Source organism: Ursus americanus, chromosome 5, assembly GCF_024610735.1.
Source record: "Ursus americanus isolate L20-20 chromosome 5, mUrsAme1.1.p, whole genome shotgun sequence".
In the NCBI taxonomy this organism is placed as follows: Eukaryota; Metazoa; Chordata; class Mammalia; order Carnivora; family Ursidae; genus Ursus; species Ursus americanus.
Window position 1 is genome coordinate 27,427,541 of NC_142131.1, and position 279,863 is coordinate 27,707,403.

Genomic DNA, 279,863 nt, shown 5'->3' on the forward strand with positions numbered 1-279,863 from the left:
CCAAAATTGACTTGACTCTTCAGTCCCAGTTAATAAGAGGTGAGGCCAGCTCGGCATGTCCACATTCTGAAAACTGCCCTGAGCAAAATGTTTGTGTGAGGAAAGATTTTGCCAGGGGAATGGCAAACATGAGCCGGCTCTTCCTAGCTGGGATGGCTCTTTCCTGCATGGGGTCCAGGAGGGTCACTTCCAGGCAAGTCCCACCATCTCTTAAGAGGCAGAAGAGGACTTGGGCCCACAAGCCTGTTGTTCTGGGTGGTGAGGCCGGGGCAAGGGGCGAGGGACTCATCAGACTTGACCTATGGCCCCAGCCCTAAGGATGATCTCCAGGTGGAGAAATGCCTCATGGTGAGGCTGATGATGTGGAGGTCAGGCTTGGGGAGAAGCAGGGGAAAGAGCAAAATGGAGTGAAGGAGAGGCTGAGGGAGAAGCAGTGTTGTACCTGACAGAGGGAAAGAGCCCTCCACTGTCTGGCCCAGTGTCCCGTGGAAAGGCTTCAGTAAATGCCGACCTGTCCCCCAGATGTCTTCCCCACAAGCCTGTGACTCAACTTTGCCATTTGTCCCTATAGATGACATTGCTGTCTTGGAGCAAATGATTAAAGCTAAGATTTCTTGAATGTTTACATATCCCAGGTGCGGTTCTAAACACTATCATGGGTGAACTGACTTAATCTGTACAACAGCTTTGTGAGGTCGGTGCCATTATTATCATCCTCCCCATCGTTCCAGTGAGGAAACTGGGGCACCAGTGATGGAGTAACTCACCCGGAGTCACCAAACCGGTAAGGGGTAGAGCCAGAATCAGAACCCAGCCTGGCTGTCTCCAGAGTCCACATTTTTCCCGTTGAGCTACATTAATCCCCAAAATGAAAACCAGTACATCAGGAAATTTACCACCATGGCTTCCAAAGCCATGTGTTGCTCCCTAATTGGGGCTTTTTTAGGATGAGAGGTTGTTTTGAAGATAATTAATGAGAAACATTTGGAACCTTGGCCTCTGAGCACCTCCCTGCAGTCCTCCAACTGGGTTCACTCACAGTTACCGTTCACACTCTTGTGCCCGCCCACACACACACACCCCTGAGGTGGGACGGAAAGGCAAGAAGGCAGATTCCACAAATCCGAAGACTCAGGCTCGTTCCTCTGCAACACAGTGTATAAAGGCAAGTTATGTGACTGGCAAGCACTGGTATTTAAATTTTGGAAGCCAAATTAAAACACTCGATGATAGAAAAACTAGTCTGCTTGTCATTTGAGATTATTGGCTCTTTTCTCAGGAAAAATACTATCTAAGCTACTAAAATCAGTGGGATTACATAATAGTATTACCCAAAACAACGGTGACCGTCACTAACAGTCTTCTTGGGCAACAATTACGTGTTAACTGGAAATTACTTGCTTCATTTCATAGTTGGGGGCACAGAGAAAATAAGGGTTAAAATAACTCACCCAGGGTTCTATAATTAGGTCAATGTTCAGTCTTAATCATACATTAAATCACATAATCTTCTAAATATGCAGATACTCGGGACCCATTCCAGACCTGCTGAGTCAGGACCTCAGGTGGGTGGCTTCTGAAGGGCAACTGCATTGAGAGCCCCTGGCTGGTTAGTTAGTGACAAGTACCAGTAGCCAAGTGTCCTGATCCCATTCTCTCCCCTACCGTTTGGTTGTTATTCCCAGGATGTAAAAGAAAAAAACCAGATACATGGTCATCTCTGTTTTGTACTCATCCATAAAACCTTTAAGCAACATTTCCCTGCAAATGCACTGCCCCCACCTCTATTTTGGCACTTCCCGTAGTGCATTCAAAGTATCCCCTGACCCTGAGCCATAGCGTGATGCCTTATAAGGAAGTGACCTCACTTTATTAAGTTTCATATGCCCAATAACAAGCTCAGTTCCTGGCACAAAATAGATGTTCAACAAACATTTGTATATAAGAGAGTAGAATGGAGGCTGTGAGGGAAATCACTGCACAAGTGAATAGGAGCAACTGGAATCTTCTACTTCCAGGGGACCCAGATACTCTGAGGATAAGTATTTCTTCTCTGTGGCAGGAAAGGACACGTGTCAGAATTACTTAAAGGACCAGGAGGAAATCCTGGTCAACAGCACAGACTGAACTGATGTCAAGTTTCTCATTATGCGCCAAGCCCATTCAAATTCTGGATAAAATATCATGAGAACAGCAGCAGCAACACTTGTTGCTGTCATCACTATTACCATCATTCTTTCATAGTCAAACTCAAAATTAATCAAGGAAAATTCCCAGGTCCCAGAAAAGAAGTAGAAACTCAAACCCAAAAAGTTGAGCAGGTGCTAAGAGCAAATGATCTACAAGGATACCAGAAATAGGTGTTGGCATAGAAGATGAGTTTTAAGACCCACAGAAGAGACTATTAGGCCTCAGCCTGGCTGGTGGTTAGGAGCAGAAACTGACCTCTTTGAATACAGCTAAAAGCCAGATAAGAATGTTGCTTCCATGAAATAAGGACTAGAAAACTCAGCCCACTGGTCTAAGGATGCAGCAGGAAGCTGACCATCTGCCTAACGTTGTGGGTGGTAAAAAAGTAGACCTCTAGAAATCAAACTTCCAAAATTGTACCGTGTGCGGGTGTTAGTCAAAATTTCTCCAAACCATAACTAAAGGAAGTTACAGTCAAAAAATAAAGACAAAAAGTATCCAAGAATGAACTCTGCAAAGAGACAATGAACCAAGTTAGACGGATGCCTGTGTAATACAGGCTTATCAGGCTCTACAGGAAATGCTCCTTACTGAGGATGAGCTCATGGTAGGTCTAATTTCATGAAGAAAAGAACTATCTTGAAATGCAGTCAACAGATGAAATAGGAAAAATTTTACATCCCATAAACTACAGGTAACAGACAATATGAAAAGGGTTTTAAATAAATATGTTCAAAATATTCAAAAATTGAGGAAAAATAAAAGACACCAAGCAATATAAGGACATAAAAGAGGAATACACAAACACAAGAAAGCAGCACTTTCTGATATTAAATACACCTGGAAAAGAGAGGCGAATGAATAGGAAGCAATAATGGAACACAGTACGGTGGTTGGGACAAGTTTAATATAGAGAAATCAGTGGTCTTCCTATATAAAAGCAATAACCACTTAGAGCATATAATAGAGACCGCATTTATAACAGCCACTACAACAAAAAGATGAATACCTAGAAATAAATATAATAAGGAATACTTAAGATCTATATAAGGACAACTTTAAGTGGCTACTCAGGGATACCAAGGAAGACTTGAAAAAATGTAAAGACAAACCCAATTCACGCATACGAAGATGTGACATAAAAAAAAAAAATTACCTCTAAGTTAACCTATTCTTATTTTTCAGAAATAAAATTTGTAAAAATGGCCAAAAACTTTCAAACTTGATGAAAACTATATACTCACAGATCCAAGGCGGTCAGCAAAACCCAAGCAAGATAAAGACAAACCACACAAAAACACATCATAATAAAATTGCTGGAAATGAGTAACAAAGATAAAAAATCTTAGAGGCAGCCTGAACAAAACAAACATATTACACATAGGGGAACAAAGAGAAAAAATTCTACTGGCTTCTCAAGAGAAGTAACAGAAGACAAAAGAAAATGAAATAACATTTTCAAAGTGCTGAAAGGGAAAAAAAAATCTATTAATCTAGAATCTATATCCACTAAAAATATTCTTCAAAAGTAAAGACAAAAATAAAAACATTTTATTTCAGGGAAACAAAAACGAGGTAAATTCATTGCCAGTAGACCCACACTAAAAGAAATGAAAGAGGTGACATTTCAGTCTGAAAGAAATAATACCAGATAGAAACCGGGATCCATACAAAACAAGAAAACTAAAGGTGATAAACTTTTAATACAAAGTGGCTAGATATAATATAGTTATTTCTCATTTTTAAACTTCTTTAATAACACATTTGATTGTTTAAAGCAAAATGAGTACCAGTGTATTATGGGATTTATAACATACGCAGAGATAAAATGTAGGCCAGTGATAGTACAGAGGATAGAAGGGAGAAGTAGAAATCTACAGGTGCACGGTTGTATGATATTTGAAGACAGGTTGTGATAAGTTAAAGATGGATATTGTTAACTTTCGAACAATGACTAGGAAGTCAATAAAAGAGCTATCGTCAATAAGCCAATAGAGGAGATACAATGGCATATAAAAACTCCTCAGTAAATCCCAAAGAGGGTAGGAAAGGATGAGATGAAGGAATAGAGATCAATTAGGACAAATAGAAAACAAATACTAAAATAGTGTATTTAAACCCAATTATATCAATAATTAGATAAAATAGCCAGATACTCAAGATAAAATGCAATGATTGCCAAACTAAGACAAACCCAACAAGTGATATTTACAAGAAAACCCACTTAAAAAACAAAAATGCAGAACTTAAAGGCCGAGATAGGAAAAGATAGGCAGGAAAATAATCATGAAAACTGGAATGGCTATATTTATAGCAGATGAAATGGATATCAAGGCAATGATTATGGTCAAAGATAAAAGAGACGTTTTGTAATAATAAAGTTGTCGATTCATCAAAAAGACATAATTCTACATGTATTTACACATCCAAAAACAGAGCTTCAAAAAATATTAAAAAAAAAACAAAAAAAACAAAAAATGTATAAAGCAAAAATGAACAAAAGTGAAAGAATTACAAAATTTCAACATTTTTTCAGTAATTGACAGAATAGAAAATCAGGATACAAGATATCTGAACCACACTTGGCCTAACATTGATAAAATATCACACCCCAACAATATAGTATCTTCTTCTCATATGCACATAAATATTCCATTTATGGACAATGGCACTGGGCCAAAAAACAAACCTCAATGCATTTAATTGAAATTACATGGAGTATGTTCTGTGACCACATCAGAATTAAATTAGAAATTAGTGACAAAAAAGATACATGAAGAGCCCCTAAATATTTAGAAATTAAACAATGCACTTCTAATTAGCCCATGGGTCAAAGAAGAAATCACAAGGAAAAAGAAAATATTTTGAACTAAAAGATCATCAAGATCAAACATACTAAAATGTGTGGAATACAAATAAAGCAGTGTTTAGAGAGAAATTTATACCTTTAAATGTGTACTTTAGAAAAAAAGTCTTGGGACACCTGGGTGACTCAGTGGATTAAGCATCTTAGCAAGGAGCCTGCTTCTCCCTCTGCCTCCCACTAACCCTGCTTGTGCTCATGCACTCTCTAACAAATAAATAAAATGTTTTTTTTAAAGAAAAAGAAAAAATTCTCAACTCAATGATCTAAGCTTTCATCTTAAGCAGCTAGAAAAAGATGAGAAAATTCAACCAAACAGAGGAGAACACAGACTTGAGCCAAGACATATTAAGCCCCTCCAAACTATTGCACTGATTATAACTAAAATACGGGACAGATGACAAAAACCAACTACCTGGGGACTCTGGAAAGTAAAGGAAAGTGGGCACATAGAGAAGGAGTGTCGGAATTTGAGAAAGCAACATACAAGGGCGTGAGTTTCCAGGATTCCCCCCCCCCATTTTTTCTCTCCTGCTTTCCACCCATGGGTAGGCACTAGTCATGGCCCCACAGGGTCTGCAGTCATAGAGGAAAACCAAAAGTTTAGTGGCAGCAGACATGCTCTAAAACAAATGCTATAAGGAGTTCTTCACACTGAAAGGAGAGGATATCAGAGGAAAAACTTGAAACTTAGGGAATGAAGAGGAGCAGCAGATAGGGTAAGTATCTGGATTAATAGAAACTACTTCTCCAGGGAGCCTGGGTGGTGCAGTTAAGTGGCGGGCTCTTGATTTGGGCTCAGGTCATGATCTCAGGGTCCTGGGATCGAGCTCCAAGCCGGGCTCTGCGCTCAGTGGGGAGTCTGCAGGAGGATTCTTTCTCTTTCTCTCCCCCTCCCTCTGCCACTCCCTACCCCTGCGTGTGCAAGCACTCTCTCCAACAGATCTTTAAGAAAAACCACCACCACCACATTTCTCTCCCCTTTACTTACAGGTATGACTACTGAAAGCAAAAATCCTAAGAATGCATGGCTCGCATTTCTATGCAGGGAAAGGTACATTTGACAACTATGACATAAAGACAGTCATGTGAAGACCAACTGATGTGGTTCTAAGGGTTCTACACTTTACTTCAGGCGGTAAAATACTACCTTTAAGTAGACTGTGAAAGTTTAGGTATATATTTGAACTATTAGAGCACTGGTAATAGTGTGTGTGTGTGTGTGTGTGTGTGTGTGTAGCCAAAAAGCCAACAGATAACTTGAAATGAAACACAAATAAGTTAAACATAAATTAGTCAAATACACATGGAAGTGGATGTATTATTAGCAAACAAAGTAGACTTTGAAGAAATATTTCAGAAATAAAGAGGGGCACTTCATAAATAAAGGGCTCAATTCACCAAGAAGACAGCACAATCTTAAATGTGTACGCACCTAAAAACAGAAGTTCAAAATACATGAAGCAAAAACTGAAAGGAGAACTAGACAAATCCACAGTTACGGCTGGAGATTTCAACATTCTGTCTCGGATCCATAGAACACGTGGACAGAAAATCAGCAAGGACACAGAAGATGCGGACCACACTACTAACAAACTTGACCTGAACGGTATTTATATAGAACAGAATACGTATTCTCTTCACGTGCCCAAGAAACAGTCACAAGACAGACCACATTCCGTGTCACAAGCAAGCCTTAGCAAACGTAAAATAACTGAAAGCAAACTCCAGTCTCCAAACAGAACGGAATTAATCTAGTAATCCCTAACAGAAAGACATTCGAAAAATGCTCAGGTTTTTTTATTCAGTTGTTGCATATCTATATGTTTATGTATTACTTTTCTGTTGTGTATATTAAAATAATTTCACAATAAAAATGTAAAAGTTTAAACTAGCACAGAAGAAAGCTTGGTGAGAATTAACTTAGTGATAGCCCCTCCTTATTACCAGGTTATTATCCGAGACTCTGATAAAACTAAATGGAGGTGTGGTGTAGATGGGGGGACGTGAAGACCCCTCATAAACTCTCAGAAGGGAAATTCTGTAACAATTAAGAACGCAAGAGAATTGCCAGAGGTAAACAGAATCTGCATTGTAAATTGGCGAGCTGTGAAATGTACCCGTGGTTGCTTTGTTCTCTGGCATTTGGTAAAGACGGGAAAACAAGGACAAATCTTGGGAACCTCACTGTCTCTCCAACAGCCTCTTTGCCACTCTCCCCTTTTTGCCTTCCTTCTGTCTCACTGCCATCCTCCTCCAATTTTAGAATTCGTGGCAGACATTGGACAGAGTCACCAGGCCCCCGTTTAATGAGCAATGTCGACTCGGGCCATAGGCAACATCACCTGTTTCTGCTCTGCCTACTCCTCTCACCTCACCAGAAAATATTTTGGTCGAGCTCCGCCTACACTGAGCAGCCACCACTATTTCGAGGATCTGGCGATGAGAATATGTTGAGCCCCCGCTGTGAGAATTTGGGCAAACCACCTGACTGCTCAGCCTTGGACCTCTTCTCTGGGAAATAAAGGTAGTTAACCCACCTCACAGGAGTTGTGAGGATTCGATGAGAAAGTAAGTGTGAAAATGCTTTGTTAGCAGGAAACGTACCTCACCAATGACATTACTACAGACCCCGGTCTCGGGATCTCACCGTGGTATTGACCTGGGGTAGTGATCACTTTCCTTCATCCTCCTTGAAAAGGTGTGCGTGACCTGAGCCAGTGAACCATGCCATCATACTAGCAGGAAGTCGGATGTGGCCAGCTGACTACCCAAACCCCTGCTCCTCTTCCCACGGTATAGACTGGCGCTAGAAAGTGGCTGAGTAGCCAGAGACCCCATTTCTTGCCCCCCCGCCCGGCACTGTATGGCCAACGGTCTAGCTCTGGCCCTTGGAATGTGAACCATGGCTTTTTAAGAAGCGGCGCTTTCTCTTTCTTCTTTTCTCTTCTTCTGCCTGCCTAGATGCGCATGGAAATGACCAGACCCAGTTAATAGGGAGCTGCAAGCCAGAAGAGGCCTGACTCCCTCAGTCGGCACATGGAGGAAGAAATGCACCCATTCACAGCAAGCACCTGAATGTGACCATTACGTAAGCACAAAATCAGTATCACTGATGTTTGAGCAAAGATACTTTTTTTTTGTTTGGTATATGTGTTAAAGCAGCTGACTGCATATTGGTTCTAGATTTAATTCCTTGCTCAGCCCAGGTTTTGTGACCTTGGGGATGGTGCCTATACTCTTTATACCTCAGTCACCTCACCAGTTCAGTATGGATGATAATGGTTCTGGCCTCATTGCGTCGTTGTGGAAGTTAATTAGTGTAATGTATACCGGCTGCCAACGATGTGCAGTCAATGTTGGCCATTATTATTAACAGCAGAGACTTACCAACACTTTTTCAAAGTTCATTCACCCATCCCTGGAAAAGTTTCTACCTCGGTAGCCTCTTTCTAGGTGACTATGGTCTTTAAACGCCCATCAAAATATTTTCCAAAGAAACTTTTTCAGGGCCACAGCATTTTTTCCTGGACAGTTTGTGGGGGTGTTTTTTTTTTTTTTTAACACAGCTAATGGGAAGATTTCCAAGTCTAAATTTCCAGGCTTGGCTTTTACCTCAAGAGTCCTATGTGTGGACGTAATGATGTTCCTGACTTGAACTCCAATTACGCCAAAGCCCCACTCACCTGTCCTCTCCAGGGTGCACTCCGGAAGTCAAGGATGCTGTTGCCATGCAGCTGCAGGTCCGAGTGTAACCAGCAGAGGGCAGCGCTGCACACAAACTGCCGCAGCTTTTGAGGCTTCCCCAGTGCCTTTCCATTATCAATAGTTTTTTTTTTTCCTCCCCATTTTCATTCCTTGCCTTTAGAAGAGTGACCATGATCTTTCAGAAAAGTGTGGTTATCTTCTGTTGTTCTCAGCTTTTATAGGTTTTCTGAGTCTCTTGTGTGGTCACTGGCACTCTGTGGGGTTGAAAGAGCATATCCGCTGAATGTAAGCATGGGAGCCCCCGCGCTTTCCCGAATCTGCTGGCAGAGTCGCCTGCTCTCCTTGTCCTCCTTTCCTGAGTCACTTGACACCCACCCGGTTTTTGCAAACGATTCCATGCCATCTTCTCCCACATCATAGCAGATTCCAGGACTCAGTCCTACGTACCTCAGTGATTCTCAACTGTGTGTGGGGTATGATGCATTTCAGAATCTCCTATATAAAGTGTTCTGAAAACACGCGTGCCCGGGTCTCACTCCAGAGCTCCCGAATCAGCTGCTGGGGTGGTGAGAGTTTGAAGAAGCTCCTGGGGTGATTAGGTGTGACAAGCACTGCCCCCGCGCGCACCGCGTAGCTCACGGAGACCTAGAGGAGGTGAGCGGCCGGAAGTGGAGAGGTGGGCCCAGGTGGGGGTGGAGTTGGCATGACTCAGCGATTGATTGGTTCTGTTACTATGCCCGTGTTTCCCACGGGGAACTCGGAAGCCCACTCACTCCCAACAGGTGATCTCACTGCTCTCTGAGCTGAGAAAATCAAAGCCCTCCAACGGTTCTGCTGCCCTCGGTGACGCCCTGGGTTCTCAGCCATATTCTCTACCGTTCTCCCTGACTCACTGCTCGACTGGGCTCAGCCTGTCGCGCCTCCACCGTGTCTGGAGCCCACCCACCTCCCCTGCCTCTCGGGGGACTGCTCTCCTCTCCCCGCCCGCACCGTCGGCATCTCCCTCTGCAGGGCTCATATCCTCCTTCCCCAGCTCCCTCATCTGTCTTCAAAGCTTGCTCTTTCTCACTCCTCCGGATCCAATAAGCACCCAGTTTTAGGTGTTCTCCCTGCTCTTGATGATCCCTTCATTCTGTCCCCTCTTCTGTGCCCCTGTCTTTGTGTTGGACTTTGTCACTCCTTCCCACCACCACCTACCCATCCTCTCAACTGGCCTGTCCATCTCCCTGCGGCTCCCTCTCCAGACTGACTCGAGAGAGATTCTTCTAACAGGTTAATCTGATGTGTGTTGCCCTGACTGAGAACATTTCGCTGCCCCCTGCCCAACACAACTGGATAAAGCCTGCACGCCTCCACAGGTCACACCAGCCCTTCTGCGCCTGCCGTCCCCCACTCTAGACTTCTCACTCCCACAATAGGCACCCCCATGAGCCTCTTAGGGAGTATTTGCCTTTGCCTGGCACCCCTTTCCCCGTTTTGCTTCCTAAAACAAACTCCCTTTCATCCCACAAAACCCAGTTCAAGCACCAGCTTCCAGGAAAAGCCTTCCCTCTACTCTTGGCTAGATTTCATCATTCTCCCTTGTGGGGTAACTGTGATCCATCAGGCTCCCACGGGTGCGCTTTTCCACTCTGCAACCTGGGGGACATTACATATTCCTTCTTTGCATATTTTATTTATTGACAATTCTCTCTGCCTTTCCAAGCTTTGAGCCTCTTGAGGACACAGACTAGTAATTCCTCATCTCAGCCCTCCTAGTGCCTAGCATCGTGCCTCACTCCGGAATCGTGGGAATTGGGTTAGAGCTAGTCTCCCTGCTTCCCTCAGAGACTTCTTTACACTATCAAACCCCTGCCTTTACACTGTTTCTACTCACTCCCACTCACCCCGTCACCCACGAAAACCTGTCTTCCTCCCATGTTTCTGATCTTTGAAAGAAAGAAACGACTCACATGTCTAAAATGCACTGTGTCCATTCACTTGCCATATTCTTTAACCTCTGGGTCATGTGACACCGTTTGACCATCACCCTCCTCAACATTCTTCTCCTGGCTTCTGCAGTGGACAGTCGTGCTTTGTTGTATCCATTCCACCTTCTTCTGGGAACAGCCCCTGGATTTTCCTCTAGGGAACCATCCCTCCCTTATTCTCAGCTCTGGTGGCTTGGATGCCTCCATTCACATCTCCAGAAATGGGAGTTGATTTAAATCTAAACATTGGAGCTTAACAAACTTCTGGCCCCAGACATTAGCTTAGAAAAGGGCATATAATGGCAGTGATGCCAACCAGAGTCAGTGAGATGAATGCGGAGTCCTTTTTTGGGATTGTCTGGAGAACTGCTCTGGAGAAGACAGAGTAGAACTGGCAATTTTTAAATTTTTATGTATGTATGTATATATGTATGTATGTCTGTCACTATAAGGAGAAGGTCCTGAGCCAACATAGGGAAGCAGAATAAGATGAAAAGAGTAAGTCCTAAAGTCTTTGAGCCCTTGAATGCATCTAAGTCTAGACTACCCTGTACTTACCTGTTATGTGAGTCAAAATACTCCTTTTTTGTTATTAATCCAATTTGAATTGAGTTTCTTATGACTTGTAAAAAAAAACAGAATCCTGATTAATTATGCATATTATGATCCACAGAATCTCAGGCCCCCTTCTAGAATCTGTCTTTCTCTGGCTTCTTGTTTTCCACCTTTTTCATACATGTAATACTGATGCTACTATTAAATGTGTCCGCTTGCAGGATGCTTTGTAGTTCACAAGCCACCTGTCCAGAGCCTCTATCCCCTCACTTTTACACACTTCTCCTTCTTGATTACAACCAGTTCTGTAGCTCTAATTCTCATTTCTATAGAATGACCCAAATTCTCACCTCCAATTTTCAACTTCTCCACAAAACTTCCACCCTTTTCTTTTTTTTTTCCAATTTTTATTTTTTAATTCAAGTATAATCAACATAGTGTTATATTAGTTTCAGGTGTACGATATAATGACTCAACAAGTCCGTACATTATTCAGGGCTCATCATGAGAAATGTACTTTTAATCCCCTATTTCACGCATTCTTCCACCAACCTCCCCTCTGTAATCACCAGTTTGTTCTATGTATTTAAGAGTTTGGTTTTTTGTCTCTTTTTTCTTTCTTTGTTTTGTTACTTAAGTTCCACATATGAGTGAAATCATATGGTATTTGTCTCTGGCTTATTTCACTTAGCATAATGCTCTCTAGATACATCCATGTTGTTGCAAATGACAAGATTTCATTCTTTTATGGCAGAGTAATATTCCATTATATATATATTATATATAATATATATATAACTATATGTATATATTAAACTGGCTTATATGGTAATTCTATTTTCAACTTTTTTTTTTTTTTGAGAGATGGAGAGAGCACGAGTGGAGGGGAGGGGCAGAGGCAGAAACAGACTCCCCACTGAGCAGGGAGCCCAATGCAGGGCTCAATCCCAGGACCCTGGGATCATGACCTAGGCTGAAGGCAGATGCTTAACCAACTGAGCCACCCAGGTGCCCCTCTATTTTCAACTTTTTGAGGAACTTCCATACTGTTTTCCACAGTGGCTGCACCAGTTTACATTCCCACCAACAGTGCACAAAGTTTCCTTTTTTCCCACATCCTCACCAACACCTGTTGTCTCTTCTGTTTTTGATTTTAGCCATTCTGACTGGTGCAAGGTGATAGCTCCTTGTGTTTTGATTTGTATTTCCCTGGTGGTGAGTGATGTTGGGCATCTTTTTATGTGTCTGTTGCCCATCTGTATGTCTTCTTTGGAAAAATCTCTATTCAGGTCTTCTGCCCATTTTTAATATTATTATTTGTGGGATTTTTGGTATTGAGTTGTGTAAGTTCTTTATATATTTTGGATATTAACCCCTTATTGGATGTATCATTGGCGAATGTCTCCTCCCATTCAGCCCCACTGCCATTTTTCTAACCACCTGCCGTTCCTCATTAGAATCCCACCAATACCTTTGACTTATCCAAAACCAAATTCTTCCTTTCCAATTTCTCTTTCTCCAAATCCAGTGCTCTTTCTGATTACCTTAATTTTCATCAAGTTATTAACATTTTCCAGTTTTCCCTCATCTGAAACCTGGAGTTAGCCTGAATTATTCCTTCTTAGTTCAAGGATTAGCCCTTACTCAAGCTGGGCTAATGAGAGTTTCCCAAGACTGGTAGTGAAGAGATGCTGTCTTCTTCCTGGGTTGCTAAGGAGCTTTGAGGTGCTGGTGACCATCTTGCCTGCCTGAGAATGAAGCCAAGTCTGACAGAAGCAGAGCTGAAGAGAGAGCAGAAGACTCCCCTATGGGGCCCTACATCCAGCCTTGACCGCAGTTAGACCTATACCCTGGACATTACAGATATGAGCTACTGACTTTCCTTTCTTGCTGCCATAGGTTGTCAATTTTCTGTTATATTCAAGAGAGTTGTGATTGATAATGACTGACTTTGTTGCTTGTCTTAAGGATGCCACAGGTGTCTGGCAATGGAAGATAGCAAATATTTAAGTAAGGTCCTATGACCACCGATTGGTTAGGGATCCCATGAGGGACCCTGGACGGGATGGCCTTAGATTTCCTTTCAGACTCTGAGAACCAGAGTTCGTTTTGGGGTTCATTTATGAATGGGAACAGTTTTTTGGGGAACATGGCACCTCCTTTCCCAAGCTCCTTCCCTTGGGCATGTCTCATGTTCCACCCTTCATCAGAGCTGTTGTTGCATTTCCTATGTTGCATTTCCTATTAAATCATGATCTCTTTGAGGTGAGTGTGAAGATTGTGAGCTTTTATTCTTAGCTCAAGTAGTGTTTATGCGAAGGAAGGGAGGGAGGAAAGGAGAGAGAGAAGGGAACAAAGGGAAGGGAAAGGAAGGCAAGAAATCTACTCTCATGGTATATAAAGCATTTAATTGTGAAACTCCATCTAGTCTCTTAATCAGTCCATAATCCCGCTTTGTTGTGCTTGCTACATTTGAAAATCAAAACTGCTTTTCTGTGCTCTTAGGTTGATTTTTAAACTAGATCCCATAGACAGTAGTGTTAGGTAGCAAAAGTGGCTGGTATGGGGGTGGGGCTCATTCTAAACTCCAGTCCCGCCCACTCTTGACTTCATCTTCTTGCTTGCCTCTCCATTTTCTCATGATTTTCTCAGTTTCCTTCTTTATCAGAATGACGTGCTGAGACCTACAGGCACTTGAATCATAGTAGTGTATGAGGGGATAAGCACAGAGGCTTCTTCTAGTTGTATTTAGACAAGGGACACTATTGTCTAACTTTTCTAAGGAAAACTTGATAATGAAATAATTGTTTCCAGCAAGTTATGAAACAATCTGTTTGAGATAAGGGGAACAGAGATGCCTTATCAGATACTGGACCCCCAGCCCCCTGAGAAAGCAAGCAAGGAAGGAAGGAAGGAGAAAGAACACCCTAGCCACCTTCTACTTTTCATTGTCTGGAAGGTTTTTCCGTCTAGACATTTCTTAAGCAGTTAAAATGGTGCTGAGTGTAATTGTGGCAGGTCCAGCTGGCCCAGACTTCCCTAAAAGGGCCTCTGTGTTGCAGCATGTTTGAAATAGTAGCCATTGCCTCAAGAGGATGAGGTTTCTCGGGGAAAGATGTTTGTCCATGCATCCAAGAATTCATATTTAAATACCTATTGAGAGCTCAGTGTGTACTGAATGCTATTAAACTCTGAGGGAGAAGATGCCAAAACATAGGATGCTGTCCTCACTCTCTAGGGGCTTAGAATCTAATCAGAGAGATAGGATATGTACATCCACCTACAAGTTTCCTTTCAGCTGAGAACCTGAAATCGGGTTCTCAATGCTGGCCACACATTAATATCACCTGAGGAACATTACGAACACTACTGAGGCCTGAGCCTCATCCCACACAACTGAATGAGAAATATCTGGGTTGAGTCTAGGCATTAATAATTTTTAACCCTGCTGTCCCCCTCACCCCCTCCCTTGCAAGTCTAAGGGGCAATCAGACTTGAGAAAGTCTGACCTAAATTCTACCTCTTCTTACGCACAGAGATGGGTTTGCCCTCCCTGATCTCCCCCGCCAGAAGGGGTATATATTGATTGAGTCCCAGTGGTTCCAAGTGTTTCCGTCAAAGAAACACCCAGGAAACCTCAAACCAAGTCTTGTTTTTCAGAAGACACAAGGAGAAGGAGACCATGGCAGGAAAGTCAACACACTGCAGCCTTGGCCCTCATCTGGAAGGCTTCTTTACTCAGATTTGACAAAAGGCAAGGTCCAATCAGCCAGGCCTAGCAGATGATAGAGAAGTTAGAAGCCAAGGTCAATGCAAATACGGTCCAAGTCTTGGACTAACCGTATGTATTCCTTGGCAGCCACGTGACTTGCTTGAAAGCACTGACATTCATAAACTTGGGGTCCAGTGGTTATCTGGACCAATGGGAAGGACATGTCAAGCCACAAAACTGGAATCTTTGAGAAGCAACAGAAGTTGACCTAGATTTTTTCCTTCATAGGCCTCCATCTTTTGACTGTATTCCCAACTGGTGCAGGTGCAGTCCCATCTAACAGACGCCAGCCAGGCCTTAGCGTCCCAGAACATTCTTAGGCACTGACGATGGCTGACTGGCTGGGAGATGTGGCTTAGTCTTGATTAAAGTAGTCTTTAATTTCCCTTTGTCCAAGGGAGCCCATTCAGCCAACACTAATCCATTTGTCCCACGGGCTCTAACCTAATCACCAGTACTCCCGGCCAAAGCCTCTAACTCCCTGACCTATCTTTGTAATTGCCCTGACCAATATAGCTGCATCTTCTCACTGAAAGTTCAGGCCAGGCCAGGCTCCAGGCTCTACCTCAAAATATGATTAATCCACAACATCAGAGCATGGGAGATGCACTCTGGAAACTTTTTATATGCTGCAGGCAAACAGCAAGACTGACCATAAACTTCCACGTGATTATTTCCTAAGGGTATATACAAGATGCTTTTGTTCAGAAGGTGGCAAGTTTTCCAAGGCTTCAGAGAGGTTCCAAGAGCTTACTCAGGACCTACTGCTTTGGAGGAAACAAGAGCTTTCTCACCAAAAGAAAAATCCAGCTCTCAAGCCCACTTGGACATCCAATTTCAGAGCGGCTCTGGCTGTCCAGAAAGGACTTCGGGAACCTAAAATCCCATTTGATCGCAAGCTGTGTTTTCTGGGAAGCAGTGACACGTGGTGCTGTGGTCCCTCAATGGCTTGAGGCTCTGCCCTGAGGGGTGAGAACACACCATTCCACTGCCTTCTGCCCTCAGTGTTCCTGCCACAGAGTCTCCAAGTGTCACGATCCGAAATGTCACGTCCAGGACATCTCTAGTCCATTCTCCTCTTCCCTGCCCCCATTCTGAATGAGGTTGGAAGGAGATTAGAAATTCCTTGGACCTGCGTCCCCCAGAGGGCATCTCCATTTGCCCCTTAGCAACAGGACAGGGCACCTTGCATTTCTGGGGGATGCATTTCATTTAGCCCATGGTGTTTCCCCTGCAACACCAGCCATATTCTAATTGGTTTCTCCATCAACCTCCACTCAGTTTCTACTACATGCTGGGTAGGTGCTAAACTGTGCACTGCAAAGGCTGCCAAGCTGATAAGAAGTAGCCCCTCAGGGAGCTTCTACTCTAACCAAGAACGGGGAGGGTAATGACGCAAGGATTCCTGGGATGGGGTATCCAGAGCAATTGATATTGATACCAGTACCGATGCAAAATGAAGTCTCACCGCTGCATTCAGATCATTTACAAAAGAAGAAAGCCCTCATCTGACTCCATCCCAGAAGGGATTTGCAAGGTGATTCCCCCCCATTCTCCTCACGTGTTGTCTCAGAGCCGCTCACCCACACCATTGCCAACTTCCTTGGGGCCCAACCTGTCCCCTCCACTGCTGAGGTGACGTGGCTGTCCTTGTACGGCTGCTTTGTCCACGGTCGGAACGTTCCGCTTCTTTGGAGGAGGGCAGCCTTAGGAGTTGTACATCAGAGCAAGTGTTCCCTCCGGTGAGAATTCCTCCCACTCGGCTTCTGTGTGAGGCCCAGAACCAAATGAATGGGAGGATTTAGCACCCTTCTCCCAGCCCGCGAAGTGTTGCATTGGAATAAAGGTTAATTAAGGCAAAAGGGGGAAGATGTTCTTACACTAAACTTTCCAGTGAAGTCCCTGGGTTTTCCCCGATGTGTTTGCCCTTGGAAGTTCAATCAGAGAGAGCACATCTTCAGCTGCGCCCCGCCCCCCCCCCCCGGCCCACCGTCACCGTCCTGCATTCTGAACTCCCCAGTCTTCTCTATCTTTTGTTCTCTGTGTCTCTTCCAGGAGAAGGTTTTGCATGGCCCTCGCCCAATCTCATTTCAGTTTTTTTGGTGTACTGTCCTTTCCTTAGTCAGCCTTTTGGGACGGATCTCTTGAACCAGGGTTCTCAACCTGGACCACACATTGGACACACCTGGAGGCTCTAAGCCCCGATCCGCTGCCGGGGTCCAGCCCCAGTCCCAGCGGTCCCACTGGCTTGGGGTGGGGTCCAGGCAACACAGGGTTACAGCTGCCCAGGTGATTCTAATGGGCTGTGAAGAAGCCACCACTCTGGTTTTCTCTTGCCCTGCTTTCTCTTACTCTTCGCATTCCATGTGCTCGTCAGTCATCATTGCTCATTATTAATATAAAGATGGAGCTGAAGCAGGGCAATCGCTTAGTTCTGGAAGTTAAACATGACATCAAGGGAAATTATCTTCCTCATTTTCAGCCACAGCTAAGAGAACTCTGATTCCTGGCCCAAATTTTATCCTCAGCGTCACCAGTTCCCAGAAGTACTGTGCATCATTGTAAAAACATAACTACCCTTTTGTGCTCTAAAAAGTGATACTAGGGAGCTGTGACTCCATGGAAGTTGTGGGCATGTGTGGCACTGGAGTGTGTCTTTTCCCACTTCTTTTCATCTCTACTTCCTTCTGCTCCTCCGTTCTTCTACCTTAAGGAAATCTTTGAATGTATTATAAAATATACCTAAAATATTTTTTCATGTTCATTGGAGACTATTTTTGATCCTCGTTCTTATTTTTTTTTAAAGGTACATTTCTGTCTGAAAGTAAAGAGATTGCTACTTAGGTGGCCTACCTCCCATTTGTAAAGGCAGAATGAGGCAGAGAGAACACCGTCTAGGAGTGACCAGAAGACCTGTGTCCTGCTTCAATCATTTGTTACTCATGTGCCCTGAGAGGCGAACCACTGACATTCTCTCTCCCTTCTCCCAGCCACAAAATGGAGAATCATGTTTTTTCATGGCCCATATCCACAGCCCACATTCATGGTTATTATGAGAATCAAATAAGCCAGTATTTGTGAACATATTTTGATTTCAAAAAAGGTTTCCTTTTCACGGGTATCCGGTGAGTTTGAATCTTTCTGTAAAGAAATTTTCCATGCTCATTCTCTCAACTCTCATTTCATTTTCTTTGGAAACCTTGCTTGCATGTGTGTGATCAGAGCTCTTGCTGGTCTATAGGAGGCTTTTCTTTTTCTGGGAAGGCTGTTCTGCAGTCTGTCTGCTGCTCTCTGGAAGTTCCATTTCAGAAGGCAGCCCTGGTTAAGTTCCATCCTGACATCTGCAAATCACATCCACAGGGAAAATGTGACTCACTCAAGTTACTGTGTTCAGTTTTCATGGATATTGTTCAGGGAGTAGGTGTTGTCTTTGGGCCAAATCACTTGAAATCATCATGACATCAAGCCTGTCACTGAAAAACTGACTCTGCCCCCACAGGAAGCAAGGATGAAGGGTGGGTGTTGGGACAAAAGGTTACCAGAAGAAAGGCCACTTCCCTAGCCCTTCTGAAGTATTAGAGATAAGACAGTCAATGAACGCCGTAGGATGCCTGGCACATAGTGGGAGAGCAGTAAAGGGTGCCCAACAATTTATAGCACCCTTGTAAATAACCCAGTACAAAATAAAACATCCAAGGTGTCCCAGCTCCTATGCAGTTAGAAGAGATACAAATAAACCATATTTTACGCTGCATGGATGGTGAGTATACGAAACTCTGGCTCCCTACTCCCTCTTTTGGTTACATCTGACATCACTAATTGGTCATCACACTGTCTTCAGATGACCCTGGATCAAATGCCAGAATCTGATGTCACCCAGTTGAAACAGCTGCTACCCATCAATCCAAGAGGCCAATTGCTATGAAACCATTGGAAATCCCCAGTATGAAGCTTTCAGTAATCAAATCAATTCATTCATGACACTTGTTCCAACACTTACATCACATCATTACAGTTAGCATCTTCCTCCTCCTCATCTTCATTATCAATGTCATCATTGTACTCGTCATCAGAAATCCACCTTGAGCTACTTTCACTGAAAGTCACTTTTGTCTCGATGTGTCACCTTACCAAGATGGGGGTTCCTTCTTTCTATCCTTTTATGTTTTAGTCTTGGTGGCCATGCTCTTCTCCTTCCTTGTCCCTCCACTTCCAGTTATGGCTGAATATATTTCAAAAAGAGAAAGAAGCTATGTGTATTGTCCCTTTTGGCCTAGGGTTTTCTCTCCCTTATAGTAATAAGATGATAACCATGAATGTGGATCTGAATATTAATGAATTGTTGAATCCATGAGAACAGACTACTGACACTGGAGTAGACTCCAGGAGAAACATGTGGTAGGAAGAAGTTCTACAATAAATTGCAAAGGAACTCGGCCAAAGAGAAGAGACAAATTGAAGAGGGGGCTCCTGGAGGGAGAACAATATCCTCTACTGAAGGAGGAACACATTCACAGTAGGAGTTCATTATCTCTTTGTTTCTCCTTGGCCCCTTTGCACAGATGCTTAGAGAGAAGCACTTACCCAGGTTCGAAGCAGCCTCCTCCTCCTGGTTTGGTGGCTTCAGTCCTCGGAAGCTGGGCCACTCCAGAAGTTAGCATCTAGGTGCACAGAGGAGAAGAGTAGGCTCCTGAGTGGCTTTCAGGATTTCTGGGCCTACAAATAAACGGGGCACCCAGGCCCCACCTCCTCTAAGACAGGCTTTCCTAAGGTAGCTTAGCAAGGCCTAGATAATGCAGCTGTCAAAGCTGGTAGGACCGAGACATGGCCGCTTGCCCTCCTGAAGATTCTTGGGAACCTATCCACCTCCCTGGCAGCCAGGTGAAGACTTCCTGCCCTAGGTTCATAGCAAAGCTTCTCCAGTACACAAGTCAGAAGAGAATGTGTTGGTAAGGTGCAGGTGGGGAGTAGATGAAGGACAAGGTGAAATTTTTTAAAATTACTTTTAAGTGAATGGAATAAAAACCCTAAACTGATTCTAATTACCTTCTTAACTCAGTGCTAGAGAGAAATAATGGACCCAGTCAAACTAGAGCAATCCAAGAGGACTTGATCCATCAGTAAATATAGACTCCTATATGAAAATGAGTGAATTCACTACTGAGCACTCCAGTCACTTTCCACTGGCCAGCGAAGCAAACACGGAGCTGAAGTATCAGGAGTCCCAACTCTATGTGCTGTGGGTGTGTGTCCATGTGGTGGGCAGTCCCGTCCAACCCAAAGCTGAAGGAAGAGTGCAAGGCCCCAGTTCAGGAACACCTGTCATGTCCTGGTCTCAGCAGTCACTGTGGCCAGCAGAGATTCCCAGGGCAGCAAAATGCTAAAGCCAGAAAAACCAGAGAGACCAGAAGGTGTCCAATTTCAAGACGAACATGAGAAGACCCACCAAAAGCAGGCTGGGAGTAGACTCCCACCGAATATCTCAGGTCCTTTCCCCACTCTCTGAAAGGTAAATGTTAAGGAGACATTGGAAGCCCTGAGCTTGCTCAAGAGCTGCCCAATGGGAGTGTGGAATTCAGGCTCTGAAATCCTAGGCCGAAAGGCACTATGACCTCTGACACCACTTTCATCAAGCTCTGTGTTCTACATGTGGCAGAAATCAAGGCTTGAGGTTCCCTAAGAAAGGAATGGAAATGATCACCTGTCTTGTAGCTGGCCCAAGATCTCTTCTTCTATTTGTGTTTTGGATAAGGAGAAGAGAAGGGGAAGGGTACAGAAGGGAGGAATGAAGCTGATGATAAGGGGGTGGAAATGCAATAATATTCTCTCTCTGGAGAAAGGGGAATTTGGCTCTGTAATTAGCTCCAAGGCCCTGAGTAAAACCAGTCCACACATCCCAGCATAGCCTGGGCCTGTGCTTTCCCAGGGTAGCAGTGCTGCACCCTATCTGACCCTGTCACCCTCTGTTCATCTCCTCTGATCCCACAGGAACACTACAGCACCCAAGAGTAGACGCTCCCAACTTGTAAGGAAATGTCTCAGTCTCCCAGTCTCCCTTGTCTCAGTCTCCCTGACCAGGACTGGGTGCATTGGACCAATCAGATTTTCTGCTGCTCTTTGCTGTCACATCCTGAAGAAGTTTTCCCTAATTTCACCATATTCTCTCTCTCACTCTCCAGCTACTCTGCCTCTCCTTGGTACTTAATCATTTCTTGTCCATTGTCTCCGTCCCATTCGACTCTGAGATTGCTGAGGGTAGAAGTTTTATCTTGTTCTTGATAAGTCGCAGGGTCTAGTTCAGGTCCATGCCCAAACCATGATTCATTATATATGTTTCTGGAAGGGAAAAGGAGAATGGAATGACCAACTTGCCCAGGTTTGCTGGGACTTGCCCGGTTTTTGCTTGAGAAAGGCCTCAGATTTGGGCAAGCTGAGACAACTGGTCACCCTGCCAGAAGGGAAAGAGGAAGGTAAGGAGGAAGGAAGGCAAGAAAGAGGGAAGAACCGTGTGTGCTCCACTTGTCTGCCTGGGGCGCAGCCTTGCTGCTGAGCTGCTGGCCTCTGAGGGACAGGTGAGCTACTGGGGACTGCGGGGACATTCAATGAGCTGATCCCCATAAAGGAACAAGGAGATGATGGGTCAGACTTGATCCAGTCATAACCGAATTCTGAAAATGGACTTACTACATTCATTCAGGGAGCATCTGTTGAGCACCTACACCTGGTCAGGTCTGTGCCAGATACTGAGAACACAGAAGCGAAAATGGGCCCTACCCACCGGGAGAGCAGGAAGGCAGGGGACATGCAAGGAAATGTCCAGTGCGCGTCTTGTTTCATCCTGTGGGTACAGCTCTGAACACACCATGGACGCACATAAACGTAATGAGCCGTTTGTCTGCCAGGTTGGCATGCACGCTATTGTCTACCGTCGGGACCTGTTACAACCTCTATAATAAGATGTCACCACATCCTCTCTTATCTGTAAAACCCATAGGGCAGGAGGGTTGTTGGTTGGTTGGTTGTTTTTTAGGCAGTATGCAGACCTTTTCAGAGGCGGATTGAAAGGATCACCAGGCCCTTGGCTTAAATTAGACTTGACATCATGACCAGGCAGACACGAGGCTGCCAGGGCTGGCTGGGGGCTAGGCACGCACAAAGAGGATGCCCAGGGCAGAGAGGGGTGCCGGGTTTCCGCTGAGCTCAGGGCAGATGGAGCTAATCCCCCAGATACCAGCCCCGCCTGCTCCTTCCGTGGCCCTCCGGTGCAAACAGTCCAGGACCAGTGCCCAGGGGGCTGCCTCCTAGGCCAGAGCGGTGCCCTGACTTCTTTTTGCCTTACTCCTGATTGCCCATTCTCAGTAACAGGTAGTGGCCCAACAAAGGACTGTTTTGGGGACTTTTATCATGGCCCACAGAATAGAGACACAACAAATGTTGAGCAGCGTTGACTTAGTCTTGGTTGGTCTCCAATCCAGCCTCAGATGCAGCTGCCACGGACCTGCCACTGTGTTTACTTGGCTCTTGCTAACCGCTGACTGACCGTCTTCCCTCAACTCCCACACCACTCCTACCCCCTAAGGCACATTTAGAGAATGGATTCGTTAATGGAAAGAAAACTATCATCCTTGTGAGCTGTTTCAGAACTCAGAAGCCTGGTAGGAGGTACTATGTTTTCCAGATCAGAGGGAAACAGGCAAGGAATCGGTCTCAGAATTAAGAGGAAATCACCGAGACTGTAAATGGTTTCTCTCTCCCCTCTTATCTGTTTATAGAATTTCTCCTCCCTTTTTCACTCTCTTTCCCTCCCTTGTTTCTGGCCATGAGCTAGGGGTAGAACAGTAAAAGCAGAACTTGTTGGATTTTTTTTTTTTTACTTTCTGAGACTTCACAGGCAGTTGGAGTTTATTACTATCATAAGGCAAAGACTGGGAGTTCAGCTTCCTTATAAGCAAGGTCATAGAGGAAGCCCTCCCTTCATCACCTGCCCACTGCGCCCCACGTTTACAAAGTATTTAAACACAGTGTGCTAAGCAAAGGGGGAAATGATGGGGAGGGCCTGGGGTGAGAGCAGGAGTCATCAGAAGGCTTCACAGAGGAGGTGATACTCAAGTTGAGATTTGAAGAATAAATAGAAGTGTACTATGCAGTTAAGATTTAAAATAAATGCTCAGCAATTTGTGATTAAGATAAACCAAAAACATGAAAAAGCAAGTTTCTATCAGAGATTTAGCGTTCAGGGCAAGCAGAGGGGTTCAGCATGTATTTCGCCCAGGCTGGGACCCTTCCCTCCACAGGCTCTCCACTGTGTACCGGGGTATTCCCTTCCTGACTTCTGCCCTTGAACTACCATAAGGTCCCATGGTCCCCATCTGTAATGGCCTTAAGGAAGTGAACTAACATTATGTCAAAAGCGTTTCTGAATTAAGGGTTAAGACAAAGGATGTTGGCTCCATTCACCCGTAACTAGAAACTTCCCGTAACCAAAATGCCCATCGCCCTAGCCCTAGCCGGCTGGCTCATTGAGGTGTTGCTGCATCTGGCTCTTTGTTTTGCTTTCTGCCTTGTTTGCTCTGAGCCCCTTCCTTTGACTCTGCATTCGGTGCTCCTGTCTCGCTGGCAGCAGCGTTTTCTTCTCGGCCTCCCTCCTCTCCACCCTCTCAGTTGTCAGCGCCTGACTCAGCCCGAGCTGTGTGCGAATGGCTGGGGAGTGCAGCAGGGAGTCTGGGCTCCGAGGGACAGTCCTAGCTACTCGTCCCTCAACAGGGTACACCGAGTTCCTCCTCAGCTGACCACTCTCGCTGAAGCTATTTGTGCGGGTGAGGCCAGAACCCCGTAGTCCAGACTGAGTACAAAAAGCAATGCCCATAGGGTGGACAGTTGGAGAGACTGACAGCTCTGGAGGAGAAGATTGGAACTTTGACAAGACACAGCTGGCTGAGGGAGTGAGCTGGAAGCTTCAGCCCTGGGGTGAAGAAGAGGAGGAGGAGGGGGGCTTTAAATAGCAGGTGGCTTCACTGTTTCTATAAATGAAAATGGTATGTTTTCCCTGAACACTGATTACGAAAATGGTCTTTTATTAGCTGCATCAACCCCAAGGACAGCCCTGAGGCTCTCACTGGGGGCTTGGTCCTGCAGTTCGTAACCGTGGGTCACTGGCCCCCGCCGCACAGCACCAGGGTTCACTATTCCTCTCTGATCAAGGTCTCTGCCCAGGCCAGGAGTGACAGGCCCATGGAGATAGAAGGACAGTAATAGGCCATGGCTCTGTTTCAAACACGGCCAGATTTCATTATTCTTGCCATTTGTGTATTTATCTGAGAGTCATTCATTTTTCTCTTGAGGAGCTTGAAAAGGAGACACACGTGTTCTGCCTTGGGGGACGAGGGTGGGTGGGGAGGAGCGTGCGGGGAGGAGGCGAGCCTTTTAAAGCTATCAGCAAGTCTTCTCTTTATAAGGCAGAGCTGAATGTAATTGGTCTTTCCTCTCCTTAATTAACTGGAAAGTCCCTTCTGGAATGGCAGGATGAAGTGGGTAGGAGACTGAGGAGCATTTAACCTCTGAGTAAATCACCCGCCTCGCAGCCTTCTTGCTTTTAGGAAGCTCAACGCAGTGTTTCTCGGCAGGTCAGAGGAGTCCACTCCCCTTGCCACCGTCCCCAAGCGGCTGAGACATCGCAGTCAAGGATGAACCCAAAACCTCACTGGCCAGGTCCCCACGTTAAGCCAGGGGATCCACTATCACTTCCCAAGAAAGGGTGAATAATAGCTAATATTTATTGAGCGCCTATTATGTGCCAGGCAGGGTGGAAAATGTTCTATCTCCATGAACTCATTTCATTGTAGCAACTCCATGAAGTGAGTGCTGTTTTCAGATGAAGCCACCAAGAAGACAAGAAAGAACTTGCTCACAGAGGCATGGCTGGGAAGTGGCCGAGCCAGGATTCAAACCCAGGCCGGTCAGAAGCCTAATGCCCTGAACGGCCCCCCTGTGTCATCTCCCTCCATGCTGCACTGAGAAGGGGTTCAGAACATGCCACCAGCTATGCCACTCTGCCACATTGACTCTCTTGGGGTAAAGCACTAGAACAACAGCAAATACAAGAAACAATTTTAACCTTCCTTCGAATTTTCCTCAGAAGCAGGAGATGAGATTCTCATAGAAAGCTGTCTTCCCTGGACCAGAAGGAAAGTAATATTCTTATCATCACAGATAAGCTGGGATAGAGAGAATTCTACACAAACAGACCTTGTTAAAATAATTCTTATCTTCCTCTAGTCTCCCTCTGCAGTTTCCGCAACTGCCTCTTGGTTCGACCAAATCTGAAAGCAAGTAGGTTTCGCCTTTTTCTTGGTTCTTCATTCCGTGTGAAGGCTCTCGGGTCACATAAAACTTGCGTTAAATAAATGTGCATATTTTTCTCTTGCTGATCTGTCTGTGTCAGTTGAATTCACAGGCCCAGCCAAAAAGAACCCTAAGAGGTTAAAGGTAAAAGTCTGTCTTCCCACAACTGCTCTCTTCCAAATTTACCCTGTTATCACACCCGCATTTTATCTCCCCATCTGTCTTCCCAGACTTCCCTACCGACATGAGACACTGCAATGCTGCCTCTCGCCGCAAATGTCAGACTTCCTTGGTCAGATTTGCTCAGCATGGGACTTTCTGCTAAGATACATCAGGGACATTACTACGTTGAGAAAAATGCAAGCAAAAGCTGTCTGTGATCCATCTGCTAGGTAATGAGATACTCGAAGGCTACCTGCTGCAAAGGCCTTCTTTAGCAACGGGGGCGGGAGGTAGGGGTGGGAGAGGACGGGCAAGGGGGCCATAAAAGGAGTCAAGACCGATCTAATCTGAGCCTCTCCAAGACAAAGCATGTGTCAAGAAGCATGTCATTCAAGAAAGAGTCTACCAAATACAGCCCTCTCTCAAACGTACGCTTTGTAAAGCCATTCCAGCCAAGTGAGGAAAATTGATTTCTCAACATGAAAAGATAGTTTTGACGGCAGCCCTGGAAAAAACACTGGGTCTTGGACACTCAATCAAATCAATCAACCTGGAGGCTCAGCTGGACTTCCCAAGCGTGCAGCTTCCAAACCTTCCTTGTCCCCTCTCATAGGGACCGTAGGTGGACAGACCCCCAAGTGTTGTGGGAGCAGGGTTTGTGGGCACCCAGACACGTGTCCAGTCCCCACTGGGAGCAGAGGCAGCACATGCACTTCCCAGATGGTGGGTTTTGGAAGACAGGGGCTGGCTGCCCCCCAAGCCCTTTCCCAATTGCCTGGCTTTGGCTCGGCGACTGGGGTGGAGGCCACTGCTCTGAGAAATGCATTTGCCCTTTGGTTGCAAAACATCTCTAAATGATTGATGAACCAGTCCCAGGGAAGAAGAAATAAGTGACCAGCACCTGAAATACAGCCTCCTCTAGAAAACATTTCACCCTTTCAGGAAGCCCCACGCCACATGGACATTAATTACAACAGGAATGAAAGAGGATGCGATCCAGTTGCACTCATAGACACTCGAGGCTGCCTAACAAAGGAGTCATGGTTCCATGTAACAAGATGAGAAATTTACTCACCATAAACCATGACCTTTGTTTTCCCCTTTGGCTAAACGTCCTCAGTACCCATTCCAGCCCTCAGCAGGGGCCATAACTCTTTCTCAGCAGATGGTGTCCGCCAGCCTTAGGAAGTCAGGAAAGGTCGCAGACCGGGTTGGCCCAGCGCACTCGGCTGGCTGGGTGCAGAGCCAAGTTCGGAGTCGGCCTCCTGGGGAAGCTACTAGCCTTGTTCAGGCCAGAACTCCCAACTTTGTGCCCTTATTTGGTGTCCTTGTGACCACAGGTCGCCTCTCTGTGCGTTTGCTGCTTCTTGTATGAAAGGTAGGGATCGGTCTAGCTATGCGTCTTCACACCTGTATTAGCAGTGGAATCCATTTTATAATCTAAATGACAGTATGACATCAACCCAATGCAAGTACGGCTCCTTCGAGGCTAGTATAGCGTGATGGGAAGGAGCTGTGTTCTTCAAATTCCAGCTCTGCCGCTTACTAGTGGTGTGACCTCGGAGCAGCTCCTTACTGGACCAGCCATAGTTCCCTCAGCCACACAGCAGGTGTACTAATGCCTGCCTCCTAGAGGGACTGTGAGGGCTAAGGAGAGAATGCACGCGGAGCTCTTAGGACGGAGGGGGTTCGCAAACACTCGCTCCTATCATTCACCATGATCAGACTGTAGCCGTGTGGGGGGCCTCAAGTTTCACGAACTCAGTCCTTGCCCCTCATTCCCACTGCATCCTTCGGCAGTGTTGAAGAATCGTTGAGAGATCTCCGGGCTCTGTGGGGTCCAGCCTGAGAACCACAAGATAGGTGAGTGCTTCCCAGACTACCTGAGGTCAGTCACCTGAAGTGCTTACCAAATACCTAGGTGACCAAGATTCAGGAGGTGTGGTTCAGGTCCAGGGCTCCGTGCTTAACAAGGATACAAGGTGCTCCTTATCTTCAGGCTCTTTGGGGGGCTCCCCAAGAGGATTCCCCAAAGTCCCTTCAGCTCCAGCATGCCAGGATTCCATCTCTTTTCTGCCTCAGTCAGGGCTAGGACCCCCATGCAGATAAGGCTTGTGGGCTCGAGGCTGGGGAGGAAGCGGCCCATGCCTGGCTCTGAGCCTCACCACCCCACCTCCCCGGCCTCCTGCACTCTAGATCCTGGCCTCTTACTCCAAACCTGAGGCCCTTACCTGCCCTCTCGGCCTCAGCGGACTTTCTCGGCCCTCACATGTGCCTGTCCAGAACTAAGGTCTCTGCTCAGCCTCTCCTTGTTCTGTTCCTGCCAGCGACCTGGTGGGACAATTTCACAGGTGAAATCAGAGCGCGTTAGAGTAAGAAATCTAAGGAGATGCTATTTTCTGCCTAATCTGTTCTCTCCCCATGGGTCAATTTGGCTGCACTTTTATTTTGAAATAAAAGAACCTAGAAACAAATGAGCAAACACCTTATTATTGAGAACCATCTGCAGAAAATCCCACGGAGCAGCTCCAAGGTCAAAGCTTATCTGTTCTGCCTCATACATAAAGCAGCCGGCAGGCAGGATGGGAAATCATAGAATTGTAAGAAATTTGGGTAAAAGCAAGCATCTTCTTTTCAATCGAGTGTAAAAGTAAGAGTTCTCCCTGCAACCCAAGTCTTAAAACTAAGAACATTCGTGTATTTTACAGAAACAACAACGATGGTGTTGAGTTGGCTGGGGTGGTCAGGAAAAATCAACAGCAGCCCTGGGACTCATGCTTGGCTCTTTCCTTCTCTTCGATCCCAGATTTTCATTTTTCAAAGCGCCATCTGTTCTTTTTGTAACTTTCATGTGGAAGAAAAATAATTTCAATTCTTGAAATGGTGTATTTCCTCTCCTTCTTCCCCCCAGCCTGAGTCCCTCTTTCTGTACAGGTAAAGGGAAGGGAGGGGGTCAGAACTGAGTTTCTGCTCATACTGTGTGTGCCTAACTCCCACCAGGAGAGCATGAGCTCTGGGATGCCAGCCTATTGAGCAGTATTACGAGTAGGATACACACTGGGGTCTGCTTAGGTCACCTATAGACCTGTCTGTGATGATGGAGATGCTCTCTATCTGCACTGCCCATTGGAGGAGTCACTGGCCACAGATGGCTAGTGAGTTGTTGAAATGTGGCCAATGCAACCGAGGAACTGAATTTTTAAGCACCTTTCATTTAAACTAATTTAAATCTAAATCTAAAGTTAAATATTTCAATATATGACCCAGTTTAGGGGATTGTGTGTGTGTTGGGGGGTGCAAGGGAGGCGAGCAGTGCTAGGATCCTACAGCAGCAAGCGTTGACCCCCTCCTTCCTCTCTTGGTCTCCTCTTGGTCCATGGGCCTCCCACGTTCTACCAACAACTGCCCAAATAGCTCATGAAGCAGTTTCCTTCAACATATGGCCCCTGAGCTTTTTTTTTTTTTTTTTTTTTTTAATGATTGTAGCTTCAAGCTACTGTTGTCATTATGTGGACTATCCTGGTCTAACTATACTCTTCAAGATTTCTAGCATAAAAAATTAAAAAGAAAAAATTTTAAAGCATTCCATGAAAAGGAATGCGAGGCCAGCTTTCAGCTAGAGAAGGTGCCATGTTCCACTGGAAATGTCTGCTGTGGCTGCAGGCACAGGAGAAATGGTGGCTCTGGTTCTCGGCTCTGCCAGTCTCACAGTTGGTCCCTGTTGTGGCTTTGCTTTGGAAACCAGTGAGCTAATTAACTTGCACATATCCAGTATATTCCATAAAGGACTATATTTTATGAGAGAAGCCTCTTGTTTTCTCTTCCCCCCAGAATGCTTGCCTACCTGTTCAGCCCACCATCATACTCCCAACCCCAATATCTGTGACATTTTAAAGTCTCTTGGCAAAACACAAGTAAAATATATAAATAATTCCTACAAAGTTAATCTGTTATTTAAAAAGACTAAACAAAGCCAGCCAGATTGAATTAGGAAAAGAAAACCAACCTTTCCCACAAGTCTGTCATTCTGGGCTTAAAGAAAACAAAGCAATCAACTCCTGGTTTTCTCCAACTCAGTATTATTACAGGGCTTTTATAGAGTGCTCAGTCATCAATGATGTCATTTGATACTCATGACTGACACCAAAAGGGCAGGTCATGTTTTACAGATGAAGAAATAAAGGTCCAGAGTGGACAAAGGCCTTGCCGATGGTCACGGGTTACTTCTGTGCTTCGAGCATTTGGAGACTAAGGTGGGACCCAACATTCAGGAAGCTTGTCTGATTGAGTGGTGGGAGGGCCTTCTAGGAGCTGACCTGCATGAGGGGCATTTTTATTGAGAAGAAGGAAGAGAGCTCACATGACTCTTGGAGGAGAAATGGTGTCTCTGTCACATTTTAGCCCTGGAGCCAACTCCATGGTTCTGTGTCCAAGTTCTCCGGAGAAAGGGGCTCCAGGGATAAACTCAGGAAAGGGCCCAGCATGCTGTTTCCGAGGGCAGGTGAGAAGGATGATTCGGCGTGCAGGAAGTAGGCGTTCTCTACGGTTCTGCGTGAAACACACCAGGACTCTGGCAGGTGAGGCTTCCTGGGGACACAGACGACTCTACAGCTCTTGCTTTGCTGCGTGGAACCACCATCTAGTCACGTGATGTGAACAGCAGGGTTGGGGTCTACCATCCAGGCATGAACACGTAAAAAGTTGCCACTCCTTCACCCCCTTCTCTCCAAGTCTGTTGGCGGGCTCAGGAAGGGGGATGTAGACCACTCCCTGATTCCCATTTGCCGCTGACATGGGACCCAGGGCTGATGGTGACACACAGTCCCCCGTGGATCCACAAGCGGACAGCAAAGAAGCGGCGGGGGGAGAAAGAACATAAGGACTTGAGTGAGATTGCATGAGCCACCACAGCCACTCCCCCAAATATGGAGGACTGGGAGGTGCATTTATTCGGTTAGTATTGGGCTACTATGTCTCATACGACTTCTCTGTTACTGAAGGGCCAGTGAGGCTTAGAGGAACCAGGTGAGGCAGTAATAAGCACACATATGAAATTAACTTGTAAATGTGATCCAAGCTCTTCCCACAATTCTACCTGCCGCTGCTCGGGCTGTGTGGTCAGGCCTGCAGCAACACGTGAGGCAGAAGTTCAGGTAAGGAAGCAAAAGAGCACTTTGTAAAATGCCCACTCACAGAATAACAGATTTTTGAAGAGAAGAAAACACCTGGGTGTCTTAGTGGCTATCACACTGATGAAAAGTAGGTCACAGCAATGAAAACTAGCCTGGACTAGGCCCTGTGCCCTTCCGGGGGACAGCAAGGCCAGGAAGCCTGTCCTCGTTGCTTCCAGGAAGGCTAACAGGCCTCCACACACAGGAGACTCAACAAATACTTGTTAGCTGATTACCTAATTTTAAACTCTCACGCAGTTACATTTTTCAGGGAAATTTGGCAAAGGAAACCAAGTAACTATTTTTGGTTTCTCTTTAGGTTACACTTTATTCCGCACAATTTTGAGCCAATACAGTATGAATATATAATTGCATATGGGGTAGTTTTAGCAACTCTGCAGAAGATAAACTTCCTGCCACTGGTATTTATGTTCTGATGCAGAAGACATCAAAAGGAGGTATTAGTGAACGATTTACAGTTCTACACATTTTTCCCTCAATCTATATTTGATTTTTCTCTTTACCTCTTTTCACATCTTCTCCTTTTCCTGTGAAAATAGTGGGGAGGGGGGGAACGGCATAGCAGGATCTAGGCTGTTTCTTCTGCCCCAGGGCTGCAGTGGCTCTGGAAAATTCCTTTCCTTGGGGCCTCTCTTGTAGGTACCGTGAACTAAGGAGCAAGAGGAAATATCGTCAGGGTCAGACCAAGCCGGGAGTGTGTAGGGGCGATGTCTAGGACAAGCGGGTAAGAGGAGCTCTTGACTTTCTGCCACCTGGCTCTTAACCCCCCAAAAATAAATGGTGCCCCTTGAGGTGGAGGCCACAGCCCAGGAGAAGCAGAAGCAGTCCTCGGAACCTGTGTCCACAAGAACTTACTGCCTGCTCTTTTTCCTCCCCATCTCCTTTGTCTTACGCTTAACTCCAAACATAAAAACTCTCCATTTTCACTTTATCCTACACATTTTTCCCTTTTATTTGATAGTGTTTACAAATCTTATGTCATTGTTAGCTTCATTTACGAACAGGTTTTCAGCTGCTCACCTCATGGCTTTTGGGTTCTATTTTGATTATGTATAGCTTTGTCTTTTATGTTTTTAATCTCTTCCTGGAGTTCAGCCATTTCTCTGATTTTAAATCTCATCTAGCTGTAGCTTCTCTTTTAATAAAACAAAACAAAACGGTTAATATTCTTTTTACTGGAATTGTAATTTTTCTCCCAACTTCCCAGATACAAAATTTCTTGAATTTTATTTCAAATTTTAAACTGAATTTACTTTAGTTATTTTTTCCTCCTTTATTTTTATTGAAATTTCAAACAAGGTTGCTTATTTTTAAGCTTATTTTGAAATGCCTTTTTGTGTTTAAGATGTCTGGTTTTTAAGCCCATCTTAATCTCATCTTCTTTTATTATTGAAATTAAACCTTCTTTATTACCTTTCTGTTCTTCTTATGTATTTTTTATTTTCCATGATTTGTTTTTCAAATGATCAGTAGAAGCTGTAGCCCCAAGAGTGTTCATAGTGGAGAGTTCCCCCCCAATCCCCCCTCCCCGCCCCAGTCAGGTTGGCGGTCCCCTTCTCTCCTGCTAACCCCGCAGGCTCCTCCCTCTCTTGGTGAGACATAACCCAGTGAAGGATGGTTTGACAAAGACCCTCTCCTCAATGAGCTGAACAGATCCAACAGTTAATTCCCATCCTCCCCCAGGAAGTAAATCTCATTACATGGAGCCTCAGGAAAAATGACCCTATGAGGCTCCATTTTTGCCCTCCCATGCTCGAAGGATCTTTGGGACCTGGCTGAGATCTGTGCATCGAAGCTTCTCCAAGCTTCCCCCTTCTTCTCTGCTCTGCCAGGGAAAAGGATGCCATTCTGATATCAGAGTGCCCAGGACTCCCAGATCAAACCTCAGAGCCCTACTGGCCCAATGAAATGCCAACTACCCACTTTGCCTCTAAATCTCCTTCAAGTCCATTTGGAGGAACACCCAAAGGCATTGTCTTCCCCAAAATTGGTGTGTCCCATGATTACATAATCCAGCACTCTGCACTCCCACCTATTTTGGGAAACGGTATCTTCTTACACCTTTCCTGAATGAGAGACTGGCTGTTCAAATTGCTCCTCTGTCTGTCCACAGGCACTGTCCCTGGTAGTGCCCCATGAGAAGGCTCCTTTGGCTCTGTTATCAGTGAGCTCTACCCTAGGGCAGCTTACCTGGCTCAGAAATCCTATGAGTCCCCTTTATTCTAGAAACGGCTTAAACATAAACTGTTGTAGCTTAGAGGCAGTTGGCACACCAGATCTGGTGAGTCATCTTATCAGGAAAAGGCCAACCAAATTCTACGCTAAAAGCTTCACCCAAAGCCTCCAGTTAATTTTGAGTATCAAATAAGAGATTCTGTATCTCAGTGGAGTAACAGGCAAAGAATACAGTGTGATTGGGGCATTTTTGGCCCCAGAATTCTCTACTTAACCTGAATAGACATCATCTCACTGAGGAATGTCCAGAGAATCCACTTTGTTTTGGTATATTATTCTCTGAGGAACCAAGAACTTTTTTTCCAGTAAACATGCCAGGTTTGCACTTGCCACAGTCCAATCTGCTTCTGTCTGTGGTTCTGAGGTATGAGCACATGCTGTTCCTTTCCAGAAGAGTCTCCAGCCTATACCCAAGGAGCAAGCAGATGGATTGGAGTGGGGTGGACATCCACGGAACTAGTGCCATAAAAAGCCCTCGACAGAAATAAAACCTTGTCTTTCCTACAGCACTTAATAACGCCTTTCACGCAGCAGCTGCTGATTAAAATGTGTTGCATGGCATTGAACCCAGGCCACAGCCTTCCCTTGCTGCCTCTGGGATGGCTACATGGAGACCAAGGTGAAGCACGGCATGCCCATCAGTGATGCTTCCTGGCCTCCAGAGGAAGCTCAAGGTTCCTTCAATCCTGAGCACTGTGGTAGAGAGAGAGAGAAGAGAAGAGAAGAGAAGAGAAGAGAAGAGAAGAGAAGAGAAGAGAAGAGAAGAGAAGAGAGGAGAAGAGAAGAGAAGAGGAGGGGCAAGGAGGAACCTCAACCAGTATGCTCTAGGCATCAGGACAAAGGCTCAGCCAGCCAGCTTCCTGGGCACTGCTCTGCCATTGTGCTATCTTGCCACTGGGAGCTGAGTATGGGCAGAGGAGAAAGGGGCTGTGGATGTTCCCTTGCCTGCTGTGGCTCTAGGCCATTTAGGGGTACCTCTCTCCCCCATCAGTGAGCCCAACCAATCAGAGTACTATGTTGGTTTTGGCAGCAAACTATTGTGGCAACGTTGAGCCTTGTCCTCTGTGCTTGTTTTTGCTCTCCCAGGAGAATGGACTGGACTGGAAGGGAGGATGGGAGGGTTGGCAAAGAGTGGCAGGAGAGGCATTTAGGACAGACAATCCTCAAATTCAGAAGGTACCATACCTTCTAATTCCGTGCTGGGCCTGTGCCGAGATGGGCACCCTCAGATGCTGTTAGCGGGATGCTCCACTGGATTACTTTTCTGAGGGATAATATGGTCACATGGAACCAACACTTTTTAAAAGGGCCATTTCTTAAGGGGGAAAAATCATATTTGGAGCAAAGACTTAGGTACAAGGAAGTTTATCACCACATTATCTATAAAGCTAAAAACCAAAACAAACAGAAAAACAGAATTTAAATGCCAAGCGCTAGAGATGAGTTAAGTGCAGTCTCATTCACTCGGGTGATGGAACATTTTGCATCATGTACATCAGGTTTTCACTACCTATTGATATGGAAAAATGCTCTAGAAGAATCCCTATTTTGTGAAACAATTGAAATTTACCACATTTCCTCATTTCTAAGATACTGACAACTGAAAGAGCTACCAGAGCCTTAACAAAAATCTTTCAGGAAAAATTAATAATACCACATTAAAAACATATCAATTGTAAAATACATCCCAATTTAAGAAACATTAGAAGGTGAGAAATATGTGCCTTACTATATATATATATATATATATATATATATATATATATATATATATACACATACATATATACATATCCATATATATATATGGATCTCTGGGATCACTGACAATTTGTATTTCATTCTTTAGGTATTTTTCTGTATTTTCCCAGTCTTTAATAGTAAACGTAATTGGGTTGGGGGAACACCTGGACCTGTGTCTGATGTTTCCTGCCATGTGAAGGTGAGTACTACTGTGGTTTCTCCCTGTCCCTGACTCCCTCTGCCAAGGGAGGCCAAAGGAGTCACCAGATTGGTGGGTTTAGAAGAGACACTGGACTTTCCAGCCCCTGCCTTTCCCCTTCCTCCAGGGAGCCCACCTTCTGGTCCAGAGCACATTTCCTGGATTGCCTCAGCTCCGGGACAGAAGATGGGAGGGCTGTCACTTGTGGGGTTCAGTTCGGTTCTAGGATTCAGCATCAGGAAACCCACTTGTCTGCAGATACAAACCCCATCCTCCAAGATCAACTCCATCCATGAACTGGTCCTATTTAATTTGCCAAATGCTTACTTGGTTTTTTGTTTTTTTTGTTTTTTTTTTTTTTTCGCTTTACCTCTCAGTTCAAAACCCAGGCATGGAAGAGAGGTGCTCTATTGGATCCTCTCAAAACAAATCTCCAACAAATAGGTTGAATTTTATAGTCAGAAAAAATAATTGCACATGGATGAAATCTAGCCAAGCACAGCAAAGCCCTCTGAGGACTGATGCTCCCCTCACAGTGAGTTCTGTGTGGGCTCTAGGGAGGGGAGAGGGACCGGGGCACTCAGGACGGACCTTTCTGGAGACCACAGAACAAGCAAGAACCCTAGGTCAGAGCTGCCCTCTTCTCTTCTCTTTTGTGGCAGCATCTCAGTTACAAGATGCCACTGAGAGAAGAATCTGCTTTTCTTCCCCTTGCAGCATCTCTTGGTTGCTAAGCAGATCCCTTGGGTAACTATGTGGGCATAAAACCTTTGCAGAACTGCCAGGAATCTGCTTCACCCAATTGTCAAAGTGAAAAATGAAATCATTCCTCTCACCTGTCACTACTTTGCACAAAGCTTCCATTATTGAATGGTGATGGCCCAGAATATGATTCTTACCTACTTGCAGGAATATAAATGAGTTTTGCATATTTTACCCCCAAAAGAGTGGGAGGGGAGGAAGGGAGTGTTGGGATCTCTCAAGCTGATACTCTTGTGAGTCAGTGATCAGGGAGTAGCAGGTGGAACACACCAGCATTGTCTTCTGCCCTTGGAAAAAAAATGGTGCTACAAGCAGGTGAAGACTTAGCTGATGTATAGGCTCTCCTTAGGCTCAGAGATGTCCATGAACCCCTCTGATGCTAGACCTACTGAATCAGAATCAGAAACAGAATCTCTAAGTGTGAGTCCAAGAAATTTCTGCCTTTTCAAGAAACTCTGTGGAGGGTTCTTATGTGCACTACGTGCTTTCGAGTTTGAACACCACTGATTTCTCTTGTGTATACAAATAAGTGCAATAAGATGTTATAGGTGTTATGATAAATGTATGTCCAGGAAGAAGTGAGACACTATTCGAGGGATAGTTAACTGAGAGTGCAAGGAAAGTGTTGCTTTGAGCCTTGAGCAATGAGTAGACAGATAGTAGGTAGAGGAGGAAAGGGAGAAGGATGTCCTAGGCAGAAGAGAACTGCTAGCAAAGAAACAGCCATCAGAAGCTGGTCTGATGAGTATCACATGGTCTCTAAAGCTTGAATGTACAGTGTTAGGAGGGGAGAAGGCATAAATGAGGGGGAGAGGGCAGGGAGGACTTGGAGGTTAAGGAGTTTAGAATCTAATGTATGGTCATTGAGTTGCTACCAAAAGTATCTATAAGTAAGTGATACCACTTGGACTTGTATTTTAGGAAAGCCACTCTGAGGGCTGGTGCAGAAGATGGTTTGGAAGGGGGCAAGAGAGGAGGCAGGAAGACCTATGAAAGGCTGTTCTTGCAGCCAAAGGTAGACCCAGGAAAGGTACGAGGTGGTGGGAATGAAGACCATTGTCTTCCTTGGCCCCAACCCACTTGGCCACCAGGTATATAGCACTGAACTCCACATGGCAACCCTGTTCAAATGGCATCCCTATTTATTAGGGGAATTGAAATGTACAGAACTATTGATTAAGCACCAAATATGATGATGATACTTCTTTCCAAATACTTAAAAACAAAATTTAAAATAATCCCATGACACAAGCTAGGCAAGTCAATTAATCTGGTGTTTCTCAAAAGACTATGACGATGCTAAGCATCACGAAAAGCCACGAGAGAAAAAGACTGTATCTTCTAAGAGTACATGATTTCTTTGATATTGGAGGACATTATTTTTTTATTAGTTCAAATGCAAACATATTATATTGTGGTGGACCAATTTAGTCTCTGATGGTTCATTCTTCTCAACTGTTGGCCTATCTGTAAAATGCAAGGGTTGGTTTCCATGACCTCTAAGGTCTTTTCATACTCCGATATGTAATGATTTTTCTCCTAACTAGTTAACATCCTCATCTTTTGCCTCTAGATTTCAGAGAGAGGTCATTTTTTCTATTTCTGTAAAGTCACCTTCCTTAATTCATATTCTGACTGCTGGCAGCTTTTCACCCCCTTCTCAAATCCTGTTAAGCACAAAATGGGGCCCCTCCCCCTCCGCCCCTGCAGTTCCTGCTCAGCCTGCAGTTTCCTCTGCTCTCCCTCCACCTATGTTCTCTAGAGTTTGTCACCTTCCTCATCCCAAATTTAAAAAAGGAAAAGTGGAGGAGGTAACAAAGACAGAGTAGCCCTTTCTTGTGAGAAAGGAGACTTCCATCCTCCATTTGACTTTTCCCTCAATTACTGCTCGTTTGACATTTTTTTTTCCCTTCATTGTGAGAAGTCCCTCCTGAACTCTCTTCTCATTTGGAGTTTGAATTATTTTGCATTCAATGACTTTTCAGCTTTTGATTTAACATTTAACAACTTTGCCTGTCATCCTCCCTTCCTTTTCCTCCCGAATGCTGTAAGAGAGCCTAAAGGAGTTTCCCCTACTTAAAGTCGTATCATCACTTAGTGTGGAATTTGCTGAAATTTGAACAGAAACCTGACTGGTTTCATCAAGCAAAAGAAGCAGGATTTCTCAAACTGTTGACATAATCTCAAACACACACACACAGAGCACTCTTAAAAACTGTATTTTTAGGGATTGGGTTGGGACTGGAAGATTTTATCATGAATAGAACACTGACATAAGACAGAAAACAAAAGATAGGCATAAGAAAATTAACCTCTCAATGCAGAAGAGACCACAGTGGGCTTTCTAGGGATCACTTTGAGACAACTCATATTTAAAATTTTAAGAATTAAATGTAGACTGAGGGATGCCTGGGTGGCTCAGTCAGTTAAGCGTCTGCCTTCAGCTCAGGTCATGATCCCGTGGTCCTGGGATCGAGTCCCGTGTCAGGCTCCTTGCTCAGCGGGAAGCCTGCTTCTCCCTCTGCCTGCTGCTCCACCTGCTTGTGCTCTCTCTCTCTCTCAAATAAACAAACAAATGAAATCTTAAAAAAAAAGAATTAAATGTTGACTGAGAAATACTCATGAAACCTCCAGCTTTCAGAAGCCTTTTCAGCTATTAAATGATAATCTGATCAGGGCACACCACAGAATAATCTCTCAAAAATAGGTGAATGGGCAAGATCCTGAAAAAAGTATCCATGTAAAAAAGTACTCAGTTATATATTTAGGGAGAGAGAATTTAAGTTATACTTATAAATTAATAATATCTGCCTTTCCTCTTATGTTCCAGGAAGTGTACATCATTAATCATAGGAAAATGCAAATTAAAACCACGATGAGATACCTCAGTACATCCACTAGAATAGTGAATAGGGAACCTAGGAGTCATGTAGGTTTGTTAAGGAAATTGACCTGGTTCAATTGTTGGGCCCAAAACTAGAGTGAATGGTTTTATAAATGTAGGAAGGATGTTGAAAACCAAAGTGTGTGTGCAATAATGATGACAGCAATAGCAGCAATACTGATAATAACAGTAGCGGGAAGAGCAGCTACTCTTTATGGTACCTACTCATGTGCCGTGTGTGTGTGTGTGTGTGTGTGTGTGTGTGTGTGTGTGTTGCGTGTGTACCCAAAAAAAAGCACATGAGGAACAAAAGCAATAGGATAAGGAAAACTCACTAAAATAATTGTTATTGAGTTTCTGGATAGAGAAAAAACAGAGGAAAATCAACACTTCTCAGTTTAGAGAGACATAAGCTATCTGGGGATTTGATTACAGTTTATACAACTCTAAAAGATTTTGTTTGACTTTATGTCAAAAAAATAATTACAGAAACTAACTTTAGGGGCGCCTGGGTGGCACAGGGGTTAAGCGTCTGCCTTCGGCTCAGGGCGTGATCCCGCCATTATGGGATCGAGCCCCACATCAGGCTCCTTCGCTATGAGCCTGCTTCTTCCTCTCCCACTCCCCCTGCTTGTGTTCCCTCCCTTGCTGGCTGTCTCTATCTCTGTCAAATAAATAAATAAAATCTTTAAAAAAAAAAAAGAAACTAACTTTAAAACATTGTAAAGTAACTAAGTAAGATAGAAATAAACATAAAGTAAAAGTAATTATGATGGTGTGGTATTGGCATGAAGGCAGACATGGATCAGTGGAATAGAATAGACAATTCACAAATATATGATCCACTGATTTTGAACAAAGATGCCAAGGCATCTCAATGAGGAAAGGATAGTTGTTTTAACAAATGGTGCCAAAACAACTGGTTAGCTCTATGTAAAAGAGCAAATCTTGACCCTTACCTCACACCATATACATCAGTTAACTCAGAATGAATCGTAGATTTAAATATAAGAACTAAAACTATTAAATTTCTAGAAAAAAGCATAAAAATCTTAGTAACTTTGGGTAATTAAATTAAACACAAATAGGAACTATGAAAAAAAAAGCAATAAACCGGACTTCATCAAAATAAAATGTTTGCTTTTCAAAAGATACTGTTATGAAATGAAAAGGCCAAGCTACAGATTGAAAAACATATGTTGGACAAAAGACTTGTATTTGGAATATATTTTAAAAACCTGTTATAACTCAATAATGAAAAGTCAAACAATTTGATTTAAAAATGGACACTTCATCAAAAAATTTTCATAGCAAATAGCACATGAAAAAATAATCAATATCATTAATCATCAAGGAAATGCAAATTAAAACCACAATGAGATACCTCTATATATCTACTAGAATGGCTAAAATGAAAAAGACTAAGCAAGATAAATGTGGGTTAGAAAGTGGAAAAATTAGAACTCTCACACTCCTCTGGTAGGAATCTTAAATAGTTCAACCACTTTAGAAATTTTGGCAGTTCCTTTAAAACTTTAAACATACATCTATCACATGATCCAAATATTTCACTCCTAGGTATTTGCCCAAGAGAAATGAAAGCATCTGTGTGTACATAAATTTGTATGTGAATGTTCATAGCAGCTGTATTTGTAATAGTCCCAAACTAGAAACAACCTAAATTCCCATCAACAGATAAATAAACAAATAGAATATACCCATACAAAGAAATACTACTCAGCAAGAAACAGGAATGAACCACTGATACATACAGGATCATGAATGAATCTCAAAATGCTTAGGCTGAGTGAAAGAACAAGACCAAAAAAACAAGTATATATTATATGATTCCACTTATATAAAATTCTAGAAAATGCAAACCAACCTGTAGGCAGATCAGTGGTTGCTTGAGGATAGGGTCATGTAGGGAGTGGGGCTGGATTACAAAGGGGAACAAGGAAAGTTTTAGGGTGATGAATATGGTCACTATGTTAAGTGGTGTAATGGTTTTATGGATATGAATATATGTTAAACCTCATCACACTGTACACTTTGAGTATGTGCAGTTTATTGTATGTCAATTATACTGAAAAAAAAATGAGAGGAAATTTTAGAAGCTTCTACTAGATGGTCATTTGGAAAATGAAAGGATTACTATATTTTCCATAGTTGTTAGTAAACTAAGAGAATGCTTTACATCCAGGCAAAAACTGTAAGTACTTCAGGGACGTGAATTAAAGCATTTTTTATTATTAAGGGGAGCTTAGGAATGTCACTTCTTCCATCCAACCCCTCATATCCACTAGTGCCTGAAGGAAGAGACCCTCTGTGACAGTGCCTGCTGCCAAAGACAGAATATTGAGTGAGACAAAGATTTGCATGCAAGAGGCATTTATCGTAGTTTTGTGGATTTTTAGTTCATCAGGGCAGATGATATCTCTTGCATAAGGTTCATAGGCTAAAGACTTATTCTATGAATTACACCCCAAGGATGTTACAAATCAAAACATATGCCACACTTGTCATGCTGAATTGCTGCTGATCTCCCAGCAATCTGCTGTGTATTCTCAAAAGGCCATTTCCCTAAATCTTGTTCTAGACATGAGGATCAATGGCATTAATGCAATCACTCCTGTTTGTGGGGTCAGCATTTTCCAGGTCTTCTCTGGCAGAGGCAGCACAAGAGCAGAGCACTCAGAGGAAACCCAGTTTCCAGCCCCAGCTGAACACCCAGAAACTCTGGGCTTTAAGAAGCCCTTCAGGTAATTCTGATACACTCAAGTGTGAGAATCACCGACCTCCAGGATCTTCAGCTTGGAGAATAGTCTTTTTCCTCAGCTCTTAGGCATACGCAGTGTGCTCGAATGTATACAGCTAAATATTTTCTGCAGCAGAGACCGCAGGAGTCATCTGTCCACACAATTGGCAAATGACTCATTGTACAAGTCCTATCTCCTGAGCCTAGCTCAGATTTCTAAGCACCTGCTGGGACCCTTCTCCATGGATGTCTCCCCAAGATCTCAGATTGTGTTTCTCCTCCCCCAACTATTGCCAACCCCTGACTAGACGAGTGGTATTACCATCCTCCAGCCGGGGAACCTTGGTACTCCCTTCAAACCCTCCCACATCTTCACTTTTCACATACAATCACCAAATCCCATTCAAAATCTCCAATGTCTCTGCTTTTCCACATGTAAGGGCTTTCTAGGTGTATTGGGTTTTGGAAAACACTTCACATATGTTACTTCATTTACTTCCCACAGCAAACCGTGGAGGGTGATACTATTATCATCTCCATCTTACATGGAGGAAACTGAGGTTTAGACAGGCAGAGGAACGTCCCCAGAATCATGTGGCTGTGATATTTCAAAGGCAGATCTTGAACTTCAATCCATCTGAAACTGAAATCAAATTCTGGATTTTAAACACTCCCATCTCTTTTTTTCCCAAAGGAGCTCTAAAATCAGGACTTCATCATTACTGTCCTAATGAGGTTGCTAACTGGTACCCAGCCTTCAATTCATCCTTTATGATGCCCTCAGGGATCATAGCAAGAAGAGTGTGCATCCCAACACTCTAAAGTCATCCATGAAACTTCACTGCCTAAAGAATAATTCTAAACCCTTAGTGCCTAAGGCCACCACACTCAAGCTCCTCTGTCTCCCCCAATCTTGCCTTCCACTCCATTTCTCCAACTGAAATCACTACACTTTGAATCTCTTATTGCTCAGCAGCTCATGCAACCTGAAGGAACTTCACCAATCATCTGGACATCAGTGCTTACCACTCAGATTCTCCCCCTGTTTTATAGGTTGGCAAATAAAAAGCCCATCAGTATGTATCAGTTAAGGCAATTTTACAATGAAATTGAAGAATACCTCCCTTGGTGACCAAGTGTGGAATATTGTCTTATTTTTCGCAAACATTCCATGCTGCTCCCAGGGGGAGGATTATCCCTTCCCTACCTGCCCTGACAGCAAACTTGGTCATATGACTGACTTTGACCAATGGAACTGGAGCAGAAGATCACTTCCAAGCAGAAGTTTTAAGGGCTAATGGGTGGTTCACTGAGCAGCTCCCTACCAAGAGATAAAGAGCGATGTTCCAGTTAGGGCCCACTGCTTCATCAGTCTGGCACCCAGGCAAGGGATAAGATGGGACAGAACCACAGCCAACCCATAATGGACATATAGCAAAAGCAAGAAATAAACTTAGGATCTATGGAGCTGTCCAGGGTTTTGCTGTTGAAATACTACGCTGATTAAATAAACAGGGACTTTTCTTCACCCTACTTTAAATGGAACCAACCAGGCCTCGTCTGTATCCCTGACGTCAAAAGCAGTAGAGTTGGGCCAATAGGGTTGCTGTGTTCTGTGTAATGAGAAGAGGTTTTAACTGAATAAGTCTTGGCCCCTACCTGGGGCAAGTTACACAACCTAGACAGGTAATCACTATCCCACTCGTCAGAGCCACAGCCACGAGATGAGCACGGTCTACGAAAAAATCTGACCAGAAGGGAAGGTTGAAGAGAGGAGTGCTCTGTCCGTGGTCCTTACCCCCAACAAGGTACTGTTTGAGGAGCCTCAGTGTCGAGAGCTCAGTGCAATTGGCTCAGCTGGCTCAAGCCGTTGGGAAGAAGTTGGTAGGTGCTGCTTCTTCGACCTGAGCCGGTACACCCCAGACTAAAGCCTGGGGACTGAGAGGAACCTCCCCTCACCCCCCAGACACTTGTCTTGGTTTATGAGGCTCTATACACAGACTGGGATTAACCTCAGAAAAGGCTGGAAGACTTCTGGCTTTGGGGCAGCTTTCCTACTGGCTTCCTCAGGGAGGCCTGCATGTGCTTTTCACCTCTGATCCAGTGATCTCCTCTGCAACTTCTGTAATAACTTACCTAGGAGTGCCAACTTACCTAGGAGTGCCCACAATAACACTGGACTCAATCCTGAAGGTCAGCTCTAATGACACTTCCTCCACAAAGCCTTTCTTCATGCAACTGTCAGCTTTCTCCTCATTCTGGAGAGCAGAGGACGCCGTGCCAGATTCACTGAATTCTACATCACAGCAATAGCCTTGAGTAGCCACAACATTCATCACAATGGAGAACATCCTACACGTTCTCTCTTATTTTTTAAACCTAGCATTCATTGACCAAAGCCAATTTAACATACACTATCAAATGAAGCATGACATTACCTTTAAGCTTAGTTGTTAAAAGATGACCTCATTATCATTCTAAAATCCAAAACCTCATATTAACCAGCTTGATTCATTGTAAACTTTGTTCCCTTAAGAGAGAGAATCATCACTAAGACTCAGGCTTGTACTCAATAGTTAGGGAGTGAAGGGTAAGAATAATTGTATGACAAACACTTTTTAAACAGTATATTATCTTCCAATCCTAAGAATCTGCTCAGGTCCCATGATGATGTGAAGATACTTAACATTACTAAACTGTACACTTGAAAATGGTAAAATTCATGTTATGTGTGGTTTTTGCCACATTAAAAAAAATTAGGTCTAGCTAAACCCATGTAATACGATTTACAAGGCCTTAGCGCCTCTGAATAGCCATATGTGCCATCCTGCAGCGACGTGCAGCTCTATCTTTGCTCCACCCACGTATCTGCTCAGGTCTCCAGCTGGGACACTCACCACACCATGGGAGCCCTGCGTCCCACAGCGTCTGCGCGAATGTCCTGGGGCTGCTGCAGTGGAGTCTCTGGGAGACTAAAAACAACAGAAATTTATTCTCTCACAGTTCCGGAGGCGAAGGTCCAAAATCAAGGTGTCAGCAGGGTTATGTTCCCTTCTAGGGGAGTGTTCCTCCTTGCCTCTTCTGGGGCTGCCAGCAATCCTTGGCATTCCTTGACTTACAGATGCACCGCCCAACCTCTGCCTGTACCTTCACGTAAGCTTTGTTCCCATGAGTGTATCTGGGTCTCCAAATCTCTCTCTCTCTTTGAGGACACCCCGCATTGGATTTAGGACCCACCCTATCCCAGTGGATAACATCTGCAAAGACTCTATTCCCAAATAAGGTCACGTTCATAGCTACCAGACTTAGGACTTCATATCTTTTTGTGAGACGCACTTCAACCCACAACAGTCTGAGGCATTTTTTCCTCCCAATTTTTTCAGCTAAGACAGTAATCAGAAATTTTCCACAGGAACATTGGAAAGAAAGTAAACAAACAACAACAGCAGCAACAAGAGTAAGTTCAAAAACATGAAAATGGAAATGTTTATTCAAAGATTGCTGAAGTCTGGCCGCAGTTTGACCGGACTGCCAGAACTTATGAAGTTCCCCCAGGGAGCTCCTCTCCAAAGCATCCTTTTCCTCTGGTTGTCCTAGGGCTCCAACCCCTCCAGGCCCAGGTGCCTTCCTAGATGCTCAGCAGTGGGGGCGGAGACACCTGGGAAAGGTACACCAACCTCCATGCTCATCCTGGAGCTCTCCGGCTGCCCTATCTCCTTCCTCTCTCACCTAAGAGAACAAGTTCTTCCCAGATGCTTATAATTACTGCCCAAGCACTGTTGTTTTAGATCCAGCACAAACCATTCAGGGGCCCTTTCTTTGGCCCGGGGCAGATTTCCTCCAGAACCAGTGTGGGAGGCTGTGGCCGACCTGCACGTGTTAGCCTGGGGACTGCCACTGTGGCAGAGGGGCCAGCCAGCCCTTTGCAGCCTTTCAGATCTCCTCACAGAAATCCTTTTTCTACACTTTACAAGGTATAGTTTTTGCTTTGCTTACCTTTATGAAGGGGAGATTTATTCTTCAGAGCCATAGCAACTGAGGACCCCCATGTCTAACTCGGAAGCGTCTGCTCCTTGAAACTCTGTGGATGGTCGAGCCCAGGTGGCCCCTCTGGCTCAGTGTACTCTGGCGTGGAAGAGACAACTCCGATTACTCTGCAGCCTTTCTGAGTTAAATCCTTAAATAAGCCCTTTAGAGTGAAAATTCCATGTCCCCAACTCCGCTTCTCCTTTTCTCGATCTCTCTTCTCCTTCACTGGCTATGAAAACAAAACCTGAAGAATTGGGGGGTAGAGTATTTAGGAGCAGTTCCCTACTACCATCTCTCCCCACCCCCCACCCGGCAAGTCCGACATTCCTCCAAAACATATTATTTTCATTTCATTCTTGGATCCTGTATAGCTTACAAAAGAACAAATGGCAACAGGAAAATCAAGGAAAAAAGGAATCCATGAACTAAAAGAGAAAGCAGGGAAAATGTGTTGAATATAAGAAGTACCTGCCCCCATTGCTTGCCTTCCTTGTTTCAAGTACAAGAAATAAATAGGAGGATTTTATGTTGAAATTTTTAAATGTGTCCCCAGATAGCCAATCTCACATTCACGTCAAGTAAGTTCCAATCTGCAGAGTTCTACTGTTATTAGGAAAGTAAATAGTTTTTAAAAAATCAACGAAATTTATTAGAAAAAAAAGTTAAATAAATATATTTTATTTAAAAAGTGGTATTATTGGCTTCTCAACTGCAGAACTACAGTACTTTAAAAGCCCACTCTCCACATGTATTTTCAGGCTGTGTTTAAAGCCTTGAAAAATTTATACATTTTTACCTATCATTCTATCTCTAGGAGCTCACGTAAAGAAAATAAAGAAATATATGTGCCAATATGTATGGACAAAGACATTCATTTTAGAATCATTTATGATAATCAAAAGTTGGAAACAAATGTCCAGCCTCAGAGTATTGGTCAAGTAGATGATGGTACCTCATTAACATGGACCATTTAACACAGATTAAAAACTATATTTTTAATAAATATTTAAGGATATGAAGGAAAATTCATGGTATACACAGTCATACACATACACACCCACCAGATGTGATTCTCTGGCTGCTAGTAACAACAAAAGCCAATCTGAGATGGCTTACGCATTGTGACGAAGGTGGCATTGTATTTCAGTGGGGAAGGGGTGATGTCTTTTTAAAGATTTAGTTATTTATTTTAGAGAGAGATTGAGAGAGAGCAAGAGAGATCTCATGGCAGGGAGGGCAGAGGGAGAGGGAGAGAGAATCTGAAGCAGACTCCACACTAAGCACAGAGCCCATTTCAGGGCTCGATATCACGGTCCTGAGATCACAACCTGAGCCAAAACCAAGAGTCAGAGGCTCAACCAACTGTACCACCCAGGTGCCCTGGGGTGACAGTTAATAATTGAGGCTGAATCATTTTTTTTTTCATGAGGAAAAAACTGCATTTTGAACCCTACCTCATACTATACACAATAAATTAATTCTATATATTTTATATCAATTCTATGTGTGTGGATCTGTGCACACATATATATAAAACCTAACTTCAAAGCTAAAATAAAACAGTAAAACTTTTAAAAAAGAAACATGAAAATATCTCCATGACCATAGAGTAGGCAAAGCTTCCTGAAATTGAACATAAAAACTAACCATAAAGGGGGAAAAAAAAGAATTGAATTCTACTAAAATAAAAAACTTCTGTATATCAAAAAATATCATTAAAAGATTGAAAAATTAAGCTACAAAATGGGGAGAGGATGCTTGCAAAATATATACCAACAAAAACCTTGTATTCAGGATATATATATAGAAATCCTACAAAAAGAAAAAAAGCAACAACATGGTAGAAAAATGGGCATACGATCAGAAAAGAAACTTAAAAAAAAAAAGGTATCCAAATGACCAATATATATGAAGGTGTTCAACTTTTAAAGCCATCAGGGAAATGCAAATGTAAACCACAACGTGGTACGTTTTGCGCCCATCAGAATGGTTAAAATGAAATAGACGATACCAAGTGACAGCAAGGATATGAAGCAACTGGAACTCTCATAGAGTGCTGGCTGGAGTATAAATTGGAACTTTTTACTCCAGAAGTAAGTTTGTACTTTGGAACCACTTTGGCAGTATCTACTGAAGCTGACCGTGCACACTCCAGGCTAGCTGTTCGTCTCTGAGGTATTTCTCCAACAGAAAGTGCGTACATATTCACTAGAAGAGTTGTACGAGGATACTCTCAGCAGTATTATTTGTAATAGCCCCAATTTGGAAACAACTCAAATGTCCATCAATAGCAGAATGAAGAAACAAATTATGGTGTATTCATAAATTACACCACTACAGAGCGAAGAGAATGAACATACAACAGCAGGGATAAATCTCACAAATATAATGTTGAGAAGAAGAAGCCAGAAACAAAGAAAACATACACTGCGTGATTCCATTCACATACATTTCAAAACCAGGAAAAACTAATCTATGGTTCCATTCAGATACAGGTCACTTAAAGAAGTGGGAGTAACTGGGAGTCACTTATGATAATGTTCTTTTTCTTGATATACATATATGATGTGTCTATACATATATCGGCTTTGAAAAAATTCATCATGCTATAAACTTGTGACGCACTTTTCTGAATGTGTGTGATACCTCAAAAGAAAGCTATTTTAATGAGTTAAGAGGGTAGAGATTTACTTAAGTCAAGCAAAAAAGGTTCAGAGGTAAGCACTAGAAAGCCAGAATGGTTTCTCATCAATGGCGCTGAGAAAGAATCCAGGCTTCTGTTTTCACGCTCCTTCATGCTCGGCATGTGAATTTTATCCTCAAGGTTGCAAGTTGCCTGTGACACATCTATGCATTGTATCTGCATTAGGGGAAGGCAGAAGGCAAGAGCCTGAAGCCAAAGAACATACCAATGGGAGTCTAAGTCTGCAGAAATGCGGATACTTTTTTTTCCTGCATCATAATTTTCTACAGTTTCCAGAAGTTCCATAATCATATGTATTAATGTTTTTTTCAAAAGAAAACTTGGCTAATTGGATGGGAATAAAGTAAAATCATGCTCTGATTTTGACTTCGAGCCCTCTAAAGTAAATCACAGGGTTTCCCGTGGGGCTGAATAATTGCAGAATCCTTGTTATGCCCATAGGGGCAGAAAAGTAGCCCTGCACTTATTCTTGGGAGGGGGCAGAACAATATATTGCTCCTTGATTGTCATATTATACAGTGCATACAAAGACCTTGTGTGGGGGCCCTTAAAAGCTATTCTTTGGGAGCAGAGGTGTTTCTGACCTGAAATGACTTGGGGAAAATGGCAGCGTCCCACACAGCCGGGGTTTGGTGTGTAGGTGTCTGCGGCTGCTGTTCCACACTCAGATGCATATTTTATCCATTTTCTGGAGCTCTGCAGGGTAGAACTTAGCTCAGAATAATTAAGGAGAAATGCAAATCAAGAAAGAAGCTTGGTTATAGTTTAATTCACTGAAAGAAGACAAAGTAAAAAACAGCATAAATTATAATTTCGAGAGTTGATTTCCTGAAAGATACTATTGATTACCATTTTTTAAGAAAACCACCATTGAAATGGCTTATGCTTTGAGGGTGTCAAGTTTATTCCCCTTATCTGCATGATAATTCTTTTTTTTTTTTTTTTTTTTTATTTTATTTTTAAAGATTTTTATTTATTTATTTGACAGAGAGACAGTCAGCGAGAGAGGGAACACAAGCAGGGGGAGTGGGAGAGGAAGAAGCAGGCTCCCAGCCGAGGAGCCCGATGTGGGACTCGATCCCGGAACGCCGGGATCACGCCCTGAGCCGGAGGCAGACGCTTAACGACTGCGCTACCCAGGCGCCCCTGCATGATAATTCTTGACCCAAGGCTTCAATACTTCACTCACCTTCAGTCATCACTACCTGAGAAAACCTCCTTACCAACAAACTCCATGGGAGCTTCTGCTCCAAGGATGCAAATATTTTTCTCCCTCTGCCTGACAATCCAAGAGCCATTTGGAGACAGTCCTCAAATTTCCCAGGGAAGAGAAGTGGGAAGTTGATACAAGGTGGTTCTGAATGATGAGAAGGGAAATTCTGTTAAGGAACAAAAATATATGATTTTCAGATTTTATTTTCAATATTTACTTACTGCCCACTTTGTATAAGGCTGTAAGCTAAAACCTGGGGTTTTCAGAGATCCCTCCCACTACAAAAGCCCTGCACAGCTCCTCCCTTCCCTCCCACACAACTATACTGATCTTTGAGTCCCTCTGAGGCATCAGGCTATTTCTCATCTCTCCACCTCTACGCTACACCGGAAACAAACTTATCTTCCCTCCTCTTGCCCCAGACCCCACTTCCCTCAATCTGCCCAACTTTCACTCAATCAGTGGGTCTGGGTTTGCACATTTCTTCTAAGAAAGCCCACCTAAGTCCTCCCAAGTTCCTCTGCCTAAAATCTCATTTAGAACCTCCTTCCACTGAGTACAAGCCAAAGGACACAAGGAGACAAAACTGACACGTGGGTTATGACTCTGTCTCAGGAGCCTTGCTTGTGCACAGCACTAGGGACATACAGCTGACATGTATTATTACTGGGTCACAGCAAACAGATATGTTCTCTTCTGGCCTATGCACGGATGACTGACACCTGTGCTCCTGTCTTGGCCTCCTTGAAAGAAGGGATGGCATCTTACTCCTCTTGGTTGCCAGCAGGAATCGGCGTGGTGTCCTGACATGGCAGATGTTAAAAAATACATCTAAATTGAAAGTAGTTAAATGTAATTACATTGACTTGACTCTAAGTTAAACTGGGCACCAAGACTGCGCCGTGAAGGAGTTTCCATTCAGTCTTCCTAGCTGGGTTTATAAAAGGTGATTAGATTTCATAGTGAATATGGAAATAATGCATACTTTCCCATGACACATCCATGGAAAACTCTAGGCCAAATAGTGAAGTTGGTGCCTTTAAAGCCAAAGCATTTTTATAGAAAGGAAAATTTGGAAGTCAATTCTGTATCTATGGATAACAAACTAGCTTAAGATTCATCTTTCCAGGGGACTACAATTGGCCATTAAAATAGTGACGTGAATCTGTCTGTTGATGTCACAAGGTGTTCATGACACAGCTTTAAGGGTTATGTAACAGTGATTTTATTTGAATTTAAAACGTACGTGTGTGTGTGTGTATGTGTGTGTATCCAAGGAGAAAAAGAAGAGCCTCAGAGGATACACACCAAATGTTAAATTGCTTCTGAGTGGTGACATTAAGGATAATTTGTCTTTTGTTCTAAATGCTTTTCCTGGGTGTTCCCAATGAGCAAAAAACAGGAAATTTTAAACTTCCATTGGAGATACAACGGTCACAGATAGAATGACTACATGGCACACTGTGTGTGAGGATGTGGTGCTGTTCTGGGGGGTACAGTTATCTCTCTCACTGGAAGAGTCCCATGTTACAGCGGAATCTGTAACAACTCAACTTCCTGCTATGGTTATATGCCAGGCATTTGGGGAACTTTACATAAATTCTGTCGCTTACATGTCACAACCACCCTTCCCTGCCTTCATTTTTCTTTACAGTACTTATCCTTTCTTTTTTTAAAAATTAATTTATTTATTTAAATTCAATTAATAAACATATAATGTATTATTGGTTTCAGAGGTAGAGGTCAGTGCTTCATCCGTCTTATATAATACCCAGTGCTCATTACATCACGTGCCCTCCTTCATGTCCCCCCAGTTGCCCCACCACCCCCGCAGCTCCAGCAACCCTCAGTTTGTTTCCTATGATTAAGAGCCTCTTATGGTTTGTCTATACTTACCACTTTCTGATACCACACAGTTAGCTTATTTATCTCCTTTATTGCGTGTCGTTCCTCTCAGTAGAATGGAAACTTGCGGAGGGCAGCCATGTTCATTTTGATCATCGCCGGATCCCTGGCACCTACAGCAGTGCCTGGCACCTTAGTCCTTGAATCACTGCCTGAGCAACCTCATGACATAATAACTAGTACTATTCCTGTCTTACAATGAGGACTCTGAAAGAAGCTGAACAATTTGCCCAATTTGCTATGAGGGAGCAGAGCCACATCTCAAGCCAGATCTCTATGATTCCCGGATGTGTGTTCTGAACCACTCTTTCTCATCGATGGCAACAAACCCTTGAATGAATGCCCTCCTCCTCCCACATGCAGTCAATCCATGGGAGAGATAGTGAGATGTCACATAAGAATTTCCAAGTGTCGTTTCCTTCTGACTATTAAATTAGTAAGATCTTTACATAGTAGATAATGTTCTATCATCTGCATAGTCATCCTAACAAGCATGATATTTTTTGGACAAAAACCAGGAGGAACAGGGCCTAAAAATCGAATCAAATATTTACTAAATGAAGAAAAAAATCTATAGCCTGGGAAACGGTCTTAAGGCAGCTTTTTTTCCCCTTAATATAAGCAGTTGGACTGAAAAACCCCCAAAGGACAAGGATTTCTCAGGGAAGCCCAGAGCTGATGCAGGGGGAAAGTACTTAGAGCAGCAAAGCCAAATGCTGGGGCCCCTGGCTGGCCATGGCAATTTAACTATGCTGGTCATTAAGATCATGCACAAAATTTGCCTTGATCACCGAACAATCTTTTGACTGTCACAGGGCTTCCCGGGTGAAAATATGTTAATTCTCCTCAGGGGCCTAGAGAGAGAATCCTCTGACCAGCAGAGATGTGTTCTTCAGCCGCTTGGATAATTTGATTTCTCACTACAAATTAAGCATTTGGTGTCCTAAATTATTAATAAGTCTTTTGTGGACTTGATTAATGGGAGTGAGTCCCTGTAGACCCAACAACCCTTGGGAGCTCTGACAAATGCAGTTTCTAGATCTTCAATGGGAAAGCAAGCCCTGAAGTGTAAGGACACTTCTAGCCACACACAACCCCCCACCAGTACACACACATGTTCACAGATACATAGACACATATATACACACAATCACACATATGAAATATGGACAACATACAGATGCATACATAAACACACTCACATACACACCTATAAATACACCTATGAGGCCCCGTTTGGCCAAGCAGTCTTCCAAGATGACGTCACTATCTCATCTTCCCTGTCATTGAATAATCATGCAGTTGAAAAGATACGAAACATTTCCTTCAAGTGTGCTTGTATTTCTCCATCTTTGCTGTTTGCCAACTTTTCATCAAGGGCAAGCAGATTCTGTTCAGCATAGTCAGCCCTGGTGCGATAGCAATTTCCCCCCTCTGTTCTGTACTAGATGGTCCTAATGGCGACCAATCAGCAGGGGGGCTGCTCCCCTAAAGCAGGAAGTTGCCAGGGCCATAGGTTTCCTGGACAGAGCTAAGAAGGAGACAAAAAAACACCTTTTTTTCTCTCCCACCTACACCAAGTCCTTCTCTGCAGGAGCTGAGAGCTGGCAAATGCCAGCTCAGGAGGCCTTCATGAAACATTCTGTTTAATGTTGAAAAACATAATACCCAAGCACATGAAAAGCCAATTCTTTGAGATTGCCATTGTGTCTACTCTCCATACCTGTTCTTTCTTGTAAACTCACCCAAAATAAAACCTGAAGTCCTTACTTGGCTGTTAAGGCCATTATGGACTGGTCCCCAGCTCCTCTCTGACTGCATTCATAGCATTCTCTCCCCCTTGCTTATTCCACTCCAGCCTTCCTGGCCTCACTGGTCCTCTAACACCCCCATGATGCTGCCTCAGGACATTTACACTTGCTGTTCTTCTGTGTGGAAGATATCCACATAGCTCGCCCCCTCACTTCCTTTAGGTCTTTATTCAAATAGCACCTTATCAGAGATAGTCTCATCATACCTAAAATATATAGCAGCCCCTACCTCCTATTACTCTTTATTCTCTTTGATTTTTTTCTCCTAGTTCTTGTTCCCCCACTGACATACTATATATCTGTTTATTGTGTCTTCCTCCACTAGAATATAAGCTTCTTGAAAGCAGGGATTTGGAGGGCTGCCATTTCCCTAGGTCCTCGAGTGGTGCCCAGCCCATAGTAAGAATTCAATAAATATGTATCAACTGAATTAATGAATGAATTGTGTTTCTCCTTCCCCATTTTCCTTTGTCCTAATTATTTTGCCCACTGCCCCTGAAGTTATAAAATCCGCAAAAAATATGTTGACTCTAGAAGGGTGTCATTCTTCCTGAAGTGCTTGGCATGCAGTCAAGTCCACTACTGTGTCAGGGCAGCCCAACACAAGTCTGGGAGCTTCGGTTAGGCCGAGAAGGGACCTTCAGTCATTACCTAGTTCTATAGAAATCCACTAAAGGGGAGATACTTAGGGGATTCTAAAACCCTTCTAAGGGGAAATGGGCAAATTCATCTTTGGGAGAGAGGAGTGTTCTTTGGTTTAGAGAATTGCTTTAATGGACATTTTAGTTCTGCAAAGAGAGGCCTAGAATCTGGACAGGATTGAAGAGGCTGAGCTAGGAGGGCAAAAATGTTGCTCTCATTCTATTCTAAAAGATGTCTATATTGGTAAGAGAGGTTTTTGTATTTTGAAATTTTCTAGTTTTGCTAGCTGACCTGAAAAAAGAAAAGTTTGAGCAGAAGCTAGAAACTTAAATAATATAGTAGAACAGAGAGGTTAATCTGTTCAATATGGCTGGAAGACAGAGCTGGAGGAGAGATCAGAAGGGGCTCCTAGCACTGTTGGATGCCAAAACTTCAGCTTTATTTTGTTTCATGATCTATGAAGAAATTTCCCTCATTAACCCCAGCTCCTGGGCGAAAGCCGTGTTAACCACTACCTCTGTCAGACTGTGTTAGCATGGCCTTCGGGAAACTGATGGAGCACTGTGTCAATGCTTTGGGATGGTGATGACCAAATGGGACTAAGGACACATTAAGAAGTAGTGGGGAGGTGACTAGAGGTCATGGAGAATTCAGTAGCAGGCCAGAGGTGTCAACCAGGAGAACACAATCATTGACAGAAATTCTTGGTAATTTGGGACAGGAAGCAGAATTTCTTACAGTCCATATGCTATCAGTATTAGATAGTGGAGGATTTAGGGACTTTTGGGTCACCCTGTATCACAGAATTCAGACTTGAATCTCAATGGTTATCTACTTTTCAAACTTTACTTAACCATAGAAATCTTCTCATCAAATGAATTATTATATGGAACCCAATGTGTAAAACAGGTTGAAATTGAGCTGCCCTGATCTAATAGGATAGAGGACAGAATTTATGCCCACTTGGCTTTCCTCCTGGATCCCACAGTGGCCATCAGACCTCTCTGTGGAATCCCAGCACATCAGGAACATAGTTTTAAAACCATGCAGCTAGAACCCAAAGCAAGGATATGCTCTTTAATATTCCAGGCAGTTGATCATTCAGCCTGACTCTGAGTGCTCATTACGCTGAGTAGCACGTTCCCGGGCCAACCTCCACTACTGGGTGTTCTTCCTCCTCTTCAACTGATTCCTCAACCCTGGGACTGCCATCTAGTCCTAGTGTAAAAACCAAAGTAAGTCTAATTCCTCCCACGGAAGGACTCTTCAAATCTTTGAAGACCTCTTACCTCCTTCCCTAATTATCTTTGCTCCGAGGTAAACATTCTTAATCCCCCATCTATTCTCAAGCCATTCTTATTGTTCATATACTGTTGGTGGACCTGGAATTATTGATAGAGATTGCAAAAAACAGACTCTGCACAGAAAGGGAGTTCACTTAAGACCAAAAGAGAGGCACAAAGAGGGACACAACCGCATACACTTTGAGGACAGTTAAAGTTAAATGAGAGGTGTCGAGCTCCTCCTTGGAAGACAGCCCAGAAAACGTGTTCCCTCCTGCATTGGGAAAGGGGCTGGAAATCAGTGTCAGCTTCATTCAACTCGGGGTTGTGCCTGGGATCACTCTCTAGCAGTTACCGTATCAGGGACATGAGGGGATGGCAGTGCCTCGGTGGCAGAGGCCCTCAGCCCTTGCTATTATTGCTCTTGAAATACTCCCCAGCAGCTGAGCTCAGGAACACAGGACAGTAAGTGCCCAGCATAGGCTCTTTTCTGCTAGTCTTAATTGATCACATGCATATCCACAGAGCTACGGACCCTTGGGCAATGTCATGGAATCTATTAGCTAAAAATCAGTGGCATTCTGTAACCATGGATACACCAGTCATTTTGGTGCAGAACTATCAGTCTGTCAGTATCATTTAGTAATCATCACTGGATTTATGATTTGCATTGGTTTGGGTAGAGCCTGCAGGAGTCAGGGAGGTGAGTTTCAAGGGTTAGGGCTAGTTGTATAGCTAGAAACTGCCTATGTGACCAGCTCACTACCCCAACACCACCAGAAACAAAACCTGGGCTTCTGGTATAGCAATGCCTCACCTGCACACTGGTGGGGGTTTGAGGCCCGGAGATGATGTACATACTTTGCAACCCAACAGTGGGGGCACTTGAGATATCGGGACCCCTTCAGTGCCTAACCTTCCTCTGTGGAACTGTACTATATATCCTTTGCCTGTGATGAAGCTCTTGTGTGAATATCAACCGTTGGAGTCCTGTGAGTTCTTTCAGCAATTGAACACTTGAGATAATTAGGTGGGTAATTAACACAATAAAGATGAAGAGTGACTTCCAATACAGACCACTCTGGGGCCTGAAGGATGCTTCTGATGGGAGAGTGTTAGCGTTGGGTACTTCAAGCACACAATGTTGTAAGTGGATGTAATGAAGTATGATACTTCAGCTCTGTTGCATTTTATGGAAGCACCTCTGGGAAAACAGCAGGAACACCTGCTGGTTTGCTTCAGTAGAAAAATACTTCTACCTTTGACAAAGAACCTATCCGTCCAGGGTCGCCAGGTGTGTATGTAAACAGAGAAAGTTCACAGTACTAATCCTCATTTCTTCTCCAGTTCCCCACAAACGCCTTTATTTTGACCCTCTACCTCTCAGAGGAAACGCTGTGGTTTCATGTACTAAAGTCTTTTCTTCATAAACCAAATGTTATTGACTTTTTTGAGTCCTAATTAAGGTCATTGGTACTGAAGAAAGAATCAAAAATAAACCCAAGACAGCATCAACAACAACAGGGATGTTAGGGAAGGAAGTCAGTTCAGGAGGGAAGAAAATAGGTATGTATGAATGTATGCATATGTTTATGTACATGTGTGGGGGAGAGAGTGTGTATGTATATACCCACACATGTAATTTTCACACATCACATATATATGGAAAAACTAATCTGTGATACAAAATGAAACATCGTTTTATTCTCCTGGGTGAGGATTTGCGCTACATCTAAATCCACACTCTGCCACCTGCTGGCTGTGCATGTGAACTAGTTATTTATCTGCTCTGAGACTGGTTTCCTCATCTATAAAATGGTAACGATTTTTAATGTGCAAGGTTCTGATAAAGATTAAAAGAGATCATGTATGTGCTATACATGTTATTAAACTAATAAGCACCCCTGACAGATTTCCAGAGGAACAATTTTGACAAAATTTGCTGACTTCCTTTCCTCCCTCTTAGGGTTTGTGTTATGTGAGGAGGAAGGTCAAGAAGGAGAAATGGACTCAGGAGAAGGGGAAAGGAGGAAAGAATTGCTTGAGGATGTAAGGAAAAAACATTATCATCACTTTGCTTGTCTCCACTGGAATAATTCCCTAGAAATCAACCAGCAAACCTATCAGTCAACAGATAAAGTCAGCTGAAACATGTATCTCCTGACCCCGAGTCCTACCTTCCACCATGAACTTGCCACGGACTCCAAGATAAGAGGACCATTTAATGGGTTGGACTTAGAGGATCTCCTGAGTCCATTGTCTGGATGTTTTATAAACTACAAAATGCTGTAACATTTCACATGCTTATTTAACCTGATGTTTACAATTATCCCAAGAGAAAGGCATCACTAAAAAATCTGAGTTACCCAAAGTTATCACTAGAAAGAGCTGAACCCAGCTCCTTTCAAACTCAGCTCTAATTCACACTTAGTTCTTCCCCTTAATAGCAGAGCTGCTTCCAACTTGATGGCAGATGCTGCTGGTACCCTGCTCCATTTATCCCCAACTCACCCCCAGCTCACTTGAGTACAGGTGCATTGGGCAGCTGTCCACTGACAACTCTGTGTCACGTGCCTTTCTTTCTCATTTCCTTTTTCTGAAGGCTTTCTGAGGACCACAGGCGTTTGCAAGGAACACAACCTGGAAAAGTGAGGGATGAGAACTTAATGCCCCCCGGGGCAATCCTCAATCAACAGGGGTTGGACAGAGTGGTCCAAATGCCAGCTTCTAGCACATTCTGAGTGGTTTCCAGGTTGTCCCCTACACAAGTGAGCTTTACTTGCTCACAGTGGTAATAATCCACTCATAAAACATGTCCTTTATTGGCTCTTCCCCCTTCCTGTCTTATTTGTCCCACTTCCTCCAGTGTCCTTCCCAGAATCACTTCCTGTACAAACAACGAGCATTAAATCTCCATCTCCAGGTCTACTTTTGGAGAAACCCAAACTGAGACAAATTCTAAAATTCATGTGCTTGTTACTACTGTTCCTGTTTTTAATTACATGACATTCTCACCGAAAAAGTAATAATGACCATGGGTTGCTGATGACTCAGAACCTGAGGGCAACACTTTCAAGACTTGACAAAAGTGAAGATAACATCCTCAACAAAGCAGTAAATTTCCCCCCATTTCACTAAGTATCTACCTTGCCAGTAGCTGCTCTCATTTTAAAGCAGAGCTGTGATAGCTCTGAAGGGACCCTACCAAGGCAGTTACAGACCCAGGTTGGATCTTCCAGTTGTTAATCAATAGGAGCTAGAATAGATTTCAAAAGTAGGATATTATTTCTTGATTCATGAAAAGAAATAAATGAATTCATAATGTTAAAAAAAATCTATAAGTAAGATCAAAGTATTTATATCCTAGAAAACAAGAGCAATCATCTCAAAATGCCTTCTAGATTTATCAACTTTGCACACATATTTTAGGAAGATTGCAAGAGATTTCAATATAGAATCTAAAAATGACCAACCATTTCGTTTTGGCAAAAAGAGATTCCCAGCTTCCTATAGTTGACTGTAACTATGGGATAAAAGTGTTTGGATTTTTAAAAGATACATGTAAAATTCTTATGTAAAAATTAGTCATAGTGCAAACCACTCAAGTATCATGGTCATTTACTCTGCCGTGTGCCCCAGGCCACAGATGCCAGCATGTAAGTTACATATAATAAGTTCATATATAACGTGTTTTGTTTTATAGACTCTAAGCATTTATTTAACAAAATGGAAATTTCTAATACCTAGCAGTTGTCTACATTTAAAATTTCAGGGAAAACAGACTCGTGTAATACAGTACCTATTATTACAAAAGAGTTTGTTATCAACTTAGAACAGTTAAAATACCTTCTCTAGTGATTAGAAAACATCATCCTTTAGGGAAGTGAGGTGACCCTCTCTTAGGAAAAAAGCCAATGATTCTTGTCAGAGATGTAGGGCTAAGACAACCTTCCCCTCTCTCAGACCTGTCCATCCAAGGATTTCTTTGCCCGTACAACAGGTGGAAGACCACTTCTCTGCATTGGTTCCCAAGTCAGGTATAAATCCTTTCAATTTAGGGAGGCACTCAAACATATAGAAAGCAAAGGGCAGAGGCTGTTTTTCCATCCTCTTTACTCACACGCTACCTAGAAAGCCAAGGTTTCCTTGGTGGTTTTGTTCACGTGCTGAGCGCTGTGTGTGCAGCTCTCATTAGCGTGAATGTGTGGGAGATGTTTTGAATAATACATAGCACCCAAGGGAAAGAACAACAGGCCCCCGAAATGTGAATGACTGCTCTTGCAAACTCTGAAAGCCAATGATCACTTGTGCCTTGCAGAATCTGGGGGCTCAATCCCCAGGTGCAAAGTACATTTTCCAGGTTTCTCCAGGGCAAAGGCGGGGTGAACGCCCTCACTGAACCTGTGTCTAATGATGAAGAGCAACTGTCCACTTTCAGCATTAATGAAGAGAAGCCTCTGGCTGTTGTAGTCCAACAGAATGCCCACCCTGGCGGGACGCTCGGTCACATGGACGTCGCTCGCAATGCCGCTGTAGAAGAACGTATATCTGAAATGAAGTAGAATGGGGGAATTAAACACTGGACACCTTGAAAGGCCATGGTGAAGAAAATCACTTAGAGATACCCAATTTTTCAGTTATTCATTTCACTTTACAACAATGAGCTGCAATCGCGTTGTCCCAAATCCTTAACCAGATCCCTCCTTGATGCTAAAATGCATAGCTCAGCCCAACAGACGGGCATTTTTAATAATTTTGCTCCTTCTACATTAGGAGGCGGTCCCAGAATAACCAGCATATGCCTCCCTTGTGATTTTTCTCAACATTCTAATTCCTTCCCAGCTGCCCACATGTTTTAACTACCGCATTCATGGTGTGTCATTCTCTTGAATAAAACTCCTCTGAGGCTGCCATGTATTGTAAAAAGTCCTGCAGGCTTGCCTTCCATAAAATGTATTAATTTTACAGCTTAAAAATTTATAAGTAACTTACATAAGGGCCTTTATGAAGTTTTTTTTTTTTTTTAAAGATTTTATTTATTTATTCGACAGAGATAGAGACAGCCAGCGAGAGAGGGAACACAAGCAGGGGGAGTGGGAGAGGAAGAAGCAGGCTCATGCGGAAGAGCCTGATGTGGGGCTCGATCCCACAATGCCGGGATCACACCCTGAGCCAAAGGCAGGCGCTTAACCACTGTGCCACCCAGGCGCCCCCCTTTATGAAGTTTTAAAAAATGTTTCATTATTTTTGCCCAACTTCATCCTTTGTAGAGGTTCCCCCTACCCTGAACCGACTTTCCTTTTCATCTTCTGAATGTTTTCTGCAGCCCTGTAGCCCAGGGGGCTGGCCTGTCATTTCTCTCTTCAATTCAAATAAATTGGACTCAACAAGTATTCATCAGGTGTATCTGTGAGCCCGACACTTTCCTAGGCCCCTGGGGGGGGATATGAAGGACCACAGGGCCCTATCCTTGCCCTTGGGGAACCCAGGCCCTCCTGACCAGGGAGGAAAACACTGTTGAAACACTTAAACGTGGGCACAGATTGGAAAAGTGTTTATGAACGTATTTAATGGACCTGTGTAGTTGTGGAAGGAAAGGTTTGAGGCCAGGCTGGGAAGGGGAAATTGCTGAACAGAAGAAGCTAAATTGCCCTGTGCAAAAAATAACGTAAGTTTGGTGTTTTCTCCTGGCAGTCTGAGAAGCAGAGGTTGGGGCCCTGAAAGCGAGGAAGGGGAGAAATGAAAGACAGAGGAGGTGAGGGAAAGGTCTGTGAGGACGGTGAGTCTGAGGGTTGGAAGCACAGCGGCACTGGGGCTGGCAGGGCCTTTAGCCTCTGGGCAAGTGAATGCCCCTGGCAGGGCTGAGAGAGCCGAGGGCCTTTAAGGCCTATGATGTCAGTCTTCAAGGCCCAGAGGCTTGAATACAGGTGTGTTAGGGAATGGCAAGTTGGCAGCGGCACTGCAGAATAAAAGCCCACGTGATAGGGCAGAGGCTCACGGGGATTGGAAAGCAAGCACGGCCCGCACAATGACAAAGGACCTTTTTGATGCCATGCTAACGAGAGGTCTGACAGCATAGAACACAAAGGTGGCAGCTTCAGGGGATAGTGGTGTAGGCTGGGCGCTTATGGGAGGCTTTGGGAGCAGAGGGGCTCATACGCAGCCACAAGGAACAGATTCGAACTGGATAGGTGGGAAAGAGGGAGAGGGAGATCCAGCCAGCAGGGGCAGCAGGAGCAAGGACGAGGTGGCAGAATGAGCAAGCTCCTAGGTCATGGAGAACATCACCATTGCCTAAAGGTTTGGAGAGGACATGGAGTGACTGTGAGGCCATGACGTGAATAGGTAGGTCGAGGGCCAGGATCTAGACCTGCCCCGTCCATCACAGTTGCCACTAGCCACATGTGGCCACTTCCATTCAAACGAATTAAAATTACATACAATTCAGTGTCCAGCTCTTCAGTCCTACTAGCCACATTTCAAGTGGCCGATAGCCACCTGTGACACCATTTTTCTATCTTCAAGGAATGTTTGATTGCACAGCACTGGTCCAGAGGATCCGGAATGCCCGAACGAGCCACTTCCCCAGCCCTGCCTAGAAGGCCTCCGGTGCTCACAGGCCCAGCCCCAGTCAGTTCCTGAGCCAATCCCCACCATGGAGGCCAAGGAGGGAGACACATTCCTCAAAGCCTCGGCTCCACCAGTTCTGCAGGGCTGGAATCGTCCTGCCTACGTCTGCCTCCATTTCCTATCCAGCACATCAGTTCCTTCTCCAACCTGCACTGTGGCCTGAAACCAAGCCTGTCTGCCTGGGGCCAGACTCCCTGCCCCACTTTTGCCTGCCCCTTCCTGGGACTGTCAGTGTCTTTTCAGAGATCATCCAGAAGCCTGACTCTGGATTCCTATGTGACCCTGGAACTGCTATCCTGGGGTCCCCAGGCCCAGGTGGCCCCACTCCCGTGAATCTCACTGCTGGCCCAGACTGAGTCCAGACCCCTTTGGGCTCTGGTGGCTACTCCCCTCAGGGCTCCTCATCCCTCTTCCTGATCACATTAGTCCTGGATTCCTCTCTTTTACCGGTCACACCTGAGTGCTGACATCACTGTAGATGTTTGTAGATTTTTGAGCAAAAAAGGAAGGGACGTGATGAAAACGATGTTCTAGAAAAATCTGCCCGTTGTGACACACAGGACAGCATGGGGTGGGTGCAGACCTCCCCTAGAGGGTACAGGCATGGTGGCTGGGGTGGACCTGGTACAGGAGGTGAGGAGGCTGTGAACGAGGGGAGAAAGTTTAGGGGTGGACAGGAAGAAGTCCAATCAACTCTGTGTCCTCAGACTCTTTCCATTTCTCCTTTCCAACTGTGACATCTTAAAGCTTGGCTTCTATGCAAGTAGAGTCAAGAGTAATACAGTTCAGTTTAAAATCATGAAGCCAGGGGCGCCTGGGTGGCTCAGTCGTTAAACGTCTGCCTTTGGCTCAGGGCATGATCCCGGCGTTATGGGATCGAGCCCCACATCAGGCTCCTCCGCTAGGAGGCTGCTTCTTCCTCTCCCACTCCCCCTGCTTGTGTTCCCTCTCTTGCTGACTGTCTCTCTCTCTCTGTCAAATAAATAAATAAAATCTTTTTTAAAATAATAATAAAAATAATAATAATAAAAAAATAAAATCATGAAGCCAGAAAAGTGAAACACCGGGGCGGGGTGGGGGGGGGTCTGCCATAGGGGCTCTCAAAGTGCCTAAAGCCAGGGGTGCTCTATTTGAAACATGCAGTGAAGGCACTTGAGGCCTGATGTCTCTGTGCTGTGAGCACACAAGTGGGCACACTCTTCCTCCCCGAATCCACCGGGCCTACTCTGGGCCTGAAAGACCAAGCTTGTTGAACCTGTTGACAAGATATAATTCTGTTTTCTAGAGTCCAGGAATTTGTTACTGGAGGCTAGTCTTTGGTTTGGGGGTTTTAAAGGTTCAAGTGTCTAGGGAAATTTTCTTGAAATCTATAGCTAGTTCCAGCTCTAAATCTATTCATTATAAATTCTAGGGCTGAGAGATTTTCAACTCTGGGCAGGGGCTAGGTCCTTAAGCATTGCGCAGCAATGAACATCAATTATCATAATTGCTCTGACTTGATGAAATGTGACTTTAAATAGCTCTGGGAGGTAGTGTCCTTATGAACCATGTCAGAAAATCAAACTGTGTCAAGTAGGATGCGGGGAGAAATGTGCAGCCAGAGATATGCAAAATTCCAATCTGTGGGCCCTTTTCTGGGAACTTGTGAGCACCGAAGGCTTTCTTTTTAAAACATTACATTTGAATAATGCCTCACATTGTTATGATACTTCATAATTTCAAGACTCTTCCTTGCACCTGACTTTATGTGATCCTCACAACCCAAAAATGTAGCAGCCAGGTGCCACTGTCCCCTGACAAGATAGACGAGGCCTACCAGGCATGCTCAAAGGGTTCACTGAACTTCCGATGAGGAGCCCATCGGAGGTTAGTCAAGGATGGGGCCAGAACTAGTTCAGTTTCTAATAAACACCACCCTGTGAGCATATTCAGATCATCCCATTCTTGCCTTATCTCTCTGAGACTAACACAGGTAGGTCATGGTTTCTTCAATTAACCAACTAAACTACTAATACAGTTAGCAACCTTTCTCTGTAAAGGGGCAGATAGTAAATATTTTAGGCTTTGGGGTCATTTGGGCTCTGTTACCACTAGTCAGTCCCACCACGGTAGCGCGAAAGCAGCCACAGACTATATGTAAACAAATGAGCAAGACTGTATTCCAATAAAACTATCAACAAAATTTTACAAAACAGGCAGTGGTCATATTTGGCCTGTGGGCTATAGTTTGCCAATTCCTGATATAAACCAATGAGGGCAAGGTATTGGAGACCCACTTCTTTTCTCACTCCTGTTGACTCCTCTGTGGAGGGAGCTCTTCAGTATTACCCTTGTCCCTTCCCTCACCCTGAGGTGAGTTTAGAAGGAAAACTTGGCCACGCATGGCCTGGAGGTTCCTTCCTTTTCCCTATCTCTGCAGTACGAGCTTCCCTTCCCACTGAAACACCTATCCTTCTTTGTTTCTCCAAGAACCAACTCTGCCCTGCAGGGGTGCAGAAGCTGGCCTGGCCCAGGCTCTGGGTGGGTACAAGTCTATTCATAGGGTTCAACATAAGAAACCTCCTTTCTCAGGGTGCCTGGGTGGCTCAGGTGGTTAAGCATTCATCCCTTGGTTCTGGCTCAGGTCATGGTCTCAAGGTCATGAGACTGAGCCCCGAGTCAGGCTCTACACTCAGTTAAGAGTCTGCTCGGGATTTTCTCTCTCCCTCTGCCTCTGCCATTGCTCCCAGGCATGCACTCTCTTTAATAAATAAATAAATCTTTAAAAAAAGAAAAGAAAAAGGAACCTCCTTTCCCTCAGGTACGAACCACACTCACTAAAATTGGCTTCCTCAGTAATCAGAGTAATAGCTGAGTCTTCATATATTTGATGCTTTTGTTTTCTTTCTTTATTGGCTCAGACCTGGGCAAGGAGGTAGCATTCTATTTGCCAGGTGCCTCAGGGACCTCCGCCTACACATCAACTCACCACCCTTTGACCGAGAAGGGAGGGCAGGGCTCCAGCTTACCTCTGTGGCCCAGAACAGTGCATGTACCACGAAGTGTCCCCTTGCCCCAGGGCACCAGCCTGCACCGCCGAGTGGGAGCAGATGCCAAGTCGGTAAGCCGGGCAGTCTGTGACTGTGGTTTCCCAGTAATGCTGGCCACAGGCAGGCAGCTCCTCACCCAGCACTGATGGGATTCTGCGGACGAAGTGGATGAAGTCAAGCCTGGCTTTAGCTTTTAGCTCATCAACATTCACAAGGTCACACACAGTTGAAGCAGGACTCTATCCTTAGAAACAGCTGGCATTTGACTAAAGACATTTGTTGTCCATTGTGCCCCCAGCTTTGACCTGAGCACCACAGATTTCCACAAACTCTCAACATGCATTTGACATATTTCCACTGGCACGTACAACATGCATGTCTAGCGCACCGCGGCTCTTGAGGAAACTAAGAACCAGGAAATCACCAGAATAATTGCGGGAGAAAAAAGAAATGGCACCATCTCTGCTTTCCAGGAGAGTGAGGAAATATGAGGGAGGCAGGCGGGGAGTTCCAAGAGAATATAACTTGGGAAGTTTTTTTCCGAAACTTGAAGATAGGGAGGAGGAGGAGGAAGAGGAGGAGGAGTCTCCAGAATCTTCTTTACCATCGAGTTCCCATGTTTGCTGACCTTACTGGGCGCAGAGACCGAACGAGGGGCAGCTCTTGAGCGGCAAGACAGCCCGGGAGGCCAGAGCAGAGCGTAGACCTAACCAGGTGTGATGAGTGTGCTTGGTAGAAGCTGTGGTCAACAGTCTTTGGGACTCTGACCTCTTCAGATTGTAGTAGGTGCACCTGAGAGGTTGTTGAAAGGTCTCCTTTTGTCTCACCTTAGCTATTTTTAGAACAGTCACCATGAAATGAACACAAGCACTTTGGACTGCAGATGGGTGACCTTGTTTGCATGAATTGCTCAATCCTGCTTTGAAATGGCTGAGACAGCAAGAAAGCGTTTTTAATTTAAGCAGTGTTAATACTCAGTCAGCACCTTCTCCTTTTTAACAGATGAGAAAATGATTAATGCAAAGGAATGTATTTCACTTTCTCGTTTCTTTACCCAATAACCTCCTTCCAAAGAGGCGGATACTGACAGCCCCTTGCTCCCTGAGCACAGCCCGGCTGCCTGATATTTATGAGCTAATTTTTGGGTTACTAATAAATAAAATTGTATGAAATACATTACAGGTATCATCAGTTACCATCTATGAACTCCTACCAACTTCCAGTCTATTTATTTTCTTTTTGATTTTTTTGAAAAATCAGAAAAAGACCTAAAAGCCCAATCTGTTTCTTAAATCTTTTTTCCCCTGTGAATTCACTTATTTGTATATTTTTTGGCACCTACCATGTCCCAGGCCCCATACTAGTTTCAGGGGATTCAAAGATGCAGAAGGCAAGGCGGAGTGGCTGACAAATGACTCCAGGTATGCTCAGAACTTTTCACGGAAAAGATCAAAGGGCACCAGGGCCCAGGGAAGACTTCCCGGAGCAGGTGGAGCCTCTGAGCTGGGCCACACACAGGGGAAGAGCAACCCGAGAGGAGAAGCGTGCAATTCAGCGCGGTACTGGGGGCTTCCGGGCAGCCACACCGGGGCACCGCGGCGCCGGCGGGCAGCTCATATGGGATACGCTCTTCCAAAGCTTCCCCCTTTTTCTCCCCTGCGATCGTTCTGACCCTCGAAATGACCCTGACAGACCGCTGGCAAAATCACGGAGCCCTCTCCCCACAGTGCCCTCAGCTTTTGGCTCTTTAAAGCTCTTTTTTTGTGGGAGCTACCGGGCGGGGAGGGACAAGAAAGTCTGAAAATCTGAAAGTCTGACATGGGGCCAGAACCAGAAACTCAACAGAATGTCATTCTCCTGTATTCCTTTTCAAGTGGCTGGACACAAACCTGGTTCGCTTGAAAATAAAAGAAGAATTAGCCTGCACTCTTGTTTTCATTAAACCAGAGATGGTACCTGAAAACAGCTCTGTTTTAAACAAAACCATCCGAGGCCGTGTTTGCAATACAAATAGTGACCCTCGCTCCAACTCCGAACTACCGGCCCCTCTTCCCTGGTGCTGAACCAGGACGGAACCGTATGGGTGTGATAGTGTTGATACTCGATACCGTACTCCCAGGCGTGGCCATAACCCAAGCAGATGCTCAGGGCAGGCCACACCAGAGGGACACCTTCAGAAGACTCTACTGCTGAGGCTCCAGGGCCCTCCTCCTACTCACTCTGTCAGCCGCCTCCTCTCAGCGAAGCTGATCACTGTCCCATTGGAGGAAATCTGCAGAGCGGGATGAGCCGTTTCTCTCAGCAGAAGAAATCGGGTTCCTGCCGCAGGGAAGAGGATTAGAACATCACCACAAAGGTAAGTGCTGTCCCTGGGTCAAACACCACATTTTGGGCCTTACTCTCCCTCTCCCCTGACATCAAAACGCCCCGCTCGGTGTTTTCAGAGCCACAGGCTGCAAATCTCATCCACGCTAAGGCATGTGTGAGTGCCACTGGCTGCTTGCCTCTGGCTGGGGCTGCTGGTCACCTCCTGTACAAGAGCTCCCTCTTGACGTAGATACGTCACCCTGAAACTCGCCTAGAATGCAGCATCTCCGGCCCCGTGCCAGACCTACTCAACCTGAATGGGCACTTGAACGAGCTCCTCTGGGGATTCACTTGCACATTCAAGTTGGAGGATGCACTGGTGTAAGCTAAAGGAGCGGTTGTAACAGTGGAAGGTGCAGGCACCATATTGGGACCAGGGGAAATATTTCTGGGCAGGCAGCTCTCATGTCTTCTCTCCTAAACATCATGCTGGCCCCGACCACATCATAAACAAGGCACGTGCACAAGTTTTGGCTGGTTAAGCAAATCGCTGAATGTACCACGCTCAATCTTCTGCCATCTTTGGGTCTAGGATAAGGTAAATAATTAACACCTTTCCATTTCTCACTTCTTTTCATAATAACTGAGAACAGCCAAGCACTTTTTTATTGGCATCATTTGGCAATTTTCTCCAAAATGTCATTGAACAGCTTTATCGCTTCCTTAAGTTACTCATTCATTTATTCAACAAACATTAATTGGCACAAACCATGTGCTAAGCATTAAAAATAAACAGAAGAATAATACTGGAAGCTTGTTCATGGAGTTTATAGTGTAATAAGAGAAGAATATCCCCATCCCACTATCCCTAACATATACTCAAAATATACCCACTAATTATAGCACATTGTGAGCCAAACAAGAATCATCTGGGGGGTTAAAAACACATGTCAGAGACCATCTCCAGATTAATTAGAATAGGGTCTCCAGGAGTGGGACCTGGGCATCAGTATTTTTAAAGTACCCTGACTGATTGCTAATGGGTAGCCAAGGTTGAAAACCTCTTAAACCAGAAAAAGAAACATCTTTGTCTTTGACCCATCTTGCATCCTCATGCCGAAAACCCAGCACTGCCAAGAGTTTGGGGCTTTAAGAAGTGGCCTTCTAGAATGTTTTCTCTAGGCGGTAGAAGGGAAGGAATGGAAAGGCTTGAAAACAGTTGTGTGTGTGTGAAGGAGAAAGTACCTCTGGTGGAAATGAGAACAGCTTCACTCTGCTCGCTTGCCCCAAATGCATTGATGGCTTTCACGTAGAAAAAGTAATTGTCATTGGGTTGGAGGTTAACTTTCAGCTGGAGTCCCTTAATTCCAGAGAATGATCTAAATACAAAAGATAAATAATTTTAAATATAAGGTCAAATGCTAAACAACTCATCATATTTCAATCTTGTAGTGAATGAAAATCTCTCATTAACAACAAATAACTTATTTTTCCCTTTTGGCTACCACTGAGTTAGCAAGCCAAATTCTACAAAATGGTCATGGTTCACTAAGACTACTTTGTCAAATCACTTCTACCTTTGTCAACTTTTATCCACTATATGCCTTCCAGAATGCTCTTTGAAATAAACCATTTTCTTTAATTCAGAAAACAGAGGAATGCTGTGGTTAGTGAGTCTCTAAGAATATGTTATTTTCTTTATCAACGTTTGCCTAAGAGGGCTACTTCTGGATTGAGATGATGTTGCAGCAATCAATAATACAAAGGATGCTAATTTTCTAATTAGCAGATCAGGAAGAGCAGAAAACTTAAGGTGAGTGATGATTTTGGACATGGCCATCATACAAAAGCCACGAAAGTTATAGAAGCAGAAGATCCCTAACAGAAGATAATATCTTTTAAGACAAGCTTAATACCAGCAAGAAAAGAGAGTTCTAATTGCCAAATAAAATTTCCAAAGTTGCTATTTCTCAATCTCCCATGTATATTAAAATAAAAGTGCTGGTAGTAGTGTCTAACTGGCAGCAACTTGTCACAGCCCAACCATTTAAACACATAGACGCTTGTTGGGTTTGAAGATGGAGCTCTCTGAACTTGCCTGGGAACTGAAGTAGTCTTGTGCCTCTTTTCTATTCTCTTTAATCTGCTTGATATCATGGCCTAGAGCATTTATACACATAAATTACACAACTGCTCACTTTTTCAGCCTCCATCTGGAGAGGCTTTGGGCAGATCGCAGGTAGGCTCCTTACTAATGAAAGAATTCCTAACCTGAGTGCTAGTGCCTGGGGCCCTGTTCCCAGGAGCTGTGCGCTTGATAATGGTCAGTAAGAGCAACAGTACAACACCCTTCCTGTCCATTCTCAGAAGGATAGGGGTTTTTTAATCCGTTTGTTTGCTTGTTTGTCTTCGTTTTTCTTTGTGTTTGTTGTTAACAAACGTACTACAAAAGTGTTAGATTCAAAGATTTTCCTCAGGTTACTTCTACTTCTGTTGACTATTTCACTTCTCGATACCTGCCTTAGAGAAACCATGGAGAATCAGAAAAAGGAAAAAGCATCATTGAGAAAACAAACTTAAAGGTTTTTAAAAGCGGAAAAGTCACAGTGCCCTCCACCACCATGTCTAAAAGTGAAAAAACACCCAGCGCGTTCCTCAGAGAGAAGGGGGTAGGGGCGGGGAGCAGACAGGTCTATTTGCGCATGCGCTATTTAGTGTCCTGTGTGGAAGAGATGGCTAGAAACTCCTCAAATATTACTGGTTGTTATTTCAGAACCTACCACCCGACCAGGCCCTCAGCAAGTACTATCTTTAGCCGCGCCAGAATCATAGAGCCACATGTTCAGTGACAACTAATTATGCTTCAGGTAGTTAATGAAAAACTATGTCCTATGAGAATGTAATTCCCGACTGATACCTAGAATATTATTCTGGGGTGGATGTATTGCTTATCTTATTTGAATTGATGACTAAAGAGATGGTTTAAATGTACATTCATTATAACAAGCCGTAAAATTATTGTCTCTGTAAGCATACTTGCGCCTGAACTGAATTTACTTCCTTCACCCATTAAACAAATGTCTATCGATCACTTTTCACGTGCCCAGGCCCTATTACACTGAAGCCTGGCGGGGCGAGGTGGGTGGCAAGACTAGGTGAGGAAATTTCAGCTCCAGAGAAGGGATATAACATGCTGGCTTCATTTTGTCATGACGAGGTTGATAAATACTGAAAATACTGATTTGGGTTAAGTGTTTGCTTATCAGTTTTATGAAGTTTGTCAAGGACAGAATTCCATATATATAGTCAACTGCATCCTATGTCTTACACTCATTCAAAGACTAAAGGTTTACATGGTATTGAAGTCAAAATATGGGATCAGATCCTGCTTTCGGTACGTGAACAGGTCGTGCTGACTTGACAGAACGCACAATGCATCACTGAATCTGTGAAATAAAAGTACCAAGCATGAGAACGAAGATAACATGAAATGTACTAGAGTTTTACTGCTGGCAAGTTGCCATCTTATGCTACAGCACCAGGAGCAAAGCAAAAAACCTCTCATACAAATGATTTATTTCCATGTCTTTCCACTGTCTGACCTCACTTGAATATCATAAAAGCCCTCATACTAGCTCTCCCTGCTTTTCAGCCAAATGAAAACTTTAAAAATTTTGGAATTTGAATCTGAAGAGTGGCACTCTTCCACAGATTATAATTTTTTGTAAGATTTTATTTATTTATTTGAGAGAGAGAGAGAGAGAGAGAGAGAGTGAGCAAGCATGAGCTGGCGGAGGGGCAGAGGGAGAAGCAGTCTCTCCACTGAGCAGGGAGCCCAATGAGGGGCTTGATCCCAGAACTCCGAGATCATGACCTCAGCCAAAGGCAGGTGCTTAACTGACTGAGCCACCCAGGCGCCCCCACAGATTATAATTTTTTTAATTTCAAAAACAAAAATGTCATAACTGCAACCGAATCCACATACCATATTCAAAGCATAGTTTGCAGTAGGACTAAGAGTCAAAGAATATCCAAATGAGGTAAGTGATGACACCACAGATGGAACCACCAGCAAGTTGTTGGTGCTTAGGTAAGAAGGGATATTAACCTTGTCAGTAATGTGACTGATCTATGTTAGAAGGGTTGAGCCAAGAGTAAAATTCAAAAGACAGTAAGAATGTGACATGTAACTCAAATGGAGTCACTTTGGGTCATAGGTGTGGAATTCTCCCTACAAGTGCCACAATGCAGTGGAAGGGGACAGCTCTATATGTGCAGTTTCCAGGAACACAAGGGCAAGGAAGCATCTAGAAACCCTGACTCATCAGCAAGTAACTGATTGCCAGTGGAGCATAAGCATACCAGTAAGAGTACAATCCCAGTGTTCTGTGCCCAACAGGCCTCTGAAAGACTCTCAACCTGCTTGTCTCTCCATTGGTAGGACAAAGGACATTTGTTAAACTCCAGTGTTGTAAAGCAGAGAGAAACTATTTCAAGGAGACCCACTGTCCCCTCAGAAATCTGAACTCATGAGACCATTCCCCTCTTCTGTTATTTCAGAAGGCTAACGAGTGGAAGCCACCAGGAGGCAATGTCTGCCCAATATTATGAAGGCCTTTGTAGCTTGAGACCTTTCATTCTTTAGTTTTTGCAAGGCACAACTGAAAAGTTTGACACAACTAACCATGCACAGTGGGGCAAGATTCATTTCACATGGGAATTGAAAAGGGTCTTTATGAAGTAATAAACCATTAGGACCTAATGCTTAATGGGAAAATAACTAAAAGCATTCCCATAAGTTGGAGTTAGAGACACGAGGTTTAAAAAAAAAAAAGTGATAGGGGTGCCTGGGTGGCTCAGTTAAGCATCCGACTCTTGGTCTCGGCTCAGGTCACAGTCTCCTGGTCTTGGAACCCTGCCTCAGGCTCTGCGCTCAGTGCAAAGTCTACTTCAGATCGTTTCTCCCTCTCCCTCTGCCCCTCTGTGCTTGTGTGCTCTCTCACTCTCTCTCTCAAATAAATAAATAAGATCTTAAAAAAAAAAAAAAGAAAGAAAGAAAGTCATGCAGGGGTAACCTAACCTACCAAGAATTCTAAATTATAAAGCTATGATAATGAAAACTACATGGCACTGGGGCATAAATAGATGGATCAATAAAACAGATTATACATACTAAAGGTCAGGAATAGAGCCAAACACAAGCTCTTGAGTGTATAATAATGGAAGTATTTCAAATCAGAAGGGAAAATGATGGGTTTTCTTAGTGGGACAGCTGGATAGCCATACTAAAAAAATAAAGTTGGATTACTAATTTCACACTTTCTACTGACATAAATTTCAGATGATAAAAGATCTAGTTTTTAAGAATGAAATCATTGGATACCACAAAAAACATAAGAGAATGAGGATTTTTAAATATGAGACAAAAATTAAAGCTATTTTAAAAAGAGATTGATAAATTCAACTAAATTAACATTTAAAAATGTCCATGGCACATGCAGCATCACGCATCAGCAGGAAGATGCCAATCAAAACCATAGTGAGCTATTACTCACACCTGTCAGAATAGCTAGTATCAAAAAGATAAGAAATAACAAGCATTGGTGAGGATGTGGAGAAAGGGGAACCCTTACCCTATTGATGGGAATGCAAAATTGGTGTAGCCACTGTGGAAAACAGTATGGTGTTTCCTCAAAAAATTAAAAACAGAGCAACCATACAATCCAGCAATTTCATTTCTGGGTATTTATCCAAAGAAAAACAAAAACACTAACTTGAAAAGATATCTGTACCCGCATGTTCACTGCAGCATTATTTATAATAGCCAAAATATAGCAACAACCTAAGTGTCCATCAGTGGATTACAGAAGATGTAAGATATATCTCTATACAGATCCAGACCTAGCTACAGATATATCTCACACTAGAATAGTACTCAGCCATAAAAAGGAATGAGATCTTGCCATTTGTTACAACATGGATAGAGCTAGATGGTATACTGTTAAGTGAAATAAGTCAAACAGAGAAAGACAAACACCATACGATTTCAAAAAAAAAAAAAAAAGCAAACAAAGCAAAACAGAAACAGACTCAAACACAGAGAACAATCTGATGATTGCCAGGTTGCGGGTGGTGGGGGAATGGATGAGATTGGGGAAGGGGATGAAAAGATATAAACTACTAGTTATAAATGAGACATGAGGATACAAAGTACAATATAGGGAATGTAGCTAATAGTATGTAATAACTTTGTATGCTAACAGATGACAGGTAGATTTACTGTGATCACTTCATAAGGTATATAAATGTTGAATCACTATGATATATACCTGAACTAATATAATATTGTATGTCAACTACACATCAATAAAACAATATGCATGGCAAAAAATTTTCAAAACAAATTTGCAACTCATGTTGTAGATGAGGGCTAATGTTCTTTAAAAAACAAAGAGCTTCTACAAATCAATAAAAAAAAAAAAACCCTACAGTCCAACAGGAAAAAAAATGGGTACAGGAAATGAGCAGTCACAGAAAAGGAAGTACATGGTTCTAAAACATATGAAATGATGTTCAACCTAATAAGAGTAATGCACGCTGAAATTATAATAAGATTCCATCTTCTACCTATCAAGTATCACAGATCAAAAGTTTTATCGTAGTCTGTGTAGGCAAGGAAGCACTCTCGTATGCTGCTGGCCTGTATGTAACAACTACAGCCTCTATGGAAACGGTTTGGTAATATCTATCAAAATCCAAAACGTACATACCTTCATCCATTCTATTTCCAGGACTTTTTCTTGCATATATCCTGGTACACATGTGAAATGACACAAAGGGTTTTTTCTGAAACATTGTTTGTGATAGCAAGAAATTGGAAACAGCTTAAGTACCTTTCAATTGGTCAAATAAATCAAATTATATTCTTAAAACAGAATATAATGGAATTGTTTTTAAAATTGAGGCACTTCTATATGCATTGGTATAGGATACTCACCAAGAACTATTTTTAAACAAGAAAAGCAAGGTGATAGAAATATCTACAGGATGATACCATTTGTTGAAAAAAAAATTATAGATGTTTGTATATGCACAGACTACCTGGACGGATAAATATGAATCAGATAAGAGTAATTGCCTCCAAGGCGAAAAACTGAGTAGGTGACAGATAAATAGAAAGGAGACTTAACTTCCACTGTATCCCTTTTATATCTTTGAGTTTGTACCATATGTACTTATTACCCAAAATCAATTAAATAATTTACTTTTAGAGCTGTATTACAAGCTCAGGAGTTTGCAGAACACACATTTATTTGAATTTTGTAAAGTAGCGTCCCTAGGAATTCGATAATTCGACAATTTGTGTGGGATGGAAGCAAGAAACGCACATGTGCTTCAGGTCATCTGAGGGGCTGGTAACCCTGAGGAGTGACTACCTCTGCACTGCCATGTCTAACACCTAGATTTAAGCATGTTTTCTTCCCAGAGGAGGGAGGGCGGTGTGTGTACAAACAATATGGAGGAATCCAGTGCCATTACTCCTGGAAGCAGCCTACGGATGGTGCTGTCACTGCAGTGCACACCAGATGGCTAAATAGGAATTGTTTGTTAAAAACACAGTGGGTTCTTGCTAGCATTCCTGTTGGCCGCACCCACATTCAGACAGTCAGTCAACACCATTTAGTGTGAACTATGAACAGAGTACACTGCTGGGCCAGTAAAGTAGCGTTTCCCAAACCTGCATGGACACATTAGACCTTCTGAATCAGAACCTCTTAAGGGGGCTTGGGAATCTGAGCTTTTACAAACAGGCCAGTTGATTTTTATGATCAGTTAGGTTGGGGAACATACTTGTAAGATAGAGTGGGGTGAGGAGAGGTGGAAAGGGGGAGGAATAGGAAAAAGAAGAAAAATCCACGAGAATGTAAGCAACACTAAATGCAAGAACTAATTGTTGCTGTTGGAAGCCATTTTGAAAAAACCTTAACTCCTTGTAAACATGGAACTTTTTGTTTTAAGATGAAACATTTTGGTTAAATCAGGATTAAGAAGAAAAAGATTCTTTACATACTGATTTTTGTTCTTAAAACTTGGTAAATAAAAAATTTTTAACAGGACTATTTTTTTCTCTGATAAATGAGGATATTACGAGATTTGGTGTTAACTAAACATCACTGTTAGTTCATAATAGCGTAGAAACACAAGAGCGAACCCTGCCAACCATGGGACTTAGGCTTTCCTGTAATTAGATCTCTCACAAGATCCAAGTGAGCCAAAAGATTCCAGCAGAATGATCCTGGATTTTTGTTTTCCCTGTGGTTCCCCACCAGATCCTGAATGATACCATTTCTATTTCAGGCAGAGAATCCCAGGAGGCTAGTAACATCCATTACTCTGGATTCTCGAAACTCTCCTTTACCACTCCAAGGTCCCATATGTGAACAATTACTTGAGGTCCCCATAGAACTGCCTGCCCAGAATGGTGATTTAACATTATGATTTCAGATCCAGTTTAAAAATGATTACATCAGGAATGTTTTTGCATCTTTTGTAAAACAGCTCTTAAAGACAATCACTATTATCTTGTTTAATAGCCCTTATATAAAGATCTACATGAAAAATTCATCTTAGAGCTGAATGTCAAGAAATATAATTGTCTCCTAGTGAAATGTTATGCTTCCTTTTTATAAAAAGATGAGTTATGTAATCTTTCTTTCTCCCTCTTGCTGTCTCCCCCTCTCTCCTATTTTCACCTTAGATACCAGGAAGTTCAATTTAAATTTTCTGTTCCATTGAGCTACTGTTCTTAACCTATACTTTCTGATACAATCTCCTCAGCCCTGCATGATCTGGCTCTGGTTCTTATAGGATTGTTTCTAGTGGTTCTATTATGTCTGGGTCTTTTAATGTGAACAACTTGAATACTTTTGGAAATTGACAGAACATAAGTTAGAAGTGAAGGAATAGCCTGGGTTTTCATTGATGAAGTTTTACTATACAACCAGGAGGTGTATAGGATTGTAAATGATCACAGTTAAATCAGATTCATTTGGGAAGAAAGATTTCATTTAGGAAAAGCCGAATGTCAAGAATACCGGGCAGGGAGGGGGGGCGGTGCAGTGTGGAAATGATCCCACAGCTCACTCTCCCAAGGGCTCGCTTCTGAGGGATATCACCTGGGTCAGGAAAACAATACCATAAAAAGATTGGCTGTTAGCTCTTAAATACTCATGAGTTGTGGCCCATTCATGTCAGCGATCCTCCTGTCACCCCGAGAAGCAAGCATGGGGCAGGAATAACGGCCTCCTCTATCCACAGGTTGTGAAGGTCAAATCATTTGCCGTTGACCATTGGTCATCAGTTTTCCATCTGAAAACTTAGTACAAAGTTTTTTTTTTTTTTTAAATAAAGAAATACTGGGATTCTTCATTTCCTGCTCAGGTACTAAGATCATTAGAAAACTCGCCCTTATTTGTCCTTATTATACAGACAGAGCAGCAGGTGTCCCCAGCTGGAAAACCCAACTGTGATAGACATTTCTGTTCCCCACCCACCATGTGTGGCCCTGAAAGCTGGAAGCAGGAAGAATGTGAGCTTACAGGCCCAGCACCCAGAGCCCAGCCCACCCTGGGGATGCTTCTGGGGAAGGGGACCCAAGAAGGTCTCCGCACCCCTACCGCCTCAGTCAGAGGGGAGCAGGAAGTTCACTACCAACTACTTTTGTGGTGTATTGAGTCTCACAGATTTGTCATTCAGTACACAGCTTCTCTCTGCACAGCCCACACAGCTAATCCCTGTACTATATTTCTCTCAGTTTTCCCTCCTCCACCCACAGTTCTGCTGACTTCTCTCCACACAGGAGAGACAGAACAGCTGAGGAAACAGCCGAGCGGTGGAAAATTTTTGAAAGTGTTTTGAGCCCACCCAACCTGAGGAGAGCATTCAAAGAAAAACAGGAAAGGGTGAGTAGGAGCTCCCTCAGCCCCCACACACAAGCCGGGGATTGTCACTCCCGCCCACCCCCAATCCCAACAGGGGCCGACTGCTGGGACCCAGCCATGGTGCCCACACACAAAAATATGCAAATGTGTTTTCTCTGAGGATTATGGAATGGAGGCAATTGCTTGGTTATTTCAGATACCACGTCATGGAACTTGGGAGCTCAGTAGGCTCATTCCATTCAAACACTCACCATAAGAGTTCAGCCAGCATCTTTGAACTTAAATCAGAATATTTAGAGGCCATCATACTGGGAGAAAGAATGCAGGTCTGAAGATGAATGTGTTTCTGTTCTGGCAACCAAAATTAGATTCCCCAGTCTAAAGGGTAATCAATACCCTGAGTGTGTGTATGTGTGTTCCTATTACTCATCCTTTTCTCCATTCCCTTAATTTCCTTCAACTTCTCTTCCTACTCCAGACCAGAGCCTTTAAGGCTGTCTTTTCAGGGATTGGGAGTGAGAAAGAGATGAGAACTCATTTAGTCCTTACCTCTCCTCTACCAGTTAGACCAGAAATTCCAGCCAGTTAGACAACTTAAGGGTGGCAAAGCCAAAAGGAGTTTGGCTACTCCCCTCATTCACCCCCTCATTCATTCATTCATTAAACAGACCTTTACTGAATATCTACATAGATTAAGGTCCCCATCCTCACCCAGCCAACCTAGTCACATCAAAAAGAAGTAATCTTTGATCACCCCTCACTCCCCAGCACTGACCTCTGGATCAGGTTTTGGGTCTGGCTTAGCATAGGGTTTTTGGATAGAACCCAGAATCAATGAAAGGGTTATGCAACCAGTGGCGAAACAAGATTATCAGTGCTGTTCTCTATGAGTGATCCATTAACGAGTTTCCAGCCCACAGACTAGGCTGTTCCTATCTCCTACCCTAGCATCCAAGCACTAAAATTAACTCATTCACCATTCTTCCCTATTTTGTCAGCACAGGTTATTTTGTTCCCATTTTGAATAAGAGATTACGCTTAAATCCAGCCTAACTGTTCTTACTGGTATCAGTACTATGTGTTCAGTGCTAACTGATATTAACCCATTCAGGTAACACATATTTATTGAGTAGCTACACTATGCCAGATACTGTCCCAGACACTGAGGCTGCAAATTTTCATAATGATCCCTTCATGGAGCCAACAAGTGAGTGGGATCAGACAACTCTTGGCTTGCTGTTCTTTCCAAAACACAAAATAACTCTAACTATGCATGGCTGTGCAAAAAACCAAAGTGAAGAATGTGGTTCTAATAGAATGGAACAGTAGGGATTGTTTGCATTTGTTGACTAGAGGTGATAAAGTTTTAAGTTTCTTTGTTTATCAATTCTACTATCTGACTAGCTGTGTACAGTTGTTCTTTTAGAGATAGAGCAATATAGGTGATAGTTAAATAGTTAATAATGTTTTTTTAGAGTTCTGAACCATCCAACCCTGTAGGAATGCTTTCAAGTTGGCTTGAAGAACCAGATAGTCGAAAGACTAAAGCACATGGCCACTCCCAAAAAGCAGAATTTTCCTTCCTTCTGGAACTCTTAAATTGGAGAACCAACAGAGATACAACTGAGTTTTGCAGCTCTGGGCCTCTGAGATTAGGGATGAATGATTCCAGTCCCTTGACGCTAAGCTGGGCTATAAGACATTGAGGCTCCTTGTATTGATGAGGGATGGAGTAAGTACATCAGCGATAGACTTAGCAAATGAAGAGGGTAGTGACTTGTGATCAACAAATTTGTGCTTGATTCAAGAAATTAATTTTTTGGTCAGACGCAGCAGGGTTCCAGAGGCTGGAGAGCCATCCCTGGGTTGTGGATTGGACATCCATTCCACCTCCTGGCACTGAGGAGTCTTTTAGCACCTAACTGGAAAACAGCTCCATCTCCAACACAGCTCCAAACTATCGAGACTCTGCATGTGGAATTTCCCTTCACTTTAAATTGCTGGACTATTTCCATTCAATAACAAAGGATCCTTGTATTGTTCTATAACTGCTAGGAACTTATGCTTATCCAGCTTCTCAGATGTTCTCCTTTAATAAGAAAAATTAAAATGAACCCACTGGCAAAGTCTCAAATAGACTAAACTAATGACAAGTCTTATGTTTTAATTAGCTCAACTTTTGTCTTAATAAAAGTAGTGGGTGGCCATTTTTTTTCTTACAAATGGAACCGTCATTGGTTTCTTTGGCTTTAATAGAAGGATTTGTTTGGAATGCATTATCATTGCTGATACTAAATGAACATTTTGTTTGTTTTTTTGTTTTGTTTTATTTTGAGGGCCCCAGGGTGATCAGGGAAAGGAAAAACACTGATCAAAGAAGTTTTGAATAATGGTACTTCATTCTCTCTTTAATCTATGATTTTCATGTGACAAAAGAAACTGTGGACACATAATAATTCTGTGCTGTCAGGCTGTTGAGGTATGCTAACTCAGTCTGTGTACTAACTCAAGGTTTAGAACTAATGGACAGAATAAGACACATCTGAGTTTAAATCCTGACTCCAAATTCTCATTCCATCATTTAATACCTTGGCCAAATTATTTAACCTCCTTGAATCTCAGTCGTAGGATTGTTGAGAGGGCTGAATGAGATTTAGCCCAGTTCTTGGCATGTTGAAGACCCTCAATGAATGACATTTGACCATCCATCCCCCCCCTTTCCTTCTTCCTATACCCACATTCATGAGATGACATCACAGTTCCCTTAGTGAGATGGCTACTGAGTCTCAGGGTTTCTCGATCTCTGCTGATTTAAGGATCCAACTGTGCTGATATTATTTATGCAAATGCCAGCTGGGAGCTGATACCATAACAAGGATGAGTCATTTCAGAGCACTCCTTAACGGTCTGATTTTGCCTCAGAAAAAACTGGGTTTTCCTCACTGCTGGTGGAGAACAGTGGGAGAGATTCCCAGGGACTCGGGCACTGCTGATACAGGGTTCTCATGACACCAAGGGTTTTTGTGGAGAAGGCCCAGGACTCCCCTAAGTGACGTTAAACAGGAATTAGCAGCTTGGACTTTGAAATCTGACAAAATGGGGCTTGAATCTTGATTGTTACTTGCCAGCTGAGTACCCTCTCAAAGTGTCTGTTTTCTCTCAGAGTTCCAATGGGAATTAAATAAGGCAATGTGCATAAAAGCATTGAGGTGACCGGCACATAGTAAATTCTCAATAAAAGTCTGTTATGATCTCTTCTGTCTCTATCTCCCTCTCTCCCTCCTTTCCTCCTCCTTCTCTCTCTTCTTCTCCCATCCCATCTTGGTCAGGTTTTACCTCTCTGTTTGCTAATTACTGAAGCCTGCATTTGACACATTAACAGAGATGTTGTTTTTGTACATTTACTATGTTCTCACTTCTGCTGAAATGCCTACATGCCACCCATACTCTCGACATTAATTCATTCTTTGATCATTATTTTATGAAGCCTGTCTTCACATATTTGAAAGAAACTATAATTATTGCTCAGTCATATGAAACCTCACATAACTAACTAAATAGTTGTTGATTAATCATGTAGATAATCAGGAGCTTAAATAATATACTTTATTAAAAAGCTGTCTAATTTCACACCATTATTTCTAAGTTTTATATTCTACCAAAATAGTTTATCTCAATAAACTTCATTTTCAAAAAAACTAAAAATGTCTCTATTAAAATATGAGCATTAATAATAATGATCTGAATATGCATCATGGAATGTGAAGTTGCCCTATTGCCATGGATTAGAGGCTAAGAAATCACCATCTCAGTAAATAAATTAACATTTACCAAATGCCCCCAGGATGCACAGCCCTTTACTGATAAATGTAAAGCTTTCTACGTTTAGAGAGAGAGCTTCCCATTTCTTTTTTTCCTGGAAAAATCTCTTTAGATCCTTCATGATCTTAGAGAGGCAGGTATGTCTCTGTAATAACATATACATAATTAGCTCTTTTACAATACCAATTCATCAAGGAGACACAGATTTACATTATATACAAGCTTACTATTAGTCTCCTGAGTTAGGTGTATCTATTCTGATATAACTACTAAAAAGTGCATGAAATATGCATAAATCCTGTCTAACGACTCAAGTTAAATATACCTCAAAGAATGTTCTAGCTTATTAAAATTTGCATACATTTTTCTTACAAGGGAGTCATTATTCTGCATTGTAGCATGTGTCTTATTACAAACTTGGAGTTCATTGATGAATAGTGACGGAGTTGCAAATTAAGTCAACAGCTTAATTAGCTCAGCAAGATTTTAGGAAGCTCTTCTCCCCCTGTGAGCAGAAGCTCAGAGTTAGGTTAGGACCTTCAGCTGAGTTCCAGGCACCCTGGGCTCTCCCCATGGAGAGGTGAAGTCTCCTAAGGAGAGGATCCTTACCTGAGGCCCTCACCCTCTGGAGAATGCTGTCTGCAGTACTCCAGAGTATAGGTCTCAGTGGCCTCTGGGTTAGCAGGCCGCCATCGGATGGTGGCCATGTTCCAACACACTGTACAGTCTTCGGCTCGGATTACAGGGGTGGAGGGTGCTGCAAGAAAGAACCAAATCAGTTATGGAACAATCAACATCAGCTCTGCTTCCCTGGTACCCTAGAAAGAGTGCTTGGACATGATTTTATTTTAATTTTTGATTAAAAAATACATTCTTGGTTGAAAGCCCAAAAGATATAAAAATTTATATAATGAAAAGTCTCCCTCCCATCTCTACCTTCCAAATTGCAGTTTTCACCCATCCCCAGAGAGTCTCTAATATTAGCTTCCTGTAAATCCCACCAGTTTCTTTATACATATACAAGCAAATAAAAAGGAAGATTCTTGTCCACCTCCCTTCACACTAAAGTTAGCCATGATCTTGCCTTCAGTAAGTACTCAATAAATACTTGTTTTAGAAGGCAAGAAGAAAGGATAAAATGGTGGGAGTGAGTCATTTCTTCCTCTGAGGTAGTTACAATGATTTTCAAGGCAATGCAATCTTGGTTTATGCCACACCTACTTCAGCCCCCTGTGAAAAAGGCTCCATCGCATTCCCAGTTGAATATCATTCCTGAAAACTCTTTCAGGGCTCCTAGCACCCATATGATGAAGCCCAAGCTTCTTACCTTGGCAAACATGGCCCCCAAACACTAGCCTTTCTTACCTCATGTCATTCCTCTCCTTGTTTTTAAGTCAAAGAAGTAATACCAAATATCTTGTAATACCCTGCACATCGATACTGTTTCTTACCTTGATGTCTCTGCTCATATGTTTTCTTCACATGGAATACACTCCTTTAACTGATCCTTTAAAGGATTCCATTCAGACATCAATTCTAAGAAGCCATTCCAGATCCTGCCCCTGCCCCAGACCCTCACGTGTATCTCTGTGGAGTGTTCTCATAATAACTTGCAAATAACTAGATCATGGCCCTTACCACAATTTTTTTATGATCTACTGTTTTTTCTCTCTCACACTTGACTGCAAGCTTCTTGAGAACAGGAACCCAGTTTTAGTCATCACTGTATACTCAGCACGTACAACACCCAGCATACAATAGGTGCTTAATAAATGCTTATTAGTTGATCTTAGTAGTCTGCAAAGAATTGAATATTGCCTCCCAACACCCCCTTAAGTTCTCTTTACCTGTTCTAAAAATTGCCCTTTCGCTGGGCAGGCTACATCCAGTGAAGTTCACAGCCATTACCCACACTTGATAGCATCGGTCAGGATCCAGATCTTCAAAAATGCAGTAGCTTTCTTTCACTGTCAGTCTGTATTCTTCTACCAAGTCTAGCATAAAACACAATTATAAACTCTAGGGTGTCTTCCAAAGTTAAGTGAAAATTATAACTATTGGAAGAATTGCTCTACTATTTTCAGTGGAAAATTCAAACTGATAAACTTACAGATATCATTTTGAGATAGTTCTCACTTTAGAATACATAAGAAAGCAACGGCATGGTAAAAAGAGATATTTAGAGTGATGAATTATTAACTTGTGAACACATATCAGAAAATAATAGTGTATTAGTAACATTCTGAACTTCATCTGCTACCATTTAAATAACTTATTTCAATAGAAAACACTAAAATGGCATAGTTTATGTTAGCTTAAATCTCTGCAGTACATTCTCAAAAAATTCTTAAGAAGCAATGCCAATATTTCAGGAGAGTATGTAATAAAATATGGACAACCCCATTTTTTCTAAATTTATGATGTTATAAAGCACCTTTCCAAATTAGTAAACATTTTTAGTACTCAGTATGATTTTCAAAGTTTCAAATTCTGGTTCCTTCTCATGAATTTCAGAATCCTTTCAACTAGAGAGTTCCACAATTTATAGAAATACTTAAATAACTTTGATAAGTCATAAACTATTCCAAAAAGTAACTTGTTCAATCAAGACACTTCCTACGATTTCTTACATTATTTTACTTTCAACATTTTAGTGGCATTCTTACTCGATACCATTATGAACATGTGCCCCTTTGGGCCAATCTGATTATTCTTACTGAAATGTTTTCTCCTTTACAAAGAATTATTTTCTTTTTTACATTAGCCCATGGTCACTTTAGTTCTCCTCCCTTATTTCTCTTGAAAGTCATGTCTTCAAACTCCTCCAGTTAAAAAGCCCAGATCGTTTTCTTTTAAAGGAAATTTAGGAGCTCTTCAACTCAGTTTCTTTAATTGCATCTTTCCAGCCCAATGAGCTATACTTTCTGGGTGGAAAGTTTGGTTTAAAGAATCTCATTAGGACTTATACACTGAAAACCATTTCCCCACATTGTAGGAACTGTGGCTGCAGTCTTCAATGGAACCATGCTCTTCAGCTGAGTCCTGCTGCCCCAGCACTTCTTTCAACAATGCACATAGTGTATGTTGGGGGAGACCCCACACGCAGCGCAGTATCACGATATAGATCACTGGATTAGCTAACTGGCATCAGCAGATTTCAAGGCATTGAATGTGTGAGACACAGGACACTTAAGTGTTTGGGGGCTACGGGTGGGGAGGAGCTGAAGCACTTGAAAAAAACCACTCCAGGCAATAAATTGGTGTTAAGAGGAGTCTTGGAGTGCCACGAATTTCCATGATATCTACAACTAGATATCAAGGAAGAAGAAGTGTGCTATAATAAAACAAACACAGAAACAAGCAAACCAAAACATAAGGTTTGGAGTCTCAAAGATGTGTGCTTGAATCCTACCCCTGCCATGTATAAGTTGTGTGGCCTTGGGCAAATTACTTAACCTCAGTTAAGTAAGCCATCAGTTTTCTTATTTGCACATGGGGATTATAACACTTAGCTTGTTGTGTTGTGACAGATATACGGTCATATCACCAGTAAAATATGCAGTCCTTAATAGACAAACTCAGCCAACTTTACGCTATGCCTATGGTTGCCTTTTTTTAACTTTTTCCTAATTTAAATAAGTATCATATGACATCTCAAAAGACTTAAATCTTGGTAACAGTGAAATATAATTTGTTCCTCATGACAAATTGGGCTCCTGGGTTTTGTAATGGCATGTCCATTCTGTCACATGCTCATCTGGTTTCCAAAATATGTGGGTCTGTCTTCAACAACAATATAAAATGCCAGCACGTCAGCTCTGATTCATCAGGAAGTACAAACTCAAAGTGTTTGGCTTCTAGGTCTTATTAGAAATCTTACTGAACAGAGAGATATTTACAGAGGCTCGACTAAATATGTGTCATACACTCACCCTCCTAATCACTTTCATTTCTATCTGCATATTAATTGGAGACACAAGGAGACTACACATACTGAGGCCCATGCCTTGAGAATTGTGAACCCTGAATTAACCTTTATGGTTTGTTTGCAGCTTTTATCAAGGTGGATCTGAGAAACCGCCAACCATGACATCCAATACTGCATTTGCGTTAAAAGTATTATGGAGGAAACCGTCCTGTATACAGCTCATTTCTCCTCTGCAAATCGGTACATGCTATACTTTCTTTTAGACTCAAGTGCTGATTGAGACTTGTTCTCCCTGAAGTGCTGGTGTGTTACCTCCTTTCTGAAAATGAGAATCTCTTAGTTGTTCCTGTAATCCTGAGAGGTCAAAGCCAAATTTGAATCTCAATTACAATATTTGTGTTGCCCATTATGATGTTTATGCATTTTCTTTTCCTTAATTCTGATTTCCAATTTTTGCTTATATGTGCTATGTTTGCTTATACGGTTGTTGGTTTGTTGTTTTTATATGTGGCTATAAATGCTTTGTGGAATGAGTCATAATGCGGATATCTTCAAATACTTCACATTAAGATGCAGAAACGTACACACGCAACTGTGTTTGTGTTCGCAATCCTACCGTTTACTTCTTGGTCATCTTGTGGCTCCTCCATGCAGTAAACCTGGAATGAGTCAATGACATCTTCCTTGTTCCTGCTCCAATAAACTGCAATTGTCGTGCTGGTGGCCGAATTTGGTTCCTGAGGTTCTAATCTAGGAGGCTGGGGAACTGGAATAAAAGCAAGATTTATTAGCACTAATCCTCTTTTTACTCATTGATTCTCTTTCTTCGCAAAAGTCATTTATGCTTGTTGAAAAAACTTCAAACAGCACAGAAATACATGGAGTAAAAGTGGAAGGGTTCCCTTGTTCTCAACCACACCCACCTAAGCATATTCGCTGCAGGCGACCACTGTGACATTTGAGTATGTATTCCTCCAAAATGTTTTTTATGCCTTTGTATATGCATGCTTATATACATAGAGAAATACAAATAGACCCCAAAATGTGATCACTTGATAATGCTCTTCTGTAGTCCTATGTTCGAGTAATAAACTTATGCAGGTTAGATGATGCATCATATGATTTGGTTTTCCTTCAAAATGAAAACTTGAGTTGCTTTGCTACATAACCACTGTTGTATCCTTCTACATAAATAGAGTCTATATTCAGAACAGAGACAAATAAAACCCTTTCAGATCCACTTGCTACATCATCAAAGCTGAAAAAAGACTGGTATGAATAAAATATCAAAATACACTTTCTGAAATTACTATCCCATTTTCTTTTTCTAACGTGACTACACCACCAATTTTTTTTTAAATTAAACAAAATATAAAAATTACATAGGAGAAAAAGTACACTATTAGCTGGTGCAAAGGTAAGGCTTAGATATTTAATATAACTCTATTTTTCTGAATTTTGAATTCAGACAATATCCTCAAGTGTTTTCATAGAGATTTTTAAAGTTTACATTATGCATATTGAACATTAATGGTATGTACAATGCCATAAATCAAGCTCCTATGCAACTCTCGTCCAATATTTTAGAGATACAAATGCATTGAACATATTTTACAAATTAGAGGAAAAGTTTATTCCTATGGTTGAGAAGATGTCGTGCGTTTAAATTTGTTTTTGTGGTTATTTTTTCCAGTCAACATTTCCTAAGAGATAAGCTTACTGAAATACCATGGGCCAAATTTTATGAGATTAGTTTATGAGAAGTCAACACCAAAGGAAAAGAAAACAAAGATTAGGTCAAAAAAAGAAAGAAAGAAAGAAAAAATAATAAATGGGTCTAAAGAATGGAACAAAAAGAGGCAAATGGAAAAGATTCGATAAAGAGATAAAGAGCTGAGGAAATACAGAGTTACGAAAAGGGAGAAGCTGGATAAGAGAGTGGTCAAGTTTATGGGCTTCAAAGCAGAGAAACCAGTCTGCGGTTAAATGCCAGATCCCCCATTTAATAGCCATGTTAGCTTAGCCCAGGTTTCCCCATCTTTGAAATGGGAGAACGATAATAATAATAATACCATTTCCTCCCAGGTTTGTTGTAAGCAGCATATGTACATTAAGTGCTTAGCAGATTGCCTGACACATAACCAGTGCTAAAGTTTCAAAAGGCAAATTGTCCTTGGCGGGAGCACGGGAAATGGAGGCAAGAAGGAGGTAGCCCGTGAAGATGGGAGTTGAACTGGGATCCATGATCTGGTAAATCACAGAGGGACTACAGAGGTAAGACATGCTGAGCAGGCTGCTTGATAACCTCAGAAGCCTGCCTGTCAGAACACACCCCCAATGAATGATAATGCTTCAGAGCCCCTCACACTGCCTTGACTTTCCTGTTTGTCTTCCCAGCAGGAAATCAGTGTCACTTTCTAAAGGATTCCATTCAGATAAATGTAGTTCAATGAATTTTCATGCTGCCCATACTGAAGAGCCAGGCAGAATACTTCAACTATTGTCAACCATCTTTTAACAGAGCAGAACTCCTTGAGGCATGAACATGAAAATCTCCCTTTCTTTTTTCCTATGAGTTTTACATTGAGCTATATCTGCTTTTTAAAATGGCAACATGTTTTCAAAAATCTCTCTCTCTCCCAGGTAGCTTAACAAACTTAAAAAGTGATATTTACTCTCCCCCAAATCACCAAATTTTAAGAAAGAGGTGGTTGTAGGGAATTAAGCAAAGCATGTGTGCTAGGCATGATCTTGTACCTCATGTGCTCCTTCCCCCCAGATTATTACATCTTTTCAAAAACAGGAAACATTTTTACTTTTCAAAGTATTCTAAAATTAAAAAAAGAGAGTAAGAATATTCTATAGATGCAATCCAATGATAATGGCTAGATTTACAGTTCCTCTGTGGCAGGATATCAGGGAGTCAGATTTCATACCTGTTTACACTTCTATAGGAATAAACTTGCATAGAAATAATGCCCAAAAAATACAAAATGGGATTTGAAGGCTTCTTTATGGGAGGCTAAGGAATTGAGCAGAGAAAATATACCACGGATTCCCTCTTCCTGATGGAGTGTGCCCATAAAGAGCTGTCACACTCAGTTAAGCAGCAGATCAACTTGGACTTCAGAACCTGTGCGGCCAGATAGATTCCCACTCCATTTAGCTGTTCCCAGGAGAGCAGCATTATTCGCAATAACCAAAATGTGGAAGCAACCCAAGTAGACGTCAATGAGTGAACAGATAAACAAAATGCAGTAGAGACATAAAGTAAGATATTATTCAGCCTTGAAAAGGGAGGGAAAAAGAAAAGAAAAGAAAAGGAAGGACATTGTGACACATGCCACAACATGGACGAACCTTGAGGACATGACGCTAAGTGAAATGAATCAGACACAAAAAGACAAATACCGTTATGACTCCACTTATACAAGGGACAGAGAGTAGTTAAATTCATAGAGACAGGAAGTGGAAGAGTGGTTGCCAGAGGCTGGGGAGCTGGGGCAACCGGGAGAACTTGTTCAATAGGTACAGAGTTTCGGTTTTGCAAGGTGAAAAGGATTTGGGAGATGGCTGCTGGTGATGACTGTACGAAACTGTGAATCCACTTAATACCACTGAACTGTACACCTCAAAGTGGTTAAGACAGTAAATTATATGTGTATTTTACCACAATTTCAAAAAAAAAACAAAAACAAAAACAAAAAAACAAGTCCATAGGAGCCAAAGTCAAGGAAGCCTTAGATGTTACTAATCTCTGGTTATCCCTCCTTTCACCGACATGCACTAGCCCCTCTGTGCTGGAGCAGCGGTTCGAGTGCAGAGACCCTGAAGACGACGTGCTCCCCACCCCACCCCACCCCCACCGCACAAGTAGCTCGCTGTGCATCTAGGGAAACGTAGGCCACATTTTTCTGCTCCGTTTCCTCACCTGTCAAATGGGAATAATAACAAAACCTATCTCCTAGGCTTGTTGTGAGATTGGCGCAAAGGGTATGCTGCAGTCTCCCCAGGGCTCGGCGTCGCGTGAGTGTGGAACAGATGCTCGGGGCTGTTCCCCGCCTCAGTAGAAAAGTCAACAGCCTTTCCTTAGACTTTCTGATTAGTTTAGGGAATGATTGGATTAACTTTTCAGGTACTCTATGAGGATTTTATATCTGAGTGGTGACACTGGTCAAAAATGAACAAAAACTAAATGGCAGCAAGTCAACGCCCCCCGGCTTGAGGCATGAAGCGGCCATACCACGGGCGGCGTGTGCCTCCCAGAAATCGGCCTCCTATAAGCGGCTCGGAACCCCCGGGAGTCCCAGGAGCCCTATTTCTGAATGAATCATTAACACTTTGTGACAATTCAACCCTGTGGCCTCTTAAATATATAAAATGTCCTCTCATTTTGCCTGTCAGATATTCAAAAGAATAGCCTTCTAAATGAACAACAGCATATAATGAATCCCTTAAAAGCAGACAACCTGCTCTGTTAACCAGAATTTCTTAGTTTCCAATCACCTCTCTATTTAAATGCCTCTTAAGGACATTATGAAAAACACCCTTTGGTTTTGACACATTTATAGAGAAAGTCTCTTACAATAAATGACTGAATTTTCACTGTCTATAAGGTTGGTGGGTTTGGGGGGTCTTTTTAAAAGACCCACAAAAAGCCTTTTACTAAACTACAATTCTTCCTACAGGAATGAAAATTAATTGTGAATGTAAAAACAGCCGCTGTCTTTAAGGTGGCTTGGAAAGACTTTAAGGAAGATATCAGAGTACTTTTACAATAAGTGAAACTTGATAACTTCACTGAAACGCAGCAGCTTTGAGAATCTAAATAAGTTTCATTGTCTTGTTTGTTAAAATAGCACATTAAAAAATATTTTGAAGAGCCGGCAGGATGCTTCTGACAGTTGAGTAGGAGGCTCCTGGCCACAGAGCACGATGCTGAGCTGTTAGTTCTCTAAGCTAATCTGTTTAGTATGAGAAATGGGGGGTAAAAAACTCAGTTGAAGAGGCAAAAACCACTCATATGGAAAAAATCTGTTCAACACATATGAAAATATTTGATTTATTTTTCTTTCTATATCTGACTGCTGGTGTGAAGCAAATAATCTCTAGAAGACAGAGAGAGAACTCCTATTTTACAAAGAGAAAAAACAAAAAAAAGATGAGACCCTTTGGTTCCATGGCTACTTCCTCCTATCTCCTCAATATCCCAGGACACTCACAGAGCTTCAAATGGAAATGCAGATTATAACTGAAATGGTATGCTGGTCTTATGCTTGGATTCAGAATCTAGCTTTAAATTTTTACAACCAAGAGGGTTTTTTTCCAGTTCTATCTCCTTACACACAAAAACTTTACAAGGGAAACAAAAGCAAAAATAAACTATTGGGGTTATACCAAAATAAAAAGCCTTTGTCCAGTGAAGGAAACAAGCAACCAAAGAGAAAGGCAATCTATGGAATGGGAGAAGATATTTGCAAATGATGTATCTAAGGGGCTAATATTCAAAACATATAAAGAACTGACACAATTCAACACCAAAAAACACAAACCATTCAAATTAAAAAATGAGCAGAGGACATGAATAGTTTTTCCAAAGAAGACATACAGATGGCCAACAGACACATGAAAAGATGTTCAACATCACTCATCGACAGGAAAATTCAAATTGAAACCCGAATGAGATATCACCTTACACCTGTCAGAATGGCTAGTAACAAAAAGAAAAAAAAATATGGGCAAGAATGTGGAGATTGTAGATATTGGCGTGCACTGTTGGTGGGAATGTAAGTGGGTGCAGCCACTGTGGAAAACAGTATGGAGGTTCCTCAAAAAATTTTAAAACAGAAATACCATACAATCCAGGAATTCCACCACTGGATGCTCAGCCATAAAAAAGAACGAAATATTTCCATTTGCAACAACATGGACGGACCTAGGAGGTATTATGCTAAGTGAAATAAGTCAGAAAAAGACAAATGCCGTATGATTTCATTTATGTGTGGAATCTAAAAAACACAAAAGAACAAGCAAACAAAAAACAGAAACAGAATCATAAATTCAGAGAACAAATTGGTGGTTGCCAGAGGGGAGGGGACTTGAGGGATGGGTGAAATAGGTGAAGCAGATTAAGAGGCACACACTTGGAGTTATAAAATCAATAAGCCACAGAGATGAGAAGTACAGCATAGGGAATAGAGTCAATAACATTGTAATAACGTTGCATGGTGACGGATGGTAACTACACTCACCCTGGTAAGTATAGCTTACTGTACAGAATTTTTTGTTTTTGCTTTTGTTTTTAAAGATTTTATTTATTTATTTGACAGAGAGAGACACTGGCAGTGAGAGAGGGAACACAAGCAGGGGGAGTGGGAGAGGAAGAAGCAGGCTTCCAGCAGAGGAGCCTGATGTGGGACTCAATCCCAGAACACCGGGATCACACCCTGAGCCAAAGGCAGACGCTTAATGACTGAGCCACCCAGGTGCCCCTCTGTACAGAATTTTTTAATCATTATGTTGTATGCCTGAAACTAATACAACATTGACAACTATACTTTAATTGAAAAACTTTGCAAAACAAACAAGGAAACACTGCCAAATTTCATCAAGGTAATTAATATATTAAAATTCCTACCAGCCACTTGTTTTAACATCTGGTCACTTCTTGTGGAGCTGTCATCATAATGTTCAAAAAGGGAAAAGGCAGCAGGCATTTTCTCTAGAGAAGCGGTGCTCTCCATTGCAGAAAGCAACCTATCCGGAGGAAAACATTTCTACGTAAGTCAAGAGATTATTAACACACAGAATAAAAGCTAAAAACAATTGCTTAAAAGGAGGTTGTTGCTGCTGCTGGTGGTGGTGGTGGTGGTGGTGGGTTTTGTGAGGCACTGTAGCCAAAAAAGAGTTAAACTATTTTGAAGTCCAGAAAGATATGTCTAAAATCTATTTATTCTTAGGATTCTTTGGTGTAACTGGTTAATATTAGAAATTCCATGCCTCTGTTCCCAAAGCCGAATAGATGCCATCAGATTATACAGTCACAATTTTGCGTCTGTAAGGTTAGTCCTAAAAATTACTACATCCTAAGGATTATTATTTTTTTCTTTATTTCCTAAAGGATATAAAGGTTGCGAGCCCGTCTGGAAATTCGCACACTCTTTGATGTCCTTGCTGTTCTCAGCCTTCCCAATTATGCTTCTTGTTGTTTAGTCTTTCAAAAACTATGTTCACCTACTATGTGCCAGGCATGGCTCTGGGTACTGGGCATACAGCAGTGAAGGAGGATAAAGTCTATAAATTCTTGAAAGACTAAACAAACCACAGTTTATAAGTCAACAGCTTTTATATACTCATGACCCTCTTAGGAGGGATGTTAACTCTTACCATTTGTATACAGGCGCAAACTGGGCTTTAAAACAAAACAAAACAAAACAAAACAAAACAAAACAAAACAGGTTGATTCCAAAGAAGGAAAAAGGGAAGGAGAGATTGCAAAAGTATTTGACTTTAGCATGAGGAGCCTAAAATTTGGTTAGGAGTCCCCTCTGTGCACCTGGCTCACAGGGGACTCGACTTATATTTCAGCAATGAAGCCAGAGTTGAGGAACTCCATCAGCTTCATTAGCATGGACTTTTTGGTTTGGGCAACACAGATCCACCTCCAAGCCTTTGCACTTGGTGTTGGAACTTTCTTCTCCTAAATATTGTACGGCTCCTTCCTCACTTAACCTAGATCTCTGTTCAAATGTCAGGTCCTCCGAGAGGCCAGCCCTGAGAATGCTACTCACACAGAACTATGTGTCCCTAATACCCTTTATTCTGTTAAATTTCACTTCCTCAAACTTAACCTATTTTTTTTTTTTTTTTGTCTTTCTACTTCACTGGAATACAATCTCATGCAGGAGAGGACTTTGTTTTGTTCACCACCGTATTGTACTGTGTTACTTGGCACACAGCAGGCGTTTTAACAAATTTCGAATGAGTAGAGGACAGTTTCACTCGGGTGAGAATATCAGGATCTCAGGTCTGGTAAAATGTTTTCATCAGTGTGAGTGGAAAAGATTTTTTAAGAAGTGTCCACTGTACTTACTAGTATTAGGAATAATAAACTTCACTATCATCTGATTTGGGAGAGATGGGGTCAGTAGGGGCTTCAAAGAGAGGTGACATTTGGGCTGCATCTTAAAGAATGAGTAGGAGTTCCTGAGGCAGGAAAGGAAGGAAGGGTATTGCAGACAGAAGAGTGGCATGAATAAAGGCACAGAGCTGTGAGAGGGTGCGGCACGTGTGAGGGCCAGAGGGGCCCAAGGGCTGCCTTGAGAACTGGGGAATGGAGACAGAGAACAAATGGAAAGGAGGTTTGTGGCTTGACTGTGAAGAGCCTTCATATCCACCAAGAGTTTCCATTTTATCTTTTAAGGCAAGGAGAGCCACAGAAGTGTTTTTACAAGGCAAAAATATCCTGGCAGGAGTCTGAGAAAGGATCAGAGCACGTATGCAGACCAGAGGCATAGTGAGGTCGGTTGTGAGAAGCCCACAATACTCTAAGTGAGGGAAGACACCACGGGCCTAAATGAAGGCTCTGTGGGCTCAGAAGGTGGGGATGACAGGTTCCGAATTAACAAACAATGCTGACTAGTACCTATACCAAGCCTAGTCAATGCACATCACTGACTAGACGGGAGACTTTCTGAAACACAAAAGTTTTGGTTGTAGATACCACAAATAAAATGTCTGAGTTTTCCCTTATGCACTGACCTGTTCAATTTTAACATCAGTGTATGAAAGGGCAAGTGAACATCTTTTTAAAAGCAGGTCCTACAATGGTTGGAACTCTCCTTCTTTTTCATTATTATAATACAAAAAAGCAAACCAGAGAGAAAAAATGCACCTTCTTAACAGACCAGCATTTTCTAAGCAAATGTGTTTTTCAAAATATGCAAATATTGAGTCTAAATATGCTTGACAGCATTCCTTAATTTAAGTATTTTCAGTGTTGAGAAAAATCATTTACTAGACAAGCACTGCCTTTAGAGATATAATATGAAGGGGGGAATAAGAATTCATGGAAAGGAACTTTTCATGGAAAGAAACACAAATAACATTGAGACTCTGAAGCAGAAGTTGTCTTGAGGACCTGAAAGCCTTCTTTTTGGTGAAACAATCAAGCTTCACTACCGTGTGTGTGTGTGTGTGTGTGTGTGTGTGTGTGTGTGTGTGTGTAACAGGGCTTTCATTAATTGCTCATATTTCTTCACCAAATCCCAAATGTTGTTGTCTTTTTTCTTCACAGAAAAATAAGGGTTATCCCAAGCATACTCTCCTTTAGGTGGCATGCAGCTTCAGCAGATTAATTCATTGCCAACTGAACAATGAAATAATAATGAATTAAAATGACACACAGATGAACAAGTTCAAGCATGAAACCAAAGAAATGGTATTTAGAATCAAATGAATGTCAATTCATATCAGTAAGTTAATACTCCAAGGTTAAGAAAAATAAAAATGTACTGCAGCATTTTTTAAGGTAAAAGCATGTGCAATTTTTATTCACCAAATGTTCGTGCCAATCAATCAGTATGTTCCATGAGTAGATGCAGTACAGATAAGGAAAGAAAGCATCTACACTGGCCAGTAGATATGAAATGGCACTATGAATCTCTATAGTTTTTAGATAAAAATACAAATCAGTAATACCTAGAGAAATGTATCATTTTTAAAAAAATAAAGAAAACTGGGAGCAAAGCCTGAGTCTGAGTTTCCGGGCCTGCCTCACGTGCCTCAGACTCCTGTGTGAGGACTGGCGGACATGCGGAGCCCTCGTCCCACCTTGGATTCTCCTCGGGTGGATCTGGGCTGGGGCTCCAGGGACTTTGGCTTAACAAACGGCTCCGGTATTTCAGGCACCAGTTTGAGGAACCATTGGGCCAGAGGATAGACCGTTAGAAACCAGAGGTTCTCAACCCTGTCTGCCCATTAAAATCACCTTGGAAGCTTCAAGAATGCGCAGGCCATCCCCCAGACCAATGAAATCCGATTCTCAAGAGGTAAGACTCAGGGTGCTAGCACTTTCTAAAGTTCCCTGGGTAATTTGATTTATGAGAGCCACTGTAATGAAACCTTTACTGATTAATGCCAATATTAAACAAGTGTTTTTCTTAAAACTTATTAACGATATTCTGTTCAATAGTTTGTTTTTAAAGGTAAACAGGATTTATCTGTGCCGTTTTCTTAAAAAACCAGGCTTCTATATTTTGATAAATCACAACTCTAAATTTTTTATTTTGCTTTATGCTCCGGCAGTGTGGCATTGAAGTAAACCCACAATTTTATAATTTTACAATTTTACAATTTATAGTTTTAAAAATTGACAGTCAAGGGGTAAAAATGATAAGAACATTAGGCTCAACTAGTAGGAAGGACCTCAGGTCTTGCTCTGAGGCAAAAGGGAAAATATGTCAGATCAGTATGAATATGATCAGTTCAATATCAGATACTCCAAAAGATACAGATTGAATGGTATGTGTTTTTATAGACCACATTTCCTAGTTTCTTGTTGACTGTTTTGCCTTTTAAGATAATGACAAATTTCCCTTAGATTGAGTGTTAACGACAGCAACAAAGACAAAACATAATCAAAAGAGGAAGATCCATTTAGATTAGCTGAGCAGAAAAGATAAATGCATGCCTATCTTTTGAAGAGAAAATGAGAGAACATTCCATTAAGATTACATAAGTCATAAAATTACTCAAAGCAAAAATGAATGATTCTTTCAAATGCTCATATTTAGCCAATAAGTCTAAGTATCTACACAATGTTCTGTATGCAATGACAAGAAAGATGGTCCCGATTAGGCTGAAAATACAGAACACATCTAAAGGAAGCGGTTAAAAATCTACATTATGATAATTGTTATTTAACTAAAGCACATGCAATTTTCTTTCAAAGCTGTCGTTTAGCTTTTAAAAGCACAGTGTCTAAAAGTGAAAATTCAGTAGCTCAGTAAATGTATGTATTTTGTAATTGGCAGCTCATTTTCTAGAAAGCATTAAAATATTAAAAATAAAGCATACAGTCATGCTATTCTCAGTCACCACTACATTGTGCCATGTTTTATATACCTTTCATTGATTTCCTCAAATGACTTATGAGGGAATGAGAAGGGGGGAGAGAGAGAGAGGGAGGGAGGGAGAGAAAGAGAGAGACTAATTAACAACAGAAAGAAAAACCAACCAAAAGCTTTAAGATTATGCATGTTCTAAAGGCATAACTTTTCAGCTTCCCTGAGGCTGTTTCTTTCTGGATGGCTACAGCCCTCCCGCCCGGCAGCAAGGAAATCAGTGCTCAGAAGGGGAGGGGGATTGGGCACGGATGGAGGGGGCTTTGGTTTCCAGTTCTGCTCTACTCTCCACGATAAGCAAAGCCAGCAATGAATTCTTATGCTGCTCCTCTCTACTCATTAACGAGTGGCTTAGCTTCCAGAATAGAATTCTCTAAAGCAAGAAAAAGGACCTACATTTGTTCAATGTGAGGTATATCCCTAAAATGTAATCAGAAGTTATCTCTGGGTGACACCTTCTCTGTGCTTTTCTGTATTTTCCAAATTTTCTAAAATGGATACATATTACTTTTCTAAGCAGGAAAAAAAAAATGCTTTCTTTTTTTACAATTTGTCCTAGAGAGAAAATATTCTTATCAAACACAGGCAAGGTTCTTAGGGAACACAAAGAACCTCATTAATGTTACACTTCACAAGAGGTGCCTAATTTTAAAAAGATCAAAGCTTTGCCTGAAACAGAAAGGAGCTGAATGATTTTCATTCTCTCTCGAGGATGCCATGTCCACCTCACTGAGATTTGTCCTGGCTGGAAGTATCCCCAAATCAAAAGCCTAACATTATTCCATTTTGCCTTGTTCTATCTCCAGACTTTACTAGAGAGCTGGGAGGACTGGGGAGCTTTGAAAGGGAGGTCCCCGCTCATCAGAAGATGGTGCTTTCCTCCAGTTTGACAATTAGAGGTGGGACTGGCCTACACTACTCTTGGTTAATCCTGGTGCCACGGAGCACCAGCATCTTACTGAATGCTCTAGAGAATTAGGAGAGCAAAGATCTGCCTCTGTGGTGCAATTTGAGGATCACCCGAGGACATCTCTTGGTCCAGAAGATTTTTGTTTGAATTAGGGAATCTGGTCCCCAGGAAGACCCTTACAAAAACATTGACATGTTGCCTGAGAGAGGCATCACATTATGTCATCCTTCTGCATGCTGCAGGTGTACTGGAATGTTACTCTCAGCCACTTGGTGAAGCCCGGGAGGGGGGCGGGGGGGGGGGCGGAATGGTCCCTCTGAGATGTCACATCAGATTAGGGAGTAGGGGTGACAGGCCCAGAGGCCAGCATGAGGATGCCAGGCACTGGGAGATCAGGCTGGCACCCAAAGGGAAAGCATGGCACAAGTAAGGTTTTCAGGCTGCTTTCCTTCTGCCTTAGAAGGTGACCAATCCATGTGACAGAGGGAATGGATGATGCTGTGACCTGACTTCCATGTGCCCTTCAGCTGAATCTGGGTGTTAAGACTTTAAGGATTTTCTGGGCCTTTTCCGTAGGCATTAGGCATGCCCTAATAATTTTTAAGTGTCAGAATTATATAAACCCCACACAGAAATATAAATGATCTTGGGGAATATTGAAAGGTGACTTCAAAAAAATAGACTTGGGTGAGAAGAGCAGATGCACGGTGTCTGGGCCTGTTTTAACTGGTGCTTACAGTCAGAAAAACGGTCTCGTCGAGCTCCTCCGCTTCTCTCACTATGCTCTCCAAGGTGTCCTTGGCCGTGTCCATGCTCTGCAGAAAGTGGACCATCTGGTCATGCAGGAACTCCATCTTCCTTTTCTTCACTTCCTCAAAGCTCTGGGCCTTCTCGTCATACTGTGCTAAAACCTTCTTCATCATCTCCTCATTCTGTTCTTCTAGCTTTTTCTCGTTTTTGCTACAGTTTTCCTAAAATATAAACAAAACAAAACAAAACAAAAAACCCACTTCTGAATGAAACAAGAAATCTTGTTTTCATATCTTTTTTTCTTTTCTTTTCTTTTAACAGAAACACCAACCTTTCAAATAATTGACCTCTGGTGTCCTGATAAGAGAATCCTAGATTACGGGCACAGTCTAAGTTTCCAACCCACCAACCCTGTTTGTCATAGTTAGCTTTGCAATAAAGTTCACCATAAGAGTATTACCAGGAAGGACTTAGTTAATGAAACACACAAAAAAAGACATTTGTGCGTAAGACTTGTCCACTTGCATTCACACAGGATAAAACTTGAAAATGGCATCACAGTGAATGAAGGTCCCCGGCCTTCAGGTAGTGGAGAGGGTTTCGTGCCGTTTTCACCATTCCAGGAAAATCATAGAGCGAAGAAGGGAGCATCAGGATACTGGACAGGGTGCTACGTCCATGAGTGTTCTTCAGGGAGGGGGAAGTTTCCACCACAGTAAGAGAAACTTTATTGTCCACCTGGACAAATCCAGATGCCTAGCCGTTGTCACTCAAACAGACATTTGGTGGGGGTACTAGAAATAATCAGCAGGTGGTAACTGATCTAAAACAGGAGTTGAACAGACCCCTCTCAAGCAAACTAGGGTGCATAGTTGCCCTAGTGATAGGAAAACCGTGTACCAGCCCTCCGCAGGGGCCCGCGGCCACTCCTAATTGACCAGTAAGGATGCCTGGACCATCCCTGCACATGGATGGAGCACTGCCCCCCACCTCCCTTCACTGCAGAGGGAGCAGGGGCCAGCAGCTAGGAGGGCATGAACGCATCAAAGCCAGTAGTACCATGAGAGACACTCATTTGTCCTGGGCATGGGACACCAGACAGTGGTTTTGAGCATTTCTACAGAGCTGGTCAGTAAAGGACAGGATGGTGGAGCAAATAAGAACTCAGATCAAGTCGAATTTTGGCTCTCAACTTACTATCAACTTACTATGGCCTTGGATAATACACTTAACTCTCAGTTTCTTATCTATAAAATAGGAACAATCTTAATAACACCTGTCTTATACGGTTATTGTAAGGATTAAATTGGATAAAGCATGCAAAGCATTTCCCCTATCATAGTAAGCACCAATAAAAGCATATATCTTAAGGGCAAGTCGTTTATCCTTTGAAAGGAAGCAGTTTCACTGATTACACACAGGGGGAAGACTTTAAAGACCTTCATTTTTAATGGAACAAAACCAACAGTGGCAAACCACATATACACACACAATCTCTAACTCAGATTGTTTTGACTCACAATCATTTCCTTGTGATGTCACGAACAAACCAGGTCAGAATAAAAGGGATATGGTAACTTACCTCGATGGTATTAAAAAAAGATTCTATCTCACTAACAAAGGCTTCAATCCTTAAGGACTTTTCTTGTAAATTGTCAAGAAATTCTGCTAATTGGACCTGAAGAAAAAGATTAAGATATACTTAGTATATGACATTTAGGAAAAGAACTTCAAGCAGTGAGCTCTAATTTCCTTATAAATTTAGTATGTTTGGTAGAGAGTTACTATATCATGTTCACGAACAAATCTTTAAATTTCCTTTGCTGCTTCATCTAAACTGACTGTAGATAATTCTGTACAATAAACAATTAGGAGGTTTGTGAGTGAGTGCAATAGAAAGTTTATTTTCTCATACAAGAGGAAGGACTTCTTGTTGAGTGGGCAAGTTCAAAGCATACTTGCTTTAGTAAACTATGGATTTGAATTCTTTCTCCCTAGTAAAGCCTCGATGTTTATATATTGTCTTCCAAGACTGCAGACTTTTTGCTGAACTGGTCCAACATATCCAAATGGTCTCCTCACAGTTGTACCAATGGCTTCAGATGTGCCTGGATCACCTGACCCCGGGAAGGTGATCAGAATGTCACCAGGCCAGAAGTTTAGCACACCAAATGATGAAAACTGTCTACAAAGAGACCTAAAGGTTCTAGTAAACTTTGAAGTGTTACAACATTCAAGGAGTGACAGCCAACTAGAAATGTATGGATGAGGGGGGAAGATGGTAGCTATCTTAGCCATAGTTACAAACCCAGCTGTAATCCATCCTGCTAAACTTAACAAGAAACAACATAAATAACAGTTCCTCATCTGCCTGGTTTACTACCCACAGAATGATGGAGAAATTACACGGATGGAAGCCCCTTCAGGATCTGGGCCAGCTTCCCTCTATAGCCCTTGCCTGTTCTCCACAAGCCCCATCTTTCCTTGAACTCTGTCTCACCTATGTGCTTTTTCATGTGGTATTCCCTATCTCTAGAATGTCCTCCATGCCCTTGATTGCTGGAAAAGCTCATCTTACTGAAGGCTCACCCAAGCTTCAACTTCCCTAACCCTCCCAGTCCTACTCCACCATTTCGCTCACTCCCAAAAGGTTCCTTTCTCAGAACACTGTGCCTCCACAATGCTGTACTGATTTGAGAGAGCCACAAGTCCATCTTCCTTTCTTTTTGTTTTCGTTCCCAATGATTAGCACATGGAATGGGAAGTCAATAAATGCTGAGAAAGGAGAGAGTAAAGGAAGAAAAGAAGCGACAAAAGATAAGCCACCACAGTGGGTGGCAGGGGGGAGAAGTAAAGACCTGGATGGTCTATAAATGCAGCCACCAATTCCTGCATAATCACAAATGACCTACTCACAAGATGCTAGAGAATTCTCAAGCTATAACTTTTCAAATTGATCTCTAATTTTAAAAGTTGACAACCAACTTTTAATCTTCACAGTTGATTTAATGACACGAAGCAGGTCTCTTTGACTTTAGTGAACTAGTTTTCCACTTTTTTTTTTTTTTCTGGTCATACTGTTTACAGAAGATCAGGGGGGAAAACTTTAAAATGGTTTTAAAGCAGGAGACATATCTCCTTGCTTTTGGAATTTGTTTTAAATTGATAATATTTAGACAGAATTATTTTTTAATTTGCTAAACTCAGAGGTGAATAAAACATAATTAAGAAAGCTGGAAAAAATCAAGGCTTCTTTCTGCTGACAGTGTCCAGTAGTTGTCAGTTAACAAAACCAACTGTCATCATAGAATAGGGCACATTTTACTGGTGCTAAAGCATCCAGAAGCCTGAGAGTTCACTTTAAAAAAGAAAACATTGCTCCATCCTCTACCCCCAAACTTTACCAGGTAAAGTTTCAACAAAATTTCATCCTGGAGAAACAGAACCAATGTTAGAGAATTGAGAAGTTTTAATTTTCTGGGGGAAAAAATGCCAAGATTCTAATATGTCATTTTTTAAAATCAAAATGGGCCTAACAATTATTTAACAGTGACCTAATTGAATAATCATATTGCAAACTGCATCATTAGCAAGGCACTGGGCCAAGCAATATGGATATACAATCAAGAGCATGAGCTCTGGCATCAGACAGACCTGGGTACCAATCATAGTCTGTCTTCCATGACTTTGGGCAAACCACTTAACCTATCCGTGCCCATTTCATTATCTGCAGATTGGTGACGATGACAGGCTTGTTATGAGGAGTAAAAGATACCTTATATTTAAAGAACTTAACACAGTGCCTGGCACATAATAAGTGCTCAATTCTTGTGAATACTTTCATTTTAAGGTCATGTCAGCTAATGTATTAGAGGATGGCTTGAAGAGAGAAGGGTGGGAATTCCAGTTAGAAGGGTACTGAAAGTACGTAAGAATCTCAGACTAAATGCTTGACTTCTAGTAGTATCTCTGGGGAAGTAGAGTAGTGATAATAACATGCATAAGGATATGTGTTGTGACTAACTTTTTAACATTTTAACATTGGGAATCTATAGACATAGAAAGAATGCAAAAGTTTTCCATTTTTAATATCAATTTTTCATACAAAGAGGAAATATAGAAAAACCAGAATTTAAAATGACTATTGAATATTTTATAAAACTTGCAATAAATTGCTCAATGTAATATAAATGTGTATTTTTAAAGAATGATAGTGTAGATAATAGAAAATAAATTGTGTTTTATGCTCAAAAGCATATTTTTCAATTTAAAATTATTTGGCTTGGGTGCCTGGGTGGCTCTGTCAGTTAAGCGCCTGCCTTCAGCTCAGGGCATGATTCAAGGGTCCTGGGATCGAGCCCCGCATAGCTCCCTGCTCAGTGGGGGGTCTGCTTCTCTCTCTCCCTCTGCCTCTCCTCCCCACCTCCTGCCCCCGGCTTGTGCTCTCTCTCACTCTCTTTCTCCCTCAAATAAGTAAATGAAATCTTTAAAAAATAAAAATAAAATTATTTGGCTTTTTCAGATAATGTTAAGGGCTACCGCCATAAGATAAAACCCCTCAAAGGTTGTGACCTTGTGTTATTTACACTGTTATTGCCAGAACCTAGAAAAATGCCTGGCACATAGTGTATACCCAATAAACATTTGTCAAATTGATCTCAACTAAATGCCTGGGGAAAAATTCTTACTTTCTTTCAGACTATTATCCCTAAATATGAATATATCAAATATTGGTCATTTTTTAAATTGAGAAAATATGAAAAGAAATTAAACGTATTATTATTATGTACTTATATGCTTTAAAATCTTTTTTACCTTTACAGCACTTATAGCTGTATCAAGTGTTGCAACCTCATGGTCTTTGTGCATGTCAAACATCTGGTCAACAGCAGAAATTGGGCTTCTGCAAGTGTAACAGTATGTGTCGATCTGGGACTTTTTCGGTTCCTTCTGTTCCTTCTCAGCTGCTGACTCTGACGATAATTTTTCTTGTTCTGTCTTCTCTATGCCCAACTCCTTCTGTTCCACAGACATACTTCGTTCCACCTCACTCACAAATTCATTTTCACTGACGTGTTCAAAGGATTCCTTTCCTTGAGATAACACATCTTCAGGCGTGGATTCTGAATACAGCTCCTCTGATAAAGTGTCTTGAGCAACCATTTCATAATTCAGGGATTCGGCAAAGTCATACTCATCCTGAACAGGGCTACCATGGAGTCTGTCTTCACTTGGCTCAGATGCGACCATTATTTTAGGTTCTTCTTGCAGTGTTTCTTGAACACAAGTTATGCCAGATGCAAATTCTTCCTCTGGGAAGGACACTTGTACTGGGATGTTCAGATTGACTTCTGGACTTGCACTTGCTGCTTCATTATTCTGACTGCTCGTTTCATCTGCTCTCTCCAGGACATGATGGGTGTCTTCAAATGGAACCGCATAGCTTACCTTCTGGGTAACCACTGTGACTTCCTCAGTGATGGGAGCTTTCCCCTGCATAGCTTCATTGTCAAGGGTCTCCACATGGCATACTGATTCTCCTTCCCTGTAAGTAGCTTTCTGTTCCTCTTCCAGACTCTTCTCCCCCAAAATAGTTCCAAACCTCCCCCAAATTTCCCCTTCTGCAGCTATCGGTTGGTATGAATCATCCTTACCAACTGCTATTTCTTCCAGACCTTGGCCTTGGTCCTTTTGAGATACAGACGTGTCATGGAGAATGTCATCTTTGAGTATGTACTTCTCAAAATATATTCCTGTTCCATCATCAGTGTCAGAATTCCTGCTTGGAAACGATGCCTCAGAATTCACACTGTCACCTTCAGAAGCTGTCTCCCCTTCCTTCTTTTTCTCTCCAACTGCTTCTTCATACAGATCCTTGTATAAAAATGCAAGTGCAGGTGGCTCCTCCAGAAGTTCGGGATTAATGGCTTTAGTGGTGGTAGGAAAGATCTGGGTTCGTGACAAAACTCCTTCCTCTGCACCAAATAAAGGCATCCCAGGTGACTTTGAGTCCACATCTCTATTTATGCTCTCTGAAGCATCTCTCTTAGCTGATTGCTGGATATCCAAAGGCTTCTGGGTCTCTGGGTGAAATAATTTGCTATAGTCCTTTTCCATCCCATAGAAGCTTTCATCTAACTTCACCAAGTCATATTCATGTTCCAGGGCACTTCCCTCTGAACTTTCTGGGAAAGAGACAGTATCTTCTGTAACTTCCTTTGGGAGCTCCACTTCAGCGTTTAATTTCCATGGAGCTTTTTGTTTTTCTGGGTCTGGGGAGATGTTATAATCAATTAATGTATATTTTTCAAAATAATCTTCTTCACTGGGAGCTGTTGGCTGATTAAAGTTGAAATCATCAGTTTCTGAATCAGTGGGTACCTCCTGTTTTGTGTTAAGAGGTTCCTTTTGTTTATTTTCTTGCAGTGATGTAACTTGATTAGAATCTTCTAACTTATTCTTTAATGTTTTATGGCAAGAAACAGCCTCACTATTGTCATGAAGGGATATAGTTTTAAATGAAGATTTCTCTTCCAAATATTCTAACTTATCTTGCAGTTGTTCACTTTCTTCCTGATCAACTGAAGAAATAAATGCAGAAGCATGAATATTCAATATCTCGCAGCCTTCAGAAATAATACTGAAGGCACTCTTTTGATCTTCTGAAAGTCCAGCTGGCTTACTAGTCACTGCGAAGTCTTCATCTTTTACATACGTGACTTCAGGCTCCTTGGATATTTCTCTAGCAGGAACCGTTCTACCAGCACTGATTGCTGATGCATTCTTTATAAATTGAGCATAGTTGCTGCTTGCTGAAGAGGGTGGTTCATTTACATGGGCATGTTCCACAACCTCCATATGGTGCTTTGAAGCAAGAACCGACTGTTTAGACATTTCAGATGTTAGATCTTTAGATGTTTGAATAGTATGGACTGTACGCCTATCTGGAGTCAATTCTGACCATGGCATTTCTTGTTTCTTCACTGTATTAATTTCTGAAGAAGTTCCTGAAACAAGTGCTTGTGATTTCACAGATGACCACAAATATGGTGGGGTTTCTAAGCTCTTTGTTTCATCAAAAGGACGATCTAAAATCTTTTCAGATTCTTTAGATGGAGATCCTTGTTTCATACTTTCTTTTGTGGTATCTATTGAACCATCTTTTGATGGCTCTGCCACTGTAACCTGTCCCTTTTCTTCATTGTGACTTGCCATACCCCTGCTTGATTTTTCCAATATCAGATTTCCTTCCTTAGGTAAAGAGTGGTTATCTCTTTCATCATGATAAGGAAGATCCACTGGAAGGATTTTCTCCACCAAAACTTCACTTTCTTCTCTTGGTTGTGGTTGAGTTCCTACTGCCTTTGTTTCCCCGATTTCTGGGCGAGCCTCCAAGAGCATAGTTTCTGATTTTTCAGCAACCGATATAGTTTTAACTAATGAAAATGACTGAATTTCATCCAAAGAAGGACTTAAGGAGATATCTGATTCTTCAGGCATAGACCTGACTACATTCACAGAATAAGGCTGAATTTCCTGCTGCTGCTTTCCTTCTGAAAATATGTGTGATGGCTTTTGTCTTTCTTCTTTCTCCTGCTTCATTATTGTATGTCTTTCTTTGTGGTCTTCATTTTGAGAGACTTGCAGCACATCTGCAGCTTTTGATTCTTCCAATTTAATAAGGCTAGATCCATGTGCAATTTGTGCCTCCCCTATTTCGTTATCTCTAAACTCTAATGGGGCCACAGTTTCTTGCTTTTCTGCCAAAACCTTTTCTGCCATGGAATATGATCTAATTTCCAAGTCACCTTTCTCCTCAGTTGGGCTAACAGACCTGAGTTTTATTTCCTCTTCTGAAGTTTTCAATGAAGTAGGTTTTAGCATTTCTTTCTTCAGTCTGTCTTCACCCAAATCAATTAAACTGTGTTTAGATTCTTCTACTGGCAAAATTATTGTCTCTGGCTTCTCCGATTCCTTCGTGATATTTTTACTTGCGAAGCTAGATGGAGCTGATTTTGGCTGTTGTGGCACCTTATCTACTGCATCAAATGAAAGGAGTAATTTTTCTTTTTGATCACTTCTTGGCTCTTCCTTAAGAATAGAAATATTCCATTTAGATGGATCAGAAATTTCTGGCTTCTGGGCTCTTTTACGATCAGTGATATGAAGAGGAACAGCATTTTGCACTTCTTCCACAGTGGATTTCTCACCCATGGGAGAATAAGATTGAATTTCAAGATGTTCCTCGCCATCAGCCGAAGCAACTACTGAGTTTAGGTCCATTTCCTCTGAATAGCCTAGAATTTCTTTTTTCCCATAATTTTCACTAGACACCTCAGAGTTGGATTTTGGCTGTTGTAAAATTTCTATATTTGATAAAGATGTGGGTTTTTCTTCAAAGTCTTGGCCTTTACCAGATTTAACTAAAGTACCTCTGGATTTTTCAGCAGTTTTAAGTCTTGCCTCTGGTAACAGGCGATCAGCTGGTTTTTCGGTTGCATTAGAGTCAGCTGAAGCTGTTCCTTCAGACTCTGTCACAGGCATTCCTTTTTCTACAGATGGACTTGGCTGAGTTTCTAAATCTTTTTCAGCAACTTTCTTATCTGGTGTGCTTGATCCAAAAAACAAACTGGACATCCATGATGTGAAAGATAAAATTCCTTTCTTTCCCTTCTCCTCAGAAAGGCCTGGCTCAGCTGCCTTTGGCTGCTTAGGCAACTTTTGTGTCACCTCAGGCGGCTCTGCGGGTTGAGGTTCTTCATTTTCTTGCATTGAGGAGAGGGGTTTTAGTGGTGTGGGTATTTTCACTTCAGATGCTGGCTTCCCTCTCTCATTAACATCATCTACAACCTTTGACTGAATCATTTTTGCTTCTTCTAATGGCTTTTCTCCAGGTAAAGGAGATATACTCTTGTGTGCTTCTTTTTCATTGCCCAAGGCAGGTTCTGCATCTTCTGCCAGGAAATGCGCTGCTTTGGTGGGAGAAGGAATAGTTTCTGATTTGATCTGTTCCATTGATGGGTCAGACACTGGTTTCTGGAGGATTCTTTCAGAAGGTAGTTTGATTTCTTCCTGGCTGCCTTCTTCTTTGCAAGGCCTGGAAGATTCTATGTTTGCTTTCTCTGGCATCAGACTTTCACTCCCCACAAAAGAGAAGATCTGCTTCCCCTCTGCTTCATCTCTCTCTACATTTCCAGTTGGAACTAAAGATTTTGGTTTGGGAGCCAGCTTTGTTTCTTCAGTTGAGTAAGTTTTAGTTGATAAGGTCTCTATGTCACCACTGGAGGTAGTGAGAGTAGCTACTGGCTCTTGTAATGATAAAGGAGATTCTTCAGCAGAATGTGGCAGAAGCTGCTTTCTGGTTTCACATGTATGGTCTTTATCCAGTACAGCAGCCTTGAGCTGCCCTGTCATCAAATCATTACTGCCAGAGGAGCCCAGCTCCACAGATCCCAGTATTCTGTCTTCATGTTGACTGGCCAGATCCCTTCCTGGTTTTTCCAGCATCCAGCTTTCATCCTTTGGGACAAAAAGGGCCTCTTGCATTTGTGTTTCTTTAACAGCTGCATGCTCAGTTGTCATAAATGATTTTGATTCTTCCAAAGGCAAATTCTCTTTCATAAATAAAACTTGTTTAACACTTAGATCTTGTTTATCTGCAAAAGACATGCTTACATCAGGTAATTGAACAGCTTGATCTGAATGAAGTGCTTTTCCAGGCTTCTCTTGTTCCACAAGGTCAGAAGAAACAATCTTTGATGGTTCTCTTATACTCTGGGGCACATGGAATGAATTTGGTTGGTCTGTTTCTTCATTTAGTTTCGTTTCAATATTTCCTATCACTTGTGTCTTCAAATTTCCTGTTGACAGTAATGGGCTTATTTCTTGTTTTTCTCCCGTTTTAATGTCAGCTAAATGGTTGGACTTCTCTGATAATCCTTTTAAAGAAAAGGTATGTGGCTGAAGTTCCTCGGTGCTGTCTCCTTCAACTAGAGAGGTCAATGCTTCTTTTGACCCTAAGCTGACTACCTTGGGGGAGAAAGATTTGATTTCCTGAATCTGAGGTTCCTCCCTTAGGCATGATGAAACCTCTGGAATTTCAGGGTCAACTGTAGTTGACACATGATGTTCTCTGTTTTCTTCTTTTCCTTCCCCTCTACTCCTAAGCTCAGTGAGGCCCTTTTCTAAGTCAGAATCCCCTGTTTCAGTTATGGGAGATTTTATTTGTTTTTTATCTACGGATCCATCTTGCCCACCTAAACTAAGAGTGAATTCTGACTCAGTGCTTGGTAACTCTGATACTTGGTGTGGCTTGTGTTTCTTTTCAAGTTCCAAAGAAAGCTCTGCCAGAGCAAGATTTTCTGACAGGAAATCTCCCTGAGCTGTAGAAGATGGCTTCACTGCCTGTTTGTTCTTATCATCTCTGGGGGTCACAGTTAAGTCTGCTGACACTAAATTTTCCAGCTCAGGAGACGAACTTTCCATTTCCTCATTTTTGTCTTTTGGAACTATATGTTTGGGTACAGGTGACATGTTCTGTGAGGAAGGAAGTTCAGTTTCTTTTTTCTTCACCTCACCACTTTGGTTGAGCAAAAGCACATGTTCAGGCCCTGACACCTCTGAGGCAGACACAGAATTCTTTTCCTGTGACAAAACCAGTTGTTCAGAGTCAAGGACTGTAGGAAAGGAAAGACCTTGTTCATTTTCCACCCTCTCTTCCTTTGATACATCTGAATGCTGAGAAGATAATGCTTCGGTTATTGGCAACCCAGGTTTAACTTCTTCAGTTTCTACCTCGGACAAAGAATGCTCTGATAGAGAGGATATTCTTGCAGGCGAATCAAATTTAATTTCTTTCTCTGCTTCTGTGAGAAGCGAATGCTCATCTATAGATGTCACCAGTGGTGGCAAACCACTTCCTGATTCACTCTTTTCTACTTTTGTTAAGACTGGATGTTCTGTAGGGGTGGTAAAAGATAAATCTGTTGGGGTTTCTTCTTTTCCTAACTTGGTTAAGCTTGAATCATGCTTAGTTACAGATGTTGTCATTATTGAATAACTGTGTTCAATTTCTTCCTTTATTTCTTCCGAAAATTCTGGTGCGGGTGGACCATGTTCAGCTTCCTCTTGCACTCCTGGGGGAGCTGAATGCAACACTCTAGATGTATCAGCTATTTTAGAGTCATGTTTCACTTGCATTTTTACTGCTGATAAAATCTCAGGTCCAGATAAAGACGTATCCTTTAGAGGTGAATATGGTTTTATTACTTCAGGCTCATTCTCTGACAACATTCTCTGTTCTAGTTCAGATGTCACAGTTGGAGCTAAATTGGGTTTCACATCCTTCTTTGGCTCATCTACCAAGTCAGGCAGAACTGAATATTTCATCCCAGACCCTAGAACATTTGGAGGCTGAAGCTCCATTTCTTGATCCCGTGATACATGTGCTGTAGCTTCTTGAGAATCAGGCACAATTTCTTCCTTACTTTTAACTTTTAACAAAGCCATCTGTTCATTTGCAGCTTTTGAAGTGAGTGATGCTTTGGCTTCTTGTTCTTTCTGAAGTGCATGGACTGTATCAGGTGAAACTGAATATTGAGATGAACGCAAAACAGGTTTGGTGTCTTCCTCTACTGGAAATGATTGTGCAGGTAAAGAAACAGGTGTTGCAGCTACTGATGAACTAGTCTGAATTTCTCCCTTCTCTGTTTCACTGGTTGAATATGGTGAAATCAAGTCTTCAGACTCAGGTTCTGAAAATGCTTGAGTTATCTGCTGCTGTGTCAAAATGAAATATTCAGATACAGATGTTGAGATTGTTTGAGCATCGGGCTCAACTTCTGTGATCTCTCTTTTATTTGTTGAGGATGGCAGACTCAAGTCTTCGGGTGCAGACATCAAAGGGGAAGGTTTGGCTTGTTGCTTCTGTGATAAACCGAGGTGCTCAGGTGTGGGTGTGGCAGCTGTTGGCACAATGTCTTCCTCATCTGCTTCTGAAGAGCAAGAATATCCAGAAGCAGATATTGCGGTTACCAGTGAATCATGCTCAAATTCATTTTTCTTTGTTTCTGGGAATCTGTATGGTGGGATTGAAACTTGTGATGCTGAGTCTGGAGAAAAAAGTTCAACTTCCTCAGTGTCTTCATCTGACAGAATAGTGTGCTCAGATGGTGACGTTAAACATATTGGAGAATCACATTCAAATTCTCTTTTCTCTGTTTCCTGAGTTGCATAGGGTGAAAATGAGAATTCTGACACAAAGGCTGAGTCTGGAGAAAAAGGTCCAATGTCTTGCTCTTCTTCTGAGAAATTCGTGGGTGAGGATGCACCTTTTAGGTTTAAAGAGGATCTGTGGACAATTTCTTCCTCCTGTGATTCCAGTGTTGCATATGGTGGTCCTGAAAATTCAGAAGTCAAGGTGGAGGATGGTGTGTACCGCTCTATTTCTACTGTCTCTTCTGATAGGACCACATGCTCAGATGGGGTGGCTGCAAATGATGGGGCCTGGCATTCAGAAGTCTGCTCAGCTGTAGATGGTGGGAGAGAGCATTCAGAGACAGAGGCCGCATTTGGAGAATACAATCCAGTGTCTTCCTTCTTTTCTTCTGGCAAAATCATGTGCTCGGAAACACCTTTTGATTTTAATGGGGACACATCATCAATTATTTTCTTTGGGGATTCCCATGTTGCATTTGGTGGAACTGCATTTTGGGAAGTCAGTGTTGAATCTGCTGTGAAACGCTCACTTCGTAGGTCCTCTTCTTCTGCCATGACCTCCTCTTCCAATGTAGCAGTTGAAAACAGTGGGGCCTGGCATTCAGAAGTCTGCTCAGCTGTGGATGGTGGGAAAGAGTGATCAGAAACAGAGGCCACATTTGGGGAATATGGTCCAGTGTCTTCCTTCTTTTCTTCTGACGAAATCATGTGTTCGGAAACACCTTTTGACTTTAATGGGGACACATCATCAATTATTTTCTTTGGGGATTCCTGTGTTGCATTTGGTGGAACTGCACTTTGGGAAGTAAATGTTGAATCTGCTGTGAAACGCTCACTTCCTAGATCCTCTTCTTCTGCCATGACTGCCTCTTCCAATGTAGCAGTCGAAAACAGTGGGGCCTGGCATTCAGAAGTCTGCTCAGTTGTGGATGGTGAGAGAGAGCTTTCAGATACAGAGGCCACATCTAGGGAATATGGTCCAGTGTCTTCCTTCTCTTCTGATAGAATCGTGTGCTCAGAAACATCTTTTGACTTTAATGGGGACTTATGGTCAATTGTTTTCATCGGTGGCTCTTTTGCTGCCTGTGATAGAGTTGAATATTCAGAAGCAGATGTGGAATCTGGTGTGTAACATCCACTTTCTGAAGCCTCTTCTCCAGACAAGACCACGTGTTCCGAGAAAGCTGCTGAAAACAGAGGGGACTGGCATTCAGAAGTCTGCTCAGTTGTGGATGGTGAGAGAGAGTGCTCAAATGCAGTGGCCAAAGGCTCAAATTCCCCATTCTCCTCTTCTGAAAAAATTGCATGGTCAGATACACCTTTTACAGTGGATGGAGAAACTGGCTCAACTTCTTGCTTCTCTAGTTCATGGTTCAAATCCTGTGGGACTGAATACTCTGATACAAAAGCAGAATCAGTAGAAACAGACTCATTTTCCTCTCTTTCTTCCTCAGATGAAGCAACATGTTCAGGTGTGGATGTTTTCAGTGATGGTAAAAGGATCTCCTCTTCTTTCTGCTCCACTTCAGCGGCCAAATGTGGTGAGAAGGCCTTCTTGGAAATAGATGGACTCTCTGGGTATTCAAGTTCTATGATCTCTTCTTCCACTAAATTAGAATCTTCAGGTTCAGGGGTAGCAGCTATCGGTAGAGAAGTTTCAACTTCTTCTTTCTCTGGTTCTTCTAACACTAGAGGTTCAGAAAGAGAAGTGGATGGCTCAGGCACGTGTTCTTCCTCCATTCCTTTGACATCAAGATGAGAAGGGGTTTGTTGTTCAGAGACTGTTTCTGCCCTTTCTGGTGAAGTCAGGTCCAGCTCTTCTGTCTCTGGGCCAAAATCTTCCTTGATGGATGCTGGCAGACCTGGTGCGCCTGTTTCTGAAGAGTCCTTTTCTGCCTCCAATGAAATGGACTGGTCAACAGAATACACATCTTCCTTCTTTACCTCATCCACTATAGGTGGTAACACTGAAGAGTCATGCTCTAAAGTCACAATTTCTTGTGAATCCGGCTCAACTTCTTCCTTCGCTGTTTCCAGGAACCCGGTTGTAGGTGTATCAGGTGTGAGAGAGGAAGGCTCCATTTCATGGAGTTTTGCTTCATTACCTGGCTGTTGTGGCACTGACTGAGGAGGGCTGAGCTGTATTTCTTGTTCTGCTGTGTCATTACTTGCATAAGAGGAAACTGTGTGCTTGGTGGTAGATGCGGCCTTTAGGGGAGAATCAACATAAATTTTCTTTTCATCTTTGTGACTGAATGAGGAGGTCAAGGACTCTGATCCTTTAGAGAATGCAGCTTTCCAGGGTGAAGCAAGCTCTTTTATCTTATCATCTTCTATGCTTTGGCCTACTAATTTGCCTGTTTGAGAAACTATATTAGAATCACGATTGCTCATATCTGGCTCTAGACTAATGGATGCATCTTTCCCTTTCCTATAATGTATTTCTTTAATTACATAACCCTTTGGCAATGTTCCATAAAATTGTAGAGGAATTAATTCCTCTTTAACCGAATTAAACATCTTAATTTTATATTGTACTGTTCCTATGTAGACTGGTCTTAACACTAAGGGCTTGTGTTCTTTGTATATTGCCCCGGTAATAGGAGGTGTATTGGAGGTGGTCTTCTTTTTTCTCATTTTATCATAAATGCCAGTAGATGACTTCTCTTTCTGGGTGCTTAGTCCTTGGCTTTCTGAAATTAAAGGATTATCTTTTGTGTTTGCTGGAACGCCTTGAGATTCAAGAGAATTTCTTTTTTTGTTGCCTTTCCGACGCAGTGATGGTGAGCCACGCTTTGACTTGGGTGTTCTTCTCCGAACCCTTTTAACTTCATCCACAATAAAAGAAACATTCCCTGGAGGAGAACTCATAGTTGACCCTTCCAGACTACACACCCCAGAAGTCTGACTCTCTTCTGAGGCCCAAGGAGTGGAAGACCTGCTTGAATTGGTCTCCCAGGTTATTCCACTATCTTCCCGTTGGACTGTCACCATGGAAAAGGAGGGGTCAGATATGATACACTTCTGCTTGGTCTTGCCCTCTTCATCCTGGTCTGATAATCTAAAGTAAGTAATAATATTATTAATAATAATACACATATTAGTAACACTATATTAATTACACATAGTAATAAGTCAATATCCTATTTTGACTAGATAATGGTTAATATGAAATTCAAGTATACAGATAAATATTGCCATCCATATCAAACATAGGTAAGTATGCAAAATAAAGTTTAAAACTTGAAGTCAGGATATAAAATATAATAACACATCCCAGTATGGAATGATTCAGTTCACCACCTACCATTAATGAGATTGTTCCCCGATCTCCCATGGCTCACCCAGTCACTCAGGTTTATTCTGTGGTCACCAGGACTTTCATAATGGGCACCTGGCATCTGTGCCCTCTCCATCACTGCTACTACCACCCTGACCTAGCTTTTTATCACGTCAACTCTAGTTTATTTCATTAGCTTCCTAATGTTTACCTCCCACCCTCCCCTATCCTTAACCTACTCTACTCCTCTTTCCAGACCTACTTTACTAAAATTTTCCATCATCCCATTCCTTACTCAAAAAATCTCAGTAAATTCCTCATACCTGTGGGAAAAAAGTTCAAAATACTTAACTTTCTGATCCCTAGTTGACCTTATTTCCAAGCAACCACTTTCACCCTATTCCTACCTTGTACATTTCTGTTTTAACTATGTAATTCACGGCCCAGTAAATATATCATGTGGACTTTGGATCACAGCCATACGAAGAAAATATAGAGACATCCCAAAAACAGCCTACAGGCTGCACATTTCCTCATTTGTAAACCAGGGATCATAACAGAACCTAGCTCTCTGCATTGCTATGAGGATTAAATTAGTTAATACACATGAAGTGCTCAGAAAACGTGCCTGGCATATAGTGTTCACTAAATACTATTTGTAATCAAGCTTCCACACATCTTTGGATTAGAGACCAAAGGAACCTGGGCGTGGCCATTTTCAACTGGTGCCAGTGAAAAGGTGGTCCCCTTAGACTGCTCTCCTATGCCCTCAAGAGACAGCTGGCTTTTGCTGCCTCTTCAATTGCCATTGAGCCTGTCTCAGACTCTGCAGTACTCTTCTCTGAAATTGTCTTATACCTCTTCCTCTTAGGTGTTCATGCTGTTCCTGCCTTTACAATTCTTACCCTCCACGTCACTCCAACTTTTCTGCGTATCTAAATTCTATCTCCTTTTCAAGGCTTAGTTTAAATACTTCCAGTGTTACCATTCCTGATCAATTCAGCAACCATGTTTGCCATTACTTCATAAGCATTAAGTTGAAGATTAAAACTCCAAGGGCTATATCTGTCTACGAATATAGCTACAATTTGCAATAAACACAAACTACTGACTGGAGTATACCTTTCTACAACAATAAAAATAAAAATGAAAAGCTTCCTATGCTAAAAAACCCATGAAGTATAAGTACTAAATTAAGTATTTTTATAAGTATTAATATATAAATATATATGTATTAATTATTAACTTTTTGAAAACATACACAGAATTTAGGTCTCTTACTAATAATTTTTAATCATCAATCACTGCTTATGTCACTGGTTCTCAACTCTGGACATATTTCAGAATCGCCAGTAGGAAACTTTTTAAAAATACTGATGCTATCCCATACTTCTCCCCACAGAGACTCTGATTTAACCATACTAGCGAAGCTTTGCTGTGTCTCTGTTTTAAAAGCTTCCAAGTGACTCCAATCTAAAGCAGAGTTGAAAATCACTGGCCTAAACAATCCTAACTATGAAATTTAAGTAGTATATGCCTTTCTCGCTTACTTCAAATGCTTCCCAGTTAGATTAGGCTGAGCGCCAAGACCATAAATCCTTGTAGCTACATTCTACTCCCCTTTCTTAAGTCTCAGAGTTTCCCCAACAGTCTGCTGCAAAGAGCTTATGGACCACTGAGATCTTGATTTCGTTAACTTTCACCACAGCCGGGGAAAGCCTAGGGCAGCCAGAACCCCCACCCAGATGGTCTTCAACAGCAAGCAGCCTCATCCATTTATCCCAGGGTACTATAAGTAATTTCACTTCCTATACATGCCATGAGTGCAAAGGGCTGGAAAGCAGTGGGAAGAACTAGTTTCTCCATTTCCTTGGCAACTCTACTCTCACTTATTTGCTTTGGTATTAAACCACTGAACTTAATTAGGAATTAATACTCTGTCTTGGTTCTAGATTGAATCTTATTTTAAAATGTTTTTCAAGCTATTTACATACTTAATTAAAGTTATTCCTCAGAATTTTCAATTCCTTCTATTCCTTCTCCCTTTTGTTTATTTAAGAGAAGCAGGATGAAATTAAAAATTAAGGTTATGACATGCATCTGGGAAGTCAGCATTTTGAATGCCCATGATTGTAGTAGCATTATAAAAGCAATTATAAATTCAATTTAGAGTTAATTATTGATTGTAAATTTAATGTACTCACCCAGAGAAGTTTTCATTACTAGCTAGAATGAGTTTGTGAGTGCTTAGCAGAATACCCAAATGGTGATCATAAGAAGATAGAGCCCTATTGAGGTGGAGTCATTCAGTTGTTTGTTTATTCATTTACTCATTCATTTCTTCAATAAATAAACCTTTATTGGGCTTAAATACTAGGAATACAAATATAAAGACACAGAACCTTCTCTCAAGAAATTAAAAATCTAATAGGGAGACAGAACTGAACACTTTAACACAGTATGATTAGTACTATTCTAGAAGACAAGCAAGATACAGCGACAATGTAAAGAAAAGAAGATTTCACAGAGGAAAGATACTTGAGTTGGATTTTGAAGAATAAATAGGAGTTTGCCAAATGGATGAGGAGTGGAGGTGGTGTGAGGATGGAGAGGTTATTCCAGGAAAATGTCACAGAATATGCAAAATGTACATATGAATAAATCAGCCTGGCTCACTGAAAAACCCAAAGTATTTTGGGATGTCTGGATTTTTGGAGAGAAGCAAAGGAATAGAAGAATGACAGAGCCAACAGGAATCAGAGAATAACTATATTAGCATGTGTAAAACCACAGCCCAAGTATTCACATTACACTCAGTCTAAAAAAATAATTTCCCTTAATAGAAGAGAAATGGTCTGCATAGAGTTCAGAAATATATTTCTTATTCAGGAACACAAGTGTTCTCATCTATGCAAAGATGTATACATCAGCTTCTCACAGTTAATGGATATTGGCTATGAACATCATCTCATTCATTCTCCTCTGATTCTCACAGAGCAAACCTCTCATCATTACTTGGCTTCCCATGTAGAAGACAGAAACATCTTAATAACCTCTGTATGTAGCTCAATTTCTGGCCCCTTTCAGAGTTGAGCAAGGAGAAGGTTTAGCAGGTCTGAGTTAGATCAGGAAAAAATAGATTGATACCAGAGCTGAGAGCCAAAGACAACTCCTTCCTTTTGAGGATAACCTTTATCTGATTAAGGACATTTCCTTCTATTCCTATTTGCTGAGAGAGTTTTTAAAATAAATGAATGTATGTTAAATTTTATTAAACATTTTTTATACAACTATGGTGATGACCATATCCTTTATTCTGTTAATGTGAATTACAATGATTGATTTCCAGATGTCAAACCAACCTTGAATTCCTGAAACGACCTCAAGTGGTTGCAATGTATTATACTTTTTATATAATGTTGGATTTTGTTTACTAATACTTTGTTTAGGAATTTTGCTCCTGTGTTCATGAATAATTGGCCTGTAATCTCTTTTCTTACAATGTGTTTATCAGATTTCATCATTTGCTACCTTAAAAAACAAATTGGGAAATGTTCTCTTTTTCCCCATTCTCTGGAAGAATTTATGGAAGATGGTATTATTTCTGTCTCAAGCGATTGGTAGACTTTATTGGTGTTGTCATCAGGACCTGGAGTCTTCTTTGGAGTAACATTTTTAATTAGTAATTTAGGAATTATTTATTTAATAGTTATGCATCTACCTGGAATTTCTATTTCTTTTTGTGTCCAATTTGGTATGTTGTATTTTTGTAAGAATTGGCCTATTTAACCTAAATTTTAAACATCATTAGATTGAGGCACCTGGGTGGCTCAAGTTGGTTAAGTGTCTGACTCTTAAGTTTGGTTCAGGTCATGATCTCAGGGTTGTGAGATCAAGCCCCACATCAGGCTCCGTGTTGGGTGTGGAGCCTGCTTAAGATTCCCTCTCTCCCTCTCCTTGTGCCCTTTGCCCCTCCCTCTCCCTCTCAAAAAAAAAAAAAAGTCATTGGATTAAGATTATTCATAATACCCTTTCAGAATCTTTTAAATTTTTGTAAGACCTAAAATGCTATTTTTTTCATTATTGATATTGGGTTTTTGTATCTTCTTCTTTTTTTTTTTTTTCCATATGAACAGCCAGAGGTTATCATTTGGTAATCTTATCAAATAAAGTTTGGCTTTATTGATGTTTCCTATCTCATAAATGTCTGCTTTTTATTATTTCCTTTGTCCAGGTTTCTTTGAGTTTAACAATTATTTTTCTACCTTCTTGAGATAGATTCTTACATAATTTCCACCTTCCTCTTTTCTAATGTATTAATTTAAGGCTATGCATTCCTCCTTCAGAAAAGATTTTGATGTATCACATAAAAGTCTGTGTATACAGTATGTATTTCTCAATTTCAAAATACAAGGGGATTTCCTAAGTATTTTTTTGTTAGTGCTTTCTAGTTTAATTGCACTGTTGTCAAAGAATTTATTTTATATTGTTATACTTTGAAATTTGTTGAGATTCGTTTTATGGCTATTGGGCCAAATTTTGGGGTGGGGGTTTATTTTTAATATTTATGTGTTCTTGTAAAACACATATGTCCTGCAGTCTTTCAGCAGCATTCTATATATGCCAAATAAGTCTGACTTATTAGTTATCTTATTCAAATTTTTGTTTATCTTTACTAACATGTTTTGTCTGCTTTTTTCTATCAGCACCTGAGAGCAATCTGTTCAAATATCATATTATAATTATAAATTTGTCTCTCTTTGTAGTCTATTAATGCCTGATTTACATATTTTGAAGCCATGTGATTAGGTACAAGTAAATTTAGAATAGTTATCTTTTTGGGAATATTAACTTTTATTCATAATGAAATGTCCTTTTTTTCTGTGAATAATGATTTTTGCCTATATATGCTTTGATATTAATAAAGTTGTACTTTGATATTAATTAAACTATGCCAGATTGGTTTTGATTAATGCTTGCATGCTATATCTTTTTGCAATTTTACTTTTAGCCTGTCTGTATCTTTATCCTTATGTTTTAAATGTGTCTCTTATAAGTGACTGAAGGATTTTTTAAATCAACTCTGATAATTTAAGTGGAGCACTTAGTTCAATCAAACTTAATATAATTACCAATATAATTATTATATATTTGGGGTTAAGTCTTCTATCTTTGCTTTCTATCTGTAGTACTTTTTCTATGTTCCTTTTTCTCTTCTTTCTTGCCTAATTTCTGATTGAATATTTATTATTATTTCATTTCCCCTGTCTATCAGGTTGGCAGTTACATTTTACTATTCTTTTAGTGATTATGCTAGAGATTACAATATGCATCTTTGATTCATTAATGTCTAACACAAATTGGTATTTTTATTTTTTCCAAGACAACACAAAGACCACTTTAATTTCAATTTACATGTTACTGTAATTATATTTTAATTCTATAAATATTTTTAAATCCCATGGACATAACTTTATTACTATTTTGAACTGTCAATGTTCACTTAGATTTACCTAGGTACTGAATCTTTTTATTGTGTTTTATTCCTTCTTGCATCTTCAACATTCCATCTGGAATCACTTTCCTCCTCCCTGAAGGATTCCATTTAGTATTTCCTTTAGTGAGAATCTGGTGGTGATAAAATCTCTCTACTCTTTTTTTAAAAAGTCTTTTACACTTCCATTCTTGAAGAATATTTTTTCAGGGTACAAAATTCTAGATTGGCAGATATTTTCTCTCAATACTTTAAAAATATCATTCCACTGTCTTCTATCTTCCATTGTTTCATTGATAAATCAACTGTTAGTGTAATGTTGCTTTTCTGAAGGTATTCTGGATAATTTCTCCCCACCACCACCCAGCTATTTTTAGAATCTTGTTGTTGTTTTTAGTTTTCAGAAGTTTTATTATCATGTGCTTAGGAGTCTTATCCTGTTTGGCATTTGTATGGCTTCTTAAAGACACTGATGTCTTTCATCATCTTTGAAAAATTCTCAGCCATATTCTGTCCAAATATTGCTTCTGTCCCTTGTCCCTCTTCCCTTTTCCTGAAATTTCAATTTTTCATAAATTAAAAATTTTCACCATGCCTTATCTGTGCTTCATTTTCATGTTTCTTTCTGTCATTCAGTACATTTACTCTCTCTTCAGGTGTGTCTAAACCACTACTACAACCATCAAATGTGTCATTGTTATTGTATTCTTCAGTACTCATATTTCCATTCTTTTCGTTGTTTCCAGTCCTCTGACAAAGTTCTCAATCTTGTCTTTTGTTTTCATGTACCCCTCTCCCTATAAATAAGTTCAGCATTACATAAGCATCACCCTCCTCCAGGAGCCCTACTCTTTCTATAGCAATCCAGCTATGCCCTGAATAAGTAAGACTCTGTGGGATGAGAGCTTGAAGGATTCATGTGCTCTGCTACTTCTCCATTTCTAAATTTCCCCCAATAAACCGTAATTTGTATTTTCATTGTGTGACATACATACCCTTTTGTATAGTGAGGAGAGGTTATGATAGCCCCTGAATGGTGTTTTGGTATCCTTGCTGATATTTTTATATCCCACTATTGACATATTTTCTAAATTTATTTTTTGTGTGTGAATTGTATAGTATAAATCAGTTCTCAAGAGATGAATTTTATTAAATGTGCTGGAAAAATTCAACCTCTTTAGTTCTAAAATGAAGGATAAGGTCCTGGAATATGCCCATATCAAAAAAAAAACCTCTTGTGTTTACAATTTAGCAGTGATCATCCTCCTTTCATACACCCTATCTCTTTCCATTTCACTTTAGCTGAAACAGAGACTAGTAACTTACTGAAAATTAAATTATTGGTTATGAATGGAAAGAGCTTTGTGGTTTTATAATATTTTTCATTTTACAAGGGAGAAAACCAAAGGAAGGGAATACACATATATCTAAATTGAAATTTTTAAAGAGAAAAATGGCTAACCATCAAAGTAGAGCTACCAAAATAATGATTTCCCTTATCCCATCATCATCTTTAACTGGTACTCTCATTTTTACTTAAAGAAAAAAGAGCCATACATCTGAAGAGGTGAAACAGGTCCTCAAACTTTGTATCTGAAGGCTAAGACAATTATTTTTTATTTCTATTGGGCTCAAGATTAATATTCTAGGAATGAACAGTCCCTTCTATTGACCAACAATAAAAGTGACATTCCTTACAGGAATATCATTATGAGGAATACCTTAGATTTTCATGATGACTATTCCACTCTCAAGCAATCACAGTGCGCTAATAGTGTATCAAATGAAAAAATGTAATGGATAGGATTTTTTTCCTACTGTATCTTTTAAAGTGCATTAAGTTTCAACTGTTATAACACAATAATAAAGTTACATTTGATCTTGTACATATTGCAAACTTTGAAAAACATGTTTTTAAAGTATAAAATATCAAGCAAGCTTGTAATCTTACAATACAAATTGTTAGTATTTTATGTGGGCCTTAAAAAAAAAAGAACCGAGAGTTCTTAAAAACATAATAACTAATTCTACTAATACCCATGTCCTAAGCAGAAAATGCATTGCTGAACAAAAGTAATGTAAAATAGCTTAGGTTAAGAGGAGCTTATAAGCTATTAGGCAGTTAAGGGGAAAAAGTGCATGAATCCATGAATGAAAAAATAGTTATAGAGGTTCATCATGCCCTAATATAAAGTCCTCCTTTTGTAGGTATACTAAAGACCACTCGAGTTCATTATGGATGAGAAGAATAAGTACCTTATTTTCACAATGACCAGACATTTCGTAAGTGTGGAAGTTAGGGCTCTGTACTACCTGAAACCTATTTATCTTTCTACCTTTACCTTCTACTCTTCTTCTTCATGAACCCTGTGCTCCAGCCAAACATCAACCTTATGCCTCAGGGCTTTGCTTACATCCTTCTTTTTACTTGGAATGAATCATCTCTGTACATCCTAACTTTACACTTTTCAGAGACCAGCTCATTATATCAACTTCTCTATGCACCTGTCAATGATTCTCTGAGCCAAAAGTAATTTTCCTCCTCTGAACTTCTGGAATCTTCAGGTAATTTTCTATGGCATTTATCATTGTACGTTAGAGTTATTTTTACATATATCTTAGCTGCTCTACAAGGTTATAAACTACCTATGTGGAATCATGTCTTTTAGTGGTTCATTTACGAGCTCTTCTCCTGTGAAGTCTTTCCAGAACATTCACCTTTGTTTTCAGAAAAACAACTCTTCCACTTTTGCATTCAGTTCATCAGCTTCAGTAATATTTAATCAAATCATGTAATAACAATAGCAAGTACAACTAGTATTAAAAGGTTTGGGGGTGCCTGGGTGGTTCAGTTGGTTAAGTGTCCGACTCTTGACCTTAGCTTAGGTCTTGATCTCAGGGTCATGAGTTCAAGCCCCACATTGGGCTTAACACTGGGCATGGAGCCTACTTATAAATGAATGAATGAATGAATGAAATTAAATAGAAAGAAAGAAAGAAAGAAAGAAAGAAAGAGAGAGAGAGAGAGAGAGAGAGAGAGAGAGGGAGGGAGGGAGGGAGGGAGGGAGGAAGAGAAGTTTGGGAGTAGTTACAACTGACCCTTGGTAAAAATGTTACTCAAAGGGGATGGGGTAACCGGGTGATGGGTATTAAGAAGGGCACGTGTTGTGATGAGCACGGGGTGTTATACACAACTAACGAATCACTGAACACCACATCAAAAATTAATGATGTACTAAATGTTGGCTAATTGAACATAATAATAAAAAATGATGAGTATTATTAGAGAGTAGCTTGCTACAAGGAATAGTTAGCTTGCCTCGGGCATCAGCCTGTTTTAAGGAGAATATGGGATCTTTGGTTATTCTAGCCAATTACGTTTAGTGGAAAGTAGTTAAAAGAGTTGATATTACTTTTTCTGTATATTACTAATCTCCATTTATACCCATGGAATTTCTGTTTCAGATGAATTTCAAAACTGTAAAATTTCTTCAATTATTATTGACTTTCAGCTGATTTCAAATTGAAGCCCAAAGTCCAGATTCACTCATTCAACAAGTATTTACGGAGCTCCAATTATGTAGTAGGCACTGTGTTAGGCATGATATTTTTACAGCAAGATAACCATTTGGTGTAAATTTTCTAAAAGATCTTTATAGTTTGCTTCAAATTAACCAATTTGGTCTGAGCTATAGATTTATGGTAGAACTATAAATTAATTTTTCCTTATTTTATTCTTCTGAAATCTAAGAATGTATTTGGATGTTGCTACTGGAGGCAGCTCCACAGTAAAGTGAATTAAGTGCTTGCCTAAGCCCTCATCTCTACGAGAGTGTTGCCAGATATAACGAAGATTCTCCCAGCCTAGTCTCAGAACACTCGGGTGGGTGGGAACATTTTTCTGCTCATCTATACAAGGGAGCATGAATACACTGTGCAATATAAAGATTCACATCTTTTTAGATTTTTTTTAAAGGAGTTTTTTTTTTAATCTGTAAAATCTCATAAAATACATGACAGCAATTTCTTTCAATTATTAACTGAGACACTAATTGCTCATTCCAGGTATTTCTTTCCATGTGGAAGGACATCTATTAGTGTAACACTCCTTCCTGGCTTAGCTTCCCACTATCACTGTTTCCTATTTTACTCTGTTCCTTGTGCTGTTCAGTAGATAGAACAGGCCCTCCTGTGGAGAGGCCTGTACTTCTTCAGTATTCATGACTGGGTATATAAGTCTGTTTATTTCTGAGATTTGGTATTAGAAAACACATTGTTATCCTACCTCTAAGCCACATTCTTTGATACTATCAGCTTTATTAGTAATAAAGTTGACATTTTGATCCCTATTTACCATTCCTCTGATTTATTTATCAGTTGTCTCAGAATTTAGGCAGGGAGAAGAGGGTGTTGTGTAATAATCTACTTGTCAAAGCTCAATATACACAAATGACCACAAGTACAGCTGTTGGCAAAGCCTAAAGGACAACACTTGAGAGCAAGGACAGATATGATAGCTAACCTACGTGCTTGTGAGTATCCACCATAAACTGATATGTGGACTAATCAGACCAAGAGAAATCTGCCAGTCAGAATTCAGTAATGTCCTGTTCACATACAGGTTTCTTTCACAAGCACACAGACCTGTGCACAGTTTTATTTGCACTGGTTTTCATAACTCCAGAACTACAATGGTTGACATGATGCATTATAAGCAACATAGACCCATATTAAAAATGCATTACCCATGGTCAGTGATAAATAATATTATATCCTTGACAAAAATGTTCATGAGCTGGAAAGAATAAGGGTTGACAATTTGAGTCAGATTTTGCAAAAAAGATAAAAGTTGGCATACTTCAATGGCTCAGGCTACTTTAGCCTCAGGTCATGCCAACTCAGGCTGGTCCTGCAGTGATCTGCTGACAGAAGGAAGGAAGCCTGGATTCTTGTGCTTGCTCAGACACTCACTCAGTGTCTGGTTTTTCTGCATGTAAACAAAACAAAGTTCCTGCTCTTGTGCTGCTTAAATTCTAGTAGAGGGGAAGACAGAGAAAAAACAAAGCAAACATATAAATGTTTGGTAGCAGTAAGTGCTAGGAATAAAATAAAACTGAATAAGTGGGATTAAGGTCAATGGTTTGAGTTGGGGTGCTCTATGGTACAGGGTGGTCAAGGAAAAGCTCTCAGGTAAGAGACATTTGAGCAGAGATTTGGAAAGAGTGAGGGACTTATGCAAATACCAACAGAAAGAGCAGAGCAAACAACAAATACTAACATCGCTCAGATGAGACTGCTTGGCAAACACACACAGCAAAGATGGGATGATGAAGCAGGGCAAGGGAGGGAGAGAAAAACAAGAGGTGAGGCCAGAAGAGTAACTGGGAGCCTGTTCACCGGGGCAACGAGGCCATGAGAAGTATTTGGACTTCACTCTGAATGAGACAGTAAGCCATTGGACTGTCAGCCCTGCCATCTTCTAGTCACTCAGAGATGGGCAGCTACTCAGACTAAGCTTGCTGGCCCATCTACCATCCTGCCCTACCCCAATCAGGAATTCAAATCTTAAGAAGCATCATTGGACAGCTGAAAATCCATGGTACCCAGGACAGATAATCAGACTTGTTCCTTGGACCCCACCGAGCACTCCCCTGATTCTTGCCCAGTTCCTTGGTCTACCATTTGTTCTGTGAGCTTTTCAAAGTTCTAATAGATTCCATTCTCTATTTTATATAGAGAGAGTTGTTTCTTTGCTCGCTATCGGAGATGGCTAGCTTATCACCAAGCTTGTTTCTCTTCTTTCTGGGTTTACAGATAGTCTATGCTTCCCGGCCTCCTTTGAGTTAGGTGTGGCCAGATGGTAGCCAAGTGACAGAGTTCTAGCCAATGGAAAGTGAACACTAGTAACATATGCCATTCCTACATAAGGATCATTAAAGCCTCCCACATGTGACCCTCTCTACTTTTTCCCATGCACCGTTTGAAGGACGGCAACCTTAAATGCCACATAATGGAAAGGGCAAAGCCGCAACAGGGAAGATGCCTCAGTCCCTGAGTCACTACTTGGAGGAGAGCTGCCCAACCAGAAAAACTTGCATCGGACTTTTAAGCAAGCTCAAGAGAAACTTTTATTATGATAATTCACCAAGATTTGGTTTGTTACACAGCAGCTAGTGTTATCTTATCTGATACAAATCTAACTACATGTTTCAGTCATCCTGAAACATCTCACTCCAACATTAAACATCTGTACTACTTGGCATAGAAAACACTTCTTTTATTTTACATACATATATATATATATATATATATATATATATATATATATATATATTTTAAGATTTTATTTATTTATTCGACAGAGATAGAGACAGCCAGCGAGAGAGGGAACACAAGCAGGGGGAGTGGGAGAGGAAGAAGCAGGCTCATAGCAGAAGAGCCTGATGTGGGGCTCGATCCCATAACGCCAGGATCACGCCCTGAGCCAAAGGCAGACGCTTAACCACTGTGCCACCCAGGCGCCCCTACATATATATATTTTTTTTGATGATACAAGTAAATGAAAACATTCTTGTAAAATATTAATCTAACATTTATAAGCTTCCCTTAACTACCGCAACTACTATTTCAGTCCCATAATCAGAGCTAACCCAGTTAATCGATAATATTTTGCAAATTAAAAAACAAAACTGAGCCTGGCAAAATAAATAATAGGAAATCCGTTTTCAAATTCTATCAAGTACTCATAATGTGGAAAGTAATGAGAACACTAAGAGGAATAACACAGTGCCTGTCTTCTAGGAACACCAACCCTAGCATGTTGATATATCAACAGAGATCATTAAAATACAGTTGACACATGTGATAACAGAAAGAACGTGCAAAAGCCATCAAGCATGGATGTACAGAGAAGGAAATTTTTTAACTTTGGAGTAGATTGGGGCAGACTGTGTGAATATATGTGAGAGGAGGGGTCTGGAATATAATCATAGAATAGAAAAGGCTGATACAAGGTTTTGTAAAATAAAAATGAGTTTCCCAGGAAGACCAGGTTAGGGATGGTTGTGGACAAGTCAAGTAAAAGGAACAAGTACATAAGGAGGGAGTTGTGAAGCCAGAGGCTCTGTCTGGGTGTGCAAAGTCTAATTTTGAAAATTGAAAGACCCAGTGGCATATATGTTAGTATTATTTAGATGCTTCCAAATGCCACTGCAACCTCCAAGTAGATTGGAAAATACCCATCACTCAGGGCTTTAGACAGTCCTGGTGATTAGTTCATGATGAGCTACACACAGGCTTGAGGTAACTCAGGTCACTGAGTGCCTGAGACATGTGCTTGACCTTTCAACCAGGAGTAGATGAAGAAGTGATTCATTTGCAAGTACAAGGTTTCAAAATAGTGACTATCTTTCTTCTTTCTGACTCCCACCCCTTCCCAACCAAAATATTATATGTGGGCCATAAGCATAAATTTCTCCATTTACTTCAAGTAGGAAATGTCTACCTAGCAGTGGATAAAGGTGTTACATGACCCATCAGGACTCTGGAATTATAGGAGCCATTTAGCTCCCCAGAGTTAAAAAGAGTAGTTTGGGTTTCAGAGTGAGCAACCAATTTATAAATACTTGGGAGGAGGTGCCTTGGTGGCTCAGTTGGTTGAGCCTCCAACTCTTGATTTTGGCTTGTGTGGGTCATCTTGGGGTCTTGGGGTCTTGGGGTCATGATATTGACCCCTGCATGGGCACTGTGCTAGGCATGGAGCCTGCTTGAGATTTTCTCTCTCCCTCTTCCTGTGCTCCCCACTCCCAGCTCGTGCACATTCACTCTCTCTTGCAAAAATAATAATAATAAAACAATAAATAAATACATACATACATACATGTATGCATCCTTAGGAGATATTTATCTATTCAGGGCCTGGCCAAGAGTTGGGGGCCATGATTCAATTACATGAACTGCAGGCAAATGTCTGAATCCACCAGAGAGAAGTATAAAATCTCATCCACCAAATTCTCCACTATTAAAGAAAACTAAGCACAGAAAGGTACCAAGTCTAGAGAACCAAAATAAAGGAACTATGGTGTGACAGGGCTGGTTCATAGCTTAGTGACTACTTCAGACCAAAACATGGGCAAAGCAGTTATTTGTGGCCTTGGGAGTTCCTCAACAGGGGCACTATTGACATCTGGGGCTACATAAATTTTTTGTCATGGGTGGGGAGAGGCAGTCCTGTGTGCTAAGAATGTTTAATAGTATCGTGGGCCTCTTTCCACCAGATGCTAACAGTACTTGGGCCCCAGACCAAAAATGTCTTCAGAATTATACTAGCTGAGAACAACTGGTATAGAAAGACCCAAGAATGAGGGGAAAAAAACAATCAACCACAGGCAACATTAACCTTGGCTGAACATGTAAATGAAAAACCATGGAGGATAAGAACATTTGTGTTCTGGGATTCCTAGATGAGGACTTAAACACAGGCTTAGCTCTTTAGCACTGGAATTCTTCAACAGCTACTGAGTATTAGCGCAGAACAGAAACTGTGCCCCACCAGCCACTGCTGTCAAATTCCTGTGAAGGTTGAGGCGTGGTTACCAAGAGACAGAGCACTTCATCTGAAGAGAATGTGTCAGGCTGGGATCTTTTTAAAATAAATCAGTGAGTCAGGATAGACTTCTCCCCTGCTGTTCCACTGACTTTTTTTTTTATATATATACTACAATTATACCTCCATAAAAGCGTGGAGGATAAGGACTAATTGTTCCAAAAAGTAGGAAAAATTTGATTGGTTTTTCTCATTTCGTTAGTGACCCACAAGTAATTTTTCTTAGGTTTGCAACAAAGAAAGAGCCCTTATGTTGTGGCCTTGAAAATAACAGTAATACATTTAAAGATAAAACCCAGCTCCTCTATTAGCTTCCATTCTCTCCTATGAAATGAGGGTTTGTCCATATGCCTAGTATAGTATATGGCAACGTTTTTCTTTTCTCTGTCACTTTTTAAAAGAAACACACACACACACACACCAAGACCTCACTCGAGCAGATGCTTCTGAGCTGAGCGGGGATGGGTGAGAAACTTCTGCCCCTGACGTTTCCAGAGAGAGGGCCTTCCACCTGTACCAGCAGAGAGGCTGGAGGGGATCGGGGGTTGGCTCTCCTGGGCCTGTCTGGATGAACCTCACAGAGATACCATGGCCGCACCATGAGATCACCCTCTACCTAGCTGATGATCCCCTCACCGGGTCCAAACACCATTGCTAGAAAAAAACATTTTACCTACAACATAATGCAGACAGTAAAAGCAACATCATAAAAGGAAGTCTTTCAAATTCCAGAGAGAAAAAGAGACAAAGAGATTAAATAAAATTAATATACTAGGAATAATTTGCCAGTAGCTTGCTCTAGTCTTTTTGTTTCTGACTGTAAAATCTTAAAATTGGAAGTCAGCAAAAAATAGATTCAATAGGTTAATTTGCTTTTATGAGGTACCATGTTGGGATAAATAGGATTAATGTAAAACTCTGTATTCCCCAAACCATTTTTATAAGACTTCAAAGCACTTAGACATCTTTAGCAGTTCTAAAAATTAAGATGAAATTCCCATAAGATTCTTTTATTCATCACCCACAAATGAGAAAGACAGAAAAGTCCAGAAAAAAAAAAATATATATATATATGAGATCTAGTACAGTGTTTTAAAAAGCATAATAAAGGCAACACTTGCTAATACTTTTCTCCCTATTCCTCATTTGAATTCAGGTGAAAAGTCAAAAAATTTTTTAAAGATTTGTTTATTTATCTGAGAGAAAGAAAGAGAGAAAGCAGAGGAAGGGGCAGAGTTAGAGGGAGCAGACTCCCTGCTGAAACGTGGGACTGAGTCCCACGACCCTGAGATCATGATCTGAGCTGAAATCAAGAGTCAAGATTTTGATGTTCTTTCTTTAAAAATAAGAATTTTTCCTAATTGCCAATTATAAATTTCACTGGGGAAAATGTGGGAAAATAGAAAAGCACAAAAAAAATTAGAATTATCAGTAATCCCAACACTCAAAGATGACTACTTTTAATACACTGGTATATTTCTTTCATTCTTGTTCTATCCTGAGATGTTGTTTTTAAAAAAAAAATTTTTTACACAAATGGTATGTCTTATAATGTGCTTTTTAAATTTAAAAATATATTCTGAACTTTCTCCCATGCTATTATTCAGTTCCCACAGCTATTCTCAATGTTTTAGGTCTCAAAACTACTTTATACTCTTAAAAATTATTGAGGACTTCAAAAAGCTTTTGTTTATGTGGATTGTATTTTTTATTTTTATAGTATTAGCAATCAAAACAGAAATTTTAAAGTTTTTTATTAATTCATTTTAAAGTAATGTGGGATGCCTGCGTGGCTCAATCGGTTAAGCATCTACCTTCAGCTCAGGTCATGATCCCAGGGTCCTGGGATCAAGCCCTATATTGAGCTCCCTGCTCAGTGGGGAGTCTGCTACTCCCCCTGCTTGTGCTCTCTCTCTCTTCTGACAGATAAATAAATAAAATCTTTTTTAAAATGTTTAAATAAAGTAGTGCTTACATGTCAATATCAGTAACATATTTTACAAAATCTAATTCTATTTTCCAAAACAAACAAAAACATTTAGTAAGAAAAGTGATATTATTTTAGAGTTTTGCAAATACTTTTAATATTTGGCTTAACAGAAGGCAGCTGAATTCTCTTATCTGCTTCTGCATTCAAAATGTAGATCTGTTCTGTTAGCAGAAATAGATGAAGAAGAGGCATGCAACTCTTAGTCTCAGGGTCATGAGTGCAAGCGCCGAGTTGGGCGTGGAGCCTATTAAAAAACAAACAAACAAACAAACAAAAGTATATGAAGAAAATCTAGCCTTACATAGGTAGGTAGTTGAAAAAGGGAGGAGTGACTTTCAGAATATTGTTGGCATTTTTCTTTATACCACACCAAACTTGACAAGTGGTAGTGTTTTAAAGATTAGTTGCAATGTGGAATCTAAAAAACAAAACAAAAGAAAAAAAAAAAACAATAGACTTTTCCTACTCTATACTCTCATGAAGGAGTGAAAGTGGCAAATGCAGATGTGCTGGTATTACGATGGAAATAATTTTGATATTGAGGACACCCTGAGAGGAGATCAAACTTTGAGAGCTACTACTGGTCTACGACTTCATATTTAATACTGCATCCTATCACAATCTAGAACACTTTATCCCATACCCTACTGTCAACATTTACACTATTTCTAAGTTTTTGCTATTATTCAAAAAAAAAAAAAAATGCCATGACGAACACCCTCATATATACCTCTTACTGCACATTTATTTTCTTAGAATAACACCTCAGGAAGTAGAATTTGAGGGTCAAACTTATTTTTTCAGAATTTTTATGCATGTTGCCAATTTCCCCTCCAAAAAGATTTATCAATTTGCATTCCTATCAGTAGCCTGTACAAGAGCCTTCCGTCCTCACCACACCCTTATCACCACTGGGCACCGTGTGAGCCCTGTCTTGAGAGTTGTTTTTAGAAAATCAAAATGTGTCTGGGCTAGATGTTAGTGAGCTCACTCTCCAGATAAAATACAGTACTTGAGATTCACTGGAATTCTCAGATCACTGAGTACTTCTCTGATAATGCTACCACAGTGTTTATTCACTGCTATTTCGCATTACAATTAGTATTTACCATGGGTCTTCTACTTGACATTAAGTTTCTTCAGACAGAAATCATGTCTCATTACCTTAGTATATACCACAGTGCTGAGCCCATGGGATACAGACGGATGGGGTAATGGTGGAAATAACATTTTTTACCTCAGGGAGATCTGTGTTTAAATCCTGGCTTCACCCTTGACTAGCTGTGTAAGCCTGGGCAAATTACTTCCCCTTCCTTTCCTGAGCTGGAAGGTCATCACCCGTTAAGAGGGAGACTAATATGTACTTTCTAAGGCAGCTGTGTTGCAGCGCGTGTAAAATACTTCATACAATACTTGGCAAATAACAAATGGTCCATATGTTTGTTCTCTGCTTTTCCTTTCCAGTGTTAAATTCACCTTGTAAAGCCCAGACTTTGAGGATCTACAAATCCACTTTGATTTACTCATAACGCTGTCATTAAGACAGAAGGCATCTCTAACAATGATTACCTCTGGAAAGTGTAACTAAGCAAAAATGGTGAGTTTTCTGGTTATTCTTCCCGGTATTGCTCAATCGTTATTCATTCTCTCAGTCAACATCTCTGAGTGTGCCCTATGTGCTCCGAATTACACACAGTCCGTAAACAAGAGAAAGAATGAAATCCTTTTTAGGGCCAGAATGCCACAATCATGTTGAAACCTGAATTCAGAGAAAAGCCATTCACCAAACCGCGCTGAGAGCTTCCTAACGTACATTCCAGGGGCTGCATGTACATCATCCCTGACCCTCTGGTGCCTCAAAGCTCACAGTCATTGCAGTGGGGCTTTAGGGCAGTGTATCTTAATGTGACCCTGAGATGTATTCAAATACATTTCTAACAAGAAAGTTTTGACATTTTCTAACTACCTGAGGAAATGCGAGAAAGACAGTAGTGAGCTAGTTAGCTACAGTCCAGACTGACATTCACTTCCAGTTTTAACTCAAAGGTAAAACGAAGCACCAAACAAGGAGAGTTATTTGTGCATCTGAGAGTACACCCCAATTAAGGTGTGGGTGAGGAGTGGTCACTGGGGAGCAGCGCTGCTAGCTGGCAGCATGGGCCCATAAAACTGCTCAGGTCAGGAGGTCCTGACAGATCATACTGAGGGAGGGGAACCGACACCCATTCACACCCTCCTCTGTTCCAGGAGCACGTGAAACCCCGGGGCGTGCATAGTTTCATTTAATCCCACACACACCCACATTTTCAGAGTCTGAGGCTCAAAGAGGTCATGGAGCTCTCACCAGTATATCCTGGAGAACTTCAAGTGCTGAGACTTTAACAACTCCAGGAGAGATTCAAAGAAATCTGGGACTCTGATTCTTGAGGCCAAATCAAGATTGATCGTGAGCTATTTGCTACCAGCACCTGGATGGTATCTGCTAAAGTTGGTGTTAGGTCATTATAAAGCTCTCTTCAGGCCCATAATTCTATGTTTGATAGAGTTTAACGTATTTGCAATAGGGAGGCATGAGGACGGGAAGGATGAGTTCCTCCTGGTCTGAAGCAGGCTTTTAAAAAACTGCTGGTAGTAAGTTGTGGTAATGAAGGTGGAATGGCAGCTCGGGTTTCAACATTGTAACTGTTGATGTCCAAAAGATTCCTTATTGGGGGAGAAAGGTATTTTGGGAAATGCGGGGCATGACTCCACCTTAAGGGGGTTCTTTTGGCTAGCTCTGAGGAAGGGCACATAAATATCTGATAGAAATGTTAAGGAGAGGGGATGCCTGGGTGGCTCAGATGGTTAAGAATCTGCCTTCAGCTCAGGTCATGATCTCCAGGTCCTAAAACTGAGCCCCACGGAAGGCTCCCTGCTTAGCGGGGACTCTGCTTCTCCCTCTGGCTCTCCCCCTGCTTGTGCTCTCTCTCTCTGTCTCTCCCAAATGAATAAATAAAATCTTTAAAAAAATGTTAAGGAGAGATTAAAGCACTCTTGGTGCTAAGAACAAATGCCCTCAAGCTAGCTTAAACGGGGGCGAGGCAGCACTTTTCTTAAGGAAATAGAGATTTCTCATGGAATCCAAGGGTAGACATACCTAGGCCTCGCAGGCAAGAGGAAACAGGAAAACCATGAGGAATCTTGTCTCTCTGTCTCTCTCTCCTTTAGCATAGCTTCCTCAGTTTCCCTTGCACATGGCTCCACAAGGCTGCCACCAACAAGCACCTTCAGTCCCAGAGTCTACACAATTGCTTGGAGGTCTTAGTTTTTCTTTGTAACAAACAATTATTTCCCAGAGAGATTAACAGGCAAACCAAAGACAAGAACAGATCCTGGCTTTCTGGAAAGGTATTTCATTGCTTCTCCCTCTTTCAACCTCTATATTCCAAAGAACAAAGAGAAAGGGGTGGGAAAAACATCACAACCTCAGCTCTAGCGGATGGCATAAGCTGCCTTGATGAAGGACAGAGGCCTTCCCAGTGACAGGAAAGATTCAAATGGCTTCCACTCTCTTACTCCTGCTAGACAATAAGGTGTGCTCGCAGAATTCTGGGACAGAGGCATTCCTTGTATGTGCTCTATTTTGGGTGGCTTGTTCTACGGTTTTAGAAGCTCTCTTGAGTGATCCTGCACTCAGAGTCCTACCCTTCCCGTCTATATAGGATCTCCTCTCCACCCATCTTCTATATTCTAGACTCCCCGCCTTGACAGATAGCCTTTATTTAGCTTTAAATAGCATTTTTTTTTCTGGATACTAACTCAGACACCAAGTTATGCTCAGCAATTTTAGCTATTGTTCTTCCTGGACCGTTTGCAGAAGTAAATTTAGAATTTTTTTGACTAACAGAAAAATTAACAATTTTTTAAAAAACAGAAAAACCAGTATTCTATCCAAAATATTTTTTTGGAAGATTATTTATTTGAGAGACAGTGAGAGCAAAAGAGATCACAGAGGCAGAGGGAGAGGGAGAAGCAGACTCGCCGCTGAGCAGAGAGCCCGATGCGAGGCTTGATCCTGGAACCCTGAGTTGAAGACAGACACTTAACCAACTGAACCACCCAGGTGCCCCCAAAATATTATTTAAAAGATCAAAATAAAGTGGAATAGATCTCTAAAAAGTTGAGACCTGTCCCCCAAACCTTTTGTTTCTAAAACTAGCTAAATAGAATGTGTGTCTCCATTTCCAAGTTACCAGAAAAGACAATCTAATACTACTTGGGTCTCATTTCACTGCCTGACCAGGGTCGGAGCAGCCTACTGTGCATTGGAGCATAAATCTCCAAAGGAGGATTGACCTAGGTATATAGGACTAAAAGAATTAAAAGGCAATTAACTTTCTAATAATGGCAAACAGATAGTTAAGAGATTTCAATAGAGCTTTGAAACCTCAAAGCAGAGATACCAAGATGTGCAAGACAGGTCACGTTGAGGCCTAAGTTAAAGACTTATTTTTATCATAAAACGGAAAGTCAAAGCTAGAATAAACAGTGACAGTTAAATTCAGATGATATTTCATGGAAAAAGGTACTTCCACCTCCTGTGGTGGTATTTGGTCATTGCTCTGTGTTGTATTTCCAATTAAAATCTTTATGAAAATAGTAACCAGCTGATCTGTACCGTTGTTTAAATAAAGTGTTATACATCCATAGAGAAAGCAAAATCTACCGCATTATGTATTAAACGTTGTGAAGATCAGGTAAAAAACCTGAAGAAAGCCTAGTCCAGTGCCTCATGCTGTTCCAGCAGACATCTGACCTCTTTTCCCATTTGGCGAACCTTCCACCTTATGGGTCCTGGAGGAGGCAATGCCAGATATTCTCCCTGTGATGATCTTCACACCCATTCCAGACTGACTTGAAAGCCACTGAAGAAGGAACTAGACAGGAGAGATCCTCGTTCTCTCTGGGGGTAGCAGAGGCTGCCGTTGTTGTAATTCTGACTTGCTGGTATGGGAGTGGCAACAGGACAGATGGTGACATCTGGTGCCCATGAGTAATGGCAACCATTTCCTTACTCAAGAACTTTTTCTAAAAACCCAGCTTTATTGAGATATAATTCACATACCACACAACTCACCCACTTACAGTGTATAATTCACTGGCTTTTAGTATAGTCACAGAGTTGAGCAACCATTACCACAATCAGTTTCAGAACATTCTCATCATCCCAAAAATACATCCCACACTCCTTAAGCATCATTCCCCAATCCTCTTCCCATCTCCCTCGAAGCTCTAGGCAACCACTAACCAACTTTCCATCTCTACAGATTTGCCTCTTCTGGACCTTGCATAAACATGGAATAATACAATATGTGGTCCTTTATGTCTGTCTTCTTTCTCTAAGCGTATTGTTTTCAAGGTTCATCCATGATGTAGCATGAATCAGTACTTCCTTCCTTTCCATGGCCGAACAACAACCCATGTATGAATATATCATATTTTCTTTATTCATTCATTAGTTGATGGACATTTCAGTCATTTCCACTTTTTGGTTATTATGAATATGCTGCTATGAACACTCGTGAACAAGCTTTATGTGAACAGATCTGTTCATTTCTCTTGGGTATGGGTAGGAGTGGATTGCTGGGTCATATGGTAGCTCTATGTTTAGCTGTTAGAGGAACTACCAGATTGTTTTCCAAAGCAGTTGTAACCATTTTACATTCCCACCAGGGTTCTGATTTTTCTATATCTTCACCAACACTTATTATTGTCTTTTTGGTTAGAGTCACCTTAGTAGGTGTGAAGTGGTATCTTGCAGTATTGATTTGCATTTCCCTGATGGCTAATGATATTGAACCCTTTTTTCACGTGCTCATTGGACATTTGTCTATCTTCTTTGGAGAACTGTCTATTCAGATCCTTTGCCCATTTTAAAATTGGGTTATTTGTCTTTCTATGACTGAGTTCTACAGTTTGCCAGACCAGTTTTGAGGCATGATTTTAATGGTTGTTCCTGGCTACCTAACCCCTCTTTTCCCACATCTCGTGATTCTCTGAAGTACCAATATTTTGTGAATACAGTCATCTTGTGCTTAAATTGGTCACAGTTAGCTTCTATTACAACTCAAAACATGACGGACACAGACTGGAACCCAAGGCAGCCCCTCTCACCTTAAGAAAACCACTTACATTAAGACTTCACTGGCAAATGGAAAGCTGTTCAGAGGCAGTGTTATTACTAAAGCCTGGGTTTCTGAATTTGTGATTCTCAACTCTTTTTTTTTTTTTTTTTAAAGATTTTTTTATTTATTTATTTATTTGACAGAGATAGAGACAGCTAGCGAGAGAGGGAACACAAGCAGGGGGAGTGGGAGAGGAAGAAGCAGGCTCATAGAGGAGGAGCCTGACATGGGGCTCGAACCCGGAACGCCGGGAACACGCCCTGAGCCGAAGGCAGACGCTTTAACCGCTGTGCCACCCAGGCGCCCCTGTGATTCTCAACTCTTAAGCTATGCAAACTCAGTCCAGGGAAACTTGTGGGATGAACAAGTAGAAACTCTGGCAGTTTGAGCAGCAGGTAAGAACTGGAGCAGAGAGAAATGGAGAGAAAACTCTAAGAAATGGTTGCCATTTCTTGCCATTCTACTCTAGGATTAAGTAGGCCATTGATTGTTGGAAGTTATTCGGATGCCAAGGCCCCGATTTTCTGCCGCTGGTAATCGTCTCCCCACCTTAGTCCTGCAGCCACAGAGGCTACGTGACCCACATCTCCTGTCAACCTGGGTTGGTATCCAGGGATTTTCTTCCAAAGGGTAGAGTATGTAAATGGAATAGGAGTCCTAATTCTATCTGCCGATTTACCACACATTTTGTTATCAGCAAATTTCAGTTCGTGTATCAACACTGCCAACTTTATGTATGCTTTCTCCTCACCCCTCCTTTTGTATCCTGGATTCTCGGAGTCAGGGAAATAAGAATATCCCTCCATCCCAGAGTTATGAGTGATCTGAGGCCGAGAGCTTGGAGAAAGTTGTTTTCTGCAGCGTCCGAGGTAATGTCCTTCACTCAGTCCTCTGAGCAGGACAGAGTGGCCACAACTGTAGCTCCAGTGGGCCACTGGCGTCCTCTCACTCCTGAGCACCCACCTTCCCCTTTCTGATGCCCCCTTCTCCCAGGAGAGTGTCTTAGGTCCTGTATTTGACGGGATTTGTTCAAAGGGAATCCAAGCGGAACAAGATGCTGACAGGTTTAAACTTTTAACCCTCTCAAAGGTGTTAGCACTTCTGTCCTTAAATTCTATTTGGCTGGCTTTTTGCCAAATTCAAAGACCACTCGTGGGCTCTCCTTTTCTGTGCCCTTGTCTTGGCCCCCAGGAACAAAATGATTTGAGACTGTGATGGTATGACCAGTACTGATGTGACAAAAGGAAACCTGAGGCCCCGGGATGAAATGTTTCGTGGTGAGCTCCAAACTCTTGTTCACTTGACAACCGTTTCTTAAGTACCTACTGTGTGCCAGACCCTGTGTTCTAGCCGCTGGAGATGCAGCAGAGAAGCAAAAAGAGGCCCCTGCCCTCAAGGAGCTTTCCCTCCAGTGGTGGCAATAAACAACGATAAACCAACCAACCAACCAACCAAAAAAACCCCATTTCAGATAGTGATGGTGCTATGAAGAGCAATCTGCAATAGTGAATAATGTGATAGTGAAAGATAAGAAGAGAGGCTCATGGGCAGAGTGGTTGAGGAAAGTCTCCTTAAGAAGTGACATTTTACAGACACCTGAAGAGTAGATTTGGGGAAGAAGCATCAGGGAGAGAAAACAGCAAGACAAAGTCATGAATGCAGGACCAGGCGGAGCACGCTGGAGGTTCCGAAGGAAGCCAGCAGGGCTGGAATGTAGTGAACATGGCAGATGGGTGTGAGAGGAGCTGGAGAGGTAAGCAGGTCAGGTGGGGCCTTGAAATCTATGCAACACTTCACACACAGAGGTTAAGTGTCTTGCACTAAGTCAGACAGCAGGTCAGTGCAGAGCCGGGATGATAATCCAGGTCTTTTCAATCCTATCAGGTGTTTTTGTGTCATAACCTGGTTTATGCCCCAAATGGTGCTGGATGAAGAGGGGAATTATTGAAGCCCTTCTTGGAGACCCAAAAACTCTAAGAGGAGACAAAGACCACGATGGTCTCACTTTTCTCCTCATTTTCTCTTGAAAACAAACAAACACACACTAGATAGGAAAACCTGCAAGTGTACCATGCTAAATCCAAAAATTCTTTTAGACAAAGGATCTGAATTTTATAGATATTACAGTAAATACCTACTGAACATTTATCACATGATTCCATAGAGCATGCAGAGAAGTTATTTTGGTGTTGCTGTTTGACCTTATGAAAATTCAATCACACGAGGTTGCCTAATGTCTATTTTTAAACACGAGATCTACTCTCCCTATTACACCCTGGGAAACTGAATATGCTAAGGTGCTGGTCAGGATTAGCTGCTATGTAGATTTTCTGGATCTTTTATGCTTTGCTTTTAAAATTAGAAGCAAACTGAAATAATTACTTTTAAAAGTAATTTTAGGGGCGCCTGGGTGGCACAGCGGTTAAGCGTCTGCCTTCGGCTCAGGGTGTGATCCCGGTGTTCTGGGATCGAGCCCCACATCAGGCTCCTCCTCTATGAGCCTGCTTCTTCCTCTCCCACTCCCCCTGCTTGTGTTCCCCCTCTCGCTGGCTGTCTTTATCTCTGTCAAATAAATAAATAAAACCTTAAAAAAAAAAGTAATTTTATACTCAAGTAAAAAAGAAAGACATTGGCTAATAAGGACCAGATGCGTGTATACTGTGCATACATGTATAAGATCTTGAGGTGAGCCCGAACTCATGAGCGTTCCAGCACTGGCTCTGCCACTAGACTAGGGTTAGAATCCTAGCACACTTTCCAGCTGTCTGACATTAGATAAAATACTCAGTACAGCTAAGCCTCCATTTTCTCTCCCACAAAACAGGGATGAAAACAATGCCTATATTATAGAGTTATTGTGAAAATAACTCAAAGTAACAAGTGACAGTGGAAAGAATAGACTCACTATTCCTTGGGTAAATATTGGTTTCCCTTCCCTTCTCTGGGTCTCTGTTCACTCATCAGAAACATCATCAGGGAAATGATGCTAAGGCCCCTTCCAGGGTAAGTGCCATCAGCAGCCAGGCTTTTCTGCCAGACCTGGACCCAGGACAGTGAAACCTTTTCCTGCAGGCAGATAGAGAAGGGCTAGCCAGATGGACCCAGAGACTGACACAAAGCTCACAGGGAAATGAGCAAGGAAGCTTAAGGGACTGAGACTTGATGAGCCGGGGTCCTACTAGACCCCCACCTCAGTTCCCCAGGCCCAATTCCTTTTACCAATGCATTTGCTTCAACTAATTGCACGTGAGATTATTTGTTTACTGTCTGCCCTCTCCAGAAACTGAACTCGGAAGATTAGGAGTTCTGTTTTGTTCACTCACTCTATGTAAGTCCCCAATAAATATTTGTTGAATGACCTTCTTTTCTTATAGTAGGTACATTTCTGAAACTGAAGGTGTCATGAGCTTAGCTAAGCTACTCCGAGGTATTGCTGCCTCGGCATCCATTTTGTTTGGCTAACTGACCTGCGGGAGCCTTAAACTGACACCAGCCTCCCTCATGCTAGCACATGCCCTGGGTAACCGCCTGAAGGGTCACATGTCACTGGAAGTTCCTGGTGTGACGTCCCCAACAGTTTTTGCGATCAAGAATCTCCCCCACCTTCAATGCCTCCCCACTGTGTGCCCCTTAGATAAGACCCCCATGGAGCTTACCAAAACCCCGCTCATTTTAGTTTGAATTGGCTGATCCAGCTTTAGCCCAGGAAGCCCCAACGTCCTCCATTCATGGACCCTAATAAAGGCATACGTCCCAGGTCTTGACTTTCTCTCTGCACTCTGCCTTGACCTCTCTGTGGGGCCCCTCGAGCTATGCCGTGTACCTCCTCCAGGACTTGTGAGTAATAAACTTCTCTATTGCGATTTCTCTTGTGGTCTTTTGTCGAACTATGGCTCACCATCTGGCACCCTATGCTCCACTTAACAAATGTTAATTTAACAAAGTCATAACAGGAGGAAATTAATCTTATTTGCAAATCAACAATTTTAAGTGCCCCCACTGAATTCAGCCATTAAGAGGAAATCTGTGGTGAATGTAAACTTGTTTAGCATGCAAAATGTTTTTTTAAAAGAGAAGCATCAAACTAAGAAAACATATCAATGGCTCCATAAGAAGGTTTGGAGCGTTCAGTTTGGTAGACAACAGTAGCATCAATTAATCCTCCCACATATCTGGGACTTTATCAGACTAGGATGTGGAATTTTGGAACTGAATACACTCCAGTTGCCTTAATAGAGGACTTTTCTCTGGACAAAAAGCAAAGCCTATTCTTATCCTCCCATCTATGATCTGGCTCAAGGGTCAGTCTAGGGGAGACTTTCCAACAAGTCACAGAAGGTGGGAATGATGACGGCAGACATCCTAATTGAACAATCCCTCAGTACTTATCACTGTCCCCTCCAAGCTACTATGTTTCCAGAGTCACTGGACATTGTCAATTCCTCGTAAATGAATGGTATCAAAATTCTCCTTAATCTAACAGGTTCAACCTCCCAACTAAATTTGAGACAATTCACTTGCTTATTCATTCGTTCAGTTATTCATGCCATTCATTTACTCATTCAACCAATATTCTCAGGCCTGGAAATCCTGAGTGCTTCTAAAGGAGAAAAAGAAAGCTTAGAGCAGCAATTAGCAGTGCAAGAGCTGGAACAAGGGGCGAAAGGAATATCTAACGACATATTGTGCCGGAAATATCTTCCTGCCCAGCTGCTGTATTACCTCTGCAAAACCTTTCTAAATCTAATTTTAAGAATATATGTCTTGTGGCACCTTGGTGGCTCAGTCTGTTAGGTGTCTGCCTTTGGCTCAGGTCATGATCCCCGGGGGTCCTGGGACTGAGCCCTGCACCAGGCTCGCTGCTCAGCGGAGAGTCTGCTTCTCCCTCTCCCTCTGCCCTTCCCCTGGCTTGTGCTCTGTCGCTCTCAAGAAGAATATATGTCCTTTCTCTATTCCTTTGTTAAGACTTTGTTAAGTCCTTTGTTAAGTCCTTAGTGTAGTACTTATGACATTATGTTGAAGCTAAGTGCTTCCCCATGCCAGACTGAGATCCTTGAGAGAAGCAACTGTGCCACTCAATCACCTTCATGCTCCTGGTGCCTAGCACAGTGCCTGGCATATACAACTTTAGGAGCAGTTCTCTGGATTCCATTGAAGCTAATGGATGTCTAGGTATTATCAGGCTTGCATTGTCTAATATGGTACCCACCAGCCACATGCGGCTATTGAGTACTTGAAATGTAGCTGTGAGGGAGGAATCAAGATGCACCGAAAAGTGAAATACACATCAAATTTCAAAGGCTTGGCATAAAAACATATAAAATATCCCATTAATAATTTTTATATTGATTACATGTTGAAACGATAATACTTTGGATATTGGGTTAAAGAAAATAAATTATTAAAATTAATTTCACTTGTTTCTTTTCACATCTTATTAATGTGGCTATTAGAAAATTTTAAATTACATATGTGGCTCACCTTATGTTTCTATTGGATAATGCTGGCCTAAGCCGAAGATTACTCTTTCAAGTACAAGCCACATCCAGTCTCTTATACTTGCTTCTCTAAGTTTTCTTGCTAGGAAGGGGAATTTGGTTATACTGTCTGAATTGAGTCAAGGTTTTCATTAAGCCTAGGTTCAGAATATCCAGGAAATATAAGACACATTTCTTTTATATTTTCAAAATTCTATAGTCAATATGTTCCACATATTAATAGGTTTGCTGTTTAAAAAAAAAATCCAACTCTTCTCTATTCCCCACATTGAGTCAAAGTCTAACCAAGGGCATGTAATACCCATGCAGCCAACATTTAAATAGCTCTTCAGTTTCTGGCTCCAAGAGCCTGTTTTATCCTCTCTCCTCCCTCAGTCTCTGGCATCCTGAGCAGTCACCCCTCCCATCTCAGCTCTTTCCACTGACCTCAAAAGGCTGGCTCAAATAACACACTTGTCAAAACACCTGGGTAAGCACAGCAGTGGGAGACAGCATATAAATAGATATATGGAAACAGAGTGCTCCGTACTAATAACAAAAACCCCATACAAACTCCCTTCACCTTCCAAAAGTTTTCTTACAATGATTAGTTAAATGTAAATGTCACTAATAATTTTACTCCTATCATCAGCTCAGACAGACCTATTGTATACAGGCACTGACAAAACTGCGGTTCAGGCTGATTTTTAAGTTTTGGGTACTGCTATGACAAAAATCCTCTGTGCTTAAATAGAGAAATTAAAATTGAACAACAGAAAACAATCCAAAGCAAAAATACTGAAAAACTTCTAAGTGATCTGTCAGAAAGACTACAAGGGTCAGGCTTCACTGGTCTCCAGTCAGAAAAATGCAAAAATAATGAGTACCTATTTACGTATTTCCCTCTATACAGGAGCCCGTATGTTTGAAACATTTAGCACAGTGCTTGGCACACAGTCTGAGTTCAATAATTATTAACGCATATATGAATGTGTAGGCCCTTACTATTGAATGGAATACTGCAATCACCATGTTTTTCTTGTTTGTTTTAAACTTTGAGTGATATGGTAGACCGAATACGCAGAATAAAACGGGAAGTCCTTACTATGGCCCGACCTGATCTGCAACCCGACTACCTCTTAGGTTCACCTCCCACCACTCTCCCCCGTATTTATTCTGCTCCAGCAACCTGACCTCCATGTGTCCTCAAGCAAGCCCCATGTGTCCCTGCCTCAGTGCCCTTGGAACAGCTCTTCCCTTTTCTTAGAACACTCATTCCTTCATTCTCTGCTCATGCGTCACCTTATCAGAGAGGCCTTCTTCACCAACTTATTCAAAACAGCATAACCCTTATCCTGCTGTATTAGTCCTCCTATCACTTACCGTCACCTGGAATATTACATATTTATTTGTTTGTTTGTCTCCCCAAACTGGAAAGTCACTCCTGGGAAGGCAGGAATTTTGTTCATTTTGTTCACTGCTATATCCTTTGTGCCTAGAAAGTGTCTGGCACACAGTAGTTCGATAAATATTTGTTGAATGAATAAACTAATGAACATCGGATTGGAGCTGAGGCACCTGGATCTAGTCCCAATTCTACCGCCAAAAACTTGTGTGACTTTGAACAAATGTCCCCTGACATTCAGTTTCTGAATCTGCAAAAGGACTGGCTGGGAAAAGATGCTTCAAAAGCTTCTCCCAGCTCTAAAATCCTATGGGTTCTATACACCTGCTTTCTACATCTATCTTTTGTATGAAGTTTTAGCAACACAAAAATCCTTTTTTAATATTCACAAACTATTGGCTCTCTAGGCACGTCATAGTGATTGAATACCCTGCTCCCAAGGCCCCTAATGAAGCCTTCCCCAATCCTTCCAGGCAGCAGGGATCCCAGGACTTTATCCCTACTTTGAGGTACTTCATACAGACCTTCTTTTCCTTAAATCTCTTATAATAGTTAATGACATAACTGTTTTCCTGTTTCTCTAATGAGATTGTGAACACTTTGGAACAGTAATGGATTCTTAGTAATTTTTGTATCCCTAGCACCCTGCATGGTCCATGGCAATTAGGAGGCACTCCATGAATGTTTAGTGAATGAATGAACACAGGAAAGCCAGTGTGAAATAGGATCACGACTCATATTAAAAACTGAGACCATTATTCTCCCCTCACTGATGAAGGTGGGCAGAAGATAAAGCTTTGCTGTCAATAATGGTTCATCTGAAGGGAGGTAAGAAACTAAAACTTATTGGGAACTTACCAAAGGCAAGTACTCTTACCCATATTCACATAGTTTGTTTAATCCTATGACAACCTTATAAATTAGGAATTATTACTACCATTTTACAGATGAGAAAATTGAGGCTCCGAGAAAATAGGGAATTTGCCCATGATAGAATGGCTAATAGGATTCAAACTCAGGCTTCTTCCTGCCATATATCATACTCATATCACTAAATAATACATCAGGAGGGTCGTTCTCTAATTCAATGCAAGCATTGGCATGTATAATAGTGAGCTCTTCTGCACTAGAAAAGCATTTTTATAATTAAAGGGAATTTTTTTCCTAGATTCAGAAAGGTGGCTATAGATAATTCCATCTACCATTCCTAAAAGTGTAAAGAAAAGGTTTACAAGCAGATTACACTTGTGACTTTTGAATTAAGGGTTTTTTCTTTCAGATAATAAAATGCACTACCTGTTCATTATAGAAAAGTAAAAAAATACAGATATTTTTAAAAAGTTTAGTCAACCATTATCCCATCACTTAGAGACAACCACTATTAACCTTTTTTAACCTAAAGGTTAATAAAGGTTACCATAACCTTTATTATGTTCTTTATTAACCTTTTACGAAACTTTATTAACCTTTTAAGACTTTTTCCATACATATTTTATAGTGAGATCATGCTAAATTATACAATGAACATTTTTTCATATTTAACACATCTCATATTGTTAGAAATCTTCATAAATAGCGCTTAAATATTGGCTTAGTAATATCACATAAAGTAGATGAAATAATCAATCATTCTGTTACTATTAGGCTATTTCTGTTTAGTTACTACTAAGTGCCTCTTAGTTTTAAAAAAAATCAGTTTGTAATTTAACTTCTGAGAATGGTTCCAACCTCCAAGAAAATGCAAACAACTTCTCCAGTCAAGACGGGGGAAAACTCCCAATATTATACAAAGAGATGAGGTCTAGTAATTTTTCAAGGTAGAAGCTGGTTGGAGGTATTTCAGGTTCACATACAGTAAGGGTCTCCTGCAAAGGTCAAGGGAGGTGGCAAAAGTCTAGCAGTGGCTTGGAGGAAGCAGATCCAGGCTCACCTCCAGGTTCTTACAAAGATTTACCTTATACCTTCGTAAATTACATAAAGCCTCAGTTTCATCATCTATAAAAGGACAGTCATCGCATAGTATTGCTGGAAGTGTTTAAAATGAGAAAACATCCGTAAACACTCAGCACTAAGACTGGCACAGAGTGAGTGGCCTCTCATAATTGTAAAACTTCAGCAGAAGAGCCAAGAGGAATGGGCAAAGAATGATGCGACACCATTCTTACCTCCCATCCTTTAGGAAATATTCCAAGTTCTCACCTTTAGCCTCGGGGGGAAAAAAGAACTTTAGGCCATATTTATAAACTTGCACACAACAAAACAGTTTGATTGATTTCCGACAACACTTTGAGGTAAGAAAAAGTCGGGGACTCCCAGTTCCCCTGAGAGGTCCTGCCCACTGACATCTCTCTACCTCTTGCTATGGTTCCCACCTCCTTTCCCCTGGTCCTCACCATGGTTCAATCCCTAAACATCTTTCTTTCTCTTTGCTACTGTCTCCCTGATCTGAGTCCTTCCAAAACTAACTTTCCAATCTACTGTCAGTAATCCGTCCATATCTCCAGTCTGTTTTCCTAGATCTTGCTCACAAGTTTACTGATTTCTTGTTACCCATGTCATCAAATCCAAAATTAAAGTGTGATGGTTTGCAAAGCCTCCACCCCCACCCCATTCGCTCTGGTTGCCCTCACTCTACTAATTCTGACTCTTGCCCTGATGTCCACCTTTCCATTCAAGAAAATGACTACCATCTGTAGTCAGAACAGGCTAAAATTTACTGCAGATAAATCCTATCTTTACCTGAAGATCTTGACCTTTGTCAAAGGGCAATGCAACCTCAACGCAGTGCTTTGAATCACTGTCAGCTGCCCATATTTTAGAGTAAATGAGTTTTCAAATTCTCTAGGTGGTAAGTTTTGGTTGGGCAAAGATATAAGGATCCTGAACACCACTAAGGGGGAAAGGTTATAAAGGCTGGGATTGATAGATTTCCCTTCTCAGTGTTATCCAGGAATCACAGGTCACTACTCCCTGTTCCATTTTCCACAGGTATCTTCTCTTCCTCTTTTCCTTTCTGTATCTCCTGCCTACTCACTAAAGCCCAGGTCATGCCCACTTCTCAAGGCAGCACAGATCTACATGCTCTCTTCCTCCCTGCCCCTCTCATTTATTTAGCACAGAGACTCACACTCTCCATACTGCTCTCTAACTTCTTCCATAAAGTCCTTGAGGTTAGGTACTGCAGCCACTTCCCACTTTCCGGTTACTAGGTAAATATGTGACCAACATTGCAGACTTCTAAACTGACTGACCATTCCCCCTTAATCAGTGCTACTCTACGGGCTACTTCAATGTCAGCTCTGCAGCCTTCGGTTGGACAGAACGTTAAGAGGGACATTCTGAAATGTCGCACATCCATCCATCACCTACAAAGCCATTCTACCGATAGTAGATGTAGGAAAGGACACCACTGACTGACAGAAAAACAAAAATGAACAAAAAACCCATACCCCAAAGAGAACGTGTGAAAGTAGTAACAAGTCCAAATATGAGATGAGTCCTACTATTCTCATTTTAGGGCAGACGTGAAGGCTGGGAGATGGAAGTGGAAGGAGACCCATATTTTTATACAGTATTGCCTAATTGTAATCACATTCATTGAAACGTTGATATTTGGAACCATGGGGGGGAAAAAGCAGGATTTTAAGATTGAAACTCATGTTTTCCTCCACATAATTTACGAGGCTTTATAGCAAATTAAAGTCCTTTTACAGCGACCTAGTCCTAGGCTAGGTTCCAAGAGACCTCCAGTCAGTCCTTTGAAGGCTCTAGAGCAGCCTTCTCAGTCTCCACCCCCACTTCATATCCCCTTCTCTTCTAGCTCAGGCTTTCAAGATTGTTCCTGTGCCTTGCGCCAGATGTAAGCGTTTCAGCACATTTCTGCAGTTAGGCAGGCCCCTAAGTAAATCCCCAGGACTAAACTAGAGCAGCAAGTCACAAGTTGCTCGGCGGAGAGGGGGGGGAGGAGGAAAGGGGGGCGGTAATGAACTTTGCTGCTGCAGGCGGGCCTGTCACTCCAGCTGACAGTAAGCACCGTCACCTTCAAGTTCCTTACCAAGGCAGCACCCCCTGAGAGAAAGTGCTTAGCTCGCCGGAAACGCAGGCTAGCGCTGAAAAAGAAAAGGGAAGCGTGCGGAGTCCCCGCGCGAAGCACCTGCCCTCGAGGCCGCATTTCCAGGCCCGCGGCGGGGCGGGCGTTCGGGCTGTGGCCTGAGGAGAGGGGCGCACGCTACCTGGCGTCCGGCTCCTCCTCCGACTCCGCGGCCGTCTCGTCCTCCTCGCTCACCGACTCCTCGTCGCTCTCCAGCCTTCGGGTGGCCTCCTCGTCCCCGTCGGAGCCGAGGGGACTCTCGGCGGCGTAGGTGCTGTCGCTGCTCGCCATCGTGCCTCTGCCGGGCCGGAGCCGGAACCGGAGCTGGAGCCGGAGCCGTCCGCGCGCGCCTGGTGTTCTCCCTCTGACTGCGTCTCTGGCCCCGGCCCGGCCCTTCCCTGCCCCGGCGGGCGGCTCGGGTTCCCGGCCCCGGGGGCGGGCTAGCCCCTAGACTTTAAATAGAAGGCGTCAAAGTTTCGCCACCGAGCTTCTGGGCTCAGCGAGTTCTCCTCTTCCCCCACGTCTGCCAACTTCCCCCCAGCCCTCCCCGCCCCAGGTTAAGCAGATCCCTGGCGGCCCTTCGGGCAGCTCTTGATCACCACTCCAAAGCGGGGCAGGCTCCAGCCGCACCGCGGAGTTGAAAGGAGAAAAAGCACCCAGCCCCGCCTCTCTTCCCTCCAGTGTGGCTTTGGTAGGCTGTGTGTTTGGTACCCAACTACTTGATGAACCATTCATTCCAACCAAGTAACTACTTACCGAGCAGAGCGCCTACTAATTCAGGCACTCGGCTAAGGGTCTCACTTTCATTACCCCTTCACAATTCTGCTGTGGAACTGCAATGCTGGTTCTCTAAATCAGAAATCTTAGGTTCAGAAGAGCTTGGGAAGCTGGCTGGCTCAAGGTCGCCTGCCTAGTGCAAGTGACCCAATGGGAAACAAAGCTAGGTCTGCCATTTTTAAGGGCCCAGTTTTCAACCATTGTTCGTTCATTATTGGCTCCTTTTGTGTTTGCAAATCAATTGTGTATTATCTTCCTCAGTGGCCTGTAGATTGTTCAGCCAGGGCATTTTTATCTCCCCTAAAAACCTTCAAGAGAAATAATTTTCCTCACATTGGCCCAAGTCTAAGTTCTGTCTGAAACTCAATCCAAAGGCCCCAGATCTTGGGTTGGATCATAGCATGCCCGTGCTTAAAACCCCTCAATAGCTTTCCAATGCTCAAGGACTAAAGCCCAAGCTCCTCAGGAAGATGAACACTGGATAACAATAGCCCACATTTGTCTGGTTTCTTCTTTACAAGTCAGGATTCCCAACATTTATCAAGTCACACCACTGTGCCTTTATTTATACAGTTCCTTCTGCCTGAAAGGTTTTTCCAACCTTTATTTACCTGGTGACTCCCCATTCAAGATCACCACCTTTCTCTGAAATGCCCAGGTTAAGTTCAATACCCCTTTCAGGTACCATTATTCTATATTCAAATTATGCTTGTGTCTCTTTCCCTCAGTACACTCTATAAATTTGTTACTCATCTTTTTCCACACCATCCTGATCTCTTACAAGCCCAGAAGCAAGCAAAGGACTTAGCACAGAGTAGACACTTAATGAATGTTGCCTGAAGAAAATCAGACCTGCTCAGTACATACGACAGAGAGATCTTTTATAACAGTCTTCTTTGCATGAAGATGATTTAATGGCTAGAATAGCTAACATTTATTTTTAATTACAGCAAATTCTATTCACAGAACTGTTAAATATGATGAACATAAGTTAGGTAATATTCACCAGTTACACTAGCTTGTATGTGTGCATTAAGTCGGTGAGCAAAGAACTACAGATAGTTCAGATACAGTACAGAAGTATCAGCTAGTGTGTATGGGAAGGGAAGACAGAGGAGTGCAGTCTTCCAGGGTTCTTTAAACCAGGTTCAGCAAGTTATTATCTTAACATGAGCTAGTCTTATCCAACCAATAATCCCAAATGACTGCTCACCTAGGATAAAAGGAATTCAATCATAGTTGTGGGAATCTGGTGAACACTAATCAAAACTACAGGTAGTTGCTGTATATTCCCTCCATCTAACTCAAAATTTATTGGGAACACTAATTAAAGTCAAGATTCAGGGGGCGCCTGGGTGGCACAGCGGTTAAGCGTCTGCCTTCGGCTCAGGGCGTGATCCCGGCGTTCTGGGATCGAGCCCCACGTCAGGCTCTTCTGCTATGAGCCTGCTTCTTCCTCTCCCACTCCCCCTGCTTGTGTTCCCTCTCTGGCTGGCTGTCTCTATCTCTGTCGAATAAATAAATAAAATCTTTAAAAAAAAATAAAATAAAATAAAGTCAAGATTCATTTGCAAAAATTCTGGTTCAAACCAATCCAAAATTTAGAACTGCAGTACAGATTACACAGTTTTAATTTTCTAACACTACCTTCCTAACAATGCATGCAAATATATAGAAATGGCCATATCAATACAAATAGAAAATAAAAGAATGTACTATTCATCACACAAATAAATAATTCAAACTGAAAATAATTTAAAAGTCTAAAAAATTCCCTCATATATTAACAGCCCACTTATCTGACATATTTGTCTATTACAAGGTACATAATCTTAGGCTTCAGTTTATTGATTTAGAAATGGGTATAAATTTATTAACATTAACTTCTTTATGTGTTATGGCAAGATAGATAAAAAGTAGCAGCAGTAAGATGGTGCGGGGGCAGGGGGCAGCGTGGCACTGAGCGCTGAGAAAACAGTGGCAATAAAAGAGTCCATACCATGGTAAATGAACGCTAGGGCTTTCTTAGGAAATGCCCCAATACTGTAGGGGCAGAACGTCCTACACACTTCCACATCCCTGAGAGCTACACAGTATTACCACAGAGTACTAGGACTGTTTTTTATTGTTTTTAATGATTATCGGAGTCATCACTAGAATATAAATTATACTCAATACATTCTGATAAAGAAGAGTTGCACAGTGTGTATTTTAGGAAATTTTCCAAGAAAAAGAATTGGATGTGTAAAGCTCAATTTCCTCAAAAGTGTTAAACATAAGTAAACTAAAAAAATTCACCTACGTGGAAAGCTTCATTCCTACTAATGCCTAAGAAACAGGGTGTTGATGTGGTTAGCTGACTTAACCAAGAATGAACTCAATTCTGAGATTCTCTGTATAATCTATATTATCAAGCATAAAAGTTCGATTCAGTTCAGTTCTAGGTAACTACAGCCTCCATCTCATCGCAAAAGTAAAGACTAGCACAGAAAAAAAAAAAAAGACACACCAACAATTTCCATATATAAACTTTATTCCATTTGACATCGTACAAAAATTTAAACTTAAAGAAGAAAATGAAAATATGCACCTTTACAAGTCAAAGAAAAGCAAAAGTCTTAGCATTTGAATTGGTCTGCAAAAACCCCAAATACATTAGAGGTACAAACTGTGCTACAGCAGGTCTAAAAGAAGTTGTACACAGTCTTTCTGAAAAAGTTAAAATTGTTTTCAAGATTACTTTTCATATTTAAATGTACAGGCACTGACCAATTTACAAATATTTACATAAACCAAATACAACCTTAATAAACACTGCAGCTTTTTTTTTTTTAGCAGCCACCACTACTTCATGTGGAAAAAAAATACTAAAAAAAGTTATCTTTACAAACATTAAGCTTTTATTTATAATAATTTTATGTCTTACCCAAAACATTTTATAGTGGCTTACTGCCTAAAAATTCCAGTTTAGATTACAATCCTATAATTGTATACAGAAAAAATCTGATACTATCAATAGGATATAATCTCAACTTTGATCTTTCAGTTTCTGCTGTTTCATGTCACAGGGAAAATAAAAGCAAGAAAACATGAAATAAAGTAAAAGTGCACAATGCACTGAACTATCATAAAGCACAGGGGACTTATAATCTTTTCAAAATGTCTACAATGAACGAATTCTTTAAAACAATTTACTAACTGCTGAACAATACAGAATTAGTGCTCATATTACTACAGTGCAAAATGTACTGTTTTCAACAAAAAATTTAAAGCAATCTCAAGAGTACATCAAAAGCACGTGAGGTACTAATGAAATGCTAATACAGACATACCCAAAGCCTCAGTCTATCCTGGTGAGTCAAGTGAAGACTTAAGGCAACTGTCCAGTATTTCATGCCTCTGCAGTGATTTCAGTGAAATAACAGATTTCATTTTGCTTCAAGTAACTGAATAACTGGCTTGAATCTTCACTTTACTAGAATAGACAGGCAACAAACTATCTACTGTACGTTATACATTAAATATGTATGAATCAGTCCCTTTCCAAAATTCCACACATCTCTTCAGTATTAGCATGTGGTATAATTAATTGAAGTTATATCAAAACCTTTTATTTGTTCAGATAATTCCCCCAAAAATATTTTATCTGATCTCCTGAAAATTCATGCCATAATATTACTAATCAATGTAAACATTTTCAAAAATACATCTTTAAATCAAAGGGTTTTATTAGGAAATGTCATAATAAAATATGCAATCTTTATATAAGTATGTCCTCTTAAAAATAAAACATGAAAACAAGAACAATTAAAAAGAAACCATGATGGAGGTAAACAAAATGCATTATGATGTTAACTATTGTTCTTTATTTCTCAGAAGATTTTATTAAGAAAGAGAGACCAGTTATCTTTTCAGGATAGCAGCTCTTAAAGGTAGTATACTGTTCAAATCTCTTTTGTTTTTCAATCTGTGCCATGACTGGGAGAGAAAGAAAAATCATTCTTAAAACACAAAATATAAGTGGAACAAAAGACTGAAAGGAAAGTTACTAGGATATTAATAGTGGTTCTCTCTAGGTGGTAAAATTGGGGTAATTTTTTTCTTTGTGTTTTTTTATCTCCCAAGTTTTAACATAGTAAAAGTATTGCTTCTGCCATCAGAAAAGGTTATTTAAAAGCCCTATACCTGTGTGATTCCAATTCATTAAAAAGAGAAATGGACATGGAGGTGGTACAAAAAAATATAATCGACAATATTCACATTTATTCACAGATTGAAACAATTTCATCTATAACAGCAAGGTAATTAAGACAAAACCTTTGGGTTTCAGAGGGTGTGAGAAGATTATTGCATCTAGTAAGCTTTTCAATCAAAAATAATATTATAGAGTAAATCTCTAATAAACCACTTTATACAGTTTTGAAAAAGAAGAGTAAATATAACTTGCAACAAAAAAAAGAAAAAAACTGAAATTCTTACTCAGAGGCTAAAAATCTGGTTCACTACTTGGAAACTACATATCCTTACAGTTTATTCTCACTTCAGTTGTTCAACTAACTGAAAGTATTGGTTTTATAGCTAATCAATCCTAAATGAAAGTTCACCCATCATAATCAGAGCTCATGCATCAACAATGTAGCAATGCTATTTTTGAGTTCTCAATTTGTTCTGACAGACAAAAATATTCCCTCTTGGATATTTGTTTTGCCCTGCAGAATTCCATTAATTTAAAATTTTCTAATCTGGCTGGCAAACTGAGAGGGCCTAATGTGGAAGGACAGCTTGTAATATGATACACTTGCATTTTTAATTATCATCAAAATAAAGTCCACTGTATGTCTAATGAGAAAGTATTCCTCTGAAATGACCTTCACAGTTTGCTGATCTTTTTTTTCAATGAAGCATTCTCTCCTATATGTCTCATAGTATATATTTCCATCAATGTGTTTCTACACTGTACTGTGGAACTCCTTGAAGAAAGAAACCACACCTAACAAAATCACTGATGAATCAATTCATACTGTGAACTAAAGAGCTAAATAATAAAAAACAGTTTATACACATGCGGCTGAAGTTTATATATACAAAATACATGTGTATACAAACACACTGATTTTTTTAATTTGTCAAAATATAAACAAAGATAAAAAGGTGCTCAAGTTCACTGTTACGGTGGGGTATGCAGAAGAAAAATCATGGAACAAACATCAGCTTTCTTCTAAAGCTACACTAAGTTCCTTTAAATTTTAAGGAGAAATGAGTCTGTTAGGTTTTACTCACTCAATCTGAGAGCTTAATTGGCTCACTAAGGAAATGCTTACTTCCATCAAAGTAAAAGCCATGTGAACGAAAACAGATTTCTCTGAAGAAAAGTATGTCTGTCTATCAGGTAATAAATTCCCTATTATGCCACATTAATGACTTCATAAAACAGGAATCAGGGCTATTCTGTCGTATTACATATATTTTTTCATTTTCAACGCATACTGTTCCACTAACGTTTCTAGAGTTAATCTGATACATTATTTACCTTTAAAAATTGATCCTTGATCATGTCAAATTTCTGCTTCTCATGCACAGCTCTGGCTGTATTTGTTCCATCAAAAGGTTCTGCAATATTAAACATACATATAAACAAGAAATTATTAAAATTAGAACTTAAGTTTTTATATTAGATTGAACTATATGAAACTGCCAATATTTGATGACAGTTTTTAACCAAAATAGCAATTGCATATTGTGAAGCCTAATCTCTTATTAGATATAGGCATATAAAAATAGTTTTATTATGAACTGTTTAATAAGGTAGATAGAATTCGAGTGAGAGGGTAACTAAAAACAAAGTCATCAGCATAGGTATGTCAAGTCTAAATCACAAGAGTAAGACTTCTTTAGAATCACAGAGGGTCAAGGACCTATCCCTACCCTAAGGGAAACAAAAATAAGTTAAAGAAAAAAGAATTATCAGGGGCGCCTGGGTGGCACAGCGGTTGGGTGTCTGCCTTCGGCTCAGGGCGTGATCCCGGCGTTATGGGATGGAGCCCCACATCAGGCTCCTCCGCTATGAGCCTGCTTCTTCCTCTCCCACTCCCCCTGCTTGTGTTCCCTCTCTTGCTGGCTGTCTCTATCTCTGTCGAATAAATAAATAAAATCTTTAAAAAAAAAAAAAAGAATTATCAAAAAGAATAAAACACTATACACAAAAAAGGTGGTCAATGTCAAATACCACAGAAAGGTAATTTTAAATTTAATTTTAATTTGAAAGATCTCGGATTTGTCCAGCAGGAGAAAGGTCACTACTTTTGTAAGCAGAGGTTTAATACTCATGAGGATAGAAAACAGTGCAGAGTTATGGTGTGAGTAGGTGGTTTAGAAAAAGATACAATGAGTACAGTAACTTGTAGGAGAAATTTGACAGTGAAGGAGAGAGAGAAACAGGAGAGCAAGTACAGAAGACAGGAAAAAAACAAAGGAAAAGTTTTTTATGTGTGTGTCTCCAACACTACCTTCCACGTCTTCACCCTCACCCCACTAACCCTTCACCCACAAGGTAGGAGAGAAGAGTCCATATATAGACATAAGGAACCTGTATGAGAAGACAAAGAAACTGAGGATGCTAGTGAGAAAAGAAAGATAACTAAAGGCATTAAAACGAGATGAGATAGCTGAAATAATGCCAAGAGTAGGTAAAAATTACTAGAGTTTAAGAATCTTGGCACTGGGGGCGCCTAGGTGGCTCTGTCAGTTAAGCACCTGATTCTTGATCTCAGCTCAGGTCTTGATCTCCGGGTCGTGAGTTCAAGCCCTACACTGGGCTCCACGTTGGGCGTGGAGCCTACTTAAAAAATAAAAAAAGGAATTTCGGCATGGTGAAAGAGGGGAAAAAAAGGACTTACAAGAGCCAGTAGAATCAAGAGTATTTTTCAAGGATGAGAAGAGCTATGTATGCTCTAAAGCTGAAAGAGAATTTGACGAGAGAGAAAGAAAATGAAGTTGCTAGAAGGAAGAAATGCAATTTAGGGGAAAGACCTGGAAAAAGTGTGGAAGAATAGGAAATCTGATGAAGAGGTTAACTCTAGATTTATCACATAATCTAAGCAGACCCATAATTTTAAAAAACTCCTTTTGTATATACATTTTTTGATTGCTTAAGAAGGCTATTTTCAAAAGGACTTTATTGTCACAGTATAGGCACACTCTGTTTTACTACACTTCACTTTATTGAACTTCACAGATACTATGCATTTTACAAATTGAAGGTCTATGGCAACCCTGTGTTGAGCAAGTCTAGCGGTGCCATTTTTACAACAGCATTTGCTCACTTTGTTGTCTCTATCATATTTTGGTAATTCTCATAATATTTCAAACTTTTCATCATTACTGTATCTGTTACAGTGATCTGTGATAAGCCGGCTTTGACGCTGTGATTATTGTAATTGTTCGTGGGCACCAGGACCACACCCACACAGGATGGCAAACTTGAGAAACGCTGTATGTGTTCTGACTGCTCCACCCAGTGGCCACTGCCCCACCTCCCTCTCCTCAGGCCTCGCTATTTTCCCTGAGACACATCAATATTGAAATTAGGCCAATTAATAACCCCACAATAGCCTTGACATATTCAAGTGAAGTAAAAGGAAGAGCTGCATATCTTTCACTTTAAATCAAAAGCTAGAAATGATTAAGCTTGGTGAAGAAGGCATGTTGAACACCAAGACAGACCAAAAGCTAGGCCTCTTGGACAAGTTAGCCAAGTTGTACATGCAAAGGAAAAGTTTCAGTGGTCTGGACAGAAGACCAAGTGGACACAACACTCCCTTAAGCCAAAACCTATTTAGAGTAAGGCCCTAACTCTCTTCAATTCTATGAAGGCTGAGAGAGGTGAGGAAGCTGCAGAAGAGAAGTCTGAAGCTAGCAGAGGTTGGTTTATGAGGCTTAAGGAGAGAAGTCATCTCCATAACATGAAAGTACAAGGTGAAGCAGCAAGTGCTGATGTAGAAGCTGTAGAAATTTACTCAGAAGATCTAGCTAAGATAATTCCCGAAGGTGGCTACATTAGCCAACAGATTTTCCATGTAAATGAAACAGTCTTATATTAGAAAAAGATGCCATCCAGGATTTTCATAACTAGAGAGAAGTCAAGGCCTGGCTTCAAAGTTTCAAAGGACAAGATCACTCTCTTATTAGGGGCTAATGCAGCTGATGACTTTAAGTTGAAGTCAAATTCATTTACCATTCTGAAAATCCTAGGGCCCTTAAGAATTATGCTGTATCTACTATGCCTGTGCTCCATAAATGGAACAACAAAGCCTGGATGACAGAGCACATCTGTTTACAATATATTATTTTAAGCCCACTTTTAAGACCTACTATTCAGAAAAAAAAATTCCTTTCAAAATATGACTGCTCCTTGACAATATACTTGGTCATCCAAGAGCCCTGATGGAGATATACAATGAGATTGTTGTTTTCATGCCTGCTAACACAATATCCATTCTGCAGCCCAAGGATCAAGGAGCAACTTTCAAGTCTCATTACTTAAGAAATATATTTTGTAAGGCTATAACTGCCATAGGTAGTGATTTCTCTATGGATCTGGGCAAAGGCCACTGAAAACCTTCTAGAAAGGATTCACCATTCTAGCTGCCATTAAGGACATTTGTGATTCACTGGAAGAGGTCAAAACATCAGCATTAACAGGACTTTGGAAGAAGCTGATTCCAACCCTAATGGATGACTTTGAGGGGTTCAAGACATCAGTGGAGAAGTAACTGCAGAGGTGGTGGAAACAGCAAGAGAACTAGAATTAGAAGTGAAACTTGAAGATGTGGCTGAATTGCTACCATCTCATGATAAAACTTGAGTGGATAGGACCTGCTTCTTGTAGATGAGCAAAAAAAGTGGTTTCCTGAGACAGAATCTACTCCTGGTGACAATACTGAAAAGACAACAAAGGATTCAAAGGACTAAAAATATTACATAAACTTAGCTGATAAAGGAGGGGCAGGGTTTGAGAGAATTGACTCCAATTTTGAAAGATGTTCTATGGGTAAAATGCTCTCACATGCTACAGAGAAATCATTTGTGAAAGGAAGAATCGATGCAGCAGACTTCACTGCTGTCTCATTTCAAGAAATTGCCAGAGCCACCTCAACCTTCAGCACCATCACCCTGATCAGTCAGCAGCCATCAACATCAAGGCAAGACCCTCCATCAGCCAAAAGATTACAACTTGTTGAAAACACAGATGATGGGTAGCGTAGATGATGGGTAGCATTTTTTAGCAACAGTCTTCTTAAATTAAGATAAATACTTTATTCTTTTAGATATAATGCTATTGTGTATTTAACAGACTACAACATAGGGTAAACATAACTTTCACATGCACTGGGAAACCAAAAAAATTCATTTGACTCGCTTTATTGCATTATTTGCTTTATTACAGTGGTCTGGAACTGAACCCACAATAAACTAAGATATGCCTGTGTTTTTTAATAGCATAATGCCATATGCCAAGCTATTGGATCACATCACACACAGCACAAGTATTTAATATTCAAAAGAACACAAGTAAATAAATAATATACACCCACTGTGCAATTTAACCAACCACCAAAGCAGGAAATTTAATTTCATATTCACAAGCTCTTAAAATGTTGCATATAATCCAAGATTAAAATATTCTAAATTTGATGTTTTCCTACAAACACTGAACTTTACACTTTATTCTTTTTTAACCTCAAAGTTTACAAAAGTCTTCAATTTAGCATCTTTGAGAAAAGTTTTGCTTCTTTTTTTTTTTTAATGATTTTTTATTATATTATGTTAGTCACCATACAGTACATCCCCGGTTTCCGATGTAAGGCTCGATGATTCATTAGTTGTGTATAACACCCAGTGCACCATGCAATACGTGCCCTCCTTACTACCCATCACCCGTCTATCCCATTCCCCCACCTCCCTCCCCTCTGAGGCCCTCAGTTTGTTTCTCATAGTCCATAGTCTCTCATGTTTCATTCCCCCTTCTGATTACCCCCCCTTTCTTTATCCCTTTCTTCCCCTACCGATCATCCTAGTTCTTATGTTCCATAGATGAGAGAAATCATATGATAGTTGTCTTTCTCTGCTTGACTTATTTCACTTAGCATTATCTCCTCCAGTGCCATCCATGTGGCAGCAAATGTTGAGAACTCGTTCTTTCTGATAGCTGAGTAATATTCCATCGTATATATGGACCACAACTTCTTAATCCAGTCATCTGTTGAAGGGCATCTCGGCTCCTTCCACGATTTAGCTATTGTGGACATTGCTGCTATGAACATTGGGGTGCATATGGCCCTTCTCTTTACTATGTCTGTATCTTTGGGGTAAACACCCAGTAGTGCAATGGCTGGATCATAGGGTAGCTCAATTTTTAACTTTTTAAGGGACCTCCACACTGTTTTCCAGAGTGGTTGTACCAACTTGTGAAAAGTTTTGCTTCTTGAAGTCAATCTCCCTCCAACTCAAAGAAATAATCAACTACACGTACATTAATTTTAGAGAACAGATTATCTTCAGGGCATTTAATTTTTAAAGTAAAATAAATTTCTATTCATAAAAATCTAGCTTGTGCATTAAGTATCAATATTTTAATTTTAAAAGAAATCATTTTATCTCAATGTAAGAATCATCACATAAAGATAGTATTTTCTTCAACCTTAAGTCATGAAATTGAGGTTCAATCAACTACAAGGAGGGATATGTAAAGACTGCTCAAATATTATGAACAAGAAGATTAAATGCCTAAATTCATATTTATTATTTTTTTACAGCTAAAGAATTAAATTATTTTTAAAAATTTAATGAAAATACTCAGCCATAAAAAAAATGAAATCTTGCTATTTGCAACAATGTGGATGGAGCTAGAGAGTATTATGCTAAGTGGAGTTAGTCAGAGAGACACAAATACCGTATGATTTTACTCCTATGTGGAAATTAAGAAACAAAATAAACGAACACAGAGAGGAAAAAAACAGAGAGGCCAACCAAGAAACAGACTGCTAACTACAGAGAACAAACTGATGGTCACCAGAGGGGAGGTGGGTGGAAGGATGGGTGAAATAGGTGATGGGGATTAAGGAGGGCACTTCTGATGAGCACCAGGTGTTGTATGGAAGTGCTGAATCACTGACTTCTACACACATGAAACTAATATTACACTGTATTTTAACTGGAATTTAAATAAAAAAATGGAAGAAAAAAAGAAGAAAATTTTACAACTAAAGACTTGTAAGCCAGAACATAAATGTATTACTTTTAACTGAAATACAAACTGGAATTATTCAAGTAATTCTCTTAGTACCATGGTGATAACCGGGTGGTAAATAAGTAGTTATGGGAAAATCTACCTTCTACACAGATGTATTTATTTCTCCATTCAATACCATCAGGCCTGGGAATGGCTTTGGCTTCACGAACTGAAATCATTTGACTGTTCCAGCTACAAGAAGAAAAACATAATTGTGTTAACTATTTTTTTAATTTTCCTTTTTATTGTATTTGTTATATAATGCTAAGTCCCATTCTAATTTTCTCACAGAATACTGAAACTTGCCTTGACCCTCAGCACCACAATCCCTATTTCCCCTTCTCCTTTTTTCTCCACAGCACTTATATTCTAACAATTTGCTTATTTTGTATGTTGTTTATTCTATGTCTCGCCCAAGCAGAATGAAAACTCCAAGATACGGATTTATGTATTTTTTTCACTGTTCAAATAGTTTCTTAGTATAAAGTAGGCGTTCAATACATACTTATTGAATAAATGAAGTAATATGAAAAATAAGAAAGTGTAAGCAAGCAAAAAACATCAAAATTATGTTCACTGTTAGCACCTCAGTAAGGATTTTTTATTTCTTGAGATGCAATCTTGTGTTGTTTTCTGCTATCATTAAATAATTTTTGTTTACTGCATGTTCACTTGTATGATTTGGGAGAAAATTTTACAATTATCCAAGAGAAGCCAGTAGATGCTCTTTCATGAAAAACTAATACTCTATGAAAACATACTGCTATTGCTATATAGGAGATGTAGCTATTAACAGTAAAGTTATATTCAAGTAAGACAATTTTTTATCAGCATGTCTGAAGGTAAATTGTTCAGTCTTTAGTATGTACTAACTTTACACTCTGTTTTTTAAAAATTTCTTTACAATTATAGTAGGTCTGCACAGGTAGTTTTCTTTTTCTCAAGGAACACTAAAATGTATGACCATTCAGCTTTTATGAAAGAGACAAATGCGTCTGGGAAATAGTTGATATATCTTTTTTCAGCCATATTTAGCTTTGCCCACCATTTCATTAAGAATAGAAAGACCAAGGTTTGGGACCTTCCAACTCCAACACTTATCCTACCCTTCCCTTATTTATCAGATAAAAGAATCCCTAAGAATATAATTGAGGGTCCAATATGGCATTTGTTTCTGGAAAATGGATTAATCTATGTTAAATATGCAAAAAAAATCGCATCTTGTGAAGCTTGATAATTAAAAAGGATCCCCTCAAAGTATGATTTTCTATTTTTTCTTATGGGGAATACAATATAGAAATACTTTACAAAGACAACTTTAAGTTCTTTAAGAATACATATCAGAATTTATGCTTTTTAAAAACTAAGTGGGTTATCAATGAGAAACAGTATTAATTACAGTAACATGTTTTAGATATTTCACGTACAGCAGCTCCCTTAGTATGAACTCCAAAGAGAAAAGAAGTACGCTGCTCTGTTGGTCCAAATGTGTTTCCAAACTTTTTTTAAAATAACAACCTAGGGGTGCCTGGCCGGCTCAGTCAATAGGTAGAACATGCAACTCTTGACGCTGGGGTTGTGAGTTCAGGCCCCACACTGGGTGTAGAGATTACTTAAATAAATTAATAAGTAACTAATAACAATAAAATAACAATGTTAAGGGGAGAGTTATATAACCACATGCCTGAACCCAAACATGATCACAGTAGAATTATACTTTGTGCTACTTTACTTTATACCACTTAAGATATATTTCACTAAGGAAATGAACTTTTCTCCTGAGACTACTTGTTCTCACAGTTGAATCTGCAATAAAAATAAAATTAAAATTGGAAACATTATGTTAAAAAAGGATAGACTTTTTTTCTTTCAGACAAGTTTAAAATCTTGAAATACTGTACCCTGCTATTAAATTACAATTTTTACTTTCTTAAATCACAGGATTTCCTCCTCACCACCATACCTGTATGAAATCCAATCCTGAATTTACATTACATGCCAATACCTGGTTCTAAATTGGGTCACAGAAATATATGTGACATACCAATATTCACTTTATCATCCCTAACCAGGTATCATTTAAGCTTCAACCTATAATCAACCCAAATAATGCAGTTATTTAAGTGACTGTTTCACCTGAAGTACTTCACAGAGAAAAAAAAAAAAATTTAAATCACTCTTCTTCAGGACTGACTCAATCTATTGCATTTTCAAAGTACTTTTAAATATTCCTAAATTACTAAATATTTGAAATCATAAAACCTGATATATATAATTTATATACTATTTTTCCTCTTAGAGTTGAATTTAAATGTAAAATTCCAATGACAATTTAGAAACATTTTCCCTAAATATTTCTTTAAAACAGATAGGCCCCAAATTAAGGGGACTTATACCATATTTTTCTACCATAATTTGTTTGCCATGTAAAAATCTGTTATTGTCACTCAATAATTAAAATAATTAAAATAAGATACAGTCTATAGAAGAGGAATGTATCAGAAAAAAACAAAGAGCTAATACTGAGCTTAATTTAATCTAAAATAGATTTGATAATATATGATAACCTTTTGAATGTAAAACTGGGCTTACCAACTCTACATTGGTAAGATGTTTGCTTCTTTTCTTCAGTAATGATAATGCCCTGCTACTGATCTATTAACTGTCTTCTAGCCATTCTTCTTGTGACTAAGTATTTTGTGATTATTTTGAAATAAATACTATGCTTACATTGGAACGTTACAAACAAAAATTTAAGTCCAACAAAAAAAGTCAAAATTATGGGTCTGAACTATGTGGCTATATATTATACAAGACTAGTCAAATTAAGTGAACAAATATATACAGTTTCGTTTTATTATTAAGGGCTAGGAAGCAAACAGAAAATGTCAGGGATTTCAAACCTCATAAGCAAACAGAAAATTCTGCTCTAATCCCAGAGTTTTTTGTTTTGTTCTTCTGCCTGACCCTTTTTTCTACCTGACCCCTTACATGCTGGTGTCCATCAGGGCTTTGCCTCTTTCAATCCTCTCCTAATGCAACAGTACCCCTTCCAAGCTTTAACAGTTTGATGTTTCTTTCCCAAATCCTTTTCTCCAGCTCTACGTTGCCACTAAGCTCTAAGACAATTGTTGCAACTAACAATTGGAAACTGCGACCTGGATGTCCTACATGCATCCCTGCGCCCACGTTTTCAGGACTGAATTTAATACATTCGGTCAGTAGATGCTCTTTCACGCTTGCATTCCCCTCCCCCAACTCTCTTACCCTTCTTGCTGCACTCAACTTGGTTGATATACAACCATAATTAAATCTTTGTCTACATCAATCCTTTCCCCTGCAGCTCAATGTGGCTGGAGAAAAATATGCAACCATTGTGACCTTTAAATTCATAACTTTAAATTCACTTTAAATTCATGATGACTCAGCTTAAAAGGATCCTAAATGCTACTACCCACCAAACATACTGTATTTCCACAGTTAATTCACTCCTTTACTCTCCTACAGGACAATTCATACTTTCCCTCATTTTTCAAATTTCCTCCCTCACAATGATTGCCAGGTGATGGCCATGCTTCATTTCACTAAAAAAACTAAAGCAACCAAAAGATAATTTCCATCACCTCTCACCACATGAACTCACTGGCATTCCTTTGAATCCATATACTCCACTTTTTCTTATTATTATTAATGCATCATATGTGCTCCTATCCCATTTGTGCTCTAGATTCCAACCTTTCGTGATTCAGAGAAGCGTACTATTCAACAATTTACTATCTTTTTCTGGTATCATCAATTTTGCCATCAAGATAGGTTATTTCTCCTTTCTAAAAACAAAGACTCAACCCCACTTAACTCTCCAATTTCTACTCCATTTTTTCTGCTCCCCTTTACAAGTATATAAAGTCTACATATTACTAGTATCTGTCTATACACTTTCCTATCTGTATTTAACTCGTCCCTATTAGCTCTTGAGCCCATACCAATGAAGCTTTTTATCCCTATTTTTCCACAGAAACTGTTCCTGACAAAGGTCCAGTGGCCTCCACATAGGACCAATGTTGCAATGGTCAGCTTTTAGTTCTTATCTTATACTTGATCCATCAAAAAATGTGACACAGATAATCACTCCTTCCCCCTTGAAACATTTTTCCCCCTTTGGATTCCAAGACAGCACATTCTATTGGTTTTCCTCCTATCTCAATGATCCTTCTTTTACAGACTATAAATTAGTTCCTTCTTATCCCTAACCTCATGTATATACAATTTGTTTGTTTAATGCCTATCTCTCCATACTACATACTACAATGTAAGCTCCATGAAGACAAACACTTCTGCCTGTTTTGTTAATTGCCATATCCCCAGTGCACACAAAAATAGCTTGATATATAGTAGGCACTCAATGATCTATTGATTAAATGAGAGGGAAAAAAATCAGAGTAAGAAAGGAGACAGTCAGAAAAATTGGGCCTTTGTAATTTCTTTCTTTAAAAAATGTATTTAAGTATGCAGGCATGCATTTTTAACACAAGGGATATGACTAGCAGTAATGGCATGTGATTAGGCATCCACAGAATATACAGGATTACAAAATAGGTAACCTTTTAAGTTTCCTAGAATCTCTAGTACCTAGTGTAAGATTATTTAAAATTTAATTGTGTTTTGTTAAAATACAAAATGATTACATTCTGACTTTATTTTTTCCTAGTTTCTCTGAGCAACCTGATGCTTTTTTTTTTGTTTATCAGTTCCCTGCTCCCAAGTACAGTTCTAGAAGCCTGGCTTCATTTGAGAAATTTCAGCAGCAAGGTTTAGGAGAAAGCCTCATGTGAGTGAAGTAGATAAGAAAATCTTAGTAATTTTTAAATGGCCATACAAAATTCCTGCAACATTTATACCACATACTCAAGCATCCCTTAACAGGCACTTAATTCTGTCTTCGAGTAAAGAGAATTTTCTAATTGAATGTCTCAAAGTTCAGAAGAAAAATCCTTAAAAACATTTCTAACAGGGGGCGCCTGGGTGGCACAGCAGTTGGGCATCTGCCTTCGGCTCAGGGCGTGATCCCGGCATTATGGGATCGAGCCCCGCATCGGGCTCTTCTGCTATGAGCCTGCTTCTTCCTCTCCCACTCCCCCCGCTTGTGTTCCCTCTCTCGCTGGCTGTCTCTATCTCTGTCGAATAAATAAATAAAATCTTTAAAGAAAAAAAAAAATTCTAACAGCTGCTAGAATTCCTTTGCACAGCACCTAGTTCACTGCCATGACTACATTCTTTTTTTTTTTTTTTTTTAAAGATTTTATTTATTTATTTGACAGAGAGACAGCCAGCGAGAGAGGGAACACAGCAGGGGAGTTGGAGAGGAAGAAGCAGTTTCCCAGCGGAGGAGCCCGATGTGGGACTCGATCCCGGAATGCCGGGATCAAGCCCTGAGCCGAAGGCAGACGCTTAACGACTGCGCTACCGAGGCGCCCCCCATGACTACTTTCTTGGCAGTGCTCCCTACAGTCGAATTTCTGAAAATAACTGGAATGAAACAATACACTTGACAAATGCACTGTATGATGAAAGAAAAGGTGAAGATGTCTCCTAGATCGTGTATCATAGTGAAAACAAATACATCCAAAAGCTCAAAACCTCTTTTGAAGTCTCAGCATCCTAGCCAGTATCAACTGGCACAACCAGCTAGTTGCTGTTAATACTAAACTAATAAACAAACCTGTTCATCTACCATTTTGTTTCAGTCCAACAAAGCAGCTGACTTTCAAGGCACTGGTATCTAGATGCTCTAATCCTAAACTATACATGGTAGAAATATACCTTTTTTCTATGAATCCTTTTCCCTCTCTGCAAACTTCCCTAATTTACGATAGAAAAGACAATGTCAATATATTCTAACAATTGAGAATGTGGTTTTGGAGTCAGACCTGAGACTGAATCCCAATTCTCTCATTATCTAGCTGTACTGCCATGGGCAAGTTTCAAGTACACAAATTCCCTAGGCCTCACAAGCAGTTACTATGAGGCTTAAATGAGATAATACACAAGAATCACTCAGCGTACTATAGGACACTAAGTAAATACTCACGAAACATCAGCTATTGTTACTGCAGCATCTTACAAATCCTGACTCTAGAATAACTTTTACAGTGTCTTATAATCTTAAATCTTTTCTCATCTTATAAATGAAGGCTCCTTCCTTTCTATCCTTGTTGTCTGGACTTACACTCTGGTCCTAGTCATCTTTAACGATGATTATTATAACTTCATTCTTATTGAACTACTTTCCACCAGCCCTTTTCCTGCTTTTTTTCTTAACCTGATTCAGTAACTTTTAAGCCATCTTAAGGATCTTTGCAACATGTCTATAACCTTACCCTCTGCTTCAAAATTATTTATTTATAGCAAGAATTTTTCAAGTACCCACTCTCTAGCACTGGGCTAGGTAATGGAGATACAACTGTAAACAAAACAGACACAGTCTGGTGAAAGCTTTGCTTTGAGGAATTTAAGTAACAGTACTTCTTTCATGCCCTATGTTTCAAATCATCTATGAGTCAAAATTCTTTAGAGCTACTACACCATAGCAAATAAGGCAATACCAACACTGCAGTAAAGTACCATAGTTAAGAGTATGAATTTTGCAGTCAAAACTATCAGAAATACTCCCCCTGACTAGCTGTGTGATTTGGGGCAAGTTTCTTCACCTCTCTGTATATGTGCTTCACTGGTAAAATGGGCATGATATAATATCGCATCATATGGCTCCTATGTAAATAAGAAGATATACATAATCTGTTGGGAACAGTTTTTCCCAGCTCGTAATAACAATTTATAACAAATGCTATTATTACTCCCCTCTCCAAATCTTTTCAAAATGGTACCCTGTGGTTAATGTATCCCCCTCCTTTAACTTCATAAAACTGCTAAGTCCTTTCTCTTCCCCACATTTCAAGCTTTTTTGAGCTGCAATTCCTAACCCCACTCTATCTGGACTTCTAGGACTCCCTTAGGAACGTTCAATTAAGTCCAGTCTAATTATATACACTGTATAGTGTTCCATGTTTACATGTTACCCTCAGAAGAAAGGGCAAAAAAAGGAAAGAGTATTCCTTGATTTTTATATACTAACACAACTATTCAGATATCAAGCAGATCTTTTCCCAAGTTTGTCTTAGCTGTGTTTTTTACTATAAATCTTAACTTCCCAAAAACAGATGTTTCAAACTATACAGCACCTCTACAGGGCCAACATAAACATTTATCCAGGCCCTGCTATGAAAAGAGGGAGCTAAACATAAGGCAGGATCACTACTCAAATCAACTAAAACTGGGCTTACTGAACTATCATTTTTCACTAGATAGGAATATAAAATCAATTTAGTTTCTAATAATTAATCATTAGATATAAATTTTATAAATTACACATTTCTGGACAAGTTTGGAGCACTGAAATGAACAAACACAGCTTCTGACCAAAAGTGTAACATTCACATATGTAAATGAGTAAAACATAATCTAATGTTTCACTTACTCAAATTCTGTAGCATAATATTTAAGAAAGCCCAGTAAGAGGTCCCCAAGGTTTGATTCATTCTTCGAGAGGTAAGGAGGAACATTACATGGAGCTTGATGTACAAGGTGCAGCTGTATAGCAGGACTAAAAGATTCCTGTCAGAAAGAAAAATGGGGAAATATAAAGCCATTTAAAACAGAAACTAAAAACTTCACAAATCCTGATCTAATGCTCTCTGAAGAAGAGAGAAGAACTCTTCTTTATGTTGGCAGTTTGGAAATTCGAAGATTTTCTTCCACTAAAGATTTCACCGGTGTTTGCAGTATGCCAGAAAGTACCTAAAAAACTAAGACATTCTAAACCCTGGCTGAGATATATCACTCATTTAACCAAGTGGATCCCTACAGTAGTAAGAGATTTTTTAACTCATAAATAAATCCTCACTGTACATACCAAGATTTCATCAAATAACATATAGATTTCTTTATAAATGTTCCTCCTTCTTAAGTGCCTCTACAAGGAGCAGGTGTACTTTATAAAGGTTATTATCAAGCACAAGGTAAGAGCATTTTCTAACTGCCACGTAAAACTTCTCTTAGAGGCCATAAAAGTAACTCATATATGAATAGTAGTTACACCAATTTTAAGATTTTTTAAATTTTGTTTTATTTTATTTTTGTATTTTATATCTTAATGGGAAGAGAAGACAGACACTCAACATGAATTGAACTTGAAAAGACAGAGAGGGCAGGGAAAAGACAAGAAACTAAGCAACAAGCAATATTCAGCAAACTTTTACCACAGTATTCATAAAGGAAGGTATTATTTGCTTGTAATCCACACACAAACAACACACTTATCAGAAAGAATACTAATGGGTACTTATTCTTTCTTGCATAAACTATGCCATTCATTTTCACCTTCCTCTATTAGCAGCAAGTTCTGGCTCTAAAACATACTAAATGAACTACAGAGATTCTCAAGTAATACATACCCAAATGTTAGAAAACACTTTTTAAGGTAATTTGCACAATTGCCAAGATAGGTTTTCTACATTCCCCTTTGCCATCAGAGCAATAATAGATTTTTTTTTCTTTTTAAGGCAACTGGTTAAGGGATGACCGCTATTAAGGTTCCCAAATACCTAACAAATCAACCTTGGGTTTACAGACATCAATTCAATTAGTAATCCAACTTTAAAAAACAGAGGCTCCCCAAATAACTAAACTGTAATACAGAGAAATAGGATAGTGCATCTAGTTAAAAATCTTCAGGAAAAATAGCAAAAAAATAAAAAATTCCCTCCCCTGTCCTATTACCTAAAATTCTATCCATAATTTTTAACTACCAAGAAGTAATTACCTTTCTTTCAGAACATAACCACAGTTCAAAAAGCTGACACTCCTAAACTTCGGACTTCCCCTTACACTTCTAGCAGATTTAGTATTATATTATGAGACAAGTAGAAATCTAAACTGTCTGTAAGACTAGGGGGAGTTAGGAAAGAAGTCTCAATCTATAATAAAGAGTAGAAGCAGAAGGAAGAGCAGGCATACTGTCTCTACCACCCTTTGTCTTTTAATTGTTAAGTGTAAAACTGGACTTAGGACAGTATTTTAAAATGTAAAATGTCAGTATTATTTTCTGGCTAATTTAACAAAAAGGTATAACCTGAGTTCAAATGACAAGGAAGAGGGGGTCACTGTTTAATAGCTTCCACTCTGAAAGCTTCTTACTAATTTTGACTTCTACGACATATCACAGTAAGCATTCAATTTATTAACTGATACTAAAATAGAACAGTCATTTTCTTATCTTAAGTCTAAACCTATTTTAAACCTCTTTTAAAATTTCTATTTTGTTCAATAATTAAAGAAAAAGACCGGCAATTGTAGATTAACACTGAAGAGTTGTGAGACCTACTCTACTAAAATGGTGAATGACTTTGAACCAACAATTTGATCAGTCTCCTCTTAGTGCCACTATGCTTTTTCACGGTCATATACTAAAGGGCCATGTCATACATACTACATACTGGGGGAGAACTGAAGGAGAAATCCAAACTTAAAATAAAGGGGGGGTCTAAAAGATGGTACGAGTTAACAGAAATTCCATTTAACCATCAGAAATCCCCATTTTTGATCATCATTAACATTACAGAAAGATTCTCTGTTTCAAGAAAAATTTCATCAAAGATTTTTTTTTAAAAAAGGAAGTTCCCTATTACATATGTACTTAAGAATAATATACATTATTTTGGATAGGATATGGGTGGGCAAAACTTAGGCTAACATATTAGAAAACACACAAAGACCAATTCAAAAGCCAAAGCAATTACAACCTAAATCCATGGAAACCCAATTTAACTGATACAATGTAACATCTATTTCTTAAAGCATTTGAGGTGGGGATTACTGACACTTACTGCTCTTTGTTTTTAATGTGGGGAAGACATCTTTATTACTTTTTAAGGTTATATCTTATTTGGGGCCTCTAATAACCAAATCTGTAATGACTTAATCCTGAAAACATTTTCCAATTGATATTTAAATGCTAACATTTTTCAAGATAGGTATCTTCCTTTTCTTCCTTCAATCAACGCCAAGTTAAGAAAAATTTTAATGAGCAACCCCTTGAAAAACAACTGCAAAGTCTCACTTTTTTGCTCATACAACTGTCTACCAAAAATGATAAAAACATCTTTTGCCAAATTTCATTATTTTCTGAACCTTCAAAGTTTGAAATTTGGACAATTAACCACTTTCTGGAATAAATTAGATTGGCTAAACTTTCGCTTGATAAACTGTTCTTTAAAAAGATACATGCCTTAGGGGCATCTGGGTGGCTCAAGTTGGGCAGCCTTCTCTTGATTTCCATTCAGGTCAGGATCTCAGGGTCGTGAGGTCAGGCTCTGCACTCAGCACAGAATCTACTCAAGATTCTCTCTCTTTCTCCCTCTTCCTCTGCCCCTCCCCCTGCTTGCATACACACTCACGCTCTCTCTCTCAATAAATTTCTTATTTTTTTAAAGATTTTATTTTACTTTAGAGAGAGGGAGTGGGTGAGTGGGATGAGAGGCAGAGGGAGAGAGAGAGGAAGCTGACTCCCTGCATGGGGCTCCACACTCAGCTCGGAGTCTACCTGAGATTCTCTCTTTCCCTCTCTGTCTGCCCTGCCCCCATGTGCGTGCATATGCACAATCTCTGTAAATAAATACATAAATAAAATATTTTTTTAAAAAAATACATGCCTTAAATGAAGGATGACTATTTTCTACCTCCAAGCAAACAAATTTAAGTTACATACTATTCTAACAATATGAATTGTTAGGCCCTGGATATAAATGTTGAGGAAGGTCTCAAAGAAAAAGATAACTGATAACAGAGCTTAAGCAGAGTTCTGACTGAAAAGAGAAAGAGCTAAATGATAAACTAAAGTTCTACTAAGCTTTCTTAATTGTATGCAGATTACCATTGATCTGGTAATAACATGTTAAAGACTGATCATTAAATTCTTTAAATTATATTTGCTTTTAAAGTTTTTGAAAGCTTTTTCTGAAAGCTTTTAAAGTTTTAAAGTCAACATAAGTATCAAAAAGCAGAAGTACTATAATGAAGTAGTCAAAAACATGAGCTTGGGAGTCAGATCTAGCTTTGAAACCTATTAGCTATATGAACTTAATCAAGTTAGTTTCCAAATGTTCAGCTTCTTCATCTATAAGAAAAATAACAGTACTCATAGAACTGTAATGAGGATTAAATGATACTATGTATGTAAAGCATAGCAGCAATAGTATTACCTGTATATTTATTATTTAGTATATGCCAGGCATCATTATTGTAACTGTGTAATTCATACAACTGTATAATACAACAATGCAGTATGGTTACCTCCTGAAAAATGTATTATTTCAAAATTAACTTCCTTATAACTTTTAAAATGTAAGTAATATCAACTTTAAAAGAATGTTTTTTATCATTAAAACACACTTCACCAAAATTTTTAAATTTGTCTTTTTAAAGGTATTCATTTATAGCCTGTTTTACATAACTAAAATCCTTCATCATATTATATTCATTTTAAAACTGAAAAAAGTTGCTATATCTATATGTGTATACATATTTATATATGTAAAATTTAATATATTTTCAATATATAACTGCACAGAAGAACTCTACATTCTCAGAATTCCTGGGGCGCCTGGGTGGCTCAGTCATTAAGCGTCTGCCTTCGGCTCAGGGTGTGATCCTGGCGTTATGGGATCGAGCCCCACATCAGGCTCCTCTGCTATGAGCCTGCTTCTTCCTCTCCCACTCCCCCTGCTTGTGTTCCCTCTCTCGCTGGCTGTCTCTATCTCTGTCAAATAAATAAATAAAATCTTTAAAAAAAAAAAAAAAGAATTCCTAATCTCATAACTATAAAGATGGCTTTCTGGAATATGAAGATACCATTAGGGAAAGAAACAAATATAAGTTATCTCATAAATCTCCACCTAAATAAATCTAGGTAAATCTTATAATACGCTCACATTAAAATAAAGAGCCCTTCATAAGCTTAACCTAAGTTTATATATTTAAACTCTCTCAACTTCATTGCTTTAACTCAATAGTAAATATTTGCTCTCTATCACTCATGTAGCTTTTTTAAGTCAATAAGAATTAAGTAGTAATAATAATGCTGTATTATGATATAGCTTTTGAAGATAAAGATATGGTTATAGTCTTTCATCCCTTTCTTTCCTAATTTTGTATCCTAACAGAAATGAAATACCATACCCACTTTTAAAATAAATATATTACCATAATTTGAGAAAATATGAAAATAACTTTAAAAAGCATAATACACTGAACAAATGTTATTCTATTCCAAAGTTTTTATCCTATTTTTTAATTCTACTTAACTATATTAGAGAAGCTCAAAATTTAAAAGAACCTTGTTCCTTTGTAAAATAACAAAGGTTTTTTTTTTGTTACTATAAAGTTTTAAGTCATTCTCAAACTTATTTATACAAGCTGAAATTTTGTCATACATGTTGTTCTTAAAGAAAAGTATATCTGTATAAGAACAATCAGATATACACAAATAAACTGTAAAAAGCAACAGAAACTAGATGAAATAATATATAAGTGAATGCTACTTTCATTTTGTCTTTCTTAGGCAGCACAGAATAACAGAAAAAATATCAGTTTCTGGATCCATAATTTGTGACTATACAGCTTGAATTAATAATGTAACCTTCCTAAGACTTAGTTTCTTCATCTCTGAACCAAGGATAATAGTAATTATACTAAGTATGATACTACACTTGTTTAGGATTAAGATAATATATAAGGGGCGCCTGGGTGGCTCAGTCGTTAAGCGTCTGCCTTTGGCTCGGGGCGTGATCCCAGCGTTCTGGGATCGAGCCCCATGTCAGGCTCATCCTCTGGGAGACTGCTTCTTCCTCTCCCACTCCCCCTGCTTGTGTTCACCCTCTCACTGGCTGTCTCTTTGTCAAACAAATAAATAAAATCTTTAAAATAAAATTACTTTAAAAAAAAAAAGATGACATATAAAAATTTATAGAGTGCTGACATAAAAGAGATACCAAGTAAGTGACAGTTAGTAGTAATAAGTAAGTTGCTTTGTTACATTAGATGGACCACTGACAAAAGTGCTCTACTGATTAATTAGCTTACAGGTTTCAGATAAAATTTAAAATCCTGTTAGAGTGGATAGTAAGTCCTTACCCATGTAAGCATCAACCTTATAGTAAAGATAATGTACTTTAAATATTTATGATAATGTAATCACACCTGAAAGCATATTAAGACATTCTTAAATCTAGCAAGTCTTGCTATTAGTATTTTTTAAGGCCTTAGGGCTGGACTAGTATTAAATCTATTTCCCTGTTACAGGTATAAAAATAAGATTATTAGCAAAACAGGGATGGAGAGTATAGGGAGGAGAAGTCAGGACTCTGTCATGGGGGAAAGCTAGATAATGAGAAACATGAAGCAGAAGTGTAAAAAAAGAAAAATATGAGGCTCTTCAAACTAGAATATACCAGTAAGAACCTGGGCATCTTATGATAAAAGCAATACGTCCGTTCTGTTCTCCAGCATAGTGCATTACGCTGAGATTTCATTAGTATTTTATATTAGTAAAAAGAGTGCATGCAACGAAGGTTGTAAGTGAGATTTCTGTAGAAGCGTGTTCCATACACAATAGACTCTTTAAAGGATAAGTTTAACTATTAGACGCTTTGTATGCTAAAAAATATACAGTTCTTTCTATACTGAAACCTAGGTCTTAACAAAAAAGTTGAGACAAAAAAATGAAATAGTAAAAACCCAGTCATCATCTTCAACCTTTCAGGATAAGCTAAAGAATCAATACTTTATTGCAGGGAGAAAATCATTCAAGGATAAGACCAAAAGTTCAAGTTACTTTTATTTCTACACTTTCTGATGCTTTCATTTCCATAACGTTTATGAAAGCATAAATTCACTATAATAGTTCTTCATAATAGCAGAAATTAGTTTTCAAAATGAGGAAGATAAGATGTCCAGACTCCAAAAGATTCCTATAGATGGTGTCTTTACCTGATCACCCATCACAACTGGGAAGCCCCCATACAGCAAAACTCTATTACAGGGAAACTTTTATTATTCAGCACCTTGCATGTATGCATTACAATAATAGCCCATGTTCAAAAACAAGAACATCAGTTCTTCTCAATTATCAAAGATTAAGTTATATTTAATTTAGATTCCAGGTCAGGTAGATTTAGTATTTTGTATGATACAGACAGAATAAGTGTGTCCTTTGAAAACTGATCACTCAAGCTAGATATTACATTTTCCAATTTGACTATTTAGTAAGTTTATAAAACAGCTCTTTTTGTAACTTTATAAAACTAACAGCTAAAAATTATACAGTTTCAGAAGGTTAAACATTCTAAACGGATAGTTTAAATATTATTCCCAAATAAAACCAGGAATAAAAATGACTATGAAGGAAAACAGAAACAGCAGGACTATAAAACAAGGAAACAGAATTCTGGAAAAAAGAACACAAAAAGGTGGAAAAGAAACAACAGTATAAAACACTGTGAATATGCATATTACCTAGGTTTTTCTCAACTCAAACTGAGTATACCAAACTTTTCCTAGTAAGCACCCTTTATTAATGCTTCCAATTAACTTCAGGAGTCTTAATATTATACACACAAAGAGTACACTAATGTTACTTCTTTTGGTGTATTACTTGGTAAAATCAAATGAAAGATAAAATGATTATCAAATTGTTCAAATTCTTAATTTTTTCCACTGCTTTCAAAGTATACATACTGAAAACTTCTGAGTTACTAACTAAAGAAATTCTATAAAACTGTATTTTAAAATAGCATGAAGAAAATTAGAATGAGCCTAACTGAGCCTTGACCAATTGAGTATATGTAATTGCTGTTAGTGATAATCATGAGCATCATGTGAAAAATTCTACCATTTACATAAATAACCAGACTGTCTGCCAATAACCAAATAAAATACCATAGTCTTCAAAAAAAAGTATATGAAATATTTTTAATATGTTAGTGGCCAACTCCTCAGCCTATATAGAAAATGTTATCATATACTTAGAAGGTAACTATTACACCTTTTATATTCACATTAATACTGCATAATATAGTTCCACATATACTTGTCATAATATGTATTATAATAATTTATAAGAAACACTTACTGGGTAAATTTTTTGGATGGATGGAAGGATGGGTTCAGGTAGGGCTATAAAAAAAAAAAGTTTAAAGCTTCCGTGATTCACATAATTCATTTTACAAAGCAATAATTTGTCAGCTACACCCCAGGTATAAGGGTTTCTGCTTAAATTCAACAGTTTCCATGTATTTTGTGAATTAATTCTGATCCCTAAAAATTTAAATTCCATATATATCTAAGCTGATAACTTAAGCTTTGTTAATAAACTAAGTATATTTCTATGTAAACCAATGTTCCTTACATGGTTTTAGAAAAATAGGCCGTCAATGGACACACAATCATTTGGTCCAACATCAGACACACACATGAAATAAGCAAGACAAGGATTGTTCTACAGATACTGAATGAACATTGTTAAGATGGATGTAGCTATCAAAAAGAAAGTTTTTAAATACAGTCCAATGGTACTGTATCATGAAAGAATAACAGCTGTATCATAATTGTCCCTTTATTTTTAATTTCTTCTAATAAACAATAATACCAAAACTTAGAAAGTTTCAGAAAATAGAGCTATTGGGGAAAAAAAAATGAAAAAAAACTTCAACTTCAAAATTTTTAAAAAGAAGCCTCACCAAAGTTTAGGAATATAAATCAGGATATTTATACTAATTTGCTATAAAAAAATAAAAATTTCGGGGCGCCTGGGTGGCACAGCGGTTAAGCGTCTGCCTTCGGCTCAGGGCGTGATCCCGGCGTTATGGGATCGAGCCCCACATCAGGCTCCTCCGCTATGAGCCTGCTTCTTCCTCTCCCACTCCCCCTGCTTGTGTTCCCTCTCTCGCTGGTTGTCTCTATCTCTGTCGAATAAATAAATAAAATCTTTGAAAAAACAAAAATAAAAATAAATTTAAAAATTTCATATAAGGGAATCATTATCTTCTATGTTACTTTCTTTTTAATTGTCATTCTTCATTCTCTAATAGTCACCGAAATCCAACCTCATTAAATGCATTAACAGTAATTTCACATCATTATAGTAGAAATGGAATAACATGAAAAGTGCTTAATAGTCACAATTTAAAAAACTGTAAAACACAATGTCTTGAGTATGGTAAGATACAGGTAATGTATTTTCACGATTTCTTTAAGATTAAACACCAAATATAACACTAAATGATAAGCTATGTATTTAAGAATTAGAAATACATTGTATATAATTAGGTAAATTCAGTAACCATCGTTACCTTTAATTTGAAATTTACCAAAAACCTTTTTAAATGACTTCTGGAATACATTAATATACATATAATCAACCATTATTACCAACTTACATAATCTCCAACTATGATTATAAATGTATAAATTCCTATTGCATAGTATTTAAATTTCTCTTCTATATCATGCTTCATTCCCAAGTTGAAATTAGAATAAAATAAAATTTCATGAAACGCTGGAATGTTCACTGTGATTGAGGGGGAAAACTTATTACTTACCAGAACCACTCTTAGGAAGTAAAAATATTTTTTCCCAGAGGCATTCAAATGCTCAAAATTCTAGAAGATCCTACAAATAAACTCAAGCCCCAGTTACTTTAATTCTAAAAGTCTTTACATTCATATAATATTTTTACTGACTTTCTAATAAGAATTTTTGCTATAATACAGAAGTCAAACTAGAAAATATTACTAGAAATTAGTTTACTTAATTAAAAACCTGAATTCCTTTCTCACTGAATACTCCTGGTAAAGTACAATTATAATTTAAAAAATGATAAAGAAAAGGTTAAAGAGAATTAGAAAAAATATTTTATCTCATTCTAGAACCATAACTAGAATGCTAGAAGAGAAAAAATAAATACTAACCACTGGATTAGGGTCTTTCAAAAGACAAAGAGCCTTTCTAAGCAATTTGAGGGGCATCCAGATGGCTCAGTCAGTTAAGCACCTACTCTTGATTTCGGCTCACGTCATGATCTCAAGGTCATGGGATCAAGCACCCCATGGGGCTCCACAGAGAGCTTAAGATTCTCTCTCCCCATCCTGCTGCCTCTCCCCCACTCACGCTCACTCTCGGATGCGCCTTCTCTCTCTACATCAAAATAAATAATAATAAAAAATAGGTAAACAGAACTAAGCAATTTGGAAATTTTGGGGGAGGCAGGGATATCATTCAGTAAATCCCTTGTCTGACAACCGTAATTACAGATTTAAAAACACTAGTCACCTGTGAAAAGAAATAAAAGAAAATTTATAGTAGAGTGAGGAAGCCCTGAAAGGGAATACAGTATACCTTGCATTCCCTAATAGGAAGCAGCTTACTTCACACACCCCAGCAGGATGAAGAAAGACTTTTTCCTTGCCCAGCAACAGCCCAACCAATGAGAATCCAGAGAAAACAACCTCTTCCAGCTTCCTCCCTTTTCTCTAAAGGCAAGTCCCTGGCCTCCATTCTCTGGACCTGCCAATGGTTGGGTCACCAGTTTGCTTGTACTGAACTGAAATTCCTCTGCTATTCTTGAATAAACTCATTGTGCCAGTAAAAGAAAAAAAAAAAAAACTGGCTCTTTTGTTTTTCAAAGCCAACACATTAAGAGCAACTGGTATACTGTGGCAGTTATTTATTAACACTATCCTCATAGTAACCTCAAAGCCTTCAGCAGTTTTGCAAATGTTTGTTTTACTCAAAGCGAAACACATTCAGGAAGAATCTGGCTGTAACATCTATTTTTACTTCAAAATTCTGGACTTCAATCTTTTAAACTTCTCTCTCAAAAGCAAAATAAAACAAAACTTAGTACTGCAGTATCTGATCAACTGATAATGCTTTCAGATCAACTGATAACTACCCTGTTAAGATTTTATTTTGCTTACATTTCAGATGAGGGCTTTCTGGTCAAGCCCCCACAAATTTATACATAAAAATATTCCATTCTGATTCATCAAAAATTCAACCAAAAAGAAAGGCAAATCTTCAACAACACTAAGCAACAATTCTGAAATCAAAAACCATTTTAAAATGCCTGAGATAATTCTGGACCTGGTAACATAGAAAATATTCTATGAATATTCGTTCATATTATTATTTCTAACCAATTGATACTTTTGCCTTTTTATTATTCATCTTAGAGTGCCATTAAAAACTCTTCTCATTGGGTTTTTTACCCCTTATACTTTCATCAGTCACCTTTCAAGCATACATAGTCTATTACTGACTGTTGAAATTTATCCTAGAAAATGCTTTAATCTTTTTCAACCTTTCTACATAAAGAAGACTGTTCCCTTTCTCTATTCATGGCAAAAAAAGATATTAAAAGCATTGAAGAAGTTAAATGAAACTTAAAAGTCCATCCAATCCAACTATTCCTGTTACAGATAAGAATATTAAGACCAGAAAGGTAGAATAATTTGGCCAAAATCACAAACACTACTTCACTATGGCATGACTGGAACTGCTTTCAGAACTCCTGTATGATTTAAAAAAAAAAAAATGCAGCTACTTATTTCAATCTAATTTCTTCTAGTGAAGGGCAGCTTAAATTTATAATATAAATTAATATATTAATATATAAAGTATAATACAGTTATACTTCAGCTCTGCATAGGTAAAGGTCCTTTAACAAAGACCCAGAAGCAGTTGATGAGAGTGCCATTAATTACAAACCATCTCAGTAAATGGGACTTCTTTGTCAAAAATAAAATACATTTAACAAAATCTAAGCAAAATTTTAGCATGATTTCTGAACACTGGTAAAATACTAACATCTGAACTTTCAACTTGCTTACCAAACCACCTTGGGGAATTTGTGATTAAAGTACATTTTTCTTTTTTTTCCCCAAGATTTATTTATTTGAGAGAGAGAGAAGGGGAAGAGGGAGAAAATCTCAAGCAGACTCCCTGCCAAGCATAGAGCCTCACTGGGGGCTCAATCCCACGACCCTGAGATCATGACCTGAGCTGAAATCAAGAGTCCAACACCAAACAGACTGAGCCACCCAGGCACCCATAAAGTACATTTTTCTAAAGAAGGCAATCAAATTAAAATTTCTAATTGTAACCCAAAAAACTGGAAGGAAAGGACACATATTATGAATGTTCATGCATGTTAAATGCTGTAGTCAAATCTAATTTTTAAATCACAACTAATGTCTATTCATTTTTTAGTTTTAGTTGATACTTAAAAAGTACATTTGACTAAACCTAAATAACTCTGATAAATTTCTGGCACATAACTTTCCAAAATTTATAGACATATGAATATACATACAAACTCTAATACAGATACTATTTTTAAAATAAAATTGGCATCATGTTGTATATGAGAGTATATCATGGGTATTTTCTTATATCATTAAATATCCTAAAAGCATCATTTTTAATAGCTAACATTATAATTAATTCAATCATACCCCATTCTTAAAAACTTAGATTATTTCTAAGCTTCTGTTATTTCAATAAACACCACGAAAATCAGCCTTATATATAAATTCATACATGCATCCCTGGTTACTACCTTGGAATAAATTCCTAGAAATGCAAACGCTGAATAACACTGAGTCAAAGGGTATGAACATAAATATTACAACAATGCTTTCTAAACTATGGAACTATCATTAACCCAGAACAGATCAGACCCTAGACATCCTGATAAAGGGTCTTCTAATTACGTTAACATCAAGTATTTCACCCAATCTCCATGCCAGCTCACAAGGAATAAAAACTTCTTTCACCAAAAAGAAAATCCTGTCCCAAGTGAAAAACAAAAATATGATGAATGATGCTTGAGCTTATATTTATAGACCTTCTGAACATGCATGTGCCTCAACATAATGGGTCCACAATACAGTGGTAAAAGTTCTTTGAATACAAAAGTTAATACTGAAAAACTGTCAAAAAAATAAAAAACACAGTGAAACTTCCCTTATAATGTTTTCCAGGGAATAACATTTCTTCTTTTTTGGGGGGAGAGGGAGGGATGAGGTGGGCAGACAGAAAGAGAGGGAGAACCTTAAGCTTGAGCCTTAAGTACTTTCCAAAAAGTACTTAACGATCTCACAACCCTGACATCATGACCTGAGCTGAAATCAAGAGTCAGATGCTTAACTGAACCACCCAGGCACCCCCAGGGAATAATATTTCTAAAAAATTTGTTCAAAGCAACAAATTAGGAAACATGGTTTTCTGGGCCTTAGAAAGAACTTTTTAAAACACTGCTGTCTGAAGACAGAGTCAACAGAGAAGACATCATAATGAAGTTTAACTGTGTTTTCATTTTAAAAATTGGGAAAAACACAAAATACTTACTTTGTAAATAGTGCAAAACCATCAATACAAGACTATAGCTGCTTAAAGTACCACGACTGGCATCATTTATCTCATGGTGACTCGCCCACTTCTTAATCACCAGTACTAATGGACGAACTCGATTTTCAACTGAAAGTAAAATTAAAACTTAAAAATGGTAAGAAAAGATTACGTTTTCTTTGAAAGCTTATATCATTTCCGAACTATAACAACAAGAGCACTGCCTCCCTATTTATTAAACATTATATTCACCATAAATGTTTCTTGCTTTTAGAAGGTATCTTAGTCACCTTTTAAAAATTACCAAAAATAAAAATTATCAATTATTAAATTTGTTTTATTGACCTATAACTTCAGTAGTATATAATTTTACTGTAGCAACATATTATACATATAATAAAAGACACTATGCATAAACATAATTAAAAAGATGTCAGTATTTATTACAAACATCCTTCAAAAGGAATAAAGAATGAAGGATAGAGAACCTGATAATTATTTGGAAATAAAAAACTTACGGTATGCATAAGTTCTGAGAAGGAATGTGTTTCTTATTCCAACAATATTGTTTACATTCAAGTCGAATTCCACACAACTATGAAAAAAAAAAAACATTATAGCTCAAGTGTTTTTAAACAAACTAACTCCCTAGTAACTACATTAATATTCATCTATCCTATGATACAAAAATAGCATGAGCCCAAAGACCAAATACTTTAAAATGAGGCACTAAACAAGAATAAATACATACTCAGTACATATGATTTAGTGTATATTAAAAATGTAAAACAGGATTACAGTTGCAAGATCCATAATGTACTACTAAGGCTCCAATTATCCTTAATAAAAGAAATTTTAAAATTTTGCAGTCCTTTCCAGATAAACAAAACTATGTGACCAAAAACATTTCTGGCCAAGTTATTCCACTGAGTTATATATTCTCAACTAATTTGGAATTAAAGCATCATTTGCTTTAAAACAATAGAAATAATATGCAAAATAAAGAATAGGTGAAAAAAAAATAGAAGGAATCTATATATTAAAATCCCTCCAAAAAGGATAAGACATAAGTAAGATATAAATTATCATACCAAATTTAGCTACTGATATCTGGGAAGAACAAACACATAACAGAAGGGTTACTTCTTTGAAAGCAAAGATATCATGCAATTCACAATTTAGAAAATAGGGTAATAATGATGGGATCTACAAAGAAAGGCTAAATCCAAAATAAAAGGAAAGATTAATGAAAATTATATTATAAGGCCCAACTTGTTCTGCACACTGAGTTTTTCTACAAAAAGACTGTCTAAAATAAAAACTTAACAAAATTCCTTTCTACAAACTTTTAATTACAAAATTTGAAATTTACCAATTCAGAGTTTCTTGTTTTGGGAAATGAAATCCTATAATCTTTCAATTAACCACGCATATTGTTAAAAATGGATAGTAGACCTTGGGGCGCCTGGGTGGCACAGCGGTTAAGCATCTGCCTTCGGCTCAGGGCGTGATCCCGGCGTTACGGGATCGAGCCCCACATCAGGCTCCTTCGCTATGAGCCTGCTTCTTCCTCTCCCACTCCCCCTGCTTGTGTTCCCTCTCTCGCTGGCTGTCTCTATCTCTGTCAAATAAATAAATAAAATCTTTAAAAAAAAAAAAATGGATAGTAGTATTAAACACTTCAGATATATATATATTTGCCTTTGGGAAACTTATGGCAACAATGAAGATATATTCTTTAATTGTATCTGTGCAAGGCTAACATTGAAACCAGTTTGCACTTCTATGTAACTCAATAAAAAGGAAAAAACAGACGGAAACCAGTTTGCAATTAAAAACTTTTCCAAAAATATAATTTCAGAGCTTTAAAAATATCCACAGTACTTGCTTCAAATTCTACTTCTGGAAATACTAAAGTAATCCTATATATATATATATATATATATATATATATATATATATATATATATATATATATATGGAAAAAAGTTTATGTAACAAAATGCTTATTCTAACAGGGGAATAAGAGTTAATCACAATATATTTATTCAATGAAATACTACTGAAAAGCCATTAAAACTGAAGTCAGAAAATAATAAATGATAAAAGCAAATACCATGACATATGGTTAAATAAAAAAGTATAATCTCAATTTTAATTTTAAAAACTCTTACGCATCCATATGCATAGAAGAGGGACTGAAAGTTTTACAGCAAAATGTTAACATCACTTAAATCTTTGAGTCTTAGAAGTAGACTTTTTTAATGGTCTATATAGAGACTATAAAATGGTGTTTATAAAGAACACTGAACAATGAAAAAAGTTTGTATAATAATCTTAAATAGAAAAAGAAATGCACCCAACACAGGAGCACCCAAATACTTAAGGCAGTTAATAACAAACATAAAGGAAATAATCGACAGTAATACAGTAATAGTGGGGGTCTTTAAAATCCCACTTACATCAATGGACAGATCATCCAAACAGAAAATAAACAAGGAAACAGTGGCTCTGAATGACACATTGGACCAGAGGGATTTACCAGATATATTCAGGACATTCCATCCTAAAACAGCAGAATACACATTCTTTTCAAGTGCACACGGAACAGTCTCCAGAACAGATCACATATTAGGCAACAAAGCAAGTCTCAAGGAATTAAAAAACGATGCATCTTTTCTGACCATGCTATGAAACTAGAAATCAACCACAAGAAAAAAATCTGGAAAGAGCACAAATAAATGGAGATTAAATAACATGCTACCAAACAATGAATGGGTCAACCCAAAAAAAACAAAGAAGAAATAAAAAAATACATGGAGACAAATGAAAATGAAAACACAATGACCAAAAATGTTTGTAAAGTAGCAAAAGTGGTTCTAAGGGGAAAGTTCATAGCAATATAAGCCAACCTCAAGAAGTAATAAAAGTCTCAAGTAAACAACCTAACCTTAACCCAAATGAGCTAGAAAAAGAACAAAAACCCAAAACCACTAGAAGGAAGGAAATAATAAAGATTAGAACAGAAATAAATGACATAAAAACTCAAAAACAAAAACAAAAAAACACAGCAACAACAATAGAACAGATCAGTGAAACCAGGAGCTGGTTCTTTGAAAAGATCAACAGAACTGATAAAGTTTCAGCCAGGCTCATCAAAAAAAAAAAAAAAAGAAAAGAAAAAGAAAACTCAAACAAAATCACAAATGAAAGAGGAGAAATAACAACCAACACCACAGAAATACAAGGGATTATAAGAGAATATTATGAAAAATTATATGCCAACGAATTGGGACAATTTAAAAGAAATGGATAAATTCCCAGAAACATATAACCTCCCAAAACTGAATCAGGAAGAAATAGAAAATTTGAACAGACTGATTACCAGCAGTGAAATTAAATTAGTTATCAAAAAACTCCAAACAAATAAAAGTCCAGGACCAAAAGTCTTCACTGGTGAATTCTACCAAACATTTGAAAAAGAGTTAATATGTATTCTTCTCAAGCTATTCCAAAAACATAGAAACGGGAAACTTCCAAATTCATTCCATGAGTCCCATCATTACACTGATACCAAAACCAGATAAACACACTACAAAAAAAGAGTATAGGCCAATATCTCTGATGAATATAGATGTAAAAATCCTCAACAAAATATTACCAAGCCAAATCCAACAATACATGAAAAAGTCATTCGTGACAATCAAGTGGAATTTATTTCTGGGATGCAAGTGTGGTGCTCGGTATTTGCAAATCAATCAGTGTGACACGTCACATCCATAAGAGAAAGACTAAAAATCATACAATCATTTCAATAGATGCAGCAAAAGCACATGACAAAGTATAACATCCATTTTTTTTAAGATTTTATTTATTTATTTGAGAGACAGAGACAATGAGAGAGGGAACACAAGCAGGGGGAGTGGGAGAGGGAGAAGCAGGTTTCCCACTGAGCAGGGAGCCCGATGTGGGGCTCAATCCCAGGACCCTGGGACCATGACCTGAGCCGAAGGCAGACGCTTAACAACTGAGCCACCCAGGCACCCCAAAACATCCATTTATAATAAAAACTCTCAAAAAAGTAGGTTTAGAGGGGGCATACCTCACCATTATAAAGGCCATATACTGAAAAACCCACAGCTAATATCATACTCAACAGTGAAAAATTGAGAGCTTTCCCCCTAAGAACAAAGACAATGGATGCCCACTCTTACCATTTGTATTTGACATACTATTGGAAGTCACAGCCACAGCAATCAGACAAGAAAAAGGCATAAAAGGCAACCAAATCGGTAAAGAAGTAAAACTTTCATTATTTGCAGATGACATGATACTATATACAGAAAACCCTGAAGACTCCATCAAAAACTAAACGAACTGAATTCAGTTAAGGTTGCAGGATACAAAATCAATGTACAGAAATCCATTGCATTTCTATACACTAATAAGGAAGCAACAAAAAGAGAAATTAAGAAAGCAATCCCATTTACAATTGCACCAAAAAGAATAAAATACCTATGAATAAACTTAACCAGGGAGGCAAAAGACTCATACTCTAAAAACTATAAAACACCGATGAAAGAAACTGAAGACAATACAAATAAATAGAAAGATACTCCAGGCTCATGGACTGGAAGAACAAATATTGTTAAAAGTCCATACTACCCAAAGCAATCTATCTACAGATCTAATGAAATCCCTATCAAAATACCAACAACATTTTTCACACAACTAGAACAAATAATCCTAAAATTTGTATGAAACTACAAAAGACCCCAAATAGCCAAAACAGTCTTGAAAAAGAAAAACAAAGCCAGAGGTATCACAATTCCAGATTTCAAATTATATTGCAAAGTTGTAGATACCAAAACAGTCTGGTACTGCCACACAACAGACACGCAGATCAATGGAACAGAGAGCCCAGAAACAAACCCATGATTATGTGGTCAATTAATCTTCAACAAAAGAGGCAAGAATATGGAATGAAATAAAGACAGTCTCTTCAACAAATGCTGTTGGGAAAACTGAACAGCTACATGCAAAAAAATGAAACTGGACCACTTTCTTACACCATACACACAAACTCAAGAGATTAAAGACCTAAATGTGAGACCTAAAACCATAAAAATCCTACAAGAGAGCACAAGCAGTCATTTCTCTCACATCAGCCAAAGCAACATTTTTCTACATGTGTCTCCTGAGACAAAGAAAATAAAGGCAAAAATAAACCACATCAAAATAAAAAGCTTCTGCGCAGTGAGGAAACAATCAACAAAACTAAAACAACCTACTAAACGGGGGAAGATATTTACCAATGACAAACTTATACAACTCAACACCCAAAAAACAAAATTCAATTAAAAAAAAATGGGCAGAAGACATGAACAGACATTTCTCCAAAGACATACAGATGGCCAACAGACATGTGAAAAGATGCTCAACGTCACTCATCATCACGGAAATGCAAATCAACCACAATGAGATATTACCTCACACCTGTCAGAATAGCTAACATCAAAAAACACAGGAAACAGTAAGTGCTGGCAAGGAGGTGGAGAAAAAAAAACCCTTGTGCCCTGTTGGTGGAAATGCAAACTGAAGCAGCCACTGCGGAAAACAGTACAGAAGTTCCTCAAAATATTAAAAATAGGCCTACCCCATAATCCATTACTGGATATTTACCCAAAGAATACAAAAACACTAATTTGAAAGGATATATGCACCCCAATATTAACTGTAGCATTATTTACAATAGCCAAGTTTGGAAGCAACCCAAATTTCCAAGAGATGAATGGATAAGGATGCGAGACAGATAAACACACACACACACACACACACACACACACACACACACACACACAATGGAATATTACTCAACCATAAAAAAAAATCTTACCATTTGCAACAACATGGATGGAGCTACAAGAATATAATAATACTAAATGAACTAAGTCAGAGAAAGACAAGGACATACCATATGATTTCACTCATGTGGAATAAAAAAAACAAACAAATAAATGAACAAAGGAAAAACAAATGAGAGAGACAAACCAGGAGACATATTCTTATCTACAGAGAACAAACAGATGGTTACCAGAGAGGAGATGGGTAGGGGAATGGGTGAAATAAGTGATGGGGATTAAAGACTACACTTATTATGATGACCACTGAGTAATGCACAGAATTGTTGAATCACTATATTGTACACTTAAAACTAATATAACTGTATGTTAACAATACTGAAATTAAAATTAAAACTTAAAAAAAAAAAAAAGACGGGGGTGCCTGGTTGGCTCAGTTGGTTAAGCATCCGACTCTCCATCTCTGCTCAGGTCTTGATCTTAGGGTTGTGAGTTCAAGCCCCACACTGGGCTCCAAAAATTTTAATTAAAAAATCTAAAAAACTACAAAAAAGGAATAAAATTTTTATATAATTACAACTACAACCATATATTTTTTTTAAATGATTATAATAAGCTAATAGTTTTATTTATGTTTAGTTTATCTCCCTATAAAGTGCTTTAGAAAACTCTAACATTATTTATTTGGTAAAAATTCAATAAATATTTATAGATTGGATGGATATTTGGATGAATGGAAGGGAAGACATGAGCCAGGCATATATCTAAGAATTTGTTTAAAATATATATATTCAGTCAATTCTAATTATTTGCAGTAATTATGTTCTAGAACGTCACTGTAAACATTGAATTAGTGAATACGAAACCACTGCTCCTAGGGGAAACAAAGGGTTAGGTTTCTACAAGTCTTCAGTCAAAATATTTTCATCAATCGATCAAATGTAACTTTTTTAATGTGTTTTCATTTAAAGACAACTTATTCACTGACAACGAACTCATGGCCAAGCGCCCTGTAATGCCTGAACAAAGCATATCTAATACATGTATTCTCCATAAGGCACATCACAGCTCTATACACAGAAATAACAGACAGTAACTTAGCCCTACGCCAGGGGCTATTTTAAACAGCAAAGGCACTCATAAAAAGCACCAAAATGTAAAAAACATGGCACTAACTGGATTGTGAAAAGAGTAATTGTTTACACTGTAAGAGGTGAAACAAAAAGGCAGAGTCTCAGATTGTTTAACCTCAGTTAGGAACCGGTGCATTCACTGACTCAGAATGTTCTCCACTCTGCACATGTCTACAAATAACCATGAAGGTGCTACAAGTATTAATTTGGAGGATTACAAAATAAATTTCATCAAGTAGGCAAATTCGTAAAGAATCGATGAATAATGGGGATCAAGTATGTATATATTTGCACTTACATGTAAACAATTTCAGTATTACTTTTATAAAACTAGACTAGAAAACCTAATTTATCACAATCCTATCTATTCTTTAGAAAACAACAAATCTTGTTTAACCAATGAAATAGTCAACACCTATTTACATTTTATATTCAGATATTACATAAAAGATTCCAATCCCAATGCCCATTAAGAATTTCAGAACCAAGGCTGGTAGAGTATACAAACAGATGTAATTACATTTGTAACAATCCCTTGATAGAAACACACATCAAATTACAAAATACACATCAAATTTCATCAACTATGTTCTGAAGAGTGATTACATTTCCAAAAGGCAAGAGATCATTTTAAAAATGTGAAATGTAAATATATACACATATTCATATATACACATATTCTTTAAAATGGATAGTTTCAAACACTCAAAATGTCAAGCAGAATAACTAAGCACAGTTAGGCATAAAAAATTGCTCAGACTATTCCAAAAAATCATCTCAAAGACCAAATCAAGCAGTTCTAAAAACTGATGAAGCTATTACACTGTAGCATACATTTCTTAATTATCTGCATCAAAAGAACATCTAAAAATGATCTAAAGCAACCGAAACAAGAAAATTCAACAATTACTTGCCTGACTTTATCCCTGAACTTCACAATTGGCACTTTTGCTCGAATCAGCTGAGGTCTCTCAATGTAGCCAGCTGAAGGATAAAGGATAATATAAATACCTGTAAATGTTTCTCAAATTCAGTGTTCAAATGCACATTTTTAAAAAACAGTATTTTACTAAACTAAAAACAATTTAAGAAAATAGTCCTTGATAAGAAAGCAAAAAGGGACATTATCACATTCTTCTAAGACTAAAACTTCCAATACCATTTAGAGGGATTTATATTAAAATTCAGAAATGTCATCTAATATCTAATAATATTCATAAAGAAATTCATCACAGCATTATAAACATGAAAAATATCTAGGCTAGCAGCAAGGGGATAGCTAAATTCTGGTATAGCACAAGGCAAAATATTATGGCAGCCATAAAAATCCTACTTATAAAGAGTCTTTAATGTGGAAAGGCCTACAACATGACACATGGAGCACTGATACATTTAAATAAGTATGATCTCTAAATGGAAGAATACACGTATTCATATTTTTATTCCATCAAACTTTAAAATTTTTTTTGAAAATACAAGTTCATTATAGAAAATTAGGAAAATACAGAAATATATATATAAAAAAAAAATCCCTGCAAACTTTTCCCAAAGGAACAATTTCCTAATGCTATAACTAAAGAAAAGCATAACACCAGACTTAAAAATGAAACATTTTCCTGTTAAAATGACTTTACCACAAAAATCATAAAATATGTCAAGCTTCAAATAGAATTTGTGCAGGAATTCAATGAGGTATAATGAAAATAAGATTAAGAGTTAAAAGTGGTAAGTTCCAGGTACAGGTTCTGACAGCAACAAACTATACTCCTCAGGCAAATTACTAAAAGCACTGATCATCATTCTCCTTAACTATGAAAAATCACAACCAAAAATACCTTTGAATTAGATGATTTCTATCGTCCCTTCTGTTTTTAATATTTGATTATTCTAATAATAGCTATGGAAAATCCATTTAAGGTATGAATTACTCCTTTATTTTACAGACGTGAAAACTTAAGTCCAATAAATCACTTATTTCTCTCCAACAATAGATATTATTTGTCCAAGGCAATAACTTGTCACTTGACTTTGTATTTTCCAGGTCAAAGCCTGACACATAGGAGTTATCTGTTAAATAAATGGACACAGCTCTTTCCAACATCACACAGGTAGAGTGACTTCAACTGTCCACAATATTCTGTGGAAATTTAAAATAAATTATTTGAGATGGCTTAACATGTGGATTAAAATCTGCTTAGCTCACTTATTCAAGAATAAAATCTTACAATAAAATGGTTAAGTCAATAATTTTGCTTTTTGTTGGAGTAATTCATTTATGGGCTTCATGTTCAGTGATCCTATTTTTAAAATGTGATGTCATAAACTATATGTCATTGCAAAACAGATGAAAATCTCATTTTCCCACATGAATATTTTATCTGTATCACTCTTTTGGCTTTTCACACATACTTTGCACTACAGCTATTCATATTCAGGCTTTGGCTTTCCCCATTGAGAAAAAGAACTGAAGCTTATATATATTTGACTTCCCAGCGCGTGCAGTGGGATTACCTTACAAGTAAACTCAATAAAGAATTTCTATCTTTCTAATCAAGAGTTAAAAAGAATTCATTTGGAAAAAAGGATCCATATTATATCTATCCTGACCAGACAAACAATTCTTACCAGAAAATAAAGTGAGAGACATATTAAATAGTTATGTCAGATGACATAGGAACTTGAGGCATATGAGACTTACAAAGTCTAGTACAGAAGTGTTTATGGACTAAGGTGAGAATATGCCGTGCTTCAGTCTTCTGATTTACCTGAAAAAAACACTGAAAAGTTAAAAATAAAGTGTTTTTTCATTATCTTTCTAAATTTAGTGTTTTATTTTCTTAATGTTTCTCATCAAAGAGAAACCATACAAAGTAAACTTTTCTTTGGAGTTATTTTTCAATATACATTAAATTACATTATAGAAAACGTCAACTTTTATGCTGTCTTTCACATCAACATTCCTAAATCAATTCCTAATTATAAACTTAAGGCAAAATTTAAAAAATATGTCATTTTTTTAAACTTTAGTATAAATGTACATAAAGCAATCTCCTCCTAGAAACACATGGAGGGCACCTGGGTGGCTCAGTCGGTTAAGTGTCTGCCTTCACCTCAGGTCATGATCCTGGGGTCCTAGGACTGAGCTCTGCACCAGGCTCCCTGCTCAGTGAAGAGTCTGCTTCTTCCTCTCACTCTACCCTCCCCCCTGCTCCTGCTGTCTATGTCTCTCTCTCTCTCTAATAAATAAAATCTCAAAAAAAAAAAAAAAGACAAAAGAGCAAACAGAATTTTAACTTTCTGTAACATATTATACTTCCCTATCTAGATTGTGAGCTTCTTAAGGAAAAGGTTCAAATCCGTGGTGTCTCACTCTAAGTTCTGACATGATTCAAACATATGAACAAAAGAGGATTAGTGGGATGTGGCTGAATAGAGCCTAACTCGAACTCTGACAGAAAGATTTAATTAAAACTCTAGTATTCTTCACTGCTTATTATTTCTGAGGCTTTTTTTCAAAGTTTCCCTTTACATGATTTCAAAGCCTAGAAACGTGTCAGTTTCGTTCCTGGAATAAATATCTTTCTGCTTTGCAGTAACTAGAAGCCAATTTTGTTAATGAAATAATAAAAATAATAAAAATATATATGATTCAGTAGATATGTTTTGGATTTTTAAAGAGGTGGAATGTAATAAGACATATTAAAATTATTGTGAAATTAATCTTTGGTAATTCAGAAGAGACCTCAGCATATTAAAAAGACTACTTCAAGTTAGTTTCATGAACACCAATTGCTTTGGTATTAAGAACACACAAGAGTATCAGTTAATAGGAAATTCAAACAAACATAAAACTAAATAAAAAGATTTGGTTGCTAAATAAAAATAAAAAGAAACAAACTCAAAATAACACAGAAAAATATATTCAATCACAACAGTCTTTTTTTAAAAGTCAGTGAAATCCCTTTTTGTATTCCCAAAATAAGAACTCCAAACCCCATAGCATTTTCAAAGGGGAAATAGGATTAAAAATAGAATCACTTATAATTCAAATGGAAAGGAAATATATCAAAATAATACACATACTCTTCTTGTTGCATCCTGGCAACATATCCAATCCAATGACATTTCAAAATAGAGGCAGAGCAAACATAATAAAGCCATCTTACTTTAACAACTTAAAAATAAATTAATGCTAAAATCCCGTTATGTGTATTTGTGCATGTGCAGATGCCTTAAAAGAAAAGCAGCTTTTCCTGGCTTTCCCTGAATTACTATGAAGATAGAATCCAAAGAACTAATTAAAACAAAACAAGTTTTTCCTTCAACAACTTTTTCTTCAGTAGGCTTCACACCCAGCACGGAACCCAAAGTGGGGCTCGAATTCACGACCCTAAGATCAAGACCTGAGCTGAGATCAAGAGTTGACGCTTAACCAACTGAGCAACCCAAGGCACCCCTCTTCAACAACTTTTATATGAAATTTCTTGAATGACTTAACATGAGAAGAACACTTGCAATAAATGTTTCATTACTTACTGGTTCTTCTTTAACAACTAGGCATAAATCACCATCACTGCTCCGGGTACCAAATCCATTTAAAGAGGACCCAACCAGAAAAAGTCTGCTTTCTAGAGAAATAGAATGGAATTATAAGGATTATTTAAAATTTAAAGTAGGAATGCTTATACAAAGGGCATGCAAAATAGGGAAACATACGTGGAAATAACAGCTGAATTTCTCTCTGCAGCTGTGTTCGACACAGTTCTTTCTTCTTTAAATCACTTACTTGCTGCTGACATGCTTCAAATAACTCCAGTATCTGCTGACTCAACTTGAATCCACCGCAAAAAAAGTAAAAATTTTGTTCAGAAATGTAAAAGTAATTACCATACTAAGAAGTGTAAAACAACACTACCAACGGTATTTTAAAAATGAGTATTTATTATCTCCTTAACACTTTCTAAAACTACTGTCACTCGATAGTTACTTAATAACTGAAATAGTTACTAACTTTCCCAAAGTACAGTATCATTGATAAGTCACAGAAAAGTACAGTTGGTCACAGAAAATTCTTAATGAGTGTAACCCATGGGACAGGAAACTACAATCTTCGCTTGCTGCCTGTTTTTGGAAGGCACATAAGCTAAGAATGGTTTTTACATTTTTTCAGGGTTATAAAAACAAACAAGTAAAGATATGCAACAGAAACATATGAGTGGCAAAGTCTAAAATATTTACTATCTGTCCCTTTAAAAAAGAAGTCTGCCAAACCCAATATTCATACTACCAATAACAAATATTAACAAATTTTAGAAGAAAAGCCCCTGGTTGTCCTTGCCCATGCAAACCGTCCTCCTTCCCCATTTTTACAATACTGGCCCAAACCCTGTCTTCTTATTGTCATCTATAGATAGATCTCCTTGTTCACCTACCTATCTGGTTCACACTTTCCCCTCCAACCCCACTCTTACCATCATCACAGGTAATTTCCTCATCTACAATGGGCTACATATCACACATACTCCCACCATTTCTGAAGTTCTCTTACTTCAATCTTTTTCATCACATTACACTCCCACAGCCATAACATGGTCTTTACAATAAAAGAGAACAGACCTCTGAAACTTTAAATTCCAATCTACGATCCTGGCTACAATCTCCTGTCCAATTCTTACTTTCTTACCCCCCTCATACCTGCTCCAGAACCGCAAAGACTTGGATTCCACAGACCTTTTTTCCCAGCTCATTAGCACCTGAATGGTATAACTTCCTTCCCTATCCAGTCTATACCACAAAGTGCATGCCCTGAACCACTCTCTTTTATCATACCTTAACTTTATACCCTTGTCATGCTCAATCTAACACCTGTCCTAAAAAATCCTAATCTTAGGTTTATACAAACAACTACCTTCTCAGCTCTTATATCAGAACATAAAACTGAAAAAAAAATTTTTAACCACAAAACTGGCATCTTTCAACTTTATATTTTAAAGTCTAGCCTAAGGTTGGTCCTTAGCATCATTCAGACTCCCACGCCTCTTGTTAGATTTTGCTGTCATTTTTCACCATCATCGTTCTAAAATCTTTACTACTTTCCTCAAGTCCCCTATACTTACCTCATTCTCTTTAGCAAATAACTTTACATAAAGTTTACTAAGAAAATTGAAAATAGCAGATATAACATTCCTAAGCTTCCTAACTGCAAATTTTTGCAAACTAACATATCTGAATGAATCTCATCTCTTTATCTCTTTGTCAAACTGTTCTCTTCCCCTGTTCAAAGTTAATCCCTCTACCAATACTTTTGAACCAAGCCTCCTGGTCACTTCCAGGGCACAAATACTTCCATCAGTTTTTCGATACCGCACTTGCATTTTCAACCTCTCCCTCTCTAGGCCTTCCCCAGGGTCCATGACCAGGCACAAGTCTCACCCATCATATAAAATGTTTTCTTAAAACAGACAAATAAACAAAACAAAACAAGAGACTCATATAGAGAACAAACTGGTAGCTGTCAAAAGGAAGGTGTGGAGGAATAGGCAAAATAGGTGAAGGGGATGAATAGATAGAAAGTTTGTTACAAAATAACTATGTTACAGGGTTGAAAGGGCATAGTATGGAACATAGTCAATAATATTATAATAACTTTATACTGTGACAGAATTACACTTAATGTGGTGAGCATTTCCCAACATATGTAATTGTCAAATCACTATGTTGTATACCTAAAACTAATATATTGTTATATGACAACTGTACTGCATTAGAAATAAAATTTTTAATTAAAAAAAAGAAAAAAAAATTTTAAATAGACTAACAAAAAAATAAACATAACATTTTCTTTTGTCATGTTCAGAATACACATTTTAAGGCGGTAGAGGCAGTGTGGGCAATTAGGCAATGAAAGAGACATCATTTTTAAAATCCCTTTGATAACAACACTAATATACTTAACTTTAATATTTTAATAGTTTTTAATAACCCTCCCTCCACAAAAGATAGAGCAACCAGAATAAGACAAACATATAAAACCACACCAAAATAAAATAAAACAGGGCTAACAAATGCAAAACAAATGACTATGCATTACTCATGAACCCCAAAATATGAGCAATTGGGACCAAATACCAATAGCAGCAAGACCCACATGGTACCAGAAACATTAAGAAAAAAAGGAAAAAGATTTTGGACAGTCCTGAAGCCAGACCATCCAGAAATCAAATTGCCTATAGGTAGTACTTCCTGCCCCCTTCCTCAAATTGAGGAATCCAATTCAGAGTGGAACAGCAACAAAAACTGGGGGAGAATTCCACAGGCTACATGTGAGAGTTCACAGGTAAATCCAAGAGGATCACAGAAAGATCAGAAATCTCAAAACAAAGTGAAAGCTCCCTTCTAAGATAAAGCAACACACCAGCAGAAACTGCCAGCAGGAAAAATCTAAACAGTAGAGAGCCATAAGGGGCAAAGAAAACACAGTCTAGAACTAAAATGATTCTGACTCCCAGGGGACATCTGACAATGTCTGGCAACATTTTTAGCTATCATAAGGGGGAGGGGGGGTGCTCATAAGGTGGTCACTGGCATCTAATAGTTAGAGGCCAGGAAGCCACTAAATATCCTACAATGAATAGAACAATCCCTCACAGCAAAGATTATCTGACCCAAAATGCTGAAAAATCCTAGTCTACATAGAAGAAAAGAAAAAGGAGAGAAAAGGTCTCAGAAAGTTTATTTCTGAATATTACGTACTACAGAAGAGGATTCCTAAAGCCATACACATCTAGGAAAGCTAGTCTGCCCAACCATTCTAATTTAAAACTAATACAGGAAAAGGCACCTCACTCGTATTTGTATTTGCTAAATGCAAATTCTGGAATCTCAGAAAGAGTGGTGAGAATGAGAGGACAGAAAAAATATTTGAAGATATAATGTCTAAAAAGGACTCTGGTCAATTCTCAAAGTTTTTTTGGTTTTTTGTTTTGTTTTTTTAAAGATTTTATTTATTCATTTGAGAGAGAGAGAGAAAGAGAGCATGAGCAGGGGGAGAGGCAGAGAGAGAAGGACAAGCAGACTCCCTGCTGAGACAGGAGCCCAATGTGAGGCTCGATCCCAGGACCCTGAGACCATACCCTGAACCCAAGGCAGACACCCAACCATCTGAGCCACCCAGGTGCCCTTCATACAAAGTTTTTATATGAAAAATGAGAATAGAGTAACACTCCTACAGATAATAAGGCACACCAGAAAGACAGGTCCACAAAACTAATGGAAATTTTAACAAATAAATCAAGCCAAGGCTTTCTCTCTTATGTTTTAATTTTCCAAAAAGATAAGTGACTATAAAGTATATATACTAGTACTAACAAAAAATGACTTCAAAATCTACATTTTAAAAACTTATCAAAGGCAGCAAAAAACAGTAAGAATTTAGAAATATATTTACCAAAAGATATATAAAACTTGTACACTTAAAATTACTAAGTACTGATGTGACGAATTAAAAACCTAAATAAATGGAGAGCTATACCATGTTCATGGATCAGGTAACTATTGTTAAGATGTTAATGCTCCTGAAATTAATCTACAGAGTCAATGCAATCAAAACAAAATAAAATATCCTGCAGGTTTGTTCCTAGAAGTTGAGAAAGTAACTTTAAATTTTATTTGAAAGGCAAAATATCAAGAATAGCCCCCCCTCCAAAAAAAAAAAAAAAAGGAAGAAAAAAGTTGGAGGATTTGCCTTACCAGACTTCAAGACTGACTTACTATAACAGTTACAGTAAACAAGAAAGATGGGACAGGCAAAAGGGCAGATTAAAAAGATAATAAAAAATACTGAAATATTTGTGAATATAATGATATGATACCTTTCATGTACTTCAAACTAATGAGGAAGAGATGAAATAAAATTGGTAGTTATGTTGGTAGTTTTTAAAGCTCAGTGATATGAGGATTTATGATACTATATTTTATTTTGTATATATTTGATATTTTCCACAAAAACCTTTTTAAAAGCATCCAAGTTTATACAATATTTGAAAGAAGTTGCCAGTAAAGTGGTTAATATAAAATTTTAAATAACACTTGAACAATTAAGTTTTATTGATTTGCAGGATTGGCAAACTATGGGCTGTAAGCCAAATACTGTCCCTGAACTGTTTTGCAGAGGTAGTAAGATAAAACAATTTTTACATTTCTAAAACATTGCTTCAAAAAGAGAGAAAAGAAAAAAGAATATTTAACAGAGGCCCCACATAGCCCACATGTCTAAAATATTTACTACTTGGCCCTTACAGAAAAAGTTTTGCCAATCCCATGACCTAGAGAATCAGTTAGGCAGATCAACACAATCCTAGAACAGTAGGTACTACTCTACATATAACCACATTTCTTGGGTAACGAAAAGAAATTTCTTTATAGTAATGCTCAAATGAAATTTTATCATATTTATAAAGTTCTTTCATCTGAATGATAATTCATATAGAAATATTCTTATAAAAAATTATGATTATGTGAAAAATATAAAATTCTATATACTTGCTCCTTTCCCTTTTTTACATTCATGGAAACATTTCTTCTCTTTCAAGTACTGCTATAATGGAGGACTAACAGGTTCTACACAAAAGAATTCTCCTCACTATCTAGCTATTTACTTAGAGATTCACATTATCAAACTATGTTCCTGCATCCTAGAACGGACACCATATAGGATATAGAGTATAAATGAGACAAAACTCAAAATAATTGTACACACATGCTGAAATAAGACTTCTAAAATTCAAAGAAATATTTCAGAAGGTGGCTCAATGTTCTTATAATTCAGGGGGGTGTGGAATGTATGATATGCATTCTCCTTGGCTGATGAATATCAAGCATCAAATATTCAAATCATATATGTAATACCAAGGTTACTATGAATAATGGCACTTAGGAACTTTCTTTAATTGCTTTTGTTTCACTCAGAAGCATATTTTTCCTAATCCCTGGTTTAAAAAAATTATTCCAACAAAGTATCCATATAATAGAGTAAAGTTGTTTCAATCTCTACCATACTACCCATTTAGGCTGCCTGCCAAGATCTATTACTTTAATTTAAAAGTAATTGTATAAGATATCTCTTTCTCACTATAAGTAAAAGTTGTCTCTGTTCAAAACTATACAAAAGATTTGCCTACATATAGTATAAAATACTAAAATTAATGTTTCTTCCAAATATAAATGTTCATTTTTCCTAAAAAAATATTATAACCTGTCTTCAAAGTCAGGCTCAAAGAAATTACCAATGAAGTTACTATCTTAGGTCAACAACACAAGCTATCAAGGACAAGTATAGATTGAGATTCAGAGAAGTTTTTAAATGTGTCAATAAATAAAGCTTAAGGTATAACTTTCACACGTCATTCTCAGCAGCTTCTACATTTGTCCGTGTCAGGTGGGTTCCCATGTAAAAGAAAGTAAAAAAAACCTTTCAGCCAGGATTACCAAAACCTGATCATATACTATATGAAAACGGTAGCAGGTTTTTGACCAAATGTAAATGCTATCTGAAACAACAAATACAACTCAGTAACAAGCTTTCAAAGACAAGAGCAATGAAATTAAATATGGTACAGAAAACATTAGTTATTAATTCATAAATATTTGAACAAAAACTGGCAATTCCTCAGGCTCTCTCCTGCTCTCTTCCCTCAGACAACAAAGACAGCCATAATCTTTGTTACATACGTAACGCTGGAAAAATAAAGCTAGATATGTAATAAAAGTTTAAATTCATTATTGATGCTAAATTCCCTTTCCCTTAAAATTAACTAAAATAAAATAGAATCATGAAAATGTCATGCCAAAAACAACACACTACTTGTTAGTGTGTTAAATTATTACATTTTTGTGTGGAGCAGAGTCTTCTTAATTTATAAATTGGCACACTGATTATGCAGTTTGAATTACTGATTTCTTTCCCTTTAGTCTGATTACTTCTAAGCATGCATTATTACTGAACTTGACCAAGAAATAAAAGGAGAATGGAAAAACAAAACAAGCTTTCACTTGTGCAGAGTCCGGGCCTAGATTTTCTAAAGAAAGATATATCTCAGTAGCTTTCAAAACTTTTCTGACACATATATTATAAAGATAGAGCCCTAGGAATAAATTTAACCAAGGGGGTGAAAGAGCTCTACAATGAAAACTATAAAATATTGACAAAAGAAATTAAAGACAATTAAATGGAAAGATATTCCACATTCATGGACTGGAAGAATTATTGTTAAAAAGTCTAAATCAATCTATAGATTTAATGCAATCCCTATCAAAACTCCAATGGCATTTTTCACAGAAATAGAAAAAGCATTGGTAAAAGTCCTATGGAAACACAAATAACCCAGAAAAGCTGTATCAATCTTGAGCAAGAACAATGGAAGCATCACACTGCTGATTTCAAATTATATTACAAAGCTATGGCAATCAAACTAGTATGGTACTGGCATAAAAACAGACACAGATATCACTACAGAGCCCAGAAATAAACCCATATGTATACAGTTCACTTATCTTTGACAAAGGAGCGAAGACTACGCAATGGAACAGACTACACGAAAAGGATATTCTTCAACAGTGTTGGACAAACTGGCTATCTACATGTAAAAGAATGAAAAGAATGAAACTGGACCCTTATCTTACACCATACACAAAAATCAACTCAAAGTGGATTAAAGATTTAAAAGTAAGACCCGAAACTGTAAAACTCTTTAGAAAACATAGGGTAAAAGCTACTTGACAGTGGTCTTGCAATGATTTTTGGACCTGAACCTAAAAGCACAGGCAACAAAAGCTAAAATCAACAAGTGGGACTACATCAAACTAAAAAATTTCTGCACAGCTAAAGAAACATTCAACAAAATGAAAAAGGAACCTACAGAATGGGAGAATACATTCGCAAACCCTAGATCCAATAAGGGGTTAAAATCCAAAATATATAAGAAACTCATATGACTCAATAGCAATCAATCAATAACCCAATTTAAAAATGGGCAAAGGACCTGAACAAACATTTCCCAAAGAAGATACACAAATGCCAACAGGTATCTAAAAAGATGTTCAACGTTACTAATCATCAGGGAGATGCAAATCAAATCCATAATGAGATATCATCTCACACTTGTTAAAAGGCTATTATTACCAAAAAGTTAAAGGTAACAAGTGTTGCCAAGGATGTAGAGGAAAAGGAAACCCTTATACAGTTGGTGAAAATGTAAATTGTTACAACCACCCTGGAAAACAGCTGGAGACTCCTCAAAAAATTAAAAATAGAACTACTCTATGACCCAGCAATTCCACTTCAGAATATATATTCAAAAGAAATAAAATCACTATCTCAAGGTATCTGCACATCCATGTTTTCATATACATATTTACCCACACATACACACACACAATGGAATATTATTTGGCCTTACAAAAGGAGGAAATTCTGCCATTTGCAACATGGACAAACCTGGAAGACATTATGCTAAATGAAATAAGCTAGATAAAAAAATAAAATACTGCATGATTTCACTTATCTTAAAACTTAAAACGTCAAATAAATAAGCAGAGAATAGAATAGTGATTATCAGGAGCTGGGAGGTATGGGGGAGATGGGGTGATGTTGGTCAAAGCATACAAACCTGCAGTTATAAGATAGTTCCAGAAATACAATGTACAATATGGTGACTTTAATAATGCATTATATACTTGAAATTTGCTGAGAGAGTAGATTTTAGTTGTTTTCACCACAAAAAAAATATGGTAACTGTATGAGGTGAAGGACATTAGCTTGATTATGGCAGTCATTTCACAATTTATAGACATTATAGTGTACACCTTAAATATATGTAATTTTTGTCACTCACACCTCAGTAAAGTTGGAAAAAAAGAGGTAGGTAAGAGATGTGGGCATACACATTTTAACTACAGTTGACCTTTGAATAACACAGGTTTGAACTGCACAGGTCCACTTAGACTCTCTTCAATGAATAACATATAATACTATAAGTGTATTGTCTCTTTTGTATGATTTTAACATTTGTTGTCCAGCTTACTTTATTACAAGAATACAGTATATAATACATATAACATACAGTAGGCTATCAGCAGAGAAGTTTTTTGGGTGTTAAAGTTACACAAGGATTTTCAACTGCGTAGGAGGTTGGCGCCCCTAATCATGGTGATGTTCAAGGGCCAACTATATTTGAAATTCAGTGAACTAACACTTTACAAACATTTTATTCCCTTTTTAAATCTGTTTCTAAATAAGGGCAATAATGAAATTAAAAAAAAAATTTAAAGATCGAGCCTCTGAGAGATCTGTAACTGTCCCTAAACTGTTCCTCCAAGGGTGCCAAGAGGATTCATAAAATTTTCTCCTTTCCAAAATTAAACATTATACAAGATATCTTGAGTAATTCATTCATAATCATCTTTTTATTTTATAATCAATACCAAGAAAACCTCAGCCTAACCTCATCTCAACTAAAAATTCAAAATCAATTACTTCAATTCACATAATATCTTCAAACTAACCAGAATTTCCAAAGAACAGTTACAATAGACAGAATTCAGGAGCTTGGTTAACTCTTGATTCCTCTACAGCCTCTTTTTTGTCCAGGCAACCATATATTCACCTAAAAGCTAGAGTGAAATAAAAGTTAATTCAGAAAGATAATTCAGATATTTTACTTAAAGAGTTGTCTGTAAATACAGCAACTTGAAAAACAGACAAAAGATTTTTAAATGGAGGGAAAAAAGTAAGCTCAGAGGGTATTCATTTTCAAAAACTTAAATCTTTAGGTTTTAAAACACAGAATATGAATTTTCAAAGTAATTAAAACTTCTAACAAAATCTTTCCTTGGAGCTTGCTGAACCAGCTGACTGATATATTATTAATTATAATAAATTCATTATTACCAATCTCAGATCGGTCCTCTATATTTTACAGCAAATACTGTTTCAAGTCTTCTCCATTCTACTTCTCTAGTCACAGCTTGATTTCCAGCACTCAGTCAACGCTATTTCAAACCTCCTCCACTATTCTCAAACCTTGGACATCCACTTCATTTTCCCCACTAATAGATGACCTTACACAATAACTCAGAAAACAGGAAGAAACCATTCAACTAGAGGAACTCCACTTCAACTTCTCCATATCAAACTTCCTGGTTATCTACACCTATCCTCCCCTCCTATCCTCCAATTCCAAAAAGCTTTTCTCTTACCTAAAGCCAATCATTCCACCTATAAGCAGGATCCATGCCCTTTCTACCTTCTGAGGAACCTTATTATGATTGTTTTTTTCTTTGCAGAGTAGTCAATTTCCTCTCTCTCCACTAAATCTTTCCCATAAACGTTTATATGTGCTTAAAGTTTCTCCAACCTTAAGAATTACAAAAAAAAAAACTTTGTTCCCACTTCAAATCTTTAGCTCCTCCCCTTTACAGCCACACTGCCCAAAAACAGTTGTATATACCTTTAGTTTCCATTTCTGCTTTCCCATTCTTTCCACAAACTACTTCAGTCTTGAATCCAGGCTCTCTTCTCTCCCTGAACAATCAGACCCACTCTCTTGGCTTCAATTACCATCTATAATGCCAATGATTACCAAATGTACATTTCTGGTCAGTGTCTTTCCTGTGAATTCCAGATCTATAATATCAAACTATCATTGCTAATATCTAATTTGATGTTTCAAATGCACAATAAAGACATGTCCACAGACTTCATGCGGCCCCTACTTAAGTAATCCTCCAATTCCTATTAAACACACACACACAAATATTGCTCCTCTTCCATTTTGTTCCATCTCAGTGAATGATCCTACCATTAATCCATGTAGAAGCCTGAAACTCTCAGTACCTTCTTGTCTATCTAATCTAGTGGTTCTCAACCAGTGGCAATTCTGCACGCCCCCCCCCCGCCCACCCCCCACCCAGGGGATATTTGGCAATGTCTGTAGACTTTTGTTTCTCCTAACAGGATTGGTGGCATCTAGTGAGTTGAAGCCAGAAATGCAGCTAGACATTCTAAGATACACAAGACAGCCCCTCCACATTAAAGAAAGTTGGTCCAAAATGCCAAGAGTCAAGAGGCTTAGGTGACATAATCTAATCTAATTACCAAATCCTATCAATTTCAATTCCCAAATACAGCTTAAATCCAACAATTTCTCTTCATCTTAACTACCAACACCTCATAATTCAAGGCACCACACTACCTTTCACCTAGAATACTACAATAACTTCCCACATCTATCCTTGTTCAAATTCATACAGTGAAGTCAAAATAATTTTAAGTTACCTCTCTTCCCTGCCTAAAAAACACCCTGCATGGTTTACCACTGCTCTTAGGCTGAACACCAAAATAACATACTAATCATTGACCCTTTCCCCACTTCTCCTACCACACGTCAGCCACTCTCCCCTAATCAACCAAACTCGAGCCACCTTGGCCTCCTTTCAGTTCCTTGCATACTCCATGTTCCTTTCTACAGTAGGACCTTCGAAGATACTGTTCCTTCTCTCTGAAGCATTCTCTCCAACCACACCTCTTTCACTAGTTAACCCCTACTCATCCTTCAGATCTCAGCTAAAACATTACCTCCTGTAGACCATCCCTGACCTCAAAAACATTCTCTCAGCACTTCAATTTTCCTCCACTGCACTTACAAATCTATAAATAAAACTGTGATTTGAATGGCTCTTCTTTAATGGTTCTCCCTCTCACTATGCTGTATATATATGGTAAAGAGACCATGAGTGTATATTTAGCACAACACTGTGGTACAACATTGTAGCACAAAAATAATGGCACTCACAAGTATTTGTTGAATAATAAACACAGAATCTAGTCTACTCCAAAGAGTTTCAATTGTTATTTTTATTACAGGTGACTTCAGGATTCATATCTCTGACCCTGCTTTGCTTCTGAAATATATACTGCCAATTCAACTACAATACATTTTTTCTACAGTACCAATTAGCTTATAGACAATGATAAGCAGGTGAATGGTATCAATTCAACATGTTAGTCGAGTTCATTTGTACATGAAGCCAAAATTATGCATCATAACCTTCACGAGAAAGAAAAAGAATTCCTGTTTTGCTGCTGCACAGGTAGAAGTCCTTATAGATCTAACACAACTAAAAATAAGTTCCCACCTATTTGAATTCCCACTATATTGACAGTTCCCATCCAATAAAGCATCCTGTCAGCCTCAAACAGCTCTCTGCTGATATATTTCCTTCTGTGTCTACTAACAGCAGCCGTACTGACCTAGAGCTCCACTTTTAACTGCCTTGTCTCACTGCCCACCACAAGGCAATATCTCAACTCTACTTTGTATATTTTTAATATCCCCTGCAGCAGCATCCAGCCATACTAAGCTGCCTACCTGGTCTGACCAAGTTATTTCCCAAGGTATCAATTATTACTTTTGATAGTACTCTGCTTACAAAATTGTTTAGATTTTGAGTAGCCTACTCCAACTCTACTTTCCCATAGCCCTATATTCTTAGTGTGCAATATGTAGAACAAGCTTTTTCTCAAGAGCACAAAAATTACAAATCTTACCAGAGTTCCAAATAGTTCTTGACTAGTTCCTCAATTTATACACCCCAAATCTATATTCCTTATCTCTGTTAGTAGTCCAAAATCAAATTATTGGAGTCACATATGCCTCTCTCTCTCTCTTCCCTGTATTCAATGATTCCACACCTTCTACCACTTTTCCTTACGCATGGTCTCTCACATCTTTCTCACTACCATATGCCGTAACTGAAAGCTTCAACACATCTCAGCTGAATGAATTCAACAGCCTTCCAAGTAATAATCAGTTATCTTGCATGTCCTCCTTATTCCAAGCTCAACTCCACTAAACCACAGGAACTATCTTCTCCAAAATGCCAATCTGATTGTGCTATTCCTCAACTCAAAAACCTTCAATGGCATTCTACTGTGCATTCAAGGCCCGAAACCACTATCCCATTTTTTACTTCACACTGAAGCTCCCATTCACTTCACACTGTAGCAGAGGTAAACAGAGATAAACAATACAAATCATTGAGCACACTGCTGGCAAAGAAAGATACTTATTAATATTAGCTATTACTGTCACAGATTACCTGGTGTCACAGTCAGTTCTAAGAATGTCATCTCCCTACCCTTGATTTTAAGCATCTTAAGTTCCTCCTCTTTGTATTATCAGAGACAAGGGTCAAATCTCCGTTGTGTCACTTACTAGCTGTGACCTTGAGCAAGTTATTTAGCTTTCTGAGCCTCAGTAAAATTAGGATAATATCCATGTCATGGGGTTGTTGAAAAGACTAAATGACATAACATATGTAGAATGCCTAGAAGAGAAAAGACATCAATAAATGTTAGTTTTCTTTAAAAGTGTTCGCTTAAAGAATGAACACAGAACTAACTGCTTGCCTTCTTTCTCCTACGACTAGGCAGGTAGAGAGAAGCACTCAAAGAAATTGGCTTAACAACAAAATATATCTTTATCTTTCTGAAATAAATGCTTACTCCAAAAACATAAGATTTAAGAGAATCTTTTCCTATGCTATTAAGCAAAGAAAAAGCTATTGATATGGAACCATACTTTACTAGATGATATATACTGACTAATATAAATTGTTATTAAATTTACTGAGACTCAATATATATTTAGTCTATATGCAGAACTACCAGTTATTTAGTTAGTTCAAATAGTTAACTATTAAACATATAAATACATGCAAAAATATAGAAAGCTTCAATACTTATAAATTCCATAAAAAATGAGCCCGCATACATACATTAAAAACCCACATATAGTAAAAGATTCTTATATATTCACTCAAAGAATTGGTCAGACTTGATTTATACCACAAGCTTTCACATTTTAGCATTACAAGAGTTTCTTTAAAATGAGAAAGCAAAGAAAGGAGAAAGAATGGGGGGTGGGGAGGGTGGTGGAAATAGAACCAAAACTTCTCAAGTTAGTCTTTTCCCATTTTACTTTGCCTCTTCCTCTCTCCGGCTGATTTTGCCTAACCACTTTCCTACTTCATATTAACAAAAGAACGACAGAATCTTTTTAACAAATAGTGCTGGGACAACTGGACTAACAGCAACAGGATGAAGTTGGACCCCTACTTCATATCATATAAAAATTAACTCAAAATGGACCAAAGACCTAAATCTAAGAGCTAAAACTATAAAACTCCTAGAATAACACACAGACATTAATCTTTGTGACACTGCATCAGGCAATGGTTTCTTATATACGACACCAAAAGCTCCAGCAACCAAAGAAAAACAGATAAATTGGACTTCATTAAAATGAAAAGCTTTTGTGATTCAAAGAACACCATCAAGAAAGGAAAAAGACAAACCAAAAAATGGGAGAATATATTTGCAAATCATATATCTGATAAAGGTCTAATATTGAGAATATATAAAGAACTCTTATAACTCAACAATAAAAAATAAATAACCCAATTAAAAATGGGCAAGAGATCTGAATAGACAATTATCCAAAGAAGATACACAAAAGGCCAACATGCAAATGAAAAGATGACCAACATCATTAGTCATTAAAGAAATGGAAATCAAAATCACAATGAGATACCATTTCATACCCACCAGGATGGCTATAAACGAGTGCTGGCAAGGATGTAGAGAAATTGGAACACTCATACACTGTTGATGAGAATGTAAAATGGTGTAGTCACTTTAGAAAACACTTTGGCAGTTCCTCAAAAAATTATACATAGAGTTACCACATAATTTCGCAATTTCACTTCTAGGTATATACCCAAGAGAAATGAAAATATTGTCCACACAAAAACTTGTACACAGATTTTCATAGTAGCATTATTCAGAACAGTCAAAGAGCAGAAATAGCCCCAAAGCTGATCAACTGATGAATGCATAAACAAAATAGGACATATCAATACAATGGAATATTATTTAATTATAAAAAGAGACAAAGAACTGATATATGCCACATGCACGGATGAACCTTGAAAATATGCTAAGTGAAAAAAGCAAGACAACATAATTATGACTCCATTTATATGAAATGTCGAGAATAAGCAAATCCACAGAGATAAAAAATCAATTGGTAGTTACCAAGGGCAGGGGGGCAGGGTGGGAAGGTCAGGGATGGAGAAGGGACTGCTACTGGGTACAAGATTTCTTCCGGGAATGATGAAAACATACTAGAATTAGTGGTGATGGTTGCAGAACTTTGCAAATATACTAAAAACCACTGAATCATACACTTAAAAAGAGTGAATTTTATGATAGTTCTATCTCAAAGAAAAAAAGAATGATAAAGGAATAAAAAGCAGCACAAATAAAGAATGAAGCAAGTGTTCCTTTTTTGACCCAACATTTTCTGCACACTTACTATATTCCACACCTATGCTGGTTGCTAGGAACCCAAAGATGAGTAATACAAAGTCACTACACTCTTCAGGATCACCCTCTTAAGCCTACAAATGTCATATTTCTTAAAAATGGAGCTTGGAAAATGTAAAAACAGCAAATATAAGCCACAGACAAGCCAAGAGAATGTAGATATTTACATTATAAACTCTTCTAAATTACCTAGAATTTTTTTTGGTGGGGGGGTGGCCAAGCTTCTAATATCAATGGTTAAATAACTCATTGCTCCCCAATGCTGATAATGTCATTTTTCAAAAATTATTAAGCAGCTTCATTTCATTTATTTGAAATGCTTTTCACAAATTATATTTCTGATAAATCTTTCTTCATCGTATCACTCTGAACATATTAGTTTCTCAGTGACTCCTGGATTCTCAATTTTTGACATTCAAAAACCTCATGACAAACACAAATATTCCAAGAGAAAATGCTTGTTGACACTTTATTACAATAACCATATGAAAATGTTTCTCTGTAATAAAAATAAGTAACAGAGTTCTCTAAACTAAGAAAACAAATGTTCTGAGCCCTAATCCAGATTTTTATGAATCAGAGAAAATCTGATTTCCTGATATGAAAGCTGCACTTCCATAAAAGAACAGCTAACAAAAAATTTTAAAAATCAAATTTAGACAGAAAACTGTGTTAAATAGTTTAAACAGAGCAAAAAAGGCATATTCTACTGAATCCAAAACATTAGGTATTTCTGATGCTTTTAATACATTGTATTAACTTTCCAAAAGGTAAAACTAAAATCTACATTATTATTACCTTATCTTTGGCCTCAGGCAGTGTGATTTCTCTAGGTTCTAAAAATGGTATTTCTCGAAAAGGTGGAACACATCTGACTATATCTGGTACATAGTGTGTATGAAACAATGGCGGCATTGAGTATCTTCTTTCACCTGATAAAGGCACTATGTGGTTAACTATAGTTGGCTCTTGGTGGGGTGAATGGAAACGTTGCCGTTTACCGTCAAGAGGAAGGTTTTTTTCATCGCTTAATCTCCTGAAAACAAGCAATATACCTTAGTGATTAAAGATATAACTTTCTAATAACAAACAGGAAACAATTAAAAATATATAAATAACAAATACCAATAATGACTCTTTCAGCAAGGCCACATTATTTGCTCTATATGAATCCTAAAATATTGTGAGCTCAAAAGATGCCTTTGAAAAACAACTTAGGAAAAACGAATAGTAATAATGCATATAAAAAAAACTACATATGTACGTCAGGATTAGTCTCCTACATTTGAACTACCCCAATGTTTCATCTCACCAGTGAAAACTTGGTAGGAAAACTTCTATTCACAGAAACACTAACAATAAAAACCCAAATTCTAATATAGGGAGAATAAGATTAAGTGAACTGTTATATATTTTAAAAGGCTCTTTAAGGGGTGCCTGGCTGTCAATCAGTAGAGCATGTGACTCTTGCTAGGTTGTGAGTTCGAGCCTCACATTGGGTGTAGAGATTACTTAAAAATAAAATCTTAAAAAATAATAGTAGATAAACATATATATTTACTTATATATATATTTTTATATATATTTATAAATATATTTATATATATATTTAAATAAAAAGGCTCTTTAAGTCCACCTATGTTCTGGCTCATCAGTTGGAAAGATCATATTAAAAAGCTATAAAGTCAATGAACTGAGCCTAAAGACTCTAAAGAAATATGAAAACTAACTGCATTTCAGATAAGAGTAATGTATTAATGTTAAATTTTTTGGGCATGACAAATGCACTTTGGCTATATAGCCGAATATCCTTAGGAGGAACACACTGCTGTGCTTTGGGGTAGAATGAAGTAATGTTTACAACTTTTTCATACGGTTCAGAATAAAAAGTAGGGGTAGAGAGAAAAAGGGGCAAAAAAACAATAAATGTAGCACAATTTTAATGAATAGCATAAGAGGGTTTATTGTACTTTTCTTTAAATTTTTCTGGAGGCATAAAATTTTCAAAATAAAAAAGCAAAAGGAAATAATTAAAAAATACTTTGTTTAAAAAAACATTTACTTCATTGATACATTAAGTTGTTCATACAGATAATACTTTAGGCCATGGGAAATGGTCTGATTCCTTTTAAGCTCTAAAATTCTATGGGTCATAGCCACCTGAAGGTTTTTATTATAACACTCTTTAGGATTACACCAATTCCTCACTCCTTGATCCACAAAATAAGTGGAACTCTTGCTCATAGGTTAAAGTATACAATGCTAACAACATAAGAGTATATTTAATATCTTTTAATAAAAATGATTAACCTTTATATGCTGAATAGCTTCCATTGAGAATGCCAATTTTAGTTTTTAAAGTATGTATAACTATGAGCCAATGGAATTTATTTTCATTTGTGATTCACAAGTTAGCTATCCAGACAACTTCAAAAAAATTAAAACCTGAATAAAGTCAATACTTTTAGCATTATATAGGTTTCCACAAAACTCTGAAGAACAACTCACAGTGCTTCTAAGCAGAGGATCTTGAGCAAGATCACCTGGGTTCAAATCCCAGTTGTATTTCCACCTGAATAACTGGTTGCTTAACCTCTGTTTGCTTCATCTTTCTCAACAGAGAGGAATAACACACCTCATAGAGTGTTGTGAAACTTAATCAAATTACTTGTAAAGTCCTAAGAACAACGCCAATTACATGAGTGATCAATAATTCTTAGCTAGTGTTATTTTTAATTGGACATAAGGCTATGGAATATTTACATAGGCTTTAAGTAGTAATATCTTGCAAGTACTGCCAAATTTTATTTTAATAATCATCTCTAAAGTTCTAATATAAATACTTTCTGATACATCCATTTCTTTTAATTGGTTAAAATTAATTGACTGATTTCTCTACAGAAAGCTTTAAGTCATGCAGAAATTTTTACTAAAATAATATTTATTACGGAACCTTACCTGTATAAGATTTAGATAAATCAAATAGTAAACTTTACTGGAAAGAAGGTATTATGGGCTGAACTGTGTACCCTCAAAATTCTTACAGTTAAGCCCTAATTCCCAGTACCTCAAAATGTGGTTCTGGACATTTGGCCTTTAAAAAAGTTACAATGGTGTCATTAAAGCGGGCCCTAATACAGTATGACTAGTGTCCTTAGAAGAAGAGGATATTAGGACACAGAAAACACAGGCAGAGGAATGACCATGTAGGACACAGAGAAGGCAGCTACGGAGGGAGGCCTCAGAAGACACCAAACTTGCCAACACCTTCATCTTTCGGACCTCTGGCCTCCAGAATTGTGAGAAAATAAATTTCTGTTGTTTACACCACCCAGTCTGCTGTATTTTGTTACAGCAGCCCTAGCAAACTGATACAGAAAACCATCTAATTTAGTTAATATCTCAATTCAAAGTAGTATTCTGAATAAATATAGCTTCATTCCATCTAAAATCTGCAGTGTCAGAAATAAATCAACAAAAATATCCCTAAAATTTTTTAAATATATAGAAGTTTTAAAATTCTCTGATAGGACTGATTGCACAAGTTCCAGAAGATAAAATTTAGGGCATAGTACCCACCCAATCTTAATACAAGAAACACTGATCTATGGTTCTGAAAAATTTCTTTTAAAAGAAATTCTTTTAAAATAACTAAGAAGTACTTACTTCCTTCCTCGAAATAACGGAGATGTTGAGGTCTGTATTGGACTGACATTTCCATACGTCAGCTGCTGTAAAGACACAGCTCTTGACAAGCTACCAAAAACACATACAGAACAGCAATAATAAACATTTTTACCTTAAAAACCAATTCCATAAAAACTAAATATTTCACCAATCAAAAGAAAACAAGACAATGACATTTTAACTTCAAATGTTTCATATAAACACTGTTTGTGTCTAGGAGAAAACAAATATTTATAAATGATATGGACCAAAATATCACCATACTCACTCTGTATTCTGAAAGTTGAACTGTGCATCTATAAGCTGCTGGTGTGAATAAAGAGTTGGTGACAGGGCGAAGAAGTTATTATGTGGTTGATGGTTTGGGGTGAAAGGCGGGCGACCCAAAATTGAGTTTGGGAACATGCTCTTGTTCACTAAAAGTGAACATGTATTCTTCTACCTAGAATGTTTTTAAAGACAAATTATTATATCTTAAAAATATCGAACTCTTTATTAACTAGTATCTACTACTTAAAGCAATTAGTTACCAAGTTATGAATTTCATTTGCAAAGTTATCTCAAAAGTTTAAACAGATCTCTAAGTCCCACCTCAGGTAACAAAACAGTTGCTAATAATGAATTTTTTTTTAATTTTTTAAAAAATGTTTATTTACCTTTTTTATTTTTTTGCTAATAATGAATCTTAAATCTAAATTAAGAATATTATTATTCAAATGATAGTAAAATATACGCAAGTTTCTAATTTCTGATGAATTTACCCTAATATCGACAGATCTTTCAGAAATCAAGTTATCACCACATACTCTGATAAAAAGAAACCACCCAATACAGGCATTAATGAAGCCATACAGATTCTTATGTTTATACCCAATCTAATTTATTCAAATGTATAAGCCATAATAGGACAACCCGATTCCTCGGATAGAGATCTTACAGATCTTCTTAGAGATCTGCTAAACAAGGGAAGGAATCTGTACTGCCTAATAACTCTAAAATTCTGAGATTCCCTTCAAAGTCTAAATAATTTATATAAAGGACATCCAATAAAAGACAGATTGTTTCACAGCAATGAGGAAAATTTATACATAGTAGGCCCCCCTTAGCCACGATTTCATTTTCTGTGGTTTCAGTTATCTGCGGTCAACTGCAGCCCAGAAGCAGATAATCCTCCTTCTGACATATCCTCAGGTCAATAGTAGCCTAATGCTATGTCACAATACACACATCATTCACCTCACTTCAACTCATCCCATAGGCATTTTATCATCTATATCATCATCACAAGAAGGGTGAATACAGTATAACACATTCTGAGAGACAACATTCATAAAACTTTTATTACAGTAGATTATTATAATTGTTCTATTTTCTTATTAGTTGTTGTGCTTAATTTATAAATTAATCATAGGTATGTGTGTATAGGAAAAAAATACAGTATATATAGGGTTTGGTAGTACCTAGTTTTAGGCATCCCCTGGGGGTACTGGACTATCTCCCCTGTGGATAAGGGGGAGGGGAGGGCTACTGTACAAAGCAATCAAAACCATTCACTGACCCAGGCAAGAGACTAGATATTTATACTCTGCAATGACTGATCCCAAAAGGCTAAAAACTTACAAACAGGTTAAAGTAACAAACTGAAAGCAAGTATTAAAGTAAAATCAACAAAGTAAAAATAATAGGATCCCCAGCCCACTTCCCAACACAGGTAACAAGAAAACTCAGCTACAGAATAACTTAGAAAGAAACCATATAATATGGTAGTCAGAGAACCTATAATATAGTAACAGTTTTCCACCAAGGAAAAGTTAAGCCTGCTAGCAACCTAAAATGAAGCCAACTACTGAACTGCCGCCGCCTACACAAAGAGCTTGCAATCAGATTCCTAGTACCTCTCACTTAAAATAAACATCCACGGATCACCATAAGAAAAAAAGATCAAAGAATACACAAAAACAATGCCAAGAACAAATTATTTTTTAAAGTCACAATTAATTAAAAAAACACTGCATACATAAAACAAGAATATGTTGTTTCAGGGCACCTGGGTGGCTCAGTCGGTTGAGCTTCTGACTCTTGATATCAGCTCAGACTGTGATCTCAGGGTGGTGAGATCAAGCCCCACATCGGCCTTGCCCTCAGCAGAGTCCGCTTCTCTCCCTCTCTGTCCCTCCCCCTGATCATGCATTTTCTCTTTCTCTCTCTCTCAATAAGTAAACAAATCTTAAGAAAAAAAAAAAAAAAAAGAATATACTGTTTAAAAAGCGAGGAAAAAAAAAGCTCTTGGGAAATTACAAAACCAAAAGTAGAAATACTGAGTAAAAAGTTAAAAGATAACATTGAGGAAATCCTTAGAAAAAAAAGGAAAAACAGGTGAAGGCAGAAAGGAGGCAGGACTGTAAGACAAAAAGATAAGAGAATCAAATTATATGGTCCAACATCCAACATAACAGAAGTTCCTGCAGAAGAGAGAAAACACAGAAAAGGAAATTATCAAATAAAACAAGAAAATGTCCAGGACTGAAAAAAAAAACAATCCTGAGAATTAAAGGACCTAATGAGTACAAAGTGCCTTAAAAATATATATATGCATCAAGGTATGGTGAATTTCGGAATATCAGGAAAAAGAAGCTTATGAAATATTACAGAAGAGGCAAATGTTATAATAGGGCTGACAAACAAAATGTCTTTAAACTCCCTAACAGCAAACAGCAGAAACCATAAGACAATGAAGTCAGTGCCTTCAAGTCTCTGAAGGAAACACTCTCAAGCAGTAATTCCATACCCAGCTATAATATCAAAACAAGGGAGAATAAAGACATGTTCAGACATGTAAGGTATCAAAAACCAAAACAAAAGAAAACCTGGGCTCTAGGAAAAGGGAGATTCACTGTAGGGCAGAGACAAAGTAAATTCCCTAGGATGATGGTGAAGGGAAGATACCAGCTTAAATTAGAGGCAAGAAGATAAAGGGTTTCAAGAAGACAGCCAAGGAGAAAAAAACTTAAAACTTTACTGACAGATTACCTGGTGTATTTGACCACAGAGAAGAGTTCTACTAACAGAGCAGAAATAATCTTAGAAACAGAATAGTAGGAAGTTAAAAAGAAATTACTAAACAAATCAACAACAAAAAACTCAAAAAGTCATATAAAAAGGACATATAATCATAACCTATTTGGTTCACACAATAACACAAACATTAAAAATACTAGTTTAAAAAATTGTAATAAATTTATTATATATTATTTATTACATGTTGTATTTAAGGTTCACACATACGTTATATACAGTTACATGTTCATATACATCACAATTCAATGATAAGAGAGTACACAGGGGTGCCTGGGTGGCACCGCAGTTAAGCGTCTGCCTTCGGCTCAGGGCGTGATCCCAGCGTTATGGGATGGAGCCCCACATCAGGCTCCTCCGCTATAAGCCTGCTTCTTCCTCTCCCACTCCCCCTGCTTGTGTTCCCTCTCTCGCTGGCTGTCTCTATCTCTGTCAAATAAATAAATAAAATCTTTAAAAAAAAAAAAAGAGAGAGAGTACATAAAGGTACTACTAAATCCTCATTTTCAGTAGATGTCAATTTTAAAAACAAGCTACAGAAGTTTTTTAAGCTTTTTTTTTTTTTTTAGAACAACAGAGGAAAATAACACTTACGCAGCTAAAAAAAATGTAGCTGCCTCTGAGTATTGAGACCAGATGGTTGGAAAAATTGGAGCCAGAGAAAATAGGAGAAAAAAAGACAAAGACCTGGGAAGAAACTAATAAATCACTCATACAAATTTTGTTTCTTTTTTTTCAATTTTGTAAAATTTAAATTCCCAAAGCTGGTCACAGATAATGAGATCTACCAGTCCATGCTTCATAACGGATTGTGAACAAGAGTCTTGGGCCACCATCAGATCTCATCCCAAGTGCCTAACTCCCTGACTTGAACTAGAGACAAGGTGTTACCTCCAGAAAACAAGAATTTATCAACTCTCTTCAACAGGTCTGTACCTCTTACTATAGGAGATACAAAAGAAAGAAGAAGAAGAAGAAGAAGAAGAAGAAGAAGAAGAAGAAGAAGAAGAAGAAGAAAAAGAAGAAGAAATAAATCAATCCTATCATAATTGCTAAGCTGTACTCACTGATTTTCACTGCCCAGAGGAAATGGAAATTACCTTGAACCAAGCAGGATTCCTGACAATCCCTTAGTAAGAGTACACTCAATCACAGAAAGCAAGATTCAAGACGAGCAACTAAAGACTTGCTCTACCTTTTGCCCAGGTTCATGATCTTTTCTTTCTTGGCCGTCTTTATTCTGCTTCCCAACCCAAACTCTCATAAACATTATTCCTATCATAAGATTCATGAGAAAATGACATTAAATATAATTCATTACAATGAATTTCTCTTGGTATTTCATTTTGTTGGAATACAAATACTATAGGACTGATGAAACAAGGGAAGGAATTTATATTCAGAAAAGCTAAAATTAAAACGTTCTATTTTCAGATTTATTGAAATCAGTTCATTGTTAAAATTTGAGACACTGTTTACATCTATAAATTATATGCTTGTGTTTTTCCTCTGGACCCAAATAAAGTCCCATATAGATGCATCCAAATTTGAAGACTCCAAATGACATGACAGTCCAGACTTCACCTTATTTCTATCCCATAACAAGTTAAGATCCAAACTAGGAATAAGTCAAAAGGTGTGTTGTGGCCCAGTAGTACTCGACAAAGCTAATGACCAAATTACCTAAGGCTTAATAGCTTACAATGATTACTTAGCCAAAAGTTTACCTCACGGCAGATATCTAGTTCCGCCTATCCCAAATTCCCAGATAAGCATCGAAGCTTTTATACTCCCTCTGCAACAAAATGTGTCAGGTTCTCCTCATTATGAATCCTGGCCCTCAAGTCTGGCCCTTACCTAGGCCAGCCCTCACAGCTGGATCATTCCTACTGGAATTAACTAAAGGCATTCAATGCCCCACAGCGGAGGCATCCTGCATCACCATGAGGAAGTAAAACAAAAACAAAAGTCTATGAATTTCAGTTCCTCTTTCTAATATTTTTTCTAATACCTTTCAACAGTGATTTTGATGACGATAAGAATATTTCAGATAAGAATCTAAAATCATCCAAAAATAATAATCTATCATAAACAATACAAGGGATCTTTTAAACAGAATATAGAGTTTTAGAGTATAAAATCCAGCAAGCCTACTACCACTGTAGCATTAAAGAGACCACCTTCACAAAATTTTAAATCCGTTTCTTTATATTCTGAGTCAAAGGCTTCTTCGCTAAGTCTACTTGATGATCTACATAAAACACTATTCTACATTAGCTGTGGTAGCAGGTATAAGAAATTCCATGATAAATAAATAAAATCCAGATATTGGTGGTATCCCATTTTTCTTAGCCTGAAAGTTACAGTCTCTCAATATATACATGGCTATAAAATAGGATAATCTAGGAATTTTGCTGTGTTTTAAAACCATTGCACTGGTTATTGTCTTAAGTAAAAAAATCTTACGTTGCTTCTGGACTAAGGTTGACACAATGGGATATTATATAGGTCTATTTTAAAATAATCATACATGAAAGACAAAGCCGTGTAAGAGTAGTTTACCAAGTAATTCCTACTAATACTTTGCTCCTGTAACTCACAATCCGGAATTTCTGTCCTAAACTTGATCTCTCCTCCAAACAATTAAGAGAACTTTCAAGGTTATATAATTCCTTCATCAGGACTCCCTGGAAAGCAGAATCTACCTAGGATAAAAGCCAAAAGTCAGAACTGTGGCAACTAAATCAAGTTATCTGTCCACTCTGTCCAAATGCCTTTGATATCCTAAACTCACTTCTTTTCTCCACAATGCAAAAAGTCCAATTCCTAAATCCTGCTCACCCATTGTCAAAACTACCTTAAGGTCTTGAAAAGGACATTCCTTTTTATTATGAATTAGAGTCCCTCCAAGAGTTAAAAAATAATGTTGTCATGTGGTTTGATATGGACATTTCTTAAATGATTGATAAATGACCTGTTTCACATAAAGCCTTTATTATGGAGCATTTCCAGATTAGACATAATTGGGGCTAACACACCAACAAAATAATATTACCATTATTGGCTAGCTACCTTTTGGCTGTACATATTAAAAACCCGTAGTAATAAACCATACAAGGAAGCACTTACAGAAATAGTATGTTACCGGTAATACAAACACAGATTTTAGTGTTATGATCTTCCCTCACAAAATCACATACCACATTTCTGTTAACAAGTTCCAATTTAGCTTGAGTTTTACATTCTCTTTGTTTCTTTTTTGTTTACCCTACTGGTATCCGCAATCTAAATAAAGAACTACTATTTTAAACAAAGAGCTAGAAGAGAAAACAAGACGGGGTATTTGGATAATCTAGATATGGTGAGACACATAAACCCCATCGTGTTCTGGCCTAGAGAGATGAAGGGTCTATCCACAAAAGCTTAACGGGAAAAGAAATGTACAACAATCTGACAGAGTCCTGAACTGTGCACTTCACTGTAAAATGAAGAACTTAGGCCCATTTAATCAAAAGTCTTAAATTTTAAATTATTAATCCAGATATTTACCTTAGTTTTTCACCACCCTTTGAAACACCATGCAAGGGTCCCAAGACAGTCTTCCTCTTGTGGTCCTAGACTGAGAACGGGGCGCGAGGAAGGGAAACGAGTGGAAAAAGTAAGCGGTCCTAAGATTGTTCAAAAAGTGCTGCAGCCTGGGGGCCGCCCACAAGTCTGGGACTTCTAAGAAATATTGCCGGAACTTCCCACGCAAACATAACAGTGCGGTTTCAGGAAAAGTTCCCCGAGCCCCGCCCCCGACCTGGGCCTACACGGTTACGTCCTTTTCCAAAACCCACTAACTCACAGGTGTCCTTGGGGAAGGGCTAAGCCGCGCCTACCGGTACTGCCCGCCCAGGAGCTCCAAGGCCCGAGCAGCGAGGGTCCGGCCCGCACGGCTGTAGCTTTCGCCCCAACCAAAGCAGGTAGTGGCCTGCGGAAGGGCGAGACCTGGCTCCGGATCCGGAATGCAATCTAAACCCCGGGCTCGGCGGCCGGGGACGAACGACACAAGAAAAGACAGGGCTAGCAAGCGTGTGGGAGGTTAGGGGCGGTAGCAAGAAGCGGAACACCAAAAAGTCGCCGAAAAAACGGCGTAGAGAGCCCTGTCAGAAACACCCGGAAGATCGCCACGACCCCGGATGGGAACAGCGAGCGGGGAGCGAGAGGTCACACTTCCGGCAGGCGCCTCACCCCCTTCCCCGAGCGCTTTGCTTGAGTGCGCACGCGCGCACTGCTGCCATCCAGCTTTGGCCGGAGGTGGAAGCTTAACGGCTGTGAGCGCTAATGGGGAGGGGGCTAGGACAGTCCTAAGACAAGGAGGACTAGGCGTTCGACCGGGGCCCGGCCGCAGTCCGGCCGCGGAGGACTCCTCTGGGCCACCTACCCGAGCTGACGCACAGCGGCTCTCGTTCAGATACGCACATTTTACTGCTCCTTCTTGTCTCAGCTGGATGACTCCTCCCCAGAGAAGCTTTTCCTCACCCAGTTTTCCCTCGCTCTTCAGCACGGGATTTGTTTTAAGCTTTGTTTTTGTTTTGTTTTTTTACCCCTCCAGTGAAATGAAAGCTGCTTGGGGTTGAAAATGCCTTATTTGTCTCTGAAGCCTGGACTCAGAACCCTGCTTTTCATATAATAATATCTAACATTCGCGAATTCGACCAATATTCAATATTTGTTCTGGAGTGAGTTTTAATATTGCGAAAATATCTTAAGTTGTTGGGATTTGCTAATGTCAATCTTTTAACAGTATTATTTTCCTTTTTTAATACCTATAGAAGAATTTCTCATTTCTGAAATTGGTAACTTGTGTCGTGTTTATTTTTTCCTGATCTTTCTGGCGAGAGGCTTATCAGCTTTACTGATCTCAAATCCCAAAGCATTCTTTTGCTTTCGTAAGTTTTCTTTATTGTTTTTTTTTTATTCCATTGATTTTCGATCTTAGGTTTATTTCCTTTCTTCTGCTTTTTTTCCCTTAATTTTTAAAGTGTTTTTTCATTATTTGCTAGTTTTTTAACTTGGAAACGGAGATCACTGATAATAGGTGTTTCTTCTTTTGTAATATAGGCATTGGGTGGGATGTGTCCCTAAGAGAATTGCTTTAACTACATTTCACACATTTTAATATGTTTTCATTTCCTTCATTTCAAAATACTTGCTAATTTCCCCATAGATTTTTTTTTTGACCCATGGGTTATTAGTGTATTATGAGTCTACAAAAATTGAATTTTCCAGACCTCTTCCTGTCGCTGATTTTTAACTTAATTCCAGTATAATCAGATAACGTACTTTGCATAATTTGCATCATTTTCAATTTATTGAGACTTATTCTGTGAACCAGAATATGGTCTGTTTTGATATTCAGTATGCATTTAAGGTGAATGTGTATTCTGCGGTTGTTCGGTGATATGTTCTACAAATGTCAATCACATCAAGTTTGTTGATATTGTTCAAATCTTCTAAATCCTGGAAGACTTAAAATATACTGATTCTCTACTTATCCTATTAAGTATTAGGAGAGGAGGATTGAACTAGCTATAATTATGGATTCTTCTAATTCTGCTTGTTCTGTCAGTTTTGCTTCATGTATTTTGAACTCTGCTGTCAGTTGTACAAACGTTTTTGCATTTATAATTGTTATTTAGATGAATTTATCCATAATGAAATCGACTGTGAAGAGTATTTTATCATTATAAAATGATCCATTTTATAAATGATCCACTTTATAAAACCTCTTTTCTCCTGGTAATATTTTTGGCTCTGAAGTGTACTTGGATGGCAATATAGCCACTCAGCTTTCTTTTTTGTAATGTTGAAAAGATATATATGTATTTTTTTAAAGATTACTTGAGAGAAGAAGCACCCATGCGCGTGCTTGGGAGCAGGGGGAGGGGCAGAGGAAAAGGGAGAGAATCCCAAGCCAACTTTCCAGTGAGCATGGAGCCAATGAGGGCTGGATCTCATGACCCTGAGATCATGACAACCAAAACCAAGAGTCACACGCTTAAGTAACTGAGCCATCCAGGTGCCCCACATGTTTGTGTCTACTTAAATTTATCTCAGAATATTTCATATTTTCAGTGTACAGCTTGAATATCTTTTATCAAACTTATCCTGATCTATTTCATATTTTCGATGCTATTTTAAATGGTATTTTAAATTTCAATTTCAGGCTGCATTGTTAGTAGAAGAAAAATACAATTGACTTTGTATATTGATTTTTATATCCTGTAGTCTTTTTTTTTTTTAATTTTATGTATTTATTTGATAGAAAGCACAAGTAGGGGGAGCCACAGAGGGAGACAGAGAAGCAAGCTCCCACTGAGCGGGGAGTCTGATGCTGCGGGGCTCCATCCCAGGATGCTGGGATCATGACCTGAGCCGGAGACAGATGCTTAACTGACTGAGCCACCCAGGCGCCCCCACATCCTGTGGCCTTGCTGATGGTTGTGAGTTGGGCTCCCACGGGGAGTCTGCTTGAGGATTCTCTCCCTCTGCCCCTCCCCCCACTCGTGAATGTGCAAGCACTCTCTAAAATAAATAAATCTCTAAAAAAAGACAAAAACAAAATATACCATGTTCACAGTTCAGAAGACTCAAAACTGTAAAAATGTCAGTTCTCCCACAAATTAATCTGTAGATTCAACACAATCCCAATCAAAATCCCAGCAGACTTTTTTTTTTAGTAACTAACAAAAGGATTCTAAAATTTATATGGAGATCCAAAGGACCTAGAACAACCAAAACATCTTTAAGAGTGAAGAACAAACTTGGAGAACTTACACTACACTACCTGATTTCAATATTTGCTATAAAGCCACATTACACCAGGTAGTACATTATTGGTGTAAAGAGAGAAAAGAAAGATTGACAAAACTGAAGAGAGAGTTTCTTTTAAAGTGCCGAAGTTGTTCATTTCAACAAAGGACAAAGGCAATTCAGTGGAGAAAGAAAGATTTTTCACTAATAATGCTGAAACATTTGGGTAGTCATAGGCATAAATGAATGAATGAATAAAATATCATGTGAAAACACAAAATGGATCATAGATCTAAACATAAAACTTAAAACTTCTAGAAGAAAATGAAAAAAAAATATCTGTGACCTTAGGCTAGACCAAAATTTCTTGGGTCTGGTACCTAAAACACTATCCTTAATAAACAAAAAGTAATAAATTGAACTTAATCAAAATGAAATATTTCTTTTCCGGTCACTAAGAAAATGAACAGACTAGCCAAAAACTGAAGAAAGTATTTGCAAACCACATATCTAATAAAGAACTTATATCCGTGGGGCGCCTGGCTGGCACCACCGTTAAGCGTCTGCCTTCGGCTCAGGGCGTGATCCCAGCGTTATGGGATCGAGCCCCACATCAGGCTCCTCCGCTAGGAGCCTGCTTCTTCCTCTCCCACTCCCCTGCTGTGTTCCCTCTCTCGCTGGCTGTCTCTCTGTCAAATAAATAAATAAAATCTTTAAAAAAAAAAAAAGAACTTATATCCAGAATGTATACTTTTTAAACCCCTCATACCTCAAAAAAAAAAAAAGCACAGAAACATACACACACACACGCAAAAAACCAAAACCAAAAAAACTCTCATACCTCAATAGGAAGAAATTAAGCAACCCAGTAGACAAATGGGCATAAAGTTTGAGTAGACATGTCATCAAAGAAGTCATATGAATGGAAAATAAGCACATGAAAAGATACTCAACATCATGAGTCATGAGAGAAAATATAAATTAAAACCACAATGAAATAACGCTGGCTACCTACTTAATGGTAAAATTAAAAAGACTAGCCATACAAACTGTTATTGAGAATGTGGAATGAGTGGAACTCTCATAACCATGGGATGCATGGGTGGCTCAGTCAGTTAAGCCTCTGCCTTCAGCTCAGGTCATGGTCCCAGGGTCCTGGGATGGAGTTCCACATCAGGCTCCTTGCTCAGCAGGGAGCCTGCTTCTCCCTCTGCCTGCTTCTTCCTCTGCCTGCTGCTCCCGCTGCTTGTGCACACGTGCTCTCTCTCCCTGGCAAATAAATAAACAAAATCTTAAAAAATAATAATTTAAAAAAAACAAGGAACTCTCATAACCACCGATGGGAATGTGAAATGGTACAAGCTCTGGAAAATGCCTTGGCAACTTCTTAAAAAGTTAGACATGTATTTACACGTGACCCAGACATTACACTCCGAGATATTTATCCATAAGAAATGAAAGCATAGGGGTGCCTGGGTGGCTCGGTGAAGCTTTCAGCTCAGGTCATGATCCCAGGCCCACATCTGCTTAGCAGGGAGCCTGCTTCTCCCTCTCCTCTGTCTGCCACTCCCCTTGCTTGTGCTCTCTCTCTGTCAAATGAATAAACAAAAATCTTTTTTTAAAAAAAATGAAAGCATGTGTTTCCCCAAAGACTTGTACACGAATGTTCATAGCAATTTTGTTCATAATAGGCAAAAACTGGAAACAACACAAATGTCTGTCAACAGGTAAATGAATAAACAATTTGCAATATATCCACACAATGGAATATTACTCAGAATAAAAAGAAATTAACTATTGATATGTACACAACATGGATTAATCTCAAAATAATTATGATCTGTGTCATACTGATCAAATAGTACACACTATTGATCCCATTTATATGAAATTTTAGGACATGATAGCTCATCTTTAGGGAGAAAAAAGAAGTCAGTGGTAGTCTGGAAAATGAAATTTGGGGCGGAGGGCTGAAAAAGGGAGAAGGGAGAGATTGCAAAGGAGTACAAGGAAACTGTTGGGACCTATACTCACGTTAATTATCTTGATTGTTGTAATACTTTCATGTGTGTATTCATATGTAAAAATGTGTGGCTTCTTATGAGTCAATTATACCTCAGACAAGCTATTAACATTTTTTAAAACAAAAATGTATTGGTCCATATTGCACTTTGAGTGAACATTTTAAACTCTGCATGATTTTAACATCCCACAGTGGTCAATTGGAAATATTTGTTCACTGAGTTATGCAGATCTTACAAATATTTCATCCCACGCTATCAAAATATCACATTTGTTAATATCACTTCCAATCTCATCAGAAGAATCAAAGTATTTGGAAACTGCCAAGATGACAGTGATGATGCAACGTTTACAATTTATTTTCTTGAAAGCTCAAATCAATGACAACAAATATTATCATTTGTTTTCCCTGAACTGATGGTTCCACTTCATTTATTTTTGAGTAAATATTTGTCAAATACCCAAGTCTAAATAACCAGTTTGTCTGTCAATAGATATTTTAACAAAAATGGTGTTCCGTAAAATTAAAAGAAGTTACTTCGGCTTGCAACTCAGTCCCACAAAGTGCTTCTCCTCAAGACAATTATAGTTCCTTAGTATAAAGCAAAAGTAACTTATGAATACTTCCTATTTTTTTAAACATAATATTTTTTAAAATGTGAATTCAAGGGTTAATAGTTCTTAGAATTAATAATTTTTACTGCTTCATTAAGAACATTCTTAGGTAAAATGGTAAGTTTTTTAAAACAGCAATAGAATAACAGTGAAGAATATAAGGACTATTGATTTGTGCCAACGGTGTTCAGCTGAAGGTGGTTTTGCCTCCAGAGGATATTTAGCAATGTCTGGAGACATTTTGGGCTATCACAACTTAGGACTGGAGGTGGTTGCTACTGGAGTCTAATGACTAGAAGCTAGGAATGCTGCTAACCATTCTGATAACCAGTGCCTAGGACAACCCCTTCAAAGTATTATCCAGCCCAATATTCCATCGTATGGATATACCACATTTTGTTTATTCATTCATCACATGATGGACATTTGAGTTTTTGGCTATCATGAATAATGTTGCTATAAACATTCATGTCTTAGTTTCTGTTTAAACATATGTCTTCAGTTATCTTAGGTATATACTTAGGAGTGAAATTGCTAGGTCATATGGTTACCGTTTAATTTTTGAGGAACTGCCAACTCTTCTCCAAAGCGGCTTCACCATTTACGTCCCCATCAGCAGTGTATGAGTATTCCAATTTTTCCACATGCTTACCAACATTTGTTTTTGCCTGTCTTTTGTATTTGCCATCTTAGTGGGTGTGACGTAGTATTGTGTGGTCTACAGTGATTTGCTTTTAACTATCAAAGCCAAGGTTAAAACAATGAAAAAGGTAAATAAATTCTTACTGTTATGATGAAAATAATTTTGACCTCATGGCTCCTAAAACTGTCTGTGGATCACATTTTGAAAATGGCTGGAGCAGGGTATGGCAGAAGTCCTAATAAGAATTGATAGTAGAGATTTATTGGGAGCTTGCTATATGCCAGGCACCTTGCTAAGCACTATACAAAAATTATCTCTTATAATCTGATTAACAGCCAAAAAAACTAAGTCTCAGTGGTATAAAGCAACTTGCTCCATGTCCCAAAAATAATGTTAAAGATAAGCTTTGAATCTAGATAGCCTGACTCCAGTACCCTATGCAGCCTCCTCCCAGACCCCTCCCCCACTCAGCCCCCAGGTTTGGGAAGGAGTCAGGGAAGAAGGGCAGGACTAAGGGACTTGGGAGCTTTTGATGATGTGGTTTTGTGATTATTAATTTTATGTTTGCCTGTGATGGGCATCTTGAACTCTTCGTGAGGTGGAGTCAGCTACAACTTCTAGGTTCCTTCATCTTTGTATTATTAACTCACATCCCCTTTCTTACCTACCTAACACTTTCTGCTATATCTGATGAAAATTTTGCTTTCTGAGGAGATGGGGGTGAGGAAATAGGTCATTTAGAGCAAAGCTGGCAATCACCCGTCTATACAGATAGCTCTCTGAGCCCAGAAGACAGATTCTTTAGATTCTACCCACTAAAGAAATGGGAAGAATTTACAACTAAATGCTGCTTTCCTTATGCATGAGTATACTTCAGTACATTCAAAAATTCATCTCCAAAGCTTCACCACTTTTGATTATGCTTTGACCAATGTTAAAAGTAAAGGTGCAACCTCTCCCTAAGACAAAATGAAATACAGATGCTCCAGAGAAAATAACATTAAGCTGAAATCTGCAATTTATACTGCGGTGTGAGCCTGCAGTGCTTTGATCTGCATGAGGTGATGTGCAGAGCAGAATAGACTGGATAAAAATAATGACTACTACTGTACTTTGTACCTATTTTCTGCCATTTCACCTGGTGCATCTTGTGTATCTTGGGGAAGCAATGGTAAACAAGATCGACTCAGTCCCTACCCTCACATAGCTGACAGTCCAGAGAGAAAAACCTTTACAAATTGAGAAAACAAAAATCTGGTTTTTATGGTGGCAGAGAAAAGGAAAATACATGTTTCTGTAACAGCAAATATCTGGGGGATCCAGCCTATTATGGAGGTGCGAGGGCTGTGGACACGCCCTGCTGAGATCCCCTGCGTGAGGAGCATAGTTGACCGACACCCCCAGCTAGTGCCTCTCCAGACCCGCCACATTTGAAGCTGAGGCTCTGCCTCTCCCGAACCTCAACCAGCCCATGACTGAGCACAGCAGAGGTACTGGTGCCAGCGCATTCCTGCAGGACCCAGGACTCCTGTCATGGGCAATTCCGGCTTGGGATCTCCCCATAGGCCTAGCCAAAACTTTCTTAGGCAGTACTGCAGTCTTTTTCAACCCAATTCTCCTTCTTTCTTCCTCTCCTTCAACAGATGTCAGACTTGCATTGGAGGCTGGTCTTTCCCCGCTTACTCTTGCTTCCTCCCCTTTATCTTCCACAGGAATCTCTAATACATCTCTTGCGTGTCTAATCCTGTCTTGGCATTAGCTTCTTGGAGGACCTGAACTAGCGCAGAAGTTTCCTGTGAGAAAGTGCCATTTAAGCCGAGACCTAATGGAAGAGAAGTTAGATAAAAATGCAAGGGAAGAAAAAGAACAGTCCTGAGTTAGACAGGAGACCGGCGCAGCGCCTGGCACATTTTTAGTGCTCAGTAAGTATTGCTTGACTAAATGGAATGCAGAGAGCTTTGTGTATGGCATGGAATTATTCCTCATAAACAATTTTACAAAAGGAGTTCTATTATTATCTCTATTTTGCAAATGACAAAACTGAGGATCAGAGTTGTAAAGTAACTTGTCCAAGGTCAGGCAGAAGTTGAAAGTACGGCTGGGCTGCGAACAATTTTGTTTGTTTCCAAGCCTGTTATTTTTAACTTAACTACCACGTGACACTGGCGCCCTTCAGAAGAACTGAAAATGGACTTTGAAAAGAAAATGCCTGTTGTATAATTTTCTTTTAGATTCATGATCCATTCAAAGGCCACTGCTTCTTGTAAAAACAGAGCAGAGACATCCTGAATTACCCTGGTGATGTGTATGAAAGTCATGAGGTAACTGGATAGAATTTCATTAATGGAGATTATGTTATAAACGGGGTTGTGTAAGTTAGAGAAATAAAAGATTGAACGAAATTCCAGGAAGTTCCTCTTCATTAGGTAATGTCACATGGAGATACACAGATGTCTTTCTAATTAGGAAGGAGTGACTGAAACCAGAGGGATAGGATAGAGTTAGATGATTACTATAGTATTAAAACTCTTCAAACTTATCAACACCTCCCTATCCGATGTGATTCCTTATAGGTCATGGGTATACTTTCAAAGTGCATTCTTCTGTATGCAATTTGAGAGCATATACTGGCTACTGAGATGAACAGTGTTCTTGAGAATTCAAGATACAATATTCCATAATTCAATCTTTAATGAATTTATTGTAGAACAATCTCAGTGAATGGTAGAGAGTATCAGAACTAAAACAAAGCTTAGCAATTATTTCTGCTCCTTGTGTTACATGTAAGAAGACAATGGATGTAATAAAGATAGAAAAGGAAATAAATTCATATGTTCTATATCATTTCAAGCATATCAGCATACAACTTCAACATGGAGATTGCCTGAGAATAGACAGTACGATCCAAGAAGGCAATTGCAAATTCTACATGAATACACTGTGAATGTGGTTCTCTATTCATTCTCTTGGAGAGAGCCCTTAGAAATATCAAGTTGAAATTATTGTCATAGGTTCTCATGCCTTCAGAAATTACGACAATAAAATATAAATTTGAGCAGCAATTTGCTCAGAGTGATAAGTGGCTGATTTGGAGGGGAGGGGTGTTAATGGAAGCTATTGCTTTCTATGATTATAAAAGTAATGAAAGTTTATTGAAGAAATTTTGGAAAATACAGAAATGTATTAAGAAGAAAAATAAAAATTTAAATTCACAGGATTTAATATAACTAAAATCTGTGAGCCTGAAAGTTGCCTTTTAAAAGTTTAATTTTATAAAGACAAAAATAAGAATTACAATAAATTCCAGTCAATGTCTCAATTGTTGTCATCATGCATGTTTTTTTTTAAACAGGTATGATTCAATATAAGGTAATATTCTAAGAGATTCAAAGTAAAAGATAAATTCTGTGAATGAGAGAGTAATTTCCTAGGCAATGAAGATCTAAAACATGTTAGTAGAAGGTTCCAAATAACTGGATAGGATAATTGCAATTAAATGAATCAGCTAGACAAAAAAAAAAAAAACAAAAAAAAACAAAAAACCCTAATCTTTTAAATTGATCCAAAAGTCATTTTTAGAATAGCATTTGATTTTTCTAAGCTGAGTCCTGAAATTATATGGATACGTAGACTTCTCAAGTTTAACAAATGCTAGGGAAATATAAAAGAATAAAGTCAATTATCACCAACACTTCTTTACAAAGTTCATCAGTAATGATTTATTTCAACTTTACTCTTTCTGATCTTGTTTCTTTCTTTCCTGGAAAGGGCTTCACTCACTCATTCATTTGTTCATTCATTTAAGCAGTCATTCGTTTAATTAACAAATATTTACTGGGCACCTATTATTTGCCAGATTCTCTTCTAGTTAAAAAGTAACAACAAGAATGTCACTATTGAAGAGGTGGAGGATGGTGGTAATAAAAACCTCTAGAAGAGACAGCCAACAGAAAAGGAGCCCAAACTTCAAAATCAAACAAGCAGGATGTGAACAAGATTAAACCTCAACAAGAACTAGAAGAGTGTTATCAAGAAAGAGTTTCATTCAAAAAAAATCTTTCCTCAAAAGGAAAAGTGAAGAGAAGCGCTGGAAGAAAAGTGAATTTATGGTAGGGAAAGATAATTCTCATAAGTATCAGAATGCAGTGTTTCAGTTTCTAAATGTTTCTATTTGTATTCTGCCTAGCTCTCTACCACACTCGTCTCTTATAATTTCTTCTTAGGAAGCTCCACTCAGAGATGAATTTTTCAGGGTAATGCTAACCAGATGGCTTTTTCTAATCTTCCCCAGAAAAAAATGCAAAGTAGGGTTTGAAAGTAACACTGCCACCTACAAGTAAGTACTTTGGAAAAAAAGTGACTGAAATCCCAATCATCTGGCTAGATGTCCAAGCTGCCAGAAATCTAAGAATAAGACTTTGGAGTGTGGCTTTTGGTTTACAGAAAATAGAAATGTGATTAAAATAAAATAAGAAAAGAAAAATAACTTCAAAGCCTTGGCATCCTTCAAAAACAAAAGGTCTATCTGTCTATGTATTTTTGTCTCTGTATTAGCTACATCTTTCCAGTCATACGAGATCCCTGGCCAAGGTACTTTAACATCTCTGCATCTCAGTTTCCCTACCTGCATAGGGATATTATAATAGCAGCTGCTTCTTTGTTGCGAGGATTAAATTCTGAGTATTTACCAAGAATGGTTAAACTTCAGTTTAGATAGCTGCCCATTTCATCCTGTCCTGAGTATTCTCATGTTTAGACTTCACCATTACTAATAACTTGGACTCCTTTCCTCCCACCACCACCTGCCCGCAAACAAAGTCACCAGAACATTTGTTTTCAGGTGAAGCTGAGAATATGCACAAGATAACTGAGTAAGAAGTATTCTCTGATTCACCCTGCAAAGTGCACCTAATCGCCTTAGTTGCTACCATAAGGAAACAACTCTAAGCTGAAGTTCAGCATTAATCATAATAAAGTAGGTCTATAAGAAATACTTGCTGCATTGAATTTTTATTTTTTTTAAGGTTTTATTTATCTGAGAGAGAGAGAGAGAGTGTGCGCGCGCACGAGCAGGGGGAGGGGCAGAGGAAGAGGGAGAAGCAGGCTCCCTGCTGATCAGGGAGTCTGATGCAGGGATCTATCCTAGGACCCTGGGATCATGACCAGAACTGAAGGCGGACGCTTAACTGACTCAGCCACCCCGGTACCTCTGTGTTGAATTTTTAAATTTTATTTTTAGTGGTCAGAGAATTCAGCAGGTGGCTCCAAATTCTAAACAGATACCAGAGGTATATATCTACGCATTAAAAATTACACTTGTGAACCTTAGAGACCAGCTTCTTTGGGATACTGCAGCATGGAAGTCACATGAGCTCGATTCCCCAGGCAGCGACTTGATGTTTTGGGGAGGTGGATGGATGGACCTGAGGAAAGGGAGATAGAAGACATTCTGAATGTATCAGACTGTGCCACTGCACTACCCAAATGGTGCCACTCTGATAAATAATCAGTACTAGTCCTCGAATCAATCTGAATATCGTCCAGCTCTCTTCTCAGCATCTGATAAATAATCAATACTAGTCCTCAAATCAATCTGAATATCGTCCAGCTCTCTTCTCAGCATCTGAAGAGTAGATTTATTTAAAATGCTCACTAAGAAATATGTGATATAGGGAGATGATGAAAGATACCTTCAAATAGAGGTTAAAGTTGAATTCAAAAATGAAAACTACAAAAATACAAAGGTATGTTTAGCTATCTATAGTTGATATTCCCGGCAAAAATTTTAAAATATGCCAATAGGAACTATTATTGATAACGATATTGAAAAATGAGAAATCTTGAGTATTTCTAGTATTTAAAACCACTTTAGAGGGGCGCCTGGGTGGCACAGCGGTTAAGCGTCTGCCTTCGGCTCAGGGCATGATCCCGGCATTATGGTGTTATGGGATCGAGCCCCACATCAGGCTCTTCCGCTGTGAGCCTGCTTCTTCCTCTCCCACTCCCCCTGCTTGTGTTCCCTTTCTCGCTGGCTGTCTCTATCTCTGTCGAATAAATAAATAAAATCTTTTAAAAATAAATAAATAAAATAAATAAAACCACTTTAGAGTGCCTAGGTGGCTCAGTCGGTTAAGCGACTACCTTCGGCTCAGGTCATGATCCCAGAATCCTGGGATCGAGCCCCACTTCAGGCTCCCTGCTTAGCAGGGAGTCAGCTTCTCCCCCTCGTCTCTGCTTCTCCCCCTCCTCTCTGCTTCTCTGCTCCTGCTTGTGCTCTCCCTCCCTCTCATACTCCCCCTCTCAAATAAATAAATAAATAAAACCACTTTGTTTAATATAATATTATATGTCAACTATACTTCAGTAATAATAATAATAATAAAAACTTTGTTTAAGACCACTTTGGAAAACACTATGGTGTTTCAAATAAAGTAGAATATTTACATATCTTGCAATTCAGCAATTCTGCTCCTAAATATATACCCCAAAGAATTCTTACCCAAGACATATGTACAATTATGTTAACCCTGGCATTGTTTCAAATAGCAGAAAACCGGTGATTCAAGTAGCAAGAAACTGAATGAATAAACTGTAGAAGTTTATTCATAAGATGGAATACAATATAGCCGTGAAAATAAATTACAGCTACATATGTCAACATAGATGAACTTCATGCACCTGTATGTTGAGGAAAAATAAAAAGAACATGTTTCAGAAGAAAAGAACTACATGCTTCCATTCATGTGAAGTTTAAAAACACGCAAAACCGAACAATCTGTCATTTAAGAATACATTCATATGTGGTAAGACTGTAAAGAAAAGCAAAGAAATGATAAATACAAAAGTCAGGGTAGAAGATAACCATGAGGAAGGGGAAGAAAGGAGAAGGATGAGATAGTGAAGGGACAGAGAGTAGGCTATAGAGTGGTAACATTCTGTTTCTTAAATTGGGCAGAGGGAATCTGGGTCTTCACTTATTACTATTGAGGTTGTTATTTATACTCTATCTCTATGTTATGCATAATAACAAAATAAATTTTTTAAAAATCAAAAATTATACATTATAAAACGTTTTTGATTGTGAGATTTAAAAGTTTTATAAACATCAGGAATCTAGTCAAAGTAATCTGAACATAACCTCAGGGAGGCCCTGTTGAATTGGAATGTTATGAATATAATCAATTGTTCACTAGACCCTTGGTGTTAGAATGATTTGTCATTCTCTTGTGGTAATAATTTGAATTTTACATATGTAAAATCTAGTTTTACAGAATTTCTGGCTACTGAATGAGACTACCTGATTGCTTGGAATACACCTAAAATTTTGACTTTATTGTTCACTTCTTATCTTTATATACATGGGGACTCTTGTGAATTCATTTTTTTTAAAAGAATTTATTTATTTAGAGAGAGAGCACACATGCACGCAAGCAGAGGGAGGGGCAGCGGGAGAGGAAGAAAGAACCTCCAGCAGACTCCATGCTGAGCATGGAGCCGAGGTTAGGCTTGATCTCACAACCCTGAGATCATGACCTGAGCAGAAATCAAGAAGCAGTCGCTTAATCAACTGAGCCAGCCAGGTGCCCCGAATTCATTTTTTTAAATTATTATTTCTTTGTGGATATGATCTCCACAAGAAAGCCAACTTTTGGGGCTAATGTTGAAACTGCAGAAAAAGAGAAACAGTCTAATTTAAAAGGGATTCCTAACTAGAAGTTTTATTAAAAAAAATGTTATCATGAAATTCGTAATTTGATTTCTGAAGGTACCAAGACACACACCCCAAGAACGAAGGATGTATGAATTACAGAAAGGAAGTTATAGCATGACTATGCTCAGAAGCAGTAATTCTGGGGGGAAATCTGAGAGAAGGCAAGTTATGTAAATATTTTTTTTTTAAAGATTTTATTTATTTATTTGACAGAGAGAGAGACAGCCAACGAGAGAGGGAACACAGTCAGGGGGAGTGGGAGAGGAAGAAGCAGGCTCCCAGCGGAGGAGCCTGATGTGGGGCTCGATCCCAGAACTCCGGGATCAAGCCCTGAGCTGAAGGCTTCAAGACGCTTAACCACTGAGCCACCCAGGCGCCTCAAGTTATGTAAATATTATAAAGGTTTGGTTGAGAACGATTGAAAAGCTGGCCCATGTGACCAGCCAAATATCACTACTTCTTGGCTTCTTGTACTTAAATTCTTTAAATTTAAATTAAGCAAGTAACTCATGAACATATTCTTAATGTAAAAATTTTCAACAATACGAACTGAAAAGTCCCCCGATTCATCATCCTTAATAATTCCTAAATACTCCTCTCAGTTAACTATTATGTATTAGAAATGTTTACATGTACAAATAACAAGAAAACCCGACCATCAACGACCTAAGTTAAATGGAGTTTACCTTAGACGCAGTTACTAGCACCGGTTCAGTGACTCAGTGATACAAAGACCTTGTCTCATGATGTCAAGATGGCTGCGTACCTTCAGCAATAGTATCTTTGAATACAAATTAGTGTGTAGCTGTAGATAATTAAGTTTTACCACTCTGCAGAATTCCATTGTATGAATATACTGCAATGTATCCATTCTCCTGTCAGCGGACACTTTGGGTTCTTTCCAGTTTCCAGTTTCACATCTCAATCAAATTTTATTTTATTGTGCTCTTTACGTAAATGGTATCATATAGTAGCACTTCTTCTGTATCTTACTTTAATTCATTATATAACCTCAAAGATTTTGTCTATGTTTCTCCCTGCTCTATCCCCAGCACCATTTATTCACTTAACAAATATTTATTAAATATCAACTATGTATCAGGCCCAAGTTGGAAATACTTGAGTTTTCCTCTGAAGTCCCTTCTGTCCATATCTTTTAGCATGGCCCTCCGCTCTGATTCTGCAGTTCGGGAGTTTACAAGCCGATACTATCCCAAGAATAGGGCTATTGCTAGTCCATAAGCGGCTTGTATTCTCCTTGGAAAAAGGCGCGCTCGTCCCACAGAACCCGATCACATGTGGGGGCCACACAGGCAGCGCTGCACCACGTTCAGTGAGCAGAGCTCGGCTTGAATTTCAGCCCTTCACTCCCTCAGGGAACATTCCTAAGCAGGTACAATCTGTTCCACTCTACAGAGCAGCCCCGCCCAAGAAACCTAGCAAAGAGACGCCAACTCCTCTTTAATTTTTTTGAACTCGGCTGCCCTCAAAAATGTGTTTCCTCTAGCTCTGCTATTCTCACTCTTTTTTTTTTTTTTTTTTTTTTTGCAAACGGGGGTGGGGAGGGAGAGGGAGAGGGAGAGAGAGAGAGAGAGAGACAGAAGGAGCAGGGGGGAGGGACAGTCCCCGCTGAGCAGGGAGCCCCATGCGAGTGGATCCCAGGACCCTGGGATCATGACCTGAGCCGAAGGCAGATGCTGACTGAGCCACCCAGGCGCCCCCTGCTATTTGCACTGTTACCGTTTAAACTAAACAGCTGTTGGAAGAACCCATAATAGTTGCCATGCAGAAAATATTGGCCGTGAAGACAAGTGGCACCCCAGTTCTTTTAAATATAAGTTACGTGGCTCAAAGAGCATGCTTTGTCAGTAAAATGAGCCCGGATGTCCCAGCCGTAAGAGTTTGGCTTGGCATGGACTGGGAACTGCTGCCCAAGCCAGAAACGACCTTCTGTGGGTTATGCATGAGGGACACCAAGTTGCTGGAGGTGGCATCATCCAGTTTCTGTCCAGGAGCCCAGTTTCTGGTGATGCCAGGTAACACCAGACAAATTCTCTCTTTGAGAGCTGTAAGTGACAGATCAATAAAGAAAGGACACATTACTCCAGTTTAACTAGCCCGAGTGATACTGAGCAATTCAGGATTTTTAGTGATACCCAAACTTGCAAAGGTCCCAGTGCAGGAACATTGGGACAGGAGGCCACTTCCCTTGTACAGAACGTCCAACAGAAAACGAAATCTGTGTGACTCTTCCTGAAAGGTATCTGACTGGCACACTTCATTGGTCATTCCCCCCACAGTCAAGCATAAAAACTGTCTTGTATCATTTTCCAAGTTCTGCTTTTCTCTCCAACCAGATGCGGACTTCCTCAAGAGAGCTTCTTTGTGAGGTCTTTAACCCCTGGCAGAGTGCTGAACACACACATAACAAAAATTCAATAAATATTTGGGAGGCTGAATAACTTTTTAAAAAACTGTGAATAACTCAACCTAAAACATTCAAGTATAAGGTAATATATAAGCATGATAAAAATGTAAATAATATAGGGGCACCTAGGTGGCGCAGCGGTTAAGCGTCTGCCTTCAGCTCAGGGCGTGATCCTGGTGTTATGGGATCGAGCCCCACATCAGGCTCCTCCGGTATGAGCCTGCTTCTTCCTCTCCCACTCCCCCTGCTGTGTTCCCTCTCTCGCTGGCTGTCTCTATCTCTGTCGAATAAATAAGTAAAATCTTTTTAAAAAAATGTAAATAATATAACTGAGCCATCCAGGAGCCCCTGCAACTTGCTTTTTTTTAATTAAACAATTTTTGTGTCTATTCTTCATGTCAGTGTGTGTGTGTGTGTGTGTGTGTGTGTGTACACCCCATTGTTTTAGATGGCTGCTAAGTGTCCTTCCCATAGTATGGATATGTCGTAATTTTTAAAAATAACCTTCTATGGCTGAATATTTAGGTTCTCTTCAGGTTTTTATTATTATGAATAATGCCACAAGGAACCCTTGTACATATGTTCTTGCACACTTTGAGAGTATTTCTGTAGGGTAAAGACCCAGACGTGGAATTACTGGGTAAAGTTACAGAGATGGCTTGAAAAGGACACTCAGAACTCTGCCCCTTCTAAGCTGTGTTACTCTGAATATATCACTTCAACTCCCTGAGGTTCTATTTCATCTGTAAGACAAGGAAAAATCTGTTTGTTTCATAGGATTGTTGCGAAAATCAAATAACAAAACTAAAGCTTCATGGTTGATTAATATTAGGTTTCAGTTTAGTTTTCATAGGCTAGGAGCATTTCCTGAGCCTCTTCATAATCTGCTAAATCTCATTAGATGCCCTGCCAATTTTTAGCAGTCAGCTGAAATGTTCCTCTTCTGAATATAGAATAGGGAACCAAGTAGAAGAATATTATGGAAATGAAAGAGACCTATCAGTGCATTCTGTAGAAACAGGTCTTGCTCTGTGCAAAGAGGAATTCAAGATTCCAGATTTGATCATTTCTTGAAAAACATGAAAGTGACCCATAATGACCTTCAAAAAGAGTACAAAGAAAGCATCTGTTCTAGAGTCCTAGGAGGTCATAGGCAGAGAAGCCTACAAGACCTTTATAATCAAAACAGTCTATTATGAAATATCTTAAACCGGTCAAGAAGGTCTTGTGCTACTAATCTTCTTATCAGAAGACCTGAGTTTGAATTCTGACTTTACCACTGACTAGCCTGTGAGCAAGTGATAAGCTCTCAGAGTTTGGGTGTTTTTGCAAAATGGAGGTAACCAAAATACCTACATGATTTTAAGGATTAGATGAGGTACCGTATGTGAAGAAGACCAACGAAGAGCTTTGTAAATTGGGACACTCAGTAGGTATAATAAACATAAAGGGAGGAAAAAGAAAATTCTCATGGAAATGACATTTCAAAGAAGAAATAGCTCTAAGCCCTGAACAAAGAACCTCCATTTTCCCCACTTGCAAAATGAAGGAGTTGAATTAGATCATCTTTAAGGTCTCTTTCCTTTAAACAAGAATAAAAATTATAAGTTAAAAATTATAAATTACATAGTATTTGTCAGTATAAGTTACATGTATAAATTACATAGTATTTGCTCTAATTGTCTCATATTTGTTGATTCATTTAATATTTTTTAGTGAAGTATCGTTGATACACAATGTTATATTAGTTTCAGGTGAACAACAGAGTGATTCGACAATTCTATACACAATCGGTATAGAATTGAGCAATGCTCAGCATAAATGCGGTCCCCGTCTGTCACAACACTAGATAATGCTAAACGAAATAAGTCAGAGAAAGACAAATAACATATGATTTCATTTATATGTGGAATCTAAAAAACATTATAAACAAAAACCAGAAACAAGTTCATAAATACAGAAAATAGATATATTTAATTTTCACAGCAAACCTACGAGGCAGGAACTACTATTATTCCCATTTTACAGATAAGGAAACCAAAGGTCAGGGAGGTTATGTAACTTGCCCAAGGTCACAAAGCTAGTGAGGGGCAGAGGCAGGGCTTTAAGCCTAGTCTGTCTGCTTTGAGAGTTCATGCTCTTAAACTCCGTTCTGTGACTCTGAGATCCTCCAACACTTGACTTCTCCGCTTTGTGCTGATATTTGAAGGGAATTCCTAATAGTTTCTTTCTGTTCTCTTTTATTTTAAAGCTTTATTTACTTATAAGTGTACTTAGGGGAGCTTTTTCCTTTTTCGAGACAACATGTAAGTGCAGAGAGCTTACATCAGTTATCTACTGCGATGTAACAACCCCACAACTTCGTGGCCTTACGCAATAAACATTCATCATCTCACACAATTTCTGAGAGTCAGAAATCTGAGAATGGCTTAGGTGTGTGGTCCTTGGTCAGGGTCTCTTACACGCTTGTAGTCGTGTTGTTGGCCGGGACTGCAGTTATCTGAAGGGGCCGAGAAGCTGCTTCCGAGCTCACCCATACGACTGCTGGTAGCAGATTCAGTTCCTCATCAGGTAGTCCTCTCCATGAGGCTGTTCATACAACCCCCAGCTGGTGCCCCAGAGTGAGAAACCAGAGAGGGGGCTGGGAGGAATGAAGAGAGGGAGAGAGAGAACCCAGGATACAAGCCGAGTCTTCTGTCCTAGCTACTGGCCTTATATTAAAGGTGGCATTCCATCCTTTCTGCCATTTTCTATTTGCTAGAAGCAAGTCACCAAGCCGAGCCCAAACTCAAGGAGAGGGAAATTAAGCTCCATCTCTTGAGGGGAGAAATATCAAAGAATGTATAAACGTATCTTTAAAACTACAACGAGTACAAAGAAAAATGTAACAAACGATGGTGTACTCATTGTCCCAAACTGGCGATTAATACCTTATCGATATTTTTCTCGAAAACATTTTCAATAAAAAAAATTTGAAATAAAATCTTCTCCGTCCCCATGCCCAATTGTATGGTGTTTCTTTCCAGTCTTTTTTATTCTTTTATGTAAATATAAACACAGTAAAAACAATGTATGGAGCTGTTTTGTGGATTTTTAAATTTTTTCATAACTGGTATCATCCTTACATATTCTTCAGCTTGCTTTTTTTCACTTTTTAGATTTATGTATGCTGATAGAGTTGGGCCTAGTTCAATATTGCGTTGTATAAACAGACCACTTTCAATTTACCTACTGACGGAGATTGATTCCTACATTATAAATCACTATTACAGTCAATGCTGCGGGAAATAGCTATAATCATGTTTCCTTGCATATATGTGCATAAGTCTCTCTAGAACAGTGTTTCTACGTATTGTGACCCCATCCCACAATGGGAGATATCCTCTGACCAACCCATGTCTCCTTGTAACCAGTTGCATTTATGTAGCTGAAATCAAAATATCATGAGAAACAGTACTCATCCTTTCTATGAGTAATGACCTCTGATATTACTTATCCTTAGCCTATGTTCTTTTAACTTGCTAACTGAGAGCCACTTGATTTCTGGACCCACGATAGGATCTCCATCTGCAGTCTGAAAAACGATCTTCTTTTTTTTTTTTTTAAGATTTTATTTATTTATTTGACGGAGAGAGAAAGCCAGCGAGAGAGGGAACACAAGCAGGGGGAGTGGGAAAGGAAGAAGCAGGCTCCCAGCGGAGGAGCCTGATGTGGGGCTCGATCCCAGAACGCAGGGATCACGCCCTGAGCCAAAGGCAGACGCTTAACTACTGAGCCACCCAGGAGCCCCCCTGAAAAACGATCTTCTAAGTCTACATCTAGCTGTTATGACATACTCAGTGTACGGCAGCTTCAATTTTACAAATAGCACAACCTTGCTCTTCTTGGTTCTTATACCAATTTACACCACCACCACCACCCCCAGCAGTGTGTGAGAATTCCTTTTTGTCCATATTGACATCCATACTCAGTATTATCAGGTTTCTAATTTTTGCCAGTATCATTAATGGGTCTCCTTGAAGAGCTGGACGAAAGCAGGCCTGCATTAATCTATCATTTTTTTTTTTGTTTAGGACATACAGGTATAATGGGGGAATCCCCCTGTGCTTGTCCTCATGGTGGCTCTATGTCATTACCGAGTCCCTTGGAAAACACAATAATTAAAGGGAGAAACGGAGACTATAGGGGCATCCCACAGAGGAATGACAGAAGCCTGTGGGACAGAGCGAGACCCACCTGCCATGACTCCCTCTGGTTTTCCAAGGAAGCCATTCCAATCCACTTTCGCCAAGCCCTCTCCTCTGTAAGCTCTCCCTGATCTTTAGCAACTGCTTCCCTACTGCACAAAGAACATAACACCATCCCAGGAAAACTGCCATATCCTCTCCTCCATCTTAAACTTATCAATACGTGTTTCCATCCCCTCTCCTTCTATCCTATCCCAGAGCAAACGGTAACCCTCTTCCTGGCCACAGCTAATTCTTCTACCGTAACTCTGAGCACGTCCTCTGAAGACTCTGCTTCATAAATTATCCCTTCTTTTGCTTCTCTCTTTAACTTCCGCCCACAACGTCATCCTTCCCCTCAGCGCATAAGCATGTTCAAGTCTCCTCTTCCTGAGTAAGGTCCTCTCTTGTTCCTCTCCGTCCGACTGACTTTTATTTATCTTCAAGCCCAAGCATCACGTCAGAGAAGCATTTCCTTTCATCCATAGTGCCTATCCTTTCTTTTTCTTCATCATCTTTACCCAAGTATGTATTTACATACTTATGCGAGGGTCTGTCCCCCACTCTGCGGCCAGGCACCTGGGCTGCCTACCACCTCACAAAAAGTAGCCACTGAGTGCGTATTTGTTAAGTAAACAGCCTCACCCTTCCCGTCTCTGTTCCTGCACCAGATGGATATTTCAAAATGAAAAGCCGGTTGTGTCCCTCCCCGGCTTGAAAAATGTTGCGCGTCCACTCTTTTCAGCACAGCGTCCCAGGCCTCTGTGAAAACCGCTCTTCCCTTCCCGCAAAGCAAGACAGATACCACCTCTTCTCATGGAGGAAGCAGAACAGGAAAAACTCAAATCAGCTAATATTCTTATTGGCTCACAGCCGTGATAAAAGAAGTCGTGGAGGAAGAAGAGTTTAGAATCCAGAGATAAAGGCAGTTATGTCATTATTTGTCGATTTCATCCTGTTGTTTTTGTTTTTGTTTTCCTCAGGCTCTTTTCCTTTGATGGTGAAACTTTTCCCTACTGTTTCAAAGGGAAGGAAATCTAACATTTCACCAGGCACTTACCATACGCCAGGCATTAGGCTAAATGCTTTGTTTACTTTTTCTGATTTAATAACTCTCTTCAAAATCCAAAGTATGGGTCACCTCCCCTTTCAAAAATTAAATGACCGAGGCCAGAAGTATCAAATACGCCAAGGAAAATGAAATGTTCTGGTGATTTCCACGTTATAAGAAAGTACAAAAGACCTGTACAATATATAGGCTTTTTATTAGTTAATATTAGATCACGGGTCATCTCTGGCTTGTGTGATACTCCCATCTCCATCTTCCTTCTCTCGTTCTTCTCTTCCTCTCGGCTTCCTTCTCTTTCCCTTGCTCTCACTTAATTCCATTACTTTCTACTTTTCCCATCCTTCTCGCTGCCTACCGCTTATGCCCACCAACAGCTGCACTGTTGCCTTTTAAGCCAAAAACGTTACTGACCCCTTGTCTCAGCTGAGGTGAAAGCAAACAGAAAGCAATCCTTTTTAAAATTCCTGGGCTAGAACGGCAACAAGAAATAATGCTGTTGCAGGACAATATATGACCCGAAGAGATAAAGTCATACACTCTAGCCAGGCTTTCTGCTTCTAATACACAGGGGAAAGGTGCCTACCGAGCTTTTAGTGAGGTTCTCAGTCGTCACTGATAACAGTGAGGTTCTCATCTTTCCATTTTGAAAAAAAAAAAAGAATCTGCAACCACAAGACGTTAGCATTTAATCAGCCTGTGAGAAGTGACCTGAGACCTGGAAAATAGGAATGGAAGTAACAACTAACCGGGGGTTGCCGGAGGAGAGGGAGTTGGGGGATGGGTGAAATAGGTGAAGGGAATTAAGAGGTGTACGTTTCCAGTTATAAAATAAACAAGACGTGTGGAGGAGTGCCTGGCTGGCTCAGTCAGTAGAGCATGTGACCCTTGATCTCGGGGGATATGAGTTTGAGCCCCACATCGGGTGTAGAGATTGCTTAAAAATAAAATCTTTTTAAAAAATTAAACAAGTGGTGGAGATGAGAAGTACAGCATAGGAGATACAGTCAATAATACGCAATAACATTGTCTGATGACAGATGGGGACTGCACGTAGAGCAGTGAGCACGGCATACTGTGCAGAATTGTTGAATCACTATGTGGTACACCTGAAAATAATATAACATGGTATGTCAGCTGTACTTCAGCGACACCTGGGTGGCTCAGTAGGTTGGGCGTCTGCCTTCAGCTCAGGTCATGATCACGGGATCCTGGGATTGAGTCCCACATCAGGCACTCTGCTCCGTGGGGAGCCTGCTTCTCCCTCTGCCTGCCTCTCCCCCTGTTTGTTCTCTCTCTGTCTCAAATAAATAAATAAAATCTTAAAAAAAAACAACAACAAAGAAACAACTATACTTCAAAAGAAAAAAATCCTTGGGGCACCTGAGGGACTCAGTTGGTTAAGCATCCAACTCTTGATTTCAGCTCAGGTCATGATGATCTCAGGGTCATGAGGTCAATCCCCACATCAGGCTCTGTGTTCAGTGGGGAGTCTGGCTGAGATTCTCTCTCCCTCCGCCTCTCCCCCCTCTCCAAAATAAACAAATAAATCTTAAAAAAATAAATAAATCCTTCATGTCACACTGTCCAGGGGCCCAGAAGTCATGGAGCTGTTGGCAGTATCTAGTGTCCAGGGACAGCAGTGTCACCTGTGCAAAGCTACAGGGCTTCTCACTCAGCAGGGGCAGTAGTACCCTTCCCAGATGATGCCAGAGTGTGGCTTTGTCTGTGGTTCTATTCTATTGGCCTTTTCTATTCCTCCTTGTTTGCATACCCTGGTTCTCTGGTTTCTTGGAGATTCTGTGAACTATTACTATTCCTTCAGATATATTCCTTCAACTACTTCAGACAAAAAAAAAAAAAAAAAGAACGGAAGCAGAAGAAAGAAACCTTCCTTTAAAGGACAGAGCCATAGGGGTGCCTGGGTGGCTCAGTAGGCTGGACATCTGCCTTGGGTTCAGGTCATGATCTCAGGGTCCTGGGATCCAGCCCCGCATCAGCAGGGAGTCCCTGCTCAGCAGGGAGCCTGCTTCTCCCTCTCCCTCTGCCTGCCACTCCCCCTGCTTGTGCTCTTTCTCTCTGTCAAATACATAAATAAAATATTTTTTTAAAAAAATAAAGGACAGGGGCACCTGGGTGGCTCAGTTGTTGAGCGTCTGCCTTCGGCTCAGGGTGTGATCTGGCGTTCTGGGATCAAGCCCCTGCATCAGGCTCCTCTGCTGGGAGCCTGCTTCTTCCTCTCCCACTCCCCCTGCTTGTGTTCCCTCTCTCACTGGCTGTCTCTCTCTCTCTCTCAAATGAATAAATAAAATCTTTAAAAAATAAAAATAAAAAAATAAAGGACAGAGATTTAGGATGTGGACATCTGAAAGATAGAAGAAAATCCTGAGAATGCAGAGTCTGCTTTAGAAAACCGAAACTATTACTACTAATCCAGGAGATTTTATGCTCTGTTTGAGTGTTGAAGTCAAGGCTGGCCCAACAGGTACCTTCTTCCATTCTGATGTTTTCTGATCCCCCACTTTCAGTCAAACAAGAAGAAACTAAGGGGGATTGACCATTCCTTCAGTTCAATTTCAAGACAAGATATTCATTTATTTGCAAACTTTTCAAGTGCCTTCTGAATACCAGACTCCATATTTAAACAGATCAAATCTTGGAGAGCGAGCAGATGCTATAAATTATCAGACTAGCTCCCCGTTCCCCTGCCTCCCGGACAAACAAACCGCCATTAGAAGAAAATTAGTGTTGAAGAACAGAGCTAGTGGGTAGGTGGTTTATAGCTTGTGGGTTGATGATCTGACAACATTTAGCACAGAACTTTGCTGCCTGGCAAAAAGCAGTGAGTTGCTAAACACTGAGAGATTGTTATGAATACTTAAGGCAAATGTATTGTTTCCTGGAAATAGGGGCAGTGTTTGAAAGCTATAGCCCTGCAGCTATCATGATCTGCATCTCCTGAGGATGTATCTTTCCTTGACAAAAAGCATTTAGATTCCTGGCAGGAACCACCCCTGTCTCTTCAACAGACTCCTACCTTCCCGAATTAATCACAGACCTGTTGGCTCATTAAGTCTTGGTGTCATTTTGATGCTTATATTATTACAGTGATACACACAAAGCTACAATATTCAATTTCTGCCTAAAAGATTTGAAGGCTATACTTTGGAGAGGAGAGATTTTTGAATCATCCAGTTGATTCAGGAAATGAGTTTGCTGGCCTTTGGCAGAGTCATTGGAGGAAAGAAAAAGAGAAAGCAAATCTCCTGGGGCTTAAAGCAAGGGCACTCTTAGGTCTCCATTAGACTTTTGGGGATAAAATAGTAATGGTAGTCATAGGAAGTTTTACAAATTGGCACACCGAAAATTTCTTTTTTGGCTAACTGTATATGACCAGTTAATTGAATAAGCCGGACTCAGTCAAGAGCAAAAGAAAACAGCTTTACTCTTTCTCCACCGCTCTTTCAAACTTCCTCTGTCAAATTATTCTCCTCCATCCTTGGATGAAGTCTTAGGCAGGGATCCTAGCTTCTCTGGTCATATTCGGGTATTAAAAAGCTCAGGATTATCTAATATTAAAATGTTATACTCTCATTTGATTCAGTTTCCCTTCATGACCCCATCCCCGCCTCCTTTTCTTCATCCTTTGGACTGACTCAAGCTTCAAGCCCCACATGGGAAAGGCAAGGGTGGATTTGTGTGACATGGGTGGGAGGTGCTGGAGGGGTATTCTTTCTTTCTAGATCTACCTCCTTCTCCACTTTCTAACTGCTCCTTGTGGCTATTCTGCGGTCCTATCTGTGGAGGAGGCAGATCAGAGGACAAGAGTAGTGTTCTCTCGCTGGTGCAGAGGATTCTCAGAGTTCTCACCACTGGGGACCTCCAAACTCTAGTTTCCTTTCATAAAATAGGATTTCAGGCTGACTGTTGCTTTCTCCACCACTTCCCACTGCTGATACTCCATCTCAGCCTCAAGCTTTAGATGGTCCCCCACCACGCTTCCGAAAGACTGTTGGTGGAGTCTCTTTTAAGATGCCCCAAATCCAGCTCTTGTTTCTGTAATCCACATGCAGACCATAGGAAACCTGTGTGTCTGCCCCCTCAGACCCTTATTTCCAGCTGTTTTAATCAGGGGTCTCCAGGGGAACAGAACTTATAGGATATGGAGATAGTGAGACAGATAGAGATATATAAAGACATCCATTATGAGGAATTGGCTCACGTGATTACAGAGGCTGACAAATCCCAAGATTTGCAGCCAACAAGCCGGAGACCCAGGAGAGCTGATGGCCAAGCCTAGTTCTATTCTGAAGGTCAGTAAACTGGAGACCCAGGAAGAATCAATGTTTCAATTCAATGTTTCAATTCAGAGTCTGAAGGCAGTAAAAACAAACTTCCCAGCTCAAAGGCAGTCAGGCAGGAGAAATTGTCCCTTAACTGTGGGAGGCTTAGCTCTTTTGCTCTTTTCAGGCCCTCAGCTGACTGATTGGGGCTTAAGAGAAGGCAATCCACTTTACTCAGACTCCAGTTAGAAATGTTCATCTCAAGGGGCGCCTGGGTGGCTCAGTCGTTAAGCGTCTGCCTTCAGCTCAGGACGTGATCCCAGCGTTCTGGGATCAAGCCCCACATCAGGCTCCTCCACTGGGAGCCTGCTTCTTCCTCTCCCACTCCCCCTGCTTGTGTTCCCTCTCTCGCTGGCTGTCTCTCTGTCAAATAAATAAATAAATAAAATCTTTAAAAAAGAAAAGAAATGTTCATCTCATCTGGCTCAGTTTGTGGAGCATGTGACTCTTGATTTTGGGGTTGTGAGTTTGAGCCCCATGCTGGGTGTAGAGATTACTTTAAAAAAAAAAAAAGAAAAGAAATGTTAATCTCACCCAGAAATACCCTCATAGACACACCCAGAATAATATGTGACCAGATGTCTGGGTATCCTGTGGCCCAGTCTAGTTGACACATAAGCTCAACCATCACACCAACTCTAGTCACCCCACCACCAGAGTTCTCTTCACCATGCCTCTTCCCACTTAGATGTTTTCAGGTGAGAGACAGGTACTGATTCTCCCATGCCAGGCTCTCCCCTACACAAAACACCCCCCCTACTATCCCACCTTAGAGGGACAGGTATCAGATGACTCCATGGAGAACGCAGTTTAGCCTCGTACCAATGTGAACCCCCAAATCCATGGTAGGTTAGCCAGAATGCCTATGAAGCATTGGGTCAACCCAATCTCTTTGATGTTTACATATCCAAGTATGAACCCAGGTTCCCCCAGCACCTCTCCTACTCCCCTCCCTCCCTCCAGTCCAGCAGAAACAGACCTCCTTAAGTTCAAATCTGGGCCTATTGATCTGCTAAACGAAGACAGCTGCAGAATTTTACTGCTCTACGCAAAGCCTAACTCTCCATCTGTGGATTTTTAGTCATTGGTACTATGGGAAGGAAATGGATTTTTATGCTTTATGAATCTCATGTTCATTCATTCATTTAACGAATATTTACTAAGAACTTCATGTGTTCAATGTCAGGGTAATACAGGTTAAAAAACTATGTTGTCTACCTTCGAGGAGTCATCGTCTAGTGAGTTACCCAGATGATCACGCAAGTGTTCATAGGGTAGGAACGTCGGTTCCAAACGGCCAGGACCGCTCTGCAAAAACCCTTGAATGAGTAACAGCTGGATGAGTTAGGATGGTCTTAGCTGGGGTGCCTGGGTGGCACAGTCGTTAAGCGTCTGCCTTCGGCTCAGGGCGTGATCCCGGCGTTGTGGGATCGAGTCCCACATCAGGCTCCTCTGCTGTGAGCCTGCTTCTTCCTCTCCCACTCCCCCTGCTTGTGTTCCCTCTCTCGCTGGCTGTCTCTCGCTCTCTGTCAAATAAATGAATAAAACCTTTAAAAAAAAAAAAAAAGAATGGTCTTAGCTGACAGACCGCTTATTCCTGTGAGACTGGGACAGCCAGGGATTGATCAGGTTTTGTGAGGCCATAAGCTTGCACAACTTGGGGAGCCTACTTTAAGAAAATGAATACAAAATTTATGCCTTCACATTTTACAAAATCAGGAGACCGTATGAAGCACATTGCCAGGACCTTTCCACGGGACTTGGAAGGGATCCATGCAAGCCATGGGGCCGGAAGCTACAGATTCTGGGTGCCTGGGTGTCTCAGTTGGTTAAATGTCAGACTCTTGGTTTCGGCTCAGGTCATAATCTCAGGGTTGTGAGATCAAGACCTGCACTGGGCTCTGTGCTGGGCATGCAGCCTGCTTAAGTTTCTGTCTCTCTCTCTCTGCTCCCTGACCCTCTCTCTAAAAAAAAAAAAAAAAAAAAAAGAGAGAATCTGAAGTTTCATGAGCCTCACGTAAAATCTCTTTCTCAGTCCATTGTTTTTCTTTATTTTTTTTTAAGATTTTATTTATTTATTTGACAGAGAGAGACATCAAGAGAGGGAACACAAGCAGGGGGAGTGGGAGAGGGAGAAGCAGGCTTCTCACCGAGCAGGGAGCCCTATGCGGGGCTCGATGCGGGGCTCAATGCGGGGCTCAATCCCAGGACCCTGGGATCATGACCTGAGTCAAAGGCAGACACTTAACGGCTGAGCCACCCAGGCGCCCCTTTCTAAAGTAGGCTCCCATGTGGGGCTTGAACTTGTGACCTTGAAAACAAGTCACCTGCTCTACTGACTGAGATGCCCCAGTCCTAGTCCATTTATTATTAAAGTTTTGGATCTTTAAGGGCTACGCTAGATTGTATAATGATAAATTTGGGCTCTACAATCATACAGACAGAGCTATGTTTGACTTAGCCTCTACCAGATACTTCCTGTATATTATGGGAAAAGTGACTTAAATTGCCTAAGCCTCAATTTCCTCTCTTAGTAGACCTACTTCATATGCTAGTTGCAAAGATTAAAATACATTAGCATGTACAACATTTTAGTGTAGCTCATAATTAGTGCTTTATAAGTATTACTCCTATCAGCTCTTACTAAAATCTGAAGTATCTGAACTCTGCAATTGTATTTGCCTTTTCAAAACTCACAATCCTTGGTTCCTCGCAACATAAAATTCCAGGGAGCAGCTGTGAGGAAACGTAGGGATTATCTGTAAGGAAATAAAATCCAGAAATTCCGATCCTGGAACCATGGCAAATTTCCTGGTGAGGAACGGCAGCTGGACCCTACTCCCCACTGAAGTTCATTCCCAGTGGATTGCCTTGCCGTCATTCTGGCTACCTGAGGAGGAATTGCTCCTGTTTGCTGAGACCAAACTGGACTGGGGGGGGGGGGGGGAGGAGACTAACCAAAATGTAGGAGATAATTAAAAAAAGAAAGAAATCAAAATAAAGTGTATCCAAGGTAGAGTTGGCTTTCTCACAGATACCTCCCTATTACACACACACGAGGTCTCAGGAAAAACAAGTTTTGTTTGGACTCCTTCTAGCTTCCAATCTCCCTCATCATGGTTTGTGCCATAGATGAGCACCCACGATGTAGATGTACAATCCAGTCATAGAACGAATACAGTTATGCATGTTGGGCACTGTACAAAGATATTACATCTAAGGAGTTTCCATTCACATTGTAGACATATATTTTTATATTTTTCAAAATAATTTTCTGGCAAATGGCACCTTAGTGCCTTGTTACATATTCAGTACTTTATAATTTTATAATCATTGAAAGTAGAATGTCTTGAGGAAGACTTTGGGAGGTGGTGCCTTTTCTCACTTTGTGCACGTGTATCATATGAGTCATGGAGATCCTGACTGGACATCTAGAATATTCGGAGTCTAGATCAAGAGGAAGAAAGATCCATCTCCCTTGTCTATCACCCCACATCTCCACTGACCTCTCAGTCTGATTTCCCATGGAAGGTCCCACCTCTTCTCCTAAGAACTGACACAGAGAATTGCTCTGTCCATCAGCCAAGAGTCTACTTTTGCAGAGCTTTACACTACAATTAGGTATTCGTATGCTACAGTAATCCACAATAGTATACACGTGGTAATAGGGAATAATTTCCTTGTAACATTTCTAAAATACACACACATACAGCTATGTAAGGCCATGTTTATTTTGGCCAAAACACATTGCAGTTACCCAAATAGCTGAAGATACATTAAAGCGGATAATAGGATGTATCCGCTGTTCTTTTTGGCAACTTCAGCTTTTATAATACCACATCTAAAACAAAAGGAAAAAATTACCAAGTTCGGTTTTCAATGTAAGGCTCAACAGATATGTCATATTTTTGGAAACATCAATGAAAAGAGGATGTTTGGTTTTTCAAATGTGTTGGCCCAACATAAATATAGCTATATCCAACAACATCAGACCTAGCCATATTTAGCCTACCCGTGCTTAGTATAAGCGCATTTCTTAAAACATGGTCCTTATTGCAATATTTTGTACTATGTTTAATTCTCAATATGTTCTGAGATATAAGTTAAAACCAAGCTTTAATTCTAAATGAAAAAGAAAACAGTTTTTAAGATGTGCCTTTGTAACTGCAATTTAGAATTTCCAAGTTAATTCAGAAAACATTAGCTTTTTCCATAAGAGACTCTTAACTCGAGGAAACAAACTGAGGGCTGCTGGAGAGGAGGTGGGTGGGGGGATGGGATAACTGGGGGATGGGCATTAAGGAGGGCACGTGATGTGATGAGCACTGGGTGTTATATACAACTGATGAAACACTCACCTCTACCTCTGAAACTAGTAATACACTATATGTGAGTTAAATTTGAATAAAATTTTAAAATTTTTTTAAAAAGAAAATACTAGCTTTTTACTGTTGAAACTTTCTTATGGTGAAATATATCACACCTCCACAAGAGAGTATATATATATTTATATATGCTAATGAAAGAATAATAATAAAATAATAACAGTGCACCTACCATTCATCTTAAGAAATAGAACATTACCAGTACCCTAGAAGTTTCCTTTGTACCTCTCCCCAGTGATGTCCCTTCCCTATCCTACCCGTAGGTACTCACATGGTAAAATTTTGTTAACCATCCCTTGCTTCTGCTAATTGTCTTATCAGTGCCTAAGCAATGTATGGTTTAACTTTGCCTGCTTTTGCCATTTATGCAAATGGTATCATACATATTTAGGCTTGTGTGATTTGCTTTTCTGTTCAAAATGTTTTTGAGATTTATCACCCATTGATATGTGAAGTTGTAATTCATTCAGTTCTGCTACTCTGTAGTGTTTCATTGTATGAATAGACTACAATTTTGTTATCCATTTTACTACTGATGGTTATTTGGGCTGTTTCTCTTTTTTTTGTTTCTTCATGGACAATACTACTGTGAACATTCTTATTTACATTTCCTGGTGTACATGTGCAGAAATTTCTCTAGAATATAAATCTGGAAGTAGAGAGTTCAAGTATTTATCAAAATAGTTAGATTAAGAAATCAAAGTAATGCCAAACTACAGTATTCACAGAACATATATTTGATGCTGATGATGATTTTCTTGCTGAATAATGATACAACAGGAGAGCTCATGCTTTGCTCACTAGTTCTGGCTTCAAAACATTACTTAATATCACCAATCTCACAGGAAGAATTTCCAAGAAACCTAACACAAGTCTCCAGGTTTTTCCAGATAGGAAACAAGAGCTAAGAGGATGGAAGATTCAATGAAGTGGTTCACCAAGTGGTGGTAAATGTTTGCCAAGTGATACAGAAAGAAGAACTAAAATCCAGCTACCATTAAGAAGAATATGGGCTGGACAGGAGCGAGAAAGCTTGACTGCTAAGCTGCCTCTATTTATAGATGTCTGTGGCGATCTTGGCAAAACCAGGTAATCTCACTAGGACTCAGTTTTCATGTCCATATAATATGAAGTTTAGATTTAATGACCTTTGCGTCACTTCCAGCTCCAAAACTCTGATTCAGTGATTTCAAAATACTTTTGGAAATGACAGCTTTGATCGCCCCCTAGTGGTTCCTTCTGGCCTTGCAACTAGAGAAGTCAGCTTTAAATGGTGGTTCTCGCCTCTCAAAATCTTCCCCTGCTTAATATATTTTAGGGCTTATAATTAAAATGTGTGAAAATTAAAGGAGCCATTTCGTGAAGTTACTAAAATTTTTGAAAACATACACTTAAGTAAAAAGTTATTTTCCTCACTGAGAAGAATTGATGTTTAGTTTTACTAATCACGTCCTTGAGCTCTACCCTTGTAATTTTTGCACTTATTTTCTGTGAAAGCAACTCACTTTAAATACAAAGTGAGAAAAAAAAAAGTTCTGTTTTCTTCTCCCAACTTGGAAAAAAAATCAATTAATTCATTTCTCTTCCACTAAATAATGCCATTAATCATTACCTAAGGAGGTTAAGGACTGGAGAATTCCTAAGGATTAAACAAAATAACTTACACAGTATCCCACCCATAGTAGGCAATTGAATGTACCGAAACAGGTCACGCGAGTGTGAACGTGAATCTAAAAAACAACAACACTTTTTTTTTTTTTTTTTTTTTTTTTTTTGCAAGCTGGAGCCTGACGTGCCTTGAGGGTTGAAAACAAAAGAGAATGGCATTGATCTACTTTGGAAAACTCGTGAACAGACTTAACCACTTTAAGAGTAAGTTTCTCTATTTGCAAGAAAGGAATAAAACTCTTGATGCCTTTTGAAATGACAAGGACATCCTAAAGATTAGTGAGTTCAGTGTCAGTAGAGCATATCGTGCTACTTAGAAGAGCAGTGTTACGTAAGGGCTCCGGGCAGAATCATCAGAAGCCGGCGACCAGGGCACTGTGAAATGCACCATATGCCATTTTTGAAATAAAGTACAAAATCGCGACAGGAAAAATAACCCTGCCCACAAAACTAAAAAATGTCATTTTTCTCAAAGAGAGCAAAATAAGAAAAATGAAGACTCCTACTTCTGAATTCAAACACAAAATCAATATACAAAAGAATCAGACCTGAGTCCTGAATGTTTTAGTTCTTTGAGCATTTTAATGAATAAGTGAAAAATAAGTTCAATTCTATACAAATACTTTGACAGAAGTTTAACATGTTGTCTTTTTGTTGTTGCCGCTGCTTTTTTCAGCAGTAGGGCTACCTCGAGAAAGCTATTCCTGTGCTCTCTTAGCTGCTCACCTGATTTTCATAGACACAGCCCAGCGAAGGGGGAAAGCATGGCCTTCAAGTCAGAGAAAGTAAATTTTAGCTCTTAAAGTATAAGGGACCTTGGGCAAGCCGCTTCAGCTCGCAAAGACTTATTCTTTTCCACAAAATGGGTTTTGATAATAACAGTAGCTCTCCCACACTGCTGTTCTGAGGATTAAGTAAGAATGTATAAATTCTTTTTGGAGACGGCAAAGTTATTTCCAAATGTTAATGATTGTTTCTCATCTCTATTTTTCATCCAAACAAACCTATCAATCTTGTCTTTATCAATTATTACGTCTTGATGATTTTACCCCCCAAACTCTCGTATCCAGATCTTCCTCTGTATTCCCACTTTTTCTCCCTTGGATTCCACAAGCTTGAGTCCCATTCACCGCCTCACCACCCCCTAAACACCCCTCCCCCCACCAGAGGGCTCCATTCAAGCCACTCCACCACCAGAGTGAAATTTCTCACGTGCAGATGGAATCGTGTCTTTCTAGAGCTAGTGTTCTCTATGGCTACTAGTTACCTACAGAATAGAATCCCATTTCCTTCGCCGTCTCTCTCTGCCTACCTGTTTGACTTCATCTTCTGCTGTCTTTTCTTGTACTTCACAGAATCAGAATCCCATGAATGTTTTTTTCCTGCCTCCATGCATTTGCACATTTATTCCTCCTGCCTAAAATGTCTTCCTCCTCCCACTCAGCAACTCCAGTACAATTTTTCTGCAGAATCCTCGTTTCTTGCTGGCAAGGTTCTATTGACTCTTCATGTCTGAGTTCAAAATGTCTCCCTTTCACACGCTCCCTTTCCGCTTTGTTTGGATCTTCTTTATAGTTTTCGCTGTGCTTGCTGCACTTTTTTTAAACCGCGGATTCCTACAGAGGGTTGAACACGTCTGGTGTTTCTCTCACTGGTGGCTAGCGGAATGCCAGCGTCTAGTGAACACTTAATGCTTGTTGCATGAATGTTGCTCAAGTATTCTTAGCCACGGAACTGATTTCATTTTATAAATCTTCCTTTCTTCTTTTTGCAAGTTTTAACCATTTCTGTATGCCAGTTTGGCCTCCTTCTTTTAGTATCGTGTAAATAGTTTTAACGACCTTGTTTTGGGACATCATTACTGCATTAAATACAACATTATGGCTTAAGTTAGAGCTTTTCTAATTACAAGGAACAGAATCCCCCACTCAAGGGATAGGGGAGGGAGTTGTTTTAACACTGAGGTGATATTTAGGGGCTCGAAGCCCTCGTCGGTATGGACACATGGGGTACAGAACAGTCTTTTTCTCTCATCACATCTTTGCATCCTTCTGGTCCTTCTCTCCCAGCTCCATTTGTTTTCAATCTCCTAATAACTTGTGCGTGACTTTTGGCTACAATTCAAGTTTCCAACATCCTTTCACCTTTGGACCCAAAGCTTCCTCTTTTTTCTCAAATTTCAGATCCACAAGAGAGGACTCTAATTGACACAGCTTGTCAAGCCACATTCATTCATCAGATATTTAAGGAACATGTAATATATGCCAGACATTCTTCTAGAATCTGGAGTAAAAGCAGTGGAAGAAACAGACAAAGATGTCTGCTGTCGCAGAGCTTCTATTTTATTAGCCACAGACAGGTCATGGAAATGGCCATCTCTAGACCGGATGCCACCTTTTGGCACCATCATCTGTAGTTGGGCAGGGGAGGCAGGGTCATAGGGAACATGGCTGACTGGCCAGAGGAAGTGAGCAGTGCAGATTCCCCAACAGGACATGTGGGTAGGCACAGAGGGATTTCAGGGCAATTTTAGTTTGAGTCCTCTCTTTATTACTTATATTCCCTTACTTTATTCTTTTTCACTTCCTATATATCTCACCTAGAGTTTAAAAAACACTCTTTTAATCTTTTCTTCTTTGGTCCATTCAACGCTACCATGATATTAGAACATCATCTTCTATCTTCTAAGTCATGTGTAATCTTGAAGTAATTTGGAAAATTTTTACCTTACAGAAAATCTAGGGTTTGTAATGTTTTTTAATGCCTAAAGAGTATATCCCAAGACAAGAAAGATAAATGTTTACTCTTAATTTGTGTGTATCAGCTCACTTTGCAAGTACTAGATGTTGTTATTCCCATATATATCCACAGTTGGGGGAAAAAACTTTAGAAGGCTTTAGTAATAAGCCCTAAACTCCAATAAAGTCTGTCTTTCAGCGTGATTCTCCTCATCTTTCATCTCTGTGTGCACGTGCATAGGCACGTACGCTTGTACACAAGAGTCTACGTGGCATGTTGTTCTGGTTGTCCCTTGATAGCTCCATCTTGATTTCTTCACTGTTAAGCTTTCTTCTTCTCCTGCCTCTCCATCTTGTTCTTCTTCCTCTCCTCATAGCCCCTGAATCCGTCTCCCTTAACTAACTAGAATATAGAAATTCAGTCAATGTTTGTTTTGTTTTGTTTTGTTTTGTTTCAAGATTTTATGTTTAAGTAGGGGCTCCTGGGTGGCTCAGTCGTTAAGCAACTGCCTTCGGCTCAGGGCGTGATCCCGGCATTGTGGGATCGAGCCCCACGTCGGGTTCCTCCACTGGGAGCCTGCTTCTTCCTCTCCCACTCCCCCTGCTTGTGTTCCCTCTCTTGCTGGCTGTCTCTCTCTGTCAAATACATAAATAAAATCTTAAAAAAAAAAAAAGGATTTTATGTTTAAGTAATCTCTACACCCAACGTGAGGCTCGAACTTACAAACCTGAGATCAAGAGTCCCATGTTCTACTGACTGAGCCAGCCAGGCACCCCCTGAAGTCAATGTTTTATTACCAGTGCCACTGCTTCGTTGGGCTGGGATTGGAGATGAGTACCCCAGGACCAGATTACCATTTGGTAGCATGTCTAAGATTTAGTTAGCTGTCAACGGTCAAGAAGTAATGACTCAACCATGGGCCCAGAATGGAGGGCTTTTCACAGGAGTGAGTGACTACCACGCAGTGACACCTTTTCACCTAATACTTAGTTACTGAAATGTATAATGCACTATGCAAAATGTATGATGGCGATGGATGTGTTTTTATTAGAAAGTGATCACAATGGGGGCGCCTGGGTGGTTCAGTCGGTTAAGCATCGGACTCTTGGTTTTGGCTCAGGTCATGACATTAAGCCCTGTGTCCAGCTCTGCGCTGAACTCTGCTGTGGGCGCTTCTCTCTCTCCTTGTCCCTCTGCCCCTCCCCCACACTCACTCACACTCTCTCTCTCTCAAATAAATAATGAAATCTTTTTTAAAAAAAGTAATCACAGGGGCGCCTGGGTGGCGCAGTCATTTTAAGCGTCTGCCTTCGGCTCAGGGCGTGATCCTGGCGTTCCGGGATCCAGTCCCACATCGGGCTCCTCAGCTGGGAGCCTGCTTCTTCCTCTCGCACTCCCCCTGCTTGTGTTCCCTCTCTCGCTGGCTGTCTCTCTGTCACATAAATAATAAATAAAATCTTAAAAAAAATAAAATAAAAAATGAAAAAATAAAAAATAAAAAAGTAATCACAATGTATAACAATGCAAGAAAATCTAATATCCTTCTACAATCAAGAACCTTGCCCATTAGCCTTTAACTATAGTTAAGTACCCTACTCAATAATCCTCTGGTTAAACTGACTCAGGTTTACTTTGGCCCACGCAGATAAAATTTGCCATAAATCTTCTCTTATAATTACAGATCTGCAGACATGCCTTTGATCCAAGACCAAGGGCCTTCAGAGCAACTTTTTTTTTTTTAAGATTTTATTTATTTATTTGAGAGACAGAGAGAGAACGGGCAGGGGGAATGGCAGAGGGAGAGGGAAAAGCAAAAGCAGGTTCCCTGCTGAGCAGAAAGCCCGGATAGGGTCTCAGGCCCAGGACCCTGGGGTCGTGACGTGAGCGGAAGGCAGACGCTTAATGGATTCAGCCACCCAGGCATCCCAAAAGCAACTTTTCATAAAGAAATTCTTATATGCAGTTTCTACTCAGCTTATCTATAACTGCTTACGACCTAGGGAAAGAAAGCAGCTACTTTACGTTTCCCTGTTTCGGACCTCACCATTTTGGCCTCATTGCAAAAGAGAGAAAAAAAAACTGTCTTCAGCATGACCTGGACCTAAATGAAAATCCTAAACTGATTCTCTTTCAGTCATCAGGCAATTCTACAACTGCTGACTAACTTCCTCCAATGTCTCCTAGTCTTTATACTACACTTGCCATCTACGTATTATTGACTTATTTCAAAAAGTTCTATTTAGTAGAACTCCATTTTTTTTAAAAAACCTGCTTCTTAAAGAAACTCATTCTTAAAGTGATATCAGACTCCCCCTCACTTGTTCTCAAACATCTTTGCAACATGTTAAAGTAACACTTGTTTTTAAGCAATTCATTCAATTTTTCAACATTTATTGCGCCCCTACCAGGGCCAGGTACTGGGAAGACAGCAGAATAAAGCAGACAGCAATCCTTGCCGTCATGTAGTCTACATCCTACTGTAAATAACGCAGTATGGAAAAAGGTGAAAAGCTGTGGGGGAAATTAAGGCAGGCAGATAAGGGGCGGGGATTGCAATATTAAATAAGGCGGTCAGCGAAGCTGGCTGAGACTCTTGAAATAATTTCATATTACCTATTCTTGACTTAAAAAGCAAAGAGATGTCTATTGATAATCCTCCCACTGCAAAAAGCTGAAATACTATTTTTAATTGCTTTTAAGCCTGTACACCCTTGATGAAATATTTTTGTGTGGCTCTATCTTCTGCCAGGAAGAAAAAAAAAAAATCCCTGGACCAGAGCTTAGAGTTTGCTGGTTGTCTGTCGCTGTTTTCATTGATCACTGTACAGCAATATTCCCCTTTCTGAAGTGACTGGCGATTTGGGGCATGAGAAGACATGTTCCAGAGAGTCATTGCCCCACAAGAACAGTACTCTAGAAAATCTGGGACCGAACAGCTCTGGCGAAGCCATGTGATTTTCGTTATTGCGGACAAACGCAGAGATTTCCTGCGTGCTGCTGCATTCCCTATGCAGCAAATAACAGTACTAACCACCTGTAAAGATTTGTGGGTTAGTACAGCACGTAGTTGCCATTGTTTTCCCACACACGCAAGTGGGTTTAGTTTCTCTGTTTTGCTCTGCCCGGCTTCTCGTGAGCATCTTCGTACCACCAAATAGTCACGGGGCATCACATCAGCTTCCAATCAGCCAAGCCAGCAGTTCTCAACCCTGGCTGTGCACTGGAATCAGCTTTTTAAGTTGCTAATGCATAGGCCCCTGATTCCAATGACATCGGAATCTCTGGAGGGGTGGGGCCAGGGCATCAGTAAAAAAAAAAAAAAAAAAAAAATCCAATTTCGCAAAAGATTCTAGTGCATAGCCCAGACCAAGAACCTTTGGACTTAGCCTTTCAGCCCCAACTCAGCCTCTCTGAGGGTCTTTTCTTTTCTTTTCTTTTCTTTTTTGAAAAAAAGAGCATGCAAGTGGGCAGGGGGTGGAAGGGGAAGCAGAGGGAGAAGGAGAGAGAGAATCTCAAGCAGACGCCACAATCAGAGTGGACCCCACCATGGGGCTGGATGTCATGACCCTGAGATCATGACCTGAGCTGAAACCAAGAGCCCGATGCTTAACCCATGAGTCACCCCGGTGCCCCTCTCTGAGGGGCTCCTAAGGCAATTAGCAACGTATTACCTCTATGGAAACCTGAGCTCTCACCTCACTCTCCTTTTCTTTCAACTACTTTCCTCCCTTTCCTTTACTTCTGGTCTTCTGGGGGCTTCTCTGCCTGAGGCCTGCCAACAGAACCTGCTAGGGTTGTTTGACCCTACTGGTGGTACGTTGGGCTAGGTTTTCGGTCCTCTAACGCAGAACACACTGATCTAGTTACCTGGAGGTTGCCCACTCACAGCTTTTGCAGCTGCTTCTGTCCTTCTCCGGGCTTCTCCACACCTGCCAGCCTGGCTGCTCTCCACAGCTAGTGCTACACTCAGGGTGAGCCCCATGGTGGCATATTTGCCCTTCAGGATTCCCAGCTTTTATATATTAATATGTCCTGTCATCGCATCTGTATATGCTCTCAGTGTAACATATAAGGTGTTTCATCATCTGGCCCTTTTTCTCCTTCAACCTCCCTTCCTATTATCACTACCACGGTTCCCCCCAGCTCCATCCCCATACACACATATCCCCCTACATGTCTTACCATATCTCTACAGATAAATGTATATGGTTTAAGTCTGGAAACTTCCTGGCTCATTCTTCAGGCCTCTAACTCAATGGCTGCTCCCCTACAAAGCCTTCTCTCTCCCCCTTGATTATGGTGTTATTCACACACTCTATCATGATGCTTATGTGTTCATGCTCCTGGCTCCCCCTCCAGACTGAAGGCAGAGGATGAGTCCTTATATGACATATTTTAAAATAATAATCACCTCTCAGTGAACGTTGAGCGGAAAAATGAATAGACTCAGAGAACGTAGGTGGCAAACTACCTCTAGCTTCTAGTCCACATCTGGCCCACTGCCTGTTTTTCCACATCTGGCCCACTGCCTGTTTTGTAACTACAGTTTTATTGAGACACAGTCACATCCATCTAAATGTATTCTATAAATACACCCATTTCTATGTATGTATAAAGTTTTATTGAAACATAGCCACGCTCACATGTATTGTTTGTGGTTGCTTGAGTGCTGCAAGGGTGGAATCAAGTAGTTGCAACAAAGACCATAGGGTGCCCAAGGCCTAAACTAGTTATGATCTGGCCATTTGCAGAAAAAGTTTGTTGACCCCTGGCCGAAAGGGAAGCTGAGAGATCTTCTATTGTAGTGCGTCTAGTAGAGATAATGCAAACCGTACATGTGATTTTAAACTTGCTATAGCCACATTAAATAACAAGGAAAAGAAACATAAAAATTTGAGTAGTGTGTTTCATTTAATTCAATATATTCAAAATGTTACCATTTCAATAGGTAATTAATATAAGGATTACTATGTAATGAGATATTTTACATTCCTTTTGTAGTACTAAGTCTTTGACACCATGTAGGCGTTTTATACTTACAGAACTTCTTAATTTAGACTAGCCCCGTTTCAAGGGCTCACTAGCCGCACGTGCAGCTAATAGCTATATTATTGGACAATTCTAAGTCACATCCATCAGTTTATGGTAGAAGGAATTGGTCCAAAGAGGGCAAGAGTTTAATTTAAGGTCACATAGTTAGTGGAAGAGCCTAGCTGTCTTTATCCCTACCCAAGCACTCCTTCCATCACATCATACTGCCCTGGGCCTTGCTTGTTCACCAGAAGAGATATGATAAGAAGACCTGGCCTCTAATTCTGTACACACATTAATGAGTTGTATAACCCAAGGTATTTCTTAGTTTCTTGGGATTTCCATTTCCTCATCTCTAGAGTAAAAGCACTGGATCAGGGGCGCCTGGGTGGCTCAGATGGCTAACCATCTGCCTTCGGCTCAGGTCATGATCTCGGGGTCCTGGGATCGAGCCCCGAGTTGGGCTCCCCACTCGGTGGGGAGTCTGCTTCTCCTTCTCCCTCTGCTGCTCCTCCTGCTCGTGTTCTCTCTCTCTCTCTCTGCCTCAAATGAGTAAATAAAATCTTTAAAAAAATTAAAAAGCATTGGATGAGATGATCTTTAAGTACTAATGTTATACGACAACCGAACACGCTGCTTTGCAAACCAGAGTATGCTGCAATCATTCTGCTCCAGAAGTCGGTTTCTAAGGAGCTGGGTATAAATATGAATTCAAGACCATGTTCGTTGTCACCATAACTTTAAAAAAGCTTTTAGAAACCAGAATTTCGAATACATCTTTCATTAAAATCTGTATTTTACTAATCAGAACCAAGCTTAAAGCCTGTTACATTTGGCACAGAGCCTTTCAGAACATCACCGTTATTTTCTCAGAAGATTTTGCTGCTGATCTGAGAAGGCCATTGCTGAGCAACGAGAGAGCAAAGAAACGTGTTAGGGTTCCCTCAGGGTAGCACACCGGTCTCCTATCTCTGCTACCCAGCACTGGGGTCTGCAGGGACAGCAGGAGCACAGCACGGTGTGAGGAAAGGGAGCTGGCATAGTACCTATGGGAAATTCAGGGAGAGGGAACTGTGCCGTGATTAGATAACCAAATTTTATTTTGTGTTAGCAAAGTTTATACTACAATCAATAGCTTTATTAAATCTGTACTCCAGGTCACAGAGGAAACGTTACAATGAAGGAGAAAGGTATGGCAATGCAGGTGGCCAGGCACCGAAGACCGATGCAGTTTTTCCAAAACATTTGCCTGGGATGAATGTATTCACTTTCAAACCCATTCACATCTCCCCCATCCCTTACAACGGAGAAGCACTTCTTTCCTTCCAGAGACTGGAGAAGATTGCAGTGCAGGGCAAAAGCTATGGGCTTTGCAGTTAGACAGGCTTTGGTATGAGCCCCAGATACTCCTTTTAAAACTTATTAGGCCTCAGGGTGCCTGGGTGGCTCAGTCGGTTAAGCATCTGACTTGGGCTCAGGTCATGATCTTGAGGTCCTGGAATCAAGTCCCACGTTGGGTTCCTCCCCCAATGGGGAGGCTGCTTCTCCTTCTGCCCCTCCCCCTGCTTGTACTCTCACTCTCTCACTCTCTCCCTCAAATAAATAAATGACATCTTTAAAAAATGTATAAAAAATAATAAAATTTCTAAAGCCTTGGCACAGTTCGTGCCTTAGTTTCTTCCTCTGTAAAGCGTGCATAATAATAGAACACACTACCTGGGATTGAAGATGGAGTGCGGCAATATATGAAAACTTTTTAGCACACTATTACATATTAAATTCTAAATTAATCTTAACAATTATTCTTATTTTGAAACGAGTAATCCTATTCTGAATATGGGAATCAAGAAACAGGAGAGCAACTATCGGGATGCTGTACCCACAATATGGGTAACTCCCAGCTGTCCACCATGTTTTTGGAAATATTGCTGGTATGCAGTAAATTGCGCACGTGTCAATCAGTGCAACTCTAACGCATTTCACGGCAAATCCTTCTCTGCCACCCACCTCCATTGTTAATGCCTCGAGATGACACACAGGGCAGCTGGACACGACGGTGAGGCATCCTCCAGCGAATCCTGCCAGGCATTTTGCTTTTGTTGCTTGATAGGTTCTTCAGAAAACTGAGTGTCATTTCTTTACAGCTTTTGCTTCTTTATTTCGTGGTTTTTTTTTTTTTTAAGATTTTATTTATTTATTTATTTGACAGAGAGAGAGAGACAGCCAGCGAGAGAGGGAACACAGCAGGGGAGTGGGAGAGGAAGAAGCAGGCTCCCAGCAGAGGAGCCTGATGTGGGACTCGATCCTAGAACGCCGGGATCACGCCCTGAGCCGAAGGCAGACGCTTAACGACCGCGCCACCCAGGCGCCCCTGCTTCTTTATTTCGTTTTGATAAGCTTGTGCACTGCCAACTGACTTTAGAATGGTTTTGTTCATCTTCCCTCTTTCTGGAAAAAATGACTTGAGAGTCTAAGTGGCTTCAAGTTTACATCCTTTGTTGGAAAGCTTGCCCTCCGGTACCAAGTGACTTTATGAAACAATCCTTCAGCATTTGTTCAGCCAGCAGTGAGGAGGTGGGTTCCCTCCCAGCTGACTCACTCACCACATTTCCTGCAGAATGGATTCAGCTCAGCATATCTGGAGTCATTGGCCAAAGACCAATGTGACAGCCCTGGGATTTCCTTCCTGGGACATTTCTCAACGAAAACTCAGTCCCTGAAGACAGAACAAGAGCTTAATTTTGAACTGACCATCAACTACAACTGAACCATGAAACTACCATTTACATTTTAATTTAGAGTATTTAAAAGAATGTGCTCTAATAAAAACTTCTAACATTTATCAGCACTTACTAGGTGCAACAGTTACGAATGTTTTACTTTTATTAACTCATTTATTTTTTTAAAAGATTTTATTTATTTTTGACAGAGAGAGAGCACGAGCAGGGGGAGCGGCAAGCAGAGGGAGAGGGAGAAGCGGACTCCTTCAGCAAGGAGCCTGATGCAGGGCTCAATCTGAGAACCCTGAGATCATGACCTGAACTGAAGGTAGACACTTAACTGACTGAGCCACCCAGGAGCCCCTTATTAACTCATTTAAATTTGACAGCAACCTTATGAAGGAAGTACTGGTATTATTATCATCCCATTTTACCGGTAAGGAAACTGAAGGGCAGTGAGGTTGAGCGACTTGCCCAAGGTCACACAGCGAGTAAGAAGCAGAGCCTGAGATCAAACTTAGGCTGTCTGGCACTGGGTTCTGTGCCTTTATTTCCCTGTTCCACCTGTCTACAAATTAAGTGGTGTCTTTTCATTTTTGACCAATTTTTTCAATGTAATTCCAAATACATAGATTTAAAAGTCAATTTTGTTTAATCAAAATTATTTACAGGGGTGCCTGGGTGGCTCAGTCGTTAAGCGTCTGCCTTTGGCTCGGTCATGATCCCAGCGTCCTGGGATCAAGCCCCTTATCGGGCTCCCTGCTCAGCGGGAAGCCTGCTTCTCCCTCCCCCACTCCCCCTGCTTATGTTCCCTCTTTCATTGCCTCTCTCTCTGTCAAATAAATAAATCAAATCTTTAAAAAAAAAAACCCACCTTTTTTAAAAAAATTTTTTTACAATAATTTATTTTGATACTGAGGCAATTGGCACTCTTCAGAACTTTTAAGTTGTTTCTTGTAAAAATAATTATAGAATTATAAGACATTTATTTCACAGGTAAAGAATGAAAAAGATGATGGAAGTTAATCTTTTTGGGTTGAAGTTTTTAAGAGTTTTTAAGAAATCATTGTGAGTGATTTTTTTTCTTACTACTTTACTATTGTATCTTAAGTATTATTAGAAAACATACCCTTTTTTATTTTGTTTTCTACATGCTGTTAATTCTCATTACGATTCTATGAAGAGAATGTCATTGTACATAATATAAAATGTTAGCAAATGTGTAAACACCAGATTTTAGGTAAAGAAAGAGCGAGCCCAGTGCTGCAGTTCAATTATACATTTAGAACCAAATACATTTATGTAACAGCTTACATTTGAACCTGTTTTTTACAAGAATGAAAGCAAAGGTATTATGTTGCATAATCTTTGATTAAAATTAGTTGAAAACCAAAATAGCTCTAACGTCTTATACTATAACTCACCTAGCAATCAATATTATCAATATTTTAAATTCCCAGGACGTCTGTGTGGCTCAGTCTGCCTTTGGCTCCGGTCATGATCCCAGGGTCCTGGGATCGAATCCCACATCCACATCGGGCTCCCTGCTCAGCAGGGAGCCTGCTTCTCCCTCTCCCTCTGCCTGCTGCTCCCTCTCCCTCTGCCTGCTGCTCCTTCTACTTGTGCTCTCGCTCTCTGTCAAGTAAATAAATAAAATCTTTAAAAAAGAAAAAAAGAAAAAATATTTTAATTCCCAAATTCATGTAATTCCTGCTATCAAACATTATTTGTTTCGCTTGAATTGAAGCAAAATTTAAGCTTATGCTACCTTCTGACTAGTTTCTTAAGTTTATTATAAGAGCTTGTTTCACTTAAAATATTTTTGAATCAAGGTTTGGAGTTTATTTATGCTATTCTAAAATTATTAAATATGGCTTTGTGTGTTTATATTATAAATATATCAGTGTTTGCAATATTTTATTATAAGCATTATGGATTCAAGACCTCAGACTCCCTAAGGAGCTTTTAGGAATTTGTGGTAAATATTTAATAGCGGATATGAGCTCTATTTTTTTATTTTAATCTTTATTTCTCCAGAAGAGGATATTATTTAATACATCGTATTTACTCTATATTCTCGTAAGAAAATGTCACAAGGGACAGAATGAACTTATGGAAGCTAACTTCCAAGTTCAAAAAGGCTTTTTATATTGTGAATGTCTGCCTGTAATGAGAGTCTGTTGAACAAGCTGAAATAATTAGACAGTCACAGGATAAAGGACAATTTTCTTTCTTATGCTACAATTAGCTTTGAAGAGTCAATCTGGAACCAAGCCATTCTCATGAATATTAGTATTGAATGATTTTTTTTTTTTTAAGATTTTATTTATTTATTTGACAGAGATAGAGACAGCCAGCGAGAGAGGGAACACAAGCAGGGGGAGTGGGAGAGGAAGAAGCAGGCTCATAGTGGAAGAGCCTGATGTGGGGCTCGATCCCACAACACCGGGATCACACCCTGAGCCGAAGGCAGACGCTTAACCGCTGTGCCACCCAGGCGCCCCTGAATGATTTTTTTTTAATTCATATGCATCCTTTGAGAAATAGGAAGCCATAATTTTTTTTAAGATTTTTAAAACTTTATTTATTTGAGAGAGAGAGAAAGGGAGACAGAGCGAGAGAAAGCACTGAGCAGGGAGAAGGAGAAGCAGGCTCCCCGCGAACAGGGAGCCTGATGCAGGGCTCAATCCAGGACCCTGAGATCATGACCTGAGCTGAAGGCAGATCTTTAACGGAGCCACCCAGGCGCACCAGGAAGCCACAATTTTTGTGAAATCATCTTTTAAGAAAATATATGTTTTGCTTTTAAATGTGTGGCTTGTTCAACTTTAAAAAAATAATAATAGGAAATCTTTGGAATCACCTACAAGCTCACCATCATCACAAATTGGATTTTATTATTTTGTGTGTCTGCCTAAGATTTGTTCTGTGTACGCTAAGGAGCCCGTTTCATTCTAATTTTAATGACATCGCGGTTTTCTCTCCATTCAGCCATCAGGTAGGTATTTTAACAGGCATCGGGACTGACAAAGAAAGGAAAATAAGAAAAAGTAATCATTCGTCTCTGAAATGGCTGAATCTTCGAAATATCTCACTTCACCAACAGTCCACACTCTTCACGCTTTGCTTCTGACGACAAAGAGCAAAGCTAACGTCGGTCATTACCAGTTCTTCCTGATGTGCAAGTCCAAGTTGACCTTGTTCGACTTATGTTCAAACCATTTTAGTTGATTTCTCTCAAGGGCTTAGAGTGCATTCAACAAACACGTGGACCTTTGATTTATTGGTCACAGACAAAAGCTAAAACTCTTACAGGAGGATAAAACTCATCTTTGTTTCAGCTTATGTTAGCAGGAAGAGTTGTTTTAGCTCCGTGGAGACTCTGAACTTTATTTTGAACTTATTGCCTGGTGCCTTAGAGCAGTGGGATCAATATTTGGAGGCATTTTTCCAAGTCTCACAATTCCAAATGAGCCTCAGCAAGTTGAACTAAACTCTATTTGGCTTTAGCAATTCAAACCTTCAATAGTTCTTTCAATATATGATTGAAAGTCAATCCTATCTACTCATTAACGTATTTAGGTTTTGTTTGAAGCACAGATGTTTTATCCATTTGTAAAAGCCTTGACTTTTTATGCTCATTATAAAAAAATTCAAGCATTAAAAAATTATTATAGGTAGACTCTTGTGATATGGACAGTCATTTTATTTATTTTATTTTTTTAAAGGGTTTTTTTTTTTTTTTTAAGATTATTTATTTATTTATTTGACAGAGAGAGACAGCCAGCGAGAGAGGGAACACAAGCAGGGGCAGTGGGAGAGGAAGAAGCAGGCTGCCAGCGGAGGAGCCTGATATGGGGCTCGATCCCACAACGCCGGGATCACGCCCTGAGCCAAAGGCAGATGCTTAATGACTGAGCCACCCAGGCACCCCTCCACGTTGGTACTTTTTTTTTTTAAGATTTTATTTATTTATTTGACAGAGATAGAGACAGCCAGCGAGACAGGGAACACAAGCAGGTGGAGTGGGAGAGGAAGAAGCAGGCTCATAGCGGAGGAGCCTGATGTGGGGCTCGATCCCATAACGCTAGGATCACACCCTGAGCCGAAGGCAGACGCTTAACTGCTGTGCCACCCAGGCACCCCCACGTTAGTACTTTTAAACTCTAGTTCATTCTTTCCTTTATAAATAGCATTCCATAATATAAATGTACCACAATTTGTCCAAATAGATCCATAATGATGGACACATGAGTTGTTTCCAGGTTGGTTTTGTTTTTGTTTTCTTTTGCCATACCAATGTTGCAGCGAATATCTTTTTAAAAAATATCTGTATATACTTGGAACATGGTACTATACAGAGCCTTAAAAAGAAGTAAACAAACGATACTGTTCCAATGTACTCATTCTTGTTAGCACTTCAGCTTTTTGGAAGCAGCATATCAAATTCTTAATAGATATTTCAAAAAATTTTAAAAATATTTCAAAAATTTTAGTCCTTAAGAATAGTACATTTTTCTAGAATTTGAAAATATTGACCTACAAGTGACCTTCCAATACGTTCCTTCATGATTCATTGAATGATAGTAATAATGATTCCTTGACCATTATATAGCTCTTTAGTTTCCAAAGTGTCTTCACGTCATTATCTCCTCTGACTTCACATCAATGTGACACAGGCAGGACAGGTTTATGGAGAAAAACGGTGCTGACTTGGAAATTTTTATTGTCTGAAATAGTTATATAGAGTGTAAATTCTTTGTTCTGCTAACTCAAGGAGTCAAGGCACTGTCCTGATAGGAGCGTTATATCATACTGCTACCTTAATGTGAAAAAAACACCTATCACGTCAATAACTGGTGTTGCTAATTTACTATCCAGTTTTCAGTCATTTTTATTTAATTCTCTGATATCCAGAGATTAAACTCACCAGGCATGTATTAGCGAAGTGCTCCAGTAATTGCTACTCCAGAACCAAGTGTTAAAAGGCGTTCATGCAGCAGTTGTTACTAGTGGGTGAATTTCAGTGCCACTTTGTTCATTTGGAATGTGGAGAACAGAGGGGGAAGACAGAAAGGAAAAGTCCATAGAATGTAGCACTAACAAGAGAGTGCTCGGTAAGACCTTAAAAACCCCTATCCCCACCCATTACTATTTCTATTTCTATGACCTTTTCTTTACCCAGTGCCTATCGAAGTACGGCGGCGGGCAATAAATGGTGCTGCTTCTCTCATTTCCCACACTGCCGGTAGGAAGCGGGCTCCTATGCGGGGAGAGGAAATCATTGTTATGTTGCCTCCTGCTTTGGGAAAGGAAGCTGTCTCAAATGATACTATTGTTGCCATGGCTGCAAACTTATGTTGCCTCATTACTAGATCTATTCCCACCCTCAGTTTAGCTGAGAATGTACTTCTGAACTTCCTCTCTTCCTTCATCTGCTCTAATATGCACAGGACCTCAGAATCAGTTTCCAGATCAGAAATTTTATGAGCTCTTGTCCAATTCGAGCCCTGCTTATCAAAGATTATAGCAACTTTTAACCAACCATGATTCTACGGAGTGGCTACATCAATATTTAAAAGCAAGTTACATTATTTAAAGAGAAATCACATTGCTGATAGAACTTGGAAATTTTCATGCTCCATTCTCTTTCTCTTTTTTAAAAGATTTTATTTATTTATTTGAGAGAGAGAGAGAGTGAGCACAAGTACAAGCAGGGGGAGGGGCCGAGGGAGAGGGAGAAGCAGACTCCCTCTGAACAGGGAGCCCGACGTGGCTCAGTCCTAGGACTTTAAGATCCTGACCTGAGCCAAAGGCAGATGCTTAACCAACTGAGCCACCCAGGCGCCCCGCTGCGTTCTCTTTCGTCAGCACAATTTCAGGAAGTTGATCTGCCCCTATCCCATCTGTCCAATATTACTTTGTACTGCTCAAAGTGTCTTTGGTCGTCACATCAAGCAGGTTTCTTCACTATCCTGTATGTAATACCCAGCTCATTTCCTCCTTTCTGCCTACTCCTTGATTGTTTCTATTCTCTTGCCTATCTGAATTCTAATCAAATTTGAAAACAAGTCCCAAGATCCGCATAAAGCCTTTTCTGCCCTGACAGAGAACCCCATGGTGTCTGTACACAAGCAGAGAAACTCAATGTTCTGTCTTTCCCCTTTCAACCTGTGGCCGAAATATCAAATCCGTGCTCTTGACATCCAAGTTCATAAAACTGTAACCCGTTTACTAAATTGCAATAATCACATTAGGCATCAGAGTGTAGTGTGTGCCTTTCCCAGTCTCCTATCCCCAACGCCTTCTGTCTACACCAGGGACGTAGACTGATAACCAAGGTTGGGTGTTAGCACACGTCTCTGCGCCCATCAGAAGCTCCCAGTGAAAGTACAAGTCGGCAGCAGTTAATCAGCTACTTACTCACAGAGTATATGGGAATGGTGGGTAGTCCCAGGCTGATCAACGACAGATGGCCCACCATTCTTCTTGTTTGGCTAACTCTTCTTACACACATGAGAATGACCTCTTGGTTCTCATGATGTTTATACAACAGGTACCCTTGGACACATCTCCCGTAGGATATTTCAAGAATGAATATTCCATAACTGGTAAGCGGTTCATGAATTCTTTCTAGTATAGAATAACATCTTATAAGCCTTGATGAATAATTTTTTTTTTCCAATTCAGAAAAGAAAAAAATACAGGAAGTGTGGCATATCTAGAGGGTGAGCATTTCCTATGATAATTTTATCTGGTGTCACCTGAGTAGTCCTATGAACTACCTAATTTAAGATCTAAAGTCCTTGGTTACATATTGATTATTTAATATATTGTTCAGGAACTTTCTACCTAGATTATAAATGTGTCAAGGGCAAGAATCATGCCACAGGGGTGTCTGGGTGGCTCAGTCAGTTAAGTGTCTGCCTTCAGCTCAGGTCCTGATCCCAGGGTCCTGGAATCGAGCTCCGAGTTGGGCTCCCTGCTCAGTGGGGAGTCTGCTTCTCCCTCTGCCCCTCCTCCTGCTTGTGCTCTTTCTCTCCAGGAATAAATAAAATCTTAAAAAAAAAAAAAAAGAATCATGCCACAAATAGCTCTTGGTATAATCTCATAGCAGTTGGCATAATCCTGAGCTTCTCAAGATGCTCTATATACATTCCTTGATTGAAATCAATGTTATCTTTAGAAAGAGGTGTTTAACGTCCAGTTCAAAGTGTTTTAAGTAAGAGATGGTGTCCTCTGGAAGAAACAAAATGTACCCTAGATGGTTCAAATGAAGAGACTTGAATGAAAAGACCAGGTAAGACAAGAGGCGAAGTATGGTGGGGTACCCAGCAAGCAGCTGCAGAGGGAGAGCCATTTTCCCCCCCTGGGGCTGAAGAAACTATAAAAGGAAAAAGGGCAGAACCCAGTGAGAGCTGGAGCTGGGGAAGAAGACTGACCTGGTGAAAATGTGGTTGTGGGGATGCAGCTACAGTGAGAGGTGGGGTGGGAAAGCAGGGGGGCAAAGAAGAAACACCCCGCTTTCCACCCTCAGATTTCCCAGCTCATGGGGAGTCACGGAGATGCAGCCAGCAACTTCAGTCTTCTGACGCAAGGAGTAGGGCAGAGCAGGGTGCAGAGAGTTGGGGAAACAAAATGGAAGCAAGCAAAAAAGGGTGAAATGTTACATTCAGAATAAGAAAAGCCCGGAAACACAAAAACTACTTAGGAAAATAAATCTGACTTAGCCAAATTCAGGCCCTAACACTGTTAATTTTCTTTACTATATCACTCTGAATACAATCTGAATAAAGAGAATAAATACTCTATTATATTCAAACCTCCAATGATTGCATTTTCAAGTCAAGAAACGAACATGTAGGGCACCTGGGTGGCTCAGTCGTTAAGCGTCTGCCTTCGGCTCAGGGCATGATCTCTGTGTTCTGGGATCGAGCCCCACATCAGGCTCCTCCGCTGGGAGCCTGCTTCTTCCTCTCCCACTCCCCTGCTGTGTTCCCTCTCTCGCTGGCTGTCTCTCTGTCACATAAATAAATAAAATCTTAAAAAAAAAAAAAAAAAAGAAACGAACATGTATATATCCATCATTCACGGCAATGAATAAAAATTCACTTACAGACATAACTGCCGACACACCAAAAAATGGGGACTGTCTTGCTTAATGAGCACCTGCATTTTTTTTTTTTTTTTTTTTTTTTGACTATAAAGAAAAACAATAGGGAAGCCTGGATGGCTCAGTCAGTTAAGCAGCTGTGTTCGGCTCAGGTTACGATCACGAGGTCCTAGGATCGAGTCCCCTGTTAGGCTCCTTTCTCAGCAGGGAGCCTGCCTCTCCCTCAGCCTGTCACTCCCCCTGCCTATGCTCTCTCTCTGTCTCTCTGACAAATAAATAAAATCTTAAAAATAAATAAAATAAAGTAAAACAATAGAACATTTTCCTTTTATATAGAGAAATTGTTGTGAAAAACATAAAACTGTTCTCTTTTGATTTATAAGAGAGGCATATTTGAACAATTTTTACTTTTGTTTTGGTGCCTACCTGTGACCACATAGGCATTAGTGAATATTTATATAAATAGAATCATAGACCTGAAAGACATTAAGGTCTGGTAATCTACACCACTGAATCTAACAAATGAAGAAACAGACACCCAGAGTTAAGTCAGCTGCCCTCAATCAAGTAGTTGGTACAGCACAACCAGCCCAGAATGGAGAGAGTCAACATCCTAATCTAGTCGCCCCTAGTTCTAAAAATGCTTGATTCAACTCCAATTAAATGACAAAAGAGCACAGGGATTAAGAGCAAAGGTTTGGAATTAGGCAGAGCTCGGTTCCAATCTAGCTGGACTTTAGGCAAACAACAAATTCCTGCTGAGCTTTCATTTCCCCCTCTGCAAGGATGGAGTGAATACAGAATATTCCACCCCATTAGAGTTGTTCTGGGTTGACCGAAAAAATAAATAACACATTTATTTTTTTGTTTTTTTAAATCTTATTTATTTATTTTGAGAGAGAGAGAGAATGAGAGAGAGAGCATGAACTGGGGGGAGGGGCAGAGGGAGAGGGAGAAGCAGACTCCCCGCTGAGCAGGGAGCCCCATGTGCGGCTCCATTCTGGGACTCCAAGATCCTGACCTGAGCCGAAGGCAGATGCCCAACCGACTGAGCCACCCAGGCATCCCAACATGTATAACACATTTAGTGCTATGCTTGCCACGCAGTAGATACCCAATCAATAAAAGCTATTATACACAGTATAATAAACACAGTATTTATATACATTTATATAATATACACAGTATTTATAAACATTTTCTAGCTTTGTTTGAAAATCAACTGGTAATGTAGTCATAGATGATGGTCAATAAGAATTTGAGAAGCATTATGCAGGGGACTCTAAAGCAAGAAAAGACCACTGAAAAAAGCCAGAGAGTTAAAGTGGTCATAAGGGAAACTAAGTCTAGGTGGAAAGGAATGCGACAGTCCTAATACAGGAAATGAATTGTTTTGTTTTGTTTTTCCTCCAAGGAAACATTACCAGGAGTCTCACTTTTAAATTATGTTTTTTTTTTTTAGCTAATAGGTTTTTTTGAGTAGAGGAGTCTTAAGTTTACAGAAAAAAATAAATTCTCTTTTGATTCACAGAGATCAGTGCTGTTGGACCCATTAAAAAGTTGACAGTAGTGAGAAGCATAAAGCACTATACAGATAGGAGGTATTATGAATAAGTAATGAGAACTGCCCGGATCTAGTTAACACACCAGAAAGAGAAAAATCAACAGACTTGATCTACCTAGGTTTTTAAAGAACATCAAGGGTAAAATTTATGCAATTGCTGGCAAAGTTGTGTGCCCTGTTATGGCAAACTTTCCAGGGGACTGATGGATTGCCTTTCTGAATTCTATCTGAAAGAAGAATTGCGGGCATAGATGTGGAAACTTACTGATCTTGAGAATCACACTATACAGGACAAACTAGTTGAATCTGTAACTAAAGGGTAAGACCATTGAAAAGATTATAAACAAATCCTGCTGGGGAAAAGGCACCATAGCTTGTAAAGGAAATTCATATAGAAATATGATGAGGTTTTCAGAGAAATAATGACTATTGTGCCAAAGGGAAAACTAGTGGATAAAATTTCTAAATATAAGGCTTCCCCCAAATCATTATATACAGAGCCATTTCCTACTATTTAGTAAGAAATTTTGATTGGGCCATCACAGGATCAGCACTATTTTTTTTTTTTTAAAGAAGTACAGGGAGCTGGCTTAAAATGAAGAAACAGGATCTATGAATCAATAAACATGTCCTAATTTGAAGAAGCATAAACAGCATTTCAGAGAACCTTCTGTGCAGGGACAAATATATTTAAATTTTGTGTAAGTAGTCTGGAAGAGAGACTACCAGGTTCATAGGTGATACTGAGTTTTTCCAAGTAGAAAATACCAGCAATAGCAGTGGAGAGAATGGAAGGAAAAATCTGGAAGTTTGGGCAAGTCGGCAGAAAGGTAGCGGCTCTCATTCTTTTCTACTTAATGCCCAGGAGTACTGAACCCACTTTTAAATGAGCAGGGCCACAGACAGATGGTGTTAGTTAAGGAAGTGCCATGGACAGGAGGAAGGCTCCGGGTAACTGAAGTCTCACTGTTCACTCGAAAGTAGGTTCCAGGTGAAACATAGAGTTGGCCAACTTTCTCTCTCTGTGCAAACTGGAATGTTCTGTCATTCCAGAGAAGTATTCCTGTAGCGGTGGGAAGGGCAGAAGAGCTATGAAGAGAAGCGTTCCTCTCATGGGCAAATGTTTTGTGTTGGTGTGACTAAACATTGTAAATACGTACCTTAACATACTTATAAGTGCTCAGTTAACTCACAAGCAAGGTTTGAGGCCAACTTTGAGATGTCCAAAGTCCTTTGAGGGGTGACATGAGCCTTTGTGCAAGGAAGGCATTCTTAAAAAGCCAGGAGTTTACTCTAGCATAGTGGGATAAATCGAGAGTCAACAATAATTTACAGTCCAGTTCACGGACAGAAGACACTAAAATGCAGTACTTCCAAAGGATTCAGAGATCACTGGGCGTGAGGTAGAAAGGATTGTGTATTTGTATGCTAGGGTCTCTGTTTTTGTCCCCCCCCCCTTTTTTTCTTAAGATTTTATTTATTTTTTTGACAGAGAGAGCACAAGCAGAGGGGGAGGCAGGGGACCCTGGGATCATGACCTGAGCCAAAGGCAGACACTCAACGGATTGAGCCACCCAGGCGCCCCAGTTTGCTTCTCTTTCATGTTTGATAAGATCACAGGGTTGGTGTGGCATGCCTCTGTGTAAAACTCTACTTTTAAGGAGGATGCATTTTGGAAACAACTTTGGAGTCAGTTTCTCTAATTCTTATATATTCTAATGTTTCTTTTCCACGTATATAGTTCCTTTTAAACAACTGATCATAAAAGGAGTAGGAAGAACACAATTAATTTTCACATCAGTAAAAGAAACAAAAACTGACCGTTGCCTTTCATATATAAAGAGCACGTTTACTAAGCATTTGCAATATATCGGTATTTTATACTTCATTTAATTATTACAGCAAGCCTTTCAAGTATTATTATTATTCACATTTCAGAGACTGGGAACCCGAGGCTCAGAGATATTAAATAATGTATCCAGTGCTACCTCTTGGCTGGACCAAGAGGACTGAAAACCCAAAGTTTAACTGATTCCAGAATCCATGTTTTCAATATCCCTAAATATATAAGAACTTACTGAGATCTTTAAAGTTCATGTTTGTATTTGATTGTAATTTATATTAACATAACAAAAGGAAGTTTCCTGAAAATACTTTCTCATTTTTAACCTTTAATCATCTTTAATCTGTACGTTAAGAATCTTTCCATTTTATTCTACATGCAGCTTACCCTGTTAGTAGAACACCCACTGTCATAGATTATAAAAACGATTTTTCAGCAGGGACATGTTGCTGAATGTCATGACTATTCATGTGCTGGTTCTAGTGCTTTCAAACAAATTTGTTTTGTGGTGCCCACTCTATTGCATTTTTGAGTAGGTTGTAAATCTTGTTAAAACCAATAAAAACATAATTTCAGAATGTTTCAAAAGCAATCTCTCATGTCACTGGAGTCTCAAATGTTTTTCTATTTCTACTTCCTTCCTGTACAGTGCAAAAGAATTCTGATAAGAATAATTTTATCTTTAGATAGAACATTTTTTCTAATTACAAAAAGTAAGACATGATGACTTGGAAGGATTGAGAATATGTAGAAAGGTATAAAGAAAAAAAATCCAAAATTCCATTACACAGATAAAAAACACGATGAACATTTTAATGTACTTCCCTTAAATAAATATGAGATCAAAATTTAACTGTGGCTTAATTTGGAGAGTAGTTGAAGAATTTCAAGTAATTTAAAATTATATATATATATACATTTTAAATATATATATTATGTATGTATATATTCATCTAAGATAGTCACTGAAGTTTTCAAATACTTTTTCTAAAGTTATCCCATTTCTTTATATGGTGACTATGAGACATTATGATTACAAGCAAAAATTTGTCTAGTTGAGAATTGAAAGAAATAAATTAACGTGATTTATATATAATAGAAAATTTGAATTTTTGCATGTTTCAATTTCAATTTTTTCTGTTTAGAAAGATAATATGTGGTCACTATAAACAAATCAAAGAACACATGTAAGTAATAAAAATAGGTAACATTTGTTGAGTGCCTTCTATGCACCCAGCATTGTTGTAAAGGTTTTTATTCATATTAACTCATTTAATCTTTGTAAGAACTCTATACAGTAGGGACTATTATTTATTATTTCCATTTTACAAATGAGAAAGCCCAGTCTTCAAGAGGCTAATTTGCTTGAATTCTTGGTTTACCAGGAAAACAGTTAAGCCAAACTAGCATGGCTTTTATTTATTCATTGAGTTGTTTGTTTTAATGGGAAAAGAAAGATGAAGAATTAGGGCCTGCCATGAACATATTACATCTTCATTTTAGAAAAGAAAAGCTAGCTCCGCATGATGCTTTTTTAGATTAAAAAAGGTGAAGGTAGGGGGGTGAATGTGCACGTAGGAGGATCTGGACCTGGCTGAGCCTTTGGAGGACAGGTTAATGGATCACTAGCGAGGACATGTAGTTACTAAATGACAGAGGCGAGATCCAAACCCAGGGAGGATGTCCCCAGAGCTCAGTTAACCACTCCCTAAATTGCCTTTATAAAGTATAATGAGGAAAGGCTTCAAGAAAAAAACCAAAAGTCCTCTGATTCCATGAGTCAAGGACAACAACTGCCATCATTTTCTAAGTATATTTCCAGACGCTTTTTGATGCAAAGCTTAACTGCAGTTGATCTAAGTTTTGGCAGAATGTCCTGTGATCTTCTTGGAACAAGAGCCCATGTGAAGCTTGTGAGGAACTTCCTCAAGGCCATTTCTCATTGGTCTCCATATCTTTCCAGGAGAGTATCAGGAGACCGTTTCTCATCATCTCCTAGGTTCTAAGGGGGTATGAGGTTTTCTGCCTTCTCCTCTGCAGGGCAATTACGATGCTAACTACCTGCAGTTATGTCAAATTCCCTTCCGCGTGCGCAGACATACGAGACTGCGCACGCGGAAGTGAGCACTTTAGACACCAGCTGGTAGCTTCCAGACCCACCCCCCCCAACACTTCTGACCAACCAGCCACAAACTCAGGAGTTCCCACTACCACCTCAAATTGGATAATTCGCTAGAACAGAAGAGAACCCAGGAAAGCACGGCATTTATAATTGTAGTTTTATTATAAAGCATACAAAGCAGGACCAGATATCTGAAGAGACCCATGGGGCAAGTTCTGGAAGGGTCCTAAATGTGGAAACTTCAGGTCTTCAGGATGTATAACCGTCCCTCACATCAATGTATAATTACCAACCAGGGAAGCTAAAAGCCCCAATTCTCTAATCGCAGGGTAGGTCTTTCTGGCACCGCCAGCCCCCAGCCTGAGTTATCTCATTAGCATAAACTTAGGTCTGACCTAAGGTGCCCACCACGCATAACAAAGACTTCTTATCTCTTAGGAAATTTCAAGGATTTAGAGGTTAACTCCCAGATGCCAGCAGCCACATTCTTTACTCTGCAACCTCCCCTCCCCCTCAGCACACAACTGCAGGGCTGTAAAACTACTTAGCTGCGGCCTAGAATCAGCCTATCGACAACGGAGTACCCCATCTCTCCTGTTGCACTGTCATCCAGGCCCTTTTGTTTCCGTGCTGTTCTGTGGGAAAAAGGACATGGGGAGCTGGCCCCTTTGCTGTTCTTGCTTTTGTTATCTATGGAAGTAATAAGCTGTCTGCATTTTAAAAAGCTTGTGGGGTTTTTTCGGTTTTGATTTTTTTTTTCGGTTTTATTTTGTTTTGTTTTTACCAGCCAAATCTGTTAGCCTTGCTTGACCTGTCATGTACAGAAATAAGAAAATCCTCAAGAGGCCAATTATGGGTGATTAAGGTGTTTAATTTGTTTTAGCCATTTTGATTTATAAGAACACTCACATGGAGTTATTCAGTAGGCTAGATGTGAGACTGGAGCTTGAAGGAAAGAGGAGAAACACAGCTGTGCGGTGGCAACGAATGACAGAGGAGAGGATGTGTTCTCTAAAGGGGACAGTGTAGAGAAGCTGACGGAGAAGCACTGCTTTGATGGGAGCTCAGACTTGAGCAGTCATAAAATCTTTGAATAAAAAAATGGCTTTGGGGTGTTACATCCAACCTCTTACCTGATACAAGCATCTTTTCTGCATCATCCCAACAAATGATCACACAGCTGGTGTCGGCCTCAAAACACAGGGAGGCAGAGCTAGGCCAGTGATTGTCAGGGCAACCAATGCTATTCATACAGATCTGAACGCTTTTGCATTCTTTCTCACGTTGAGCTTCAACCTGCCTCTTACTATTTTTACTATCGCTCCTTTACTACCTCACAGAGCACGTATTCACGTAGCTGTTACCCGTTCTTTGTGATGGGCATGCTATGAAGTCAGCCAGTGTGCCTCCCCTGGGTTTTGTCATTAGCAAATTAAACACCTACCTTCACCAACAACTCACTTGGCCTTGTCTTGGTTCTCGCCATCTTGGTTATCTCGCCATCTCATCAGCATCTTTCTTAAAATCGAATATCCGCATGCGTTTGCATCAGTGGAGAGTACAATGTAACGACTCTTTCCCATAAAATACCTTATTTTATTTTCTACTCTTTTTATACGTGTATTTTTTTTAAAGATTTTATTTATTTGACAGAGATAGAGACAGCCAGCGAGAGAGGGAACACAAGCAGGGGGAGTGGGAGAGGAAGAAGCAGGCTCACAGCAGAGGAGCCTGATGTGGGGCTCGATCCCATAACGCCGGGATCACGCCCTGAGCCGAAGGCAGACGCTTAACCGCTGTGCCACCCAGGCGCCCCTTTATACGTGTATTTTTAACCTTAGTCTTCTTTGTAAAAGGAGGTGAGGGAGATGGGAAAATGAAATGCATGTTAATGCCTTATTCTGTCCTCCTGCAATGGAATTTGATGCGTATTTGTGTGTGTTAAGTAGTATTTTTAAATAATTTGATTTGGTTTTGTATTAAAAAATAATATGTTTATGGTTAAAAAGTGTAAATAATACAAATGGTATAAGGGAATAAAAAAAATCCCCCTCTCTGTCACATTTACAATCCCACTCCTTAAGGTAACCACAATGTAATTTACTATATTCATCCAGAATTCCTTTTTTATATTAGGTATCTTTCCATATCAGCACTACGGATCTACCACATTCTTTGTAATATATGGTCATACCACATAATAAAATGGTCAGTTATTTACCAGCCCCCATTGATGGACATAAAGGTTCTTTCATCTTTTTTTTTTAATGTCATAGCAATACAAAAAAAAAAAAAACCACTTTGTGTGTCTTTGAATATTTAAGAAAACCCACCTGTAGGATAAATTCTTTATAGTAGAACTGCTGTGTTAAAATATGGGCGTGTCTTCAAGGGTACACCAATTTACATGCCTCCTAAGAGTGTGTGGTAACGTTTGTTTTCCCATATGCCAAACTTTAAAATAATTGCTAACCTAATAGCTGATAAATGAAATATGATTTGGGCTGGATATGTTCTGTTTGCCCCATCAGATACACCCTGCACCCTTCTTTCCCCTGCTTTTCACCTCAGGAAGACAATCTTTATGGACTGTATCACTGGCTCTTGTGCCCTCTTCTCACTTTCTATATGTCAAGAATAGAACAGCACCAGGAGGTGATGGAGGGGTTGGCTGGGAAGGAGAGTAAAGTTGAGGTATTTATTTATTTGGACTCCCTTCTTGCGAAGTCTCTGTGGGCAAAGGACACAGCTCCTTTCCCCTCGATCTTCTCCGTCTTCAGGTTTAAGCCGTTGTCCCCTCCTCTCGTCCTTTCCAGCATAGAGTGGTAGCCTGCCCTGCTAAGCCAGATATTGCCCTCTCTCTCGTGGTTTTCCTACACCTTGCCTCTCCTTTGTAAAGAGTAGTATCGTTATTAAGCGTTCCTCAAAGCACCTAATTTGAATGTCCTGTTTCCTGCCAGTTCTTGCTCCTGGGAGCTCAGCCTGGAGAGCTTCCCCAGCCCTCCCAGTGATTCTGTACAGAGTTACTATACCACTCTAGTCAGTCTCTTTGTTCCAGTAAGAGCGGGTTCGTGTGCACACCAGCTCCCTGGTTAAGAACGCAGACTAATTAGGTAATTTCTACCTCAGGATAACTGAAAGTCCAGCAGCTCATTCTTTCAATAAATGTTTCTTGAGCTCCGAGTATGTGCTAGACATTGTCTTGCTATTGTAGATAGAAAAGTAGACAAGATTACAGATACAGCTACTCTTCATAGGGTTTATAGTCTATAAGAAAATTAATAAATATGTAATATTATTTTAGACAGTGTTGAATATACTGTGAAAAATAAAGTAAATCAAGTGGAGGGTGAGTGACTATGCACATTCAGATATTTTATAAGGAGTGTTCAGGAGGCATCTCTCAAGAGATGCAATTTGCGTTTAGGATTGAATGATTAGGAGGAGTGTGAAGATATTGGGCATATGTGTTCTATATGGCAAAGGCTCTCCATCTGAAACAGTCTTGTCATATTTGAAGAGCAGCAGGAGTACCAGAGTGGCTTTAGGATGTGTGGCAAATATATGTGGTCTGCTTGCCCAATAGCCATTGCCTCTTCTTCCTCGTTGGGGGAGCTCTAATTTGGTTCTGACACAATATGCAGACTCAAGGGATGAACCACCACTTGTCTAAGCGAATCATGAGAATCCTGTTCCAAACCGTCGGCGATTGATTTAGACATAGACATATAACTCAGTTCTGGCCAATAAGACAGGAGAGGGAATTTCGTAGGGCCTCTTGAGAGTTTTTCTCCCTGGTAAGATACAGGCATAAAGGAGAAAATTCCTCAGTCTCTTTCCTTCTCTTTTTGCTTCTAAAGGCTGTTTGTGAGAATGTGATACCTAGAAATGCAACAATCTAACAACGAGACAACAATTCAGGTTTAAAAGTCAACAGATGAAGATGCAAAGCGAAAGGCTGGAAAGAGCCTGGACCCTAATGATACTTTGGATATTCCAAACCCACTGTAGGACTACCTACCTTCAGACTTCTTAAGTAATTAAAACAATTTAATAGCTTAGGTCACCATTAGGTGGGGCTTTTGTTCCTTGCAGTTAATATACTAACTCATACACATTGGCAATGGGGGTATGGGGAGGCAAGGTAACCAAAGTAAGAAGGATGGACAGGAGCCCATCATGCAGGGTCTCTTAGGTCAAGGCGTGGAGTTTGGCTTTTATTTGAAGGTTAAGACATTTTAGCAGATAACCAAGTCAATTCAGGGATATGATGCAGATCTATCTATATTTACACCTATATCTGCATCTATATTTATTATGTATAGATGAAATATAATTTTTATTAAAATAATATGTCTATAAATGTATTTACCATTTCCTTTCTAATATTTAGAACAATTACTATTTAGAGCCAGGTTAAAAGAAATGAAAGTTCTTACAAATAACTCATGAAACATCTTTGCTGAAAATCCCAAATGTTAAGAATCTTTAGTTATGTCTGACCTCTTCTGCTTGGGAGAACCTTAGCACCGTTTCTAGGTATTGCTTCTGCCCTCTTTAGTCATGTCAGAGTCTTTACCAATTATGTTCTGCTTCAGAGACTTTTCCAATTGCCATCTGAAACCCTTATCTCCCTCTGAAATAGCCCCCAGTTTCTGCCTCAGTCTTGTCTACTTGTGGAAAAGGCAACTTCGTTTTATAAGCATGGCTAGCCTAAATACCTTGGGTGTTGTTTTTCTCCTCGCTAGCACCAGAAGAATCACAGAATAAGGTAGCTCATTTAAAACATTTTCCTCATGGTTGTCCTGTTCTCCCATTCAGGAAAAAGATTATTGGTTACCATGGCAACCAGTTTCCACAGCATTCCATTCTAAGTAACCACACAGGTATAGCACGAGCTTTTACTCAACGTTCTTATACTGTCGCTCTCTGCAGGTCTGCATGTTTTTCCAGCCTGTTCTCTGTTTCCAACAATCAAGCTGAGGTTAAGCCAGGTAATTTTTTCAAATGCACCGTATCCCTATCTACTCTAAATATTTAAACAATTCATAGATATAGTGGTACAATGATTTTCATACAGCACCAACCAAAAACTTTCTGGTATGTTCTTTAATAAGTCTGGGGTTATACTTGCATCTCTTTTATCATCTTTTGAAAACAAATAACGACTTTACAGTAAAAATCAGAGCAAAAGATAATTTTATGAGATTATCTCCCATGTGTTCTATATCTTATCTTTCCTGAGGCTAATTCTCTGACTTCCCTCCCTCCACCACTCCCAAACCCTCTGATAAAATAGTGCACAAACTCAGAAGAGTAAAAATTGTCCTCAACCCATCACCTTGGAGATGCCAAACACTTATAATGTTATACCTCTGAGACCATTAACTACCCTGTTTTTGTTCAGAACATTATTAAAAATAATAAAATAAAATATAGTTTTAAACAGGCCAAACACATTTTACTGCCAGATACTGGGATAGCTGTTATATTGTGGAGAAGAAGGGATGACTTTGGAGAATCAACTGGATAAATTCTGTTTCCCCACAACTCTTTCGTTTGTTTTGTTATTATTTCTAGTCCTTGCTGGTTATTTAGTTTCTTCGTAACTACGTGGCATCAACTAGTAATCTTGAGGTTTCTATTGTATGCTGAGATATCGTTTAATCTGTTATTTCAACCTATGATTTTATTTGAAGCAATAGTGGTATCTGGTAATTAAAAAAAGGCAACTTGAAAGGGAGTTGCTATTACCTAGTGTTAAGCAATTAAAAATAAAATCTGGATTTAACCTTCTTTCTTGCAAAGTCTTTCAGTCTCCTTGATGTCTTTTCATTGAAAAAGACATATCTCATGACCAATTTATGAACATCCCATTGAATATTGCCATCTCCTATTAAGGGCATGGAAGTAAACTCTGTAACTAAAACAGATGCCTTCGCCCACAGGTTCTAAAATCAGAGGGTATTCATAAACCGCTCCACAAATTTTCAGAGTGTAGTGGGAAACAGGAACTGTTAAAAATTTGAAACTCTACTAAAGTACTTTCTACCTCTTCCGGGAAAAGAAAATATATTACTTTCTAGGAAGCTCACTATTTTAAAAAACACACAAAGCAATCAGGGTTGGAAATTCATAGTTAGTATTTGGGTTACATCACTCAATTTTAGACGATATTTACTTTTAGATGGAAGCCATAGAATGGTTCTCTGACTCCTCTCAAAACTGTTCTGGAATTGTTTCAAGAGAGCAGGAAAAGCACTTACTTTGTTATTATTATTTTCTGAGCAGATATTCCATGATACGTAAAATGTTTCACCTCTTCCTTTGGGTACACAGATATATGCATTCCCTGATATACTAATCCCATACCAGCTAGAAAGAAAAATTGACTAACTATTGGTACACTTTTCTTGGTTGAGAGCAGAGGCTGACATTAATCACAAAAACTTTGGGTAATTACATCAGGATGCACAATTAGATTTACATAGAAAAAAAGCTGCTCTCGATCAAGTTGACAATAGAAGAGACCCCGTAGCTTTGAAAAGTAGAATCTCTAACGAAGGGTCAGCATTCCAAAAGCAGGGAGGCAGCTGACGTGCTGTTTTGACAGTTGGGTAAAGATGGGGGGGGGCGCGGATAGGATTGTAAACCAGAGGAAGTCCTGATAGTAGAAAGAAGTATTTAAAAATGGTAAAGTGAGAGCTTTAATTAACATGGACTAAGGGAAAGAGCAGGAAAGAGAAAAGTGATTTAGTTCAGATAGTAAATAGTTTGTGGAGAAATTTTATAGAGTAATAACTTAGTTTGTATTTTAATTAGCAAGAGCCAAGGGATGACATTATTTGAAGAATGACAGTTTTATTGTTTTAATATTTTATATATAAGAAGCTCCTGTTTATCCGAAATATAAGTTAGTACCAGTTTCTACTAATGTGATAATACATATTAGACAAATTGGCAAGCAGGGGTTTGCATTATTAATCTTTGTTATAACTTTAAAAAACCTGTTTTCAATATATCAAATTATAAGCACGATCATGATTTTATATTGTGAAGATAAGCAGAAAGTCTGATTTAGTTGCAAATTGGTCCTAACTTTTTTGGCTGGTGTCCTTTAACATTGGGCAAAAACCTGGAAAACCAATCTCCTTAATGAGGAATCATGAGAGTAGTGTAACAGTAAAAAACATTTAAAAAATACATGATATAAATTCTGTAGAGGTTTAGCTTCTTTTATTTAAAACAAATGCATTAATATCCATTTATAGCTCTCCTCTAATAATGACTTTATAGGTTGGTAATCATATGTCCTGGATTTTCCAGGTCACTTCAGATTTCAAATATTTTGTCTGTTGTCAAATGATGTGTATGGATTTTAGTTTGGAAAATGTGGTCACTGAATTTATAGACCAACTCTGAAATAGCAATGGCCTTTGGCATTATGTAGTAATTCTATTTCTGGGTCATGATTATCAAACTAAACCAAATCAAAGTTCTTTGAGACTACCCAATAATAAGCTACCAAAACAGTAAGGACATTTAAAAACTTCATAGTAATTGCAATTTGAAAAGCATTCATAAAATGATTTATTATAGGCACAAACACACATAACTAGTAAATCTATAAATGACTACTCACCCTTGTCATATAGGAAATGAAAAACAAGCCATATGGTAATTACATACTGTAATTATATGTATTAATATATATATTACATGGCCAGAACTAAAGAATACAAAAATAATCTAGATGAACTTGTGTTAATATTAAAAAAATTTTTTTGGTGGTCTTCCTTATTTTTAATTTCCATAGACTGGACCTCATATTCTTGATAAACTGGAACTGAGAGGGTCTACTGGCATTTTCTATAAACATGACAATGAGTGAACTTTTGAAGTTAAGATGGTCTCATTATTGTATGCTAAAATATTGCTTTTCTGCAAATGAAAACGATTAGAT

General features: G+C 39.5%; 3 protein-coding genes across 6 annotated transcripts; all 3 read right to left on the minus strand.

The window, feature by feature from the left end:
• Window positions 1-29,617: 29,617 nt before the first annotated feature.
• Window positions 29,618-58,452, minus strand: LOC148110062 (uncharacterized). Of its 3 annotated transcripts, none has more exons than XM_087862040.1 (8): window positions 57,433-58,452; window positions 49,291-49,446; window positions 48,652-48,763; window positions 45,331-45,459; window positions 44,232-44,306; window positions 43,489-43,630; window positions 31,257-31,402; window positions 29,618-30,366 (listed from the first exon to the last, which is right to left on the minus strand). In XM_087862040.1, the coding sequence occupies exons 4-8, from the start codon at window positions 45,362-45,364 to the stop codon at window positions 30,167-30,169; spliced, it is 597 nt and encodes a 198-aa protein (XP_087718166.1). In that variant the 5' UTR covers window positions 45,365-45,459; window positions 48,652-48,763; window positions 49,291-49,446; window positions 57,433-58,452; the 3' UTR covers window positions 29,618-30,166. The 3 variants fall into 3 exon arrangements, with proteins under 3 accessions (XP_087718166.1, XP_087718167.1, XP_087718168.1); XM_087862041.1 differs by having other exon boundaries at window positions 45,331-45,607; XM_087862042.1 differs by lacking the exon at window positions 48,652-48,763.
• Window positions 58,453-58,604: 152 nt separating this feature from the next.
• CMYA5 (cardiomyopathy associated 5) lies at window positions 58,605-146,516 on the minus strand. Its single transcript, XM_045796395.2, has 13 exons — window positions 146,225-146,516; window positions 102,177-112,638; window positions 98,944-99,039; window positions 97,349-97,582; window positions 95,703-95,725; window positions 91,216-91,334; window positions 85,195-85,344; window positions 82,498-82,644; window positions 81,260-81,407; window positions 68,133-68,266; window positions 66,800-66,899; window positions 64,560-64,733; window positions 58,605-59,469 (listed from the first exon to the last, which is right to left on the minus strand). The coding sequence occupies exons 1-13, from the start codon at window positions 146,371-146,373 to the stop codon at window positions 59,223-59,225; spliced, it is 12,183 nt and encodes a 4,060-aa protein (XP_045652351.2). The 5' UTR covers window positions 146,374-146,516; the 3' UTR covers window positions 58,605-59,222.
• Window positions 146,517-149,374: 2,858 nt separating this feature from the next.
• TENT2 (terminal nucleotidyltransferase 2) lies at window positions 149,375-216,096 on the minus strand. Of its 2 annotated transcripts, XM_045796398.2 has the most exons (16): window positions 215,745-216,095; window positions 215,413-215,482; window positions 209,057-209,230; window positions 208,768-208,857; window positions 205,900-206,137; window positions 190,377-190,491; window positions 190,197-190,288; window positions 188,359-188,437; window positions 186,575-186,644; window positions 179,185-179,261; window positions 178,667-178,795; window positions 173,391-173,434; window positions 165,684-165,820; window positions 158,250-158,341; window positions 152,390-152,469; window positions 149,375-150,837 (listed from the first exon to the last, which is right to left on the minus strand). In XM_045796398.2, the coding sequence occupies exons 3-16, from the start codon at window positions 209,191-209,193 to the stop codon at window positions 150,763-150,765; spliced, it is 1,455 nt and encodes a 484-aa protein (XP_045652354.1). In that variant the 5' UTR covers window positions 209,194-209,230; window positions 215,413-215,482; window positions 215,745-216,095; the 3' UTR covers window positions 149,375-150,762. The 2 variants fall into 2 exon arrangements, with proteins under 2 accessions (XP_045652354.1, XP_045652357.1); XM_045796401.2 differs by having other exon boundaries at window positions 188,359-188,425; window positions 215,413-216,096.
• Between the last annotated feature and the right edge of the window lie 63,767 nt (window positions 216,097-279,863).

Coding starts and splice junctions, on each gene's coding strand:
- LOC148110062 (XM_087862042.1), bottom strand. CDS start 45,364: ATGGCTCTGAAGAATAAATCTCCCCTTCATAAAG. Junction 31,403..43,488: donor GTTATTGTGGGCACTCCTAG/GTAAGTTGGCAC, acceptor CTTGCTCCTTAG/TTCACGGTACCTACAAGAGA. Junction 30,367..31,256: donor AGGAGAAGATGTGAAAAGAG/GTAAAGAGAAAA, acceptor TGTCACCATCAG/CCCTGGGTCCCATGTCAGCG.
- CMYA5 (XM_045796395.2), bottom strand. CDS start 146,373: ATGGCGAGCAGCGACAGCACCTACGCCGCCGAGAGTCCCCTCGGCTCC. Junction 112,639..146,224: donor GAGGAGGAGCCGGACGCCAG/GTAGCGTGCGCC, acceptor TACTTACTTTAG/ATTATCAGACCAGGATGAAG. Junction 82,645..85,194: donor AGATGACCAAGAAGTAAACG/GTAGGATTGCGA, acceptor GTTTTATGCTAG/ACTTGGTAGAAGAATACAGA.
- TENT2 (XM_045796398.2), bottom strand. CDS start 209,193: ATGTTCCCAAACTCAATTTTGGGTCGCCCGCCTTTCACCCCAAACCAT. Junction 152,470..158,249: donor TAAATACATCTGTGTAGAAG/GTAGATTTTCCC, acceptor TTAATATTGCAG/AACCTTTTGATGGAACAAAT. Junction 150,838..152,389: donor TCAAGGATCAATTTTTAAAG/GTAAATAATGTA, acceptor TTTCTCTCCCAG/TCATGGCACAGATTGAAAAA.